This window comes from Hippopotamus amphibius, chromosome 13 (genome assembly GCF_030028045.1).
Source record: "Hippopotamus amphibius kiboko isolate mHipAmp2 chromosome 13, mHipAmp2.hap2, whole genome shotgun sequence".
Taxonomy (NCBI): Eukaryota; Metazoa; Chordata; class Mammalia; order Artiodactyla; family Hippopotamidae; genus Hippopotamus; species Hippopotamus amphibius.
In genome coordinates, this window is record NC_080198.1 from 42,168,627 (window position 1) to 42,410,579 (window position 241,953).

The window sequence follows — 241,953 nt, forward strand, 5'->3', positions numbered from 1 at the left end:
TAAGAGTTCGCATGCTGCAACCAAAGATCCTACACGCGGCAACTAAGACCCAGCACAGCCAAATAAATAAATAAATATCAAAAAAACAAAAACAAAACCAAGTGTTAAAATCTTAAGGAAAAAGGGTGAATTTTGTTATATGTAAATTGTACCCCACAGGACCTGATTGAAGTATAGAAACAGTGGCCTGGAGAAGATAGAAAGTACGATGGTCATTGTCACCTCATTGCAAAAGTGACATCAGAGGAAAGAGGGGAGCCACACCACTCTCTGGGGGAAGAGTGTGGCAGGCAGAGGGAAGAGCCCGCGCTGAAGTCCTAAAGGTGAGGCGTGCACACTGGGCAGGAGCCGGCAAGGAGCTGGTGTGGCTGACGTGGAGGAAGAGCTGGGGTTGTGGATGGGCTCAGACGGGCCCTGCAGGGCGGGCTGCGTGAGCGAGGGCTGCAGAGGGCTCAGGTTATTCTCTGAGTATGATGGGGGCCACTAGGGGATTCTGTGTGGAGCCGTGGCCTGAGCCAACTTGCCTTTTCATAGACATCACTGGCTGCTGTGTTGAGAACGATCTGGGCCAAGGACCAAACGGGAGGCCTTTGTAAGAATCCAGGCAAGAGGTGATGGTGGCTCAGACCAGCGTGGTGACAGTAGAGGTACTGAGAAGTGGTCAGACTTGGGATATATCTTGAAGGCTGAGCCAACGGGATTTCCTGCTGGATTGGATATGGGGTGTGTGAGAGAGAGAGAGGAGGCAGGCATGATACCAGGGTTTTTGGCCTGAGCAGCTGGAACTCCAGCCAGACATCCCCGTGGGGGCTGTTGACCAGTTTTACCTGTCCCCTGGGGCCTGTGGCTGAAGTCAAGACAGAGACGGGGAAGGGCTCAGCTCTGCTGCTGGCTCTGGGACTCCGGGGATGGGCTGCACGTACTGGTTATTCCATTACCCTTTATTTATTGGCCTTATTGGCTTTTGTCATTTCCTCCTTGTCTCCTGTCTGGAGAGAAGACTATAAATGTGATGGATTGATACAGGATACAGGAGGCCCAATTATCTCTGTCGAGCCGGCCTCTCCTCTTGGTCAAGTCCTCCCCGTCCTCCGTCCTTGCGGCACTTCCTACAGCCTTACACGCAGAAGCAGTCTGGTCCCTGGCTGTCCAGGAAGAGGGAGTGCAGCCTGAGAGGGTGCGTGGCAGACAAATGGTCCCCAGGAGACATGGTTTCAAGAGCAAGTACAGGAGGCAAGCTCAGCCCCATAGAGGCCGGGTACAGAGGACAGCAGGGCAGGAAGACAGGACGTACCGCCGCCAGTCAGCCCACATCCGGGGAGGGGGGCTCTGCTTCGACTTGCACGCCTTTCTGGAATCTGAGTAGGCGCCTCCCTCCACGAAGGCTGGGGTGATGGGGCTTTTCTCTCCGGCAGCAGGTGCCTGGCAGCTGCCCGTGCATGCCAGCCCTGTGAGCTGGTATGGGAGGAAGTGCTTGTCAGAGTGGTCATTGTACGTGCTGGGCTTGGGCTTGGGCTTGGGCTTGGGCTGGCCCAGCCTCCCATTCAGGCTGGCTTGGGACACCCACAGGAGAGCGATGCCTCCGGTGGGGGCCCCCAGGGTCCCTCTGGGATCCCCCCAGGATCCCCCCAGAGCTTGGCAGCTGCTAGGCTTTGAGTGTCATTTCTGAACCAAGTCCCTTGGCGCCCACCTCTGGCCTGTCTGCCTGCCTCTGTCCCTGGGAGTCTCCCGAGGGCCCTTGTCCAGGGCGGTTGCGACAGGAAGCCTGAGGCTCATTCTTAGGATTTCAGGCATCTCCCTGTGGCCACACCCTGCCCCCTCCCCAACAGGGACCCTGGTTACTGTGCCTTGAGTGTGCATGTGTGTGGATCACACCCGCCACTCCATGTAGGTGAGGATCTCGTGTAGGTGTCGTCCTCCCAGAAGAACAAAGAGTGGAAGATGGGACTGTGGGTGAGAAAATGGGCTGGGGACCTAAAGGGACAGAAAGGCAGGAAGGATTAACTGGAGGAGAGGATCCAGGTGAACCCAGAGGACAGTGGACAGCGTGGTTGATGGGGTGTCTCTTGTGCTGACGTTCCTGGGTGCCTATCTGTGCCAGGCACGGGGCGGGGGCCGGGGAGTGCGGTGTGAGCGGGCAGCCTGGCCTTCCCCAGCCCTCAGGCAGCACCCAGGACAGTGCGCTGGAGGGGTGTGCAGGCGGGGCAGGAGACAGTCCCGTGGCTTCCCAGCCCATCCGCTGTGGCCTTGGGCATCTCCTAGCTCTCTGCCGCGGCCTGCTCTGTCTCCGCCTGTAGGAGCGCGTGCCTGTGCGGTGCCCCTGCCCCTCCCAGCCTCCGGGCACCAAGTCTCGTGGTCATCAGGGCTGAGGCGGAAGAGCGGCTGGCACGGGGCAGGGAGCTGCCAGGGCCCTGGCCCCAGGGTGGAAGCTGACGTCTGTCCGGGAGCATCTCTCTGCCTGCCAAGGGCTGAGGTCCCGGGCCGCATGCCTTCCCTCTGACACATGAGCCGGCATCCGTCCCTCACAGAGCTTGGACCCCAGCCTCACCCCAGAGCGGCCGGGCGACAGCTGAGGCGGCGTGGTGACCGCAAGGCCCTCCCTCCAGATGAGCCTGACACCTCCCAGGCCAATATTTCACATTGGGGTATAGTTGATTTATAATGTGTTAGTTTGTTGTCAATTTCAGGTGTACAGTAAAATGATTCAGATGTACATATACCCATCTTTTTCAGATTCTTTTCCCATATAGGTTATTACAGAATATCGAGTAAGTTCCCTGTGCTATACAGTAGGTCCTTGCTATCTGTTTTACATATATTAGTGTGTATATGTTAATCCCAACCTCCTAATTTATTACCTCCACTACCTTTCCCCTTTGGCAACAATAAGTTTGGTTTTTTATGTCTGTGAGTCTGTTTCTGTTTTGTAGATAAGTTCATTTGTATCAATTTTCAGATTCCATATGAAAATGATATCATGATATTTGTCTTTCTCTGTCTGACTTACTTCACTTAGTATAATCATCTCTAGGTCCATCCATGTTGCTGCACATGGCATTATTTCATTCTTTTTAATGGCTGAGTAATATTCTATTGTATATATGTACCACATCTTCTTTATCCATTCCTCTGCTGATGGACATTTAGGTTGTTTGCATGTCTTGGCCATTGTAAATAGTGCTGCTATGATCATTGGGATGCATGTATCTTTTCAAATTATGTTTTTTTCTGGATATATGCCTAGGAGTGGGATTGCTGAATCATATGGTAGTTCTATTTTTATTTATTTAAGAAACCTCCATACTGTTCTCCATAGTGGCTGTTACCAATTTACATTCCAACCAACAGTGTATGGGGATTCCCTTTTCTCCACACCCTCTCCAGCATTTATTCTTTTTAGACTTTTCGATGATGGCCATTCTGACTGTGAGGTGATACCTCATTGTAGTTTTTATTTGCATTTCTCTAATAGTTAGTGATGTTGAGCATCTTTTCATGTGCATTTTGGCCATCTGTATGTCTTCTTTGGAGAAATGTCTGTAGATTTTCTGCTATTTTTTGATTGGGTTGTTTGGTTTTTTTATAGCAAGCTGCGTGAGCTGTTTGTATATTTTGGAAATTAATCCCTTTTTGGTCGCATCATTTGCAAATATTTTCTCTCATTCTCTAGGTTGTCTTTTTGTTTTATTCATGGTTTCCTATTCTGTGCAAAAGCTTTTGAGTTTCATTAGGTCCCATTTGTTTATTTTTCTTTTTCTTTTCATTACTCTTGGAGGAGGATCCAAAAAGATATTGCTGCAATTTATGTCAAGGAGTATTCTTCCTGTGTTTTCCTCTAAGAGTTTTATAGAATCTGATCTTACATTTAGGTATTTAATCCATTTTGAGTTTATTTTTGTGTATGGTCTTAGAGAGTGTTCTAATTTCATTCTTTTACTTGTAGCTGTCCAGTTTTCCCAGCGCCACTTATTGAAGAGACTGTCTTTTCTCCATTGTATATTCTTGCCTCCTTTGTCATAGATTAATTAACCACAGGTGTGTGGGCTTATTTCTGGGCTTTCTATCCTGTACCATTGATCTATATTTCTATTTTTGTTCCAGTACCATACCATTTTGATTGCTGTAGCTTTATAGTGTAGTCTGAAGTCAGGGAGCTTGATTCCTCCAGCTCTGTTTTTCTTTTTCAAGATTGCTTTGGCAACCTTTTGTGTTTCTGTACAAATTTTAAGATGTTTTGTTCTGTGTCTGCAAAAGATGCCATTGGTAATTTGATAGGAATTGTATTGAATCTGTAGATTGTCTTGGGTAGTATAGTCATTTTGACAATATTTAGCCTTCCAATCCAAAAACATGCTATTTCTCTCCATCTGTTTGTGTCATCTTTGATTTCTTTCATCAGTGTCTTACAGTTTTTGGAGTATAGGTCTTTTGCCTCCTTAGGTAGGTTTATTCCTAGGTGTTTTATTCCTTTTGATACAATGGTAAATGGGATTGTTTCCTTAATTTCTCTTTCTGATCTTTCATTCTTAGTGTATAGAAGTGCAACAGATTTCTCTGTATTAACTTTGTATGTTGCAACTTTACTGAATTCATTGATGAGCTCTAGTAGTTTTCTGGTAGCATCTTTAGGATTTTCTATGCACACTATCATGTCATGTGCAAACAGTAAGTTTTACTTCTTTTCCAATTTGAATTCCTTTTATATCCTTTTCTTCTCTGATTGCTGTGTCTAGGATTTCCAAAACTATGTTGAATAAAAGTGGCAAGAGTGGACATCCTGTCTTGCTCCTTATCTTGAAGGAAATGCTTTCAGCTTTTTACCATTGAGTATGATGTTAGTCGTGGGTTTGTCATATATGGCATTTATTATGTTGAGGTATGTTCTTTCTATGCCCACTTTCTGGAGAGTTTTTATAAACATGTGTTGAATTTTGTCAAAAGCTTTTTCTGCATCTATTGAGATGATCATATGGTTTTTATTCTTCAATTTGTTAGTGTGGTGTATCACACTGATTGATTTGCAGATATTAAAAAACCCTCACACCCCTGGGATAAATCCCACTTGATCATGGTGTATGATCCTTTTAGTGTATCCTTGGATTCAGTTTGCTAGTATTTTGTTGAGGATTTTTGCAAGCAGCTGTGGGCTCAAGAAGATTTTAAGCAGCCTGTCTGCTGATTGGCGGGGCTGTGTTCCGGCCCTGTTGGTTGTTTGGCCTGAGGCATCTCAGCACTGGCACCTACAGGCTGTTGAGGGGAGGCCAGGTCTTGGTGACAAAATGGCAGCCTCTGGGAGAGCTCACACCAATGAGTACTCCCGATAACTCCTCCACCAGTGTCCTTGTCCCTAGAGTGAGCCACAGCCATTCCCTGCCCCCCCAGGAGATCCTCCAAGTCCATCAGGTAGGTCTGGCCCAGGCTCCTATGAAGTCACTGCTTTTTTCCATGGGTCCTGGTGTGCATAAACCTTATGTGCGTTCTCCAAGAGTGGAGTGTCTGTTTCTCCCGGTTCTGTGGAGTTTCTGCAATCCAGCCCTGCTGGCCTTCAAAGACAAATGCTCTGGGGGCCTGACATGGGGCTACTCTTGTGGGAGAACCCCTGCCATATAATTATTTTCCAGTTTGTGGGCCACCCACCCAGCGGGTATGGGATTTGATTATATCACAAATGCTCCTCTCCTACCATTTCATTGTGACTTTGTCTTTGGATGTAGAATATCTTTTTGATAGGTTCCAGCCTTTTTTGTCAATGGTTGTTCAGCAGCTAGTTATGATTTTGGTGTTTTCATGAGGAGTGGTGAGCTCAAGTTCCTTCTCTGCCGTTTTGTCTCACACCCCTCTCCTCATGTTGTTTTCACTCTTTTTATTGGAATTTCTTGTACAAAATATATTTTCCTTCACCACCTAGTGTACACACAGGCATTCACCCAAGGTTTCTATGTATATCTGAAACAATAGTTTCACAAAACAACACTCATCCTAAGCACATAGAATCTACTGCTATTTTAAATTCTGATATCATTTTTTAAAAAGTTGGTCGTGGCCCACTACACTGGGACATGGTCTGCCCTTTGAAAAGCCCTGGTCTGGTTGGGGAAAGACGATTAAACAAGTGCCACAGGAGGTTAAAGTGGACTGTCTCTGTCCCTGTTTTGACCAAGGGACCAATACCAAGGGTTTCAGGATGCCAAACCATGTGTCTCTTGTATGCAGATGGCTTACAAGGGAAATAGAGCTGGACATGGGGACCCCATAGTCACATCAAGGATAGGGAAAGAGGTCCAAGGGAACCTGTTGTGAGTGGGTTTCTAGCAGAGTACATTCATGAGTTGTTTCCAGGACCCTGTGGCCTTCCTCTGGGGGAGGGCCTGAGTGTGGAGGCTGCCACCTTCTAACCTAGGCCTGCTGAGGGGGCTTCCTGGGCCTTTTTGGAGAACTTTGACATGGAGGATTGAGCCTCACTGGGCCTAAGAAAGCTCAAGTGGACCAGTCCTGGGAGCTGGAGGGAGGGTTGTGGGCCAGCTGCTCTGGTGGTGGCCGTGGAGCCCAGCAGTGTGGGAGGGGCACGTGTGCTCAGTGCTTCCTGAGGATCATAGGCCGCAGGTGGAGAGGGCCTGTGTGCGCCACCACAGCAGGGCTACCGGGAGGGTCCAGGGGCTTGGCAGGAAGAGGTTGGGTGTACACCCCCAGGTGCCCGCAGGCAAAGAAGGGGTCACTGGGCACGTGGAAGAGTGCATCCCCAGGGCTGAGGAGACTATAGGGAGAAGGCTCAGCAGGGAGTCTCCAGAAAGCCCGGAGATGCCTGTATGAGAGTCCCCTCTAGGCATCCAGCCACCCCATCTCTGACTGTCATGGGAGTGGACCTCTCAGGATGAGGCTAAGATGGTATTTACAACACACAGCGGCTGAAGGCTACTGTTTCACCCAAGACTGAGTGAAAAGCCCCAGAGTTGGCCTGGTTTTCATCCGGGGCCAGTGAAGATTATCTCCACTGAAAAAAGCTGAAAGGGACAGGGAGAAGCAAAAACAAATGCTGGATTTGATGACATTGAGGGTCACAACTGTTCACATACCGGCTTTGCAGGTATCCGCAGAAAAAAGAAATCTATATCTATCATCTATCTATCATCTATCTATCAATAATGTATCTATATGTATATGTATATCTATATCTATATCATCTATATCTATCTAAATCAGTTTACACCAGAAACTAACACAATATTGTAAATTTGTAAATCAACTACACTCAATTGAAAAAAAAAGAACAGAGTCCAGGCCAGGTCATGTAAGCCATTTATTGGTTTGTTTTAAAAATAAGTATCTTATTTACGCACGGAGTTTGGTGAGAAGTGCTTGGGTAGTTCAGACAACGGCTGGCACTTGGTGCTTGTCCCTCCCTCCTGTTTCCTCCCCGCTTCTCCCCTCCTGCTGGTCACTGTGCAGTTCTGGAAAAAAAGCAATGAGAGCCACACTAAAAGCTGAGTTGGGTCCAGCTTGGCCCTGCCCTCGGCCACATGGTCTGCAGCCAGCGGCGTCCGTCAGTGGCTGGCCCGCGGCACCGGCCTCGGGCTCCCGGCCTGTCCCCACACACAAAACCCCAGTCTCCTCCAGTCAGCGGGGCTGCAGCCCCGCCGGCCTTCCAGCCGTGTCCCGCCCGTGCAGCAGGTGCTGGGTGCCAGGTGCCAGTGCCAGGGAGGGCACACACCTCTCCAAGCCTTAAGAGCACAGCACAGAGAGCTACAAAAATAAGATTTCCACTCAGAAGTGTCACCGGGACAGTTAAAAACCACGTCCCACACTGGGCTCAAAGGGGACATGGGGGAGCAGAAATCACTTGGGTGGAAGCGGGTAAGGGCTGGGGCTGCCACCAAGGGAACTCGGGTGACAAGAAGAAACGTAATACTTGACTCGCCGGCGGTGCCCCCTCCGCGGCCCACGGCAGCTCCCCGACGGCTCGGCGAGGTAGGTTAGGACAGCCAGCGGCTGGCTTCCCGGCTGCCCCACGAGGTGGCCCGTGAAGTGGCCGCCGGGCGCAGGGCAGCTTGGTTGGAGAGTGGATTTGGGCAGCCGAGCCCCTGCCTGCACAGGCTCCACCAGCCACCGCTGTCACTCTCAGGGTGACCGTTCTCTACATCAAAAGATTTGCATATGCTAAGTAGGATTGTCAGCAGCTGAAGAGGCCCTGGGGGGTAATTGGACTAGAAAAAGTATTTTTCCCTGAAAAGGTCTGCTCACAAGACCTGTGGGTAGCCTGGACCCCGCCCCAGGAGGTCCTGCGTGCGGGTGCCACCAGGACCCTGGGCTGAGCGGGAGGGGCTGGTCCAGGGTCACACTAGTTCCTTTCCCAGGGGACCCCGGGCCCGTTCCCCTCCCAGGGCACAAGGACTGGGCCTGAGCATCCTGAGGCCCCCTTCCCTGCACAGGGCCCAAGCGGCCCTCCTCATTCCCATGCCGCTGCATCTGCAGAGGAGCTGGGGGTCACATGGGCATCCCCTCACCCCTAGGCAGAGGCAGAAAGGTCTGGGGAGGGAGCCTGGGTGATGACAACAGATTCCCTTCTCCATGCGGACCGGGGCCACTGCTCTGGGGGCTGTTGAGTTTCTTAGTCCCAAACCCATAGGCTCAGCCTTCTCTTCCTGGCCTGTGGGGCAGGGCCGGCCAGGTTGGGCAGCAAGGACAAGCTGGGTGGCAGGACGTGAGTGGGGCTCCCTCCCTCAGGCCCTTCATCTAACGTTAATACTCTAACAGAGGCCACGCTCTCCAGGGAAGAAAGGCAACGTCAGGGCCGAGGACTAGCCCTGGGACCCCGGCCACTCTCTTCTGGAAGCTTGTTTTTGTAGAACTGACCCCAGGGTGGCCTGCATAAAAATACAGGGGGAAAATGGGACAATGGGAGGCCAGGGTGAGCCCCAGCTGACAAGAATCCCACCCATGGGGGTGGGGAGGAAAGGCCTGTCTCCCTTAGGCTGGAGCACAAGAGGCTGCCTGGTACTCGCCTCAGGGAGCCTGGACCACACGTGGACTGTGTCTGGCCTGTGTGTGTGTGAGTGTGTGCACACGCGTGTAGGGGAAGGGGTTCAGCCCTCTTGGCACCTCAGCCTAAGTGACAGGGGAACCCCTTTCTGCCCCTGGGCAGTGAAGGCCCGTGGGACCCACACTGGATTTCACTTCTGCTTTGACAACAGAGTCCCAGCAGCTCCATAGACACCCTTGTTCAGAGTTAAGAAGAGGCAGTGTGAATTGCTGCCAATCTGTCCATGAAAAAAATGTTAGTTCTTTGCTCAAGTAAAAAAATATCAAATATAATAAATTTATGAAAGCCCATTCACAACATATACAGTCTCAGTTTTGTATTTTGTCTCAGCAGCTGGGATGGAGTTGCTTGTCAGAGCCCTGGGGCATTGCCAGGTCAGACCTGGCCACAAGGACTGGTACGTGCGGGGCCTCTAGGGAGGGGCCACCCCGAACGGTCAGCTCAGCCAACTGCTTCCAGCCGTCAGCGTGATGCACAGGACTCTGCCTTGTCGGTCCACAGGGCCCAGGCTCATCTCTCACTCCCAAAGCCCCAAGCAAGGACAGATGGCCTAGCGGCTGCTGGTCTAAGGCTGCATTCGGGTTTGCCACGATGCTGTGTGCTGGCCCTCCAGGGCCACGCTCACACAACAGACTCGCGGTCCCTGTCTGGGGATGGAGGGAAGTCCGCGAGATCTTCGCTGTGGCTGTAGTCAGACGCCCGCATCTGGGGGTTATCGCTGGTGGCCCTGGTGACGCTGTCGTAGGACGGTGGGAAGGATGTGGACGAGATGGAGGAGCTGGAGGGTGGGCCAAGGCGCTGGGAGAAGTTCTCATTCATCATGTAGGCGATGAGGCCCTCCTGCTCGGGGGCGTCCTCTTCGGAGAGGCCGCTGCCACCCGCCTGCTGGCGGAAGAGGAAGGAGGCATGCTTCATGGAGCGCTGCAGCAGGTGCCTGCGGAAGGCCCGCTGGATGATTGTGGCCGACACCTCCTCGTGCTTGCGCCGGAGTGTGGTGGTGATGGGCTCATAGGAGATTTTGGACGGGTTGGCCGCCATGAACTTCTCCTCCATCTGGATCTTCAGGGCATCCATCTCCCCAGACTCGCCCAGGACCCTCTTGGTGAAGGCAAAGAGGATGTCCATGCAGTGGATACGGTCCCCACTCACCATGGGCAGGTCCATATTGATGAGGCTTATCTGGTTGGGCTTGGCGATTCGGAGTGGCTCAGATAGGGCGTCAGCAAAGTCGGACAGAGCCGAATACTCAATGAACTGGGTGGCCTCCGGGTCGAACTTCTCCCAGATCTCGTAGAACATGTCGAAGTCGTCCTCGCTCAGGGGCTCCGTGCTCTCCTCCGTGGCCACACTGAAGTTCTCCAGGATGATGGCGATGTACATGTTGACCACGATGAGGAAGGAGATGATGATGTAGGTGGTGAAGAAGAGGATGCCCACGGCGGGGCTCCCACAATTCCCCCGGGAGCCGTTGCTGTTGAGCAGGTTGGGGTCACAGGCGGGCGGCCCCGTGTTGAGGATGGGGCTGAGGAGCCCATCCCAGCCCGCGGATGTGGTGATCTGGAAGAGGCACAGCATACTGTTGGCAAAGGTCTGGAAGTTGAACATGTCGTCGATGCCAGCCTCCCACTTGACGTAGGCGAAGTTGGCCATGCCGAAGATGGAGTAGATGAACATGACGAGGAAGAGCAGCAGCCCGATGTTGAAGAGGGCGGGCAGGGACATCATGAGCGCGAAGAGCAGCGTGCGGATGCCCTTGGCCCCGCGGATCAGCCTGAGGATGCGGCCAATCCGGGCCAGGCGGATGACTCGGAAGAGTGTTGGGGAGAAGAAGTACTTCTGGATGATGTCTGAGAGCACAGTGCCTGTGGGAAACAATGGAGACCATGCCTACCGGTGGCATCACTGTCTTCCCTCCAGCCCAGCTTCACTGGGAGGGGTCTCTGTACAGCAAGGAGCCAGGGAACAGAGGCCTGGGTCACCTGGGGCCTGCAAGGACCCTGCCTCCACCCACCTCTCTGAGTCTCCATTTCTGCATCTATGGTCTGGAAAAGGAGGATCCACAGTACCTCCATCCTTTGTAAAGTGCCTTCTCAGCCCTCCGTTCCTTAGTCTCCTGAGAATACATGTACCGTAGAGCCGTCCTAGGCCCATTTTCCAGATCGTGGGTTCTGAGGGCTCAGGGGACTTTCTCGGCATCTTGGTGGCCCACCTTGAAACAGAACTCGGGAACTTTTAGCTCCCTCTACTCAAAGTGGGGTCCAAGGACCAGCAGCCTTGGGAGCTCCTGGGCACTTATCAGAAATGCAGAACCTCAGCTCCACCCCAGACTCACTGTGTTTTAACAAGCCCAGGTGGTTTGTGTGCACATTGAAATACAAGAGGCACTGGCTGGGCAGTGAGCCCACTCCCCGTGCCTCGCCTGTCACATCTCAGCCTCTCTGAGGTGCTTCCTATGACCCCTCTAACTCTGCTAGCTGCCAGGCCTGCCCACCCATCTCTACTGACTACTCTGGATTTGGAGTTTCAAAGAGGGAGGGATGGAAGTTATAGGAGAAAGAGTGGAATACACTTGCCTCATATTGGCCCAAGTAACCTTTCCAGACTCCTCATATCATAATGTCACTGGCTGACATGTGTCCAGTGTTCACTGTCAATAAGACACTGGGCTGAGCAATTCATACCCATCCATTTAGCCCTAGGAGGTAAGCTGATACCATCATCCTCATTTTCCAGAAGAGGAAATTTATCCAAGGTACCACCTAGTCAGTGAGAAGCTGGGATCTGACTCAGACACTCTGGCTCCAAGTCGATCTGTTAACTGTGCCTCTCTGGTGCACAGCTCTGGGACCAGTAGGTATTCCAGAGTACAGGCTGCACCTCCTGGAATCTCTGAGACTGTGCCTCAAGGGCTCCGCTCCTGCTCCTGACACCTGCATCCTCTAAAGCTTCTCTCCAGTCCCCCCAGGCACGGTCTCACCCTCACCCCCGCCTGGGACCTCTCAGAACATTTCCTGACCCTACTTCCAGCTTCTAACCATCTACCCATCACTGCAGCCACAGCAAGCCCCTGCCTTGGCCCCTGCCTTTCCCTCTGAGTCACTGAAGGCAGGAGCTGTACACAATGGAAAGATGAAAGCCAGTCACCCCAAGGTAGAGGTCTGTGGCGACAGGGTCAAGACTGGGCTCTGAACACAAGTGACAAAAACAAAAAAAGACTGGGAATTCTCTGGAGGTCCAGTGGTTAGGATTTGGTGCTTTCACTGCTGGGGCCCTGGGTTCAATCCCTGCCCGGGGAACTAAAATCCCATAAGCCGTGTGGCATGGCCGAAAATTACAAAAGAAAAAAAGAAAAATTGACAAATTGCACTTAAAATTAAAAGCTTTGTGGTTCAAGAGACAACAACCAAGAATGTGAAAAGACAGCCCACAGAATGGGAGAAAATCTTTACAAATCATATATCTGATAAGGGACTAGCTTCCAGAAGATAGGAAGAATTCTCACAACTCAATAAAAATGTGTCAATTAAAAAAATTGAGCAAAGGATTTGAATAGACATTCCTCCTGTTATATACCAAGAGACACCATGGAAAATGACCAATAAGCACATGAAAAGGTGTTCATCATCATTAGTCATCAGGGAAAAGCAAACCAAAACCTCAATGAGGTATCACTTCATACCCACTAGTGTGGCTATAATTAAAAAATACAGACAGTAACAAGCGTTAGTGAGGATGTGGAGTCATTGGAACCCTCATACGTTGATGATGGAAATGTAAAATGGTGCAGCCACTTTGGAAAACCATTTGGCAGTCCCTCAGAATTTTAGTTTAGTGATTGCCAGGGGCTGGGGAGAGGGAAAATGAGGAGCGGCCATTAAATGGGTACAGAGTCTCTTTTGGGGTGATGAAAATATTCTAAAATTAGAGTGTGATGATGGTTGCACAGCTATGTGAATATACTAAAAGGTACTGAATTGTATACTTGAAAGGGTGGAATTTATGCTATATAAATTATATCTCAATAAAACTGTTATTAAAAAAAGAATTTGGGCTCTGAGGTCAAACAGATATGGGCGTGTGCTATGGTCTGAATGTTTGCATCTCCCCCTAAATTCATGTGTTGAAATCCCAGCTCTCAAAATGATGGTATTAGCAGGTGGGATCTTGGGAGGTGCTTATGTCATGAGGGTGGAGCCCACATGAATGGGATTAGTGCCCTTATAAAAGAGGCTCATGGAGCTCCCTAGCCCCTTCTGCTTTGTGAGGACACGGCAAGAAGGTGCAGGTATGAACCAAGAAAAGGACCCTCACCAGAAAACATGATCATGCTGGTGCCTTAATCTTGGACTTCTAGCATCCAGAACTGGGAGAAGTAAATTTCTGTTGTTTATAAGTTACCCAGTCTGATGTTTTGTTATAGCAGCCTGAGTAGACTGTGTGTGAATTCTGTCTCTGCTTCTCCCTAGTTGTATGATTTCCTTGACTTTATAAGGTAAATTGCATGAGGCAGGTGATATCTAAAGGAGCCTAGCACACACCTAGGGTGGCTAGACTCCAGAATTTTCTATCTCCAGGGATAACTTCTACTTTAGAGGGCCACCTGCCTCCCAACTTTGGATCCTCTTCCTCCTTCAGCCTAGGGGACAGGCTTTCCCTGGGAAGGCAGGGAAGCCCCCACAGACCCTGTCACATCCTTGAAGTGCTCCAAACAGAGAGCTGTGTTCCAGGCTTCCAGGGAGGGTGAAGCCAGGAGGAGGTACCGGGTCCTCTACCAGGTTGCCCCTTGACCTGAGTGGGCCCTCCCAGATGTGTGTGTGTGTGTGTGTGTGTGTGTGTGTGTGTGTGTGATGTGGAGGAGAGGCAAGGAATGTAGAGAGAAAGGAATGTAGGAGTCTGGTGTACTTGGCATGAAGTACAGATCTGGGGCTGGAGGAGAGGGAAAGGCCTGGCTGGGGGAGGGCTTCTCTGCCCAGCTGACTTGCATACCCACCCACGATGGAGAGGATGACGACCACGAAGTCGAAAATGTTCCAGCTGTTGGTGAAGTAATAGTGGCGCAGGGCAGCCATCTTGACGATACACTCGCCTGTGAAGATGGCTACGAAGAGCAGGTTGATCTTGGCCAAGATGTTGACCTTCTCAGGGCTCTGGTCATCTGTCTCCACCATCATGGTCACCATGTTCAAACAGATCAGAAACATGATGGTGACATCGAAGGCCTGCTTGGTCACAATGTCGAACATGAAGCCCTGGTACTTGTTCTGAAAGGAGGGGCAAAGGACGGGCTCAGCAGGGGCCTCAGACAGGCTAGCAGGCCCCCGCTGCTGCCTCGCAGCCCAGGCCCCCCTCTCTCCTACCCCGCCCTCTAGGGGGAGCAATGCCCCCAGACTGTCACAGGAAGAGGAAGAAGTCAGGATGCTGGCCATCCTGGCACTCCTGCTGAAAGCTCCCTGGGTTTCCAGGCCCAGCCCTAGGTTCCATCTTCCCCAAGACCATCTCTGACGTCTCTTCAGGAAGGGACCTCTCTTACCCCGAGTTTCCTCAGCACATCGTCCATCATGCTTCTCTTTTTTTTCCCACTGTCTGAAGGCTCAAGGTCAGATTTAAAGTTCAGTCCTAGTAATTGTCTCTGCCCTCAGGTTAACAAATTTTTCTCTACTCTTTTTATGGAATTTATTTACTCTACTTGGATGGAGGTCCAGTGGATTCTACTGACTGTATTTATATGCGTCTTTAATTGTAAGATTATTTTGGGAAAGAGAGATGATTATAAACAAGTGAAAACACACACACATGCACGCACGCACACGCACACACAACTAACCTAGAAGAGAGCATGGAGAATAGGGAAGAATCAGATGAAATGTATGAATTAGATGCAAAAACTGGGGCTGCCACTTACAAGCTAGTGATTTAGGCACCATCACCTAATTGAGCAAAGTACTGCCCTCATCCTGCTCCAATACACACACACACACACACACACACACACACACACACACACACACTTTTTTGGGCCAAGGGAGTCAGCCTAGCAGAGAACCCAGCACACCTCCAGGCCCCAGCCACCAGGGGATTCTACTGCTCAGGGACTGTAAGGATGAGGTTATGCATGGGGTGGGGGCAGGCTGCTCTGCCCTCCCTGGGGAAAGCCTGCAGCCCTGAAGGGCAGGAAGGGGCTCACTCAGAGGGTCCTATGGGAGGGGAGTGTTCCCCAGGCTGCTAGAGCCATTCCATGCCTTCCCTTCTGTCTCTATGAGACTGAGGCACCTGTGCGTGGTGAGATGTCCCTCCTTCCCTGGACCGGCTGAGGGCCCCAGGCTGGGCCAAAAGACTGTGAAGAGGCCCTGATAGCTGGTCTTGTGGTGTGGGGGTTTCCCAAGGCCTCCTTGGCAGATCCTCCCCACTCCCACCAAATGGAGAGCCTGACTCACCAGGGGCCTTGGGATGGGCTTCTGGGGCTTCTTGGAGCCCAGCTTCTTCATGGCATTGTAGTACTTCTTCTGCTCCTCTGTCATGAAGATGTCCTGGCCCCCTAAGTGCAGAGAGACAGGTACCAGCCTCATTTTGGGGTTCCCAGAGCCCCAGCGTGGAGGGCACAGGGATCTTGCCTCCTTGATGAGGGTAGCAGGATTGCCCTCCTCCTCACTTCCTCTCCCAGGGGAGAAAAGCATGCCCCTGTCCTGCACCAGGGATTCCCCCCACCCCCAGACCTGCTTCTCCAGGGTCCCTGTCCCCATTCACCTCGAGCTCTCTCTGACTTTGTGACTTGCAAATCCAGTCCCTACCCTCATCCTCTCCCCTGCCCAGCTCAGCCACGCTGGAAGTTCTCTCTGCCCACTTGGTTTACCTACCACTCAATCATGGCCCCTCTGATGGAGCTCCTGGAAGACCCTGGCCTCTGTGCAGCACGCCTCCCCTCACCATTGTCCCTGATCACGGACCAGGCCAATAGACCTAACCCTCACCCCAGCTTCTCTTTGGAACCTCACCTCTCAGGCTAGGGCAGGGATGGGGCACCTTGTTCCGGGCTTACAGGCCTAAGCAGGTTACATCATGGACACACCCTTCTCCCACCCCAACCCAATGGGAGCAAGAAGAGGAAGGCAAAATGGGGCCAGGAGCCAGAAAGGCTCGCAAGTGCCTGGCATCCAGTCCTGCCCTGCAGCCCAGGGAGCCTGTACTCTACGTATCTTTTTCTTCTGTTGGTTGAAGTTGTCAATGATGACACCGATGAAAAGGTTCAGGGTGAAGAAAGACCCGAAGATGATGAAAATGACAAAGTAGATGTACATATAGAGGTTGTATTCCCACTGTGGCTGCTCTTCATACTAGAGAGGAGAAACCAGATGGAGGTCAGACAGGTGGGAATGGGGGTGGGCTGGCTGGGTGTGTTCGGGGAAGATCACCATACAGAGTGTGTGTCTGAGTGTGGGTGAGGGGTGGGTGGGGATGGAGTTGAGAAGAGTGGGTGGTGGCAGGTAAGGAGGGCAACATGCAGGCTCCGGGCTGGCACAGCGCCCCTGCGTGGCTCCTGCCCCGGGGCCACTGGGAGACATGGGGGCATCTCTCAGCCCGCACGGTCAGTGTGATGGGGGTGGAGCACAAGGACAAAGGAGAAACTTGATTTGTGTCTCTGTTGCTTCCACCCCATCCTCCTGGGGTAAGACTTCGATTCAACTACATTACAGTGAATTTAATTCGAAAGATATTTGAGAATCTGGGGACTCCTTGGGAAACTACACAACCCTGCCCCAGGGCTAGGCCTGGGTGTTCCGGAGAGGCTCAACTCTGGGTTGACATAAGATACCTGGCCCTTATGGGATACAGACCCAGATTCCCTGATGGCCAAGCAGCTGGGAACCTCGGGTGCCTGACTCAGGCAGAGAGGCCAGCATGACAACCTACCCCCCTGGAGTCCACAGCTGCATACATGATGTCCATCCAGCCTTTAAATGTTGCCTGGAAGGAAGAGACAAGAGTAAGGACATCATTTAATTCTGCATCTATGGAGCTACTTAGGGTTCCTGTCTGGACGGATGAGGCCAGGAAATCACCACCTACAAGAAGCAAGCCGTCCACCCCACCCTTTCAGCAGTGCCCAAATGGCTGGGAGGTTAGGGAAAGGCCTTCTTGTTCAGGGCTGAGGAGGAGGGGAAGCCAGTCAACAAGACATCCCAAGAAGGGCAAATGGTGGGGGAATAAGCTTCTTGATGTTGGCCAAGAGACTGCCCTTCAGATCCACATTCATTTCAGATTCTAAAATGACACAGTGGCCTACAGTGGGTGTCAGGGACAGAGAGGTGGCTCTTGGGCTCTCTGTTCTGGCTTAAGGTGGACCCCAGTGCTGACCCGGTCCCCTCTGTCATAAGCCTTGTAGCTTCCACTCCACAGCTTTTCAGAAGAAGTCCCTGAAGAATCGCAACCTTCCCTCATACTTAAGGTGGTCCTTTTGCTAGTGGTGTGTTGGCAAATGGCTAACAAATGGCTTTCCAGAAGAAAAAACAAAAGCCCTGATTGTTGTGTTTGCCAACTTCTCTGTGTAAGTACTCCCATCATGGCCAACCTCAAGTTGCCAACGTGTTGCTACTGAACACAGAGTCGGGAAGAGATGCACAGGAGCACAGCACTGTAGTGTTTCCACTGTATGGCTACAATAGATAGGAATAACCTCAAGAGCACAGATGATAATAAGTGGTAATGGTGAGTTTTGATTGTTTCAATATCACTGAGTTAATTTCAAGTTTATATAATCTCATTTTTAATAATGGCTTGCAAAATATCTGAAAATGTAGCAATTGGCTCATGAGTCCACACATGCTGGCTCTGGTGCGGCACACAAGGCAGGAAAGAGGAGGCGGAACAGGACAAGGTCCCGGCACTGGCTGCATGGACTGCCCCAGACTGGGATGCTATGATGATTGAGAAAGAGCCCGAGGGACATGCTTGGTGGTGAGACCAACTGCCAAGTGGATCTCACTTGTGTCCTTGGCAAAATCTAATCATGTCTTGAGCCTCCTTTCAAGGTATAAGCTGGTCTGCACAGACTTTCCATGTCTGAGGGTTTTTATGAGTCAGGCAGGGCAGATGGGGAAACCAAAGTGGCCACAGAGAAGGCACCTGCTTTAGTTCCCTGTGCCACGGGGCCCTCACCTGTACAGAGAGGCCTGGAGATGCTGTGAGACCTGCTGGGAACTACCCAAGGTTACGAGATGGCCGTGACCGAATTCTTTCCAGCCACTGTGCAGTTCTGTCTGCAACGGCAGGCAGTTCTCAGTCTATAAAAGCAGGCGTTCCTTCCAAGTTCTGGCTTTCAGAAGGGACACTCTCAGGAATGGAAGGCTCTCTGGGGGGAGTCTTTGGAGAAAGCTATTCCTGGGATTTAAGAAGTGGGTGGAAGTGTGAGGAGATGTGCCAAGTTTTCCTCTGCTCTGGGGACTAGAGACAGGTGTCTGGGCTTTGGGTTGTGACAGCAAGAACAAGCTGCAGCTTTATGTGTTACGGTTCTGTTTGCATTTCTGATGTCAAGGCTATTTGTATGCTGTGCATTACAATCACTGAAGCCACTGTCCTCACAAATCAATGGAAACTTTGGAAAGATGGGGTAGGGCCATGTGTGTTTAAATATCATACATCTTGCACATTAGAGAGGAAAGTAAATATATTCTTTTCAACAGCTCAGGAGGTATCACTACCTTTTATAACAAAGGGGTGGCCAGAGTCACAGTTTTGCTAATAGCTTTGGTCGTTCATTTGCAGCCTGCACCATCACACTGCCAAGCTGACTGCTGGCTGGGGAGCTGGTTCAGCCGCAGTGCTGAAGCCCCATGCCGTACTTGGAGAACGTAGCATCTTCCTTAGAATGGAATATCTGGGGCCTTCCCAAGCAGCCAAGACGTCTCTGGAGAATCCTAAGCCTCCTTTGGGTAACATGACCCTATCGTAAGGATCCGGAGTGGCCCTGCTGTCCCCCTCCTGCCCACAGCACAGGAGAAGGTGACTGTTGTTGGATAGCCAGTGGGAGGAAGGACTTACCACCTGCAGAAGGGCCAGGTATCCAGCCCCCACGTTGTCAAAGTTGACTTTCACCTTGGTCCAGTACAATTCACCCGTCACGTTGAAAGACTCACAGTCGCTCTTATTGTTCACAATGCTGTAGTTCAAGGGCTGGTCTCCGTCGGTCTGGTTGATGCACCTCCCAAACTTCCCCGCGAAGAGGTTCACGCCCATGATGCTGAAGATGAGCCAGAAGATGAGGCAGACGAGGAGGACGTTCATGATGGACGGGATGGCGCCCACCAGGGCATTGACCACGACCTCAAGTGGGCAGAGAAGAGGCTCAGTTCCCGGGGATGCCCAGAACACGCACCCTTCTCAAGATCCCCAACCTACTGAACCCCCTGGGTATAGGTCCCTATGGGGGTGGAGGTGGGGATGGGGAACACTTCCTGTCCCCAAGGAAGGGCAACCCATGGCTGGACGCTCTGATGGGCAGTGAGAGGAGTGAGAGAGAACACACACAGGCCTTTTGCTTTGCATCCTAAAGTCTCACACAGCTCAGAACATCTGCCTTTCCCTTCTTGGCCCTAGCCAGAATCCATGACCTCCAAACTTAATTTTCAACAGGGTCTCTGCTAGATGAGTATGCCAGAAATCCGAAGGGAAAGGGCCTCTGGAGACACATTCTCTGAGCTAAGTTTCTGGTTTATTTTGGGGTGGCTGCTACTGGGATGGAGGGTGTTCTCCTGTAAAGTGTGCCCAGGGGACCTCCAGGTGGTACTTCTGGAGGGTGCTCTAACAGCCTCTCATGCTGCGGTGGGAGCAGGCTGGCAGAGCAGGTGGTGTGCGCACTCCCTGTGCCTCTGCCCTCCCCGGGGAGCATCTCTCTGGCCCCATGGAACCACAGCCCCATGCTCTCCATCTAAACTCACAGCACCCAGGAGAAGCATCCTTGACAAAAAGAAATGGGGACTCCACTCCACTCCACCTAGTCCCCAGCTGTCTGTGGCCCACACAGACTGGAAACAGAGCTGGCATGGGGCTGCGTGGTGGGTATGGTGCCGGGACACGTAACGCTGACACATGCAAAGGAGAGGGGCGTCCCTGGCTCCCCACCAGGGCATGAGGAACCTGGGAACAGGGTGGGAAACCAACTCTCACGTTTGCCCTTGGCTGGCTCTGTGGCCAGCAGCCACAGCAGAGACATTCCTGGCAACTAGTGTCTCCCCCATGTCCCCTTGTCCCGGAACCAAATGTCCTTGCTCCCAAAGAGACGTTTAACTTAGGCCGGATCATTCACTTGTGAATGGCTTCCCACCAGAAACAAGCAGTTTGCTTCTCCATGGATTGGGGCTGTGGGCAAAGTTCAAAACCACCAACCAAATAGGGGCTGCGTAATGGTGCCTGTTGGGTCAGTGAGAGACACACAGACATGTCTGCCAAAGTCACAACAGAACTGTGCACATTTTGTAAAAACAAGGAAAAAAGAAATCACACACACACACACATGTGTAGGTTTGTTTTCTTGCTATATATAATGAGTAATGTTTTTTCTTGGTGGCTTTTAAATTCGCCTTATATGTGCACAATCTTTGGTAAAATTTGGTGACCTGAAAAAACGCAGATGGCTCTGAGCTTAGAAAATAATGCCAAAGAGTTTACTAAGCAAGTGCAAACTGCTTTCTGATGGTGAGAATACAGCTGGCTCCTTCCTTGCTTCCTTCATCCTCACTAGCACTGCCCTACTGCCCAGAGGGAAGGCGGCCTGGGTCTGCCAGGAGGCAGGGCACACAGACGGGCACATGGAGCCGGGGCACACGCAGACATGAGACCCCAACGGAGTGCAGGAGCTGAGGGGCCCGAGGCCAGTGGGGCAGGGCTGCAGCTGAGACACCTGTGCCCCAGGCCTCACTTCCTCTCCTTTGTCCTGTGCCCTCTGGCCCTGGTGGAGCCCACAGGGCTGGGGGTGTCAGAACTGGGGGGAGATTCTCACAGCTCTCCACCTCCAGGTGCCTCCAAGCCCAAACGTGCCTCCTGGAGACTCCGCACATCCTCCCTCGATGTCAGGGCTGCCTGGACAGCAAGTGAGCCTGGGGGTCCCCTCTGTGGAGCTGCCTCCCACTGCCCCCGTGGGAAGAGCCAGCCCTCTTACCCTCATGCCCTCAAATCGTGACAGGGCTCGCAGGGGTCGGAGGGCACGCAAGGTCCGCAGTGATTTGATGGGGCCCATCTCAGCAAAGCCCAGAGCGTTGGCCACCAGGCTGATCAGCGAGACCTGTGGGAGGCAGGGTGGGGCCACGGGGACAGCTTGAGACAGGTGGCAGGGCTCCTGGCCCACCGGAAACAGGCTGAGTATGAGAGAGCCAGCAGGCCTTCCCATGTCCTGTCTTTATGATTCCTGGCAGGATCGTTTTCACAGGCTGTCCTGCGCTGGGCCAGCCTTCCCAGGGCCCAAGAGTCTGGAGGCAAGCCCAAGCATGTCTCAGCTTTCAGACCTTCACTGAGGGCCTGCCGTGTGCACTTCACATACATGTCTGTCATAGCCCCACTCATCCCAGGACTTGGAATGCATCTCCCCATTCTATAGATGAGAAAACTGAGTTCCAAAGCCACCTGCTAGTGTGGAGGAGCAGGGCCACAAACCTTGGGCTTTAGGTCCCTATGTGCTTTCCTTCAAGTCAGATTCTTGGGGTTGCACCTTCCCACACCCAAAGTAGACTCTTTGGGGAAGAAGAACCATCCTGAGTTGAGTATGAGCAGACAGACAACCCTGCGGCATTTCCCCAAAGCTGGACCTTGCAACATTCTGCCATCTTCAAAGAAGGGAGACTAAGATGGAGCCCCTGAGGACTGTTCTCTGCTTTCTCTGCCCTGCCCCCACCAGGGTATTTCCACTCTGGATTTTATCCTTCTAAAGCTCCATGGGCATCCAATCCCTTCTTACGTCACAGCTGGCTGGTGATCACAGGTTGGAAGTGGCCTCCTGCCTGACCTCGCCGGCTATCACCATTACCACCGCCCTGGCTCTGAGGGCAGCCTAGGGGTGGCGAGGGGCCACGGGTGGGGGCCTGACTCCTGCAGCCTCCTCCCAGGCTCAGAAGCACCAGGAGAGGGCTGGGCAGAGGCTCCTGGAGGAAGAAGACGCCCAGGATGTACGTCTGTGCTGCCCCCGCCCCCCCCTCGAGGATGCTGGACTGTGGGTCCCCGCTCTGGAGGGGCATCTCTCAGGGACCTGCTGCTGAGGGCAGGTCCCCAGGGACCAGGTCTGGCCAGTCTCCCTGCCTAGTTCCCAGCAGGCCACCCTTGTCTATTCCTTCCAAAGCTTGCCCCGCCTGCTCAGGCCAATCTCAGTTGATGGCAACTCCATCCTTCCAGCTGCTCAGGCCACAAGCCTTGGCGTCATCCCTGCCTTCTCTCTGTCTCTCACACCCTACATCCAACCCATCAGGATTTCCTGTTGGCTCTGCCTTCAAAATACGTCAGAAGTCCAAATATTTCTCACCGCTTCCACTGCCACCATCCTGGCCAGGCCACTGTCATCTCTCCCTTGGATTACTGCCACAGCCTCCCAACCTTCTCCCTGCTTCCACTCCCTCCCCTACCCAACAGGGTGATCCTTTCACAACATGAGTCAGATGATATCACTCTTCTATCCAAAGCTCTTCAACACCTCCCCATTTCATTCTAAATAAAGGCCCATGGTTTTCAAAGGCTGTACCCCTTCAACCCCATGCAGCCTGGCCTCATCTCCTGCACTCCCCTTCCCCACTCCTCTGCTCCAGCTACTCTGGCCTCTGTGCAGTTCCTCAAGTATGCCAGGCACCCTCCCACCATAGGACCTTCACACTGCTGTTCCAACCTCTGCTTGGAAAGTTCTGCAGACATCTGCCTGGCTACCCCCAACTTCCTTCAAATGTCACCACCGTGGGCCCACCCTGGCCAGCCTGTTTAAAGTTGTAATGTATATCTTCCCTTCTCCCTGCATCCTGGCCCTTCTAATCCCCTTCCCTCTCTACTTCCTTTTCTCCATGTGTACATCACCAGCATGATATAAAGCCGGCTCACATATTATGTTTCTGGTTCACAGTCACCTTCCTTCACACAGGCAGGGGTTTTGTCTATTTTGTTCCCCAAGATCCCCAGCATCTACAATAGTGCCTGCATACAGTAGCTGCTCAATAGTATCGAAAAAAAATGCATGAATTCAACATGGAAACATCCTTCTCCAGACCTTGAGGCCTGAAGTCCACCATTTCCATGAAGTGTGGGATGGGGGGGATGGCCAGTGTTAGGACAGCCGGATTGCAGCACTCACTTCCTTCTCCTTGACCTTGGGCCAGGCCCTTCTCTGCTGTGAGCCTCAGTTTCCTTCTCCACAGGCTAATTCTTTAATCGTGGGAATTCCAGGCTCCCTAGGCTTGGCCTCAGCTGAGTTCCCCAAGGTGGCAGGTGGTGGGAAGTGGGTGGGCTTCCCCAGAAGTCTTTGCAAACTCTGTGTGGCCTGCCCTGGGGGAGTCCCAAGAAGCTGCAGGAGCGCTGAGTGAGGGGGCTCCAGGGCAGATCTGCCAAGACCCCAGGCCTTCCAATGGCGCCTTGGCAGGGAGGCCTCAGGGGCCTTCTTTCTCATCTCAGGGAGGCTCTGAGGGCTCCCGGTCGTAAGGGCAGCCAGAGCCCCCTCCCTCACCCAGGCAAGAGCATCCTCTCAGTCACTTGGGGTGATGAAAGAGGCTTGGACTGGAGGCCCAGCGGTGAAGATCTGTGTCTCCACACATATTCTAGCCCAAGGAGCCACTCAAGCTAGTCCCCCCACCCAGGCCGGGACCCTGGCCAGGCCCACTGGTGGCTGAGCCCCTCCCTTTAGCCTCTGGGCCCGATGTGGGGACTGAGCACAGGCCTAAGCTCTTCTATAACTATAGGAAGGGCAGCCCCTGCTGGTGGTCAGAGCCCAACGCCAAGCCCAGAAGCCATGAGCATCTTCTGGAAAGCTCTTCCCAGCCTGCAGATCCTGACCCACATCCTGTTGTGCGGGACCCACCACAACCAGATGGTGAGTCCTCACCCGAACTCTTCCCCGTGCTCCCTCTGCCCTTAGGAAGCACAGATCCAAGGCTGTCCCACACCCTGAGTCTCAGTTCTCTCCCCACCGTGGCTACTCTCCCACTTGACTGTGCCCAGGAGCCCCACAGGACACTGCGCGTACCCTGCTTCGCTCCCAAAAGTGTCCCAGGGCCTGTGGAGCTGTGGGGCAGGGGTCTCCCATTCTGTCTGCCAATTGGGTGCTCAGGGGACATACCAACCTCCTGCCCCAGGCCCCTGTGGACACACCGGAGGCTGGCGAGCCCGGCCAGCTACCTGATCACCCAGGGCATCCTCAGCCAGTGTTCATAGATTTCCTCCTTCTCACAGGTGACTCCACCCCCGCTCCTCCTCCCCAGGTGGTACCTTCTACCTAGGCCAGGAGGATCTCCTGCCTGCCCAGCACCCCTTCCCCAACCCCATGCCCTCTGGCCTTTGGCTCCTCCATCTCCTATACAGACGCCTGCTCTGTGTGTGGACACACGGGCTCTTAACCAGCCGTCCGTGTAGTGGGCCTGACAGATACATCTCGAGGCACCGTGGTGAAGGCTGCCATACGGCTCGTCAGCTCCCCACTTCTGGCCGTGTCGAGAGGGTGGGACCCCACTCCTGCCCTGGCTCACACCGCTGCCAGGACTGTGTTTCACCATCCCCCGTGGCGAGTCCAGTTTCTCCCAAAAGCAGAGCCTAGGTTTCCCCGTGTCCCCAATTGGCGGTTCTGATGGCAGAGCCCAGGTCTCCCCTCCGTGACCCCAGACTCAGGCCTCCTGCCCCGCTGCCCACCTCATGGCACAGCCAAGAGCTTCCACTTCAGCCTGCTGACTCCCGTTGCCCTGTCCTTCTGTCCTTCTGTCCCTCAGCCTCAGCTCCTTCTCACACTGGCATTGGGTGCCCCCTCCTCTCTTCCCTTCAGGGGCCACACTCACGTCCACAATGAGGAAATCGAGCCAGCACCAGGCGTTGGTGAAGTACTTCTTGAAGCCATAGGCCACCCACTTGAGCAGCATCTCCAGCACAAAGACGTAGGTGAACATCTTGTCGGCATACTCCAGTAAGACCTTGATGGTCTTCCGCTCCTCCAGGTAGATGTCCTCGAAGGCCTGCAGACCAGGGTGGACAAGGCAGACATGACGTCCTGACCCAGCCAGTTCTACCCCGCACGAGCCTTCATCTCTGATAGAATCTGCTGCCCGGGAGGGCGGGGCAGAGGGGAGCTGCGACGTGGAGCGGACCCCTCAGTGTGCTCTCCAAGCCTCGTGTGCACCATTACTGGGTCAGGAAATGATGTTATGTGGTGTGTGGACAACAAGGCAGAATGTGTAATAAGGTTTCTTCCTTCACTTTAAAGAGCAAGTCTCGGTTCATGGCGAGTGCTTCGTCAAGACCTCTCTAAAACTCACGGATCCCCCATTTTAACAAGGAGAGAGGGTGTACGGGCTCAGCTCACAGCCTACTGCTGGAAACAGCATATACCTTTTTTTTCCCTCCACTCCATTGTGTTTTTACTCTGTTTACTTTTGGCAATTACCTACTTTTCATAGGAAACAATATTGGTTTCCAATGACAACGATCATTCAAAGTTGCCCTTTAAAACAAATTTATTTAAACAAACAAAAAACCAGTGAGTTTTTATCTAAGGCAAAATTTTAAAGAAATGATAGTGAAGGCAGTTTGTAGATATGAAGATTAGGAAACACAGAACCAGATGAAGTAAAACCTCCTGCAATTCTTAGAATCTGGGAGTCAATGTTTCTAAAATGCTATAAGTTATCGGTCTTTCCCCACCTCCTCACTCTTGCCTCAACCCAAATCCTCGAGCCAACAGAGAGACTCTGATGGCCCCAGCTGCCCTCTTCCAACTCCAGGCTTCTGATCTGTACCCGCCCCTCCTGAGTTACCCTCCCCCATCCAGAATGTGCTCTGGGGCTCCCAGTCCAGGCAACTGAATGCGTCACTGAGGGCCCTGGGGAGCTGCCCTCACCTGCTGCTCTGGGCTTCCCTGTCTGACGGCAGGGTCTCTGTGAGCCACAGTGATGCACAGGGCCAGTGCTGTCAGCAGTGCCCAAGGACACACTGCCCAGGCATCACACGGCTAATCTGGCCTATGTAGATGCGATGACAGGATAATTCAGGACCCAAAATGGGCTTTGGGAGTTGTTCAAGATAAAAAGTAGGCATGGTTTTTTCTGATTATAAAAATGGATGCCTCATAAAAAATGAAATAATACAGAAATTATGAAAAAGAGAATAAACAATAACAAAAAAACCAAACAACCCGACTGAAAAATGGGCAGAAGACCTAAATAGACATTTCTCCAAAGAAGACATACAGATGGCCAATAGGCAAATGAAAGGATGCTCAACATTGCTAATTATTACAGAAATGCAAATCAAAACTACAATGAGGTACTACCTCCTACCAGTCACAATGGCCGTCACAATGGCCTACCAGTCACAAATAGAGCTTCCCTGATGGCGCAGTGGTTAAGAATCCACCTGCCAATGCAGGGGACATGGGTTTGAGCCCTGGTCCATGAAGTTCCCACATGCTGCAAAGCAGCTAAGCCTGTGTGCCACAACTGTTGAGCCTATGCTCTAGAGTCCGCAAGCCACAACTATTGAGCCCACGCTTCATGACTACTGACGCCCACACACCTAGAGCCCATGTCCCACAACAGGAGAAGCCACCACAATAAGAAACCCATGCACTGCTATGAAGAGTAGCCCCCACTCACACAACTAGAGAAAGCCCGCGAGAAGCAACAAAAACCCAATGCAGCCAATAAATTAAAAAAAAAGTCTGCAAATAAATACTGGATAGGGTATGGAGAAAAGGGGAGCCCCATATACTGTTGGTGGGAATGTAAGGTGATATAGCCACTGTGGAAAAATAATACAGCGGTTCCTCAGAAAACTAAAAATAGAATTACTGTTTGATCCAGCAATCCCACTCCTGGGCATATATCAAGACTAAACTCTAATCCAGAAAGATACACACACAGCACTATTCACAATAGCCATGACATGAAAACAACCCAAATGTCCATTGACAGATGAATGGATAAAGAAGATGTGGTGTATATATATACAATGGAATACTAGTCAGCCATAAAAAAGAATGAAATAATGCTATTTGCAGGAACATGGACACAATTAGATACTATTATACTAAGTGAAGTAACTCAGAAAGAGAAAGACAAATACCATATGATATCACTTATATGCAGAATCTAAAATATGGCACAAATGAACCTATCTATGAAACAGAAACAGAATCATGGACATAGAGAAGAGACTGGTGGTTGCAAAGGGAGAGGGGTTCAGGGGAGGGAGGGAGTGGGAGGTTGGGGTTAGCAGATGTAAGCTTTTAAATATAGAATGAATAAACTGTATAGCACAGAGAACTACATTCAATATCCCATGATAAATCATAATGGAAAAGAATAAAAAGTTCATTTGGGTTTTTCTGTAACATCTTATGGCAAAACCCAGATGAACATTTTGGCCAACCCAATTAAAAAGAGAATGTATATATATATGTATAACTGAATCACTTTGCTGCACAGCAGAAATTAACACAAATCAACTACACTTCAATTAAAAAATATTGATTAAACAAGAGAATAAAAGGCATCTCCAATTTCATGACACTAACGTAATCACTGCTAACATTTAGGTGAACATTCTTTTCGACCCTCACTATTTGTGTGTGTATATTTGAGTGCACAATTTTATAAAATAGGTTAAATATTTTGGTTTGAAATGTCTTTTTCCATGAAACAATCTTTTGTGAACATTTAGCTACTCAGTAATGTGAATACATACAATATCTATCATTCTTTTTAAAGGCTGCATAATATTTCATTATTTGCAGGTACTACCGTTAATTTAGCCATTGTTTCCAGTTTACATGGAGCATAATGTCTAATTACAGTGAGTAGAAACAACATTTCAATGAGCATAGTGTCTGATTACCTTAAGGATAAATTTCTAGAATTGAGGTGCCAGGTCAAAGTTGCACCTCTGGTACAAATTAGGAACAGGACCTCCAAAAGGGAACACCAATGGACATTCCTTCCACAGTGCATGAAGGCAGCTCTTTCCCCACCACCCAGACTGGTACAGTTTCTCCTTTGCCACATTTCCCAGCCTAATGAATGAAATTTGTAATTGTTTCCTTTTAATTCATCTTATTACTAGTAATACTGACATCATTTCCTTGAATATTTGCAGTATTCTCTTTATAAATTGCCTATTCATCTCCTTTACCTATTTTTTTCACTTGATGGTTTGGTTTATTTGGGGACATTAACTCCTTGGTTTATATACTTTATCCTAGCTGTGTGCCTTTAAATTTTGTTTACTTTCATTTACTTTCTATCCTTTACTTTCACTTATTATATCATTTAATATAATTATATCATTTGTTATGGTTTTCATTTAGTAAAACCTTTGGCATCACATTAAGAAAGCCCTTGCCAGAGACTTCCTGAATGAGATGGCAGAGTAGAAGGACTTGAGCTCGTTGCCTCTCGTGAAAACACCAAAATTACAACCAACTGCTGAACAACCATCAACAAAAAAGATGGGAAACTGCCAAAAAAGATACTCTACATCCAAAGACAAAGAAGAAGCCACAATGAGATGGTAAGAGGGGCACTTTTGTGACACAATCAAATCCCATACCTTCCAGGTGGGTGACACACAAACTGGAAAATAAATATATTGCAGAGGTTCTCCCACAGGAGTGAGAATTCTGAGTTCCACATCAGGCTCTCCAGCCTGGGGGTCTGGCATTGGGAGGAGGAGCCCAGAGCATTTGGCTTTGAAGGCCAGTGGGGCTGGAGCACAGGAGCTCCACGGGATTGGGGGAAATAGAGACTCCACTCTTGGAGGGCACACACAAGGTTTCATGTGCACTGGGATCCAGGGCAAACCAGTGACTCCATAGAAGCCTGGGCCAGACCTACCTGCAGGTCTTGGAAGGTCTCCTGGGGATGCAGGGGTTGCCTGTGGCTCATCGTGTGGCAAGGACACTAGTGGTGGAGGCCCCAGAGAACATTCATTTTGGAGCGGGTGAGCTCTCCAAAAGATCACCATTTTGGCACTGAGACCTGGCCCAACCCAACAACCTGTAGGCTCCAGTGCTGGGGTGCCTCAGGTCAAACAACCAAGATGGTGGGAACACAGCTCCACCCATCAGCAGACAGGCTGCCTAAAGACATCCTGAGCCAACAGCTGCCCTTGACACACCCCTTGACACAGCCCTGTCCACCAGAGGGACAAGACTCAGCTCCACCCAGCAGTGGCCAGGCACCAGTCCCTCCCATCAGGAAGCCTGAACAAGCCCCTGGACCAACTGCACCCACCAGGGGCAGACACCAAAATAGAGAAGAGTTACAGTGCTGCAGCCTGAGCAACAGAGACTACAAATGCAGAAAGTTAGACAAAATGAGATAGCAGAGAAATATGTTCCAGGTGAAGGAATAAGATAAAAACCCAGAAGAACAACTAAGTGAAGTGGAGATAGGCAATCTATCTGAAAAAGAATTCAGAGTAATGATAGTAAAGATGATCCAAGATCTTGGAAAAAGAATGGAGGGACTTCCCTGGTGGTCCAGTGGATAAGACTCTGCACTCCCAATGCAGGGGGCTCTGGGTTTAATCCCTGGTCGGGGAACTAGATCCCACATGTATGCTGCAACTAAGAGTCTGCATGCTGCAACTAAGTTTGCATGCCACAACTAAAGATCCCGCATGCTGCAACTAAGGATCCTGCAAGCCTCAACTAAGACCCAGTGCAGCCTAAATAAATAAATAAATATGAAAATGAAATGAATAGAGCATGAAAATTAAAGAAAAAAAAAAGAAGAAAAAGAATGGAGGCACAGACCAAGAAGATACAGGAAATGTTCAACAAAGAGCTAGAAGATTTAAAAAACAAACAGGTGAACAATACAATAACAGAAATGAAAAACACACTAGAAGGAATCAATAGCAGAATAAATGTGACAGAAGAAAGAATAAGTGAGCTGGAAGACAGAATGGTGGAAATCACTGTTGTGGAACAGAATAAAGAAAAAAGAATGAAAAGAAATGAGGACAGTTTAAGAGACCTCTGGGACAACATTAAACACACCAACATTCACATTACTGGGGTCCCAGAAGGAGAAGAGAGAGAGAAAAGGCCTGAGAAAATATTTGAAGAGAGAACAGCTGAAAGCTTCTCTAACATGGGAAAGGCAACAGTCATCCAAGTCCATGAAGTGCAGACAGTCCCATACAGGATAAACCCAAGGAGGAACATGCTGAGACACATATTAATCAAACTAACAAAAATTAAAGACAAAGAAAAATATTAAGAGCAACAAGGGAAAAGCAACAAATAACATACAAGGGAATCCCTATAAAGTTATCAGCTGATTTTTCAGCAGAAACTCTGCAGGCCAGAAGGGGTGGCATAATATATTTAAAGTGATGACAGGGAAAAGCCTATAACCAAGAATACTCTACCCAGCAAGGCTCTTGTTCAGATTTGATGGACAAATCAAAAGCTTTATAGACAAGCAAAAGCTAAGAGAATTCAGCACCACCAAACCAACTTTACAGCAAATGCTAAAGAAACTTCTCTAGGCAGAAAACAGAAGGCCACAATTAGAAAAAAGAAAATTATGAATGGGAAAGCTCATCGGTAAAAGCAAACATACAGTAAATTTAGGAAATCATCCGCGCACAAATATGGTATCAAAATCAGCAATCGTGAGGAAAGTACAAATGCAGGATATTGGAAATGCATTTGAAATTAAGAGACCAGCAACTTAAAACAAATGTATGTGTGTGTGTGTATGTGTATACATATATAAACTTCATGGTAACCACAAACCAAAAATCTACAACAGAGACACACACACAAAAGAAAAAGGAATCCAAACACAATACTAAAAATCATCATCAAATCACAAGAGAACAAAAGAGGAAAGAAAAAAGACCTACAAAAACAAATCTAAAACAATGAACAAAATGGCAATAACAACATACATATTAATAATTCCCCTAAATGTAAAAGGATTAAACGCTCCAACCAAAAGACACAGACTGGCTGAATGGATACAAAAGCAAGACCTGTATATATGCTGTCTACAAGAGACCCACATTGGATCGAGGGACACATACAGACTGAAAGTGAGGGGATGATAAAAGGTATTATATGCAAAAGGAAATCAAAAGAAAGGTGGAGTAGCAAAACTCATATCAGACAAATAGACTTTAAAGTAAAGACTGCTACATAATGATCAAGGGATCAATCCAAGAAGATATAACAATTGCAAATATATATGCACCCAACATAGGGGTGCTCCTATATCTAAGGCAAATACTAACAGCCATAAAAGGAGAAATTGACAGTAACATAATAATAGTGGGGGACTTTCACACCCCACTTTCATTAATGGACAGATCATCCAGACAGAAGATCAATAAGGAAACACAGGTCTTAACTTACACACTAGACAAGATAGACTTAATTGATATTTATAGAGCATTCCACCCCAAAGCAGCAGAATACACATCCTTCTCAAGTGCACATGGAACAGTCTCCAGGATTGACCACATGCTGGGCCACAAAGTGAGCCTTGGTAAATTTAAGAAAATTGAAATCATATCAAGCACTTTTTCCAACCACAATGCTATGAGATTAGAAATCTCAAGAAAAAAACTGTAAAAAACACAAACATATGGAGGCTAAACAATATGCTACTAAACAACCAATGGATCACTGAAGAAATCAAAGAGGAAACCAAAAAATACCTAGAGACAAATGAAAACGAAAGCATGACAATCCAAAACCTATGGTATACAGCAAAAGCAGTTCTATGAGGGAAGGTTAGAGCAATACAATCTTACCTCAGGAAACAAGAAAAATCACAAATAACCTAATCTTACACCTAAAGCAACTAGAGAAAGAAGAACAAACAAAACCTAAAGTTAGCAGAAGGAAAGAAAAAAATAAAGATCAGAGCAGAAATAAATAAAATGGAAATGAAGAAAACAATAGAAAAGATCAATGAAACTAAAGCCTGGTTCTTTGAAAAGATAAACAAAATTGACAAACCTTTAGCCAGACACATCAAGAAAAAAAGGGAGAGGACTCAAATCAATAGAATTAGAAAAGAAAAAGCAGAAGTTACAACGAACACCACAGAAACACAAAGGATCATAAGAAGCTACTACAAGCAACTGTATGTCAATAAAATGGACAACCTAGAAGAAACGGACAAACTCTTAGAAAGGTACAATCTTCCAAGACTGAACCAGGAAGAAATAGAAAACATGAACAGACCAATCACAAGTACTAAAATTGCAACAGTGATTTAAAAAATTCCAACAGACAAAAGTCCAGGACCAGATGGCTTCACAGGCGAATTCTATCAAACATTTAGAGAAGAGTTAACACCTATCCTACTGAGACTATTTCAAATAAGTATAGGGAATAAAACACTCCCAAACTCATTCTATGAGGCCACCATTACCCTGATACCAAAACCAGACAAAGATACCACCAAAAAAGAAAATTAAAGGCCAATATCACTGATGAACATAGATGCAAAAATCCTCAACAAAATACTAGGAAAGCAAATTCAACAATACATTAAAAGGATCATACAACATGATCAAATGGGATTTATCCCAGGGATGCAAGGATTTTTTTCAGTATCTGCTAATCAACCAGTGTGATACACCACATTAACAAATTGAAGAATAAAAACCATATGATCATCTCAATAGATACAGAAAAAGCTTTTGACAAAATTCAACACTCATTTATGATAAAAAAAAAAAAAACTCTCCGGAAAGTGAGCATAGAGGGAACCCACTCAAATAATAAGGCTATATACGACAAACCCACAACTAACATCACACTCAATGGTGAAAAGCTGAAAACATCCCCTCTAAGATCAGGAACAAGACAAGGATGTCCACTCTTGCCACTTTTATTCAACATAGTTTCGGAAGTCCTAGACACAGCATTCAGAGAAAATAAAGAAGTAAAAGGAACTCAAATTGGGAAAGGAGAAGTAAAACTGTTACTGTCTGCAGATGACATGATACTACACATAGAAAATCCTAAAGATGCTACCAGAAAACTATTGGAACTCATCAATGAATTTGGTAAAGTTGTAGGATACAAAATTAATACACAGAAATCTGTTGCATTTCTATACACTAACAATGAAAGATCAGAAAGAGAAATTAAGGAAACAATCACACTTACTATCACCTCAAAAAGAAGAAAATACCTAGAAATAAACCTACCTAAGGGGGCAAAAACTAAGTACTCTAAAAAATAAGTAAGACACTGATGAAAGAAATTGAAGATGACACAAACAGATGGAAAGATATACCATGCTGGACTGGAAGAACCAATATTGTCAAAATGACTATATTACCCAAGGTAATCTACAGATTCAATGCAATCCCTATCAAATTACCAATGGCATTTTTTGCAGAACTAGAAAAAAATTTTTAAAAAATTTGTATAGAAACACAAAAGACCCCAAATAGCCAGAGCAATCTTGAGAAGAAAAAGTGGAGCTACAGGAATCAGGCTCTCTGACTTCAGACTATACTATAAAGCTACAGTAATCAAAACAGTATGGTGCTGGCACAAAAATAGAAATATAGATCAATGGGATAGAATAGAAAGGCCAGAAATAAGCCCATGCACCTGTGGTCAATTAATCTACAATAAAGGAGGCAAGAATATTCAATGGAGAAAAGACAGTCTCTTCAATAAGTGGTGCCAGGAAAACTGGACAGCTACATGTAAAAGAATAAAATTAAAACATTCTCTAATACCATACACAAAAACAAACTCAAAATGGATTAAAGACCAAAATGTAAGACCAGATAACTATAAAACTCTAAAAGGAAAACATAGGCAGACTACTCTTTGATATAAATAGCAACAATGTCTTTTTGGATCCACCTTCTACAGTAATGAAAATAAAAACAAAAATAAATGAATGGGACCTTTTGCACAAAAGCTTTTGCACAGGAAAGGAAACCATAAACAAAACAAAAATGCACCCCAAAATGGGAGAAAATATTTGCAAACGAAGTGACTAATGAGGGATTAATCTACAAAATATACAAACAGCTCAAGCCATTTAACATCAAAAAACAAACAAAAAAACCCAACCAACCAACCAAACAAAAATCCAAACAACCCAATCAAAAATTGAGCAGAAGATCTAAATAGACACCTCTTCAAAGAAGACAAACAGATGGCCAAAACGCTCATGAAAGGATGCTCAAAATCACTGATTATCAGGAAATGCAAATCAAAACTACAATGAGGTATTGCCTCACACTCATCAGAATGGCCATCATCAAAAAGTCTACAAACAATAAATGCTGGAGAGGGTGTAGAGAAAAGGGAACCCTCTTACACTGTTGATGAGAATGTAAATTGGTACAACCACTGTGGAGAACAGTACGGAAGTTACTTAAAAAGTAAAAATAGAACTACCATATGATCCAGCAATCCTGCTCCTGGGCATATATCCAGAGAAAACCATAATTTGAAAAGATGCATGTACCACAATGTTCATTGCAGCACCATTTACAATAGCCAAGATATGGAAGCAACTTAAATGTCCACCTGCAGATGAATGAATAAAGATGTGATACATGTATACAATGGAATATTACGCAGCCATAAAAAATGAAATAATGTCATTTTCAGCAACATGGATGGACCTAGAGCTTATCCTAGTAAGTGAAGTCAGACAGAGAAAGACAGATATCATATGATGTCATTTATATGTGGAGTCTAAAAAATGATACAAATGAATTTATTTACAAAACAGAAACAGATTCACAGACATAAAAAGACAATTATGGTTTCCAAAGGGGAATGGTGGGTGGGGGGAGGGATAAATTAGGAGTTTGGGATTAACATATACACACTACTATATATAAAATAAAAAATCAACAAGGACTACTATATAGCACAGGGAACTCTACTCAATATGCTGTAATAACCTATATGGGAAAATAATCTGAAAAAGAATGGATATATGTATATGTATAACTGAATCACTTTGCTGTACACTTGAAATTAACACAACATTGTAAATCAACTATACTCCAATATAAAATAAAAATTTAATTTAAAAAAGACTACAAAAATTAAAAACAAAAATAATGAGGTACATATGAAAAAAGAAAAAGAAAAAAGCCCTTGCCTATTGCAAGGCTAGAAAGAAAATGATTCTTTCTTTCTCTCTCTCTCTCTCTCTCTCTCTCTCTCTCTTTCTCTCTCTCTCTCTCTCTCCCTCCCTCCCTCTCTCTCTCTTTCTTTCTTTCGTTCGTTTCACTGTTTTACATTACAATTTTAAAAATCTAATATATTTTGGTAAGGATCAAATATCTATTTTAATACTTCTTTTTCAGAGTGACTTGTCAATAACACTATTAAAGAACCCACTTTAAAGCTATAGAGTAGGGCTTCCTAGGTGGCACAGTGGTTGCCAATGCAGGGGACATGGGTTCGATCCCTGCTCCAGGAAGATCCCACATGCCGCGGAGCAACTAAGCCCATGCACCACAACTATTGAGCCTGTGCTTTAGAGCCCATGAGCCACAACTATTGAGCCCATGTGCTGCAACTACTGAAGCCCATGCGCCTAGAGCCTGTGCTCTACAACAAGAGAAGCCACGGCAATGAGGAGCCCACGCACTACAACCAAGAGTAGCCCTGCTCACAGCAACTAAAGAAAGCCCACGCACAGCAAAAAAAAAAAAAAAAAAAAAAAAAAAGACCCAACACAGCCAATAAAATAAGTAATTAAAAAAATAAAGCTATGGAGTAGAAGTCAACACTCTCATCTACTACATTTCTATATTTGCTTAAATCTATTTCAGACCTCTGTGTGGTTCTATTGCTCTTTTGACCTATTCCTGAATTAGTGTCATATGAATTTTTCTGGCCATTTTAAATAATTTTTAAGATAAACAAGCAATATTTTCTCAAATTCCCTTTAAAATGTTAGAAATTTATTACTGCATTGAGTTTATTTACTGTTTTAGGAACTAATACAGTCTTTCTGTTCAAGACCAGAGTATATTTATAGTATGTTTATCTATATGTCTTCTTTTATACTCCTTAGGAAAGTTTGATAGTTTTCTTCATGGACCTCTTATACATTTCACATTATATATATTCCCAGTTATTTTATGGTTACAATGCCTGGCACATAAGGACAATTGGAGAAATGTTACTTGTGACTAAATGGTTTTTGTTAGTATAAAACAACACCACCAACAATTATTTGATTATTTGTATACTTGTTACATAACTGATCATGTAATGTTTTTAATAGGTTTTAAAAACCTATCTACGCAATCATTATCTACAGGTAATGATAAATTTCTGTTATTTTAAACTCATTTTATACTTGACTATATTAACTTCAATTCTTCTATTTTCCCATTTTTATACTGTATATTTAATTTTCTTGATTAATTGCACTGGCCAATACTTCAAGATTATTAAATAATGAAAAACAGCTAAAAGGTAGTTAGGTCATCTTTTCTTATTCCTGACTTTAATAAAAATGTTTCCAGTGCTTTACTACTAATGATGATGATAGAAGTTAATTTGAAAGCAAGTTTTTCACTAAGTAAAGGAAATATATTTTATTTCTATTCTTACCAAAGTTTTAAAAATCAGGCACTCATTGAGATAATTATATGGTTTTTCATCTTTGTCTGACTCATATAAATAAATTTCCTAATAGGGTACCATTCTGACTTTTTAGGATATACCTAGCTATGACTCATTTAATCTTTCAAATATTTAACTGGATACTATTTGCATGTATTTTAAGATTTTTGCATCACTGTTCACAAGTGTAGAGTATGAAAACTGGTCTGTGGTTTTACTTTTGGTATACTTAACATTTTAAAAATCAGCACTATTTAGCTCTCATAAAAATAATTTATAGATTTGCCATCTGTTTTCATACCCTAGAAGATTTTAAATAGGATTGAAATTATTTTCTTCCTTGAGGATATTAAAGAATCCACTCTTGGAGATGTAAGAGATTAGATTAGCTAGTGGTTTATTTGTTTTAATTTTTCAAGGAATCAGCTTTGGAATTTTATCAGTTTTACTATTTATTTTCTAAACTATTAATTTGTATTTTTATTTTATTAATTACTTCCTTTGCTTTCTTTAAGATTATTTTATTGTTATGTTTATAATTTCTTGAGTTAAATAATTACTCTTTCTATTTATAATGAAAATGTGTAAGTCAATGTATTTTACTATTACAGCTTTGGCTGCATCCTACATACATTTATTACCAATATTGTTATTTTCTAGTTTCTTTCCCCCACCCCAAGTCAAAGATTTTTTCTCTACCTCTATTTTTCCTGTCTTATTTTTCTAGATTTCAGGTGGACAAAATTGGTTGAACCATAATCTTTGATTTATTACACACTGTCATCATTGGTCCATGAGTAGTCTCTTTATTTTATTTATTTGCTTACTTATTAATATAACGAACACCCATGAACCCGCCATGAAACTATTTTCTGTTTGATCCAAAGTTTAAGGATAACTTTTATATTTCTAAGAGTTTGTTTTTAATCTATTTTTGCTATGTCTAGAAGTTTTCTTATCTATAAAATAGGCTTAGTATAGTACCTATCTCACAGGATTATTACGAGAATTAAATATATTAATGCTTGTAAAATGTTATAACAGGGCCTGGCACATAGTGAGTATTTAATTGTTAGCTATTATTTTTATTATTATTAGGTTAGATCAAATTTATTAACTATACATATTTTTTAGATATCTCATTGCCTTGTTCTTTCTATTTGATTTGTCAAGAACTAATAGAAGTGTGGTAAAACAGTACAGCACTGTAGTAAAACAGTACAGTGAGCTGTACTACTGCACTGTTGCCAATTTTTTTCTGATTTTGCTTTATATAAGTGCTATGAAATCCCAAGCAAATATATTTATAACTGTTGTATTTTTATTATAGTTTGGATACTCTCTTTTATATCAAGATTTTTACCTTGAATTCAACCTTGTTTAACATTAACAAAAACACTGATTTTTGTTGTCATGTTTGCATTTGCCTGCTATATCTTATTATTTCACTTTTAATATGTCTGAGTCACTGTGTTTCAGGTTTGGTGTTTGAGAACACGTAACTGAAGTGTTTTTTTTTTTAATCCATTTAGAGTCCTTTTCTTTTAAAAGATGAATTTTATCCAGTTACATTTATTATTAAAACACATGTTTGATCTTGCCTTTGGCATATTATTTTCTGTTTCCTGATGTAATGTTTCCTTGTTCCTTCTTTTTTCCCTATCTTTTGCTGTAAAATCTCTGTGTTCTTAAAAAATTTTCCCTTCAGGAACTTGGAAGTGATACATAGTCTGCTTTCTGTTAAATAAGTTTATAACTTTAAATAACACACTCTGACTTATTTTTCTCAATATATCATTGATGTGGGTTTTTTTTTTTTTTTTAACAGTGCTTGGCTGTCTACCCTGGTGAAATTCACCATTTGCTTGCCAAAACTCCTCCTCACTTATGCCAGGCTGAGATTTTCCTCCACAGCCCAGACTAAATGGCTCTGACTGCCCTTGTTTGTGGCTGTTTAAAAACAAAACTCGTTAACATATTGTCAAATCCTCCTTCTCAGAAGCCTACGGAGATTTGGCTCTAGCTGCCAATGGTAAAACAGCATGTAGCCTGCAAGCCACAGCTCCAGGCCCACTCTGGAACAGGGGCAGGGCAGCACAGGGTGGGATGGGAGGCCCAGAGGTTTAGAAGTGACAGTTGCAGTGTCTCCCCATGGTCTGCCCCCATAGAAGGCAGCATGGGCTGGAGGCAAACAGCCTGGGATCACAGTGGCCCTCTCGCTCTCTACAGTCCAAAGCATTCCTTGTTAGTTGCTCACCCATGGGGTTCTCATCTTCCCAACATTACCAGTTGCTTGCTCCCTCTGGACTAGGAAAGTTTTTGTTTCTTCTGCCTTCTTGATGACCCCTCTCCCTGCTCACCAGCACCTTTCACAACCCTCTCCAGGGCTATTCCATCTCCTCCTAGAAGAGCTCTGAGAGATGAGTAGGGTGCTTGGGAGCCTGGTGGGGCATCCCTGCAGGGCCTCATTGCTCCTCCTGGTTTCACTAAATCTCCCTGTTTTCCATAGTTCCCCTCTATCTGCTTCTTCCAGAGAGTCTTCCTGATTGCTCCAGTTGCCCCTGGCCTCCCATCACCCTGAATCATCTACTCCATTCTTGCTCAACTCTCTCTTGAGCTGATCTCTGACTATCTCAAACCTGCTGAATCTGGTTTCCCCAACTACACTGGGAACCCCTGAGGCCAGAGCCAGTGTCTCTTCCTTTTATTGCTCCTCCATGGCTCACAGGACTAGTAGATACAAGGGGAGCTTAGTAAAGATCTATTGAACAAATGGAAAGTCAAGACAAAGGACTCAGAATCTGACTCTCTCAGTTCAAATGCCACATCTGCTGCTTGTGAATGGTGGGGCTTTGGGCAAGTTACTTAATGTTTCTACAAAGGGTTGCTATGGGGATTAAATGTGATAATGTGTGAATTGCATAGCTTGGCCTCTAGCCCTAAACAACATAGAATAAGAGGAGCTACCAGTGTAACATAAGCCTTCATTGAACCGGTCTGACGGAGTGTCTGATGTTGTGTGCAGGTGGGTGTGTCACCAGGGCTTGGATGTAGGTGGCTGGTGACCTGTGACCTATGCCAGCTGTGCAGTGCAAAACATTTCCCTTTGTGGAACAAGGAGGTCTGGACAGATGACCTCTGTGAGCCCTTTCTGCTCTGACCTCCATACGTGATGTGGGTGTTGACAGTTTTTGAGTTGGTCCTGATCTGGGGCCCTGGGGGAGTGCATTTTCAGCAGAGGCTCCGCCCCAGTTTCTGACCTGGCTCTCCAGCTGGAGATGTCCTTGCTCTACCCTACCCTCCCCCTCCATACCTTCCTGCCCAACCCTGTATCCCTAGGAGGGTACCAGCGCTCCACTGCTGAGCAGGATCATGAAGATGATGAACGTCTCGAACCAGCTGTGCTCCACGATGCGGTAGCAGGTCTTGCGCAGTCTCCACCAGACCTTCCCTGGGGCCTGCGTGGTGTCCACAGTGCAGCAGGGACAGCGCCGGACACAGCCTGTGGAGGAGGGAGAGGGGTCAGACCCAGTCCAGGGCCTGTGAATGCCCACATCTGATGGCTAAAAGTTGGACAGTTGAAAGAATGACTGAAAGAGGTTACAATGATGGGTAATGAACTGGGCAACATGGTGGATGGAGCCATGCCGAGGTGGGGGGGTAGTGGGGAAGGGGTAGGCAGGGAAGGGATGGCTGTGGGTGCTGCCCTCAGGAGGCCACACTCAGCAGGTATCCCGTGGAGGGGCTGGACGGACTAGGCAGCCGGTAGGTAGATGAAGGGCCTGGCAGGTCTGGGCAGGGGCAAGGCTGGGCTTGGGATGGGCTCCAGCTTATCCTGCGCTCATCTGGGAAACTCTCCCCTTGGGGGAATGTTCCAGAATCCCCTGGGCTGCTCTGCCCCTGGACTTTCTCCATGTTTGCAGTTTCTGAGCCTTGGAAAGGGTAGACTCCTCACTGACAGCCTCAAATGACGTGCCACATGGAGGGCAAACCCTCATTTTATCCCCAGCTGCCCTCCAAATATATCACGGATTCATAAAAGCTCCAGATGCCAATCACTAACACGACCGCATGCCACACCCACCTTGAATATTTACAGAGGGCCTACTATACGCCAGGTGCTGTGCCAGGGCCTGCGGGGACTGGGAATTAGATCCAGTCCCTGCTGCTGTGGGGACACCCAGTCATGCTACCGCCCCACAAACACAGTTGACCCATAGCTGCCCAGCCCAGCACATCGTGGGCACACGTGCCATGACTCATGTCACGGGCAGGTGGAGGGGCCCCCAGGGTCTCAAAGAATGGGGAAAGGATGCCAGGCATCCGGGTCAGAATAGAGTGCGACGTGACTCTGTACCCCCAGGAGCTGTGGGTCCTCCTGCCCCTCTGGACAGGGCTGAGCTGGGCCAGAGTGCCACCCAGGGCAGTACCTTCAGTGAAGCAGTCCTCTGGATCCTGGACGTCCTCTCTGAGGTCGGGGATCTGCTCCAGGAGGTCAGCGGTGTTGGTCATGTCTGCTGTGCTCCCCTCAGAGTAACTCTCCTCGTGCACCTGTGGGCAGCACCATGGAGTGGAGCGGACAAGGGCTTGAGTGTGGGGGCCGTGCAGCAGCCTCCAGGTCAGGCTCAGAGTCTGGGGGAGCGTGGGGCTCCCAGAGTGGAGGTCCCCAGACTATCCTCCATTGCACACCTGGGGAATCTGAGCCCGGGTGGATGCAAACCTGCCATGAAGGTCACCCAGGCTGGACCTTAGGGCTCCTGGGTTTGTGATTCCGGTCTGCTGGCATCTAGGGCAGGGGGGGTGGGGGTGGGGGAAGGGCTCTGGGAAAACCCTGGGAATGGGGAAGGCATCCAGGTGGAAGGAAAACAGACACGGGGTGCAACATGAACACACACTGGGATATGGACACACAGTGGCAGCTCGGCACACACAGAGGAAACAGGCATGCCACACCCAGAACAGAGTTGGAGCCAAGATCACGGGCACACACAGGCACCAGGTCAGACATGCGAAGAACAGGCCAGCAACCCAGCCCACATCTCTCACTCAATTCATATGGGTGCTGGTGTGATGCACAGAGCCTGGAACAAGAGTGAGAAGGTGCTGGAAGCTTTCCTGCCTGGCCATGCAGGGTTCTGCTGCCCTGAGCCTGCATAACCCGATTATAGAGAGGTGCGTGCGGGTGCCCTTATGAGAGTCTGTGTGTGGCACGTGTGGCCGCCAGTGTATAGGGGTGCTATAGTTCTGCTCAGTTCCCCTCTTTGAGCCAGTGCACCCAACGTCAGCTGCCATGAATACTGTTTAGCTGGCCCCTTCTCCAGAGTGTGTCTTTAGCCAGGGACCTGCCATCCCTGGAAATGGTTTGGGGGTTACAAGCCAAGCCGGGGTGGCTGACGCCCAGTGATGGACTGACAGGGAGGAGACCAAGCTGAGGCTGGAATCCAGCCAGCCACCGTCTGGAGCTGCTTCTTTTGCCTTATCCTGCTTCTCTCACTTCTTTATGGGTCTCTCCTGAGGGCACTCCCTCAATGAATCACTTGCACAGGAAGCCGGGCTCCGGCTCTGCTTCTAGGAACCCACCTTAATGACAAGCATGGCGGGGAAGGGGGTCCTGTGAAGGAAGGGCAGCCACCGCCGTCATTTGCTTCAGATCACGTCTACATCCCCCAGCTCAGTCGACCAGCCTCCTGCCACTCAACCTCCACTCCACGTAGGCGTGAGCTGGTTTGGGTTCTTGGGCAGTCTCTGCTCTCAAAGCTGCCTTCTTTTCCCTTCCTTCCAAGACTCACTCTACTGCTGTCCCAAAGTCCTCTTTAACCTTGAGGTTTGTGATAAGGACGGGCTGGATCCCTTAGGTTCTGGATCAAGAGCACCTAAGAGAGTGTTCTTGGGGGCAGGGTGGTCCCCCGTGGCTATGAGGGTCATGCCTTTCTCCCAGCCTCACTGTGTGGCGCTGAGCTGGGAAAGGCACTCACAGATCTTCATGCGGCTTTTCTTTTCAGACACTGGAGCTGTCACTCGGGAGGACACGTTTCTCAGGATCCTGCTGCAGGTGAGATGAGGGGTGCTTGTCCCAGGAGAGCCCCAGCCCACCTCACTCTCCCTTGTTCCCACTGTGACCTGATTTGAAGACGTGATGAAGTTACAAAACTCGTTCAAAGGTCAACGTTCCAGTACAGGAGCCCCCTCTGTCTGTGACCTTCTGCCCCTCCCATGTCTTCCTGTTCCCACATGTCTTGGTATGTCAGACCCTCCAGGGGGAGAAGCGTGACCTGCACAGTTAGGACAATGATTCCACCAGGCCCCCGTGCTCCCAAACTGACCATGATAACAAAGCCTCCCATGGGTCCATTCCAAGAAAGGAACAAGGCAACAGAGAAATGTCCCTCTGGAGGGAGTCACAGCTGCTGGACTGAGGGCCGAGGTCAGGCTGCAGGACAGGGCCTCTGAGCGCTGTCTCTGAACATGTGACCTCCATCTTTCCTGGTGCTCAGCAGAGCAGGGGTGGGGTGTCGTCAGCAGTGCCACAGTCCAGGTAGCTCAGGGTTGCAAACGCAAGTGCTTACAGGGCCAGGCAGGTGAGGGGATGAAGGCACACAGGTGGGATGTGGCAAACCGGAGCGCTCCAGCCGGTGTCAAGGGGGCGGGTACCACTCATCTGCAGCAGGGTGGCTCATCCAATTTTTTTTTCAAGAGACGTCAGAAATGCAGATTTTTTTACATAAAAGCTTCTGGGTTTTAACTGTTGTAGCAAATTGAAATTAAAACCCTTCTGTGTCCAGAACAAACCCCTCCAGCAGGCCTTGTGTGTGTGGCCTCTGCTTTTGTCCAGGTAAGAAGCAGCTGGTGGCTGATGTGCCAAGCACTTGTTCTCAGAGCTCCCCCAGTCCCCTGGGACGGGCTCGTTCACAGGACAACATTTGCCAACAGGACCAAAGCACAGGAACTGAGTGAGGACTGGGTGAACACGCAGAGGTTTAGGGTTAGTCCTGTACCCTGCTCCTGGGCGGGCTGCTTCCAGAATTTCCCCATGGCTCTGGGCCCTACACCATCCCTCCTATGTTAGGACAGGGCTGCCTGTACTCTCCTCTGCAGATGGGTGGCCCACACTGGCTGTGACAGCAGCTGTGGCTTCCACCAGCAAACGCAGGCCTGTGCCCAGGGCCTCTCATGGCCTCCAGCCCCAGCGGCAGTGCCCCACTGGCTTCAGGGACAAAGGTGTGCGTTACCTCGCTGCACCCTGGGGCCGGGGCCTCTGCTCTCCGCTGCTGCCGCAAGTCTGCCTGAGCCGCAACGGCCTGGACCCCGGAGGAGGTGGTCTCTGACACCTGGCTCCAGGCCCTGGGCTCCGGGATGGCCTCTGGGCTGCCGGACACAGGCTGGGATTCCTGCTGAAGAGACGCCCCCCCAGCCCATGAGCTACCCGGTCAGAGTGTTTCCAGGACCCTGGCTCTGCTTCAGACCCTGCCCAGGCAGCGGGGCACTGCCTCCTGCCCTCTTCATGAGGCCTCATCTTGTTGAAGACCCCTCCCTCGAGGGTCCCGAGGCTGAGGGAGGCTCCTGATAGGTCCAAGAAAAGGGCCTAAAGCTAGACAAAGTCCCTGGCCTACCTGGCACAAATCTCTCCCTCCTCCCCCTCCTTGAAGGGTGCAGCTGGGCCGCGATGCCCAGCTCCCAGATGCTGGCAACTCCACTTAGAAAGGACACGCTGACTTTCCTCAGGAGTTCCCATGGCACCCCAGCTTGCTTGCTTGCTTGCTTGCTTGTACACACACACACACACACACACACACACACACACACACACACACACACACAGGCCCCAGGGAGCCAGGGCCAACAGGCTCAGGAGAAGGAAAGGAGGAGGAAAAGGAGGGGCAGCCGGAATTCCACTCCTGTGCTGGGAGTGTCCTGGAGCTAATTGGAAGCCGTGGTCTTGGCAACACCAACGCTCCCCCTCCCCCAACCTACACTGTGGCTGTCCCGCAGCCTGACTGAAAGGGCAGAAGCTGGCCTCTGGGACCACAGGGAGGCAGGAGGATGTGGAACCAAGCCTGGAGCCTCAGATCAAATTCCATGCAGGGGAGCAGCTGCTCTTCTCAGCCAGACCCACCCAGTGCAGGCCCAGAGTAAGCGGCCAGGATGGGCCCTACAAAACAGAGAGAACCAGTCCTTGCTGTCTGACCTAAGACCTAGGGAGAAGCCATCCGAGCCTGGCTCAGGCCATGAGAAAACTGAGGGAGCCAGGGTGGGGGTGGGAGGCACTGTCCCTTTCATCCAGAGACTCTAGTCCTAAGTGTTAAAAATAACAGGTTGAAAGATAAGATAGGGCTGTCTTTGACACCTGCCATCTTAGGGATGCTTATTTTTAAATCTCAGAATTAGCCCTGGGCCTGGGAGGAGGGAAAGGGGCGGTGCAGAGGTCAGAAGGCTGCACTCCTCCCCCACCAAGACATTCCACCTTGTTAGTCCTGGAGGGGATAAGGTCAGGGCAGGGTCTGGGGCCCAGGGGGCCTGGCTCTGTCCTAGACGCGTGAGGAACTCCTAGCACATCTCTCTCTCTTGCCGTGCCTTGGTTTCCCTCTCTGTACGATTAGCTGCCCGTGACCAGCCAGGGGATGAATGATGGACAGCAGTCCCTCCCAAGATGCCCTCCTGGGCTGGGCTGGGGAGAGAGGGTTGAGAGCTGGTTTCAGCACACCTCCACGAGGCTGGCTTTTTGGGGGTGGCCTGTCGTCTCCCTCTAGGCCACACCTGCTGGGGCAGCTGCTCTGAGTGAGGCTGGGTCCCCTGGACAGCAGAGCCCCGGGCCCTGGACAGTCGGTGCTGCATACACACGGCGGCGGGGGTGGGAGACGGGGCTCACCTGTTTGCTGGACTCTTCCTCTGTGCTTAGGCTGTTCTCCTCCTCCTCCTCTTGGTCATCCGTGTCTGACTCAGCCACAGCGATGGGCACACACACAGGGTCCGGATCCCCGGGTGTGCCCTGGCCTGGCCGCTGGCCTTCCTCAAACCGTGTCTCCTTGCGGGCTGGCGGCGCCTTTTCTGTCTCTGGGGGGGGTGGGGGGCTGGAGGCGGTGATGCAGCCGGGCGGCTGGCCCTGGGGGGCAAGGGCCGCCGGCTTCCGAGGCCGCCGCCGCAGGAGCCCGCAGCAGAAGTCCCAGCTGGTCCGCTTGGTGAAGCGCAGGCCCCGCTGGATGCGGGCCAGGGCCAGCTGGAGGTTGTTCATCTCCCCATCCTCGTCAGGGGCTGTGAGGTTGTCTGCGCTGAAGGAGCTGAGCAGCAAAGCCAGGAAGAGATTCAGGACCTGTGGAGACAATGTACCCTGGGTGCTCAGCCTCGGGGCCATGATGGGGAAACCTTGAGGACTGCCAGAGGCAAACAGCTCGAGGCTGGTACCCTGGGCCCAGGACCCTCACCCTAACTCCCCATACCCTTGAATACAGAGAATGTGGCTATGAAAGGAAAGAAAAATTCTCATCCGGAGGCAGGTGATACATAGGCCCCAGGCTGAGCAGCTGCAGCTGGTCTCCTGCTGATGCTTCAAGATGGGATACCAGCGGGAACCCTGGACCCTGACTGGGTGCATTCTCATGGACTTCCCTGCCTGACACATGCGCAGAGAAGGCCCTCAGTCTAGGGGAAGGACAAAAGGAGGCAGAAGACGCCAGCTGGAATCCACCTTGGCTCAGAGATGCGTGCTCACACCAGGACCAGATATGGAGATGACTGGCCAGAAAAACACCCAGAAAGCTGCCCCGGTTTAAGCAACCTAAGTCGCCCCCTCTTAGCTTGCCTGTGTGCTCTTCCACACGTACTTTGTTTTTTCCACAGGTACTTTGCTTCTAATAAACGTTTTTATCTTTTTCACAATCTTGGTCTCTTTGCTGAATTCTTTCTTCAAAGAACTGAGGTCCTTCCTCCAGCTTTTTACCACCAGAATCAATCCCTCCTCCCAAGGACTCAGATACAGTCTGAATTGAGGGCATTCAGACCCAGGTTTCTTGGGTGTTGGCCCAGGTTCAATGGAAGAACCGTGGGTTCATCTGATGTCAAAACCTGCAGATGGGGCCTTGCTGCCTTGGGAGTAATTGGGGGCAGTGGGTTCAGGGTGAGCACAGGACTGCTCCCTGGGAAGTGGGATCCAATCTGGGATCACCAGGGACAAGACAGAATCCCACAGAGAAGCAACCCAGGGCATCCATTCACTCACTCACTCACCCACCCATCCATCCATTCATTCATTCGTTCATCCATCACCCATCTGCCTTTGGGGCTTTCCTGGGAAGGGGCCTCTGCATCTATTGGTGAAGGAGGGGCAGTGGTGTGCCCCTGAGTTCCCCACTGAAGCTAGCTCACCACTCAAACATCTGGGGCTCCAGCTGTGGAGCACTCTCCGCCTGTGTCCCCAGATCTGACTATGCTTTCCAGGTGAAGGATATGGGAGACTGAGCAGAGCAGGGGGTGACGGCAGGAAAAGAGGCCAGGTGGTGGCCCTTGGGCACCTGGGACTAACTGTAGGGTCAAGTTACTGGGACGGGGTTGTGTCTAGGCGGTGAGGCGTGCTTGGATGGGTGCTGCATGCAGGACTAGACAACTGGGATGGAGTGGAGGGATCCGGGGCTCGTGCCAGGGGCCAGCCCTGGCTCGAAGGCCCATATGCTACAGGGAGTCAGGGAAGGGGCTGAGGTTTCAGAGATGCCAGAAGACACAGTCAAGTTATTTATTAGGGGTTATGGACTTGAGACCCCTAAGGGGGGCTTGTAAAATCCCTCTGTCTTTGGATGGTTCTGGACTACCGCTTATTGTTAAACCATCCTGCAAGTGTGACGTGTTAGCTTTTGTTAAAAGAGAGCACTTTTGCTGAGTGACAAGGGACGGGGCTTGGGTGCATTTCTGTCTCAGGGAGGGTAACTGAAGATGGCGGAGGGCTCGTTCCACTCAGGGGTCAGACTGGCTCACAAGCATCATCAGGCCAATAGGCCGGACATGCAACCTCCCCACCTTGGGCCTGTGTCTCCCCACCACAGCCACTCCCAGAAGGGAGTCCAATTGAATGGGGGCCCCTACAGCAGGGTGGTGTGTGGAGGTGGACACCCAGTCTGAGTCCTTGCTCTGGCTTCTTGCACGCCCCAGAGACATCCCTGTCGGTAAGCTGGGCATGAGAATTCTGGCAAAAGCAGTGGGCAAGGCTGACGTGCCAGGCCTCGGAAACCTGCCTTTGGTTTAAAAAGCAACACTCATTCATATGGACCGTATGGAAAGGTTAAGAAGTGGGCTTTCCTGTTCTATCTCCACAGAGAGATGATCACTTTTGACACCTGGCAGCCTTTTTTATGTCATCACTGGAAGGGTGATGCACGTGATGTGATTCAGAGCTGCTGTCTACACGGACCTCTGGCCAGGCCCCTGGCCGCTGTCCACACTGGCCCAGGCCTGGCCTGCCTCTGTTCCTGGTAGCCCACCCTGGATCCCCCCCACCGTAGCCCTCACTCACACCTGGCCTCATATCCCCTGACCTCCAGGCATCCGGGGCCAGGCTGGGGGCGGGGCAGGGGCTACCAGTCCACCCACAGAGGACGCTAGGGCCTCCTCTGCCGCGGGCTTCAGAAGTGCGGCGGCTTCCAGTGTTTTCCCCATCAATCACGCTGCTGCTCCCCAGCCCCTGCCTGATCATCACTTCCCATTTCAATGGCAATCTTGCTTCCACCCACGCCCGGCAGCGGCCCAATTCCTGAGGCGGCCAGGGAGGGGGGCCGCGTGGGCTGCATTAGCTTCCCTCCTCCAGCAGCCTCTAGTCTTCCCATCCCCAGGCAGATCCGCTCAGAAATCACTGGCTGTGTGTGCGTGAGGGCAGCTCAGCCTGGCCCTGGGCTGAGAGCTCTGTGTATTCGCATCCTCCTCGGAACACAGAGTCTGGCAGCCCGGGGCTGGGCCAGGGGCTGAGTGAGGGGCACCCTGAGGGGCGGCAGGTTTGAGGGGATGGGAGGGGGGCTGTGGGTTCCACGGGCACTCTGCTTCCTCCCGGGGCTTTGCCTATGGAGCCCGAGGGAGACCGACCCCAACGTGGCCTGGCTAAGGCACATGGGAGGAGAAGGCAGGCAGGTCTGGAGAAGGGCTCTGGAATCTGCAGCCCACAGTACTCACATCACCTAAAACCCCTCTATGAGCTGCTGTGAGCCTGCACTGCCCACACCATGGGCCGTGGGAGCCAGACCCTACAGGTGTGATGTTGGGGCACATGTGGTCCCCCTGTGTACCCAGGAAGGTGGCTGCGTGTCCACAGTAGACACTGACCTCTCCCTGAAACACTGACCCCTCTCAACCTTGCCTCTTCCAAAGTCTCCTTCTCTGGCATTTAGATTTTGATCTCTCTCAACTCCAGAACTGCCCACGTTGTAAAGACACAAGGCAAGATGCACTTGCCCTGGGACAGACAGGTGGCCATGGGAGCAAAGACCTGGGCTCCTCATGACAGGACAGCAGGGACTCTCACCACAGCTATCCAGGGTTACACACAAGGTTCCCTCGGGCCCCACCTCACCTGGACCACCATCACCAGCCTGCACCTGTGCTTTACTTACCCTGCTTCTTCCCTCTCTAGCATCACCTGTCTATCAGGTCAGCGCCAAACCCCCTCCACCAGGAAGCCCTCCTTGATTTCCCCAGCTGAAGGGGATTAGCACCCATGGGCTCCCCCCTTAATGGCTCTGACCATTCTGACTAGCTTGAGAGTTATCTCTGTCCTGTTTGAACTCTCCACCTCCTCACTCTCTCAAGGTGGTAAGCAATGTCAGAGCTACATTCACCTCTGTATGCCCAATAGCATCTAGCATATTTTGCATACAACAGGAACTCGGCAAATGTTTGTCAAGCTGAAGTGAACCGGGAAATAAGTCACTGACAGTGAATAACTAATAAAACAATGAGTAGATGAGAAAATAATTAATTAACGGATAGAAATTGAATACACAATGAATAAATAGGTAAATAGATGGGTAAATGAAAGAATGAGCAAATGAAGAGTGATGTGGATGAATGGATAGCTAAATGAGTGAATGAGTAGATCACTGGATGGATCAATGAAAAGATGGATGGGATTGATGAATGACAGAATGGATGAGTGGGTTGATTGATGGATGCAGAGGTGGATGAATGAGTAGAGAACAGATGAGTGAGTGGAAAGATGGGTGATGGATGAATGGATGGATGGATGAATGGTAGATAGATGGGCAAATGGATGGATGAATAAGTGCACGTGTGTGTGTGTGTGTGTGTGTGTGTGTGTGTGTGTGTGTGTATGTATGAATGGGGGCTGATGGATGGATGGTTGATGCAGAGATGAATGGATGGGTAAGGGAATGAGTAGATGGGGCTAATGGATGAATGGCTGGGCGAGTGAGTGTACAAATGGATAGGGAGATTGGTAACTGAGTAGGCAGATTGATGGAAAGGTGGACAGGTGGATAGGTGAGTTGGTGGGTGGGTTATTGATGAGTGGACGGATGGCTGGATAAGTAGATGTATGAATGAGTAGAGAGATGAAAGAATGAATGGGTAAGTAATAGATGGATTGATGATACATGGATGGATGGGTAAGTGGGTGCACAGATGGGTGAATGAATGAATGCGTGAGTAAACAGATGGAATGATGGGTAAATGAGTAGATGGATGGATGGGTAAATCAATGAATGGATGAGAGATTGATGGGTGGATGGATGGTTTGACAGATGGCTGAGTGAGGGAGTGGATGGATGGAAGGACGGGTAAGTGAATGGACAGATGGATGATTGGGTAGGTGGGTAGCTGAGTAGATGAATGGATGGGTAGGTGAGTGTGTGTGGGGCCAGTGGCCAACTTACCACGAGGTTGCCAATGACCATAACAAGCAAGAAGACCAGCAGGCACAGTGACTGCCCAGACACCTCCATGCAGTCCCACATGGTCTCGATCCACTCGCCGCAAAGGATGCGGAAGATGATGAGGAAGGCATGGAAGAAGTCCATCATGTGCCAGCGGGGCAGCAGGCCCGAGCCGCTGATGCGGTGCCTCAGCTCTGAGTAGTTCCTGCCAAAGAGCTGCATGCCCACCACGGCGAAGATGAACACAATGATGGCCAGCACCAGCGTCAGGTTGCCCAGCGCCCCCACTGAGTTCCCGATGATCTTGATGAGCGTGTTCAGGGTGGGCCAGGATTTGGCCAGCTTGAAGACCCGCAGCTGGGGAGGGATGGGTCCTTGTGAGGGGCCCTGGCTCCACTGCCCGTGGACACCCTCACCCCCCACAGCTCCTGCCTGAAAACCCAGGGTACCCTTGAAGGTCACTGATACCTATTTCTCCTCATTTCTCCAAGAGCACACACTACGTTTCTCTCTACAGCTTGAGGGCAGCTTCATCGGGCTCTGCTCAGGGTCAGGTCAGCAGCTCCAGACTCCTCTCCCCAACCCACGCCTTCTCTTTGTCTCCATACCAGCCTCCTAACCACTTTGGTCTCACTTCCAGGAACCACCAAGTAGATTGCCCCATCATGGAATGTCCCTCTTCCGGACCCTTCCTCATCAAGGATCCTCCCAGGCAAGCTCAAACCATCCCTGACTTGCCCAGTCACCTCCATCTTTCCCTCCTCTCAGTCATCACAGAGAAAGGGAGCTGGTGCTTAGCATTTAAGGAACACCCACCGTGCCAGACCTTGTGCTTAGGATGGATCAGCTCATTCAGAATTCCAAATAACCACATGAGGCTGGCACTACTATTACCTCATTTGACAGATGAAGAAGCCAACCCTTAGAGGTGGAGTATCTTGTCTAAGTCCCTTGGCTCTTGGTGGTGGAGTCGGAATTAAAACCCACAGCCTGGGCTTTTTCTTTCTCCTCCACCATCCTGCTTTCCTAACCGCAAGTGAAGCCACTTCCTCCAGGAAGCCTTCCCTGACCTACCTCCAGCCCCATGCCTGGACCTCTCAGACATTCTAAACTCAAAGCGTGGTCCATAGACCCATAGCTTTGACATCATCTGAGACCTACTGAATCCATATCTGCATTTTAGAAAGATTCCCAGGCAATTTGTGTGTGCATTAAAGTTTCAAAAATGCAGATTCCAAAACCAGCAGGTAGAGCCTCGGGTGAGCTGTCAGCAGACTTTGTTCCATGCGTTACTTGCCATGTGACGTTGGGAAATTTTCACCTCTCTGAGTCTTATTAGTCTCCTCACGTGTGGAATAGGAATGCAGCAGTGCTACCTCCTCTCCTGGGATCCTACGAGCACTAAAGGGGGCATGGTGAACCATCAAGGGCTTTGCAAATCGTCAGAATGTATGGCCGCCCCAATTGCCCCTCTGGAGAGAGGGATATCTCCTTCCGTCTTGCCCACCTCTGTGTCCCCCACATCACCAGCACTGGGGTACCTCACAAACAGCTGTTGGGTGAAGGCATGAAAGATCAGAGTAGGGGTGACTGAGTGGTGACCTTGGAGGGGGTGTGGCTGGGTGCCCCAGGCCCCCACCCACTTGCCCCCTGCTGGGCCCAGCCGGGTACCAGACGGAAGGAGCGAAGCACCGACAAGTTGCCCATGCGGGACAGGCCCAGCTCCATGAGGCTGAGGATGACGATGATGCTGTCGAAGATGTTCCAGCCCTGCTGGAAGTAGTAGTAGGGGTCCATGGCGATGATCTTGAAGGTCATCTCTGCTGTGAAGATCCCTGTGAAGACCTGGGAAGGAGCGGGAATCAGGGGTTCCTAACGTTTAGGCTGGAAAGAGCCTCCGGCAGCCGGGGCTCCCTGCCTCCTGACTCCTGCTCTGGTAGGGTCCCCCTGCTGGGCTGCCAGCTCTGACTGCACCCAGAATCCCAGTGGGTGCCTGCTCGGCCATGGTCCAGTCCCTTAGAGACACCTCCAGCCCAATGCCTCTAGCCAGCTCCGCTGTTTCCCAGGCGTGACCCACCAGCCTGGGCCTCAGAAAGCCACCAGGCCCACTGCAAGCTCTGCAGGGACTCACAGCTCTGGGAGGTACCTGGGATCAGGGGAGGCTGGGGTGGGCCTTGATACCACCCAGCTCTAGACCCCTTCCAGCCTGTGTGGCCACAGGAAGTTTCCCCTGCTCCACACACACCAAATACACACATTCCCACAAACACTCATGCTTTCATGGCTCAGGGCCTTTGCCTATGCTGTTCCCACTTCCTCCCTGTCCACGTGCTGACTCTTCTCACTGTAATAACAACCAGCCACCATTTCTTGAGGCTTGACTATGTGTCAAGAGCTGGGCTGGAATGCTCTCTATGTTGTTTCTTTTAATCTGCCCAACAACCCAATGAGAAAATATCATTAACCCCATTTTACAGGTAAGGAAACTGAGGCATTGAGAAGTAATGTGCCTGGGGCCAAACAGCTCATAAATTTGAGAGCCAGGAGATGAATTCAGTGTTGTCCTTCAAGATTTAGAGCAACCACTCTCCCTTCTGGAAATGTTCCTGAGGTGGGCAGAGGCTAGGATAGCAGGTAGGTGGGCACCTCTGCACTGCCATGCAGGGCACCATCAATCAGCCTAGGCCCTGTGACTTCAGTGGTCCCTTTAGCGCTTGTGCCCAGAGACAACTGTTCCTCCACCAGCTGAGGTCTTAGGGAAGGGAGAGCCCCCCAAATCCTCCAGCCTCAGCTCAAATTCCTAGGCTGCCCTCACGTGCAAAGAGGCATCTTTGGGTTCTTTCCCTTTTCCTGGCACCCATCTTTTCCATCCCTCTGACCCCATCTCCCACTACTCTTCCAGACACGCTTGCCTCCTCGCTGTTGCCTCCTCAGGGCCTTTGCACTTGCTGCTTCCTTTCCCTGGATCCTCCCCAACCCCATCCACAGGACTCACTCCCTTCAGGTCTCTGCTTAAAAGCCACCTAATCAACTCAACAAAACTACTTGACACTTAATATCACAGCCCCGCCCACCATACACCTTATCCTCTTCCTTGCTTTATTTTTTGTCCTCTCATATACTACCCTGGCATACTGTACACCAGAGCCGTGTGTTTGTCTGTTGTGTCTCCTCCAGCTAGACTGTAAACTCTACAGTGGGAGGGACCCTTCCTGTCTTACTATACCTGGAACAGTGTCCAGCCTATGGGTGATCCATCAATACTGGTTGAATAAACATACAAGTGGTTGGGCCTAAGACCTCCTGCAGCACCTGGGTCTATGTCTCTGTCTTCCTGAGGCCTTCCCTACTCAGCCATAGCCCTCACCCTGCTGCACTCTCTGTGTTGGGCTTCCCTGAGAGCCCCTAAGGGTGGGGCCTGGATTCAACCTTCCTTGCCCCCAGCCCTCTGGTCTCCTTGGCCGCTGCCTGAGGATGCCGGGGTGGCTGTGCTCTTAAGACCCACGAGTGCTAATATTCATTTCTGGGTAAAGGAACTCAGGAAAGATCCCCCACCTCACTTTGCCTATGTTTGTAGCTATCCTGGCATCAAAATAGCAGGTATTAGGAGGTGTTAGAAGTCAGGAAGGAAAGACAGCAGAGGGAGGCTCTTGAGGATAGCCTTTGGGGAAGTAATGAGCAGAAGAACCAACAGCATCACCTGGAAGCTCTTCAGAAATGCAGAATCTTTAAGACCCCCGAGCTGCTGAGTCAGAATCTGCATTTTCACTAGATTCACAGGCGATCTGAAGTTTGAGAAGTGCTATTTTCAACTACTGGTTTGTAAACTGGGTGCACTTTGAACCCCCTAAGGAGTTTTAAAAATACCCATGCCTGGGTCCCACTTCCACAGATTCGAGTTGAACTGGAGTACCCAACTAGTGAGAGTTTTAAAAATACCCATGCCTGGGTCCCACTTCCACAGATTCGAGTTGAACTGGAGTACCCAACTAGTGAGAGTTTTATAAACTTACCAGGTGACTCTCCAGCTAAACTTGAGAATCACTGCTTTAGAAGTATCAATACATGAATTTTGATGTGACTCCTTCGAAAGGATCACCACTGGTGTTGAAAGGCCATGAGATCAAAGCTGGATGGTTTAAGATGTGTAGAGAATGACAGCCAGACCCAGGTTCTAAATCAGGGTCTGCCACGGTAGGATCTTGGGTCAGTTTCTCCATCTCTCTGAGCCTTGAGCATCCTCATATGTAAAACGGGGATAATAATAACTCTATAGGCAGTTTCTAAGAGTTAGAGCTAATGGATGTCAAGTGGATGCTGCCTATGAAAGGGTGGTACCCTTCTCATTGGCCTCATTTATTTATTTGTTTTTGGCCACACCATGCGGCTTGCAGGATCTTAGTTCCCTGACCAGTAGAAGCACAGAATCTTAACCTCTGGGAAGTCCCTCACTGACCTCATTTATTAGGACTGCTAGGAGCTCCAGGCCCAGGCAGGGGCTTCAGATACAAACAGCTCTGCATGTTTTATAGGCTCACTGGGATGTGGCACACAGGCTGTGAGTATGGGGACCTGCCTTGCCTGACTCCTGGCAGGTGGTACACAGAGCCATCAGTGCTAATGGTGGCTCCTCAGGAAGTGGGAGGACTTTTGAGGAACCCCAAACTCTCCTGATCTTGGCTTGTCTTTAATGGGATCATCCTGTACACATTGTAAACTTGCTTTTGAAACATAACACCTTGTGAACATCCTTCTGTGCCAATTAGACAGCATCTTTTTCCTTTAAGAAAAATAGTTGTGGGATATTCCATTGTACACATGTGCCATAAGTAGTTTAACCATTTCCTTGTGATGGGCATTGTCTCTATTAAAAACATTGCCATAATAAATATCCTTTCGCATACTTATTTTAAAATAACTTGCCCAATTCTCTTCTTAGTACAAATTTCTGGAATTGGAATTGCACAGTCAACAAGCATTTTAGAGATTCTGACACATAACTGCTAAATGATCCTCAGAGATCGGTTTTAACCAATTCCATGAACCACAAGGGATAACTGTTTCCCTCAAAAAGATGCTAATTCCTGTCAACTAATCTTTCCAACCCAACAGGACAAAGGCCATCTTTTATTGTTGTTTTGTTGGACATTTCTTTGATCTTTGTATTTCTCCTTTTGTGAAATTGCCTGTTCATATCCTTTACTTGTTCTTCTATTAGGGTGTTTATCTTTTTTTGGTGTTGTTTATAAATGTACTTTGTATACTAAGGGTATTATCCCTTTGTCTACTGTATGTATGGCAATTTTCTTGGTTTTTTACCTTTGTCATTGTATTTTTTAAAAAATTATAAAATATTTTAAGTATGTAAAGTATAGAATAATACGATGAATATCTTTTTACTCACTACCAAACTCTACCAAATATTAATATTTTGCCATATTTCTTCAAATCTTGTTTCATTTTTTCCCTACAAAGTAATAGCAAGGACAAATAGCATTTACTATATGCCAGGTGCTATACTAGTGCTTTATAGATATTGAATCACTTAAGCCTCACAATAATTATGAGATATTATTGTTGTTATCCCCATTTTATAGATAGGGAAACTGAGAAGTTAAGTCACTGGCCCATATGATGGAACCTGATGTGAATCTAAACAGTTGGCTTCTTCTGCACAGTCTTAATCGCCACCCGCCATCACCGGTAAAAGCCATAGAACTACATGCACTCCGAGGTAATCACCATCCTGAATCTGATGTTTATCATCCCCAGGCATGTTTTTACACTTTTGATGTACAGTATTTTTGCATTGTTTAAAGGTTCATATAAATGGGCCATGCCATATGTATTCTTTTTTGCAAGTTCCTTTTATTCTTAACATTGTGTTTATGAGATTTATCCATATTGAAAGATGTACACGCATTCCTTCTAATTGTGCACAGTATTTCCTTGTATGAACACACCACAATTTATTTATCCATTTTTAAGTGGACGGATAGACACTTACACTGATTCCAATTTTCCCTTGTGACTGACAATGCAGCAAAGAGCTTTCTGGTACATGTCTCCTTGTACACACGTCACACTTTCTCAAGAATATATATATCTGAAATTAAGTTAGAGGGTATGCATATCCACGACTTACCAGATACTGTACAACTGTTCCCTGAAATGCTGTACCAAATCCATGCTCGTACGAAGTGTGAGTTCCCACTGTTTCCTATCGTTGCCAACACACAGTTTAATTTTGAATCTCTTACGGGTGAGAAATAGTATCTCAATGTTGATTTAATTTGCATTCCTCTGTGTGTCTGTTCATTTGTTGATAACCATCTGAATTTCCTCTTCTGTCATTTCCTCTGTCCATTGTTGTGTTTGTGCTTTTGCCATCGGGTTGTCCCTCTTCTCCTTATCGATATATAAGCTTTCAATATATATTCTGGATTCCATGTCTTTACAATTAACTACTTTTCATAATATCAATTACGAAAATTGATTTCCAGTTTGGGGTAGTGATTTCACTTTGTTTACCATATCCTTTATTGTACAGATATTATAAATTTTAACATAGGTAAATTTAGCAATCTTTTCTTTTTTTTAACACTTCCCAGCCCCTATTATTTATTTATTTATTTATTTATTTATTTATTGGCTGCATTGGGTCTTCGCTGCTGCACATGGGCTTTCCCTAGTTGCAGTAAGCAAGAGCTACTCTTCATTGTGGGGCCCGGCCTTTCACTGTGGTGGCTTCTTTTGTTGCAGAGCACGGGCTTTAGGCGTGCGCTCAGGCTTCAGTAGTTGTGGTATGTGGGCTCAGTAGTTGTGGCTTGCAGACCCTAGAGCACAGGCGCAGTAGTTGTGGCGCACGGGTTTAGCTATTCTGGGGCGTGTGGGACCTTCCCAGCCCAGGGCTCAAAACTGTGTCCCCTGCATTGGCAGGTGGATTCTTAGCCACTGTGCCACCACAGAAGCCCCCTAGCACTCTTTCCTTTCATGGTATAAACTTTTTGTATTTTTGGAGAAGGCCTTCCCAATCTCCAAATTTTAAGTATTTTTCACCATTTTTATTCTAAAAGCTTTAAAATTTTATTTTATTGCATTTAGGTGTTCAATCCATTTCCCTGCAACTAATTAATGAACATGGTGTGGGGTAAGGATCTAAACTTATTTTCTTCCATAGAGATAACCATTCTTCCCAGCACTATTTATTGAATAGCCTGTCCTTTTCCCATTGATTTATAATCCTATTTCTGTCATTTATCAAGTCTCCAAATATGCATTTCCTATTTCTGAGTTCTTGATTCTGTAGCACTGGTACATTTTTCGATATTTGCATCAATACTACAATGTTTTAATTCCTATAGCTTTATAATATATGTTATACATGGTAGGGTAAGCTCCCCACCTTATTCCTTAATTTGTTTTGATAGACTTTACTTTTCCATATGAATTTTAGGATTGCCTTGTCAAATCCCATGGGTAACAACATATTGGGATTTTGATCAGAATTACATTAAGCTGATAAGAACTGATATCTTTACACTATTCAGACTTCCATCCACGAAAATGGTATATTTCTCCACTAATTTAACCCTTCTTTTTATATTTTTCAATGGTTTCCTAATTTTTTCATATAAAATTTCAATCTTTTGCTATATGTAGTCCTAGATTCTTCACAGTTTTTATTGCTATTGTGTTAACTTTTAGAAATTCTTCTCTCCAAATGATCATTTGATGGTGGCTACAAGCAGAGTTAACTTTAGTATATTGAGTCTGTACCTACCAACATTGCTTACTGGTTCAAATAGTCTTTCTGTAGATTTTTCTGGATTATTTCTATAGATAACAACATAATCTGGAAAGTAAGGTTAAATCTGTTTTCCTTCCTTCTTTCTTCTCATAGCACATTGACAAGGGCTCCAGTATAATTTGGACTGGAAACAGGGAGACGGGAACAAAGCTAGAGCTGCAGCACAGCAGTGTAAGGCACTAGGTAAGCTTGGATTTGAATCTTGGGTCTTTCACTTCCTGGCTATGTGATCTTGGTTAAGTTACTTCACCACTCTGTGCCTCTGTTACCTTATTAGTAAAATGAGGGTAATAATAATAGCATCTCCCTTTCTGGTTGTTATTGAAAATTAGATGTTCAACAAGCGTTAGCTCTGATTACCAGGATCATTTTGTGTGTTAATTTTTTAGATGTAGGTTGCAGGAACACCCAGGTATAAATTTGAACTCCAAATCTGTATAAGGCCAAATTCATAGTCACAAGCTTCCAGAGGATACTGCCCCCACCCCCCCAGCCCTGGCTGAGACTGACAACCTTGCTTCTTCATCGTTTCCCAGGGTCAGTGTGTGCATTTTTTCTAATTCACCTTTTTACTGAACATAGGGTCATATTCTTATGAGGCTACTTGGTTCCAAACCTTACCTTCCCTGTCCCAAACACATCTTGTCTCTGCATGTTCACTGAAGTACAAGCTCCCAAGACTACTCAAATCAGCACCCGTCCCACCCCCTAGGGCAACTACAGAACAATTTCATGTGTTTACTGCTATGGTTTTTAAGTTCCTCTTTGTTTTTGGCACTTGGGGATTTTTATTACTTTCTCATGAATTTTGCTATGCCTGTCAAAGAATGTTTGCTATATTTTTAATTGTTTCACAGTTAGAGACATCGCAGGTTTTCTTGTCCACAGTACTGCTAGGAACAGATGTTTTATTTGCCTTTTACCTTTGTGTATATAATGGGCTAAACGTTAGTTAAATCTATCAATCTTCTCCTTTATGGAGTTTGTTTTTAGTGACATGCTTAGAAAGGCTTTTTTCACACCAAGATTATTTATCCATGCTTATTTTTGTGGTTTTGCTTCTTTACATTTAATATTTAAACCATCTAGAATATATTAACTGCAAGATAATCAAAACCTTACATACTACCAATAAAGCTATCCAAACAAAACAAAACAGAGCTGTAATCCAAGAACATGACCTATTACTAATAACCGAACCACCAGTTTAACACAACTGCAAATTACTCACAACTTAATGGTCCAGGGAAGCCACCAGTGCTCCTCATCACCTTGACTCACTGCTCAGTCCAACACAATGGTCACATTCTATTAAAACTGCATTCAATTGAAACCCTACATAATCACCATCTAAAGACCGCCCCACTCAAGGCAGGTACAATTGTACCACGGGACTCCTACAGACTGAGATCTAGCTTTCCCTTCTGTTTATATACAGAAGAAGAAACAAAAAACAGAATCACAGCAAAACAGACTCACGTTTGTGAAAAAATTTGAATAGACCCTGTAGAGAACTATTAAGAATTCTGGAAAGTCATGAAGGAAGAAAGTCCTCACACTCCACAGTGTAGGAGACCTGCCTGCCTGCGGGGGCCACCTGTGCAGGTGGGACTGAGATAGGGCTGGGTCTGCAGCAGGAGAGAGCTTAGACTGCATGACTCCCTCTCCCACCCCCCGCCCCCCCCTCAGTGCTGATCTCAGGGGCTCCTTTTAGAGGTCAGTGGGCTCTCTGCAGCTTTGCCCTGGGATTTTCTGCAGAAGGGCTCACCCTGTGTTTACCTGGACAGAGCCAGTAGGACCCTGTCCTTCAGAGTCAGGAGACAAAACCCACATGTCCAGCTCTACCACCACTATGTCACCTCTCTGGCCTCAGTTTTCCATCTTTAGAGTGAAGAGCTAAGACTTGATTTGGTGTCAAAAAAAAAAAAACCATCAGAATTAGAACCCAGACATTCTGACTTCCAGGGACAGTCTCCTTAATAACAACAACAAAGATAATAACCACAGTTATCATTTATTTTGAGGTGCTTGTTGTTTATCAAACTCTGAGCCAAGCACATTACACACATTATCTTCTTCAATCCTCATTAGCTTCCTATGAGGTTGATATTGTCATACTAACTTTACATTTATTAAATTCAGATACTTATTGTACCAGTTACTGAGACTAAGTAATTTGCTTGAGGTCACATAGTAAGAGCTGAGTCAGAATTCAAATCTGGCTCTGCCTGATTTATTTACTCTATCTATCTATCCATCCATCCATCCATCCAACCCTCTATCCTTCCTTTCCTCCTTCTCTCTATCCAATCATCCATCCATTCTTTCCCTAAGAGAACGGCCTCTTTGCATATACTCTCCTTCTCCATTACTAAGTGCCACACCTCACGTCCCCACACGTTTCAGGCTCACCCTCAACTCACTTTTGTTTTCTAGCCTTTGGGCATCTTTATCCCCAACATTTCACTCCCAACTACATCTCCCAGCTCCATAAAGGCTGATCTTGAGGCTCCTTCCACAATGTCTTCCACAAAGACTCCTAGCTTCAGAAGATCCTTTCGTGCTCTGAGTCCCTCCTCCCTTACCCACAAAGGCTGTGCCAGCCGGCCAAGAGCCCTTCATACCGCGACGCCCATTTGAGAGTCAGCTGCCAGCGGCCCTTACCAGGTTGCCGACCTGCAGCATCTCCTCGAATTCAGCTGTCATGTTGTAATGCTCCAGTGCCATGAAAAGCGTGTTAAGCACGATGCACATGGTGATGGTGAGGTCGGTGAATGGGTCCATGACCATGAACTTCACTCTCTGCTTGATGGACATCCACAGTGGGCAGCACTCCCAGATCAGGTAGCGCTGGGCGAAGTGGTTCCAGCATGGTGGACACTTGCGGTGAGACTCCTCCAGCTCTGGGGGAGGTGGGGGGCAGAGAACCAGTGAGCTGGTTTGTCTTTGTTGACTCACTCTTATATAAGTCATGGTATTCCAGAAAAGATGTATGACTTACGCAGCAGATGACAGGGCTGCCACGTGACGGGGGACAGAAAGAGGGACAGGGAAGGCTGAGGGAAAGAGTGGCCTGTGTCCTGACTCCTTACTCTGGGAATATGGGAGAAGAGGGCCATGGGGACAGAAAGGCGGGATGGATATGGGGGAAACTGGGACAAGACAGATTAGGACAGATGTGGGCTCTCTTGAGACAACGCTCCCACATAGATGTGGGGACACACGGGGGAGGACAGGTTGAGACAACATCAGAGACAGGCAAGTGCAGATATAAGGACACCCAGGACCCAACAGGTAGGAATAGATGTGGATATCTGGGACATGTCAGGACAGATGTGGGGGTGAGGTTGTCTGAGACTGGGGTCATATGGGACAGGAGGGGACAAATTGGGGGCAGGTGGTGTGTCAAATTCAGGATGGATCAGATGTGGGGCTGCCTAAAGTGGGACTGGCTGAGACAGATGTGGGATACCTGGGGTAGCCTGGGGTAGATATGGGAATGGCTGGGGATAGGCTAGAACAGGCATGCTTGGGACAGGATGGTCCCAGCAGACATGGAGATGCTTGGGAGAGGACAGGATGAGACCGGTGAGCACCTAGGACACACCAGGACAGCGGTGGGGGTGTTTGGAAGAAACACAGACATGGCTCCGAGGATGTTCAGGACAAAACAAGTTGGAACAGGTGAAAAGACACCTAGGACAGGCAACAGAGACTGAAAAGCCTGGGACAGCTGTGGGGATGTCCAAGGCAGGCCAAACAGCTGAGGCAAGCTTGGCTCAGACCTGGATAACTGTGTGGGTGCTCAGACCAGAAGCGGGGAGCGTGTGGATGACACCGGGGAGGCTGACCTTCCAGTACGCTGGTGAGGACGCTGACTGCGCTGAGGGCTCGCTGCCGTTCTCCTGGCTCCTCGAAGCCGTCCACGCACGGAGCCTGGGGGGTCAGCATCCGGGGCCTGCCTGGCTCCTCCGACGGCGTGGTCTGGGTGTAACCGGGAGATGTGCGTCAGCCTGGGGATGGGGATCCGCCTGGCCCTGGGGCAGCCGCCCCAGACTCAGGCTGGGGAGGTCACAGGGGGCCAGCATGGGGGTCTTGATGCGACACTGGGCGCTGGGCTTCTCTGCTCCCAGTTCCTTCCCAGCTAACAACTCCCCTCTTGCCAACCATTATCTCCTTCATTCTCTTTTTAAATTCACCATCTCCCATTAGTGGTGATTCCTGAGTGTGCACAGAAAACTACACGTACCAGGCGCTTTTAACCAGATGCTGTCATATACATTAGTACATGCAAAAACAAGCTGGGGGTCTTCATTGACCCCAAGCTCCCCAGAGTCAAGAGCATAAAAAGCTGAAAAAAAAAAATCTACCATGCTCTAAGGTGACATTAATGGAAGCATAAAACACAATGCTTAGACATAGCTGGTGGGAGCTTTTGTGGAGGCAGTTTGGCTACATCTACCAAGAAAATTTTAAATTGGCTCTGCTGTTCCTTGTCCAATAATCGAACTTCATAAATAATTATACACGTGCACCAAAAATACATATGCAATGATGTTTATTGCAGCATTGTTCCTAACACCATAAAAAAACAACAACTGATCAATAGGAAGAACATTAAAATCAATTATGGATACAATCCGACGCTGGACTCTGACACAGACAATAAGGAGAACGAGACCATTGCACGTGTGTTCCCATGGGAGCACTTCCAAGACAAACAGTTTTATGAAAAAACAAGAAAAAGATCTGGAAGATAACACCCTGAATTGTAAAAGTGGCTATATCCGGGGAATGGGATTGTGTGGGGACGGCAAGGACTTTAACTTCTGCACTGTTGGATTTGTTTTCAATGTGCTTGAGTCATTTTTGTACGTAAAAGAACCAGGCCTGCAAATGGAGATGGGGTGTGTCCTATGAAGGGGGTGGCAGCAGACATTCCCCAGGCTTATTCAGAGCTGCCCACAGAACCAAGGGGGGCCCGCAAAGGCTTCATGTCAGCATGGCCATGCATGACCACCGTCTGCGAGCCCAGGCTGGGACTGATGAAGGCACGGGGCTGTTCAGCATGCAAGAGCAAGGCTCTATAATCTCTGTGGGTCAGAGGGAAGATGAGCCTAGGCAATGCCGGGTGGCAGAGCCAGAGCCTGGGGTGGGTATCAAATTGATCTGGGCTCAAGTTAAGGTCAGCTTTTGTGATTGGTGGGATTGATGTCAAGTGATGCCTAGGGAGGCAGTGAGCTCCCAGTCATGGAAGTGTTCAAGCAGAGGTGCCTGAGAGGGCTGATGTAGCTGGTGGAACAGTAGCACCCTAGGTCCAGTGCAACCACAAATCTGGCTACCTTAACTCACAAGCATGTCTTAAATTCTCACAACGTGTCTCCCTTATCACCTGTGATAGTTTGGGTTTTCATTCAGCAAATATTTACTCTTTCCTCTCCCACTGTGACTGAAGCAAAATTCCCTGTCCTATTGGTGACACACTTGCTTTGGCCAAATGAATGTTAGTGGACATAATGTGAACAGAAGCTTTAAATGTACTTGTGCTATTTCCCTTGCTCTTGGGCTCTAGTAATCCTCCAGGAAAAGAGCTTCCCCAAGTAGCTGCCACCCTTTCAGCCTGGGACAAAGACAAGGGGAGCAGCCCCGAGCCTAACTTATGGAACCAGGCCCCGTGCAGTCAAAGGCAGAGCTGCCCAGCCAAGGCCAACCTAGACCAGCCAAACCATGGTCAACCTCCAGAGAAGTGAGCATGAGAATAAAGGCTTGTTGCTAGCCACTGACTTTGGGGGTAGTTTGTTACACAGTAGTACTGTGGCGATAGCTGACGGATATACCATCTTAGTGCAGGCTACGGTCATCTCTTTTCCAAAGCTAATATAATGGGCTCCTAACTGGCCTCTTCTTCTCTTCACTCTATTTTCTACACAGCTGAAAGGGATTCCCTTAAAAAGTAAACCACATGATAATCCTCTGATTAACAATCCCCCACCCCACCCCCGTCTTACTCAGAGTAAACCCAAACTTCTCTATAGCCTACGAGGCCCTGCACAGTCCAAATCCTAACTCCTTAAACTCATTTTATATTCCTTTCTGTTTCCACCACTCCCGGCCCTGCCTGGCCCTCTTATCCCTTAAACGTGTCAAGCTTATTCCTCTTAAGTGCCTTTACACTTTCTGCTCCCTCTGCCTAAAACACTGTTCTTCCACGTCTTCGTGGCTGCCTCCCTAAAATCATCTGCTGGTCAATTTTAAAGTCACCACCACAGGAAGGACTTCCCTGTGTATTCTAACTAATAGCCCCCCATCCCCAGCCCTCCCCCTAGCAACATTCTATCACAAGACCCTTACTAGTCCCTGGAAATATTGATCAGTTTACTGTCTGTCTTCCTGACTACGATGCCAACTCCACGAGGTCAGAGCTCTTGTCTGTTCTGTTCACTGTGATATCCTTGGAGCCTTAGACACGGGCTGGCACTGAACACAGAGGGCGAGCACTGGATAGATGTTGGTTGGATGGATAAATACTTGGCAATCAGGGGCCTGGGTTAGGTTCTAGCTCTGTCCCTAAGATGATGGGGGTGGGGGGGGGGTAGGAAGGAGAAGAATCTATTCAAGGTGCCTCCCCCAGCCCTTCTGCCTTTGGAGCCCAGCATGCGTACAGACAGCAGGCTAAGTAAACCTTCACTCTCCGCCCCAAATTAAAGTGAGCTGTCTGTTCCAGCCGGCCACCTACTGTACTGATGAAGCATCCACTATGTGCCTGCCACTGTGCTATGTTTTCAGACTAGAACTGGGCAGAAGTGTCACCAGGGACCCAGTAGAAGCAGGGAAGGTATCTCCAAGGGCCTACAGCTTGCTAATCTCTTTAACTTTTCAACATCTCCATCTTGGTCCGCTAATTCCTTTAACTTTGCAAATAACCCCTTGGCCTGCTAATCCCTTTAAGGTTACAAATGGGCCCCACAGAAGTGAGAATGGGTGAAGGCAGAGTTCCCAGTAATGAAGTGTTTGAACTTGGATTCCTCCCGACATGTGCAGTACAATGAGATGATTTTCTCCCTAATGAGATTAGGAAATTCTATTAGCGCTCCAGCTGCTGACCTGATTCCACAAGGCTGAGGCTCCAGGGCTGGACCTGCAGCCACTGGGAGTCTGTGTTCCTGGGAAGCCAGACACCCCACCCTCCAGGGGATGGTCAGGGGCCTCCCCAGACCCACGCAGAAACTACGGCCTGCCCCCAGTGTGCTCCCAGAACCCTCTCCTTGACTCCCCGCTCCAGAGGAGCGTGAGGGCCCCAGGCGCTCTGTAGGTGCCCCGGAAGTCTTCACTCCTTTCTGCGCAATAATAACAATAATAGATAATAATAATAATTACTTGAACATGAGGCAGGTGCTGGTCCAAGCACCAGACAGGATTTAACTCTTTCAGTCCTCACCACAACCTTCTGATGTGGATATTAACTTTATTTCCACTTAACAGATGAGGAAATTGAGGCACAGAGAGATTCATTAACCTGTGCAAAGTCCCACAGCTAGAGCAAGTGTCTGAGCTGGAGCAAAACAGGTCATTTGGCTATGAGTCCCTCCCTTCAGCCCGCCTCCACCTTCCTGATCAGGTTTCCCTTGTCTTGTCCTGCTTCCTCAGAAAGTCTGCCCTCCTCTGCCTCCTGCAGGCCTGGGGGTCTTAGCTGCATGTTTGCCCTTTTCCTGGGTGGGCCGCTCTCAGCCCTGTGTTGGGGGCAGGAGTCAGCAAGGGCCCTGGATGACTGGTTGGGCAGTCATCATTCTGTCATACAATCGGCTGACTGAGTGATCAAACTGCTGACTGGCCTCATGATCTGGCGCCTCCCTCCCCGTCACCTTTCTGACAATGCTCCAACTCCTCTCCCCTTCGCTCCTCTCCCTTTCCTCCCTGGAGGAAATGCTGCCCTCATGGCATTTCCTCCAATACGCTAGGCATGCTTCTGCCTCAGGGCCTTTGCACTTGCTGTTCCTTAGGCCTGGTACATGCTTCCCCCACATGATGCAATGATAGTATGATATGACAACGTTATCACCACAGCAACATACTCATGCATGTCCTGACTGCTTTATGCATATTAGCCCACTCATTCTGGCATTGATCCTGAGGTGGGTATTGTATTGTACTGTATTATATTTCATTTCATTTCATTTCATTCTATTTTTTGGCTGCACCACATGGCATGCAGGATCTTAGTTCCCTGAGCAGGGATCAAACCCATGCCCCCTGCAGTGGAAGTGTGTGGTCTTAACCCCTGGATCACCAGAAAAGTCCCTGAGGTGGGTATTTTAAATCCATTTTACAGACAAGAGACCTGAGGCACAGAGAAATAAAATAATTTGCTCACAGCCATCCAGCTGGTAATCAATGAGCTGAGATTCAAACCCAGTTTGTCTCCAGAATCTGGGTGCTAACCCCTCTGCTGTACCACCCCTCACCTGGTTCTCTCGCCCTTGCTTCCTTCAGGTCCTTGTTTAAGTGCCTTGTGATGAGGGGGTTTCCCTCTCCCTCTTCCCCACTTTTGTTCTCCCACAGCGCTTAAAGCTTGGGCTGTAACTTGACATTTATCAGCCTGTAAAGTGCTGAAATATTTCGAACTTGATGAATAGCTGTTGCCCAGCACCTCAGAAGGGTTCCCTTGCCACTCTGGTCCTTCTCCAGACTGTCCATGACCCACAGCTCTCCAGGGCTCACACCTGGCACACACAGGGCTTCGAGGGCACTGGTCCTGTGCCACCACGGGGTCTCAGTGCCTGTGCCTTACTAGTTGCTGAATATTTAACTGTCATCCCTGTTTATCACCCATTACATACCATATATGCATATATACATATTTTTCTTCTTTCTTTGACTTTTGTCTGTCTGGAAGCTCTAGGAAGGAGAGATTTTTTGGTAGGCTTCACCCCCAGAGCCCAGCACACAATAGGCAGGCACTCAGTAAATACTTGGCAAGTATTTTTAAACCTGGCTCTGGTGACCAGTGTGGGCGATGGCACCTGCCTGGCGCTGGGTGGCGGGGCGGACTCACCGTGTCCAACGGGCGCTCCAGCATCACAGGGTGGAGGAGGCGGCTCCCTGGGGAGGTGGCCTCAGGGTCGCCTGCCCCCAGCAAGGAGACCACCCCGTTGCAGTCCACAGTGCTGTTTCTTTTGCCATTGAGGATGTGGCCTGGAGTTGAGGTCCCAGGACTGGGCTGTCCCTGGGCACTAGGCCGGCGCAGGGGCCAAGGCACCAGCAGTGATGTGCGGTGGCTCTCGCTGTCCCCGGCTGTGCTGTTTTCGTCATCCGCAAAATCTGTCTCAGAACCCAGGTCCCGCCGGCGGAAGGTGAAAATGCTCCCACGGCTAGAGCGTGGCTTCATGGAGGTCCTGCTGAGGCCGTGGGTGATGCTGAGACGATTCTGAGGGGACACAGAGAGGGGACGTGACAAAGAGCTCTTCACGTGCTCCAGCCTATCACTCGTGGCATTGGCCCCAGCTCAACTTGGAGCATTGAGGGCTTTTGTTGGCCACATAGGAACTGGGGGGGCTGAGCTGGGGATGCTCAGAGGAGAGAGAGGTGCAGGGTTAGAGGCAATCTTGCATCTTCTGGGATCTCTGTTCACCTGAAGCCTATGCCTCTGGGGCTTTGAGATTGACGCTTATCTGGGGGAGAAGGGGGCAGGAAGGCTCCTGGTGGTGCAGACGGGCCTGGCCCAAGTAGGGCCTGGGGCAATCAGCCATGTCCCTCACTCATTTGGGCATGTCCTTGGGCTCCTACCAATCCATACATGGGGTGTCCCTCAGCCCCAGCCCCAGTGCTGGGGACTCAGCTGAGGTTGGGATATCCTAACACCCAAACGTACCCTATCCCTCTGCCCAGGGCTCCTCCACTCTGAGTGGCCATGGGAAACAGGAGGGACTGGGAGCGGGCTCAAGGAATATTCTCCTGGGGGAGCAACCGTGGGGGCTGTGACAGCACCAGGGGCCTTTTTGATGCCAGTCCACCCCCCTGAAAGGACCAGAGCCATGGCCAGGGCTCACCACTGCTTGGGGACCATCATCTGAGTCAGACTTGGGGACCCTGTCATCCCCACACTCCTCCGTCCCTGAAGACATTCGTTTTCTCCTCTTGCTCCTTCTTTCGTGGGTGGTTACTGGGGCTAAAGGGGACATCTCCAAGGAGCTGCGGGACACGGTGTCCACACCTCTGATGGTGAGAGCCTGGAAAATGGTGGAAGAAGGGATGTCTTGGTCATTGAGACAAGGTGCAGCCTCAGGCCAAGGTAGGCCAGGCAACTCTCAGCACCTCGGTTTTCCCAAACAGTTAAGTGGACTTCCCAATCACCCCAAACGAGGGCATCATGGAGCGGTGAGCTCGGACAGACCCAGCATGTTTTGAGAAAGATCCAGATCCAGGGAGGAAGAGAGTCGTGGCTGAAGTAGGCAGCTCTTAGAAGAGTGGCGTGTTGGCACAGGTGGGAAAGGGAGTGTTGATGAGCAGAAGTAGTGACAGAACTAGAGGGCAGGATGTCTCCTAGAAGGTTTGGCCAGCCGAAATGGGTGCTGGAGGAGGTGCCGTGGGGCAGTGAGAAGGAAGTGGATGTCCTCGGCCTGGCTTCTAAAAGGCTTGCTCTGCCGTTAGCCTGTAGCACCCCCCACACGTGGAACTGTGGGGACAGCCATGGCAGCACTGCTAGTGCTCATTCGCTGAGCCTGTTCAGGCCTCCAACCTCGGACCTCCCTCACTATCCCATCAGAAGGCATCCGTTGACTAGGATAAACTATGTCTATGGACACATGGTCTCTTTTACCCAGCATGCACGAGGCTTGCGGCGACCACCTTTAGCCAGGAGCTACCGCCTTCACTCACCTGGTACCACCCTCACCCAGAAGACACCACGGTCATTGGGAAAAGCTTCCCCCAGCAGGCACCATACTCACAGGGCCCACTTTTACTCAGCAGGAACCACTCTTGCCAACAGGCACCTCATGAACAGGCTCTGTCTTTACCCAGCAGGTAACAAATTTTTACCCAGCAGACACCATATTCACAGGAAATACTTACACCCACCAGACACTTGCTTTACCCAGCAGGCACCAGCTTTATCCAGCATGCATCACGTACAGCCGCCAGCTTTGCCCAGCAGGCACCACCCTTACAGACACCCGCAGTCAGGTGAAGGAGCTGGAGGCTCCTCGGCCACACTGCTCACTCACCTCATGCTCTTTCTTGAGCATCTCCATGGCTTCCTGGAATCGCTTTTCCTTCTCCTCTGTCTCAGCGATGGTGGCTTGGTTTTGCTCCTCGTAGGCCATGGCAACCACAGCCAGGATCAAGTTCACCAGGTAGAAGGAGCCCAGGAAGATGACAAGCATGAAGAAGATCATGTAGATCTTCCCTGCGGACCTCAGGGTCTGGGGAAGCAAGGGGACAGAGGTCATCTTCACTGGGATCCCTTCTGGGTCAAGGTCATGAATTCCAGATGACTCAGCCTGGCTGTGCCAGGGGTTCAAATGGCCACAGCTTGGGGAGGGGGTGGAGCATGTCCCACCTATAGAGGGAAGTATCCTAACCTACAGAAGAGAGAGACCTACACACAGGGGCAGTGCCCCACCCATGGAGGGAGGCAGAATGTTCCAGCTGACAGAGGAAGCCTTACATCACATAGGGTGGACAAGTGTCCCACTCACAGAGCACAGAGTACCCTATGTAGAGGGCTGGGCACTTGGCCACCAACAAAAGGAAAGTTTCTTCGCTTGCTGAGCTCCGTCCCTCAGATGTCCCCTGTGCCTCCTCTGTTCTGACCAGTGAGGAAGCTGCTGGGGCCACTTGTGACTAGTCACTTACGCAGCCTGGGCCCTGATGCTGGCCCATGAGCCCCTTCCTGGCCACCTTCTGCTGGCCCCATGCACCCACGTACCTGTTGGTAGAGGCGCTCCCAGCAGTCCTGTGTCATCAGTCGGAAGAGCGCAAGGAAGGCCCAGGCGAAGGAGTCGAAGCTGGTGTAGCCGTGGTCAGGGTTCTCGCCTGCCTTTAGGCACCTGTAGCCCTCAGGACATGTCCTGAAGCCAGACACGTCGATTTTGTCCCATGCTGTGAGGGGTCTTCTGCCCCTGAGACGCTAGCTCCACAAACCTAGAGCCACACTGCAAGGTCCTGCCTCCGTGACTTTTCATGCTGTGCCTCCCACCCAGGACACCATCTTCTCATTTTCTCTACCCATCTGTATGCCGCCAGGCCTAAATCCAGCGGCTGTCTGTGTTACCTATCCCCTCCCAGAGGAAGTGCCAAGGGACGGCTCAGGTGTCTTCCCTGCCTGCCTGCCGCAGGGGAGTTGGGCACGATGCAGACACACAGGGGCAGCATGAGGCTGAGCTGAATTGGGCAGAGCCCAGGGCAAAGGCCAGGCTGTGGGGCTGCAGGACAATTCTAGGGTGGATGGGCTGAGGCCCGGCCATGTCTGGAGGGGACAGCCTCTCTCTCAAAGAGGAAGTGCTGGGTTGGAATCACGAGTAGAGTGAGTGTGTGAGAGAGAGGATGGGGGCAAAGGGACCTTGGCAAGTAGGAGGATGCTGCCAAGAGGCCTCTGGGCCTTGCTGACGTCCTAGATTAAGAAATTAAGACTTTCTCTTTAGCGAGAGGAAGTGCTCTGGAACTTCATATTCAGAGATGCAGGACTTCAGCCCCAAAGAACACCTCCCCTTAGGTGAGCCTGGGTGACCCTCCCCATGACAACCTGTGGCACAGTCACACTGACCCAGACGCTGGGGCGCACAGGGCCCTGGAAGTTGCACATGGCTACTGGGCATCTCTGGGTACCACATTCAGGCTGCAGGTCCAGGCCCTGCTTGCCCTAGAGGAGAGTCCAGGCTGCCGAGGGAGGCTATACTCACTCTTGACCTGATGGATGGATCAGGAGGGAGGAAGCAAAGACAGGAAGGAGTGGGTGCCACCCTGGGGTCTTTGGGAAGGGAATGGAGCCAGGGTTGGGCTAGTGGGGGGCCCTGCAGGGCTTCCTGGGCTGCCCCCCAAGTCCAGTCCCATCTTCGGGACTTTGTTTGCCTTCCCTGCAGAGCTGAGCCCCCATCTCTTTCTCTATCTCCTCCCAGCTGTCTCCCTGTGGGGGTGGGGGTGGGGGTTGGACAGCTGCCAGAGGCCTGGCAGGGAAGGGAGGCAGGGAAAGGTCTTGCTGTCCCTGGGGTCAAGGGCATAAGGTGAAAGCACAGTCAGTTGAGAAAGCACTGGGAGACTCCCCTGGCTGGGTGAGGTGGCCCTGGGGGGGGGGGGGGGAGGGGTGGGTGCTACGTACCCAGCGTCAGAGCTGTTCCCACACAGCAACACATCAGAGGTGCCATTCTTGAGCAGGTAATTTTCTGGAAGAGAAGCATCTGATGGTGAGACGCACGTGTGGCCCAGACTCCTGGGGTTTCCAACCTGCACCCTGGGCTTTGGGAAGGTAGACACGGATGGGGGTCTTCTTTCCACTTCTATGCCCCTGCCCCGACCTCTGCCCTCTACCTGGCCAGGTCTGAGGCAACGCTGGCTGCCTTCCCTGTCCTTCCTCTTGCTCCTCCTCGGATGTTCAGCTGCCAGCATCCCCAGCGGACTCAGGAAGTCCCCACAGGGAGCTTCCGCACGCTGCCCCAATCACTCAGGGGGCCAACCTGGGTGGAGAGGCCCTGAACTAGCAGGTGGGGTCTCTTCAGACAGGGCTGGGGCTGGACCACGTGAGACATGGGACATCAGTCCTGTCGCCTCCACTCTGTGACCGTGCGTCAGTCCCCATCACTCCCCATTACCTGCCTTAGTCTTAGGCAGCAGTTCTCCACGTGTGGTCCTTAGACCAGCAGCATCTAGCATCAACTGGGAACCGGTTAGAAAGGTAACTTCCCAGAGCTACTGACTCAGAAACTCGGGGGGTGGGGCCCAGCAGTCTGTGTTTTCCAGAGCCTTCACTTTGGTGCGCAAGAACGTTTTAGAACCCCTGCTATGTGGCCACAGTTGAATCACAAGCAAATTTACTCATTGAGTTTCCATCTATTTCTTTTTTCCAAAGTGGACTGTTGGTGTGTGTTCAAGGCCTTAACTTCAGAACAGCCCTCGGGGTCCTTGTGACCTGGAATCTGGCCTTGTACCAACATCTACCTTTGCTCCAGACTGATGGCTCTAGTCACCTCTCTCTGGTCAAGAGAGGGGCTAGTCATCAGCCTGGAGGATGGAAGTGTAACCCCTGGGACAGTGAAACTCAAGGGGCTCGCATGGCTTTGCACAATCACCGAGCTTGTCCTGGGGTGCACAGGTTTGGAACTAACATGCTGACAGGGATCACTGAAGTCGTGACAAAGCCCATGCCAAGCAGATGGGGCCTCTACTCTAAAGCCTCACAAACTACCCCAGCTCCCTCCCCCGACCCTTTCCCAAGGGAAACCTCTCTCCCTACAGGCAGGCTGGTCTCACTACCATTCTCCTATCTACCTTTCCATCCTTCCTGTTCTTCAAGTGTCATCTCCCCATCTAGCATGAGAACTCAGGAGGGCAGGCGCTAAGTCTGCTCCTCTCCTGTCCTCTCTCCTGGAGCCCCAAAGGGCAGGGCCTGGGATCCCTGACACACAGCCGGGTCTCTGGGGGAGCAGGTAGGGCTTGGCTGTCCCCGGAAGGAGGCCTGTGTGGGAGATGCCCGGCTCTGGTGGCCCCACAAAGCCCTGCCCGGGCCACAGAGCCAGTCGGCACCTGGGTTGTTGAGGTAGAGGTCCAGCGATTCCCAGACCAGGCCGTTGGCCTCCACGGAGCCGTTGGTGCCGTTGAGTAGCGTGAAGTTGCGAACACACTTGTGTCTCAGGTTGCCCATGAAGAGCTGCAGGCCAATGAGGGCGAAGACGCTGAGGCAGAAGACCGTGAGGACCATCACGTCAGCCAGCTTCTTCACAGACTGGATCAGGGCGCCCACGATGGTCTTCAGGCCTGGGGGAGGCAAGGAGGAGCTCGGAGTCACCCACGGCACCGCGCCCCCTGCTGCAGTGGACAGGGGCCAGGCCTGAGGGGTGCTGGGCCCGGTGCGTGACCATGCGGTGGGGGCAGGGGAAGGGGGCCTCTCTTGGGCTTTTCAGACCAAAGCCCCCCTTTCCTCTGCTGCTGAGATCCTGTCCTGATCCCCCTGGGGTAGAAGTCCAGTCTGGCTGTGTATTTTCAGAGGGGCCTAGTTCTCTTTGCTCGCCATAGCCAAATAAATGAAATAAGTGTGGAAAACGCTGTTTCCTTGAGGGAGAAAACACTCAAAGCCCGCCCCCCTCTGGTTGGTCCCAAGATATGCCAGGCCTGTCCCTGGCAAATGTAGCCCCTGGAAAGGAGACAGAGGGCCAGGTTCCTTTCAGGGCAATGGAGAGCCTTGGCCTTGATCCTGAGATGGGGAGAGACACAGCCGTTCTTGGTAGGGGAATGTAGTGTGTGTGCTGGGCAGGTTGGGGGCGGGGTCTGGCAAGGCCACGGTGGGTAGTGTCCTAAGGGGTCTGTTCTGGCTCGGGCCCCACTTCTGCGAAAGGCTCAGGGGCACCTGTTTTGTATTTTCCTCCTCTGCCCTGTCCCCCTGGGACCCATCCCCGTCTATCCCATCCCCCAAAGCTGAGAGGCCGTGATCTGCTAGTTGCACGGCCCAGCTCCCTGCAGAAGCCAGCACCACACAGAAAAGCACATGTAGACAGATGCCTTCGGTCTGACACTTGGCTGCGGTCCTACAACAAGTTCAAGCAGAGCATCAGGAGCGAGGGGGCTTCTCTGCCAGCAACAGAGACTCACCTCTCGTCCCTCCTCCCCACCCCTCTCCCCCTCAATCAAAGCGGCCAGATCTCAGATGAAGCTCCATCCATCCATCGTCCAGCCGGTTAATGTGTTAGGAGCACCCGTGCGTCTGTGCCCGCAGCTGCTGTGCCCGTGACTCAGAGACAAGGAGGCAGCGATGGGCAAACAAGGGAGAGAGGAGAGGAAGTCCTCCCCACGGTGCTGCCAACGCTGCTGCCTGCCCAGGGCTCAGAGGCACTCAGCGTTCTCTGTGAAATCGTCCTGGCAGATGTTGGCAACTGCCTGGGCAGTGGGTGGACCTTGCAGGGGCCTGGGCCCAGAGTGGCGGAGGTAGTGATGGAAGTGGCGGGGTTCACCAGCTGCCTGTAGTCCAGAACTACGCTTCATCTCTAGCAGAGCTTCTAGAACCCTGGGTTGGCATGTGGTTCTCCTCGCTAGGCCTGGAGGCCCGCCCATAGTGTGGGACACAGTGGGGCTAAAGGGAGGGGCAGTGGGCAGCAGCTCACATACCAAAATTGGACTCTGCCTCCAACGTCTCTTTGGCCTAAAGCACTCAGTTCAAGGTTCTGAGAAGCACCTCCTGGTCTCTGGAGACAGTGTCCTTGGGGACAGTTGGTGACCCGTTCCTTTAACCATTTCTCACACTTATGACAGAGTCTACCTCTGGCAAGGATGATTCCAATCAAGTAAAGGGATTCTTTCCGAAAAGACCCAGGAAGGAATGGGTCCTGGGGGATCAAGTGGGAAATTCTCCCTCCCCTGAAGTTCTCATAGGCTGAGTGAAGAGCCCTTGGAAACCAACCATTCCCATTTATTCCCATTTTAAAGGAGACTGAGGTCTGGAGAGGGCCATGGCTATTAAGCCTCCGCGCAGGGGACACTTCCTCCAGGGAGACGTCCGTAATGCTGACCACAACATTTTTCTAATGACCACCTTCAGGAGCTGCTGTCTGCTGCCTCCCTGGGCTGCTGGCAGCTTTGAAGAGATCCAATGGGACTGGGTTGGGGTTGGCGGGCTCCCTCCTTTAACTCCGGAGTAAGAAATATTTTCCTTTGTCAGCCTTTTTTATAAAACAAACTGGAACTTGCCTTTTCTTAATTGTTGTGGTCAGTGTGCTTATCTCTCCTTGCCCGGTGTGTGCAGTGAAGTCTCCAGGGCCCTAGAGGACAGACCCTGAGGCATCCCAGCATGGGTGTGTGCCAATGCCAGTGACACCTGTCGCAATGTGTATGTGGCGGGGGGGGGGGGGGGGGGGGCGGTGCCCACGGGACCTGAGCAGACTACCCCACTTGCTATGAGCTCTTAGCTGGGTTCTGGGCCACTTGTGGGGAGTGTGCGGGCAAGTGGCTCCTATGCTCACCCCATGGTGGGTTCAGAGCCCGGAGAAGCACTGAGGCGCAGGGTGAAATCAGCATAAGTGGGGGCTCCTCTTAGAAGATAATTAGCTCCACCAGGGGAGTCTAAACTCCTTCAGGGAGCTCACAGCAGGGCCCTGACCTCCCTGGGGGCAGGCCAAGGGCCCAGGACTCCCCCAGCTTTCCAAAGCAGGAGTGGATACAACCGTCTGGCTCACCAGCTCTGACATCTCTCCAGGTCGGTGGCAAGCCACCTGTTTCCAGCTGCCTTCTTAAAAGCAGTGCCTTCTCCAGTTCTGACCGTGGATGCCCTCAGAAAAGATTCTGGAAGGGGCCTCTGGGCTCTGAAATCATCATAAGTCTTTGAGAACTTTCCTAGATGGATGGGGCAGGCTGGCTTTCTAGAGAGGCCGTCTGGGCCTCAGAAGGTTTCCCGGGGACAATTGCCAACATGTGTCAAGGAGAATTTCTTCCCGAGGCTACCATGCACGGTTTGCTAAACCTCTACCGCACATGCAGCGAGGGCTGTTAGACGCCAAGGCCCGGTGACACCTGTCCACAGAGTACACTCAGTTTCACAGAACAGGGCTGGGGTGCCGGCTGTGTGTGTATCACCAAAGGGGGCCCAAGGCAGGGACTGGGCACTCAGACACGAAAGGCCATGCCCGAGCTGTCCTTTTTTACCCTGGGTGTGGGTTCCCTCACCAACAGCTCTTTCAGTTTCCTTATTGGAGGATGACGCTTCAGGCTGAAGCAACTCACGTACAAGCTTTTAGCTCTTCCAATAGTTGAGTTCAGTGTGGGAAAGAAATCACTTTCTTGGGAAGAATTTGGGCTCAATCTAGGACCTGCCATGGGGTACTCTGTGCCCCAGGGGGTCTGTGGTGGTGGGCTTTGCTGGGGTGGGCAGCCTGAAGGCATTCTGGGGCCCGGAGGGGACAGCCGTGTCCACTGCCAACAGCCCCCACACCCAAGCCCTGGCAAAGGTATTCTGAGGACAGGCACGTTGGAAGGGGCCTTTCCGAGGGTCGCCTTGGCTCCCAGGTAGCTGGAAAGGCCCAAGCATGTCCCTCCAGCCTTGGCGTTTAACCTGATTTTCACCTGAAATGACCGATATAGTTTTCAGGGCCCGGAGGACTCGGAAGGTACGTAAAGCTGAGACATTGCCCAGGTCCACAAATTCAGTGGTGTATCTGTAACAAGGGAAATTCACACACAAGACAGTGACAACACGCCAGCAGGACACACAGTCAGAGGAGGGGTGGGGGAGACAGAGAGAGAGTCACTTGTAGCTGAGGTCTGGGAGGCAAACCTGCGCATCTTACCTGGGATAACCGAAATAGTTTTTAGAGCTCTCAGGACTCTGAAAGTTCGAAGAGCCGACAAATTGCCTAGTTTTATATTTTCTGATACATACCTGCAGAATCAAACCACAGTTATTGGGAATTACAAAGCGGCACCTCAGCCCACCCTCCCCACCCAGCCCTCTCCCTTCTCCCCCTCCCATGGCGAGGGCTGTGCATGACCCGGGGCCTCCCCCAGGTTTTCTTCCTGATCTCATCCCTCCTGCCACGGGGACCTCAGGAAGGGTGCCTTAAGGATGTCCACAGAGCAAGCTCCCAGGCGGCTCTCTTGGAGATGGTCCTATGACTAACTGGCGCCAGGAGGCAACAATTCTGCCACATTCTCCATGTCACTTGGGGACTGTGACATGAAGCCACGTGGCGGGGTCTGAGACTGAAGACACAGTAAAGAGAGAAACTCCGTTTTCCAGGAGGCTCAGGCCAGGTGATATAGGAAGCAAGCAGGTTTCTGGTCCTAGTTTTGCTCTACATCTTCTGCAGCATCACCAGCTCGTGCCTGGCAGCTCTGATCCGGGGGACCCTGAAGTCCAGCTGAGACCACAACGGAGGCATGGGCTGGGTGTCTGAGGGCAGCCCACTCCCTCCTTTCAACCACAAATCTCTGCGCAAGGGGTAGCTCAGGAGTCCCTGAAGTCAGGAGATGCAGGCGACTTGAGTACGCAGAGGGAGAAGAGTTCCCAAGATGATGCTTTGGAGGATGAGATGGGAGGTTGCTCGAATACTTAGCTCTTAGACTACTCACAGGCAGCGGCCAACATAAGAAGGGAAAAAAAGCAGGTTGAGGGGTCCTAGGGATGTGCCAGCCCCTCTCCCATGGGTCCATGTTGTGTCCCCCAACAATGGCCCTGGGTCTCCACAGGAGGAGTGACCTTGAGAGGTGAGCAGCCCTCCTCGGGGTGTGTCCTGCTCAGGCCCAAGTGGTGCTCAGCAAGTTTGAGTGGCACCTGCAACTTGGACAGTCATCCATCTGTAGCTTCCACAGGCACAGGAGGAAGGAGTTGGTCTCTGGCAGGCAGGGACCCGCCTAAGCAGCGTGTGAAGACACACGTGGAGGAGTCACATGACCAGGATGTCTGAGAGATGGATGGATAGTGTGTGACCAGGGCTGTTGGGACAGTGGCAAGTGACTTGTGATATTTAATCAAAGGTTTCACATCCAGGGTGTCTGACATTTAACTGAAGGTGTCTGATGTTTGACAAAGAACAGCAGACTCAGGATGTCTGATGTTTAACCAACTGTATCTGACCTGATGTCTGAGTGACATCAGTCCAGGGACACTGGGTGAATGTCGAGGGTGGGTTGACAGTGCTAACGGACTCACTCTGCCCGTCAGTGTGGATCTCCAGGCCCTCCCACCCAGCTCAGTGCTTCTGAATCTGCCTTCAAGCTCTGGGGTCTGCAGGGAGGGATTTGGCAGGCTGTGCCAGGGGACTCAACGTCCTGGGGTCAGCCAGGTCCAGCCTGGTCCAGCTCTGACCCTGGGCTGACACCAGCTTCCTCTACACCCACTCATGGGGCTCTTCCATCTTTACGGGGCCCCATGCACCAGGCCTGCTCCCTCCTTACTCTCCACATCTCCTTAGAAACGGGAAGCCAGCACTCATTCTCAGCAGAGCCTTCCTCCTGTCTATACCAGATCCTTCCTGTGGTGTGGTCTTCATTCCTTCCGCTGGATTCGCTGCAGCTCGCAAATCTTTCCTGGTGCAACCGTCAGATGCAGCCCTGTTTTCCCGCGGGGAGTAGACGTCACCTCCCTTGTTCTGGCCCACATACACCTGTTGATTTCCTCAAAGCTCCCTCTCAGCTTCTGATGGCTATTCCACTTTCTGTGAGGGCTCTGACCCTCAGGCCTCTGTCCCACCTTCTCCTCTCAGGCTTGGACCCTCTGTCCAGATGTGATATGGCCATGGGACTGTCAGGTTGAGCCTACACCATTGCCGATGTGGCTGTTACATGGAAACTGCAGTTCCAGCCTGTGGGTGGCTCTGGGTCCATTTTCTGCTGCTACTCCAATGGGTGAGGACCGGACAAAGTTTTCTTATTCAGGACACTGGCTTCAAGGCTGTCTCTCTTGGTTACAGGGAACTGTGCCAACTGGAGAGGGAACCAACCGTCCCTGCTTCAACCTCCTCCCTTCCAGACCCTGCCTGTCCCCTCACGTCTCCAGTGAAGCCCTGCCCATCTCCTGTTTGGATTTAGCCTGTCTTCCACCTGTCCCAGTAGAGACCCTGCCTTCTCCACCTGCTCAGGGCCCCTAGCGCTGACAGTGCCTGCCCTCTGTTCAATACCTGCTTGGCACAGGAAAGCTGAGACCCCAAGATGTGTGCTTCCGGCAGCCTTCAAGGCCAGTCGTGTGACTGAGCACGGGCTGGGGCTGGTGGTCGAGTGCGGGTGATGTCGGGACACGCATGGGGGAGCAATACTGAGGAGGAAGTCTTGACAGTGGGGCGCAGGGCAGGGTGAGGACAGGTGTGTCTGTGACCATGTCTGTGACACGGGCACTGCTGCCTCTTTTATTTGACCCAGAACCTGATGCCTGGCTACTTCCCATTTTGGGGCCCTAGACCCCCACCAAAGCCTCTGTTGGGGCCCCGGAGTATGGCAAACCAGGAGAAACCCTGTATTTAGCAAAGGGCCAGCTTCAGCAGTAACCCAGATGGGGGTGGAGCTCTGCTTCTCCAAGTTGGCAAAACATTCCTCCAAGCCATTCTAGTGTTTCTGCTGTGGCCAAGCCACTGGACGGGGCAGACGACTGGGGTGGGATCGTGGGCTCGGACACAGAAAGAGCAGATGGTGGTGGGTGAGAATTCCGCCCCATCACAGCAGTGAGGGAGCCTTCTGGAGGCTGAGGAACCACGAGGAAGGCAGACCCTGGCCTTCCTCCTGCTCTGCCGCATCTCCCCGCGCAGCCCTCCCATTCCCGGCAGACGGCCGCCCTGGGCTGCTAGGCAGAGGTACAGCCAGCACGTTAGCTACGCGGTGATTGCCACCCTCTCCTCTCTGCCCTCCCTCCCTTCCCCTCCGGGTCTGGTTTCCATAACAACCCCAGAAGGTGGGAGGCTGCGCTAACAAGCAGGTAATGCCCAGCTCAAAGGGGGCCACAGGAAAAGCTCTGGCTGGGGGGTTGCAAGCGGAGCCTGGCAGGCTTCCTGGCACTCCCTCCAACCCTCCACAATCTCCAAAGTGGGCGGGGCTGGGGATCAGGTGGCAGCTTAGCCAGAAACATCAGAACAGGGGTGCGTCTCAACGTTATGAGTTAGGACACTTGGTTTGAGGCCCAGCGTTGCTGCTGATTTGCTCTACAGTTTTAGGCAAGTGGTAGGCTCTCTTTGAGCCGCAGTTTCTCCATCTGTAAAATGGAGGGTGGGGTGGAGAATTTCACTGAATAGAACTTTGCTGCCACTTAAGACTCCTTTGATTATTCTAGGAGCCCCCCATTATTGAATCATTTTGGCTACAGCAGAATGCTTTTCACCGCATTACCACAGCAGTAATTCATTGTTTTCATAAGGCAGAAGCACTGTCAATCAAAGTGCCAGGCCAATCCAGCCCAGAGCACAAACCTGACATTCCAATGGGCCCAGGCAGCCCCAGGGGAGGTGCTTGGAAATGTGGAAATAGTCTGGTGGCCTCTGAGGCCCTGTTCTGCTTCTTCACACCCGGTTCTGGTATAGAGTGAAGGCAGGAGACCTTGGTGAGGAAGGCACTCCTGCTCTGTGATTCTGAGTGGAGGGAGCAATTTTCCACGGGATTCCACGGGAATTGACTGGGATTCTCTCATGAGACAGGACAGGAGGACTTGCTAAGGGTTGGAAGGAGAGAACTCAGAGCACCTCCCAGAGTCATGGGCTGATGACAAGCCAAAGCCTGGCTCCTGCCATCAGACAAGGGGCCCGGGTTCTGGGCGCGTTGTTGCCATGACACAGTTCTGCTCAGGCTCCAGGATGGGAAGGTAGGAAAGGCTCAGGCAGATGCTGTGTCCTCTTGAAGCTCCCCCCCCCATGGCTTCAGGCCCTCAGGGGCCCATGGATCACGGCCCCCCTCCTGTAGGGCACCTTGGAGCCTGGGCCCAGCCTAGCAATCCTACTCCATTCCCATGAGTGCAACCCCCTGGCTCTGACACAAAGAACGCTCCCTCCCTCCTCACACCTCAGCCTTGCCTCCCAACTCTGCGTTCTCAGCTGATGATCCTGCTTCTTATCACTGAGAAAACAGAAGCAATCAGAAGAGAAATTCCTTCTCTCATCATCGGCTCTACAAATCCACCTCCACTGCCACCTGAAACTCTGCCTTCCCTGCTCTTACGGCTAACACTCCACCCAGACCCTGGATTCCTACCCCTCAGGCCAGCTCAAGGGCTTTGTTCCTGCAATTGCCCCGTTTCCTCCATCACCAACCTCCCCCTCTCTCCTGGATCGTTCCTGTCAACCTGCAAAGATGCCTCCCTCCTTTAAAAGTCCTCCCTTCACCCATCCTCCCCTCTGGCCACCACCCTACTTTGGGTCTGATTTTAGAGCAAACTCCACAAAGCAGATAAGTACGTTTGCCACCCCGCCCCACTCTCTTCCCACTCCCTCGAGCCTTCTCTAATCAGGCATGTGTCTTCCACTCCCCTGGAAGCCATCTTGTCAAGGTCAAGGTCATCAACCATTTTTATATTGTCGACTCCAACGGTCCATCTTGGTTCGCACCTTCCTCAGCCTCCTTGTGGTTTCTTTCAAGTGGAGTCACATTCCCCCACTGGCTTTCAGGACACTGCTCTCTCCTGGTTTTCCTCGACCCTCCCTGGCGGTTCTCTCCAGTATCTTTGCTCCATCCTCCTTTTTCCTGACTTCGGAATGTTGGAGCGTCCCAGGGTACAGTCCCCAGGTGGCTTCACTTCCCTGGCGACACTCCCAGATGATCTCATCCGGTCTCCCGGCTTTAAATACCATCTGTACCCCAACGGCTTCTAAATTTATACCTCCGAGAGGACCTCCTTCCTGAACTCCAGGCTGGAAGATCCAGTTGCCAGCTGGATATCTCACCCTGGATGCTTTCATACCTGATACATTCCAGACCGGATGTTCGATTCTTCTACGCCTTCTGTCCTCCAGGCCAACAAATGGTCACACCAGCCACCCAGCTGCTCAAGCCAAAAGCCACCCTGAGGTCTCCTGTCAGCCCTACCTTCAAATATACGTAGAATCTGACCATGTCTCTCACCTTCTCCACTGGGATCCTAGTCCCAGCCACCATCTTCTCTCTCCTGGCTACTAAAATAGCCTTGGAGCTGCTCCATCACTTCCGCCCTTACCCTTCCACAGAGTCCTGTCCACAGAGCAGCCAGGGCGATCTTCCTAGAATGTAAATCAGAGTGCGTCCCTCCCTGCTTTTGATCTCCACTGGCTCCCATCAGGCTTGACTCTTATCATGGCCTGTAAGGCTGCACCATCTGTCCTCCACACCCCACTACTCTTTCCCTTGTTCGCTCAGCTCTGCCCAGGCCTAAATCTACACTGGATTTAGGGCGAGTGGTAGCCTCTCTCTGAGCCTCAGCTTCCCCACCTGTAAAATGGCAGGCTGGAGTCAGCTCATAAGCAGCATGCCTAGAAACAGGGGCTCTGAAGCATGTTCTGACCACCAGGCAGAGGGCACCCCATCAGCAGGGTCTAGCTTCCCTCTTTTTCTCTCTCCTCCACCGCATGGCTGAGTTCAGAGCCACTCACATCCAAGGGTAAATAAAGACTCTGTCATGAACAGGTGGGTTCAGTGAATCTGGGGATCCTAGCAAGTGGCAGTTGAACTGAACCTCTGATACCACCCAGCTCAATACCGACCTTTCACCAGAGGGGAAACCGAGGCTCAATATGGGTAGGGAGTATAACCCTTGTCAGCTCTGCTCCTGCCAAGGTGCGGTGCCCAGCTCTGCACACACTGGGTTATCCACACACATCAGGCTTTCAGAAAGGGTTTGATAGCTGAGCCCCTGACCATGACTCCTGCATGGAGGTCTGCCCGGATCACTCATTCCCACCAGAACCCAGCATCCATTGCCTGAAACATCCAGAGTGGTGCACTTCAACGCAATAGCTCAGCAAGGGTCCCCTCCCAGGCAAGGAAGTGGGGCCTCAGTCAGTGCGGCAGCAGGCCTGGGGTCTTGGTTTCCTTACTGTGTCCCTGGGATCAGTTTTCTAATCTGTAAAATGGGAATAGGGAACCCCCATCCAGCTGACCTCTGTGGCTGGTGTGAGGACCCACTGGATCATGTCAGCGACCTGGCGTCTCATAATGTGCCAGACGTGGACTCTGTGAGTGGAGATTGCAGCCATGCTGGGGCACCTGGCATGAGCTCCTGGGGGTGCTCAGCCACTTCTCCAGTTCCTTTGGTCTCTTTCCTGCAGTTTAAATCACCTTGGAATCCAGATCACTGTTCATAGTGGTCCAGAGATTTCAGGTTGTAACATTGGTTTCCCTTGATGGAAAGGGCAGAGGATGCTAAACCAGAATCTTAATGAAGTCCCTTGAGCCCAGGGATGCCACGGAGGCCACAGATGAGCCAGTGGGCCTGACCACCATGGCCGCCTGAGCTACTCTGAACCCGTCTCACCCTATCAGGGTGAGCTGAGGGCCTCCATGCCGTCTTCCTCTTGCCAGAGCAGGAAACTGGGCTGCTCTACAGCTGCCTGCAGAGTTGGTGTGGCCTCAGCAGGGAGGCAGAGAGGGCTGGGCAGCCCGGTGCCAGGAGTGGCACCCACGTCCCTCAATGTGGCCTCGCCCAGCACAGCATAGCAGCAAGGTACTTACGCCATGATGATCACGCTGAAGTCCAGCCAGTTCCATGGGTCCCGAAGGAAGGTGAACGCGTGTAGGCAGAAGCCTCGAGCCAGAATCTTGACCAGAGACTCAAAGGTGTAGATGGCAGTGAAGGTGTACCTGGGGAGGAGAGACCCGTGGGCTTTCTCAGGGAGGGTGAAGCCTGCAGGCCGGGTTGGCATGAGCCCTATGCAGCTGCCCTCTCGAGGGCCCTCAGACCAGACTCCCTGCAAAGCCCCCATGGCAGAACTGGAGTTGGGGGCTGGAGCTTTGTTCCAAACACCTGGTCAACTAACGCATCTTCCCATTTACCCAGCATCATGCATGCCCATGTGAACCCTCCATCTTCTGTCTCTCGGTCATCTTCATGTAAGAAGACCCTCTATGTATCTCCTCACCCCAGCCCTGCGGGTCCAGGGACACAGGCCTATGGTGGCCACTATGGGACAATTAGGACACTGAGAGTCACGGCCCCTCACTCTTGTTCGTGGGTCCTCAGTGATGGGAGCGTGGCCCATCCTCCACCACCTACAGGTAGGCAGGTACAGCTGTCGACCTTGGGCTTGGAAAGGGGGCTGGTGTTCTAACACTGGAGGCTGGGAGGTGGCTGTTCTCTGTGCCCGGGGCCGGCTGAGCAATCCCCAGTGCCCAGATGCTGGGACAGCGGCCCACAGGGCCACAGCCATGCTTGTCCCTGGGTCTTAGCAGCTGGATGCAGACCCCAGCACCAACCTTGCTGCTGGATCCTGTGTGAACAAGGAGCGCCACCAGGCGAGCCACTGAGGTAAGACAGACTGTCCCCAACATTTCATTGGTCCCCTGAAAACAGGAGCCAAATGCACCAGGGCCTGTTGGATCCGCTTAGAACCTGTTGGGTCAGGTACTTTCATTTGGGAAGAAAGAACCAGGCAGTTTTCTAAAACTGTGCACATGGTTATGGGAAGCAGGACGTAGGGAAAAGAGGCAGCAGAGTGTGGTGCTGAGGTAGGGACAGTCCTGGGCCTTTTCCCGGCGGCCACACCCCCTAGCTGCAAGGTCTGGAGCGGTTACCTCTCCACTTCTGTCTCTCATCTGTCAAATGGGCATAGTGTCTGTACCTGCCCTAGTGGGTTGCCATGAGGGTTACATGATGCTTATTATCCTAGGACAGCACCTTGGCACGCACTAAGTGTTCACTCAGTTAGTAGTAGTATTGTCTCAGAGCCTTCTCCAATGCCATCAGTCCTCTTTAGGGTAGGTCAGGGAGAAACCCCCACATTGCCAACCTGGAGAGCTTCCTCTCCTGAGGACCTAACTCGAAGCATGAATTTGGCAGGACTGCAAGCAGCAAAAGAGGGAAGGGCTAGGGCAAGGATCCCCCAGGTGGGTGAGTCCCTGGGCCTCTGCTGGGGCAACTTTGAGGCCAAGAGTCTGGAATGGAACAGGCAGGGTGGGAGGGGCCCGCTGGAGAGGCCCTGAAGATACTCACTCGACATATTTGGTCCAGGGTGGAGGGTCGTGCTGGGCCATGAACACGCAGTTGGTCAGGATGGTACACATGATGAGCATGCTGAAGAGCGTGGCGAGGGTCAAGGAAAGCCGCCTGCAGGGGGCCAGACAGGCTGCCACCGCCATGGGGTCCCCGCCCCTGGGGCTGGCACCACCAGGCCCGGGCTGCCAGGTCAACAAGACAGGGGCTCCCAGGGACACACCGGGGCTCTGCCCAGTCCTTGCCAACCCCTCCCCACTGAGGCTGGACACCTGCCCTGCTCCACGGCCCCCGACAGGGACCAGACGCCTGAATTTGAACCGTTAGCGGAGTCCCTTGCAGGGCCCATCCTGGAGGGAAAGGAGGAGGTGCTGGCCCCCAGACCTCAGAGGATGTTACCCACGGCCACGTGGGAGCCCCGTCCTCGGCCACGTTGGAGGGGAACAGACATTTATAAACTGCTCCTCAGGGGCCACTGTTTCGGGGAGAGGAAGCCCATGGTGGCAGGGCCCTGAGTTCCCTCCTCCACTTCTATGGAAGCAGCCCAGACTGACCTTTGAACTAGGACTTCTGCCTTGTCAGGACACAATGACCCAGGGGGGAGGCAGGGACCACTTCCCTAGCTGCTTCCTCCTTTCACACGCTCTTTACTCTAGGCCTCTGCTCCTCTCCTTCGTGGAGGGCCTCCTCTGAGGAGTCTGCCCTGACTCCTCGCTTGCTGCACCCCCAAGGCACCAGGCATCCCTCTTTTAGCATGTCTGGCTCCCCAAATGGCAGTGCCCATCTGTCCCCACCAGAAGGGGAGCTCTTGAGATGCCAGGACTTCAAGTGTCTCGGGCATCCTCTGGGCCTTGTCTGATCCCTGACTCTTTGGCTCCAAGTTCCAGATGCTGCTTCAGGCTGGACAAAGCTCTGACAGCCATGGCCTCCCTCACCTCTACCAGACCTGCAGAGGCCCAAGGGACAGACCCTGGGCTTCCTGTGGCTGGGAGCACCCCCGAGGGGCCCGGCCCAGAACAGGGACACTCTGCCACCCTCACAAATCCTCTCCCTAGCCCAAGAGGGGAACCTGGGCCTTCTGCTCCTTGAAGCTGCCCCCAGGCTCACCACTGTGTCCCGGCCTCAGCCCCGCGGGCAGCAGCTGCCAGCCTGGCGATTCCCACAGGCGGCCCAGGAGCTGCAGTAACTGAGCTCCGGGGGCCTGCCTCTTCCCCCCCCATCACAGTTCCACCCTTTCCCATGGCCTGGCCCAGCCTCAGTCCCGACCGGGAGCCTAATGCAGTCAGACTGGAGATGGGGCTGAGCTGGAGTGCTGACTTTGGTGGGGGGCTGGCCCAGCTGAGGAGAGAGGTGGGGTATCTCAAGGAATCCAGGCGAATGCCCTCCACCCCTCCAGTGCTCCTTCTAGGGAATCCAGGGAACCCGGCAATAGCATGTCAGACCTGGCCCCCAGTTTACAATGAATCCTCCAATTTCTCATCTGAGATGAGAGGGGTCAGGCTTTGGGACACCCACCCCTAGTCAAACCAGAGTTGCTCAGCTCAGAGGCCAGGGTCCCAGGGAGCCTTGATTCCTCCCCAGCCAGAGGACGTCTCTCCAGACACTGGGGTCCCTCCCTTAGCTTGGTATCTGTCCATCCCTCTGCCTGGGGAGGGTCTCCATGGCCAGGCCTAGCTCCTTCTCCAGCTTTCAAGAGCAGGATTAGATACCCATCTCAGGAGCCCTTCTCCCCTACACACACACACACACACACACACACACACACACACACGTTCCTCACACCCAGGCTCCCTACCAAGGCTTTCCTCACTGGGAAGGCAGTTAACAAGCCCCTCAACCAGCCTTTATTCATCCCCACAGATCCATCGCTAAACCGTCTACTGAGGATCAGATGATTCCTGAAATACGAAAGTAATGATGCTAAAAGCAAGTATTTATTGAGCCCTTCCTAGGTGCCAGGCTCTGCTCTCTGCGTCCATGAACTAATTCGATTCTCCCAAGAACGCAGGAGGTGGGGACTTTGTCTCCATTTTAGAGATGAGGAGATTGAGGCACAAAGAGGTTACCTTAAAGGATGCTCTAGTAGGTAGAATAATGGCCCCACCCCACCCCACGCCAAAGACAACCACATCCTAATCCCTGGAAACTATAAAGTTCATTTATACGGCAAAAGGGACTTTGCAGATGTGATTAAATTAAGGATCTGGAGATTATCCTGGATTATCTGGGTGGGCCTAATGTCATCACAGGGTCCTGGTAAGAGAAAGAGGGAGGCGTCAGCATGATGCTTGTGAGAGACTCCACCAGCTGTTGCTGACTTTGGAAATGGAAGGGGGCCAGAGCCGAGGATTTCCTATAGCCCCTAGAAAACAGAAAAACCTAGAAAACGAATTCTCCCCTAGAGCCTCCAGAAAGGATTACAGCCCTTGCTTTTAGCCCAGTGAGAACTTTTTTGGACTTCCGACCTCTAGAACTACAAGGTGATAAGTCCATGTTGTTTCAAGCCACTGTTTGCGGTAATTTGTTACAGCAGCCACAGAAAACGACTGTGGGTACAAAGCTGGTCAACGGCAGAGCCCAGCTCTGAGGCCTGGCTGTCCTGATGCAGGCATCCACTCTGAGCCCTGCTGATTCCTCTCCATCTCTTCACGGTGACACCAAAGGGCCCCTGGTCCTTTCCCTCACCTCCAGACTGAAGGGCCTGTGGGAGTCACACTGCTTCAGGCTCTCACTGCCAAGTGGGAACGCTATCCCACGCTTGGACTTTGCCACTCACAAGGCAGGATGAAAACCACAGGGTGGTGGGCTATGTAAAGTGTGAGCAGACGGCCATCCAAGAAGAGGAACAGAATTATTTGTCATTTTTAAGAACAAACCTCACGTGAGCACATGTGTTTGGCTCTGTGTGGGAGACAGGGTGATCTCGGAGCCATTGAACTGCTCCAAGATAGGATATTATGAGAAACCAGGCCCACCTCTGGCTGGGCTGGGCAGGAAGGCTTCCTGGAGGAAGCATCTAGACAGGCACTGGAGGCTGGTTAGGGTTCCTCCAGCAGTCAGTCAGCCCAGCTGGTTCTGGTGAAGCTCAGGACTGGGGAGACCCCCGTCTGGGGAGCCAAGCCTCTCCCAGCTGTGCACACAACACTCACAGCTCTCATCAGAGTGGAGAAAAGGCTGCTCGGCAGACAGCAGCAGGGCGGACAGGCCGCCTTGGGCCAGAGGACTTGGCTGGACACAGAGGTGAATCAAAGTCTAACATCAAGACCTAGGGAAGAGCCAGAGTAGACAGCCCTCTGACCCCTGTCAGCCAGGGCCTGGGTCGCACGGTGGGAAAAGACAAGGGCTGTCTGAATGAATTTTGGCTTTTCCAGACACAGCAATGCCTTAGGGTGAGGTGCACAGACTCCAGTCTCTGCCACTTGACTGCTCAAAACCCTGCCTGGCTCTCCTATCCTTGAGGGCGGCCCTTCCATTATTCTCAGTCATTCCCGTGCATGTGTGTGAGTGTGTGATCTTTGCCTACCTGGACCGAGCCTTTAGTCCATGTGACTCTGCCCAAGCATCCCTGGGTCCCCCATGGAGCCACGCAGGCAGCCAATACTAGAGAGAGAGAAGTCAAGTGCACGCCTGGCCAGGGCACACCTGTTTGCACTTCCTGGTGGTTTCAGGCCGATGACTGAGCTGGTTTCATGTGTGGGCAGAGGCAAAGGCCAGCTCTCCAGGGCTGAGCTCAGCTGAACATCTTCAATCCTGTCATGTCATTGTCCCCAAACACCCACTCCCAGCCTCATAATTAAAATGCCAGCAAGGACTGCCAGCCTGGGTTGTGGGGAATGCCTGAAACTGGAGCTGCCTGTCTTCAGATCCTAAGGAGTCCAAAAACTCCCAAAGAGAAGGGAATTAACAATCGGGGTATTTTCATATATTTTTGCTATTAAATGAACACACACACACACACACACACACACACACACACACGGTTTGATTGCCTATTTGAGTCTTCTAGGGGAATGTGGGAGGATTTTGTGAACAGATCCTAGGCACCCAGGAAGGCAAACTGCTGCTTGCCGTGAACGAGCAGGCTCTCTGAATGTGACTGCAGTGGAATTTGGAGTTCTGTTGGTTTCTTTTATTTAATCCTGGCAGGAACACATTCTGCAGGATCATAACAAAAATACATTGGAAAAAAAAAAAAAAAAAAAATACATTGGAAAAAAGTCTACATGCCCATATTTACTTTTTAGGCAGCTTCCCAGGGACACCCTGCAAGCGTGGAGTCCAGAGCAAAGCTGAACTGAGTTATCGCACACTCGCCAGCCAGCATTTCACTGGGAATGCCTGGATTGTCCCAAGTGAGCGGGATTTCTTTCTGTAGGGCAGGGGCTGCATTCCTTCCCCCTTTAAAGTCAGTCTTTGCTCCTACTGCCCTTTCCAAAGGGCCTGGCACAGAACTTTGTACGTTGGGGACTGGGATGTTTGAACAGCTATAGAAATATATACCCACAATCAGTTTCAGTTTTGCAACATGAAAAAGTTCTAGAGCTCTGCGACAAAACAATGTGCCTACAGTTAACATGGCTCTATTGGACACTTAAAAATGATTAAGATCGTCAACCCTATGTTACATGTTTTCTACCACAATGAGAAAAAAATGTAAGTGGAGAGAAAGTTCATAATTCAAAACCTGAAATCTGTGTGCATTACAAGCGCACGGTGACGGCTAGCGGGCATGGGGCTTCTTTTGGGGGCGATAAAAACGTTCTGGAATTAGATATGCTGAGGCTTGCACCACCTTATGGATATACTAAAGTCCACTGAATTGTATACTTCCAATGGTAAATTTTATGGTAGGTAAACTATATCTTGATTGAAAAAAAAAGGGAAATGCATGAAGAGCTTGTGGATTTCTAGGCCTCACACTGCTGATTCTGGTCTGGAAGGGGCCAGGAATCTGCATTTTCAACAAACTTCCCAGGTGCCGCCGGCAGACGCACACTTGGAAGCGACTGCCTTAGAGCAGTGTACACACAAATCACGGAGACCCTCCTAAAACGTGGATTCTGGGCCTGAGATTCAGCCATTTCTATAAGATCCTTGTGCTGCTGCTGCTGCAGGTCAGTGAACCACACTTTGATGGCAAGACTCAAGGACACAGAGGGGCTGCTCCCAAACCCTACAACCCAGGCCCCTCTTCTCCCTCAGAGCCCCCCGAGCCCGCTAAGGGCGCTATTGGAGGCCAGCCGTGCGCGCCCATCCGCAGGCCGTGCCGCTCAGGGCCCCACACGGGGCCTCGCAGGTGCTGAGCCACTTCCCTGGGGCAGCTGCCCTGAGAGACAAGGGCAGAACCCTCAGGCTTGGTCCCGCCGGGCGGAACCAGCCCCTCACAGCCTCCGTGCCACCACTCGGCGGACCCTCTGGCCAGGCTGGGGACCGCATTGCCCCTACCATCTCCCTGGCCCACCTGCCTCCCTGACCTCAGCCGCCCTGCGGCCCAGCCTTGCAGGAACCCTGGGGCTGCAGCTGCATCCCTAGGGGCTGCGGTGGCTGCCAAACAGAGCTGGGTTGGTTAGATACCTGGAGGAGAAGCCCCAGCTGGGAGCCGGAGCGTGCTTTCACGGAGGCCACGCCCTTGGAGTGGGGCCAGAGACAGGCTCAGAGCAAGAAGAAGGCTGGCCTTTCCTCCTGCTGCACTGCTCTCACCAGGCGATGCCCACATGCCGGCGGGAAGGACAACTCCTCGCGTGGTTGTCTAATCCCTCTGAGGGGACTGTAAAATTCCCAAGGGGGCAAGGACAAGGTCTTTTTCAGCTCGATACCCCCAGGGTGCCGGACAAAGTGTGTGGCACCTACAGGGAGCTTGGGAACAGTTGCAGAATGGCTTGAAATTAAATCCAGGACCACCCTTACCTCACAGATTAAGGTGCAGCTGTGAATAGCAGGCCACTCCCTGAATATAGTCCTTTCCCACAGTGTCTGCCCACCCTAGGGACCACCCTGCTGATGCCACAGCATGGCCTGCGAGGGGAGGGGGCTTCCCTGGATATACACGTCTCGGGATCCCCAAGAGAAAGGTAGGAGCCAGTTGGAAGACGTGGAGAGTGTCTGCATGCAGAAAGCAAACGGGGCCCTGAGGGCCCCTGGCTGGCCCCTGGGTTTGGGATCAGGCATTGGGGCACAGGTGGGCAGACGGGGGAGCCAGGAAGGAGCATCCTCAACCCTGCCTAGACAGGAAAGGCCCCCGAGCAGTCAGCATCTGTCTTGGTTACTCCGTCTCCCACTGGGCAGCTGCTTTCCTGAAGCCTCCTGCCCTGCCCAGAGGTTAATGGGTGAGAGCTTCACTTTGACCTCAGAAAAGGTCTGTGCAGAGGGGGAACCGACGGCGGACCTTGGGGAGCTCTCCCCACAACTAATCACACCGCTGAGCCCAGCAGCATTGATTCAATTAACAGGCAAGCCAGATGCAGCTAAAGCAAAGCTGCCCAGGCCCTCACGGTGAAACACAGACGCCTCTGACCCCACAACCAGACATCTGCCCTCCCTGAGAGGCTCCCTGTATGTGGCACCTTTTCTGAAGCCCAGAGAACAGCCATTTCCCCATCCCATGCTCGGCCCGAATGGGGCCCTCCTAGGGCCCCAAAGACTAGTACCCATTCCTATTCACACTGCAACTCTCCCATTGCTCTCCTCCGCAGCCTGCAGCTTTTTTAGGCTGTGGTTTATATAATTTAACACTAACCAGAGTTCTTTGAGATACTCTGAAACTGCAAACATTTTGTCAACACCTAATCAAAAAGCAAGTGTTGCCTCCCTCGAAAGAGGCCCACGTGTGAATCAACCAGAGGCCTCTTTATTGGGAAGCGGTTTCTCCTTGGCTGAGCCCTGGGGACCTGCTTGAGGTCCCAGCCAGTAGGCAGGGAGGTGCAGGGCTCAGGCGCTGCAGTGGGAGGGGGCATGTGGAGCCAAGAGCAGAACCAGGGGACACTGACCAGCCTCATTTCTTCTGGGATCCCCAGTAGCTTAGCTTCTAGGACATTTCTCTCCTGAAGAATCAGAGCCAAATTTCCCAAACGCTCGGGTGGCCACGATCCCCTGGGATCTTGTTAACATGCAGGTGCAGATTCGGCAGGGCTGGGGTGGAGTCCGAGAGACTGGTGTCCATCCCACTCCCAGGTGACAACTGTGTGCTTGCCTGAGGACCGACCGGGTATCAGCACCACCCTCAGCCCTACACGCCCCGTCCGCCCCCACCACCTCCGCCCCGTGTGGGGCCCACACAGCAGGGATGCACTGCAAAGGATATGAATGAACCAAGATCTTCACGGCTGCTCTCCGGATGGGGTGGAAGGGGCTGAGGACGTACAAGGCATTGGTGGCACTGAACCGGAAGATGGTCTTGCCTTTGTTCAGGACGATGAAGGTCTGTGGACGGAGAGCTGCTTTAGGTCGGGTGGCAGCCCCTAGGCTCTTATGGAGAGAGGCTTCTGGGGGACAGCTATTGGCTCAGAGCCCTAGAACTCTGGCGAAGGGGTAGGGTGAGAGGAAGAGAGGGCCTGAGGGAGGCGTGGGGGTAGGAGCAGCCAGCACATTTGGCAGGCCAGTGGACCCTCACTGGGTCTCCCGTGGTTGGGGTGGGATGAGATCAAGTTTAAGGGATTGTCAGGTTGGGTGGATTTCATTTCATTTCAAAATTATGGTCCCAACCAGAAGAGGCCTTTCATGATCCTAGCTGAGCTGTTCTCACAGCAGAGGCGGGGACCCAGCTCATGCGCCCTCCTGCCCCTCTCCCTTCTGACCCCTCTGTGCTTCCCCACCAGGCCTGATGAGGGAGCCGAGGCAGCAGGGAGGACCAGTGGGTGAGAGTGGGGAGGGGGCCGTGCAGAACCCAGCCCAGGAGAGAGACGCTCTCCCGGGGACCCTGTCTCCTGGAGTCCAGACACATGGCAGCCCCATCTGGCCCCAGAGGACACGACCTAGTGTCTTCCTCGGGGGATCATCTGCAGCTAGGGTAAACCCACTCCCCACGCTTCCAGAAGATTCTATCTACACAGCACCGTGGGGCATGGGAGTGGACAATGGGTGCTGCAGGCTGCGCCACGAGCACATCGAGTGGGCATTTGAGCCCACCGCCGCCCTTGAGGACAGCAGTCCATCCCCCCCGCCCAGGCTACCGCAGGTGCAGCTGAGGCGGCGCAGCCTGGGGCTGTTTCCCCCGGGGCTAAGCTGGTGAGATAAGGTTCCATTTACTCTGGGCTGGGGACGCAAGTTGACCAGATAGATGCGGACTGAAGGTTCTGTTACGGTGCCTGCATCACCCCATGGGGCGGCAGGCAGTGTGGCCAAGGGCCAGCAAGGAGAGACAGGAGGTTAGAGACCAGAATGCTGCCTGAGGTCACCACTCAAGTGTCCCCGCTCACAGGAATAGGAGAGAGCGTGTCCCTGACTCCTCCCCGGCTCAACTGCCACCAGCCCCCCGAAGCCCAGCCCAGCCCTGGCCCACCCTCCTTTGGGTCCCCCTGCCACGACTCCTGCCTGTCCCAGCTAATTCCAACCCTATCGCCACTCTTGACGCACCACTCAAACCTTGACTCCTCCCTAGCTGTGGCCTTCACCCTGACCCTAATTCTTACTTCCAGCTCTGACCAACCAAGACCTAGTAGGCCCACCCACCCTGACTCATCCCCACGTCTAATCTAACTCTGACCCCAACCATGGCCCCAGGCCCCCACCTTAACCCCCAACCTGAGCCCCCATAACATGGCCAATGCCCAGCAAATTCTCTGGGGCGGGGGTGGCGGCTGCATGCTGCCCCTGGGCGGGAGAGGGATCCCATGCTGTGTTCTGGGGCCCAAGCGGGACTCAGGGCCCGACTCCAACTCGCACACACACCAGGGCCAGGAGGAGTCCTCCAGGACTGAAAATCTAACCACAGATGGGTCCCGAAGTAGACCCTCCACAAGGAGACAAGACTTCATGTGTGTCTGCCTGCTCCCTCTTTCATAACACCAGACAATCTCAGGCTGCATAATTCTGGCCTTTTATTCCGGAACTCCAAAGTTAAGGTGATTAGAATATAGATCGCTAATGACTCACTCTCCCAAGGACCAGGGAAGCTGACCCCAAACAGAGCCCTGTGCGGAGGCGAGGCCCCCTCGCTGTGCGCCACGTCGGCAGGGATGCTGCGGGGAGGAGGGGGCAGGGGTGGGCAGCAGTCACCTTTTGGGTGCTATAGAAGGGGTCCAGGTCCTCCAGGGGCTCCCCGATGAGCTCTCGGGGTGGCTTGCCATAGAGATCCGGCAGCTTTTTGGAGGCCTGCAGGTCCAGCTGGGGCCGGGGAGCCTCCTCTTCGGGCAGCCCGTCTCGGCTCTCCTGCGAGGCGGCCGAGCCTCGGGCCTGCTTCTCCGCCATGCGCTTCTCGATGGCCGCCAGAGACTCCCGGGTGAACCTGCGGAAGCTGCTGGTGCCCCGAGGTAACAGGAAGTTTGCCATCTTCTCATCCTGCTTCTGGGGCACAGGCTGTCCTCACGCTGCCTGTGGGGAAGCTGGAAGACACAGACATGGGGCTGATGCTGTGCCCAGGGCCAAGGGGTGGGGTGGCCAGATCTGTGGCGGGGTGGCTAGGCTGGTGGAGGGAAGGACCAGCATCTTTGCAAAGATGCTCCCCCCCACCCCACGCTCCACAGGTATACCTGGTGGATGCCAATCCCAGCAAACCCAGAGCCCTCCAGGCTGCAGGGAACACATGGGGGCCCGCAGGAGGGTCACTCCTCCCTTTCCCATCCCAATGAGCACGTTTGAATGCAAGTAGGCACGCGTGACTGGGTCACTGGGGCCCTTCATTCTATCCCACTTGATACAAAAGGACACACTCGCGCCTGTTGGTTCCTTAACCAAGCCCACTTTGAGACGCTTCTCACAACTGGTGCCGACACACCCTGGGCCGATGGGGATGCGCCATGGGGCAGGGAGGGGCCTGATATCTTTGTATTTCAGATCTTTGGCAGGGTTTGTCCTGAACAAATGAATGATGGAATGAATGATGAATACGTAGGCAAGGGGCAAGGGCGTTAGAAGGTACCCAGTGCTGCCCTTCTTCTCAGCTTGTCACCTCTGCAGCAAACTCTTGGAGCCTAGGAGGGAGATCAGAGACCTCCTGGGCCAACGTCCAAATTCTGGGCTTCTTTTCCAGGCAGATCCTTGGCCAGAGTGATGAGACCAGAGGGTGGGACCTGTCTGGTCTCCCCACGGCACCACGCACCTGCGTGGGGAAGGGTGCTCAGACTTCACCTGGAGCACGGAGGTGCCAACATCTGGCAACTGATGGGGTATCTGGATCTGCTGACTGAGGCCCAGGCAAGTCCTGCAGGTTTTTGGAAACTGCTGGGTAACAGCTTGGCAGCTGCCATCCAGATGTTGGCACCCTGGTGCACACAGCTGCCGCAGAGCCCCCTGAGAGGATCTCAAAGAAGTCCCCAGAGTGAGGCATTCTTCCAGAGATGGGAAACGCTGACAGAGCATCCCAGACTCCTTGCGCCTCCACTCACTACCCTCCCCCTGAGTCTGAACAAAGGAGGGCCCATCCCAAGCGACAGCAGAAGCCTCCACTAGGACGTCCAGCCGGCACCCACATGTGACACCAAACCGGGAGAATGTGGCCCCCAGTGGCCTCAGATGATCCAGGACCTGGTGTGAACAGGCTCTGACTCTGACACAGAGGCCAGAGAATGTGCACCCGACTGCCCCACCAAAACAGGATGTGGTTGGCAGCTCCTGACTGGGACGCCACTGCCACCAGGAGGGGGAGGCCATGTTGCTAATTACCACATCAAACCCGGCAGGGCCGGGCACCTGCTGGAGATCTCTGCCAGGACAGAATCCCTTTCCATCAAAGACCAGCTCTGCCTTGATCTGACTCCTGGGACACATGTCACCAATGACCCCAGTGAGCGGCTGCCACACCGACCCCTGCACACAGGCTGCCAAGGGCCTAGGCTCCAAGTGCTGTGAAGTAGGCACCTGGCCAGGTGACAGGTAAACACTGAGCAAACACAACACAGCCAGGTCTCAAAAGGGCACCTCTGGTCCCCGGGGGAGGTGCAGCACGGAATGTGTGAAGGGAAGTCAGAGGAGAGAAGTCCCAGGACGGACACTGTCAGAACCACCCATCCTTCAGCCTCTTGTTCTTCTGTTTCGCTCCAGTCAAGTTAAAGGAACATCTTTCTTGAAAACAGCAGATGAAGGAGCAGGTCCCTATTTAATAAAAGCCTGTCCCTGCGTGAACAAAGAGAGGTGTCTGTAATACTCGTCACCAAATGTGAATGGTGATTTTTTTCCCTTGGCTGGTGGAAATTCAGGTAATTTTAAACTTTCTTCTTCTTGCTTTTCTTCAGTTCTTGAATTATTTATGATGATCTTGCATTGTTTTTTCAAAAACAATAAAGTCATTATTCTTTTTATTTAAAAAAACAAAAAACAAAAAACAAGCCAGCCTGGATGACAGCAGCCCCTTCCTTGCAGGGCAATCCTCTCCACTGTGAGCAAAATCACTAGTCCCGTAAATCAGGAAGCCTCCTCTTTTGCTTAGAATTATTTCCTAAAAATAGTGTTCTCTGTCTCACTGTATCCATATGGGTCCACACGCCTGCAAGGGTTCTGCAGACACGTGGATGCCCATGGACCTACGGAGGCTTCACCGGTACATACTGGCATGTGTGTGTGTGTGTGTGTGTGTGGTATGTGTGTGCTGTGTGTGGGTGTATGTGCATGCAGGCTTGTACCTGCATATACATCTGTTTTCATAAAGGTGTTTTTAAAATTTGTATTGAAATCAACTGTTCATACAGATTGGTGCCTATAGCCTAAGTATACACACAGGTGGATGAATTTCTACAAACTGAACTCACCCAGTAACTAGCACCCAGGTCAAGAAATAGATCATTTCCAGTCCCTCTGACTGGGGTTCCCCTCCAGTCACCAACTGGATAACCACTCTCCCGACTGCTAACAGTCAGGAGACTAGCTTTGTTTGTCTCTGCAGTTCAGAGGCACCTAACAGACCTCTTGGAGTGACAGGTAAAAAATTGGGGGCGGGGGTAGAACTGCATCTCATTCTCATTAACCTTTACCTGAAATTTAACAGTTCCTTCCATTACGAATGTAGGCAGCAAAACAGAAGTGTTAGCAGTACCTGCGACCAATAGAAATGCAGCTATTTCCCTGTCCCATTACAGGGGCTGCAAGTATCGCAAATATCATTAGTGCCATGGCTACTTTAAAATTACAATACTTATTAGATGTTATTATTTAACATAGTAATAGCAGAGGCCCAATGATGGGGCCCTGGGTCCTTGGAAGGGTCTTGCCTCAGCTGGCCTCCAGCAGGGCACCCGAACCCCTGGGACTCGGAAACCAGAATCCAGATGAAGTTCCCTGTTCCCCAGCAGCCAGCTAGCTTCAGGTTCCAAAGTAAACCTGCCAAGAGCATCCTTTGTCTCTGGGTCCCTACAGGCGGCTCACTGTGGGCGGGTGGGATCCATTTTCTCCCTTGTTCTCCCGCTGCCTGCACCTGGCTCTGGCCCTGCCCTTCCTTCAGCAGCTCAGGGCCCACACCCTGCTGAGGCTGAGACTGGCTGATCCCTGGCTGCAAGCTTTCCGGGAATGCCAGCGTAAGGGGAGGTCGGGGTAGATCTGACGACACTCCAGGCTCTGGCCCAGCCATACCCCTCAGGCTTAGGAGGGCAGGCCCCCAGCTTTGCAGGGAGGACCCACTTCTGGCTGCGGAAGTGCAGGGAGCCTCTGCCTCGCATGGCTCCATCACGTGGGGAAGACTGGACCAGATCTGATTCAAAGATCACACAAAAATCATGCCCCTCTAGATATGCGTGGCACCCCATGCCTCTCACCCTCACCCAGGACAGCCTCTCCACCGGAACCAGCTTCTCCACCTGCACCAGCCCTACACCTGCTCCCTCAGCTGGGAGAGCTTCTTCCAGATGATCCCTCCTCCTGGGCCAGTTTCCCCTGTCCTTTCAGTGTCACTTTGAGCTCCTGGGACCTCCTACTCCATCCTGTCTCAAGCTCATCAGCTTCTGTTACGAGGTACCTCTCTCCCTAAGTTCTGCGGGCTCCTGAGAGTTATGAGGAGCAAACTATGAACCCTCCTTTTCAAACTGGCTCCTCCTGACATCATTTCCTCGGACATTGGCCACAATCCCCCAACCCCACCTAACATCAGGCCTCCATCCCCAAGGCCACAGCCCCGGGATGGCCCTCCCAGTCCCAGCTGGGACCAGTCTGATCCCACGGTCCTCCTCCCGGATTGTGCGCCCACACTGACCTCCCTCCTCTGGGCCAGGAGACTGAACCCCACGTCCAGCCCTGGATCCCTTCCTGGCCTCGGCTGCTCTCTGACACTTGGTAAGGTGGTCTCCTCAAACATCTTGGAAACCTCTTCTTAGGGCAAAGCTGGGTCCCCCCTCCTCTGAGTCACTGGCCTGTAGGTACGGGAATTCACATCAGGGCGGAGAGGCTGTGGGGGGAGAACATTGATGGTTCACACCGGAAACTGGACCCCTCTAGACTGTCTCATCTTTTTGTCTCTTCCTGAAAGAAGATTTCCTGAATGCCCAGGGCACACAGCTGGTGCCCATCAATGGTGGTTACGATGCCGTGACGCAGGACAGACAGCCCAGCAGCCTGCAGTGCAGCCATGTAGTGTTGGGGTGGAGGAGGGACATGCAGGACTTCCCTGGTTTTAGCACTAAAATTCCTGCATCCCCAAATGCCCTTCAGTCCTGACAAACCGGGCCAGCTGGCCATCCCTGGGGTGAGGAGGAACCAGACTCCAGCCAAACCCCTCCTTGCAGCCCCTTCCTGCCCACTCCCCTCCCAGATCCTGAAGGCAGTTCCTGAGTCACGTCTGGCACTCTGGTCGCCTTGGAGTCAGAGCCTCTGGAACACAACAGGCAAAGAATATTCTTTGCCATGTAAATTTATTCAAAGAGCTCTGTGGAAGTGGTTCCCTGGCTTCCTAGAAAATCTCTGTGGGCTTCCTCTGCTTTGGGCGCCACCCTTCCACCCTGCAATTCAGGTGACCTCAGGCTGGAGCACCCATGACCCTGGGCACTATTTCCACCTGTGCCCTTCCGCTGCCCCTCAGTCCTGAAGGCTCAGGGAGAGGGTGCGGTGGCCCTGAAGCAGGGGCTTCCTCCCCACAGGTGGAAAGGTGTGATGATGAGAAAGGGGGAAAAGTCATCAGCAAAGAGAGTATGGTAGCTTGTAAGGAAATTTCCACTCGGTCTTGTTGAGATTCGCAACAAGGAAATGCCATGCGCCAGCGAACACAGCCCCGTGTCCAGGTCTGTTCAGCACTCTGTCTCTGGAAGGCTTCCTAGTCCTATGTGGGATAGGGGCATGGTTAGGGCTATGGCTTGGAAGCAAGACTTCCTGTGTGAACCTGGGTCGTGGCCACTTGTATGTCCTTGGGCAAGTTATTTGATGGTTTTATACCTCAGTTTTCCCACAGGTAAAGTGGGGTTAATAATGGTACCTATTTCACAGGGCTGTTTTGAGGCATAAGTGTAATTAATACTTGCACATGCTCGGCACACAGAAAGTGTCCAGTGAGTGTCATTTGCTATAATCATTGTGGCTACTGTTGCTATTCTTTTTCTCCTAAGAAATCCAGCTCAGAAGACCCTTCTCTGAAAAATCTTCTCACTGCCCACACCAGTCCTCCCCGCCTGGCTGGCCCTTTCCTCCTCTGCGTTCCTGGCACACTGCATTCCCATAGTGGCTTCATCACAGGGTAAGTTGCTTCCACATCTCCCTCTGTCTGTGTCCTGAGCTCCCAAAGCACAGTCTGGCCCCAAAGAGGTGCCTATAGAGGCCTGGTGAATGAAGGAATGAATGCACGAATGAATGAGTGCCAGATTAACCTTCCCATTGCCCAGCCACTAACCCACACTGTGACCTTGGACAACGTGAGTACCACTCCCCTCCCCCTTCTGGACCTCAGTGTCCTCAACCACGAGCGGGGCTGGGTCATCCCAGCAGCATCACTTGCTCATTAATGGCCTGGGACTGCAGGACTGCACTTATTTCATGCTTTTAACAATCCTAGGAAGAGGGGACATTATTATCCCTATTTTACAGAAAGGAAATCTGATGCTTCAGTCTGTCTGAAGCCAAGCCTGTGAGCCTAACCACCGCACGACACTGCCTTCCACCTCTGAGGGCCCGGAGAGCACGGAGGAAGGGTCAGGGCGATCCGTGGCCTGCCCACCTGGACTGAGCATATCTGTGATCCTCGCTCCAAAGCTAAGAGCCGGCCCATCCGCCTCCCCTGAGGCTGAGCCTCCCACTATACAGCCTGCGTGGCCAGATGCTCCCAGGGAGACCTGGCCAATTTCTGCCCTTGCCTGGAGTCAGCATTTTCTCTGACAGCAGTTTTCTCTCCAGCTCTCCAGACTGGGTAAGAGCTGCCCAGTCCCACAGGGAAGCTCCTCTGCACCCGTGGCTAGTGAGCACCTGGCATGTGGCTAGTGCCCATCCAGATGTGCTGCGGTTACAGCCACCCCGGTTTGGAAGGCTTAGCGCGATAAAGAATGTCAACCATTTCATTATTAACTTTTAAATATCGATTACAATTTAAACAGATCATATTTTGGCGATACGTACTGGGTGAAATGAAATATATTAAAATGAATTTCACCTGTTTCTTTTTACTTTTGAAAATGCAGCTACTAGAAAATTTTAGATTGCATATGTGACTTGCATTTGTAGCTTGAATACACCTCTGTTGGACGGTGCTGCCTTAGAGTTCTGGCCCCTGGGCCCTAAACCCTTACAGAACTCCACCAGCTTTGGGGCTGGGCCTCTGGCTAGCCTGGGGACGGGGGAGGAGAGGGAGCAGAAAACAGAGGGGAGGAAGGCTGGCAGGGCAGGGGATGGGTGGAAGACGAGGCGTCCTCCGCAGAACAGAAAGTGGCCACCCTGGTTTCTGGCCTTGGCTGTGGGTGGCTGTGCTGGCTCCAGCCACAGGTTGGGATGGGAGGGGGGAGGGGGGAAGGGGAGGGGTCGACAGTGTGTTTCAGGGCATCCCTCCTGCCCAGGCAATTATGTGCACAGTCCTGGCTCTCCTGGGGTAACAGCTTGGACAAAGGCTCAGCGGGGGTGCCAGCTGGTGCTCGTAGCCTGTGCATTCAGGTCCCTGCTCCCAGATCAAAGGCACATTGGCACGTCCTTGTGTGTGCGGGCCTCAGCTAACCGGCTCCCTGCAGGCTCCACTCCTTTGAGGCTGCACAGGCATTAACCCTGTTCAGTCTGGAGCCCGGTCACCGGGAAGAGGGGGCATCATGAAGGGGCTTTCCTTCTCTAGTCGCCATCCCAGCCCCCAGCAATCTGGGGAAGTCCTGCAGAATCATCCCTATCCCTCCCAGAGATGAACACGCCCACCCCAGAAGCTGGGGATGCCCTCATTTACATGCATTTGCATCTCATTTATCGCAACACTCAGGCTGAAGCCGAGGCTAATTCGGCTGACTGTAAAACCTCACCCGCTTGCTCTGCCCAAGTGATTCCCCAGGCAGGGATGAAAAGGGGGTCCCTGAGACCAGGCCCCTGAACTGGGAGCTGAGGGGAGAGCTGTATGGAGGGAGGGGCGCTCTTGACCTGAGCCCTGGATTCAGCCCAAGCCTCCTTCCTGCCTTTTCATCCCCCCTTCCCCATGTTAAGGACCGGCCCCGGGGGCTGGGAAGTGGCAGTTCATCTCATCATCTCCTCTGAGTGTCCAGTGGTGTTTTGGTGCCAGGCCAGGGGAAACACAAACTCCCCAGGTCATGCAGGGCCCCCTTCCCCCAAGCCCGATTCTTCCTCAGCACCCCCTGTACTGCTCCATGACTAAGGGATCTATAACGTGCGGAGCAGCTCTGAGCTGTCAGTCAAGGCGCAGCACTGCTCTGGCCCTGGGTCTCCTGGGTGGAGACCTGGATGATCTACTCTTCGGAGACCACAGAGCCCAGAAGTTGGAGAGCTGGCTCAGTCACCCTGGGGCACTTCTGCCCCAGACCCTCTAACAGCTACACCCACACAACACGTACAAACGGGCCAGAAGGGTGCCCACTTGTGGCCCAGGAAACACCCTCCTGGTACAGAGGTGCCTCCGAGACAGCAATCAGCACCCAAGTCTCTCTGCAGCCCAGTTCCTTCCAACTCACTTTCCTCAACAGCCGGCCTGAAAAAAGGCTCTGCAAGGGAACTGTGCCCGGATGCCACGGCAACCTAGGCGTGGATGGGGCACCTACTGCGTGCACTGAAGGAGATAGAAATGCCCCCAGAGAAACCTGGGAGCCCTGTGCTATGGGGTCATTGAGCCCCCAGAGGGATAAGCCAATCCACTAAAGCCACAAAGTCTGTGCCACAAAAGTGTCCGTGACACAGTAGAGCCAAATGTGCAATCCTTCTGCTTTGATACTCTTTTAAATTGAGGTATAATACACACACACAAGAAAATGCACAGATTTTAGGTATACGGTTGGATGAGTTTTAATAAATGTATATGCCTGTGTAACTACTACCCCTATTAAGATGGTCCCCTACTGTCCCTTTCCAGGCAATTTTTCTGACTTCTATCACCATAGATTAGTTTTGCCCGTTCTAGGACTTCTTATACATGGAATCATACCGTATGGGCTCTTGTGCGTCAGCTGATCTTGTGTAACATGATGCTTTTGAGAGTTTTACTTTTTATTTGCTGGTGAGTGCTATTTGCTACTTGTGCTATACACTGGGAACACAAAGTGGCCCATCTGGGGACAAGTTCTTACTGCAATCATAAAACACGAGGGCTGGAAGGGACCTGAAGTCCAGCAGTCTCTTGAGGATGGTCAGCCCCAGGGGATCCTTAGGCAGTTGTTTTCTCTCCTTCCCTCAGACATTTCTTGAAATGGAAGCTCAGCAATTACACATCCAATAAGCGCCCAGGCCCAGCAGGTGAATGGGGGCTTTCCCTACGTTTCCAGTTCTGTTATCAACTAGCTGTCACTTTATTTAAGTGGCAGTCAGTGCTGCTTGTGACCTAGCACGGTGGCAGGGTCAGCGCTGCAAATGGCCGGCTGAGCTCCTGTGCCTTCTTCTGCACAAGTCTGGCCGTGATGGGCAGGCCTCTGTCGTTCAGCCTCCCCGCACCCCCACAGCATTCGGGTGTCCCTTGGATGGGGCCCTGAGCCCAGCGAGGAATGGACCCAGGGCTGGGATTCTTCCCAGGAAAAGGCCCAGAAGCAGGCAGCAGCACTGGGCAGCAGAGGGCAGGCACCTTGGCTCTGAGGGGTTCTTTGGACCACCTTCCTGCTGTGGGCCCAGGTCGATGAGGCTGGGGCTTTGATGGCCATGCAGGAGGTATTGATTGGGCTGGGCTGGTCCCTCCCATGGTCTGATCTCCCCTCTGCCCCTCATCTTAGATCCTCCTGAGCACCTCCCAGGCCAGCTGGGATGGAGGGATGCTAATGTAGCCTGAGAACTGAGTTGGTACTTCAAGCCAGATTACTCTCCCCGCTCTGCTGTCCCTCTGAGAACTGCCTCTTGAGCCAGGTCCTTCCTTAACACAGGCCTTCAAGGAATCAATACTTGCCAGAAAGGTGTTTACCACCCTCCTGATGCCAGGAAGAGCCTTTCTACAGTTCAAGATCCATTCCCAGAAAGCATGGGGACTGCCTGGGCAAGGCCTGGGTGGGGCCAGGGAGACACCGGCTCTGGGCTCAGTGCCACCTGCATGCCTGTGTGACCTTGAGCCTGTAGGGTGACCAGGACCAGCCCTTGGCCTCTCAGGCTGTAAGGAGGGGAGTGGAAGCCCTTGGAGATGACGACAGTGGGATCTCCACGTGGATGAGGCATCTTCTCAGGCCCACACAGACACCATGAGAACAGCTTCGTCCTTCCACTCAGCTAATACCTCTGTGGGGACGTGACCTTCCACTGTCTCCCTGGGAGATTTAATCAGAAGAAGAACTGAAGAGGAGAGAATGTGAAAGAACTCCAGTTTCAGAGCATAAACATTCTTCCAAAAACGGGCCTGAAAGCTTGATCTGATCCCTTTCACCTCTCCAAATGCTGTGCATCTTCCATGGCTGGGCACCAATCCCACCTCCTCCAGGCAGCCTCTCCTGCCTGCTCTGGGCCACACTGACCTCCCACTGGGGAGGTTAAGTTTTCAACTCCAACCTCACATTTACTCCTGGGCAGACCCCTCTCCAGCCTGTGGTATGAACCTGGGAGGCCCTGAGGGTCTTTTCTGCCCATCCAGGGTAGTAAACAGAGGGAGGAATGAACAAGAGATTGACAAACTGTCCCATCAGACTCTGGTTTCAACAATCACAACATAATTTTCTGTCGGACTGGGGGCACACCAGATACCCCTCCAGGAAACAGAGTTGAGATGGGTAGACTATAGGCATCCAAGCTCCCAGCCCACAGCTGTGGTGACTCTGCAGGGATGGGGTGAAGCAGGCATGCCGGGGGAGGTGACATGAGTTTCAGAGTCCAAGAATCAGGTGGTTCCAGGGCTCTGCCAGCTGCGGTGGCTGCCCCCAAAGAGTCTGGTCCTGGATCTCCTCTGCCATTTGAGGGCCCCAGGTCCCAGGAGTTGACTTGGGGCCTCTATAAATAGCACCCATTCCATATTGATCATCTTAAAGAGACACAGTATGTTCCAGGCCCACAGAGAGGAGAAGTGTCTAAATATAGTGTCATCCCCAGGAACCACTGCCAGCCCGAGGTGAGTGGTATAGGCCACACATAAGGAGAAAGGCAGTCTTAAGGGGCTGACAACTGAGGCTGGGGGGGTGGGGGCGGGTGGAATGGAAACAAGGGACCTTTCCACCCCCACCCCAGTCCCTCTGCTCCAGCACAGTTGCCAACCCTGCTCAGGAGCTTGGCCCTGCCCCCGGGCCTTTGCACTGGCAGTCCCCTCTTTACAAGACATTCTCAACCCAGACCTCCCCAAGATTGGTTCTTTCTTGTTATTCAGGTCTCAGTTCGGTCTCCTCCGTCAAGAGGCCTTCCCTGACCAGCCAGTCTAGAGTCACTCCCATCTCTCTATCATATCATCCTGTTGTATTTCCTTCATAGCACTGGTCATGATCTAAAATTATCTTCTGTATCTATTTGTTTCATGGTACCCAGTCTGTCTTTCCCAACAGTATGTAAACATCATGAGAGCAGTTACTGTACCTGAATTGTACAGCTTCTAGAATGTTCCATGGCAGAGATTAGGTGCTGGATGTCCTATCCAGGTTCTCTCCGACCACCTGAGGCTGAACTCAGCCTCAGACCTCCGCTGCAGGTCAGTCTGGGCAGTGGGCATCCAATCCCAGGCTCACTTCGAAGCCCCATCATCCCTGTGACTGCTCCCTGCGTCATCCAGTCTCTCTCCACAGGTTGCCCCCAGGCTTCACCTTCTCTTCTCTGGCTCCTTTGTGGATTTAGCCACAGGATTTTTAGCCCAGCCCCTCTACTCCTGGAACCCTGCTCTAGACAACCTCATCTTATCCTCAGACACTGGCTTTCTGGAACACTTTCTCTTCTCAGAGCAAATCTCCCTCCCCTTCCTGCTCCCTGCCCCCAGCAGGAATCACAGTTCCTGCCATCAAAATCACGCTCTCAGAGCTTCATAGGAAGAGTCATTTCACCCCAGGCCTTCCTGACCAGCCCACTGGACAAACCAGAGCAACTGAGACCCCACGGGCACAATTTCAACTCACAGACCTCTGGCCCTGCCTGTGAGGGAAAGGCATCTTCCCCATAAGCTTGCGCACACGGACACACCGCGTGGACACACATGCCTATGGTGTCCACCCCAGGCTCTCCCTACAGCCCTCCCTCGACCCCACCCCCGCCAGCTCCCCCTCTCTCTCTCCTCCCTCTTAAACCATCAAACTCTTTGAAAGAGCTGTCTACACATGCTCTCTCCACGTCCTCACCTTCCGCTCACTCCTCAACCCACTCCAAAGTGGATTCCATTCTCATCAATTCATTTTCATTCATCAACCATCCATCTCTACACGGCACCACATTTTGTGGGTGCCAAGAGAGAAATTCTCTTACCAAGGTCAACAGCACCCTCACGGTCACTCAATCTAATGGACACTCATTTTTAAATCATGCATTCTTTTTCATCTATCCATGAACTTCTCAGAACGTATCTTCTTAACTCTCCCAGCAGAAACAGGAGACTCCCGGGACGCGCACTCTCCATGCTTTCTGTGACACCTCCCACTGCTGGCTGTCCTCCCACCTCTCTGACGGCTCCTTCCCAGCCTCCTTTGCAGACTTCTCCAGCCTCAACTGTTGGAGTGCCTCAGGGCTCCGGACTCCACTCGCTTCTCTCCCACGCTCTTCTCCATATGAGGAGCACCTGGGTGCTTTCAAAACTACTGATGCCTGGGCCTCATCCCAGGGTCGAATGAATTAGAATTTCTGGGGCGGGGGGAGCCTGGGCATAGGTTGGTTTTGTTTACAAAGCTTTTCCAAGTGATGCTCATATCACCAGGGTTGAGAACCCCTGGTCTGCATGGACAGTGGACAATCTAATTCACTGCCATGGTGCCAATGACCAGCCTTCGTGGACGATTCCAAGTTTCTACCACCAACCCAGGTCTCCTTCCTGGACCCTGGACCCTTCCCTCCAACTGACTGCTGGATGTTGGCATCTCCCTGGAAGCACCACAGGATCAGATGAGGACCCTGAAACATCCATCACCTTCTCTGTTCTGCATCAAGCTTGCCAACCCAGACTCCACTTGCCCATCCGCTCCTCACAGTGTGATATGGTGGCAGTGAACTTCATTTAGGGAGCAACTGAAGTTGGGGGTGGGAGAGTGGCACATCCCTTAACAGGAAAGACATTTGGAACACCACAGGTTCTATCACCTGTGCTTCCCCTCCTTCAGCTGAAAAACTTTAGACAGCTCCCATGGTCTGCACGGGAGAGGTAGTACAGCGCAAAGCAGATATGTTGACACCCGGGCTCAAACTCAAGTTCCACGACTTAGTAGATGTGTGACAGTGGGCAAGTTACTTAACCTTTTCTGGGCCTACAGTTTCACCGTCTGCAAATCGCTCATTATTATGGTCTCTGCCTCCAGGGTTGATTCAAGGATTCAGCGAGATGAGTCTTATAAAGCGCTTAGTGCTGTGCCTGGCTGGCAGAAAGCACTCAGTGAATGTTAGCTATTTTTAGTACCATTACTGAGGATAAATTCCCAATTCCTGAGCGGAGCTCACAAGGGCCCCCGTGACTGTGACCTTGGCTTTAGCTTCTGCTCTTCTCTTCCTCACACCATGGGACCCAACGGGTCACTGAACAATTGTACCGTTTCACATCTCTGTGCTTTCGTACATGCTAGTCCTGATAGCTAGACTTTACCTCCTCCACCTAGAAAACTCCTACTCATCCTTCAAAATCCAGCCGGAAAGTTATTTTTGTTAGATAGATACCCATGACTCTCCTGGCCAAAGGCAATCACTCCTCTTTTGAGTGGGCTATGGGCACACACTTCTATCGTTGCACACTTTTCCGATAAGCTTCCCAAGGGTCAGCAGGAACCAGCCTCCTATGACCAGAACAGAGACTGCCATTTACCACTGTCCCAGGCTGCCCCTAGGACCCCCTTCTCCTTGGATTCCCTGAGCACCAGCCTCCTGGGCTCCCCAACTCCCAGCTGTCTCTGGTACTTCCTCCGAGCTCCATCTTCATGCTAAGTCAATCCTGGAAATTTTCCAGAGGAGCTTCGATCATCACAGAGTTAGCACCGAGCATCCCAAAGGCACAGCAGCTGCCCATGTCACACTGGGCTGAATGCTACTTCTTGGCACCCCAGGGCCAGTTCCCTTTCTGCTCAAACTCTCTTTCAACAGTCCTAAGTCAATCTGGCTCTCAGAAAGTAGACCTCAAGGCATATTCACCCCGAGTGGGGCCCCCAACCCACTGACTCTCTAGGTGACCTTGGATTAGTCCTTGACCTGCTCTCAGCCTCAGTTTCCCCGCCGCCCCAGACGATGTGGTGGTGATGATAGGGTTGGAGTCACTGAGGCTCATTTCAGCACGGGGCTGGACATTCTAGCATAAGATCTGTGTCCCAAACTTTGGCTATTCCCTGACGCTCCCCTCCCCTCACTCCTGTGACTGCAACAGGGCTTGAGCTATCAGCCTGTGCCACCCTCATTGCACCTTCCAGTTCCATTACCACCCACTCACGTGCACCTGCCCAACTCTAACTGGGAGACGTTGAGGGCAGCAGCAAGGGCCTGGGCTCCTGGAGGCCTTGGCCTCTGCTGCTCGGTGTCCCTCTGGATCCTGAAGGCATGGTGGGAACCAGGGAGAGGGTGGACATGCTGTGACACGGTGGGGTCATACGGAGTGCCTGTCTCCACAGGGCGGTCTAGGCTCCTAGTGGAGGTGCCTGGGGTCTCAGCAGGATGGGAGGAGACAGCTGGGGAAATGGAATGCCAGCCCAGAACCCCAAGAGGAGATTGACCCCGTCACCCTCCCTGGTCTCAAAGCACTAAGGAGAGAAGATAGACTCCAGCCACAACCTCGGCCATGGCTTCCTGATTCAGGGCTGTGCGCTGGCTTCCAACAGGTGTTTGCAAGGCGGGCCTGAGGCCAGGCAGGGCCTTGTCCCCAGCATTGCCCCCACCACTGGCACTCTCCACACCTCCAGCCCCCACAAGGCTAGGCATCTCTACTTCCTCCCAAGGCGTCACCAAAGACGATCAAATAACAAGTAGAAAACGTCCTCCGGCCTCCCGTCAGGGCGCTTGGATCTGCCCGCGTCAGAGCGGGGAGGGCAAAGAACTCCCCCCATCCCAGCACACAGAGATCTCTCCGCCTTCAGGGCTCACGGAGACCAGATGTGTCCCCGTCAGGGCGTCAAGAGGGCACAGAGATCTCTTCATGGTCGGAACGCGCAGAGATAGGACACACAACACAGATCTCTCCCCCTTCAGGGTGCACAGAGATCTGTCCCCGGTCAGGACCGGCAGAGATCTCACCCCAGAGAGGACACCCCAGCGGACTGCTCCGCCGGGCCCAGAGAAAGCAGGTGCATGGCCCCTTCCTCCATTTCCAGCCCTGCTCGGTCAGTTCCCCCGCTCTCTGGAGTCACACTCACTGCGCGCCTAGTCGCTGCTCTGACCTTGGGGTCTCCGGCCTCGGGGAATCCGGGTCCCAATCCCAGACCCTCCGCGAGCCTGCGCCAGGATCGACCGGGAAGCCGGGGCCGCAGCTCCCCCTCCCCCGGCCCTCGACAGCGCGCTGGGAAACCCAGAAGGAAAGGGACGGGGACGGGGCGTGCGCCGATTAGAGACGCCCCCCCCTCCCGGGAATCCCCTCCAGCCGGGCTGCCCTGAGCCCCTTCTTCTCCCCCTCCCACCCTCGGGGGCAGAGATGGGGGAGGGAGCCTGCCGGTGGACCCGGGGCAGGGGAGGGGGCGCGCAGCGGTTGGCGGCTCCGACCCACGGGGAGGAAAGTTGGGCGGCGGCAGGCAGAGGGGGTTCCGGCGGGGCCGGGGCTGCCGGGCTCCGGGACGCTCGCTCACCTGCTGGTCCCCCGGCCCGGGCCCCGGGATGGGCGGCTGCGGCTCGGCGCGGGCTCGGCTCGGCGCGGGGCTCCGGGCACTGGGCGCAGGCTTAGCGGCCCCGGGGGCGCGATCCCCACATCCCACGGGCGCCGCCGCCGTCTCGGCTCCGGAGCTCCGCTCGGGCTCCGGGGCTCGGCGGGAGGCGCGGGCTCGGGCTGGGGGCGGGGTCGGGGGCGGGCCCCGCCTGGGCTCGGCCTGGGGCTTGGGGCCCCGGGCTGGCTCCGCCCCAGAGCGACGCGCCCCGGGCTCCGCACGTGGCGCTCCGCCCGCTCGGAGGGTGAAGCCCTGGGCACCCGCCGGAGCGCACACCCCCGCGCTGAGCCGGGGGCGCCCCGCCACGGAAGGCGGCCCACGCGGACAGGGACAGACGCGCGCAGACCCGGCACACGCGGGGGTACGCACACAGCGACCCGGCGGCGCTTCGCCACCGTTAGCCACCTCCGCCCACTCGGACCCGCACACACCCCGGCACACAGGGAGTACGCACGCACACCGCCTCACTGGCTCGGGGACCCTACCCAAGCCACTCGCCCCTATGGACACTGACATACACGGACACTCGCAGACACCCGCTGTCAGCGACACACACAGACACCCACACGGACACAGGCAGACACATCACTGACACACACAGACACTGAGGCAGACGTACTCTGACAAACTCAGGGACACCTGCGTGACTCAGAGACACACAGCTACTGACACACTGACACAGAGACACGCACGTAGAACCACAGTCTCCTAGACACACACACACACTCCGCACACGTCTGCACAATGGCAGACACGTATACTGACACTTAGGCACTGACTGAAGCACACCCAGACCAGAAACAACCAACACAGCAGACATAACCAACTAACACAGAGACACCCACACTGAAACCCATGCACTCACTTCACCCCATTGGGCTACAGAAAACTACACCTTGACACATACGGAGGCACTCACATGCTGACCCTGAGATAGACTGTCTCTCACACACGGACACAGAGACACAACTGTTCACACACGCAGGCTGACCCACAGGGAGATGTACCCAGGAACACACATCCTTGTTTAAAAGAAACAGGCCACCAGCTTTTGCCCTCAGGCCAGTAACATCACTGGAAGGACGGCTACTGCCCAGAGTCAACACAGGAGCACACACGTAAACACACACACACACACACACACACACACACAGAGCCTTTGTCTTCTTCCCCATCAGCCTTCTAATCTCTCCTGACATATAATTACATTCCTCCTTATGTAAATGTAAGAATCGCTCTCAGAGGGCACCCAGGTGCTGTGTTTAGGAGTTCAGAGGCTGTGACCTGCTTCTCCATTTTTGAGATCTTGGAGAGGTCACCAGGGGGTCAGCCTCCATTTGGGACCTGAGTGTGGGGCTCTAGGGGTCCCTGGGTGCCTTACCTATATACTGAGGAGCTACCCGTGCCTGAAGGAGGGGCTGGGTCAGCCAGCCCAGAGTGGGGGAATCAGTAAGAAAGGCAGTCTACAGAAAAGATCAGGACACAGGACGCTTTCTGGCCCTGGGTCTGCTAGGGTGGCTGGCACCGGACAAGTAAACCACATTCCCGCCGCCAGCTTCTGGCCCCCTGATGGGCCTCAGGTTGACCAGCATCTCCCACTAGCGGCCATAGAGGGAAGTGTAGACAATGTCAATTTTTCAGCCTGGTGTGGCACCACCTGAGCCCATGTTTCCGAGGTGGGAGGAGAGGGCAGCAGAACCTGGGTCCTCCTTGAGGTCTTCCACCAGGCTTCTCGGGCCCCAGAGTGAAGGTTCAAACTTGCAACCGAACATTGGGCCAAGCGGGAGACTGAGAACGGATACTGCTGGGGTGGGCTTAGAGAGACCCCCTGTTTCATCTACATCTAGCAGAGGTGGGGTTCTCACATTCCTCCTTGGTGCTGGGCACTTGCATGTTGCCCGCAGGAGAAGCATACACCCCAGAGTTAAACAAGGGGAGAGAAGCTTGTGAGAAGGAGGAAACAAAGCTCTGATTCAGTTCTGATTCGGCGATTCAGCCAACATATCTGGTGGTCTGAGAGTGGCAGCAGAGGGCAGGAAAGGTCAATCGGCCAGAGACAGGGCATCTCCTAGAAGGAGCCCTTGCCAAGATCTGGAAGACTCCCTTTTCTTCACCAGACCCCATTTAATTAAAGCAGGAACATGCAGTCAGCAATCAGAGAACAATCCAAGGTTTTTAAAACTCCTGTTGCCTTTATTCTGCCCTTCCCCCTACCTAGGGTTCAAAGTTGGGTTAAGCACTTTGTTGTTGTGTATCCACACAGGATTCCTCTCTTGTATTACTTCCTTTTACCCTACTACCATCACCTCTGTCATCTCTCTCCCCAAACAGGAACCCTCTCTTACAGCTAGGTCTTAAAATATGTACACATCTTGGTAAAATACGCAGTATTGTTGTTCGTGTCTATGGATTTTCTTATGTATTTTTACTGCCCCGGGCTTTTCTTTTTATGTGTTCCTTCTATTGAACCTCCATATAGAAATGTGCATAAACCCGAAGTGCTCAGCGCAAGAGGTGTTACTAGCGGAACCCATCCCTATAACCAGCACACAGGTCAAGAAAGTAAACAGCACCAGCACCCCAGATGTCCCCTTCCTGCCCTCTTCCTGTCACCACCACTTCTCCACACTGGGTTAACTACTATACTCACATAGAATTCCCTAGGTTGGTTTTGCCCAGTTCTGATATTTATTTAAATAGCATCATATAGTACAAACTCCTGTGTCTGGTTCTTTTGATTGGCTTTGGGTTTGTGAGCTTCATCCCTATTGCTGCTTGTAGTCATATATATAGTTCATTTGTTCTCATTGTGTAGAATTCCACTGTGTGAATATCCCACGCTTTATTTATCCACTCTTCGGCTGATGGGCAATTGGTGGTTCTAGCTGGGGGTTACTGCGAATAGCACTGCTGTGAAAGTTTTATGGTGTGAATTTTTGGGACCATCTGTGTGCATTTCTGCCAGGTGCATACCTGGGAGGGGCATTGCTGGGCCATGGGAGGGAGTGTATTTGCTTTTAGGAGACACAGCCAAACAGTTTTCCAAAGTGGTTCTACCAATACACACTCTACCAGCAGTGAAAGTATGAGAATTCTGGTTCATCTGCATCTTCTAGCACTTGGTATTTTTATCTTTTTCATTTTAGCCATTTGAGTGGGTGTAAAGAAGTTTCACATTGTGGTTTTAATTGGCATTTCCCTGATGACTAATGAAGCACTTTTTAATGGTTTATTGGCCATTTGTGTGTATGTGCTTTCCATTTATATAAATGGGCATTGTTCTAACTTTCATTCTTTTTCTTGTGTTTCTCCCTCAACACTTTGCTTTTGAGCTCTATCCATGTTTTGGTGTGGGCAGCTAGTTCTTTGCTTCTGATAGCTGCAGAGTGTTCTGGGTTATGTGCTCACCAAACTTTATTTATCCATTCCCCTGAGATGGATGCTAGGTACGATTGAAGATGGAAGAGTAGTAACTGGCTTGTGTTTCTGTTGGCTTCACTCTGCTGATGCCTGAGGCGGGGGTAGGTGAAGACGCAAGCCGATTAGGGGTTAGAACCCGTCAGTGCTCAGGACTAGGCAACTTAGAAGGTGGAGGTGAAGGTTGGGGCTAAAAACAGGAGGCATGGTGGAAAGCTCACACAAAACCCCGTAGACCCAGAGGCACCTTCTCCCCACCCCCTAAGCCAGAGGCTGGTCCTCCCCCATGCAGCCAACTACCTCTGGCTCTGAGAGGGGGCATCTGGCAGGAGTGAGGCGCCTTCCTGAGAGTAAGGGGACTAGTGAGATCCCTGGTTCCCTCTGCTAGGTGCCAGAACGCTGGCAAAGGATTGGGGACTTCCACATTGAGAAAATGACCAGCCTAAGAGAAAAGACCTCTGATCCTGGGCACCCACCCAATCTCCCCCACTGTGAGCCCTCCTTTCAGGGAGCTCTGCTCACTCCACATCCATTCCCATCTGCTTTCTCCTTGCCTGTCTCTCCTAGGAAGGCTGGACAAGCTAAATATTTGCCTGTCCAATTTTCCCTGTACCCGGTGCTGGCCACGTGACTCTATAACGCCCTCGAGTCATAAGCAAAGCTTTGCTGGGGACGGGCAGTTTCTGGGGAAGCATTTCCCCTCCCAATGAAAGAGGACAGGAGCAGTGGAATGAGCTCTTCCCTCGTCCCCTTCCTCCTGCCTTGAACAAGGGCACGATGCTTGGAGCTGATGAAGCCATCACACAGCCATGCAGGTAAGGCCAGGAGATTTGCAGCTGTTGGCCCCAGTGACCATGAACTGCAGAGCCTGCACCTTCATACTTTCTTTCAGTCTTTGTGTAAACAAATGAGACTGGGTTCTCTGTTGTTTGCAGCCAGATTGTATTGGGTGGGGAGAGATCTGGAAGCCCAGGTGCTCTTAATACAAACTGTTCACCAGCTCTCTTGTTTTTGGCCCTACCCCTCCTTCCCACTTCCAGAGCTACCTGGTGTCTGAGTCCCAGAAATATCCCAGGATTTTGAGGTGGAGGGGTCCTTTGCTCTTCTTGGCGCCCCTCCCTCCAAGGGCTCTTTGAATTCAGCCTTCCCCGCTCTGCTAAGTCAGTTACCATTCAGACTTCTAAAAAGTTGTCGTTGCATCCGCTGTTGCTTCCTCTTCCAGACTTTTTGTTCTTGTAGGATTTATGCCTTTTACAATTATTTTGCTATGATCAGTGAAATTTTAAGAGATGACTTCAATCCACTATATTTTGAAGAAAGTCCTCCATCTCAGTGTCTACCCCAGATAAGTTTATGTAGTAATCAGATGGTACTCGCGTGGATTGTCAGCATTCTCCTGAAACAGACTTTTCTCATGGTCAAGGGCAAGGACATGACTTGCTTCCAAAGGGTTGGTGACCTGATGCGCCCTTTATACCTAGATGATGCACAGACTAACCCTCTTATTGAGGGACCATCATCAGGTGGGACCTGCTGTGTCTTACATGTACTTTCAGCCCTAGTCAGACACCCACCCACTTACCTCTGCCAGCTCCCCGCCAGCCCAAATGACGCTGGTCTTCGAATCAAGAGCTGCCCCTTCCTCTAGACACTCGACTGCCATCTGCTGGAGAGTTGAGAGAAAATAGACATAAATCTCTGATGTCTAGGAATGTGCATTTTGCCCCCAAATTGTGTGAAGCAAAACTGTACGTGGCAGCCTGCTCCTGCCTCCACCTAGCCCATCTCTTCCTTGTAAGATGCTTTCCCTCACTCATCAGCTCTGGCCAGTGTCGTGGACTAGAGAGCAGGGCTTAGAGGGTCATAAGCTCAGATCAGATCAATTACTATTGTCCACATGACTTTGGATTACACATTTAACCTTTTCAGACCTTACTTCACTCACATACAAAATGGAATAACTATATACCCACCTGATTGAGTTATTGAGAGGATCAAATGAAGTAACATGAGAAACAGAAAAAATATCTTATAGGCTGAGCTTGGCATTTGTACTAACTAAAGCCTATTCACCCTTTGCCTTTGGTTGGGTTCCCTGGAAACACTTTGAGATGGAGATTTGCGTGCAGGAGGTTTCTAGGGAGTGTATTGGGGAACAACGTCCGTAAAGATGTGAGGGAGACAGGGTTAGGCAGAGAGAGATGCTGATCTCCAATGCAGCTGCAACAGAGGCTTCAGCCAAAGGCCACAGGAAGCTCTGGAGTTGCGTGAACCCGTGGAACTGTCCCCAGTTGAGACCAGAGGAGAGTGAGCAAGCTTTTCTACCTGAATCAGTCATTGGTGGTGGGCTGGCAAGGCAGCTCCCGTAAGGCAAGGGCAGTGCTCAGAAGGGGGTACAGCTGTGAGCTGTCAGCAGCCACACTCCTGGCAGCTGGAGGGACAACAGCACCTCAACCCTAAGAGGGGCCCTGGGCAGCTCGCCACCGCATCCCCCTACCTTGGGTCGTATATGTAGGGGAGTGTGTTGGTCTCAGTGGATACGATATGGCAGGTATCAGAAAAGAGCCAAAGATTGACACAGATGTAGGGAACAAACATATGGACACCAAGTGGGGAAAGCCAGGGCAGCAGGGGCGGGGGGTGTGTGTGTGGAGGGTGTTGGGGAGGGATGAATTGGGAGATTGGGATTGCCATATATACAATACTAATAAAAAAAATCAAATTGTACACTTTAAATACATGCAGTTTATTGTATGTCCAAAAAAAAAAAAAAGAGCCAAAGATTGATTCTGTGCACAGAAGAGCCTTCCTGGCTTTGGGTTTAGTGGAGTAAGAGGCACTAGACTACTGTGGCCAGCGTGGGGTCTTCTGGGCTTCACCCTTTCCATTCGGCTGCCCTTTGCCCCAGCTTTACCAGCACAAAGCATATTCCATGGAAGCATCCCAAGTCCACATAGGGCAACCTGCTTCCTGTTCCATCACATTCCACGGAGGACACGTGGTCGCCCTGAGTCCCGCCACCTTCATAGCGGTGACATGGTTGCCCTGTGTCATAGTTTGCCCTGTGTCATAGTTTGTATCAGCTCAATGGTGGATTTGAGGAAGAGGTTCAATATACAAGATTCACAGGCTGTGAACCAGAGTCCAGTCACCTGAGTGCAGCCCACAGATGTGTTCTTTCAGGGGGGGGATATTGAGGGGGAGCTACAGAGTACCTAACAGTTTACAGCGCTACAAATGTCTTTAGGGAGGACACGCACTGTCCCGTTCTCTTTGGTTACCATCACTTCTTGTTGTGTTATGCTTATTAATGTTACCTGCATGGCTCTGCAGGCGTTTGAGTTTTTCTCTCCTGAATGAGGGCCCAGCAGCCCCATGAGGACGCTGGAGCAACCCATGTGGTCACGTGAATGAGGATGAGAAGTAGGTGGGTGTTGATGGGAGGGCTGGGAATTCCAGGCTCTGGGTAGGCTGTGTGTTTGTGGGGAGCGAGCTGTTCGGGGCAGGAATGGAACTGAGGCTGATGGAGGATGATGCTGGTTACAGGGGAGCTGGGGACCCCTGCCAGATGGGCATTGGGCTTGGGCATGGAGTTCCCACCAGTTTTATTTTTCTACCTTTGCAAAGCATTTTTATTGATACACATAACAGGGATGACTCTTAAATGTGTTATGCTGGGTGAAGAGAGCCAGCCTCAAGAGGTTACATATACTGGAAGTTTCCATTTATAGGACATTCTGGAGAAGGCAAAAATTAAAGGAACAGGAAACAGATCAGTGGTTGCCAGGGCCTGGGGTGGAGGGAGGTGTGGGGTTGGAGGGGCATCATGAGGGAGGCAACGTTTTGTCAAGCACTTGACAAAACGCACAGAACTGTACCCTAAAAAGGGTGAATGTGCCTGAATGTAAATTAAAATATAAATATAAAATTTAAAAATAAAAAAGGAGACATCTTTACCTTTTTGAACAGAAGTGGTACTTCCTTCAGGAATGTGTGAGTGTGTGGGTGTGTGTGTAGAAGAGAAAGAAGAGGTGTGTGTGGTTCTCAAAGAGATAATGATCAGAGCCGCTATTCTGAGCCTCAAAGAGCTGGAATGGGGTCTCTGGACTTGAGGTATTCAATCTCCACTGCTCTGTAGTTGCGCTTGAACTGAAGGCTCTGGTTGCTCAGAAACAGGGGTTGTGGACTTTGAAATGAAAGACTGGATTTTTTTTTTGGTTTTTTTTTTGGTTTGTTTGTTGGTTCTGGTCTGTTCTGTTTTCTTCTCATCAGACATTTCCTCCCCAGTGCTGCCGCCGTGGTAGAGAACAGGGGAGGGAGCCAGTGAGTGAGTCCTCGTCCCACACCTGGGGAACCTCCACGCCTCCCCAGCTCCTGCCCCTCTCCAGCATCCACAGCTTCCTGAAAATAAAAACATCACAGATACAGAAAGAGGATGTGGGGTCAGCCGTCCTCATCAACTCAAGCCCCAGTGCTGTGCAGACCCACGGCCTGCTGGGCCTCCGTTTCCCCATCTCTAAGAGAAAAGCCTGGGGATTACGAAATCCTCTAAAATTCTGCAAGAATGTCGCCATGACAAAGGGAAGAAGCCCACAAGCCCACAGGCACCCAAGGAGGGACTCTGTCCAAACAGTGACATGAGTCCTGGGGCGCCAGGGCTAGCAGAGCACGTACCCCCCCCCACCCCCACCACTTCCACGCTCCCGAGAGAAGAGGGTGAGCCAAGGTGCCCAAGGCTGACAAGAGACTTCAGAAGACTTTGTAGGGAAATTGGTTTTTTCACTGAAAGTCAATGCTTTGGGCCAGAAAATGCTCAGAACTGGCAGCGGCTGACAAAAGCTGCCTCTTGTCTGCGAGTGTATCAGCTTTTGAAGAGATAAGAGGCAGGGGCTGGAGTGCAGGCTTCTCAAGCGAAGGCTGACAGGGGAACAGAAAAACTGCCTCCCACTCTCACCAGCTCAGAGCATCCGGGCTGCCGGGGTGGGGACGTACACCACGGCAGCCCCCTCACTGCTCTTCTGGTAGGAGACGGGCCCAGGGCAAGGAGTGCCCTGCCTGGGGCCTGGAAATGGCAGTGGCTGTTGCGGGGTCCCTGGGGGTGAGCCTGGGGTGCTCGAACGTGCACCGTGGGAGTGTGGAGCGGCTTCGCACTCATCTGTGGCGTGGAGGCAGCCTTATATTTTCTGAGAGGTGCAGAGAACAGGATCCCTGGGATTCCCATACTGGAAAGAAATGTTGGGGACCAGATCAGCCACGCTTCTCAGGGAGCTTGGCTTCAGCCTGGGCCAACACCAGGGCCTCACTCTTAACAGCAGACCTTCACAGGGGTAGGTGAGACCACTGGCGTGCCTTTTGTTTTTTCAGAAATCCCTACTGAACAGCTCTCACCATCCCCAGAGTCCAGAGCTCAGCTGTAAGTCCTTTGTCTATAACTCTAAGGCCCCAGCTGGGATGCCCCTCCCAGGCAAGCAAATATCCAATCGGAATGCGTTCTCCTAGGATTGTTATCCAGGCCTCTGGGAGCGGACAGCACCTCCATCCACCTCTAGCTCACGTGCATGGTCTGTACCTATTGGACCACACCGAGGAGCAAAATAGAGCTGTTGAGGTTCTGACGCCATCCAGTCCCTGTTGTGATGGATACTCGGGGTCAGGTACTCAGCTGCCACTTAATATCCTTCTAGTGTGCCTTTCTGTACCCGAGTCAGAAGGTTGGTGACTGGATTTCCCAGGCTTCTTTGTAGATAGAGTTCTGGATTTGAATTTAGTTTCCACCAATTAGATGTGCTGGCATGACATTTGGAAAGTAGAAACCATCTTCCTAGTGCTTTGGATGTTACTGCTGTCAAGCATGGTCAGGGAGATGTTAGGCTTTTCTAGGTCAGTATTCCATTGGACCGGGGACTATATTTATGGGTATAAAGAGGCAATATGCAGTAGTTGCAGTGGCTCCCGACTGTGGTGGATTAAAATTGCTGCAAATTCCTTGCAAAACACCATCAAGAGATAGAGTATGTTTTACTTCCTCTGCAGTGTGGGTTGTCCTATGACTTGCTTTAACCAGTAGAATGTAGCAAAAGTGATGCTGTGTAACTTCTAAGGTTGCATCTTAAGAGGTCTTCAGCTTCTGCCTTCATTTTTTGGATCACTCTCTTGCAAGCCAAACACTATATACAAAGTCTGACCACCATGCTGTGAGGAAGCCCAAGGTTGCCAGGTGGTGAGAAATAGTCCATGAAAAGGAGCACTAAGATTCCAACATGTGAGTAAAGGCTTCTTGCATCTTCCGGGTCACCCCAACCGTCAGCTGAATGTAGCAGAGTGAATCACCCCACCAAAGGCACATGAAACAAAAGAACTAGTCAGCTGAGCCCTGCCCAGATTCCTGATCCACACACTTAAGAGCAAACCAGACGGTAATTGTTTTAAACCCGTAAGTTTTGGGTAGGTTGTTACACATCAATAGAAAACCAAAATACTGATCCTTGGATCACAGCTTGTGATGAGTTCTCTTTTTTAAAATAAGATATATAAAAAATAAAAAATAAGATATAATTTATGTAGAGTAAAATTTAAAGTGTAAAATTTGGTAAGTTTTGACATATGGATACATCCACGAAAGTATTACCACAGTCAACATAGTGAATACATCCATTACTTTCAAAAAGTTTCTTTGTGCCCCTTTGCAATCCTTCCTTCCTGTCCCTTCCTACACCCACTTCCCTGTCACCAGGCAACCACTGATCTGCTGCTTTCTGCCACAACAGATTAGTCTGCATTTTTCTAGAGTTTTATAAAAATTCCCTACGGGGTCTGTCTTTCTCCAGATATTGAGTTAGTTGTTTGCCCTGTGACCTCAGTTCTCTCAGGGATTTAAGAAAAGTAATTAATTTCCAAGTATTTTCTTGTAAGGGAGAGAGAAATGCTTTTTTTTAGCTCTCTACATCTCCAAGCTGAAGCAAGAAGTCCCCTTCACTTATTCTGATGGAGAGAATTTAATATAAAGAATTGTTAATGAGGTATTAAGCTGTCAACTAGGTAACTGAAAAGGTAGAAAGAGAACCCTTTCCATTGTGGATGGTGTGCCATTTCCTGAGGGTGCAGCCAAAGCTGGTCTCCTGTGCTGAATAGTTATAATGGAGGAGCAGAACTAGAAGGGATTGTGTTCTTGTTAGAACTTGGTTATGTGGTAACACCTAGTCATGAGGAGGGCTGTGAGAAAAGAAATGTGGGCAACTTCCAATCATGCCTTTAGAAAGAGAGAATGTGCCCTCCCTTTACCCACATTCCAGCCAGTGTGGGTATAACAGTAGGAGCCAGGGCAGCCCTCTTGGGCCAGGAGATAAAAGCTTCATGGTGAAGATGTCAGAGCAGCATGATAGAAGGCTGGTTCTGGAGCTGCTTTTCAGTCCTAGACTTCTCATCTTGACTTTTATGTGACAGAGCAATGAACCTCTAACTGTTTAAGCCTCTGTTATTTTGGGTCTCTCTGTTACAGCAGCCATGGCTATATTCTGACCAACACAGATCTATACCTCATATATCAAAGAAAAAAATTCCAGGTGAACTAAAGACTGAAACATAGAAACAAAATAAGCACACAGAATTTTAAATCTTTAGAAGAATCATGGAATAATATCTTTATATTCTCTAATATATAAGGAACGATTTCTTAGACAAATTAAAAAAGGGAAAAGATTGACAAATATGACTATATTTGGATTAAAATCTTTTTATAAAATATCATCAAAAATAAAGAAATAGTAACTAACATATAGTGAGGGCTTACTCTTTGCAAGTAATGGTTCTGAATTTCTTTTCAGTAATTATACATTTATAGTAAAAAAAAAATGTTCTGAGGTCTGTGCTCTTACTATCTCCATGTTGTCAACAAGGAAATGAAGGCACAGAGCGGTTATGTCGTTTATCCAAGGTCACAGGCTTAGTAAGTATTAGAAGTGGGGCTTAAACCTTGGCAGTCATGTGCCAGAGGCCACACACATGCCCACCACATTTTAATGACATTAATTGATTTCTAAATGGACCAGAAAGAGAGGGGATAGGCTGGGAGAAGACGTATTTAATCCATATAGCAGATAAAGAATTTATATTTGAAATATGTAAAGAACTCTTACAATTTATAAGAAAAAGACAAGCAATGCAATAGACAAGTGGCCAAAAAATACAGGCAGTCCATAGAAGAGGAAATCCAAATGGGCAAAAAAAAATTTTTTTAAGCAATCATATTTACACAATCTTCCAGAAAATAGAAAAAGGGAGAACACTTCCCAATTCATTTTATGAAACTAGTATTACCTCGAGACCAAAATCTGACAAAGACAGTACAAAAAAGAAAAAAAGGCTAACATCACTCATGATATTAGACACAAAAACCCTCAACAAAATATTAATAAATTTAATCCAACAATGTATAAAAATTATTATTCACCACTACCAAGTGGGATTTACTCCAGGTATTCAAGGATGATTTGAAAATAATTTGAGTCTTTGCAAATCAAATAATATGGTCACCATATTAACAGACTAAAAAAGAAAAATGATATGACCATATTAACCAATACAGAAAAAAGCACTTGACAAGACCCAGCACCTGTTCAGGATAAAAACTCTCAGTTAGGAATAGAGGGAAACTTCCTCAACTTGAAAAAGAGCATCTACAAAAAACCTACAGCTAACACAATATTTAATGGTGAAAAAATGAATACCTTTCCTCTAAGACTGGGAAACAAGGCAAGGATGACCATTCTCATCAGTCATTCACCATAGTACTGGAAGTTCTAGCCAGTGCAATAAGGCAAGAAAAAGAAGTAAAAGCATACATATTAGAAAGAAAGAAAACTCCCTATTTGCAGATAACATTATTATCTATTAGAAAATCCCAAGGAATCCACAAACTCCTATAACTAACCAATGAGTTAAGCAAGATCACAGGATACAAGATCATACACAAAATACAATCACATTTCTATATACTAGCAATGGAACTATTCTAACATGGAAACTGAAATTAAAACACAACCATCATTATAATTACTCCAAAAAAATGAAATACTTATATGTAAATCTAGTAAAACTTGTATAGGATCTATATGCAGAAAATTACAAAATGTGGATTTAAAAAAATTCAAGATAAAAATAAATGGAGATACATACCATATTAATGAATTGTAAGACTCAATATAGTAAAGATGTCAATTCCCCCCAAATTAACCTATAGATTTACTGTAGTTCCTGTCAAAATCTCAGCAATAGGTTTTGCAAACATTGACAAGTTTATTCTAAATTCTATATGGAAAGGCCCAGGATTTACAATAGCTAAAATAATTTTGAAAAAAAAAGTGGGAGGAACCACTCTCCTCAATGTTTAGGCTTACTACATAGCCACATTAATCAAGACAGTGTAGCATTGGTGAAGGGGTAAGCACAAAAATCCCTGGAATGGAATACAGAACTCAGGAAAAAAGAAAACACAAAATGTCCAACTGATTTTTGACAAAGGTGCAAAAGCAAGTCAGTGGACTTTTGAGTAAATGGTGTTGGAGCAATTGGACATCTGTAGGCAAAAATATGAGCCTAAACCAAAACCTCAAAATTAACTCAAAATAGATCACACACTTCAATGTAAATGTAAAACTAAAAAACTTTTAGAGAAATATGTAAGTGAAAAATTTCAGGATTTCAGAACTTAGACTTGACATCAAAAGCATGATCCATTAAGAGGAAAACTGGGTAAGTTGCATCTCACTAAAATTAAAAACTTTTGCTCTGCAAAAGACCCCATTAAGAGGATGAAAAGACAACCTACAGTCAGGGACAAAATACTTGCAGCCTATATATCTGACAAAAGACTCCTATCTAGAATATATACAAACTTCTCTAATTTCAACAGTAACACTAAACCAAAAAATCAAATTGAAAAATGGACAAAAGACATGAACAGATGTTGCACTGAAGAGGATTTACAGATGGCAAATAAGGACATGAAAGGATGTCCAATACCATTAACCATTAGGTAATGGTAAATGAGAGTGTGTTTGTGGGATTGTCCTTTGTATTTTTTCCTATGTTTTAAAGTTAGAATAAAAATTAGAAAGAAAGAAATTCTATCCAAATCAAATGAATTAACAAACAGGAGTTCAGTGAGGGAAGAGAGTGAGTCTAGATCACTATTAAGTCAAGTTGCTGTGAAAGAGAGCAGTGAGGTGAGATGGGATGGGAGTGAGATGTGGAAAGAAGGGGAAAGGGAGTATGTGTGTTTTAAAATGGGGGACAGAAACTATCTGAAGGTTGATGGGAATGATGAATTGATGATGAAGGAGATGGGATAACTATAGGGTGGATGAGGATGTATGTGATCCAGGGCACAGACTAACTTTTGATTTGAGCAGAAACTCTTTTTTCATTTTAGGAGGAGAGAACACAGAGAATATGCTCATAGAGGCAGGTGGATTCGTCTGTTTGCTGGTGAGAAGATGTCTGATAACTTTATTCCTTCCATGGAGTGTAACAGGATGTTAAATTCTAAGTGTTGATTGAGACACCAATATATAATAAGTCTGATGTGCTAAAGTGAGATGCTAGACCAAGAAGAAATAGTTACGTGACTCTTAAACTCCATCTGCATTGAGAGATGTAGGAGTAAGGCTGTCAGGATGAAGGTGGAAGAATTTTTCGAGGTCTAGGTGAAAAAGGGCCATCTGAGTCCTGGGTGAGAGCCTTCCGGGGTTCTTTGGGGCTAGAAGAATCCTGAAACCATAGGTTACCTATATATGCCGTGAGACATGCTTTAGATTTTTTTTTTTTCTGGAAGCACTGCAACTATCCTAAAAATTGAATGTATTGTTGAACAGACCTATGCCAACACTTCAGAGATGGCAAGAGACAAGTAGGCAGGGTAGAAGGATTTGAGTTTACTTTCTCTCACAAAAATACCAAAACCACAACTAACTGCTGAATAACCATAGAAAAAAAGTCCCGAGCCTACCAAAAAAGATATTCGACACCGAAAGACAAACGACGCCACAACAAGATGGTAGAAGAGGTGCTTTCGATACATCATCAAATCCCATACCCGCTGTTTCCCACAGACTGGTAAATCATTCTGTCTCAGAGGTTCTCCCACAGGAGTGAGAGTTCTGAGCCCCACCGCAGGCTCCCCAGCCTGGGGGTCTGGCATCAGGAGGAGGAGCCCCTGGAACATTTGGCTTTGAAGGCCAGCAGGGCTTGAGGGCAGGAGCTGCACAGGACTGGGGGAAACAGAGACTCCACTCTTGGAGGACACACACACGCTTTCACGTACACTGGGACCCAGCACAAAGCAGTAACTCCATAGGAGCTGGGGTTGAACCTACCTACGAGTCTTTAGGGTCTCCTGGGGAGACGGCTGTGGCTCTCTGTGGGGGCAAGGACACGGGTGGTGGAAGCCCCAGAGACCACTCCTCTGCGTGGGCTCTTTCAGAGGCTGCCATTTGGGTGCTGAGACTTGGCCCCACCCAACAGCCTGCAGGCTCCAGTGCTGGGATCATTCAGGCCAGGCAGGAACACAGGCCCACCCATCAGCAGACAGACTGCCTAAAGTCGTCCTGACCCCACAGCCACCTATAAACAAACACACCCCTTGACACGGCCCTGCCCACCAGAGAGACAAGACCCAGCTCCACCCACCAGTGGACAGGCACTGGCCCCTCCCACCAGGAAGCCTGCACAGGTTCACCCACTGGGGGCAGATACCAGACATGAGAGGAACTAAAATCCTGCAGCACAGAGACCACAAACACCAAAAGGTAGACAACATGAGATGACAGAGAAATATATTCCAGACAAAGGGACAAGATAAAACCCCAGAAGAACAACAAAGGGAAGTGGAGATAGGCCATCTGCCTGAAGGTGGAAGGATTTTTGAGGATGATGGGAGGGGCTGGAGTGGCCCGAGACGGTGTACAGAGACCTGTCCCCACCCCTGCTGGAGAGCTATTATGGGTGCGATGCCTACCTTTTATCTGAACCCTGTGAGGAGGAGTCTCAGAGGCCAACTTTGGGACCCCTGCAAATGGGAAATGCAGCGACTGGTGTTTGCCTCCTGCCTGGGACATTAAACAGCTAAAGATAGGCTGCCCTAGCTATTGGCAGAGAAGCTGAAAGAGAGGTGACTCTATTGTGATGGAGATGCCCTCCCAGAATTTGTCAGAGTATTTGTCAGACCCGTGACTATTCCCATGCATCAGATGTGGGTTATGAGAGAGAGAGAAATAGAGTGAGTTTATTAATCTCTCAGGGCCCCTCAGCAGATGGAACCTGGATGTGGACCCCCTCAGGGTTTCTCAAGGCTGTGGAAGGAAGTGAGTAGGCAGATGAGCTGGAGCAGAGCATATTACTCCAACAAAGGAACTGCAGGTGAGAGATCTCCAGGAACCAGAGCTTTTAGGTGAATTCAAAAAAGATCCCAGAGAGTCATCTTTAAATGTTGGCCAGGCTCAGAAAACCGGAGAATTTTCCAGTTTCCTTCTCTCTCTAACCCCTAAAGCCTGTCAGAGTGAGAGACAGCATCTAAGAGAGCAGGAGCAGGCAAGTGAGTGGGAAAGCAATCAGCACCGCTTCCCAGGAAGCTGGCAGCCTGTTGCAGCCTGCCTTAGCTCAGGGATGCTCAAGAGCCAGAACTTTGAATGAAGTTGGAAACTTTGGCTATTACATAGGACTGACATGCTAAATATCACCTCAACTGTGTTTTTGGACTTAAAGTGACCAACATAAGAGTAGTCAGAAAAGTTCTGGGAGAATCCAAGATTTTATTCAGAAGTGTTACAACTTATATCCCAAAGAGGAAATGCAGATGGCCAACAGGCACACGAAAAGATGTTCAGCATTACTAATCATCAAGGAAATGCAAACCAAAACCACAATGAGATATCACCTCATGCCTGTCAGAATGGCTGTCATCAAAAAGAACACAAGTGAAAAATGTTGGTGAGGATGTGGAGAAAAGGGTACCCTCATATATTGTTGGTGGGAATGTAAATCGGTGCAGCCACTGTGGAAAACAGTATGGAGGTTTCTCAAAAAGCTGAAAATAGAACTACCATATGACCCAGCAGTTCCACTCCTGGGTATATATCTGAAAAGTACAAAAATACAAATTCAACAACATACGTGTACTCAATATTCATAGCAATATTATTTACAAATGCCAAGATATGGGAGCAACCTAAGCATCCATCAGCAGGTGAATGGATAAAGAAGATGTGGTGTGTAGATATACATAAAGATACAGACACAGATACAGATATAGATATAGATATAGATCAATACAATGGAATACTACTCAGCCATAAAAAAGGAATGAAATTTTGTCATTTGCAGCAACATGGATGGTCTTGGAGGGTATTATGCTATGTGAAATGTCGGATAGAGAAAGACAAATACTGTATAATATCACTTATATGTGGAGTCTAAAAATTACAACAAACTAGTGAATATAACAAAAAAGAAGCAGACCCACAGATATAGAGAACAAACTAGTGGTTACCAGTGGGGAGGGGGAAGGGAGGAGGGGCAATATGAGGGTGGGGGATTAAGAGATACAAACTATTAGGTATAAAATAAACTACAAGGATATATTTTACAAAACAGGGGACACAGGCAATATTTTATAATAACCATAAATGGAGCATAACCTTTAAAAATTTTGAATCACTATACTGTACACCTGTAACATATAATATTGTGCATCAGCTATACTTCAATAAAAAAATAAAATAAAAATGTAAGGAATGGTGAATGACAAAAACGAACTTGCAGCACTGAATAGAGAAGTAAGAGTTGGAGCATAGACTGAGAATGAAGGAGTGGGAGAAGTCAGGGGTTATGAGAGTTGGAGCTTTGAGAAGAGAGAAGACAAAGATATCATTTTGGTGAGTAGGAAAATGAACTTTCTAGGGAAATGCAATAAGATCATTGGGCAGCATTTAGAGCCCATCTAAAGTTTGTGGTTATGAAATTGAAGTGAGATGAGCAACTGCCTGGAGCAGGAGTAGAAAGTGTAGAAATTTGGGTTCAACTGGAGTAGTTTAAGGTTTTACTGGATATGTAGGATGCAGGGAGAAGGTGGCAAAAGATTTGAAAATGTTCAGAAGCATGTGATTATCAAGCTCGACCATGACATCAGAGTGGGTAAGGAGAGAATGGGAGTGATGAAAAGGCAAACGATGGAAGACCTACAGTATTTGGAGAATTACTTAGGTGGAGGTAATAAGATAAGTGTACTGGAGAGGGGATAGTTGGCAAAATTATGAGATTGGTATTGTTGATAATGATGACAAGGTTCAGGATATGACCACAGAGTAAGCAGCGAGTGAAGGGTGGAGGATATAATCATTGGATGTGAGAAACCTGTGTATTGGACAAATCACTCTGGAACTGAGGGCAGGAATAGGGTTGTGGACAGTGAGGCAGAGGCCGTGGCATTGATGAATGGTGGAGAATAACCTCAGGCTGTTACTGCTGATGAGACTCCAGAGTTCAGGGGGTAGATTAGAAGCAGTGGTCATGGGGTGAACCAGGATGAGGCAAAAAGGTGTCAGGGTGCAAAATTTAACTCTCGGGTTTATGCAAGTGCAAGATCAGCGCTTGAGAACGAGCGCTTTCCCTAAATTTTGTGACCAGGGCACCCTGCTTGCCTCATTCTAGTCCTCGTCCCGATAGACAGTACTAGAAGAGAAGGCGCAGTCCCTGCAAGAGGGGAGGAGGTAAGCCTACTCCTCCGTACTGATCTGGGAAATCTCACAGTTATTGTGTGGGGGTTTTGGAAGGGAACCTCGGCTTCAGGGCAATCCACAATATACCGTGCGCGCTCAGGGATCTAAACAGAAAACATCTTTTCTGGTCCAAGATGGCTCAGGATTCTCAGAAAATACATTCTGAGTATCTGCTCTGGTGACCTCCAACTGCGGCACCTCCAGGATCTACTGTAACATTTCTGTAGAAGCTATGTTCTTCCCATGCTGCTCCCATCCATGAGTAAAGATGGTGGTGGTGGGGGGGGACAAGAGCAGGGCCGTTCTTGCCCAGCAAAGGGTCTTCCGCTGGGTAGTCTTTTTTCTGGGACTCCCCACCAACTTGGCTGCAGCTTTCTCAGAGATGCACTGTCGTCTGAGTTTCTTCCTGCCTCATCTTCCTTCCTTTCCTCTCTCCTTCCACAGTGGCAGACCTGCACTGCAGTCTGAGGTTCTCTCTGCTGACTCCTACTCCTTCCCTTTGATTCTTCACAAATGTTTGTCCCCTTAAATCTCTTGCGCATCTAGTTCTGACCTGACTTCAGCTCTTGGAGGACCAGGATGGATACAGCAGTCCTCTCCTCACCATGGCAGGGTGTTGTGGGAGAAATCTGTCTTAGTCTATTGGTTCTCTTTGGGAGAGATCCAGGGAGGAATTATGAGAACCGGTTGCCTCAGGAAGTGTTTCAATTGGCAGGATAAAGACATCTAGAAGTGTTTGCTATTGTCCTTGAAGAGATCCCTCTCCAGAGAGATTTAGAACAATTTAAAACACGGGGCAGGCTCTGTCCAAAGAAGGGATAGTGGGTGACTTAGGTGGACATCACATTCCACACATATGATGCCACTGGAATGAAGCCACTAGTTCGACTCCTTATTTTTCAGTGTTCAGGAGAGAGCTTTAGGTGCTCATTGATTTCTTTTGTGGGGTGGACAGCAGAGGGGAAGCCAGGGAATTTTTCCTATAGTCCTCTGCTGCTCTGAGTGGCACAAGCCAAGCTCCTTGTTAACTGGTGGTCACTTAGTGTAATGCTGTGTGCCAGAAAAAGGCGCCATAACAACTTCTGGGTAAAATCCCAGTTTGGAGAGTCTTGTTGCAAATTGTGGGATGCCAAAGTAGCCCAGTACAATAAACCAGTAGAAAAGGGGGCCATAAGAAGTTGTGGACTTGTCAAGAATCTTGTCAGTTTACATGATGCAGTGAGAAACCGAAACTCAAGCTTGTAATTAAACTTTTATTCATTGTAGAACAGTTTTGAAGGGGAGGCAAGGATCCACTTGCTCCCAAGGCAGTCATCACCAAAATCACATCTTCAGTAGTGCTTGAGAGGGTGGGAATAGGAGCCTTAACTGTCTCATCAGTCAGAAGCAGGTGGATGATGGGTAGGGAGCTAGGAGGGAAGATGACAATATCACTTCTGGGTGGGACCCTTTGCACACCTCACATAACCTATGGGAAGTGATTCCTGCGGACCTTTGTCCAGGAGCCATGTATAGCAAGCCTGCAGGTGGGATGATGGATGTGTGGACAGCATGAGAAAACAGCTTCCTAATTCTGAGCAGGGGGCTATCTGGGAGTTTGTCTTAATTTGTATTCCCCCAAACCAGGAACTGAGACAAGGATTTGGGGGCAGGTTTATTTCCAAGGTGATTCCAGGAGGCAAAAGTGAAGAAGCAGAGAGAGAATTAGCTAAGGAAAGGAGAAACTCCCCCCAAAGCTTGTTAGTGCTGTGAGCAACTGGGCAGGGCAGGGGTAGGGTGAGCCTAGAGAGTCAAAAGTTAAGGGGGCACTTACTCTCAGGATTGTGAAAGACTGGCCCTACAACGAGGCTCAGACTTTCTATGGATTCTCTGAGAAACTTGGCTGAGGATTGTTCCTCCCTAGCATGGGAGGCTAGGATATTAATTTATCTTCCAATTCTTGTCTTGCATTGGTTAAGGACTGCCCTCAAGGTTGTCAGCATCTCCCCTTTGCTCTGCACTTTTGGGCTGCAGCGCCTGTGTGGGGAAAAGCCCAGTGGCTTTGGAGAAAGCCCTGAGACAAAAAGTTGTGCAGTTCTATTCAAAATCAGACGAGGCAAGGAATGTAGTGTGGGGCACCAGTAGTACCTGGTACAGCATCAAAACAGTAAGATCCAAGCATGGCTTCCCATAGTGGATTTTGGAGGCGCTACCTTCTATCCTGACCACCAAAGTTTTATCCAGGAAGGACCCTGCATGTGGTTAGATGTTCCTTTGCTTGTGAATCACAGTGTTTCCCACCCAACGCCCCTATTCATACTCAATGGGGGAGGGGCGCAGCATTACCCTATGTGAGGAGCACCCTGGGACACAGTGTAGCAGGATGGGTTCTCTAATTTTATTCCCCTTTATCTTTCTGCTTCTTTCAGTGGGCAGAGAAGGCATTTTTATCTCCATTAAACCTCCTTGGTGAGTTCAGAGTGGCAGAAATCTTTATTCCCATTGTATAGACAAAGAAGGTTGTTCAGAGAAGTTGTGACGTGAGCAAGAGAAGGTCTGGAATCAAAGTGGGACCTTCTGCCTTCATCCAGGGTGTGGTCCTGAGCATTAAATTGCTTCGAGGATGAGTAGAGTATTTCTGTGCGGATCGTATGCAGACATCTTGGGCTTCCAAGTGGTTCTGGGCTCCTTGTCCTAATTACAAGAAGCATCATTATTCAATAGGCGCGCGCGCCTTATATTACTTTGTAATATGATTAAACCTGTAAGCAAGAGCAGCTACATTTCTAATAATCAATTAACTCAGTTCTGCTTAGGAAAATAATGAGTCCTCTTCATGCATACCCCTTTAGAATTTGTTATCTTTGTGCAGCGAATCATATTGACCAAGTTTTGTTGTGGTTGTTGGTTCTACCGTCAGAACTGGTGTTTTAAAGGGTCAACAGTAGACACAAACCTTCTTGGTATGATTTGATGCTCACAGGCAAATCCGGCTTTTCTCTGCCTGAACTCACTTGAATGATGATTCATCTGCGGCTTCTCAGGAGAACACACTTCAAACATATTTCCACTTCAGGCAACATGTGAGTGATTTTCCAGAGGCAGAGTACACTGCTGATATTTAGGTCCTCGGGAGCATTTATCTAGAGGAAAAGGACTTGGATCTGTCACCAGAGATGAAGATGGAAGCTGGCACCCTAGTCCATGCTGTGGGGGTTCTATCTGAGCAGACTTGGTGACTTGTAGTCAACGTGCATGAGAAACTCAAAAATCCATACTTCAGGTCCCCATTTGGCACAACCACCTCCTTAATCTCTCTGCTCCCAACTTCAGCTTCTCTGTAATTTGTCACTGGTGCCAGAGGGACCTTTACAAAACATGAATTTAACTTGTAGTTTGTAACACAGATCAGGCATTTTTGTCTTCCTAGCCTCCTTCCATTTGGTAACAGTTCCTTAACTTTTTTTTGAGGGCGGTGGGGGGGGGGGCGATGAAAGGATGGAAAGAGATAATTGACTGCCGTCTTGCTGGAGCTATCAATCAAAATACCCCTCCCTTTTCTTGCTGGAGCTGGGCCAATCAGATGCTATCTGGACCCTGGGGTGGGGTGGGGAGTAGGAACTGATTGGTCTTGGCCCCAAGAAGAGATTGTCTGTTGGTACCTAATACCCAGAAAACTGACCAGCCTTGGCTGCTGTACTTGCTGATTGTGCAGCGTTTAGTCCCTTTCTGAGCTTCCCCATAGGCTTCCAGTACATTTCTTTTATGCTGGAAAGGGTTGATGCTTGTAACCAAACAAGTCCCACCAACATAGAAATTGATACCTGGAGATTGGTGTTACTATTAATAGACCTTAAAGTGTGACATTGGCCAAGATGAAACGAGGTGGGACACTGGAAATTTCTGTTATGCTTTTAGCTGTAGCCTGTTACATCTGGAGACTCAGACCACCTACCTCTTGCAGCAGAAGTTGAAGGACCTTGATAGAAAAATCTCTAGAATTTGGAAAGGTGTGGGCTACTTCTTGCAGGCTTAATAAAAGCACACAAAAAAAGAGAAACTTTGCCCAAACTGGCCCATATAAAAGCAGAAAGGGAGGCCTTTACTAACTATGGCCAGCAACCCAAGATCTTATAATCATGCCTTGGAGAGTGGAAAAAAACCAATTTTCTGTCCCAAGCTAATATTGGTGGAGAAAAGGCAGGGATGTTGAAAACAGTGGTGTGCTGGAGCCAGCTCATACTGACTCAAGTCGACATCTCTTCCCAATTCTGCCTTCAGGGATGTCACATCGATAGCTTGACATGGGCCATGCTGGGAGTATTTACATCAGTTACATCAGAAGATGCTACAAATAAGGGATTTCTTTTTTCTTGTGAAGAGCTAACTGTTAAACATTTACCAGCATACTGATGATTGAAAACATAGAGATAGAGGTAAGAATGGGAGCTGGGAGAAGCTTGACATTCTCCCCTCCTCCCATCCCCCTCAAAGGATCCTGTCCCTGTACTCTTAATAGGGCAAAGGAGATGTTACTCCAATTTAAAGAGCCGTCCAGTAGAATACAGAATGGGGTAGGGACAGGTAAGTTGTGCCTCTACACCCAAGCCAAGCCAATTCTTTTTTTTTTTTTTTAACAATATCTCTGTATGGTGGCTGCCTGAGGCCAGGATGCAGGCAATTCAGCTGAGAGGGGAAGGAGGGCAAATCATCAATTGCTAAAAGGCAGTAATAACCAGTCCCAATTCTAGATTGAAGGACCGTAACTCGACAAGATCTAATGAGTTGGTAAAATGCAACAGATAGAAATAATACTAGTGTTTCCAGGGAGTTGTATGGCTGCAGAAACTTCCGTCCAGGGAAATAATGGCCTGTGATGGCTCAAACCTGAAGACAGTTTCCAGGGCTCACTGATAACCAACAGAAAGTACAATAAGCTGTCCATTCCTTAGAAGAAATTGCTTCTCAGTGCTCCTGTCTCATGAGGGAGTAGGACAGTGGATGAGGAAGGCTCCCGGAAGCAGGACCAAGAAATCTTTCCACAGTCAAGGCCAGCAGTTCATGCTCCCAAGTATACTATGGACTGGCCCTTCTGGAGGTAGTTTCTCTTTTCCTAAATGTTTTCGTTTTTTGGCCATGCCGCACGGCTTGTGCGATTTTAATTCCCTGATCAGGGACTGAACCCAGGCCCTTGGCAGTGAGAGCACAGGGTCCTAACCACTGGACCGCCAGGGAAGTCCTCTTTTTCTAAATAGAGATTTTTATTGAAGTTAACATGTTTACCCCATAGTCTATGGGATGGCTAGCCTTTGGGTACTGGGACATGAGGAGCTAACTTTGGACTGATTAAGAAAAAAAAATTAGACAAATATCGTGAATTTACTTTGACACTGTTCTCGGTGCTGGGTATGCATCCATGAGCACGTAGAGTCCATGCCCTCACAAGGCTTACCTTCTAGTGGGGAAGACAGGCAATGAGCATGTACATATATAACATCTCAGAGGGTTGTGAGTGCTGGATGGGGCTGGTAACTAGATAGGTTGGTAAGGGAAGAACTGAAGAAAGTGTGGGGGTGTGTCACGTGGATATAATGGCCGAAGGAAAAGCAAGTTCTGAGGGCCTTTGTCCTGGTGTGTTTAAGGAACAGCAAGGAAGACAGTATGGCTGGAGCACAGAGAGTCGGGGTGAAGATGGGGTCAGAGAGGAGTAAGGGCCAATTATGAAAAATCACGGTAATAACATCTACTTGGAGTACATGGAAGCCACAGGTGGATTCTGAGCTCTGGCTGCTGTTTGAGAACAGAGTGCTGGTGACAAGAGTAGAAATGGGGGGCCAGTTGTGAGGCTATTGAAATCATATTCGTGAGAGATGATGGTTACTTGAATAAAGTTGATCGTTGAACGTTCCCTTTCTCTAGAATTTTCTGTTACCTACAATAGAACGCCTAATCCTTGTACAACTGAGCTCAAATAATCCAAGTCCAAGATAGAAACACCACAATTCAAAGCAGCAGATAGTAACTACTTCGGTGAAGAGGGAGGAGAATCCAAGCTAAGCTATTCAAAATTTTTAACTTGTGAGCTATAACACACACACACACAGAAAAGGGCATTAGATATATATGTTTAGCTTAACACATGGTTATAGAGACAACAATTGTAAAGACAAGCACCTAGGTGGGAAATTAAAACATTGCCAAACCTAGTCACAATGCCTCCTTCCCCCTATTAGTAACCTCTACCCTGACTTTAATGAACTAACCCCTGCTTTTCTTTATGCATCCCTAAACAGTATATTTAATTTTGCCTGATTTTGAACCTCATAAAATCATATAGTATATATATAGTTTGGTGTCTGGCTTCTTTCACTCAATATTATGTTCTTAAGATTCATCTATAGACTTGTACAAGGTTATGTCTCATTCATTCTCATTACTGCATAAAATTACATTTAAAAAATGTACCACAATCTATTAATTTATCCTACTGCTGATGGACATTAGGTTGTTTCTAATTTGGGTCTATTATGAACAAAGATAATGAGAAATCTTGTTCTTGTCTCCTAGAGCATCTGTGCATGGATTTCTCTAGGTTTCATACCTACCAGTGGGAAACCCAAGTCACAAGTATATGTACCTTCAACTCTTTTAGTAAAGTTAAACTGTTTTGTAAAATGGTTGTGCCAATTTACACGCTCCAGCAGTGCATTAAACTTCCTGTTGTTCTACATCTTTGCCAACACTTGATACTTGTTAGATTCTAAAAGTTTTACAGATCTGATAGATGTGTAGTGATATTTCACTCTGGATTTAATTTGCAATTCCCTGATTACTAATTAGGTTGCACGCTCTTTTATATGCTTATTGGTTATTCAGGTTTCCTCTTTTGTGAAGTGCCTCTTCAAATCTCTTGCCATTTTTTTCTAATGTGTTGTCTATTTTGTATTGATTTATAGATGTTAGTAAAAATCTCCTCTGAATATTAGACTTTTGTTGGCTATAATTGTTTTACATATTTTATCCACTTGATAGCTTGCCTTTTCACTCTTTTAGTGATCTATTTTAATGAATTTATGACCTAAATTTTAATGGTCATTTAGATAGTTTCCTGTATTACCTTCTTAAAGCTTTATATATTTGCCTTTCAAATTTAGATACACCTGGAATTGATTTTAAGTACAAATAAGGTCAGATTCCTAGGTACCATACAGTTTTAGGTAGGGATCCTTATCTTTTGTGGGGGACAAAATTCAACTCACAACCTGGGACAAAATATGTAACAAGAGTATCTTTGAGAATGATATCATCCAAATACAACTAGTCTGCTGGTTGGGTACATTTAATTCTTCCACAAAACACTGTAAAAGTAAGCCAGTCCCCAAGCTCTCTGTCCACCCAGCTGCCTTATAAACACTTGGGCAAGCATCCTCTCCAAGGGCATTTTCATCGGCTGCATGAAATTTAGCTGTTGAAGAAGCTGCACAGTCAATATGCAGTGCTCTCTGGTCCAGTGCCATTTGGTTGAACTCATCTTTTAGATACAAACCAGACATCCAGAGAACAGCTGATTTGTACTGGGTCAGCCCATGCCCTCAGCTATTCCATCATTATCTTATTAACCTTCTTCTGTGGGTGCTTGCAAACCCCAACAAGCATTTTGAAAGCCTCTGTGGCCTCTGATGGGCCAACTGTAATAGAAAAAGGAGAATGAGGCCCCAGAAAAATCTGTGTCCATGTAAGGTGGACCAGTCTTTAGCCTTTGTAATTGAATAAATGGGAAATCCTATGAAGCAATCAAATACATACCAGCGAATTGACCTGATCCTTGTCATCGTGGCAGGGAATGTCCCAAGTGTGAATAGAAGATCATGGCTCTGAATAAGATCCTTTATGTCCTATGCTGTCACATGAACTTCTTACTCTCCCTCATCTCAAGACCTGCCATGTGCCTTTGGCCTGAATATCATCCCCTGACAAACCCTTCCTCCATTCAGTGCATAAATCCAATGAATCTTTTGGGGCTTAACTCCCATTATGTCTTGTGCTTAGAGCAATGCCTGTCATATAAAAGGTACTTAACAACATTTGTAGGATGAATTAAAGAAAGTATTGGCCTTACCTCTTATCTCCCAGATCATCTTTCTAAAAATGTCCCCCCCCCTTTTATTTTCGATTATACTAATTATGGAGTCCTGGCCCGAGGGGAATGTGAAAACTTTCCTCCTTAAAGTCTACGAGATGTGAGACAGGCTCTGGAATCTATTCAAAAGCTGCCTTTTGGCTACACAGCAGAAAGGTCTGGTCATTGCTGCTTCAGAAGAAAGTGTTTTCGTCATCTAAATTGGGACAGGGCATCACTGAGTTCTACAACAAGAAATGCAAGGGCTGCAGACAGTGTCCATTCTGCCCTCTGCCACCTTGGGGAAAGAGGTTCCGAGGGGAAAGAGTTTGGCCCAGGTTAGCCAGGCAAGCAGTGGAAGAGTTAGTTAGGATGCGCACAAGGTCCCAGGACAGTGCTCCTTCCTGCCCACCCAGCCTTCACCGAAAACTGCAAAATATCAGGAACCCTGAGAGTGAAGAAGTGATTTAAGACACGTCCATGTCACATAATTTTTAAAAATGATGCTTTAAGATACAGCATTGGTTTTGACATACCTTTAAAAATATTAATTTTAATGGATATCTCAGAGGATTTTCATGACATAGACCCTGGGCTGGAGCAGTTGTCTGGCAGCTCTCAACATGCAGTCATGCAAAATTCTAAATAACACTGCCAATCCCTATGTGGTGTTTCACAGAGGACAACCTTGGACCTTCAGCAACATCCTTGCCATATATCTTTGGCAGTTCTGGTCCTGAGATGTTTGTCTTGGTAAATATAAGCTATGGTCACCATCAAAATAAAAGGACCAGGGACATTTTCTGGAAAGTAAGGGAACCCATCATCTGATATTGAAAATTAAAAGGGAAGTCACAGTGGAGATGCCCTTGGCTTCTGACTCCTGTTGGTGCATGAGGGTTTCTGCAAAGGTGGATACCAACTTTATTCCCTGCTCTGTTCTGACATTGTGCAGGCAGCGGCATGCATTGGTGAGAAAGTGGTGGTAAGTTGTCTCAGAGCAGAAGGACACATCAGAACTGGACATGCTCATGCTGGAGGGTCCTCACGAGGGCCCAGTGGCTTCCTTAGTGGCAGCCTCCCCTTCATTTTGCATTGAGCTAGATGTGCTTAAGTTGGCTTGATCGCTAAGGCCTCTAGTGACACTGTCATAGGATGGTGGGAAAGATGAGGCAGAGGCAGTTTCAGATTTGTCTGGGAGCACACAGTTTTCATTTGCCACAAATGCAACAAAGCCTTCATCTGGGAGTGATGCAGCCTCCTGCTCAGCCCTGGGCACACCTGGGGGGTCGGCCATTGCCTTGGAGCGGTGCAGCACGTAGCTCCGATAGGCCTTTTGGATGACAGTGGCGGAGATGTCTTCTTGTTTCCACCGGAGGGTGGTTGCTATTGGTTCGTAGGATGCTTTTGAAAGACTAGTTGCCATAAATTTCTCCTCTATATTTACTTTCAGAGAATCCAACTCCCCAGATTCTCCTAGAACATTCTTGGTGAAGGCAAACAAGATGTCCAAACAGTGGATCTTATCTCCAGGGACCAAGGGCAGGTCCATCTGGATTAATATATTCCGATTGGGTTTGGGGATTCGCAGGGGGCCAGAGAGGGTGTCCGCAAAGTCTGAGAGGGCAGAGAAGGTAATGAACTGGGTGGCCTCTGGGTCAAACTTCTCCCAAGTCTCATAGAACATGTCGAAGTCATCCTCGCTCAGGGGCTCCGTGCTCTCCTCTGTGGCCACATTGAAGTTTTCCAGAATCACTGCAATGTACATGTTGACCACAATGAGGAAGGAGATAATGATGTAGGTGGTGAAGAAGAGGATGCCCACAATGGGGTTCCCGCAGTCCCCTCTGATGCCATTGCTGTTGGGCAGATTGGGGTCGCAGTAGGGCGGCCCCGTGTTGAGAATGGGGCTGAGGAGCCCGTCCCAGCCCGCGGACGTGGTGATCTGGAAGAGGCACAGCATACTGTTGGCGAAGGTCTGGAAGTTGAACATGTCGTCGATGCCAGCCTCCCACTTGACGTAGGCGAAGTTGGCCATGCCGAAGATGGAGTAGATGAACATGACGAGGAAGAGCAGCAGCCCGATGTTGAAGAGGGCGGGCAGGGACATCATGAGCGCGAAGAGCAGCGTGCGGATGCCCTTGGCCCCGCGGATCAGCCTGAGGATGCGGCCAACCCGGGCCAGGCGGATGACTCGGAAGAGTGTTGGGGAGAATAAATTTCCAAGTGATGTAAGAATTGCGGAAAACACCAGACCTTTAAAAGTGAGGGGAAATGATCTAATTAGTACTTCCAACCACGAGCCCTGACAAAGTTGGCTATGATCATATCCCCTCACCTCTGCCCCATGCGGACCTCCATGTGAGCAACCATAGTCAGGGACTCTGGATCCTCTGAGCCTGGCACAGCAGGTGGCATGAAGTAGGGGCTGTGTAAGTGTCCATTGCATAAATCCTGTCTCCCTCGAGTCTCACCTTTCCCACCGTGTTCATATCTTTTCCCCCATCCACATCCCTTCTTGGTCAGCCTTCGTGGTCAAAACCCAACTTCTGAAGCCCAGTTCAGCTGGAAGTGATTGCATCCTGTTCCACATGCTCACAGTCCTTTGTCTGTGACACAGATCTGGCTCCTCCCTGAGAATTCAGCCTTTGGGTCATGCCTTTTCTTCCACCCTAGTCCTGTGCTTTGTGAAGGCTGCGACCCCCCATGATTCGTCTCCCTATCTCCTACTGGGAAGATTGACTCTGTTCCTGGCACATGGTCCTGTGGATAATTGTACAGAGCCCAGTATTAATTATAAGGGGCCTGAGGACTTGGGCAACTTGCTGACAGCTAAAGCAGAATGGCTTTGAATGGCCAGCTGTCTGCACAATGGTTTTTATTTGTTTCTTTCATTTCCAGCTGTGTCTGAACTCTGTGTTAGGGCCTGAAGATGGGCTCGTTTAGGGTCAGTGACAGCCCCCCAACCCAAACTATGAACAAGAGTGTGTGTATCTCCCTATGTAATATCTAACTTGAAGATTTGTGAAGCTTGGTCTTGGGGACCTGCGGAGCTTTGTTAAGACCACCAGAGATTAGGCAAGGCCTTTAAGTCAGACAGGATTCAAAACCACTCAGGACAAAGGGTGAGGGGTATGGTAGAAGCTCGCTTTCCTTGCCAGGGTGTTCTTGATTCCATTCCCCTATTAGCCTTTTGTCATATAAATATGGGTGGTCACAGTACTGTGTTGGAAGGAGGAAGGAAATGGGAGGAGAATTGGGAAATAATTATAATTTTGTATTATGAAACCTTTATGAAAACCCCTCAAAGTCCAGTTTAACTATGGGGCATTTTTCCATAGTGTGATATATATTATGTTTTTTTATAATCTACCAAGATTCTGCCAGCTATCTAGCCTACCTCTACAAGGGAGAATGAGTCTTCATACTTGTAACAATTAGATACTCAATATATGACTTAACGGTGGAAAGGAAGAAAGGGGGAGAGGGAGGGAGGATAGAAGCACAGCTGGTAGGTTCTTGCACTTGTTTTCAAGTTGTCTTTATGAGTGATTTCTGCCCAGTGATGGGTGTTGCTGTGTGGGTCATAGAGACTGGTAGTTAAGGTGTCCCCATGAAAGAATGGAGTACTATGAGTATATTTTATTTCTATAGTACTGATATGGGAAGTCACATAAGCAAGGTCCCTTCTCTAATATAAAATAAAAAATGAAAAATGGCCTTTACAGTCTCTTACTTTGGAAGGCAAAAAACCAAAATAAACCTCTGCACTATCCCTGGAAAACCCAGCAGCAATAGGAAAATAAAACAAAACAAAAAACAAAAATAAATTTAGACTCCCCAAACAAACGCAACCCAAGATTGTGTTTCAGCACCAGGATAGAGAGGTTGATTAAGTGCAGCTAAGTTGTATTTAGATGCTATTAGCTCTTGATGGTAAATCAATGGAAAATTAAATCTACAGCTATGCCCTGACATGGAAAGTAAGCAGGTCATAATATAACAGGTCAGGATATATTTATAATGCAAAGTAAAACTGCTGTGCTGGGATTTGGCCTTTATAGGGCCAAACTTTGGCTAAACCACATGAAGGCCAGGGACAGTCTCTCGGTTGTTGGTGGGGGCTGTTAGTTTATTAAAAAGAACATTAGCCTGGTCTAAATTCAGCTCCACCCTTTACAAACTATATGACCTTGCATAACTTTCTTAATCTCAGAGGCTTCATATTAAATGTATAAAATGAGTATAGTAACACTCCTTCCCAGGGCTGCTGTGGAGAGCCATGGATCCCAGCCCAGTGCTCAGAACTCAGCAAGCACTCAATTAAGGTGGCTCCATCCCCCACTTTAGCCTCTGACTCTATTCATTTTCTCTGAATATCATTGGCCCCCAAATACTGGGCCTGTCATTCAACAACACCCAGACTAGGTCATAATAGCATCGATCTCTTGGCGTTGGTCCCGTGACTTTTCTGTCGCTCACATTCCCTAAGTGGACAGTTATACAGAGATTTAATTCCAGACCCTTGACTTAAGAATCTCCTTTGAAAAATCTCCTCCTAGTCTTTCCTCACTCTTCTGGCAACCACCTCCTTTTCCAGAAAGTATTTTATGACTCACCTCACACCACATCACCCACTCTCTGCTTTGAAGGCCATAAAGATAAGACCTACTGGAAACTCCATCATCTTAAGTTTTCTTGCGAGTGATTGTTCCCTACCAGCCTCCAAAGTTCTGGCAATGGCTGTACACACAGTAGGTGCCTGAATACCCTTCACGGCAGCATGGAGAAGGCCAGCGGAACCTCTCCATTTCACTGAAAGGCCCAGGGGCATTTTAAATCTGTTGCTCTTGCAAAGCAGCAAATACTGGACTCCTCTAACATACAACATAGGTTTTTAAAATTTTGTTACGTGTCCCCTTGGTTTTGAAAGAGCAGCCAAAATAACCCCAAGCAGAGGCTGGACAACCCCACCGCATGCGATGCCCACTTACTTGCAATGGAGAGGACCACGACGATGAAGTCAAACACATTCCAGCCGTTGGTGAAGTAGTAGTGCCTCAAGGCGAACATCTTCATGACACACTCGCCCGTGAAGACGGCCACAAAGAACTGGTTGATTTTGTTCAGGATTTTTGTCTTTTCTTGACTCTGCTCGTCAGTTTCCACCATCATGGTGATCATGTTGAGGCAGATGAGGACCATGATGATGATGTCAAAAGTCTGCCTGGTCACGATGTCAAAGACAAAGCCCTGGTACTTGTTCTGAGAAAATAAGAGATGGTACATCAGGCCTTTCAGCAACATAAACCAGGTGTCTGGAGAGGTGTTCTTCACAGGTGGGTTTTTAAAGTCTGTCTCTTTTGTCTCCCCCACACTCCTACATCCCAACAGAAACAGAGTCCTGACCTTCCAAAATCTCACTCTTGGTTGATTCTACCTCATTGCCTCAATTCAAGTCATTGCCTCTCCTGGCCCTATGAAGTCACCACTTTGTCCTGGTCCATGCTCTTCTCTCCTCTTTCAGTGCCCTTCCAGTCCCTTCTCTTGGCCATCTAAATCGCCTTAGCCTTGAGTGATCTACCTCTCTTAAGCCCCACTTCCTACAGGAAGTCTCCCTCAGTCACATCACACCGCATTGCTCTATCCCTTCTTTGGCCTCCCCCAGCCTTTAAAGTTAGTCTTGAGTTCTAGTATTTCATGTATACTTCTCTTTTCTACTAGACTGTGAGCTCTTTGAGGATGGGGCCATGTCTTATTTAATTTTGTGTTCCTATAGAGCCCGGCATAGAGCGAGAGTTCAAGAACTGCTTGAAAAAGTATTTATTTAGGGTAAACTCAAGAGGAAAGTAGGCACAAATCAAGTGTAGGGGTGCAATTGATTCCTACAAATTTTCTTTCTATTCTGGGGCTGTGCAGATGTCTAAGCAGGGCACAGAGTTGGGTCTTGTTTGTTTGCATTCTTTTTCTAAAAAATATTTATTTATTTATTTATTTATTTATTTATTTGCTGCATTGGGTCTTTGTTGCTGCGTGTGGGCTTTCTCTAGTTGTGGAGAGGGGTCTACTCTTCGTTGTGGTGCACAGGCTTCTCAGTGCGGTGGCTTCTCTTGTTGTGGAACACGGGCTCTAGGCACTTGGGCTTCAGTAGTTGTGGTACATGGACTCAGTAGTTGTGGCGCACGGGCTTAGTTGCTCCACGGCATGTAGGATCTTCCTGGAGCAGGGATCGAACCAATGTCCCCTGCATTGGCAGGCGAATTCTTAACCACTGCACCACCAGGGAAGCCCCTGTTTGCATTCTTGGAGGGAATCAGAATGGCCTGGATTACCAAGAGGTCATTTGGAGCAGGGGTGCTATTTTAATAGTGTTTGAAAAAATTTTCCTGGTGTGGCCCTCTAGTCTTTCCTGTACTGTTAACATCTTACTGCTCCGTGAGCTCTTGATTCCAACCTCATCCTCCACCCTCATCTTCTCTCGGACACTTGTGAGCAGTGTGGAACTCGTCTGCCTTGATCTGCAAACTTCTCCTCCTACTCAGTGGCTGTTCACTGTCCCCACCGTATGGACCCTGGGGCTGGGGGCAGAGCTGAGGTCCCTCTTGTTCCTCATTGTCACTCCCAGACCTTTTCTCCTCCTGTCTTATAAAACCCTTCCTCCTCTGACACCTGTGTCATCAAGTTAGCCCTCCTTCACCCCCTCTTCATTGCTACCACTTACCAACCTCCTGGTCCCTTTGCTTCATTACTGATGAGTGAGACTCTTCGCCATACTTGGCCAGTCTTGGCTATTAGCTCTTGGCTCCTTAGTTAAATCTCTAATGACCTAGTTTTTCTTAACTTAGAGAAAAATCTTCCTGAATCTCACATCTCTCACAGTTAAATTTCTTGAAAGAGTTGTGTGCAATCACTGTTTCCCCTTCACTCCTCAGCCTACTTCAACATAGCTTTTGTCCCCATCCTGCCATTGAAATGGTTCTTGTTAAGGTCGCTTGTAACCTCCATGATGCAAAATCCCAAAACACTTATTTGGCATCCCTTAACACCCCATTCACCTTGAAACTCCCCTTTCTTGGTTCCCAGAAGGCCTTACTTCCCTGATTCTTTTTTTGCCTTTCTGTCTGCTCTTTTTTGAGTCTTCTTTACTTAACCTTAAGATGTTAGAATTCCTCAAGGCTCAGTTCTAGGTACCCTTTGCTCTTCAGATCATTCTTTCTCCCTTGGCAATTTCTCCAGCCTATGAATTAATATGTGTGTGATTTTTACTAACTGTTTTCCTGTGTCACTGGACTGTCATCTCTGTGAGGGCAGGAACATCTCACTGCTCTGTCCCCAGTATCTGCATAGTATCTGGCATGCAATAGATGATCAATAGACAGATGAATGAATGGATGGCAGAACAGACAGCTCTAAAATACACATATTTCAAACAGAATTATAAAGTCACTCCACTAGGGTGATTACATTTAATTCTGTACAATAGGCACTTCCTGAATGTATACTATGCGTAGGGCTTTGCATGAGTGGCTGTGAGGGAGAAAGGAACCTGTCGTGAGTCTCACCAGGGAGCTTCCAGGAGCTGCAAAGGGAAGAAGGGCTGTGACAGAGGCTGGTTCCTGCTTCCTGCTACATGGTGGGGATGGGTTGCTACCCTGCAGGGTTTGAGCAAAGAATCAGACCCAAATGGGCCTGGATCCAGGCATAGCTGCTGGCTCATGTCTTTTCTGGGATGCTGAGCCACTAATAGCTTTCATTTCATCACTGAAGATGGCAAAAAAAAAAAAAAAAATAGAAGCCCATTCATGACTTCTAATTAAACAGAGCAGGCAACATTACTAAGTTCTGGGCATCAAGTTTGCCCTGGATATTCAGCTGCTGGGGAATGGGGCAGCTTTCTAGCTGCTCTTGGCTTAGCTTGTGGGCAGGGATTACTTCTTTGCAACCCTCAGTGCTCTCAGAGATGATGAAGTGGGTGACTGATGATGTGATACTCTGGAGCCTATTATTTTCCTATAAAGTGGAGTATGTGAAACCTGCTTTTAGTGATTTCTATATTAGGGAATGTTATAGAATAAAATTTACCAGTCTTGTGGAAGGCTTAGTCTTTGCTATGGATGAAGCATAAGATTTAGAACTTGGGCTTCACCTGTGGCAAGGAGTAGTAGGTACATGCCTGTGTTGGAGGTTCCAGTGTCATCTGAGGTTGGCCCTGCCGTGAACTGGCAGTCACACACCTGTGGAGCAGAGTCCTATGCCAATACTCAGCTTATCTGACCAGCTTAACCTGTTGGAACCCCTCAGGGAAGAAGATGGCCTTTCCAGTGCCAATAATCTGGTGAGGAGGAAGCTGGACCTGGGAAGGTGAGTCTTAGGTGGCAGTGGGCATTTCTCTTTTTGCTTGGCCTTCTTTGTTAGCTGTGGACTTGTGGAGGGCAGATGATCAGGCTTGTCCCACTGGATAGTGGATGCCAAGATGTCGCCTGCCACGTGGATGCTGGCCAGGAGCTAGGATGGGCCAAGGCTTGTGGGCCCTGGAGAACAGCCAGAAGCTATTGCTGCTTGGGCCCTGCTCTGCTAGTTTCCCTTTTGGCATCCCTAAACCTCAAAGTTTTATTTAAATGTTCCAGCCTTGCCTCAGCTATGCTAAAGGGAACAAAAGAAATAATGTTTGCCATGCCTGGACCAGAATATTAAGGGAGAGCCATGTGTTGATAGTTAGTTAGTAATACACCCCCCCTCCATCCAAAGGGATGGCTAATGTCAGGAACACAGCTGGGCTATGAGGTCTCACTTCCCTATCCACGTGGAAGACCTCCTCCAGTGTCATCCTTGGAGGACTCTGGGGATGGCTCGATTAGGAGACATGTTGATTTTGTTGTAGGCCTTCCTGCCCAGTCACTGACTTCCACTCCTACTGCAGTGCCTGGAATTTCAGCATTAGGTTGCTACTCTTGTATTAAGATAGCAATCTTTCCAGGGTCCCTTTTGGAAATGCAGTTCACCCTGTCCCAAGGAAATTGTCCTCCTTAAGCTACGTGGCCTGTGGGATTGGCTGATGAGAGGGGAGAAGCTGAGATGTTATAGAGAGATGGATCAAACGTGTAGGGAAAGGTACCCAAAACTGTCATGATTTTGCCAAGGGTTGCCCCTAGCTTAGAACACATTGGTGTCTATTCAAATGTGGATTCAACATCAGTCCAGCCACCAGCAAAGGCCAGCAGGGACTCAGCTGCTTCCTTCTCAGTAGGTCTTAGGATTCTTCTCCCATAACCCCTACTTGACTCTGACTGGCTGGGCTCAGCCTTTCACCTACATCTTCTAATTTTGAGCCTGTTCCTGCCCATTGGACATTGGAGGGATACTCCCTGAGCCTTAGGTGCTCTCCTTCAGGTTAATAACCTCAGTTATTTTGATGATATGGGGTATTTGGAAGGACACTTCTGCCCCTACAGAGGTCTGAACATCTTATCACTCCCTATTGTAACACTTCTTATCAGTGACCACTGTTTCCAAGTAAAGTGTGTGAAAGTTCACAGCATTTTTTTTTCTCCTGTAAATGTTTTTAAGACTTTGTGCTCATGAAGTTTTTAGTATCTAATGCAAACCCCATGGCTTGATTTAGAAATGCTAATGCCTTGGCCAAAGGAATGCACGTCTCCCTGATTCATTTGGGGAAAGGCCTGTACCTTTGCGGAAGGTCCTTAGGCTTTGCCCTTGTGTGGGGAAGGGCTAATGGCATTACGCCGTGGATCTCTGTTAGTAAAGGAATCAAAGGGGAGTACGGCTCTATGCTTGGTCAATCTTTAAACACCAGAGTGGGATGCTTTCTGATTCCTATTGTGTCACCCGACCATCACCAAGACTGGGCCCAGGATCCCATGGGGGTTGGGCTTGGCCATTTCCCCTCTGTCTACCTGTAGGCATGGAGTGGAATGTGGAGTGAGGCTGGCCATACACTGCAACCTACATCATGATGCATAACCACAAATGTGTCACCTCAGAGCTCTAACCACCCTTACTACCATTTTGCCTAATCTGTTCCTGGTGCTGGAGCCCTAAGCCTGGTGGGCAACTCAAGTACTTCCCTTAACAGGTCTATCTGGAGCACCTGCGGGCGTATGTTGATTCCGGAAGACCAGAGTTTTTCATCCTTGGGCCTGGGAACTCTCATTACCTCATCTCCAAACTCAACCCAGAGCTCCTCCTTCACAGAGAGCACTGGCCAGGCCCCTCCCAGCACAGGCATGGGCTGTCAGTTTGGATTTCCAGACACCCTCTGCTAGAAGGGAGCTCTGGGGCTCACCAGGGGCCGTGGGATGGGCTTCTGGGGCTTCTTGGAGCCCAGCTTCTTCATGGCGTTGTAGTACTTCTTCTGCTCCTCTGTCATGAAGATGTCCTGACCCCCTAAGTGCAGAGAGACAGAATAATACACACCACTGTTATCGCCCCCAGAATGCAGCCTTTAGTGCTCTCTGAGGCCAGACCCCAGACAGAGATGAAGGCTGCAATCAGGGGGCAAAAGTTGTTGTTGGTGCTAAAGGCCAAGACTGAGCTCCTGGTCAGGCACGGAGGCTGTGACTAGTGGTGCTTCAGTCACGAGGCCAGGGGACCGATGCGAAGTCTAAGGTTCACCACTACCGCAGAAACACCTGAGCCCCACTTATCTTTTTTTTCTGTTGGTTGAAGTTGTCAATGATGACCCCAACGAAGAGATTGAGTGTGAAGAAGCCGCCGAAAATGATGAAGATGACAAAGTACAAGTACATGTACACGTTGTCCTCCCACTTGGGCTGCAAGGAAACCTGTGAGCAGACAAGTGGGGGCACGGGGATGAGGGGGCATCTTAGCTTGTGTTCACCCCCAAAGAACCCTGAGACAAGGACCAGAGTGCAGGTGGCTTATTTGGGAGGTGATCCCAAGAAGCAGAAGTGAGGGAGGGAGAGGTAGGAACAGGATAAAGGCAGTGCCATCACCACGGGTAACAGGCACTCCATCCTCTAAGGACCGTGGAACACACCTCAGTATCTCACCTCCAAGGGACGGGGAAGTGAGAGCTTTTATCTACAGAGCCCAGAGCTTATCTGTGGGGGTCGTCTCTGTGGATTCGCAGTCCTCCGCCCTTGGGGGAGAAGCTGCTGAGCCAGCTCTGAGGCATTGACGAAAATCAAATCTCAAACAGAATCAGAAACAGAACACGAGAGTGAACTTAGAGGTGGGTTGAGGGGGTATGGGCAGGGCATCAGCAGTGTCTTCTGCCCCAGCAGGAAATGGCCTTTGCCCAACAGCACCCATCTCCTCCACCTGGCTGCTGTGATGGTACCCAAAATTCCATTGTTCTAGCCAGTCACTGCCCTTCCCCCCACCTCTGCCCAGGGAGTGCCCTCATGTACAGTTCTTCAGAGGTTATCTGATAATTTCCTCAATAGTGAACAGAGGAGGAACTTGAAGCCTAGAAGACTAGGTCAGCTTAAATATCCAACGGAGGGCCAGCTGGACACTGCTCCAGGGGTGGGAGGATACTGCCAGACTGCTGGGTGATCACCTCTTCCAGTACCAAGGCCACTTTTACCCCATTTCAAATAGACTAACGTGGGCGGGATGCGTGGAGGGGGAGGCAGTAAGCAGCACGAGCTGAAACTCACCTCCCGGGAATCGACAGCCGCATACATGATGTCCATCCAGCCTTTAAAGGTTGCCTGGAAACAAGGAGCAGAGGCCACTCAATATCCACCCATCCATCTACATTGGCCTCTGTTTTGATTCACTTATTTGTCTGTTTTTCTCATAGAGCACTGGCCTCCCTGGGGCCAGTTCCGACATGTCTCTGATTTCAGTGCCTGGCACATCATAGCTACTTAGGGACTAGGTGTTGAACGAATGCTTGGACAAATGGTAGAATGCAGGAAGTTGTGGGTAACTGCACGCCAAATGTATAAGCAATAGCATCAACACTGAATGAACAAGTGGATGAAGTCAAGGGGTGAATGAATGGAAGCATGAATATTCCTGGCTGTCATCATCACCAGCATCATCTGTCATTACAGTAGACCTGGAACATAGTTTATTACCCTCTGGGAGATGATTTGCAATAGAAGACTGTTCGGTCGATGTGGCTATACCAGGTCTGTTTTGTACAAGTAGTGAATTCTAAGTCATCCCCTGATATAGTCCCATGGCAGCCCCATTCCTTTATTCTATTAGCCCACGTTGATCTAATTGCACCACTGTGAGATCACACTCACTGGTAAGGCCCTCTAGCCTCACAGTGCAGTCTGTAGGAACAGGGAATAATCTCAGTTCACCCTGAGTGCTACCCCTTGCAGAGTCTCCACATAACATCTTCTGAGAGACCCCAGTCCCTCCACTTTATCTAGCAGCCAAAGGAAGAGACATGGCTGATCTCAGGACTCACCACCTGCAGTAGTGCGAGGTAGCCCATGGCAACATGATCAAAGTTGACCTTCACGTTGACCCAAAATAAGCTTCCAGTGTGGTTTTGACGTTCACAGTCAGACATGTTATTCACAGTAGTCCAAGGCACAAGAAGAAAGCCTTCACTGGTCTTGTTGATGCATTTCTGAAACTTCCCTGCGAAGAGGTTCACGCCCATGATGCTGAAGATGAGCCAGAAGATGAGGCAGACGAGGAGGACGTTTATGATGGATGGGATGGCGCCCACCAGGGCATCGACCACCACCTGCGGGGAAAGGCAAAAAGACCTGGAACCCCACCAATGCCCCACCCTCCTTGCCAGATCCCAGTTCTTTCTATACTCATTCAGGCTGCTTCATGAGGCAGTGGCCTTTGGAAGCAAGAGAAGTGGGTTAATTAGAGCCATAATTCAGACTCAGAAGACAGAGACACTGGGCAGCTGAAGATGAGTTTATAGCTTCTCTCTAAAGTTCATTCAAGGCAGGTTTTAGTGTCTCTCCTTAGAATTGAGGAGATGGACACATTTACGAGTATGTACATGCTCATTTAGGGGTACAAGTGTGTGTTTTGTACTTGCACATATAGACTTCCAGAACTTCGCTTTATTTTATACACTATATGTTTATAAAATATAGTTTATAGTTCAAGAATCAGTGAAAACCCAAATCCATATTCACAAACTTGCATATTTGTAAATTAGTGACCTGGAGATAAAATAAACATCAAAGCATTTCAATCATAAGCTCCTAGCGTTTGTAAAGATACAAGTTAATTTTAAAAGTCCATTTTGTTTTGAAGGCATGATGTTTTCTTTGAGGCAATGGTGGAGGAAGAAAGCAAACCTTGCTTTCTGTACCAGAAAACTTTCATAATTATGTGGAAGGGGAGGGTGGGAAATGAGCAGTCCCTCATCCCCCCCATAAGACAAGGGCCATTCCATCCTTAGGAAGACAGTGAGGGCAAGATGGAGGCTGAAAGCCAGGGATGAGGAGAGGAATGGATGAAAGGAGAGAATCCATAGCACCCCATAACTGCTCTGGGTTGGAGAGAAGATGCATTCCAGTGAGTGGTGGCCGAGCTGCTGAGCTGCTGGTGTCACTGCATTTAAATGGAGTGTCAGAGGCAAGGCTCTTTTGTCATGGAAAGATGAAGAGCTTGGGACCTTCAGGAGATTTTGGCAATAAGGACAAAAGGCAGGGTGGGGAGATTGAGGTAAGAGATGCTTGTGAAGCTGTGAGTCCTGGTAGATGTGATGTTTGAGGTGAGAAGGGAAGAGGGCTTACAGAGGGATCTGAAGGAGAACCAGGAGAATTAGAATACTGCAGCACCACCAACATGACCGCAGAAAGTGGGGACCCTGAGCCAACCTGTGGGGGTGGGGCCCAGAGCTCAGGGTCAGTGGTATGGAGGGTATAAAGTGGGGATGGGTACCAAATGCTGCAGACCAGAGCAGTTAGGAGATAGGCCTTACCCGCATGCCTTCAAATCGAGATAGAGCCCGCAGTGGCCGTAGGGCACGGAGGGTCCGAAGGGCTTTGATGGATGCCATATCAGAATAGTGCAGCACCTTCGCTATAAGGCTTGTCAGTGAGATCTGAGTGCAGGCAGAGAGCAAAAGCATCATCTTAGGGTTCCAGAAAGTTGGCCCTGGTGGAAGGGGACAGGAAATCCCTCCCACTCCCTATTCTCTTGGAGCCATCATCCTGGTTCCCACATTATTCTGAGCTCCAACCAGAGGTATAGTGAGAGTTCAATCTCTTCTCTTTCATTAAAGATTTCATTCATTATTTACCTGAACTTTTGGCCAAGAAAATCTCAGTCTCCCACATCGCCACCCCCAGTATGTGGGTGATCAAGCTCCCAGTGTAGTAAATCAGCCTTCCCTTTCCTCTCAAGGGGCACCAGTCAGGTCCCAACCACCTTTAAAATTTGATTGACTTTCAGAGACTTGGAGAGATGCTGGCCCTCTATGGGGGTTATGCTGAAAGACTGTCTTGAGGAATATAGTGAGTCTCAATTGTATGTGTTCAGAAAAGTGGGGAGGAAAGAGTCCTGGGTTGCGTGGGGTCTAGTTCCTTCTCAACCCTGATTTTTTTAGGACCTTGGGTCAGTGCCTTGCTAGTGCAAGTTGTACTTTCACCCTTTGTAAAAATGAAGAGTCATACTAAGAGAACTCTGAGACCCTCACATCTCTGCAGTTCTTCAGGAAGGGTGACTGGCGTGGGGCCAGGAAATTCAGGTTTGACAGACAGCCGAGATATAATGACTGAGCTGTGAGTCCCTGTTGGTCGGTTAGTTTGCATTTCTTTAAGTGTTGGACCAAGAACTGCAAAAGACACAAACTGACATGGAAAAATGGTCACACCTTCCAGGAACTTTGAAGGTGCCAGGGAGAAACCCTATGCATTGGCTTGAGCTTGTCAGAGACTGTGACCCAATCCTGGGAGACCCCAACTTCACCATGACTGCTAGGCTGAATTCAGGCTCAGCTTATCTTGACAGCTAGGTGGGGATGTCAGAAAGGGAAGGGTTTACACTTGGGTGCTAGAGCCCCAAACAATGCCTGTTCTCTGAATGGTAGCTTATTCCACCAAGACAAAAAACTGGAATGGAAAGGAACCCCTTCCTCCATCCAGGCAAGGCTCCAGACACCAGCAGGTGGCACCCAGCTGCCTGGCTAACTGAGAGCAGGAGGTTTGGGGCCAGTTCCATGCTGGACCCTGTTCAGTCTTTTGCTCAGCCCCTGGGAGGGCTGCCTCATGTGCAAAATCTGCAGTTGGGTCAATCAGGAGCTGGAGACTCTCCAACAAGGCCCTCCCATCCAAGCCCAGCTCCATTCCCACTGCTCAGGCCACAAGCCTCCCAACCTGTCTCTAGGCTCCAGTATTGCATCCATCCCATCCATTCTCTGCTGCAAATTTGATTATGATCATGTTTCTCTCTTATTCCCAACCTTCACTGATGCTTTATCATCTCAGTATAAGCTCTGGACTCCTCAGCCTGTATCATATAGCCACAGCCTGCTTTTCCAGTCATATTTCACCCACATATCTTATCCAGATCAAATTGTTCCCTAAATGTACCTGCGTCTGTGCCTTTGCCCAGGGTCATTCTTTAATTAAGATTGGCCACCCCCAGTCGTTTTTGCACCTTGTTGCTCCTGCTCATTTTAAGCACTGTATCTAACGCCACCTCTTATATGAAGCCTGCCCAGCTACCCCACCTCCAGAGTGGAAGCAGATTCATGTTTCTGTGTCCCTAAGACACTAATTGTTTCTAGCAGTGCTCACCACATCCTCCCTCATCATATGTTTATTTCTCTCTCTGTATCCTATCTGCTGGAAGATTTAAATATAAACTCCTGGAGATGGGGAATTTTTATTTCTTGGTTTCTATCTCTCCCAGAGCACTTTGTAAAACAATCCTATATGCAGTAGTTATTCAAATAAATAAACGTGATAAATTGAAAAAAGATAGAAGCATGTTGGGATGGATGGATGGAAGAAAGGAAACAGAAGGAAGAAATTTTGATGGAAAGTTGAATGATGGTTGGAATCAAGAATGGATTAAATGATACAAAGATGGATATGATAGATAGTCGAAAGGAAGGATGGAGGAAAGAAAGGAAGAAGAAAGGACAAAATATAAAAGCATGATAGTAGATGAATGGGATGGATAAACTGGGGAAGGATGGATGGCTGGGTAAAATGATGGATGAATGAAAAGGTAGAGAAATGGATAGAGGAATGGAAGAGATTAGAGAGTGAATGGAAGGTTGACTGGATGGAAGAATGGATGGGTGGATGGATGAACGGAAGAAAAAGGGATGAATGAACAGATGGGTGGAAGAAAGGAAGGATAGATGGATGAGTTAAAGGAAGAACAGAAAGATAAAAATGAGTGAATAGAAGGATACTTGGGTGGAAGGTGCTTGAATGAATGAATAGAAGGTTAGATGATTGGGTAGTTTGACAGAAAGACAAATCAAAGGATAGAAAGATAGATGGGTTAAGGACAAATTGATAGACGGATGGCAGGAAGTTAGGATGAATAGATGGGCAACAGGGAAGAGGGGAAGAAGGATAAGAATAGATGGAGGGAGGGAGAGGACTGACAGGATAAATAGAAGAAGTAAACATGAATGGATGTTTGGAAGGAAGGAGAAAAGAAGGGTGAATGGGTGGATAGATGGAAGGAGGGATGAATTGTCAGAAGGAAAAATTAGCAGCTGGATGGATGAGTGGGTGACCATTTCAGGTGATCAGGACTGAGACTAGTGAGACTTAGGAGTGACTGCCCCTAACAAGGGTGGGTAGCTGGAATAAAATTTTCCTTTCATTTATGAATAATTATATGATATATACAAAATTATCACCTGTGACTCAGATTGCAGGCCTCACAGCTAATCCCTGTGGTACAGTGGCCTGATGCTGCTAGCACATTGGTATCAAGAAAGAGGAGAACTGGGTGCACAGACCTGCTGTGGAGGACCTGCCAACACAGGAGGCTGGACAGAATGTTCTGAACTGGATCCCATCCAGCTTCAGGAGGCAAGCACCAAATACAGATACATTTCTTAACACCTCTGATGTGCAGACCTTGGCACCAGCGACTGTGGGAGTGTGGGAAGCAGAGACAAACATAGCACGTGCCTCCCCCTGCCTTTGGGGACCCTCAGATGTGCAGCAGTGAGCAAATAGCTCAGGCAGCCAACCTGCAAAGCCAAGACTGCAAGGGCCTGGACAGGTAGAGGACTGTATGGTTAAGAGGAAGAGGAGCTCACTCCAGGCTTTGGGGACCGGGAGGGCTCTTAGGAGACTTTATTGAGGACAGTCTCCTCACAGCCTTGGGGCATCTCAAGTTTAATGTGTGGGAGGTAAATCCCCGAATGCAGGGCTAGTGGCCACATGTTCATCTGAATACATGAGCTCCAGCTCATCACCTCTCCAAAGGGATCTTTTGCCCCTTTTAGTGCCACTGGGGAGACACCAGTGGTTTAAGCTCAGTGGTTCTCAATCCTATCTGCATGTTGGACATGCCCAGGAGTTTTCACAAAATACTGATGTCTGGACTCCACCCAGGACCAGTAAGACCCGAATCTCTAGGAAGAGTAGTGTTTGTTCACTGTGTTCTTAAGAGCTCGCCAAGTGATTCTAAAGTGCGGCCAGTGCTGGGGACCATTGAGTCAGCAGGAGGGCAGGTTCTCTGTGCTGGGCAGTCCTCAGAATCCCTGCCAGTGGATGCAAGGTCATGTGCCACCTTGCTCTGGCTATAAAATACAGAGGGTAGTAAGTGGTCTTTCTGGATGGAGACCTAGGAACTGAAGACTCACCTAAGTGTCACTGCTTTGTTGGAATCATGTACTGCCTGGATCCTACGTGGACCACAGGTATATAGGGCTATTCTCAGACCCCTTGCTAAGAGTTCTCTTTGGAGTCACCCTTGAAGGCCATGCCTTCGAGCTCCCTTTGCACTAGCTGCAGCTCTCAGCCAAAGGAAAGGACCCCAAACCCCACAAGGGCCCACTGGGACACTCACGTTCACGATGAGGAAGTCCAGCCAGCACCAGGCATTGGTGAAGTACTTTTTAAAGCCATAGGCCACCCATTTGAGCAGCATCTCAAACACAAAGATAAACGTGAACACCCTGTCGGTGTATTCCAGCAAGGCCTTCACCTTGGGCTTCTGATCAAGGTAAAAATCTTCAAAGGCCTGGAAGGAAAGGAGCAAAATGGTAGGCAGCCTAGACGCACAGCACTGGGGCCCAGGGACAGAGAAGGATCCAGTCAGCCCTGCCCGCAGCCCTGAGAGAGCTTTGGTAACCAGCTTGCCTGCATCATTTTGTTTTCTCTGCTCTGGGGAGGTAGGGTGGGGTAGTGGAGGAGGCCCTGCAAGATACAAACCAGGACTTCCTCGGAGCCAGTAGGGACACACAGCCCTGCTTATACTTTGCAGGGGAGCCAAACACAAGTGAGAAAGGAAACCTTCTCAAATTGGAATCTGGAAGTGAACCAAAGGGATTGCTAACAGTGACTTGGTTTAAAAATAAAAGCAACAAAGGATGTTCGCGAAAATGAAAGTAAGACTCGCCCATGAACTCTGAAAAAGAATGCTGCATTTCACTGGTAATCAAGGAAATCCAAATGAAGAGAAGATGCCATTTCTCTTTTATCAGACTGATGAAGAGGAAAAGGCACGGGTGGGAGTAGATGGGGATGGGGGAACCCCACAGTCAGTTTGGCTGTGGGGAAGCAGCTACTCTCATATACAGCTGGGCGGAGTGAAAACTGGTTCAGTTTTTTGGGACCCCAACTTGGTAACACGACTCAAAGGTTTCAGAAACCCAGCAATGCTGCCTTCAAGAGTATATCCTAAATACACCAGATGTTGTTGGTGTCCCACCCAGATCCTGTTTAAGGGGCCAGTGCGACCATCCCCAGCTGCTGTGAACATTGGTTGCTAAAGGCTGGTGAGTTCCCCCGTTGCCTGAGGACATGTCCCTGGGCTTAAGAGACTGTATCTCTGCTCTGGGGGCAGCTGCAGCCAGTGTCTGACCATCCCTTTGCCTCAAGGTGGGACAGTTCTGTGATGCCCTTTATGCTTCAGAGTTCCCGTGGGATCAGACTGAGGCTGGGCTTCATGGGAACCCATGTCTTTTTCCAGCTCCTTTCCCTGTGCTTTCCTACTTCCTTCACTTGCTCCAGCTCAGAGCATGCCCGCCACAAGCTGCACAAGAATTCCTGCTTCCAGTTCTACTTCTAAGGCTGGACCTAAGACAGGAAACAAGCCAACGTTTCCAAAGGAGTGTACATAGGATATTCAATGCCTTGTAGGAGAGCATGGGGGTTAGTCACACTGCAGCCATTTAATGAGGTAAGAGGACCATATTATTGAGAAAATTTACTGAGAAATTACAGAATGCACAAACGTGGCTTCCATTTTGTAACATTTATATACTACATGCATAAGAAAGATGGGAAGGAAGTGCACCAAAATGTTTTCAAAGTAAGATTCTCTTTGAGTGATAGGAAAATGGGTGATATTTTTTCTTTGCATTTTCCCATAATTTCCAAAGTCTTTTTTTTTTTTTTTTTTTTGCTCATTACTTTGTCAGATAAAAACTCATGCTATTTTTTTTAGACATACTCAAAGTAAAAGCATAAGGAAGACTAAATTTGGTGCCCGCCAGTTCAGGCCCTTGGGGAAGGAGATGGGGAGGGGAGGGAGAGCACTGGGGCGGGGCCCGTGGCTGGTGCAGGATGTGAGCTCCCTGCCGGGAGTGTGGTGGAGCAGCTGGGGTGAGTGGAGAAGGGGAGGAGAGAGAGAAGGGAAGGAAACGATGAAGAAAGCACCTAGTCCTCATCAAATAATGGAGATTATCATTTTCAGGATAGAGGGACGTGCAGGTGTGGCAAATGCACTGCTTAGCCTCCCCTTGACCTTCAGTGTGGCCTCTGCACTCAGGACTGTGCTGAGACTGCTATGGGGGGGGGTGTCACCACCCTGTGCTGGGACAGTGGGCACCCTCAGATGCTGCCACCCTTCTCCAAGAGGGCAGGCCAGCTTTCTCTGTGAGGCTCTTCTCCTTCGGCTCTGTGCCCTCGCTGGCCTAGCTTTCCTTCCACCTCTCAGATCAGACCTTCTCATCTGCCTTCGCTCCTCCCTAAAGCTGAGACAACACCCTGAGCAGTTTGGGCTCCCTTCCTGGAAACGTGGCATTTAAGTGGGTGCCCAGATGGCCAGTAAATTGTTTTAAGGGAGCAAATGACACCCGGGGAGCAAGACAAGTGGAAACACTGGGACCACAAATCAAGGGGGGGGGTGCTAGTCGTCCCTTTAATGAATGACCTGGGAGCCTGGGTGGGTCCCTCCACGTCTTTGGCCTGTGACATTCTCATCCATAAAATGTAGACAGCTGAGGATGACAGGTCCCCTTCTGAGTCTACGTCTACCTTGGTTCATTAGGAAGATTCGTTGAGATTGCGTAGTGAGCCTACACCATGGTGCAGAGAGAAACATCCTTCCTTGTCCTACAAAGCTTGGCATCCAGCAAGGAAGTGTCTCTTAACTCAGAATCTCCAGGACTGTAATGCCTTGTTAGTCAAAGTGTGGCTGTGGACCGGAGTCAGCACCACATAGGAGCTTGGTGGAGGTGCAAATTCTCAGGCCCCGCCCCAGATCTACTGAATCAGAATCTGCATTTTTAACAAGTTCCCCGGGTGATTAAATTTTGAGAAGTGCTGTTGTAATGATTTGCCATGAGCTTCAAGGGAGTGATAGCGGTACTTGCAAGTGGCTTGATAGGGCAGGGAAGGATGGTCCTCTTTGTACTGGGCCCTCAGAAAAGGGCAGTGTCTTGAGAGGTCAGAAGGTGGAAAATCAGGGATTTGGGGATCAAATGAGGGCAAAGCTAGGTCTCACTACTTGAACAAGTCCCATAAACCCTTTGAGTGTCAGTTTTCCCATCTATAAAGTGGGATGTATACACTCACTGCTTGAAATCCATGCAGCCAGATGTAGCAGGCTATGACAGGGGCACCTCAAACACCTATCATGCCCTCCTGCTAAGAGGAGCCCTCGTGCTGGGCTACAGCTCGCCTTCCAGGCACAGGCTGGGGACTTTCAGCCCAGGAGCCAGGGGAGCCCAGTGCTGCAGCTCCAGGGTCTTTGGATGGTGGGAGACCCCACCTGGAGGGCTTTGGGGCAGGGACCCTGCCTCCCCTTACCAGCGCTCCACTGCTGAGCAGAATCATGAAGATGATGAAGCTCTCAAACCAGCTGTGCTCCACGATGCGGTAGCAGGTCTTGCGCACCTGCCAGCCCATGGCCCATGGGAACTTGGAGCTGTTCACTCTGCAGCAGGGACAGTGACGCATGCAGCCTGTGGGGAGAGGGGACTGATGGTGAGTGATGTCCTACTGGTAAAGGAGGTAAGTTTTGGCTCCAGCCCTGCAGGGAAACTACTCTGCTGGGAAATCCACTTGCTGCTCTTTTGGAAAAGAATTCTTTCCTGGAATATGAGCGAAGCGGGTCCCTTTCAGGCAGCCTCTCCACCCTGCTCTTCAGGTGTCCCTCTCCACCACTGGTCTTGCCCACGTTCACCTCCCCCCAAGCATCTTCCTCCCTGCAGGTGACAGCATGGTCCTTATCCTTACCCCACCCTCTCTGGAAGCTTGATAGGACATGGAGCCTGGGCCTGGGGGGTCTAAGAGGCTGTGCCCTGAGCCTGTGCTGAACTGGGGCTCCCCGTGTGGCTGGGATGGGGCCTGGGGGTAACCCAGGCCAGGGTCATGTGAAAGTAGAACGTAATGAAGTGGTTGGTTGGTTGGTTGGTTGGTTTAATTATTTAGGCCACAATTACTTCCATAGTATGAAGTCTATGTTCATTTATTGCACAAATATCTATTGAGGATATAATGGGCCTCACTGTTCTAAACACTGAGGAAAAAGAAGCGTAAGACGCAGGTTCTGCCTTTAAGAGTCACACAGGAGATGGAGGGACACAGATGCATTATGGCCCTTCTCTGGGTCCTTTTATGTCCCAAATTGAACGTTTATGGTGGTGGCTACCTTTTCCCTTTCAACCTCAAGAGGGCTGCTTTATAGCTCAGTGGGGTGTTTTCGAGGGTGCGGAGGAAGGCAGAGCATCTGTTTGCCATGTCTGGCGTGGCATGAGATGCAGATCCCACTGCTCGGCTGCTGAGAGTCTGGCATTTGTGTTTGATGCTGGGCCCTCAAGACTGGGAGAGAGGAGCAAGGGGCACTACTTGTCTGTCTCCCGTGCACCCCAGGCCGGCGTGCTAGACACCAAGGCGCCCAGATGAGTGTTGGTTCCGCTGGATTCTGGCCCTAATGAACGTCAAGGGGCTGAGGGCTGTGGCTGCCACTCTACCTTCTGTGAAGCAGTCCTCTGGCTCATCCAGGTCATCTGCCAGCTCGGGGATCTTCCTCAGGATCTCCTCAGGATCCGGGCAGTCCACGGTGCTGCCTTCCGAGGAGCTCACGTCGTCCACTCCCTGCAGGGCAGAAGCCCTGGCAGTGAACCCAGCTCTCTGAGTCGCCCAGTGAATCCGCCCACGATCACCGCAGGTCCGACTGGCCCAGAGCTCTAAGATGCCCCAAGATGTGGCAAGAGCCCCTTGGGGCTGGACCCACCACAGTGTCCCTTTTGTTGTGGTACCTCACCAGCTGAGCCCCAGAACAGCGATGCTCTCTGTGGAGCCCCAGAGGTTCAGCCGTGCGAGGCTTTAAACCTCCAGGCCCCTGATGGAGGGCTGGCGATGGTCCGAGACACCGTAATTACACCCATAAAGACTCTCAGCCTTCGCTGGGCTTGAATATTTAATCACGGAGCAATGCTGCAAGGGCCCTGCTGCCCTCCTGGCAGCTTCAGCCCTATAATGTCTCCAGATGAATTCAATTAGGAGCTGAAGCTGCGCTCATATTCGTAAACCTGATCGCTTGGCTAATGGACCCAGATGGTGGGGTGGGTCCCCATCTGTCACTGTCAGACCCCTCCCTGCCTGGCCAGGGTCATGGACAAAACAAAAACAAAAACAATACCCAGCAGTCGTGTACAGAAAACACAGAGTAGAGAAAACTAGCCCGGGGAGTCCTTAGAATGTTCAGCAGGATTATGTTGTCCACGTGTAGAAGATGGCAACCCTCACCCAGTTGGAATCAAGAGGCTGGTGTTCACCCAGGGCCCTCAAATCTCTTCTCATCCCACTCTCTTCTCTCACCCTGCTGGGTCAGCCTTGCCCAGGGGCACACAGCCAGTGGCTGGCACTCCTCGAGTTGGTGGGCTTGATAACTTTGGGATGAATTATGTCTTCCTTATCTTTGCCTCCCCGGTGCCTGTCACCATCGGTACTCAGTGGCTAGGTGTCAAGTTAAATTCTTGAATTTAATACAGTGCTATTACAGATGCTAAATCTTTAGATATGCCTCTTTCAATGTAGCTTGTTTTCTTTAAAGCTTTGTAATGAAACCACCAAGTTTATTTTTACCTCTTATAAGATCTTCCTGCTCAGTCTATGTAAGGCCTGTCAGTACACCACTCAGTACAGACAGCCTCTCCCCAGCACCAGTCTGGTTTTGGTCAGAGAAGACAGTGTGGACAAAAGAAAGCGGGGGTGGGAGGTGGCGGGCGTGGGGGTGGTCACGGGGAAGACGTCCTCACCCACAGCAACTCCGACTTTTATCTGCTGGCTCTGAAAGATACTTAACTTTCTCTGTGCATTGTCTTTTGTTTCCTTTTTTCTTGGCTGTCATTTTCTGGGCACTTATTCCATTTCAGACAGGAGCTAAACATTTGACAAGCAGCATCTCATGGAAACTTCCAAAGAATCCTACCAAGTAGCCGTTACCACTCAGCTTCCCAGATGGAGACAGGGAGGCTCAGAGAGGTTGAGGAACTGGTCCTCGACCCCCCAGTCTATGGAGTCTCATTCTTCCCAGTGAAATCATGCCAATCAGCCCAGAGGTTTGGAAGGACTTTAAAAATTCCCAAGACGAGCCATGAGGCTCTGCAGCTGAGTGTAGTCTGGAATACCCCACGCCCACGCCCATCCTTCACCCCCACCATCCCCCTGGTCAGTGTCCGGCAGACTGTTAAACCTCTCCAGGAACCTCACATACCTACCTCTGCAGAGCCCTCAGCAGGAGCCTCGTCTTTCCACTTCTCACCTAGGTATGCAGCCATGTCCTCAGAGGACATTCCAGAACCTGAGCTCCTGGGTGGCAGGTGGTCCTCATATCTCCCGACTTGCTGCAGCTGCTCCTGCCAGCGAGAGAAAGTCCCAGCATGGGTGCCTGGGCCCACCCTCAGCTAACCACTTCCACCTGTGAAGAGATACTGCACAACATCACCTGCCGGAGCGAGGACCTAATGTATGCAACTAACACTCACACATACAGCCAGACAGAGCTGTGTGTGACTCTTGGAGTCATTACTTACAAGCTGCATGACATTAGGCAAGTTACCTAACCTCTCTTATGATCATTTTTCCCATCTGCAAACTTGACAAGGCAAGATCTACTTCATTTGGTTACGTTGATGACTAAAGATGTTCCTACTTGCAAAGCACTTTGTAAGTAGTGCTTGGCTCCACAGGTGTTAGCCATGACCATTACCACTTGTTCAGGGGTCAGTGTGGTAGCAAACTTGGCCCTTTGTGGACCCCAAGAACCCCCAAAGTAATTGGAAATGACTCTGAGTGGAGACAGTGGTCACAGAGTTCATGTCCTTTACGCTGGGGATGGTGACACCCTGCCCTTGGCTGTCACCCAGACAAAGGCATGTAAAATATGACAGCTGATAACAGCAGCTGCTGGAACACAAGAGCAGTGACAGCTGTAGGGGAAGGAGGCTAGGGAAGAGCTCAGACTCAAAGCACAGCTGTCTGAGGCCACTTAGTGGCCTGGCCAGCAGCGCTCTGTGTCCCCGGGTCCCACAGGAACCCCTGCCTTCCTCCATTGTGGAGACATGCATGCCCTGAGTTGTTGAGAAGAGGTTAATGAGGGTGGATTTATCAGCCTAAGGTGGAAAGGAACTGTGTGAAGCATTTAAAAATATATATATTACCCAAAAATATGCTTTAAGTTCTTTGGTGCCAAAGGAATAAGTGTCATTTCCCGATGACATCCCTTGTCGGGAGAAGCTGGGTGAATGAGTCACATAATGATCAGGGCTCTTTAGGCTGCTGGTGAAGATGAGACGAGCCTTGCTTTTGGACAACATCCTGTTCTTAGGGGAATCGTATTAGCATCTCCTGCACAGAGCCTGGGTTGAGCGGAGAAAACGGGGCAGCTGTACAAAAGAAAATTTCAAGCACCTCCAAGTGGCCTGGGGCTCAGGCACTGCCCCCGCTCCCTGCTTGCCTGGGGAATTCTGACCCTTTCTTCCAGGCCCTGCTTAAATGCCACATCCTCCAGAAAGCTTGGCATGGCCTGTGCTTCCTTACGTGAAGGGCTCTTACGCCTGGCTTGCCTGGGGCTCTTCAAGGCTGTGCCAACCCTGAGGTTAGAAAACCTCTTTAACAAAATTTCCCTACTGCCCCTGGTCATTCCAGCCCTAAAGCCCCTCCCTGCTTCCTGTGGCTGTCCCATGGGAGAACTCTCACCTGCTCTTGGGGGATCACTTCCTGCTGGGTGCTCTGAGCATCCTCCTCACCGTCATCCTCCAAGTCATCCAGGTCAGACTCGCCCTCGGCAATGGGCACAGAGACCCATATGTTAGGATTGGTGATGAAGTCACTGTGGTCATCCCTGGGTCCTCTGGGAGCCAGGAGACCTCCGGGGCTCCCCTCAGCTGTGTCAGCAGCAATGTGGTTCTCAGCTTTGGAGGTGGAGAGTGGGAGTTTCACCACCAGCTGGGACTCTGCCTTGGGCCAGGGGAGCAAGCAGGGCCGGTTGAGGAAGCTGCGAAGGGCCTTCTTGGTGCGCTGGCCGAACACCTGGATCCTCGCTAGGGCCACCTGCAAGTTGTTCACCTCCCCGTCATCCTCTGGGGCTGTGAGGTTGTCAGTGCTGAAGGAGTTCAGCAGCAGGGCGATGAACAGGTTAAGCACCTGGAGAGAAGGCGTGGAAAGGAAGATCACTCAGTCGATGAGCTGAGCCCCTCCATGGCCCACCAGGTTAGCAGTTGGGTGGCAGGACAGCCACACCAGGACCTCTCCTTGCCCACCTAAGATGCTTTCCTTCTTGGGGGAATGGACAGCAACTGAGAGGAGCCTGGGGGAGGCACCAGGCAACCTGCTTCACGTAGACAAGGCTCGGAAGCACATCCTCCACCATAGAGGAGGGTCACCACTGCTGAGCAAAGGGACATTCAGCAACAAAAAGAGAAGCAGGCACGGGCCTGCCCCAGGACCACCCTCATCAGCCATAGCCTGGGTTCTATTGCTCATTCTGGAATCCTGGGCACATCTCCTCGCTGCTTCCAAGTTCATGTCCTCCTCCTATAAGCAGGGAGCAGGGACCCCCTACCTTTCAGAGTGGTTGTGAAGAGGAATTGGCACGAGGATGTAAAAGTGCTCAGAGAGGCAAACTTCCTGCCTCAGGGTCAGGGGCCCCTGTGACTCTGCAGGGATGAGGAGCTCAGCCTGGAAAAAAGGAGTTCCGTCCAGCCACCGCCCTGGGAGAGCAGGCAGAAGGCACCTCTGGCTCAGGGACCCTGGTGGGAAAGACTTGAGAGAGACTGGATTTGTTTTTTTCATCCCCTCTCTTGGTTTCGCTTTCTCTTATCTATAAAACTCTTAAGGGAAAAGAATTCAAGTTGGTTGATTTCCAGGGCAATAAGAAAGGGCCTCCTGGAAGACATGGAAGCAACCCAAGCGCCCATCAATAGACGACTGGCTTAAGAAGATGTTTTATATAAAATGGAATATTAGCCGTAAAAAAGAATGAAATACGGCCATTTGCAGCAACATGGATGACCTACAGAATATAATGCTTAGTGAAATGTCAGAGAAAGAAAATTACTATATGATATCACTTATATGTAGAATCTAAAAAATAATACAAACGAATTTATATACAAAACAGAAACAGACTCACAGACATAGAAAACAAACTTGTGATTACCAAGGGGGAAAGGTGGGGGGCGGGGGGGACGGATAAATTAGGAGTATGGGATTAATAGATACAAACTACTATACATAAGATAGATAAGCAACAAGGATTTACAGTATAGCACAGGTAATTATACTCAATATCTTGTAATCACCTATAACGGAAAAAAACCAAATTGCTATGCTGTACACCTGAAACTAACACAATATTGTAAATCAACTACACTTCAATAAAAAAAAAGAAAAGGGCTTCATAGAAATCATACCCTCCCCAGCCCTGGCCAGGGCTGGGAGAACAAGGCCACCTAGAACTTGAGGGAGTGGAGACAAGCTGAGGGCAAGGAGCCAGGCTGGGACAGAGAGGGGGTGCTGTGGCCAGTTGGGAGAAAGGCCTCCAGAGGGGCTCCCCCCAAACATGGATTTTCTTCTTGTCATCAAGACGCTGGATGTTGTCCATGACCCAGCTCCTCTCCTTCCTCTTGTCCCATTGTGCCTGCCCTCCTGCTCCTAGCTAGAACCCGCGTAATTCTACTCCCCTCTCTAACCCCCACAGAAATATCGTCTGAGACCCCTTAGAGTGGGGAAAGGAAGTTTTTCTTCAAAAACTCACAGCTACCATTTATTGACTTCCTGCCATGGCCCAGACACTGCACTAGGCAATTTGCGTATGTCGTTCCTGTAATTTAATTCTCCCAGTAAGCCCATGAGTAAGCACTATTTTCTTGATTTTAAGGAAATGAAAGCTTGGGAGATTGTCTCTTGTGCTGGGTCACCCAGTTTCCTAGAGGTGGAGCTGGGATTCTACACCAGGTCGTTCCTGCTCTGTCACGTGGGCTTATCCTAGCTGCCTCCCGATGGACAGTTCTTACGATGTGTCCCACACGACTTTGAAAAGTTTGAAGGCTTTTCAGTCAGGGAGGTACAATGTGGGCAGGACGTGTGCCATGGCAACGCTTTCTAGGGGAACACTGCCCACGCACTCACCACCAGGTTACCCAGCACCATCACCGTCAAGAAAAGGATGAGGCAGACAGACTTCTGGCCGACTTCCATGCAGGCCCACATGTTCTCAATCCACTCTCCGCAGAGGATCCGGAAGACGATGAGGAAGGAGTGGAAGAAGTCGTGCATGTGCCAGCGCGGCCACTCTTCGTTGGGCGCCGAGATGCTGAGCCGTTTGTCACGATAGCTTTCCCCGAGGAGCTGCTTGCCGACCAGCGCGAAGATGAAGACAATGATGGCCAGGATGACGGTGAGGTTGCCCAGCGCCCCCACAGAGTTCCCGATGATCTTGATGAGCGTGTTTAAGGTCGGCCAGGACTTGGCCAGCTTGAAGACCCGCAGCTGCGGAGAAACAGAGATCGTGTCAGGTCCTGGCAGCTGCTTCCATCACCTTTCATCTCAAATCTTGGCCAGAAACCAAAGGTCTGGGAAAAGCACGAGGCAGCTCATTCCATTAACATGGGTTGATCCTGGGAAGCTGCTTTCAGAGACCTTTCTTCCTGTGTCACCGGTGACTCAAAAATATGACCAACCCTCTGCAGTCCCTATGTACTAATGTGCTTCATTGACTGTGGCAAAGTCAGGGGTCTCACACAGGGGTGGTAGTCTTGTGGCATGTGCTCTGTTCTGTAGCCGCAAGCCTCCTGAATATAGATCTATTCTGTGGGGTGGAGTAGGGTATGATGGAGCTCATAAATGTGTGAGAAGAGCCCACCTCTGACCTGAAGAGAGGCTAGCCTCCTGCAGGTAGGGCACGACCCGCTGCATTTGAGAGGTACTGACTAACCCTCACCTTAGGGCATTTCTCATCCTAAGGCTGTGAACAACATCTTTTACCGCCCCCCCCAACTCTGAAATGGCAAGTATCTGTGATTTCACGAACTTAGGATTCATATGTTTATTCAACTGACCAACCAATCTACCTACTTTGTTGAACACCAGCCATGCACGTACATGGCACTATACTAGCTTGTGAGGTATGTAGAGAGAGGTATACGGGCTCCTGTCCTCATGGAACTAGTGGTTTAGTTGCAGAGATAAGGCAAAGACCCAGAAAGACTTCACTGTAAACCCAAATGTGCTAAGTCCCACAAGAGAACAAAAGCACCATGCATAAAGATGTCTAAACATTTAAAAATACATTTGTGTGGTTCTCTAATTTGTTAGAAAGAAACATGTGAGCTCAGCTGTCCCGTGGTATTTATGGAGCACTTACTAAGAGCCAGGCTCTGGCCAAGGTGCTGGGATGCTGGGCTGGACAGAGTAGCAGCAGTTTTATCACCCCACACAGCAATAAGTCCCAAGGGAGAGGGTTTAATCCTCTTATCCACACCTATTTTCCTATGTGATGGGGGGGTGGGTCTGTGTTCACCTTGGATCTAATCTGGAACTTACTTTAATGAGGATGCTTTACTTTTGGAATAGAATGCAAGGTAATTGTAATATCTGTCCTCTACTAAGGAGGTCACCACTTGGTGATGAAATAGGCCTTGAACTTGTGAAGTGTATCAGAAGACAGAGTTATATGGTAGACTATATTGGGTTCCCCTTTCCATCAAAAAGTTACTAAAAATGCTAGATAATAAAATCTTAAGCACATTGATGATCTGTCAATAAAGTAATTCTTTAGCCAAAAATTAAATAACCATGGGAATTCAGAGATACAAACAGATTGCTGAAATCAACTTTTCTCTGAAGACATTTGCAAAACTGAGTGAATCTGATTATAAGTTTTAATGGTCTCACGGGGCATAGCAAGCAGGGGACACATCCCAGGGCTGCATAAGGTAGACGGTATAACAGGAATTTCTCCCACCATTACGGCAAGATCCCATAAGAAATCTCTCTCAAGACAAGGGAAAACTGAACTGCAAATTTTAGATAAAACTCAGAGAGGATACTGCCAGAAGGCACTCACTGAAAGAAATTCTAAATGATGTACTTCAGGCAGAAAGAAAGTCATCCCAGAAGGAATGTACTATATGCAAGAATGGATAAAGAACAAGGAAGTGCTAAGTATGAGAGTGAATCTTAACAAACACTGAGTGGACACAACAGTAAAGTCTCACAGGGTAGGGCAGAGACCAGCTATATGGTCACCATTCACTTTTACTCCTCTCAGACACAAAGGAAGACTGTTTTTCAGCTTTACTTGCAAATACTTGAGGTCATATTATTGGGTTCCGGCTGATGGTATTGAGATGGAGACAGAAGTAATGTATACTACTTTCAGGCAGAACCATAAAACATCATGCATTTTCTCTTCCCCTCCCATGGCCACCATGGAGGCCACCCACGGAAGATGGTGACATCACGCCATCCTGAGTCGCCGAGTCACTACTTGGAGCAGACAAACCGGAGAGCTTCCCAACCAGCACTGAATATGCTGTAAACATAAACCTCTACTATGTTAACTCACAGATTTAGAGATTGTCATTGCAACTAGTTGTACTTCTCTTGAGTAATGTAGAAATTGGTACATTGCAGAGAGCCATTTCAACAACATCAGATGTGTGGCACTGGCTTAGTGGTCACGTGGTAGACAACAAGGAAATTGACAGAAGAAGGCTTGGGAAGTGTTAAATCTGTGTTGCAGGGGCAAAATGATTGCCTGCAACAATTCTGGGGCAGATGATGAGCTAGCAGCCCTAGGTGAAGGGTCTGTAAAACAGAACCTTAGTATCATGTGCCGGTTGTAATTGGTTACATTTGTCAAGATGGTACAAGAAAGAGATGAGCTCAGGGAATATTTGGCTGATTGATAAGAAATAAAAGGAAACAGAATCCAGAAGTTTAATGTGTAACTGAGTCACTTTGCTCTACAGCAGAAATTAACACAACATTGCAAATCAACTCTACTTTAATATAATAAAATAAAGAATCCAGAAGTTTAGAGTCTTGAAGGTTGAGGAAAGTACACTGCTTTAGATCTCAGAGTAAGCAAAGGAGGAAAATGGAACAAAGGAAAACAAACAGTCCAAAATAAACCAAGAAAAGAGAGAACAAAAATGCTAGAACAGAGGAAGCTAATAGAAACCCCAGAATATAATGATAGACACATCCAAATATATCAGTATTCACAATAAAATAAGTGGACTAAATGCTTTGGTTAGAAGACAAAGAGTAGGTTGTCAGAACTGAATAAGAATCCAAAATTTGACTGCATAGTATTTACAACAGACATGTAAAAATCTCAAAGATACACAAAGGCTGGAAGTAAAAGGATGAGTAAAGATATATCAGGCAAATTCTAAACTAAAAGAAAGCAGAGCTGTTTAATTACTATCAGGCAAGAGATTTTTAAGGAAAAAGCATTTCTAGGGATAAAGAAGGTCAATTCTTACTGATAAAAGTTTCACTCTACTGGGAAGGTATAATAACTTAAAATATGTATGCATTTAATAACATAGCCTCAAGATAGAACCCTGAGGAGAAACAGACCATGCCATAATCATAGTGAAAGATATTTTTGTACACTACTGTCTCAGTAATTGCTAAAACAAGCAGACAAAAATAAACAGGGATATAGAATATCCGGACCACACAATGCACTTTCTCTACCCAACGGATATGTATATGCAGAGTGTTGCACCCTACAATTGCAGAAGACACATTCTTTTCCAGTGTGTAAGGAACATTTTCACTGTACTGAGCCAAAGGCAGGTTATCAATACATTTCAAAGCATTAAAATCATACAGTGTATGTTTTCTGAGTATAATACAATTAAGCTAGAACTCAATGGCATAAAGAGAATTAGAAATACCACATACGTTTCAAAATTAAGAACCATGCTTCTAATTAACCTCAAAGAATAAATCAAATTTGAAATTAGGAAATATTTAGAACCAAACAATAAGGAAAACTCTACACATTAAAGCAGTTCGTAGAAGGAAATTGACATGTTTAATGAATATATTGGAAAAGAAAATAGGTTGAAAATTCCATCTTAAGAAGTTAGTAAAGAATAAAATATGTACAATGGAGGCTGCAGTTAAGATAAGATGCAGGATTAATTGAAATAGAAAACATCAATGAAGTAGAGGGGATCAACAAGCTAAAAGCTGGTCCTTTGAAAAGACTAATAAAATTGATGATCTTTGGCAAGACTAATAAAAATAGATAAGAGAAAGCACAAATCACTATTTTTAAAGAAAGAAAAAGATAAAATAAGTACAGGCAATATGGAGCATGAAGTGGTAACAGCATAGCATATAGAACTTTATGTCAATAAACTTAAAAATTTAGATAAGGAAAATTTTTTAGAAAAATATAACTTACCAAAACCATTTGAGAAATTGAAAATCTGACTAGTTTCACGGCCATTAAGAAAATTAAATCAGTAATGAAAAATCTTGACTTCCAGATGGCTTAATTAGTGAATTCTACCAAACTTATAAGAAATAATAATTCCAATCTTACCCAAAGACTGGGTGTAGAAGAAGAGGAATACCCCTTACCTCTTTTTATGGATATTAGCATAACCTTGATGCCTAGATACTAAAACCTAGCAAGGACAATGCAAGTAAGGAAAATTACAGGCCAAATACTACCCATTAAAATGGATGCAAAAATTTTTTAAAAATTATTAGCAAACTGAATCTTCCAATGTATTAAAAAATGTATCACGGTTAAGTTGGGTTTATCCCAGGAATGCAAAGTTGATTTAACATTAGAAAATCAATTCGTATAATTCACCACTTTAACAGATTAGAGAAAATCATGTGATTGTCTTAATTATGCAGAACAATTGTCTGATAAAATTAAATATCCATTCATCATTAATATCCTTAACAAAAGAGAACTTCCTAAACTGATAAAGGGGTTTTTTAAAAAAAATTTTTTAGAGACCTGCCACAAATATCAGACTTGCTGAAATACTGAAAGCATTTTCTTTGAGATCAGGAAAATAGCAAAAATGTCTGCTATTAACACATCTTTTCAACAGTGTACTGGATGTCCTAACCAGCACAGCAATGTAATAAAAAGAACCAAATGGTATAAGCATTAGAAAAGAAGAAACAAAACTCATCATTTGCATATGATATGGTTCTGTTAACAAATGTAAAAGATTCCATAGTAAAATCCTGAGAATTAATAAGAGAACTATCTGGATCCAAAAATATTAAATAGCAAAATGCTAGCAAAACAAAACAAAAACAAAACCCAAACCCCAGAAAAGAACATTTAAAAAGAGATATCATTTGAAACAGCATAATGAACTAGGGAATATCTAGGAATAAATCTAACAAAAGATATACAGGAAGTTCCTTATGGAGAAATTATAAAACTATTGAAAGACTGAAATAAATGGATTTGTGTGCCATTTTTATGGCTCAGAAGACTCCATAACTTGAAGATTACATTTCTTCCTAAACTGATCTATAAATTATTGCAGTCCCAATAGAAAAAAAAACCCTACAATTTTCTGTATGTGTGGGTGTGTAACTTGGCAAATTGATTCTAAAATGAAGTGCAGAGGCCATAATATTCTTGAAAAAATAAAACAAGGTGGGTAACTTGCCATACGGAGACAGGCATCAAGGGGACATCTCTTTTGTTAAGAATAGCAGAACCCATCCTGTAGAGGGCGTCCCTGAGCTGAGTTGGGAGAAGAGCTAGGACGGGAGGCGAGTAGCAGGCAGTTTTTGAGGTGGATGAGACATTGGGGCTGTGATTTGGGGACCCAGGGAATCAGAGGATGACCTCCTCAGGACCAGAGAAGCTGGGACTCTGGAGTCAGGCAGCCTGGCTTTGACATGCAGGTCTGAGGCTCACTCAGCCGCAGGGAGACTTTGGGCCATCATTTAATCACTCTGACTCAGTTTTCCTCATCTATCTGTGGGGAGAGTAAAGCAACTCTCTCAGGGTGATGTCCGCATAAAATGAGATGTGTTATGACAAGGGTTTAGCTCCTGTGCTTCACGCATTGTCAGAGCTCAAGAAACAGTAGTTGCTATGATTATCATTTACTGCTATTTCATAAGAGAACAAGAGGATGCTGGGAAGTCCCCTCTTGGTGCAGATGAGGGGACCCAGGCCTGGAGAGGTGAAGGCATGCCCCCAATTTGAGTAAGTGCAAAGCACCAAGTCTCCAGCTCTCAGGAGCCATGACCTGCCTCCTCCCACAGGGACCAAAGAAGAAGATGGAACTGGCTGGTGGGGTCCCCAAAGAACAGAGTGTCTTTCCAGCAGGCGCCTCCCTGGATGTCGGGGTGGGGGTTCCCCAAGTCGGCAAGAGAGCACATTACCAGGCGGAAGGTCCGCAGCACCGTCAAGCTCCCCTTCCTGGCCGTGCCCAGCTCTATCAGGCTCACCGTGACGATGATGCAGTCAAAGATGTTCCACTTCTTCTGGAAGTAATAGAAGGGGTCGAAGGCTATGATTTTGAAGACCATTTCAGCAGTAAAAAACACGGTAAAGACCTGCAGACAGAAACAGGGATCTATCTCAGCAGGGTCTGTGGGATTGGCGGGGCGGGGGGGCAGTGACAAATAGGGCAGGGGGGAAATGTCTTGTTTATCAAGTGGCAAGTCCCTTTACCTCGTTTTAATCCAGTTTCTGTATTATCTGTGGGCTCCTGAAGGATTAGGGATGGGAACCCTCAGTGTGGCAGCATAGAGAAATCTCTGAACAGGGAACACACATTAGTGTTTCCATGCTTCGGTGTTTCCGTTTGAATGGTGTTGGACATGGAGTAAGTGGGTAATCATTAGGATAATAATTATTATATAATTGCATAAATGAGAACTCAACCTGGTTTAGTAGTTTAAAAGCAGGGGCAACACAGACCCAGAATAAAAACGCCAACTCAACCATTCCTAGCTTATATAAGCTTGGACAAGGAGTGCATCCTCTCTACCTCAATTTCTTTATCTGTATAATGGGCTTTGAGTGAGATAATGCATATGCAGTTCTTAGCAAAGGTCCTGGCAGATAGTACCTCATTAATCAATAATAGCTATTAGCAAGAACAATAATAATACATTCTCTCTAAGATTCTTTCAGCTCTGAGTATCTTTAATGGTCTTAAACAGGACAGAAATCTGACACTGAGAGATGTCAGGGCCAGACTCAGATCACACAACAGTCAGCAGTGAAGGCGGACAGGTAAGGGAAAAACCAAAGACCAGAGTCAGGTATTTTTCTCTCATTTGCTCTCATCAGAGCTTCTTGCCAGCCTGGGAAACAGAAGCGGTTGCCTTCCTTTTACAGAGAAGGAAATGAATGAGAATTTGAGGGACTTGCCTAGTGCCACAAGACTGCAGTTGTGAGGAGGTGCATCTACTGAGTGCCTTTCATAAGCAAGCCAGTGTTGCGGGGGAGGGTGTGAGGTCCTGTGCCCTCAGGACACCTGGGTCACCTCTGGCTCCACCTTCACCACCTGTGCTACCTTGGCCAAGATACTTAACCTCTCTGAGTCTTAATGCTCTTTTTTGGGCTGTGAGGGTGGTGTTAACCTGGTAGCACTGTTGTGATGCTGAGATAACACTTACAAAGCACCTGACTCATCATAAGCACCACACAGTGCCTGCCTTTCTTTTAAAAAAATGGCACTGGTCTCTGTCACAGCAGTAAAGGCCTTTGGTCTTTCTTGCCTCAACTTCTCTAACTGTAAAATTAGGTGTGGGCTCAGAGGTCTCTTCCATACGACCCTTTGGGGTCTATGATGACTTCTTGGCAATAAGCTCTCCCTTCTCTTTCCATTTCCCCTTTTCATATCAACTTTAAATAGAATGTGTCCTCTTAGCCCAGGTGTTGCTGAAACCTAAGTCATGCTGACTCCACAATGTCTCAGAACCTACTGGCATCATTTTCATACCCCTGGATTCTGGGAAAGGAGGAGATTCCTAGAGAAGAGTAGTCACATTTCCTCTGGGACCCCCTCCTTCTACCGAAGTCTGCAGCCTACAAGGAGTTAGAAGAGCTGTATGGTCCTGGTGGACCTAGTAAGCTATCTGCAGTGGAGTGAACACTGGTGTGGACATGGAGGCAGGACCCTGACCTTCCAGGCTTCTGCTTTTCTTGTGTGCATGTATACACACACACACACACACACACACACACACACACTAGCAGGTCCTGTGAAAGGGTTTAGCAGCCAGGAGTTGAGAGGTATGAGCTTCGCAGTCAGTTGGCCTGGGTTCAAATCTTAATGCTGCCACTTGCTCACCTCTAGGACTTTGGGCAAATCAGTTAACCTCCTGTGCCTCCATTTTTCCATCTGTGAAAGGGCATAATAATAGTACCTACCATATTGGATTTTTGTGAAAATATGAGATAACCCATGAGAAGCATCTGAGGCCATGTGTGGTCTTGAGTAGGTGGTCAAATAAAGTTGGCTATTGTTACTGTTCCTGTGGGGGCACAGGCTGAGGACAGTTCTCCTCTGAGTCTGATACTTTACTCAGCATGTAGGGAAATCCAGTATGGATTTTATCTTGTTAAAAGAAAATAATACTAAAAAGGTTGGAGGAAAATTTAAAGGAAAGTCCTGTCTGAACCAGATTTTTAGAAAGTTCTGACTCCCTGACGTCTTTGTGACAACAGCAACCATGGTCCCATGTTCCTTCCCTCTCGTTATCTTCCCCTCCCTCCCCCACCCTTTCTGCTCTTAAATGACAGCATTTGAAAACCCACTGCCACTGTGTTTTGCAGTCACAAAAGCAGTAAAATTGGAAGGAAATTTGCAAGTCCATAGGTTGTCTTTACATGGGAAATGGCATTGATCATCATTTCAAGGTAGAGGCAGCTGCAATCCTGAGAATTCAGGTGGCTGTCCAAAGTTCTGTAAAGGGGGAGCTGGCTGCTCCTAGGTCAGGACTCTCTCGGTCCACTTTCCTGTGCTCATTCATCCCAAAGCAATTCCCAGCCGCTCAGCCTGCTCCTCCAGGCTTGACTTCCTACACTCGGTATCTACACATCTCCCACACTGCTCTCAGCCAGCTAGATCAACACTGCAATGAATGAGGGCATGCTGCCACCCCATCCAGAGCCCCCCAGCCCTGACGGCACGGGCAGTGGCTGCCAGGGCACTCACAATGTTGCCAATCTGGAGCATGGCTTCGAAGGTGGGGCTCATGCCGTAGTGCTCCATAGCCATGAAGATGGTATTCACCACGATGCACAGGGTGATGGTGAGCTCTGCAAAAGGGTCCATCACAATCTCTAAGAGAAGCGTCTTGAGCTTCACCCATGTGGGGCAGCAATCCCAGATCAGATACTTCTGTGCCAAGCTGATCAAGCAGGGTGGGCACCTCTGTTTAGACTCCTCGAGTTCTGCATCACAGGTATGGTCAATGAGAGCTGTCAGCCAGACATGGACCCAGACCCCCACCCCATGGCCATCCCCTAGACCTTGTCATTACTAATAACTACCACCACCCATCTCCACTTCAGCACTCACCCTCTTCCTTCTTTTCGAGCCCCTGTAATTTAGCAAGTGCAACCCAACCTCGGTCCCCATTCAGTCCTCCAAACCATGGACCATACACTTGTTAACTACCCATTGCATAGGTCATGTCTTTGCTTCTCAACTTACCCAGCTTAGATTTCATGTCCACCCCTCTTTATAATCCCTTGAAGACACCTCACTTCTTGCCCTCTCCCCACTCCATCGTACTTGCCTGGCAAAACCCCAACTCTGGATGAACCCAATGCTCAGACAAATCTGTACCTGTGCCCAACCAACTGAACCTGGTTGGAAAAAATCCACAACCACGTTGACTAGTCCCAGCGTGTCACTGCCCAGAAATCCTGCCGTATTACTCCATTTCAGTCCTTCAATCTTCCAGAGCAACGTTTCCACCTCCCCTCTCCTCCAACCTCTCCCTCCTCCTCCTCTCTAATCCTCACTCACTGCTGATGAGTAATTATTACACAGTCATCCATGAGGAAAAATAACAACAACGCTGTTGTTACTGCAATAGGTACACATTTCTCAAAACACAAACTCAGGTATGCAAGAAATGTAGCTTAAGGGTTTTTTCTCCCATAACTGAATTCAGTTTATACTTCAAGTCTCCAACCAGGGGACTTTATTTTTGGTTAATTCAACGTCTGTTACTACTTTATTATCTGAAGTTGTGTCTGAGTTCTGGTGGAGCTCAAGGCTGGCGGAGGGTTGAGCTGGTCCTAAGTCATTGCCAAGTGTATTTCACTTGAGTCATCAATGCTTCCATCTGGTCGCTGGTGGGAGAGCCTTGGAGATGGCTGTTCCCTCTTTGCCTCTCACTCATCTCCTTCTGCAGCCTTCAGCGGGAGCAAGGTGAGCATCCAGATACTCTCTTGTCATGCTGGGGTCACAGGGCACCCTCTGAGGCTGCCTCAGGCCTTCTCTACCCAGGTACATTACCAGCCCATTCTACCCTACGGTTTCTGTATCATGCAGGCAAGAGGGTCTCTCTCTGAGACTTGCCACCTCTGGCTTCGCCTAGAGAGTAAGGCACAGTTTGCCACTGTTTCCAAATCCCTCAAACATTTTTGTTGCTGTTGTCTGTTGCCCACTATGCCCTCCCCTGTGGTTAGAATTCAGCCCAGGGCTGGGAGGAGAGCACTCAGGGCACCTTCTCAGGGATACACCAACATCCAAGCTCCCGTCTCTCTCCTCCAGCGCAGGACATTTTAAATTTGTCCAGAGGAGATGAATAACTGGATATGACTAAGGCCATGTTTTCCATACCCTGAAGCAAAAGAAAGCCTGGATAAAAAGGCAGATCTTACACTCAGGGTGGCAAGGATGTAGCCATGCTCTTTGGAACTGGAGAGCCAGGTGGCCATTCTCTTTCTCTACCCCTTGGCTTGGTGTAAGCAGTTAGACTTTGGATCCATCCCTGGGGAGACTGAGTGGATTCCCACCTGATTGATGGAACCCTGAACTGACAAGGATTTAGTTAAACTGAATGATTAATTTACTTAAATTGCCTTCTAACGTTCAGCATGAGCTGGAGACAGAAATTAGGTTATAACCGTAAAAGTTACAGCCGTGAAACACGTTGGAACAATTTTTCCATGTTTGAAAATTAAAGACTGCTAAATTTCTTGCATACCTGAGTGGTAGCTTGAAATTGTGCAGTGTCTGCTGGATCACTTTTTAAAATCTAGTTTTGTGAATACATATGAAGCAGTTTTAATTTGAACAAGAAATGAATTACAACATTTCTTCATTTGATTCTGTTGTTTTTGAAAATTGATCCACATTTTAAAAACCACATTGATAAAGGGTAATGGGAACAAGGGCGTAAAAAAGAGGAGTATTTACGATCCCAGGACACAGAGATGGGTGCCCTTTGACACAGGTTTGGGGCATCCCATCTTCTGCTCATATGGGGACTCATCATGGCACAGTGAACAGAAGTTCCAATGAGCAATACTTACCCTCGAGGACGGAGGTCATGATACTGACAACACTCATTGCCCTTTGGGCTCGGAAAGGTTCGTTCAAGCAGTCTGCTGTCAAGTAAGTCTTCTGTCCTGCATCAAATGCCTGCTGGGACACAAACAGAGTCAGGACACTCCCCCAAACCAAAGTCTTCAGTAGCAAAAACTGATCACTCAGCCTCTTATTGGCCTGTCTCCGGTGGTTGCAAGCTGCCCAGTGAAGCTACGATCCTCTGCAGTCGTGCTTAGAGTAAAGGGGCTGCTCCATGAATCTGGGGTAAAAGCTCAGATGTAAGGAACATGACACGGAGCTGAGGTGCAACCACAGCCTGGGTTCATAGCTAACAGATGACCTGGGCTCACCTGAGGCTTTGCAGACTCCTGCCCTAAGACAGGTACCTGGGTACCAGGGTGAGGATGGGGCTGCCTCAAGGGTCTCTGGGGTTTCTATCAAAGGGTGGTGGGAGTTGCAGGGGCATCGGGCCAGGCAGTCATTATTGGACTTCTGCCAGGTTGCGCGTATGACATTTACACAGAATTCCTACTCCACGATAGGCTTCCTTGACCTCCCTCCTAAGCGGCCCATTTCTCTCCCCAACATATGACCTATTCCAATTCAACAAGGTCTGTCTCTTTCTGAGGGAATATTTGTGTGTCTTGATTGTCCAGGTCTTAGTTTTTGACTCAATCCTTTTGACTCTTCCCTCTCTGAGCCTTTCATGGGAAGTTCTGTCTGGGTTCTGTGCTAGGCCTCTAACTCTAGACACACACATACCCAGGATGGTGGGAGTCCTAGGCCCACTGTAGCTGACTCAACACTGCACAAACCATTCAGAATCCAAATTCAATAAGCATTTATTAAGTCCTTGCTATAGATGAAGCTCATAGGTATATAGTACATATAAAAAAGTTTAGAAAGTTCTCAACCATGAGGACTCAACAAAAGGTTCTAGCATCTACTGCTGTCATTGATCAGATGTGTATATAAATGAAGGCACTTTGTGATTCCATTAACCCTTCAGCCATTTAGAAACCTTTATATAAGGGGAGACATGGAGGTTTGAAGAATTTAAGGGACTTGAGGAGGTGACTCACTTGGTAAATGGCATAGCTGTGACTGAAGTTCAGGTCCATGTGACATGGAAGGGCTTAAAGAGTTAATCTTGCACTAGCCAGATAATTTCACTATAGTGAATCAAGGCTGGAATATCCAGAAAAGTGCTAATCCTCAGCGCAATAACAAGGTTTCTTGAATGAGGCATTTTCTAGCGTGGCCCCCTCTAAGATGGCCCCACAGCCAGGCTTCGACTTGAGGACTCTGGGTTGGTGATTCTCTGTTGACCCTTTGAGAACTGCCCTCCACCATCTCTGTCCTGCTCTGTACCCGGGAAGGCTGACCTGGGCAAATGCACCACCTTCACCCTCTGATTCTGGTCAGGTTTGGCCAGAGGGAGGCACAGACAGGAGATCAGAGGCTGGGAAGAGAGAGGAATTGGCTGTCTGCCAGCTGGCTTCTTCCCTGCTGGGCTGTGGCTGGACCACCTACTATCAGGCAGCTTCTCCATAAAGGGGCAGGTCTTGCTGGGCTCTTGTCCTATCCATCACGCCTTCAGCCTAGGCTTCTTACAGCTTCCCACTGTGGCTAGTTTCTTGGTGCCTCACTGCCCCTTCCTAGCTCCTGAGCCCAGCACATACCTCTGTAAATACTTCCATAAACTCTCTCCACTTGCCCACTGCAGTGGTTCATCTGTTTCTTTCAGGGACCCTGAATCCCATGCAACCAGTCAGAGACGAAGCTAAGGTAACTCTGTAAGACTTATCTAGGTCACTAGAGCCATATAATGGGCAGCTTGCAAGTCTGTTCACAAACCACTCTGTGTCTTGGGCTGGCCAGAGAGCAAAAAAATAAACCAAACAAACAAACCAACAAAGCAAACAAACACCAGAAGCATCATTACTGAAGCTGGAGGGAGAGCTTAAATTAAATCACAGCTCCAATCCAGTGAGGAGTCCCTGATTTGCCATTACACTCTGTGATTATTCTATTAAGAGCGCTGACCAGTTAGTCACTGTTGCTTAATTTGTGCATTTTGGCAAACTGTTGCTTCTCCAAGTAAAGCCAGGGATACTTTGCTTCTCCTGAGATCTGTTCAGGGCACCTCCCAGAATTTCTGAGTCTTAATTATCAAGCCCAGGGCAGTTTGCACAGAATTACAGGCAAAAAGAGAAGAATCTTTTTTTTTTTTTTTTTCATATCCACCCAGGGAGCAAACAGGCCTATCTCTAAAGCAGTGATAGTGAGTAGGGACAGAGAAACTCTTGGGAAAAAAAAAAATGAGATCAGTTGGAAAATAGTCTGTATCACTGTCCTGAAGAGTAAACCAGAAAACCTGTTTGATCTCAGGGAAACCCAATCTCTCTCTCTGGGTCTCACTTGCCCCTGTCTGTAAAATGGGGGTAGATGGGACATGTTGGGTAGGTGATGTCTAAGGGATCCTTTCATGGGTGACACTCAGGGCATCTTGGCCTGAGGCCTCTAGCTGGAGAGCAGCCCTGGACAGTCTGGAGCATTCACAGACTCACCGAGACTTCCATGGCTCCAGAGGCAAGCTCACCAGCAGGCAATGTGGGGGGGCCATCTTCTCCACGCCTTGAGCCAGGTTTGGGGGTTTGAGGCAGTGGACTCTTAGGGAGGGGGCCTTGCTGGCCTGCACCCCTACCCAGCAACAGAGAGCCTCGATGGCTTTCACGGTCTCCAGGAAAGACTCCATCATCTGTGACCCCATCGGGGAATGAGATGTCTTGGCGGGGGGCCTGGAAATGGAACACACTGCCATGGCTAGCCCGGCGTTTCCCAGAGGGGAGGCCTAGGAAAGACTGGGCATTGCCCCAAAAACCAGGCTGGAAGGTTATCCTGCAGGCAAATCTGAAAATCAACAATCCCCCCCCTTCCCCCCATCCCCCTCACTCCCACCTCCCTGCCCTCAGCCTCATGACCTTCCCGTGGAAAATTAAAGACACAGACCTATGGGGTATTCTAGGTATACATGGGGAGAGAACAGAGGAAAAGAATATTCTTGACACAGGCTGGGAAAAGGCCAAAATCAAAAAGAGATTGCAGGGTGCTCAAGATCAGCAAATAGGCCATCATGGCCAAGGACATGTCAGAGGACAACCAGATGGGTCACTTGTATGCCAACCTTTGGCCATGGGGCTGGACAAAGGTATCTTAAGTTCCCTGCTTCGATGCCAAGTTGTGACCTCAGGAGACAGTTATGTACACCAGTACAGGAACAAGCTTGGTAAAGGGTTGTCGAACAAACAAGTGCTCTTTATTTTCTGAAAATTAGGTTCAACAATTCATTAGATGCAGCCTATATGGGTGTGAGAGTTTGTTTTGCAAAGGAGGAGACAAGAGCTTTGTAATATAATGAGCTTCCAGGATCCCTTGAGGCAAACGTTGAGCAGTCAACAATGGAGAGATTGAAGGGAGAGTTGCAGCCTAATTTCCTGGAAGAATAGTGCCATTCCTCCAAATCAATAAACATTTCCCATCAAAATCTTCCTCCAAGGGAACTGTGTGGCAAACCGTTGCCAGAGGAAAGGAGCTAATTCATAGGCCCAGGGCCCCTGGAGAGTTAGTGTGCTAGGTTTGCTAGTTCCCACAACCATGAACCTGACCAGACAAGTCATCAATTCTGTCCTCAGCTCATAGAAAGCGTCTCTGAAATCTAAGCATTGTCTTTCTATCAAACTCTGATCATAACGCTGAATTTTCCCCCCCCTTCCTTAATTCCTTTTATTTACTAAATTAGTAAAGTTGGGATACTCTGTCAGTTAAAGCCCTCCTGACCTATCCCTCTCTCCCACAGACCTGAAATTTGCTTTCGTGATAATTTGGAGCCCAATCCTGTTCAGCAACCACCATTGTAAATCGGTATTAAAAACATAGCACTCTTTGCTTAGAATATACATCCAAGGACTATGAACTCATAAAAATCCATAATTCTTCCCACTTTTGAAGCAAAGGAATAGAACTGACAAATTCTTATTAAAGACGGGACTACTGAGTTATCTGCTCTTGGGCACTAAGCAAAGCAGGAAACTAAAAGGAGAATTTTGCTCCCATATTTGACAAGCAGTGCCTCCTTGGCCACCAACTAATATTTCAGAATTAACCTATTTGACAAATGGTGGATAATGACCTCTGAATCTAAGCATTAGACTTGCCTTAAAATGCATCATCCAAGCAGACCAACTGGTTTCCTGTGTGTTCCCTGAAAGCCCTGCTGTGTGTCTCTGCTAAGTGCTGCCCCCAACCTCTCTCATTACTGCTGGTCAGAAAATGGCTTTTTATTAAAACTTCCTATGGTCTGTTTACTACAATAACATATCTGGGAAAGAAGGAAGGGGATGCCTTATCAAATGGACTCCAGTCAATCAGTAGCCTTAAGGAAATACCCAAACAATGCCTCCTTGTCTTTGCACGAACAAAATCTTATTTCTGCTTGGAAAATATTCCTCCCCAAACCCTCTCAGTCCTCAATTACTGGAGGCCCCCCCCACTCACTATTTACTATTCACTTCAATTATCCCCTCCTCCATGAAACATTTTCTGATACACCCTCTCCCTCATAAGAGTAGATATTTCCTCTTCTATTCCCCAAACACCATCTATGTGTCCCTAATATAGTACTGAACACACATCGGCCTCCTCCACCCAAAAGGAAGTCCTTGGGAAATGGACCGTGTTTTAGCCAACCATTTATACCAAGCACCTAGTGTTGTTGAATTAGCAAAACACAGTTCCTCTTATTCCCTTGGAAGGTAAACCTAGCTGGAAAGACAACCACACACACACACACACACCAGATAATTATTGGATATCCAGACACTAATCTATGTGGGGCTGACTGAATGGAGAAATGAAAGCCCAATTCAGAGTGTCACTGACATGTCTGCGAAAGCCATGATTCATCCTGTTCTATGGTCGTCAGAGCCCCAGTCAAATCCCCTTCGAAACAGCTTCTGAACTGTGCCCTGTCCATATCAGGTACCGCTCAAAAGAGGCAGAGCAAGGAAAGGAAGGGCACAGACTTGATAAATGCTGAAGTGTAGGTGTCACCGAGGCCAGTGTGCATAAGAGTGTGTCTGTGTGTGTCCATGCACACATAAGTCTGGGGGCTGTAGAGATCCTATAGTAGACATCCTTCAGAGGAGCACAAGGCAAAGAGATTGGGAGGGAAATGAGCATCAGAAGCCCTGAAAACTAGCCACGTTGATCTCCTTTCCCAGACTGTTAGTGTGGGATCTACTCCACCACAAAGGGGTTATTATCCCTCAGGCCTGTGGAAAGGGGATATTTGGGAAACACAGGGAGAGGGAGCTGGTAGGAGGAAACTTGGCGGGTACAGGGCATCTCTGAGGAGGAGGTAGCGGGTTATGATGGCAGGCAGAATTGCTACAGGGTCTGAAGTGAAGTACTGAAGTTATCCCCAGGCTGGACTGCTATCACAGAGACAGGTGCTGGGATCTCCTGTGCCAACAGTAGGTGAGAATTTGAGCTGCAGAGGCTGCGGCATGAGGTCAGAAAGAAGCTTGTAAATGATTTCAGCACCATGAACAAGGACCCCGCTCTTGCTCCAGAATTGCAGATCAGAGGGTCAGAAGGAAGCTGACCCTTGATGTCCACAGGTCCACAGATGCCTCAGGTCAGCATGTTCAAGGTCACCACCTGCCCTACAAACTAGGGTTCTTCCTCTAGTGCTCCTGCCTTAGAGTCACCACCTACCTAACTGCCCAATCTGGAAACCTGGGAGGCATTTTGGACTTTTCCCTTCTTTTTCAACATTCCACAGTCCCAATCTTGTTGATTCCCTCGAGCCTCCATAAAAGTCTTTATAATCCACCCTTATCCCCATCCGTAATGCCCCTGTCCTAGTTTAGGCCACCATCAGTGGGGGTGGGGGTGGGGGCAGGGCCTGGAGTACCAAAACATCCTCCTAGTCTCTGTGCCTCCAGCTCTCTCTCTGCTACAAACCTCTTCCCACTTCAGCATATTGCCCATGGCAGCTGGAAATGTAGGTCATCTTTTAGGCACAAACCTGAGCCCCTTACCAATCTGTGCTGGTTGTAAGACTCAGATTGGGGTGACTTGTTGTCGTCTGTGGAGCCCTCTGACACCCTTGGCTTCATTATGTGCCTTCTCTCACTGGCATTTTTGAAGGCCAAAGGGGAGCCATTGTAGGAGTGGAGAGAGACTGTGTCAACCCCCAGGGCGGCCAGAACCTAAAAGGAGAGAACAACAGCTGTAGCCAACAGTATCTGGATGAGCTTAGCATAAATGTGTGTCCCCCAGACACAGGGTGTCACAGAGGTGAGGGCGTCTAAACCAGAGGCGATCAGGATTAGGACCTGGGTGATGGCTGGATTGAGACATGGCAGGAAGAGCCACCTCTGTGTCGCCTCCCTCATTCACATCCTATAGTAAACTCTGTTGATGCCCTGTCCACATCTCTTTTACCAAGTCAGTACACTCATCTCCAGCTGCTTGAACGTTAGCTACTAATGGGTTACAGCTGCAGGATTCTGCAGAAAATTTTCTTGGACTATACATTTGGCTGGAGCAAGTATGGAGGTACAAAGGGCCAGCCCTCTTGCCTCCAGGTAGGGCTAACTCCGTGTAACAAGTCATGCCCTGGAGCTCCCCACGGGATCAGGCTGAAGGTAGTCTCTAGCTGAGGCTACTTCCTTGTTTAATTCTTGCCATGTCCCATCCTTCTTCCTTCAGTCTCCTCCTAAGAGCACCCCTCAGTGGTTCCCTTGCACATGCTCTGTATTCATTTTTTTTGAGAAACTCTAACCTAAGATGGCCCCTGAGATAAGATGAATCTTCCTATGTTTCCCTAAAATGACAGCCTTACTCTAAGAAGCTGGTCCAGATGTCTGCCCAACAACATACAACCTGCAACAGACTTCACAAGGATCCACCCATAACCGACCTCCTGCTCCGTCCGGAGCCTCTTGAGGGCCTCCTGGAACGTCTTCTCCTTGGCTTCAATTTCTTCAATGGTTGCCCGGTTCTGCTCCTCATATGCCATGGTGACCACAGCCAAGATCAAATTGACCAGGTAGAAAGACCCCAGGAAGATAACAATCACAAAAAAAACCATATAGAATTTCCCAGAAGCCCTCAGGGTCTGCAGATTCAAGAGAAAGAAGAGAGACCTGTACCTAGAGAACATGGGCCCCTGACGTGGTCAGGGTCTTCCAGGAAAAATGTAGCCATGCCACCAATCCCCCAGCCTCCACCCGCGTCTGTATGGGGACATGCAGAGCAATACCTGCTGGTAGAGCCGTTCCCAGGAATCCTGTGTCATGAGGCGGAACAGTGAGAGGAAAGCCCAAGCGAAGGAATCAAAACTGGTGTAGTTAAAATCTGGGTTGTCAGATGTTTTAAGGCAGAAATAACCTGCAGGGCAGTGGCTGTAGCAAGAACAGAGAAGGCTGTCAACTGCACAGCCTCGGGCTTATTGGGGGCAAGACAGTCCAGGGCTGCGGGAAGGCCTGAGGGTTTGAAGTCAAACATTGGAGTTCAAGGCCTCGCCTTCCTCTTATTAGCTAAGTGACCTTGGACATTCAGTCTATAGGTCTCAGTTTCTCTTGCCCATTAAATGGGGATGACAATGTTAGGGAACCATTGACCGAAACCACCCACCCTGGCCAGGCACGAAAATAACTGCTTACATGAGATGGTCATGCAAGAGGTCCCAGTAAGGAACACAGAATCGATAGGCTGAGGCCAAAACCAACTGGAAGAACTCGGGAGGGGCCAAAAGGAGGGAGGAGATGCCAGCTCAAAACAGTCCTGCAAACCTCCCAGAAACCTTTGTGCTGGAAACCATCTTGACTGAGGATGCGCGCCACCAGGAAGGGCCTTGAGTTGGACCAAATAGGGGCACGTATAAAATGACTGGCCGGAGACAACCTGGAAAGCTAACCCCGCCTCCATAAACCCTGAGACTGCGAGCCATGAGACAGAGCAGTTCTCCTGCGTTCCTTACCCTGCTGCTCTCTACTCAAGCACCCGTTTACAAAAAAAAAAAAAAAAAAAAGTCTTTTATTTTGTCAGTAAGCGTGTGTCTCTTCGGACAATTCATTTCTGAGTGTTAGACGAGAGCCCACTTTCAGGCCCTAGAAGGGGATGCCCCCACCCCCACCCCGGTAACATAATACCTTCACTTCAGAATTTCATGCAGAGGGAAATGGCCTGCAGGAGACTAGCTGGCCCAGACATGACCCCATAAGATGGTAAGCTTTTCGCAAATTCACTCGAGGGAGGGAGAGCCAGTAAAACCTGAGCCAGTTGGCATCACCTGCAGAGTGGTCTTTCAAAGGAGGACTCACATTAGCCAAGTTCACTGACCAATTATGTACAACAATCAAAACACCACTTTCCAATAACTGAGCAGGTACTGTGTGCCTCTCTCTCTCCTAAGTGCTTTATAAATGCTACAATTTAATCATTTCAATAATCCTTTTTTTTTTAAAGCAGATGTGGGAAGCTGGGATTCAAAGAGAAGAAGTCGGTTGTCTAAAACCACACAGATGCCAATGGATTTATTGAAAAGGAGAAATATAACTGTCAAGTAGCTTATGAAGACTGACTTATGAAGGAAGGCCAAATGGAAGATGATTGCCTGATGAGTACTGGGATGGGGAGGGCTGCACTGCCCTCTCTCCCATAACAAGGGGCTCAGTTGATGTCGGGAAGCATCTCTAAGCTCAAGGCACATGAGTGCTCGCCTCCACCCCAGTGGGATGACCTGGCTGAGGAGACAGTAATGCCTTTTTGTAGTTCAGGGTTCTGCTTTAGGATTCCTCCACCAACACCAGCCTCTGGGGGGGTTTCTTATTCCAGACATCCGTGGAAACACACACCTGAGAACCCATACAACTGATTAGGGCCTGACAACTTGATTATAACCAATCCCAGTTCTATCTCCAACCTTGGTTGGAGATTTGCAAGTTCCCGGACTCTGTAGACCCGTATATAAAGACAGTCTTTTGGTTTTGCTCTTCCAAGGAGCTAGTTTGCTAGTTACCACTGAGGGCAGCCTATTTCTGTGTCTTCTGTAGAACCCCGGTATAGCTGCTACACATCAGCAGCTAACTGTTCAGAGAATTAAATGAGGCCACGGCGCAAAGGCTCTTGCAAGGTGCCTTCAGAACAGTAAATATTGTACGTAAAATGCAGAATTTACATTCTTGGTGTTTTTAACCTGAAGCTACCAAAAAGATGGACTAGAATAATACATGTGAAAGAATGCTGAAAATCATCAAGTATTTCCTGGTACTTGTTCACCACCTCGAGACCCCGACTTTCTCCCTGCAGTGCCACTGGTCAGGCTTTTGCTCAGGGCTCTGGCTTCTCTGTGGCTCAGCACAGAACCCAGGTTTGGTGTTCACAGCATGCCCGTCAGGGCTGACTCTGCCCATCATCTAAGCTGGCCTCTACTTGACATCCCAGCCCTCTCCACTGCTTCCCCATCTGGCCAGGACCTACCCAGCAGAATAGCTGGTCTCTCTCAGAGTTGGAGGGGGCCTCCATGGATGGAGCCCACAGCTTTACCACAGTCAGTGCGTGAGCTACTGTGGAACTATCCTCATGAGAAATGCCATTATCCAGACAGGAAAAGGACACTGACTGATCCTCGGTTTTAATTTAAGTCAAAGGCAAATGAAAACTGGCATCAGGACAACCCTCTTCCTGAGCTCAAGAACCAATGCCAAGTGCATTTATGAAGAGGCCAAAAGGCCTGTGTTGCTCAAATCCTTCTGTTATTCCCACCCCCCAGCTCTAGCTGAGATTGTTTTCCTAGGGAGCTGATGAAGGCAGAACTCCATACAGGTCTCACCCTGCTCCACTTATGCAATATAGGACTGTTAACCACTCAGGGAGGGGGATGTGTGGGCTCAGGGTTCCAGACCCCCCGTGCCATGGAGATGGGAGACATGAGCCTTTCTCTTCTGTTGCCTGATCTCTTTCTGCTCGCATCTGCTCCTGTAGTCAAATCAGCAAGCAGACCTGAGGAATCAGCTGCTCTTTTGCTTTGCCTCACATTCTATTCTGCCACCTGAAATCGTACCATCCAAACCATCTCTCATTCATCCAGCCTGAAGACATCCTGTTTGCCCTTCAATCTCACCTCTATCACCACCTCTAGGAAACCTCCCCCAACATCCTCCCTGCCTCACAGCATCACCTTGCTGTGTTTCCCCAGCCCAGGGAACCTCTAGGACAGCACTGGTTCTCCACAGCATAGCATCATTATGTATATGCATCAGAGCTCACAAGCTGGCAGATTCCTGGCTGAATTTGCATTGCTGAAATATTTTGTTTGGCCCACAACATGTAGACATTTTTGGAATTGGTAGCCAATGTTTATAGTTAAGAGAGTTTACATAAAAATTGAAATTTCCTGTCTCTCTTTTAAAAACTTGGAAGATCTGGAAGCAGTGGACCCACATTTCCACATGACAATTAAAAGCTGAACTGGAGGGCTTCCTAGGTGGCGCAATGGTTAAGAATCCACCTGCCAATGCAGGGGACATGTGTTCAAGGCCTGCTCTGGGAAGATTCCACATGCCACAGAGCAACGAAGCCCATGCGCCACAACTATTGAGCCTGTGCTTTAGAGCCCGTGAGCCACAACTACTGAGCCCATGTGCCACAGCTACGGAAGCCCACATGCCTAAAGCCTGTGCTCTGCAACAAGAGAAGCCACGGCAATAAGAAGCCCGTGCACCACAATGAAGAGTACCCCCCACTTACCACAACTAAAGAAAGCTCGTGCACAGCAAAAAAAAGACCCAACACAGCCAATAAAATAAATAAATAAATAAATTTATTTAAAAAAAAAAGTTCAAATGGAAAGTGACCACCCCTTTAGATGGGGCATGAACGCTCCTGGTCATGATTCCCATCCAGCCTACTCCTCACATTTGTTGTTATGTGTCTGGCCTCTGTAAGAATTTGAGATTGCAAAGTCTGATGCATGTGTCTCTTCCTCTGTTATGTGAGGATAATGAAACCCATGTGATGGAGTTGTGATAATTAAATGTAGAGCATGTGACACAAAACATATTTAATAAATATTAGTTCCTTTCTGGGACAGATTGTTTGCAAAAATGACCACAATTATTCCCCTCCGTGTCTCCACACCCCTTTCAATATGATGTTGCAGGTTCTCCCATCAAGAGGTGAGTCTGTTCCCCCAACCCTTGGATCTGGACCAGCCTGTGCCTTGCTTTAGTCAATAGGATGTAGTAGAAGTGACACTACACCAGTTCTAAGCCTAGGCCTCAAGAGACCTTGCACACTTCCATTCTTTCTCTTGGAATCTTGCCTCCACCAGGAGAATAAGCCTGGGCTAGTCTGCTGTGGGGTGAGAGACCACATGGAGCAGAGACAAGACACCCCAGCTGAGGTCATCCTTCATCAGCCAGCTCCCTGCTAATCTGTCCACTGTCTGCAGGTGCATGAATGAGCCCAGTCAACGTCAGAAGAACACCAGGCTGATCGCAGCCCAAGGTGCAGATGTGTAGAATACTGAGCTAAATAAATGGCTGGTGTTTTAAGTCACAAAATCTTGGGATTGTCTGTTTCACAGCAAGAACTAACTCATACACTGCCTCCCCATGTTATGCAGAGGCCATGACTTAATTTCTACATCTACCTCAGGACTTGCAACCCGGGCTTCACCCAGAAAGAGCTGGGGACAAGAGGGAGAAAGGGCTGCTGGGCATTGTTGCTTTGTCATGGCTTGGACACTCACCCTGAATCAGATCCATTGCCACACAGTAAGGGATCAGAAGTGCCAGGTTTCTTGGTGTAGAAATCTGCAAAATAAAGAAAGAAGTGAAAGCTTCACATATGGTTCTCAACCCTCAACTCAAGCCTGGAGTGGTGAAAGCAACACCTGCTGAGACTCCTGCCCAAGCAAGGAGAGAGCCCTTGGCCACGTGCCCTCAGTGGGTATGCTAGGACGCTTGGAAGGGGAAATGTCTCATCTGGGAAGAGAAAAACTGAGCAGTGGCTTCAGCTCTGAGCCTCTTCCAGCAGAAGCAGAATGACACGTGTCTGGATTTATAGCTCATTTCCTTGTAAAAGGTACATTGGGCAACAGAGAATGGGGGTCGCAAAAGTAAAACACAACCCATGAGAAGCATTTCAGCAGGAAAGAGGAATCAAAATATATGTTTACACAGGTATGTAGGGGCTTCACATCCCACCCCCACCCCACCACCTGCCAACCAGACCTTGGTCCCCACGGCAGAAATTCCACTCCCGTTTTTCGTGAGAAGAATAATTGGCCGTCTCATTGACAGCTGTGCAATTCTTGACACATTTGTTCTTGAGGTTGCCCTTGAAGAGCTGCAGGCCCACCAGGGCAAAGACACTCAGGCAGAAGACAGTGAGGATGGTCACATCAGCCAGCTTCCTCACCGAGTGGATCAGGGCCCCCACAATGACCTTTAACCCTGTGGGAAGATGACAGAGATACTGTCACATGGATGAGGTGGCACACGCAGAGCACACACTTGTGCCTGGCACGCCTGCATCTTAGCCATCCTACCTTCTCACTATGCACAGATGCGTGGTATTTTATAAGCTCTAGGGCAGTTCCAAGCCCAGTTCCTCATCTGAACCTTGCAATAAGCCTGAGAAGCAGGCAGGCAGAGATTATCATCCCACTGTAAAGATGAGGCAACTGAGACCCAGGCAATGCATTATTAAAATCATCTTAAAGCTAATAAATTCCTGACAGTAGCAATTTGATTTAAAAAAAATTGTTGAGTACCTGCTGTGTTCCAGGCACTGCGCCAGGCATAAGGCTATTAATTTCACTCCAGTCATTTGGTATCTATTTTTCTGTCCTTATCTCAGTCCTGGGAGGCAGATCGAGGCTGGGGACACATGAACATCTGTGTGTGTGTGTGTGTGTGTGTGTGTGTGTGTGTGTGTATGAGAGAGCAAGAGAGAGACAGAGAGAGAATAAGAAGGAAGAGGAAGAGGTAGAAGAGAAGGATGAGGAAGGGAAAGAAGGAGAGAGAAAGATGCAAGGGAGATAGAACGAGACAGAGACACAAAGACAGACAGATGAATATAGCAACAGAGTCACTGAGAGACACTGAGAGTCACTGTGGCAAAAACAGAGAGAATCTGAGAAGGAGCACAGCTGGCAGTAAAGATGGGGCCCCTGCTTGTTTAAGGAAGGATGATTTGTAGCTCTGGCAAAGGAAATCACCTTCTTTGGAAAAGCAGCTTCCCAAGTAGCAGAAAGCACTCTCACCAGGGAAGCAGGCTGCCTCCTGGCCTTGCCTTGTTGTTTTGGCCAACAAATAAGCCATAGAACACCCCCTGCCCCATGTGGTGCCCCTGGGAGCCAAGCAATGGTTAAGGCACTGGCCTGCGGTGGGGCTGTCGGACGAGTGAGGGAAACTCTATAGCATTACTGAGCAGGTGGGCACACGGAGAAACAGCCCCTCACAGAAGCCCGTGGAGAGGGTAGGGTGGAGTGGGGGGAGGCAGTTGGGAAGGACCAGGGTGTCTCCTTGAGGAGGTCAGAGCGTGGCATAGCCCTGAGGATGTGTCTGAGTTGAGTGAAGAGAGCAGGAGGGACTTTCCTGACAGAGAAGCAGCGTGGCCCAGGGCTGGGTCGTGAGCAAAAGCTTTGAGTGTCTGTGGAAGCACAGGCAGATTCTGGAATGTGGCGCGAGGTGGGTACAGGAGAGTGATGAGGCAGGCGGGGGATCTGGACAGGCCAGGTCTTGTGCACAAGACTCAGGGTCTTCCTGGTTGAGAGTAGGTGAGAGAGATACCAAGCGGCAGAACTGACTACTTATTGCTGTGATTTTCTTCGTGGAGTAGTTTGTCCAGTGGAAGTTGGCAAAGACTTTCCAATCATTCCCTGCAGAGCCAGACACAGAACGATGGAAAGGGACTTCCACTCTAGTGTGAATATTTCTATTTCCCAGATGAGGGCATGGGTTCTCAGGGGTGAGGGAGGGGAGATAACCCATCAGGCCACAAGGGGGAAGCATTGAGTCCCATCTCAGGACTGTCACCTGGTCCCTGCCCTCACCATCAGTCCAGTGTGGGGTGCGGAGTACCAGTGAGCTACTCGTGGCAGCAGAGATCTTGGAGGCCCAATAAGGTGAGGCCTGGTGGACTATTTCTGTTTCTGAATGGTCTGTAATCAAGAATTGTCTAATTATTTTCTCTTCTGTAGGTCCAAAGATAGGGCTGAGGCTCAACTTTTCAAATCCATGGAAATGGGGAAGACACCAGAGCTTAGGACTGCCTTTTCCTTTCTACCCTGTTTCCAAGTTTACATTTTGGTTTAAAGTATAAATGAGAATCCGACTGGAGGCTTGCCTGAACCCTGCAATGAGAACATAAAACGAGGACCTGACCTTCTTGTCTTTTATGGACACCATGAGGTACTGTGGACAGAGAGTTGACCGAGAATCAGGACGTGAGGTTTCCAGGTCACAACTGCCTCTAGTGATGAGGATTTGGGATTGTATTTTCTACTCTCTGGTTTCTTTGTCTCTTACATGGGGACAATAGTTCACGTCCTGGCAATTTATAGGTCTCTTGTGAAAATCAAAGTGGGACATTAGGCTTGTGGAAACCAACATGAGCTCTATGAGTACATGTGCTGGTTAAACCTGCTTACCCGGGATCACAGACACCGTTTTTAAAGCTCTAAGGACTCTGAACGTCCGCAGGCCTGAGATCCCTCGGAGATCTATCGCTTCACCAATGTATCTGAAGGACAAGAAGTCGGTTAGCATCTCTGTATGAAGAGGGTCTTGGGAATTCATGCAGCATAAATAAGGACAATTTTGGATAACACGAGCCTAGGAAGGACCCAGAACAGTTACTGAGAATCTACTAGCACTTCCACCTATAGCACTTCTACCTACAGACACTGATTTAATTACGGCAGTATTTTCCAGAGTGGTCCCTTTGAGAAGATGCACTATGATCAGAAGGCTCTGTGTGCTACATGTGCAGATGGATATTCAAGCCCGTGGGCATGGCCAACCAGTCTCCTCAGGCACTGGTTCCCCAGGGAAAGAACTTCATGTCTGGTAGGTACAAGGCTGAGCCTTGTCTGATCCACTTTGACAGGCCAGTTACCAGCTCAGATTTGAGGTCCCCAACTTCTCCTTGAATGTATGGGACTAACCCTGGAAAATGCTCCCAAAGCAATAGGCTTTGGTAAAGAAATCCCAGGCCATGCAGTCTCGAATGAGGAGGATGGACAGAGGTAAGGAAACACCACCAGAGTGGCAGCCTGGACACACCTACAAGCCCCACACAGATGCACAAACAAGTCAGTGTGGAGAAATACTCACGCCAGGGTAATGACACTAAAATCCAGCCAGTTCCAAGGATCTCGCAGGTAAGTGAACTCATTCAGACAAAATCCTCTTGCCAGTATTTTTATCAAGGCTTCAAAGGTATAAATGACAGTGAAGACATATCTGGGAGAGAAGGTGGAAAGGGAGTATTAACTGTGCCTGGGAGAGAGCTCAGAGAGAGGGTGGCTATAATTGTTACAAAGGAGAACGTGCAAAGGTCGTCATCAAGGTGGGGAAGGGGAAGAAAGCAGGTAGGGAGGTGAGACACAGATGGAGGAACTCAGAGGAGTCACATGTGGGGTGGGGAGGGACGTGAGTGGCTGGGTTGATCTGCAGCCTTTGCTGCTCTGAAGGTGGGCAGAGGGCGATGGCAGGCGACCATCACGAGGTTCAGAACAAAGTTCCTCCTGTTCCATGAGGTTCCCCAAGGCTCCCTGCCCCGAGGGAAGCTGGCAGCTCCTCTCTCAACTTGACTGCTGAACATATGAAAGAGGGAGGAGGCCCGACTACATCCCTCCTCTCCAAACTTCTCTGCTTCCGACTGTCTTTTTTTCTCACACCATGCCTGGTCTGCCGGCTTTTCTGGCCTCAGGGATACCAGTCTGTTTACTGTATGAGGCAGTAAACAACTAGGTGTCATGGAAAAGAAAAGTATCTGAATTCACACACATTTTTCTCAGGAAGATGGATCCTGTAGAGGAAGTTATCTCAAAATAGCCTTTTTATTCTGCTGGGCACTTCATGCGTCTGGATTTGAAGAGATGGATCTGAAGCTGAGGTTGAGAGTAGGGTAGTGTTTCTCAAGTGTTCAGAATCGCTCAGTCACCAGCAGCAGTAGTTTTCAAACTCTAGCATGTATCTGACCCCCTGCAGAGCTTGTTCAAGCATAGATTTCTGGGCTGTACGCACAGAGTTTGTGATTTGCTAAGTTTGGGGTAGGGCCCAAGAATTTGCATTTCTAACAAGTTCCCAACAAAGCCTAATGCTGCTGGCCTGAGGAACTGCCCTTTCAGAACCACTGACCAAAGGGATTCAGATGCATGCATAAATCACACCTAATTCTGGATACATTACAGTTTTTAAATTATAAAATTATAAACGTAAACACTGGTATGAAAAATGAAAAGACTTTTGATTAAATATGGTAGATTGAACACGTATTTGTTTCCATCCTTTTGGAAATCCTTCTTAAATGATAGTAAAAGCAATTTTTTAAAAAGCATAAATTCACCAGGGCAATGCTAATGGAGAACATAACAACATTCTGGAAATTTAGAGTGAAGACGGACAAGTGGTAACTGACAGAGCAGACCCTAGAAAGCTGAAACCTTAGCTGGAAGTGGGGAGTTCCCAGAAGCAAGCCAACCCACAATGGCAGAGCTGCTTAGAACTTAGGGACGCTAAATATCTCTGAAAGTGGGGCCTGGGGAGCTGGTGGCAAGTGAGACTGAAAGGGCAGTTTGAAAATCTTTACAAGAAGCAGTTGGGCTTTCTAAATCCCACTCCACACCATCCATTCAGGGAGGAACTGCCTCCCCTGATCTGGAGATAGACTGGATTGAACAAGAGAGGGAGAGTTGCATCCTGAAACAGGAGTACAAAGGGAAAATTTACATATGTACTAAAAGGCGGAGGACCTTCCCACCCACCCACTTCTTCCCCTCAGTAAGTTCCTAGAAGCCTGGCATTCAGGTTAACAGCTCAAGAAGATGCTGCACTTTTAATATGGACAGCCAGCCAATGAGCATCAGGAATCTGAAGGATACATCTAACACCAAAGACTAAAGGATCTAAATAGGAAAGAAAGAAAAAGAAAAAGAGACAGTGCAGATAGAAGAAGAAGAGTTAGGAAAAGAAACCTTATCGTTAATATTTTTAAAGAGTTGAGATGAGAAGATACTGGATACATATAGAAGGCTATAAACAAAAATATTCAAAGAACAAAAGAGAAATTTTGAAAGCAAAAATATTATAGCAAAAGTGAAACATTAATAGGAACACTAGAAATAAAGTTGAGGAAACCTCACAGAAAGTAAAAAAAAAAAGAAACAAGAGATGATTAAACGTTTGAAAATTAGAGAATTAGACCCATAGGTACAATGTCTGATTAACAGGAAATCTAGGGACTTCCCTGGTGGTCCTGTCGTTAAGACTCCGCGCTCCCAGTGCAGGGGGTGCGCCTTCGATCCCTGGTCAGGGAACTAAGATCCCACATGCCATGAGGAGTGGCCAAAAAAAAAAAAAAGTAGGAGATCTAGGAAGAAATAGAGAAAGAAATAGGAGAAAATTACCAAAGAAATAATATAAGAAAATTTCCCTAAACTGAAGGATCTAAATGTTCAGCTAAAATACCCACAAGTATTCAGGAAAATGAATGAAAAAGGTTCATATCAAGGTACAACATCATAAAATTTGAGAACACTGTACACAGAGAGAAGAGTCTAACTTTTTCTGAGGGAGTGAAAAATCACAGGTCACATACAAAAGACTGAGAGTCAAAATACTGTCAGATTTATTAATAGCAAAATTAGAAGTTATGACAATGGAACGATGTCTTCAAATTTTGAGGAAAATAATTTCTAATATAGAATTGCTTCCCCAGCTAAACTATTTAGATGAGGGTCGAATAAAGATATGCCAAGTCTCAGAAAATTTATTTCCCATCTACCCCATTTAAGAAAGTTACTCGAGGATGTGCTCTACCAAAACAAGGAGGTAACCAATAAAAGGGAAGATATGGGATGCAGGGGAGTGATAAATAGAATCCAAAAGAGGATAGAGAAGGAAAAATCTCTGGAAAAGAGCTGTACATCAAGCCTAGGGAACATCTAGACCACACTGAGGCAGGAGTTGAGGGACTCTAAGAGGGATTTCAGCCAAAAAAATGGAAACTGACGGATAATCTGATATGTTCAAGTAAATTTAAGCAATAATTAAACCTCTGGAGAAGAGTTTGAGTACAAATTAGTGATAAATACACAGAAAACTGAGCAAATGAAGAAATAAAATCCTTATTAACTGCAGAGAAAGCAAAAACATTGTGCAAAAAGGAAATGTAACCAAAGTATGCTACATGATACAGCTGTGAATCGTATTTGCTTAGCAATACTATTACATAATCATATATGTAGTCAGACAATGTACATATTGTCTGATTATCTAACCAAAAATTATAACTATAATGGGAAGAGGAGTGAGAGAGAAAATGAGTGCTTGTATGTGGACCTAATCCCCCCCCTTTTTTCGTAACAGAAAGCTAATAGATAACATCTAATGTGGAAAAATAAAAAAATAGTAGTCTGAATATATTACTAGAGATAGAGAGGATCAGAAGAAAGCAGTAAAAAAAAGCTGAGTTGCCTCTGGAAATATAGGATTAGGGGTGAGGAGATGAGAAACATAGAATTGCTGTTTTTGTTAGACTCTTCATGGAGCTATGTGACCTTTTAAACCATGGATCTGGATATCTTAAATAAAAGTAAAAATCAAATTAAAAAGTGAATAGCAGTAATTTCTTTCCTATCTGTGAGAGGAGAAATAGTGTTTCAAATCATTCATGAGGAAATCTATATCTGACTGGGTAGCTGCTTGAGCTGTCAGCTTGTTGGGTTTACCCCCACTCTTTATGTTTTCTAAATTAGAAAATCTTAACTCAGAATTATAGGTTGTTGGGAAGCGTTGACAGATATTTCTGGCCTTTCAGATCAAACGCAGATCCAGAAATTATGGAGAGAGTTCTCTCTAAAGACTATTTTCAGTGTTTCACCAGAGGACACGTGCCCCAGCTTAGCGCCACTGAAAACGAGAAGGTTAAAGGTCGCAGCTTGGGAGACAGCAGCGGTTGGAGTCACATCCTCTGTCCCGTGACATTTGGCTCACAAGGTATTTCTGCATGTTCAGTTACAGCATTTGGATGTGATTTTTAACATGCAAAGACATATCTTAGGTGTTTTTCCTGATGAATGAAGAAAATCATTGGTATTGGGAAAAAGTCAAACTCTCAGCCACTGAGCCATTTGCACCACTGTTCAGTTTTAAAAAGTCATGATGTCTAATCATTTAAAAATTATGATATTTAGACCCCGAAGTCAAAGATTCAGACTGTTCAAAATCCTAAATGTATTACTGAGACATGCCACGTGTATTCACAGAAATAGTCATTTTAAAAAATTTAATTCCTTATTGGAAAACACTGCAAAGCTTTCCTTGCTTGCCAGCCAAACCATTTCAGTGCAGAAAAGCATCCTGTACTCACTTGCTGTTTCAGCCCTGTAGGCTGAGGAGACATAATACTAAGTGGCCACAATCAGTTTGTAATCACAACTTCCATGATGTCACTTGACAGTGAATCAGGGTCTGGAGGTATGTACGGACCCTTGCTACTTGCACAAATAAGGTACATACCACACTTGGAAGCAACATCTTCCATTGGTATAGTGATGCCTGTCCTTGCTGACCATCTAGCTGGAGTTTCTTCGATATCAATTCAACCATATTTTCTTTTCAATTGTAGTAAAATACATGTAATATAAAATTTACTACTTTAACCACTTTTAAGTATGCAGTTCAGTGGCATTAAGTGCATTCACAAATTGTGCAACCCTAACCACTACCTATCTCCAGAACTTTTCCATCATCCGAAACAGAAACTCTGTACTCATTAAACAGCTCCCCATTCCTCCCTCCCCTGCTCCCTGTCAACCTCTATTCTACTTTCTGTCTCCATAAATTTGCCTATTCTAGGTACCTCATAAAAGTGTAATCATACAATATTAGTCCTTTTGTGTCTGGCTAATTTTACTTAGCATAATATTTTAAAGGTTCATCCATGTTGTGGCATATGTCAGGATCTCATTCATTTTTCAGGCTGAATAATATTCCATTGTATGTACATACCACATTTTGTTTACCTGTTTATCTGCTGATGGGACATTTGGAAACAATCTTTCAGCTATAGTGAATAATGCTGCTATGAACACTGGTGTAGAAGCCAACATCCCTTTTTAACTCTATTTCATAGTTTACAGTCTAATCTTTAATTAAATCAGATATCTCTTCTTTTAAAATCAGCTTCATGATAAATAGGACAAAAAGTCCCTGAGCACCTCTCTCTCTCACATGTATGGTGAATCTATACTGACAACTGATTTATTCACCATTTTATTCCACTATAAAGTACGTCTGCTTGTTTACATACATAACAGTCATTGATTTTTAAATGCCAGTCACATTATAAGAAATCCAATAGTTCTGATGAAGGAATTTTACTGATTATTTCTTGCTTTCTTTCCAACTACAATATTTGTCATTGATTTTGAAGTTGGTTTCACATCTTACCGGCAAGGGTATAATTGTGCTTGTTTTTGCCATGAAGGCAAACTGATGACTCTATAGTTCTCATGTCTTTCAACTTTTAACATTGAATTTTGATAATTTTGTACTGGAAATCCTTATTTTGTGTTTGTACTAGAGACAGTCAGTTGGTTTAAAAGTAAGTTTGATAAACTTTATTAGAAAATAACATGGAAGTTTTGGTAGCTTTCTATTATTATTTGATAAAATGTTGAGATAATAATTTAGGTATTAGAACAAAAGCCTCATTGAGCCAATAAAATTTAGTTACCATTATTCATTGTCATGCTCCTTGTTTTCTTATTTATTTTTATCTGCTTTTGTGAGATTATCTACATCCATTGTCCACTCGTCTCATGAGAGACAGACTCAAGCTTTATGTTTGTGACAGAATCCATTCATTACTTGTAGGATTTATTTTTCTTATTTTCATCACTATTGTTACATTTCTACAAACCACTTTTGAAAGGATGGTTCTTTTTTTGAATCGTGATATTATGCAATGGTATTGATGACAAATGCAAGTTTAACAAATGTAAACAACAAATGTAAATGTAATGTCACAGGACAATAAAATACATTAGTTAAGATGAAGTACCCGTGATTAACTCCATATTAACCAGTATGAACGGTCAGTCCTTGAAGTTCATACACTGCTCTTAAGAACATGAAAAGTCAGAAATTCTATGTAAATTACAAATAATCTTACATTTCAGCTTTTTAAATTATCTGTGCATAAAATGATTGCATTGCTTTTCCTTCTGAATCTGTCAAATGTTTTAGAGGCTACTGAGAGACTTCTAGTGACCAGTAGAGATCCTTTAATCACTTATTGATAAACGCTGCAGGGGACCGAGAGCTGAATTGCTTTGCAGAACAGAGGGAGAATTTGGAGTTCTCAGGGGCAATAGAGAAGGAAGACATTGAGGCAGAGAGATGAAAAAGCAATCCAAAGGGACAGCTTATGAGAGAAGATCGTAAGTCAGCTGCATTTACCATGATAGGTCAAATAAAATGCTAGCAAACTGAATCCAGCATTGATTAAGCTAGAACCATTAAAAGAGATTAGCAAACTTATTAATGTAACCTACTATGTTAACAGATAAAAGACATATGATAATCTTAATAAATATAGAAAATTGATAAAAACCAACACTCATTCAAAATGAAACTCTTAAACCAGAAGTGAAAAGAAATTCCCATAACTTGATAAGGAGTAATTATGAGAATCCCATAGTCATCATGATAATGGTGAAAGATTAGATGCATATTATTTAGAATCAAGAACGAAAGAAATATGTTCACTATTATAGCTTCAATTCAGCATTGTGCTGAAAGTCCTTGCCAGTTCAATAAGACAGGAAAAATAAACAAGTGGTATTAAGAACCATAAAGGAAGAAACAAGTTCATCATTATTTGCAGATGATATACCTGTTTAAATAGGAATTGTTAAGGAGGTCTGCAAGGTTGCTAAATGCAAAACCAATGTACAGAAATTTAATAACATTAATTTATTTTAGCAATAAAAATAAATATTCAAAAGGGCAAGCAAAATGATAGTGTACCCAGAGACAAGATACGTAAGAACTTTACAGAAGATGTCAAATGTTATGGAAGAATATAAAAGAAGGCTTACATACATTGGGAGACACAACTATATATGTTATAAACGTGGCAGTTCTTCCTGTGGTAATAGATAAATTCAATGCATTTACAAAGTTTCAACAGAGTTGTAAGAAAAGAGCTTGAAAATCTTACCCTTAAATTGATATGGAAAAGTAAAGAAACAGGAAGAACTAAGATAATTTTTAAGAAGACAAATAGGGAGGGGTGCTGTGATCAACCAGGCCAAATCTTATTACAAAGCATTTAGATTGTGTGGTGTTGACTCAAGGAGTGAAAAACAGAATACTAGGAGACACAGACTTTAGTATGCATGGGAATCTGGTGCATGACTGAGGTAGTAGAAGGAATCACTAGAGAAATGATAATCTATTAAAAAAGATGTTGGGATAATCTTTATGGAAAAATATTAGAAGCCTATCACATATCATATACACACACAAAAGTGTGGGAAGATGACATCTAAATGTAGGAAGAAATATTATGACTTTTAGAAGGAAATGCAGGACAATATATCATGGAATATTATACAGCAGAGAAATATATGAAATAGATACATACATACACACATAGTGTTTTTAAAAATATTTTTCTTCCCTAGAAATTCTATAATTTTAGTTTTTTTTTCCATGTAAGAGTTCTCTAAGCGAAGTTTTAAAAATTACCAAATGGAAAAGTCTTTTTTTTTTTTCTAATTTTGTTATTATTTTCTCATTTTATTGCAGGGTGATCAGAGAATATTTTCTTTACTATTTCTACTTTTTGGATCTTGTTAAGGTTTTGTTGTTTAATATTTGGCCAATTTGTACATTTTTTTTCTTCAGGGAATATAGTTTGAAATATATTAATTAGATCTATCTTATTATGTTACTCCGGTTATCCATATCTTTACATACTTTTTCATACATTTGATCTGTCATAGGGCTGAAAGAAATTAATTACATTTCCCTATCCCTACAATGTTCTTGTCTGTTTACCCTTCTACTCTTATAATTTTTGATTTATGAACATTGTTGCCACATTATTTGTTGCAAATATATACATTACTGTTTATGGATTATTTAGCATTACAAAGTGTCACTTTTGTCCTGTTTAATAATTTTTGGCCTAAATTCCACCTTCTCTGATTTTAAGATCATGCCTCCTACTCTGTTTGCCTTTGCCTATATCTTTGCCCATTCTGTAATTTTGACCTTTCTGTATCACTTTGAGTAGTATATTTTTTTAGTAAACATAGAGTTCAATACTGCTTTGTTATATAACATGACTTTTTTTTGAAAACAGAAGCGTTAAATCTATTTACATTGATTGACATGATAGATTTATTTGATCTTAATTTGCTTATATTACTTTGTGGTATGTTTTTAATAGTTTTTAAAATATTTCATGATCTGATATGTATTATTTGCTTTATTTTTTTCTGTATGATTCTGAATTTAGAAGAGTTTTTATTTTAGTTCTAGTAGTTGTCTTAAAATATACATTTATAATTATAATTAAAACTATGTAATACATTGCCCTTACTATGCTATCTCTTTAAACAATAGCTCTTATTTCCATTAATTCTCTTTCCTTTCCCGTTTTATCCATCATCTGATTGTATTTAATATTATCTTTTTCCTGCTTACCTTTGTACTGTTAAATATAATTATTTTTCATTCCTTGGTGTATCAACTTTAAAGAATGCTCTTTAACTTCTTGCTATTACAGAAGCAACAATAAGTAAATATCTTCTGCTCCTATGTTCTTCCCTCTTTTTAGGCCCATTTTTTGCTGTTTGTACCACGTCAACATTTTCAGGGCCTCTAGAGTTTTAGGGGGTAAAATGCCTTGATGCTCATTTTTATCCATTTCTGCAGACACTGTTTTTTAACAAGTCCTGGTCTGCTGAGTCATTTACCATCCTCCACCCACTTTCCGTCTTCTGAGATTGTTTTGACATCTTTTGTCCTCTGTGCTTTCCTTCCTACTTCTCTTTGTTCTTGTATATTTATACTGTTCTTATTCCAATGCTGTCATTTCATTGGCATTCTGAGAGGGTTGGGGTAAAACATATTCATGCTATCTTCCATATTTAACCAGAATCCCCAAATAACTCTTACTTTTGATAGAAAATGCTTTGCATTAAAAGTTAAAAGAGGATAGAAATTTTACATGCTATATCATCTCAGTATATGTGTGTGTGTGTATAGAGAGAATAAACTAAAATTCTAAGAGCAATTTATCTACCTAGTTATTGTCTTCTGACATATTTTTCAGTATTCTTCATTTAATGCAATGCAGAATTTATTTAAATTTATTTTGTTGTAAATATTTTCATTATGATATGTAATATATGTAATAAAAATGCACATGAAACATAAATTCATTGTAAAATGAATGCTTGTGTATTAGTCAGCTTGGGCTGCCATAACAAAATACCATAGATTTAGTGGTTAAACAACAGATATTTATTTTCTCACAGTTCTAGGGGCTGGTGCCAGTATGGTCAGGTTCTGGTGAGAGCCCTCTTCCTGGCTTGCTAACAGCAATTTCTTGCTGTGTCCTCACATAGTAGAAAGAAAGCTCTGGTGTCCACTGCAGGTACCAGGTATACTGGGTCACAGCTCTGCCCCATGACCTCATTTAACCTTTATCACTTCCTTAAAGACCTCTTCTACTGTACAGTCACATGGTGGGCAATTAGAGCTTCAACACATGAGTCTGGGGGGACACTGTTTAGTCCATAGCGGCTATGTGACTAGTCATGTCACAGAATAGAGCACTTTAAACACCCACAAGCTCCTTCCCTCCTTTTTGGTATTTTTTCCTTGCCTTTTAAATTTATATTTTTACCTCCTGAGTATGCATTCCTAAACAAAATAGCTAAGTTTTGCTTGTTTTTGAATTTTATATAAATGGAATTATATTTTTGTAATCCTTTGAGTCTGGCTTTTTTGGTTCAATATTATGTTCTTAAGACTCATTCTTGGTGTTGTATGGAGCTACAGTTTTTTTCATATTCATTGCTATACATGATCCCTTTTTAAGAATATAGCAGGGATATTTAACATATTCAAAAATGTATGGACATTTTGGTTGTTTCCAATTTTGGCCTTTTATGGGGAATGTTCATGAACTTTCTTGCAGTTGTATCCTGGTGCCCATAAGTACATATTTCTGTTGAGTGCATGCACCTAACAGTATAATTAGAGGATCACAGTGTATGTGTGTTCTTACCTTTATTTGATAATATTCACTGCTTTCCAAAGAGGTTGTACAAATTTACATTCCCACCAGCAAGATGTGAGTTTCTGTCGCTACATATCTTTCTCAATATTTGGTATTGTCACTATTTAGAATTTTCCTCATCTGATGAGTGTATAATGATCTCTCAGTGTGATTTTATTCACATCTCCTTGATTAAGAAAAAGGTTAAGAATATTTTCATATGTTTATTGACCATTTGTATTTCTACTTTTATGAAATATCTATTTAACTTTTGCTCATGTTCCAATTGGTTGCTCTGACATATTTCTAATTGATTTGAAGGGGCTCATTATTCTGGATATAAATGTATTTGAGGTATATGTGTTGCAAATATCTTCTAGTCAGTAGGCTTGCTTTTTCATTCCCATAAAGTTGTCTTCTGATAACATCCTAAAATGTCTCAGTTTTTTCCTCTGTGGTTAGTGCTTCTTGTACCATATGTAATAAATCTTTCCCTAACCTGAGGTCATGAAGACTTCTCTGTGGTTTTTGTTGTCTGTTTGCTTTTGTTTTTTTAGTTTTTTTTTTTTTTAAACTTCTTAAAGCTTGATGTCTTTGTCTTTCACAAAGAAATTTAGACCTTAATCCACCTAGAACTGATTCTTGTGTTTGGTATAAAATTGGATGTTCAATGTAATTTTTCTCTTGGGATTCCTAATTCTTCAGCATCATTTACTGAAGACTGCCCTTTCCCTGCTGTTTTGCAGTGCCACTTTTGTCACCAATTCAAGGTCTGGATGTGCATTGGCCTGTTTATGGGCCAACTATTCTGTTCCACTGGTCTGACTAATCTTACGCCAATGGCACACTTTCAGTTATTAGAGCTTTATAGTAAATCTCGATATCCAGTAGAGCACTTTATTTTCTCCCACCTTGTTTTTCTGTCTCAAAGGTGTCTTGGCTATAATTTGCTCTTTGCATTTTCATATAAATCTTAGAGTTGGTTTGTCAAGTTATATAAAAAAAGCCTATTGGGATTTTGATTGGAATCGTATCAAATTTATTAGTCATTTTGGGAAAACTTACAATATTGTGACTTTGAATCTAAGAATACAGCACATCTCTCCATTTGTTGGGTTTCTGTAATATTCTTTAATATTTTTATAATTTTCTTTGCAGCGGTTTTACTTATAGTTTGATAATCTTATTTCTAGAAACTTTTTTCAGATATTTTTAACTGCCAGTGTAAATGGTATTCTTAAAAACTATTTTATTTTCTGTTTATTGCTAGTATATAGATATACAACTGATTTATGTGTATTAATTTGTACCCAGCTACTTTCTACACTCTCTTATTAATTCTAATAGTTTACCTCTAGATTATATTGGCTATTCTATGTACACAATTATATTATCTATAAATCATGGCATCTTTGGTACTTCTTTTCTTATTCTTATACCATTTATTTCTTTTCTTTGCCTTACTACACTGGCTAGGATCTCCTTTACAAAGTTAAATAAAACTGATGAAACAAACATCTTTGTTTTTTTTCCTTCTGATCTCAAAAAGAAACCTTGCCGTGTTTCACAACTAAGTATGATGTTTACTCCTTTCTTTAAAGTGGTTACCCTTAATCAGAGTACAGCAATTCCCTTCTACTTCTACTTTTCTAAGAATTTTTAATCATAAACAGATATCGAACTTTATCAAATGACTTTTTAGCATCCATTAAGATGACCATTTGATGTTTCTTCTTTAATTTACTAATAGAAATGGAACATATTTCCTATTGTAGCATGTATTAATGTTATCATCAGCAAAAGACAAAAATTAAAAAGTTGGAAAACGAGAAAGCTCTACAGAGCTCTGTAAGCACTATATACCAAAAATTATAAGCATTATTATACCAAAAATATGTCAGGCTTGAGCTGGGCCGGGGGCAACCATCCCAGATGTGTTGGTGCAGGATGTTTTTGAAAAAGCCCCACAGTCTGAAACTACACAGATTCCATCATTAACCCAGGGAGACAGAATAATCTCAGGAATACTATGGTCCCTTTGAGGTATACGAGCCATGATAACTGAAACAGCTTCATTCATGGGTTACTTTCTGAATATGTCCCAGGACCATTTGCTCTTAGTTCTGCCTCGTTTTGCTCCTGCTTCTCTTTCCAATTAGGACTTCCCTCAGCTGCACGCTGATGTGCGCCTAGCAGGCGAGTGTGTGGGTGGGAGGTGGGGGCTCATCTGCCCAGGCCACCCCAGACCAATGAGATCAGACCCTCTGGGGCTGGGACCCAGGCACCGATACTTCTTTTTTCATTTTGGGGGGGCACACCACGTGCAAGCATCTGTTTTATACACATATCCCCGTATGCCCTCCCTCCCTTGACTCCCCCCCCAGCATCGATATTTTTTAAATCTCCCCAGGGGATTCCAATGGGCAGCCAAGGTTGAGAACCACTCATCCGCAGCTCTTTGAAGCTGAAAAAACATATATGTGTTTATGAAACAAAGCCCACAGAGAAGATGTCTAGCCATTGCAAAGTCAGATAGGCAATAGGATTCCACATTACTCAAATGAGACCCAGCAAGATGAATAAGAGAAAGAAGTCACCCAGTGAAGGAAGAGAAGGAGAGGACAGAAAGGACAGGCACAAGAATGACAGCAAATCTACTCACTCCATTTTGTCTGGAAGTTCAGTTTGGGTCATGCCCACACAATTGACCAAAATAGTGATGGTTATAAATAAACTGAACCACCTGAGGGGACTGTGTTAAGGAAAAGCTGAGAGTCACCATGTTTTCCTGAGGTCACCTTTGATCACTTTGACGCTGAATTGATTAAATTCATAACTCTTTAGCTAGGATCAACTTTGTGATCTTGTCGCATAATAACAGCTAACACTGAGTGCCTACCCTCGGCTGAATACTTCATCCACATTATTTTTAATACAACTAACCCACAGGTGGATATTATTATCTACATACTGGAGCTAAGAAAACAGGCTGACAAAACAAATATTTTTCCAAGGTCATACAACCAGTCAAATGTGGTCCTGAGATGTAGACTCAGATTGTCTGAAAACAGAACCCTGAGCAAGATGAAAGGAAACAGAATCCCTTTTCCAAAATGTCCTGCCCTGACACCTGCATTTCACTATACAATATGGCCTGAAATTTCATCCTGCAAATGTCCCTTTTTTTCCTAAAAGACAGAGACGGCAGTACCCCCCCTCTTGTCCATGGTTTCGTTTTCTGCAGTTTCAGTTACCCGCGGTCAATGGTGGTCTGAAAATAAGCTTTAAATTACCCACCATTCTAAGTTAGCGTGATGGCATCTCAGCCTTCCTACTCCCTCCAGCCAGGGATTCGCAACCATTAACCAGAGTTTGCTTTTGATACCCAACCATTGACATCATCATGGCTCCATGATCTGGGGTCACCCAAAGCAGGTGCTCCTCCCTCTGACTTATCATCAGGAGGTCAATAGCAACCTAATGTCCTGTCACAATGGCTTTGTCATTCTCCTCACTTCATCTCATCACGTGGGCGTTTTATCCCATCATCACACAAAGAAGAAGAGTACAATACAATAAAATATTTTTAGAGAGAGACCACATTCACCTAACTTTTATCACAGTATTTTGTTATAATTGTTCTATTATTGTTATTGTTGTTGTTAATCTCTTACTGCGTCTAATTTATAAATCAAACTTTATCATAGGTAGGGAAAAACATATAGGGTTCAGAACTATCATGGTTTCAGGTATCCATTGGGGGTCTTGGAATGTATCTCCTATGAATGAGGGGGGACTACTGAACTCCTAGGAAGTTAGAGATAAGGGGAAGGCTACACACTTTCATGAGAATTAGGTTTGTCAGTTGTTTTTTTAACTTAGCTGAGATCAGTCACACTGAGGAAATGGACATCTGGTTAGGAAGGGAGCACAGGGGAGTATCAAGGAGAAGATTCCAAACAGGATTAGGTTGTCAAGGAGAACTCTGAATAGCAAGAGGGGAGAATCGTAACTGGTTACAATTGGAGATTATTTTCTCTTCCATCCTTTACTCTCTCCCACTTATTTTAGAATCTTCTTTCTTATGTAGCTTAATACAGATAACCAAAAAAAGAGCTCAAATTAACTGCAGAATAATTTTTGTTAGGGATACAAACTTCATAGAATCATTACTGCATATTGATCATGATTTTTATTTATTTTGAAGGGTCTTCAATTTTTTTCCAAAAAGCATCTGTATGGGCATACCAATAAATTCTACATGTTAATTTTCTGTCCTTACATTATCAAACATTGTAGAAAAATACAAAAATGACAGAATTCAAAACTTTTAAGCAAAACCACTACAGTTTTCATTAAAGAGTACTACTACCTCTGATTTTGGAAATTTCAAGCAAAAATATTGTACTAACAGGGTCTGGTGGTAACAGAAGCAAATCTAAGTTTCTGTTCATTGTAGTTATGTGATCAGGGTGAAATTTAAGAATTTAAGTCTATGGGCTTTGTGTAAAATATATTTGAAAATGAAATTAGTGTTTAGAAAATATTTGTAGTTATATATACTGTTGCATCATGCTACAAGATTTTTAACAAGTACTATTTTAATAATAAACTTAAAATATCCTGCAAAAGAAAAAGAAAAAAAAGAGTGGTTGGGGGCACAGGGATTACAAGAAGGAGACAGAGACACTGAAGAGGAAGGTGAGCAGAAGCGGGTAAATAGATGAGGCAGAAACGCTGGGTGCAAAGTCCAAAGATCAATTTCCCCTATTGGACATTTTTTTGAGGACTAGCTGGGTTCCTAACAATCACTTCCTAAAGAAAAACAATGCCTGAAGATAAGCTTGACCTACAGAGAGAGTGAACCACTCATCTTTCATAATTTCAATTTGAGCAGAAGGATCTAAATCTATTTTAGTTTTTTGTAAATGCCTTTAATGTGCCCTGTTTTACGGTGATTTAGGAACCCATCTATTTTGAAAAGGGAAATTCTACTAATGAAACCACATTTTCCTGTTGACTTGCAATTAAATTAAGAAATGTGTTCATGTGGGGGGAAAATGTTAACCCAAGGATTAGATTAAAATCGTGTCTCCAACTCCACAAACCTTTAAAATAATTATGATATATTCTGATGCTATTACTTGTAAAAACATTCATAGCAAATTTGATTAGAATTATTATAACTTTAGTGAAATATTAATAATGGGAGATTGAGAATTCCATACCTTGAAGAATAATTTGGGGCTAGAGCTACCAAGTTCATGAGATTTAAATATATAAATACAGACTTTTGTGAGAAAGAGACCCTTAACAGGTTTTCTGTCCAACTGTGACTCCACCCAATTATTTATTCATCAGACCTCAAGATAAAAAGAATATTTACTGGTTACTTGGTTCTTTATAGGGATTTTACTTCTAGTTAGTTGTTTCTTAGTTAACTAGGTGTAATTCAGCCAGAATGGATGAAAAGGAGTTTGTGTATTTGCTGTTTTTCTTTATTTGTAATTTTTATGTAATTGTATATTTTTTAAAACACCTAAGACATACTTAGAGAAACAATTACTCTAATTCTTTTCCATTAACTGCCTACTGCCTTACTGCTGATACTGCTCTAAGCAGGATGCAGGCTGGACCTTTTCACTAGCTGTGTGACCTTGGACAATTTAACGCCTCTGAGTATCAATTTCATCATATGTAAGATGGGGATGCTAATCCCTTCTTCAAGGATTTCTGTATCTGTGACAGTGTTGATGCTTGGGAGGTATTTAGCAAATGGGAGCCTATTATTACTATTAACTACTCTTCTATAGCATTAGGAAAGCCAAGACTGAATTAAGAAAATATGATTCCCACTGGTTGGCCAAAAGGGTAAAACATGTAAAGGGAAAATGTAATGTAGTGAGCTGCCAGCTCACTGAGTGCTGTCCAGCAATCCAACAAGCTGCCCCAGAGTGCAAGGCAGGAGCTCTTTTATTAGACTCCCCCTGAGAAGAGGCTGGCTATCATCTGCCAGGCAGCCGAGGCAAGGCTGTTCTTGCAAATGAACCTCCACGAAGCCAGGGCTGAATTTGTTATTAGGAACTTCCAATTTGGACAGTCACCAGGAAAGATCCTTGGAAACCAAGCCAAAGTCTCCTTTGTCCTAGTTTGGCTTTCTTGAAACAAACAAACAAACAAACAAACAAACAAACAAAAGCTGGAGGCAGCTTCTGAAGCTACCTAAAGGAATTAATTTAATACAGACATTTGACCAATATGTTTCTAATTATTATTACATTCCCCAATGGCATGACCTCAGACTATTGACATTTTTAACCTGCCAGTAGTTTGGGGGTAACATGCTGTAGGCAGTGCCCCATGACCATTGGGGTCCCATTGAGCAAATCTTCACCCTGCCCATTGTAGTCTGTTCTCTTTGCCCTCTGGGAAGAGCTGCTTTTTTGTCAAATAAGCAGTCACTCTCCACCATGGCTAGGACACAGAGTATCAACCCACACCTATCTCATCTGCCCAAAGAAGCCTAGGGACCCTCTTACTGGTTATTATGGTGTGGGAAGAACAGGCCACGTATGGTGAGAATGTACCTGGGTGTATCAGCAATCTCCCCTTTGCAAGTTGCGCATCCACAGGTATGTCTAGACTGGTCTGGGTGACCCCCAGCCCACCTGTAGGTTGCCTAAACACCTCCTCTCTCTTGGGACCGCTTTTGGGTGTTGAACACATTGAAACCACAAACATTTTTTTTTCCAATCTAATGATCTCATTGTTTTAGGATTCAACTGGAGGAAGGCTCTACTGTTAATCCCCAAAGAAGGTACGGCACACAGTGGGCAACACCTGATTCTAACATGTGGAAGAAGCAACTGTGAAAAGGATATGAGTGGACAGACACTTTGATTGCTGTTCTTCTGATCAGGTTGAAAGGACTGAATAACCACAAGGCCCGCGTGGCACTAAACCGGGAAATGGTCCTCCCTTTGTTCAGCACCATAAATGTCTAAAACAAAACACAACAGAGGGTGGATCTCCAGTGAGAAACATGTATCCTCACCCAGCCATGGGTTTGAGCGAAAGTGAGATCATCTCAGGCTCATGGGCAAGTAAGGCTCTGGGAACCACTGGTCAATGAGAGGCAAATGGAGGGGCATAAAGTTAGGGAGGATCAGGGGCTAAAAGCCATATCTTCACCCTTCTAGCGAGACCCCAGGGCCCACGGCTGACTGTGCATCAAGATGGGCCTCTAAGAGTGCCCAGGGAACAGGCAGCTGACCCAGGGTTGGTGAGACGCGTCACGGCCAGGGCGAGGATTCTGGCGGGGGAGGGGGAGGTGAAGTTCTGGTTGCATTTAATTCCTTTTCTGATTAGTGGATTATCCCTGGTCTGTGATGGTCCTTCTGTTCTCCACCTCCTAGGTCTCCCCTTTTAAACCCTCTATTGGTTCTCTCCTCTGAGCATCTAGGGGGATGACGGCTCTTGGCAAGTGAGAGGAGAGAAAATCATTCCAGTGCCTTTTTTATTTTCTCTACAAACCATATTCGAGATGGCTGATTCCTACCCCTCCCAACCCCCAAACTGCACAGACCACTTTTTCAGCTGTATGGAACATCCGAGATAAAATACAAACAGGATAATTGTCATGAAACGACTCTTGTTTAAACTGGTGGTTCTCAGACTTTGATTTTAGGACCTTCTATACTCTTGAAAATTATTGAGGACCTTAATGATCTCTTGTTAGGGTTTATACCTTTTTGCTTATACAATGTGTATGTGTGTATATATATATGTATGTATATATGAATGTGTGTATATATATATGTTTGTACATAGATGTGTATATATGTATATGTATATAAAATATTAGAAATAAAAAAGATAGGACCTTTTAAAACACAGGAGTATACAAGCATACATTCCAATAGTTGTCAGAAGGATGTGATCCTCCATCAATAGCTTCTATGTTTACTACTGTATGTTCACAGAAGAATGTGAGTGAAAAAGACAAATGACATCTAAGTATTATTAAGAAATAATTTGGAACTCCTGAACCCACTAAAAGGGTTTTGGGAACCCCAGGGGTTTTGAGATCATACTTTGAGAAACACTTTGAGGACCACTGGTTTAAATCATCCTGATTTCAGTTCCCCTTCCCTATTCTACCCTCCCCACCAACCTCAAGATCTCTGCTCCCCACTTGCTCAGAGAGCCAACACCTCTGGAGATCCAAGGCCAGAACTCATCTAGGGGGGCAGCCAACTTCCTCTGAAAACTCTACAGCAGTTGTCACTGCTTTTGAGGATTTGAGTTTAATTAACCTCTACCATGAATACCACAGAGATTCAAAGAGAGTATTGACGAGGTGAATCGGATATATTCTTCACTAACTGAGTCCAGCTGACAGCCACATCACCCAGGGTGCTGGAGGACTCCTGGGTTGGGTGGGACAGAGGCTTGCTCTCCCAGAGTTGAAAACGACCATTCGGCCAGTAGCCCTTACCCGATGTGTGCTGTAGAAGGGGTCCAGATCCTCCAGCGGCTCCCCGACCAGCTCTGCTGGGAGCTCACCATAGAACTTGGGCAACTGGTTGCAGGCTTTCAAGTCTAGCTGTGGCCGAGGCTTCTCTTCCTGGTCCTCCTGCTTCTTGGGCTTCTCTTTGGCTTTCTTTGCCACCTGCTTAGCAGCAATTCTTTTTTCAATCTCCACCAGGGACTCTGGGGTGAATCGACGGAAGTTGGTAGTTTCCAGAGACCCAAAGGGGAATTCCATCTTCTCATTCTTCTTCAGGAAGAATTTATACTCTTAAGGGAGTGGACATAACCACAGAGAGGTAACAGCCTGCCCACTGGCTCTCTTTCTCCCACCTTGCTTGCTAGAACAGCTTCTCCTACCTGCCCCCCTGCCCCCACCACCTCTCCATTTCCTTTCTGAACTCATACTGAGCTCCCCCAGGATCCCACTGCCCTGCAGCATTCGCGAGGGAGGTTGGTTAGTCCATCCTACTCCAGGTACCTCAGGATGGTATCTGTGCTGTCCACGAGCGTCTAATCATTGTTCCCTCATCATTTTTGTATCCTCCCCCCCACCACCAGACCCAGCCATACTGCCCTCTCTCCTCATTTCTGTGACCACTGAGTAGCAGGAACTCTCCTACATTCATCACAGACTTTGGTTCATGATCTACTTTATCTTGGGCCTCATCTTACTTTCTGATTACAACCTTTTATTTATTGACTTTTTCAATGCTTATCCCCCACTCTGAACTCCATTTGGACCCCCAGGCTGTTTTCTCTTCGTCTATGGCTAAACACTTCTTTCCATATCCAGATCAGATCCTGTGGTCCACCACTTTGACCACTCCCTCGTCCTTACTCTAAATACCCAGCCTAGGTCAATCTAGATGAGTCTACCTCAGGTTTCTCTGTATCTGGACTGTTGAGGGGTGTAGAGAAACATCAACGCCACTTAGGAATCATACAGTTTCCCTAGGCAGCAGTTTCCTTCTACTCTGATATTTCAAATACTGTTTGTCTTTCCTGACAACTATTCCCCATTTCCCCTTCCAGTAAGAAAATGACCACATTCCCTACCTCATGCAGAAAATACAAGTCCTTCAACTTCATGCCCCCAAACCTCTGACTTACCTGCAATCTATACGCTTCTATCTTCCCTCCGCCTGTCACAACTAGGAGAACATCATCCCTCATTCTGGCTAAGACCAATCTTTTCCTTCTGCTGTGGATCTTATCCCCTCACTACCTCGTTTCTCTCTCCTGACTTGACTGCTGGTTCCTTCCTATCAGCATTTAGAGATGCTCAAATATCCTTCAACTTTAGAAAATTTTAAGTGGTACACAGCCCGTCCAGTTCTTCCCACTTCTCTCCTCCCACTCTCTACTGAGTTTCATAAAGGACTCATTTAAACTCACTATCTCTGGTCATTTTTCAGTTTTAGCAGCTTGATGTCACTAAAATGCCTCCTTGCAAGGACAGCAGAGACCTTCTTGTGGCTAAATTCATGAAGAACTCAGTTCTTATCTTGATGGAGTTGTTGGTTATTTTGATTACTTCCTCTTTCTTGAAACACAGTCTCTCTCCAACTGCTGTGACACACTCAATCTCCTTTTCCTTACTTTCTTCCATAAGTGACTGTGACTCTAGGGGCTCTACATTATGCTTTCTAAAATTTTACATAATGATAATAATAATAATAACATCAATAACACTGATAATAGCACTTACAGAGATCCACTATATTCCAGATTCTGGATTAAGCAATTTGCATGCATTAACATATCAACCATCTCTGTATGCTATGAGGTATAATCTCTAATATATAAATGAGAAACCAGAGTGACAAAGTTAACTTTCCTAAGATCATATTTTTAATAAGGGGCAGGACAGTTACTCTCAATACCAGGTCTGTCTGACAGCACCTCCTGAGAGCATCTCATCCATACTCATGGCTTCAGTTCTCATCTATATGCAGATGACTCCTGAGTCTTTATCTCCAGCTCTTATTATGTCCATGGGGATCAGACTCCAACTTGGCATCTCCACTTGAATGTCTACTGGGCACTTCAAACTCAACATGCCCCAGACTGAACTTATTATCATCTCTCCTCCCCTTTCTAGTACCTGCCTCTCCTCTAAGACTCTCTCCCTCTGTGAATGGCCCCCAATAGCCTGTGCCTGTCCACAACCTAGCTATCATCATGATGTGCTTTCTATTTTGTTCCCACATCCAATAAGACCTCCAGTGCTGTTGATTCCATCACCTTAGTATCTTCTCCCCATGTCTCTTTAGCCTCTCCATCATACCAGTCATTAAATCACTGTCACCCAGTGACCTCCTATGTATGTTTCTTTCCTCCTTAGTCCTTTTTCATATATTCTCCAACTGTAACCAAATGATCTTTCTAAAATGCAAATCTAGTTATATTATACTCATTTAAAATCCTTCTAAAGCTCCCCGCAGCACTCAAGATAACCCAAACTCTGCACTTACCTCTCCAGCACTGTGGTTGCCATGCATACCATTTTTATTAGTTTCTCCTTGAGTCTGACCCATTCTTTTTCATTTTAAGACCCTTGCATGTTCTATTTCTTTCATCTGAAATTACTCCCCCACCTTGCTTTGCCTGACTAATCCCTTCTCATCTTTTAACTCTTGGTTTTGAGATAACTCCTCCATTTCTGGCCCCATATGAAGTCTGTGTTAGGCTTCTCATTTCGTGCTGCCATAACTCACTGCATTTTCCCTATAAATCTCTGATTTGTAGTTGCTGTTTGCTTTTCTATTTCTCTCACTAAATTGTAAGCTCAGTGAGGGAACACATTTACCCTGTTCAGCACTAATTCTCCAGGCCATAGAATAGTGTCTGGCATTTAGTAAATACTCAATAGATATTTGTTAAATGAATAGTGGTTTTTGAGTTTTAGAAAAACAGGGAAGAGAAAGCACCAGTAGTTAGATTGTGAGATCAGGGTAGGTAGAAACTGACTGTATCTCAAGTTACTGGGGGGAAAAAGTGGTTTCTGTTCACTAGCCACTTAAGGTGGGCATTCCTAAAATCCAATCTGATTGGGATAAAATCTGTTCTCCAAGGTGGAAGAAGAACTGTGAGGGCTGAAACCTGGAGGGCTGTGGGGGTGAAGAGGTGTTGAACATTACAGAGATGCTATAACCAGAAAGGAAGAATAACAAGTATCTATCAGTGTCATAGAAAAGCCAGAAGAGAAGTTTTAAGAACTGCTGAGCCTTATTGTATGGGGTGGTAATGGTTTTAGTCATGAGGATTCAGGGGGAATGTGAGTGGAAAGAATGTGACTAGATTGCTTGATTTGCTGAAGGAGAGTGGTTGGGTATGGGCGTAACTACAAACATGATTAAACTAATTATGAGGGCTACCCAAAGAGTAGGACCATGATAATAAGCTGCTTCAGGTTCTGCTTCCATGACTTGGCCTCCTGGTGGAACAGCAAACATATTATCAGGATGTCACTAGGACTGAGAATGTGGTTGGACATTTCACGGGTGGACTGTGAATGTGACTAAGCTGGTGCTGAGAAATAGTAACCAAACAGTTGACACATCTGAGTGAAACTGTGTTGTGCATGGTGCTGAGAGTGTGGTTAGGCTCTTTAGTTAGTGTAATGAACAACCTAGCTAGCTTTAGCACTAGGGATATTGCTGGGTTCTCTATACTAATAGGAACATGGAGTTAAATGTCCCTGTTTTGAGGTATGTGGCCATACTAGTGAAGACTTAGAGCAGTTCCTAAACTGTCAGCATTTTAGATAGTTGATGATACTGATATATGTCTATCTGAGTTGTGCATTGCTCTGAAAATTTTAATTGTTAGGCATCTGATTGGAGCAACAGGGAAACTGGATATGTGAGTAAGCTATCTAGAAAAGAGACAGAATTCAAAGTAGCGATGCCACTGGGAAAGTGCAATAAGCTGTTTGTGGTGATGAAAGTGAGACCACATTATCCATGCTCCTGCCCAGTAGTCAGAGATTGAGCCTCAGCTATCTGGGACATCAGAAAAATATCACTGAGTTCTCTCTGAAGTTGAATAGTCCTGAGTTGCCCCTGGTGCTAAAGGAATGGGGTTGTGGGAATCCTTGCTGAGTATAATTTACCTCTGAATGATTCAGAGATAATAGCTAGCTAATCTGTTGTCCAGGGATGGAGTATAATGAAAAGTATTTACTGTCTGGAGAAAACAGACATGTACCATCAGTGGTGCTGAAAGAGCAAGGCAATGCCTAGTAGGCCCTTGATCTGTCCATGGTGCTGAACAAGAGCTGTGGGATGGGTAAGAGCAGAATGGCAATGGTTTTCCATGAGGCTTGGTGAGTAACTGCCCTGTTTGTAGTGCTCAATGAGTGTGTCAGGCTCTAGTGTGGAGAATAATCAAATTTCTGTGGGAGATAAAGTGTAGGAAAGGAGTAATCCAAGGAAGAAAGAAATGTGAAAGTTTGGGGGAAAGTGCGTAACAAGCATTTAATCAAAACATCTCTGCCCACCAGAATGGAGATCCAAATGAAGCTGAAGAGGAAGAAAATATTCTTTTCTTAAGGATCTTTGTCTCACAACCACAAATCACTGAAAATAGAATCAGAATGAGGGAAAATATTTTTGTCAGTAAGGAAGAAATCAAGTTCCTCATCATATGATCTAGAGTGTTATGGACCCAAAAACTCAGGATGGTGGATTGAGTCAGTTCTGGAGACTTCAAGTTATAATTATTCAAACAACAAAAACAAAAAACAAAACCAAGAGGTAATGTGTTTTTTTTAAAATAGCACTGAAATTGGAGAGAGGAAGCTTGAGTTCTGACGCTAAGTTTTTTTGAATTGTCTTACCGTCATTTCTGATTTGTGAACTGGAGATGCTAACATCTGCCCTGCTAATATGACACTGTTGTTGGGAGAATTGAGTAATGTATGTGAAAGCATTTTGTAAGCTAAGTGCTGTGCAAATGCACAACGGAACTTTAATATTTCCCATTACACATGCGTTTTAATAGCCAATAGCCACTTAGCCTATCCCAATTCCACACCCCTAGTTCTCAGCATACAAATGAAATAAACATTTGAGATCATTTACAATTAAACATAATATTAAAAACTCATAATGTTTCCACTTTATTTCTCCATCCCCCACCTTTATTGTATGAATACTTTTGAATATGGTTCAGCTGCCCAAAATAAAAGTGTTTATTTAATGAGATAACACAAATTACAATATACCCAAGAATTTGAAGGGAATTCATGCTGTGGATAAGAGTTTTTATTAAAAACATATAGAATCTTTTTTCTTTCTCCTACTCTTGTTACCCTCCCCAAGAGAATTCCTATCGTATTCAACGGGTCCCTCTCAGAGTATATTAACAGATCTTCAGAATTCTTGGATGAGGGAGATTGGCAAGCACTGTGAGTGTTTGTAGTTTTTAAAACATGCCCAGGTATATTTAAGTAAGCCAGAGATTTTGTGAGTGCTGGTGTCTTATGAATCTGGATGTGACACGATGGCTTTGACTCATTCTGAGGGTGACATTGTGAGGAAACTAAGGTTTTGTCAAGTTAAGGACAGGTTGACTTTGCAGTAGCAAACATCAGGATTGGGTTTGATCATGCACCTGGCAGAAGTATTTCTCCCTGACATGATTGATCTCTTCAGTTGCCTTCTGGATGCAACTGCTGGAGGAATAAGAGGGTTGCCCTTCATATTTATTTTGTTTCTTGACTCTCCAGGGAGTAAGAAGCAACAGATCTGTGTTCTCTTAGCTACAGTCAAATATGAACACGGTTTTGTGCATTTTAAGGTTCAGGGGTTTTCCTGAAACTGCCATAGCCTGGAAGTGCTCAGCTGAGCTGCTGGAGGTTGTAGGGTGAGTCAGGAAGACTTAGCTTTTCCTCATTCTGTCAAATATTCAGAAATTCTTCCATTATCAGTAATTGCTAAAGGTTTGATGTGCATTTAGCCCTATAAGGTGTTGTGGAAGATGTGATGGTACAGAGGAAAGATCATTGGGCCAAAAGTTAGAAGACTGGAGTCCCAGCCACAGGTCTGTAATAAACCTTGTTCAGTTATTGGGTATCTTCTCTCTCTGGATTTCAGTTTTCTCATCTGTACAATGGGAGAATTGGTCTAGGTGTACACTGAGGCCCTTCCATCTTGACAAAAAGCCATGTTTCTTGTCCTGGGGGCCTTTGAGTCTTCTCAGGGAGAAAAGAATCTTAACAATTAGGCAATAATTGGAAAAAAATAAGGGCTAAATTATGAGGTTCTGACCATGGAGTTTTAAGCCATAGAGACAAGTGCCTGAAGGTACTGAAGAAGAGCAGGACCAACATAGATGAGAGAAATTGGTGAAGGCTGGCTTAGAGTGTTTTCATGACTGTGTGTATCATGGTATGATTGTCACACACTCTAGCTGGGAGAGGCACAAGTGCACTCTGGGCTAAGGGACCCTAAAGAATATGCAAATTCACACCCAGGCTGACAGCTCCCACTGGATATTTTCTCTCTTCGTCTGGCCTTGGTTGAACACCTCCTAAAAGCAGTGGCACCTATATGAGGCCCCTTTCCATGAGGCAATTCTATGGCAGTTAATCTTCTTCTTAAACATTAATTATTTTAGAGTCAAATATGTTTCTCATGAACAATAATCCCCCTTTTACTTTGCTGAGTTTCTAAAGAAAATATATGCAAATTCTTGACAGGTAGAAATGGGTTTTGGACAAGTTTCTAAGGCAAGAGCACTGTGAATATTATGTAAATGCCAACAAATATAATGCGGCCCATTGGTTTATTCCAGGGAAGCAAAATGTACTCAGAAAATCCAGTGCTGCTGTGTGGCTCTTGACATTGAAGGAATCTGTCTTTTGTCCACAAATCACGTTCTGATTTGGTCCTCAAATTCTGCTTTCAAATGGCAAATTCTGACAAAAATAGTGTGTCTCCTTTTAGGACCACTGCTTAAATGTCACTTCCTCAGGGAGGCCTTCCTTGATCTTGCCTTTCTAAGTTAGGTAGCTTCAAGATGTTCCCCCAAAGAATCCTTTTCTTTCCTGACACTTATCACAGTTTATAATCATATTTATTTGTGTGTTTGTTTAATACCAGTCTGCCCCAGTCAACTGTAAGTCGTGTGAGGGCAGAAACAAATGTATTCTGTCCACAGCTCTGTGCCCCCGGCCCCCCCGTGCCTTGTACAGTAAGCAGCATTAAGCATTGTCACTGGGTAAAAATAGGGTCTCAGTGAAACTGTCACATTTTAAAACCTGTATGGCACGTGCTTAGTGTTTCAGATCTTTAAAATGCACTACGTGATTTCATCTAATATTTGATTTCTCGAAAATGTTTTAACACATTTTTACCTCTCCCTCAATACAATGAAATATTTTCCATTGGTTAAGAAACCAGTATGTAGGGAGGCAACGTGTAATGGTTACGTTCTTGGATTCTGGAGCCAGACCATCTGGGTTTAAATCCCCACTCCATAAAAATGTGGGATGTTGGGAAGTTTACTTAACTCCTCTGCCCTCAGTTTTCTCATCTATAAAGCAGGCATAATAAGAGCACTATGAGATTATCATGAGAATTAAGTAAGTGCTTAGAACAATGCTTATCTATAAGGCTTAGAGCAATGACTAGAACATATGAAGAATATATTAATTTTGCTGTTAATATTAGTATTCTCCAAGGGAACATAATTATTAAGTAGTTAACCCAGAAGTGCTATACAATCCATCTGAGTTCACATCAAACCATATAATCTCCCTGAAGGACAACTATCTCTAGTCAACAGGTGATGACTCTGAGACCCAGGTGGATAATGGATCTTGCCCAAGTCCTCTAGCTAGAAAGAGGCAGAGCTGGAACAACAACCCAGATACTCATCAATCATGCTGTCAGTTTCCCTGGGATTCCCTTTATCCTGCTCTCATTCTGATGTTCCACAGAGCCAGAATTGGAATAGATGGGAGCAGGAGATACAGTGCAGTGCCTTGACAAGCACTGAACCAGTGGGCCAACCAGGACATTCCGAGCTGACCCTATTATTAACCCATTTCTACAGATAAGGCACTAAAGCCTTGAGGCTGACATAGCCAAGGTCAGAGCCTATTGGGAGCCTAAGTCATTATTCTTATCTGTTCTGTCCAGAAGGTGAAGAATAAAAATATTAACACTGATTCTTCAGAGGGATCGTTTTTGGTGATTTCTTTAAAATACAGGGATAATATACATACACAAAGTAAATAAGAGGTACTCATCTTAACTTTACAGTCTGATGCTTCTTTTTTTTTTTAACATATACAAACACCTGTGTAGCTAGTACCAAGACCAATATAGCACATTTCCTGCACCCCAGAAGACTCTCCCATGTAACCATTACTCTGCCTTCTGTCATCAGAGTCAGCACTTTCTAGATTTCTCTGATTCTTTGCCTATGTCTCCTCGCTGCACCCCTGCACCCTTATTCAAGGCCTTCCTCTCCCTGAAGCATCCCTACTTTGTCCTGCTTGTCAGCTCAGTGAGCCCCACAAATAATAATAATAATAATAATAATAATAATAATAATAATAATAATAATGCCACAACTCACTCCATCTCCTTTTCCCTAGGACTGTCTAATGCAAGGTCAAGCTTACATCTGCTAATGCACCCATGCTGGGCTTTGAGTGCCTTGGCCCCTCCCTACAGAATGTGAACAAAGCATCTCCAAGAGGGATCCCCTCTTGTCACCTCGAAGCCAGTCAGTGCCACGTGGCAGGGGGAATACCTCACACGTAGCAGGGAAACTGGGTCCTTGCTCCTTGTGCCAGTAACCAGCTATGCGACCTTGAATAATGGGTGGGTTTTAAGAATAAGTCACTGAAACCGAAATTCCAGGTCTCAGTTTCTTCATCTATAAAATGAGGGCGTTGGACTAAATAATTCTAGGAATAGTAGCTAACAGGCTGGGCTAAGTCCTTTATACATCCTGCTGTTTAAACTTCGCCATCACCTTGTGAAATAGGTATTATTATGGCCATTTCACAGTGGAGGGAACAAAATGAAGGAGAGTTGCGTGATGTGCTAATAAATAGCAAAGCTGGGACACTACCCAAGGTGCGGCTCTGTGGCAGGCCTGTGCTCTTAGCCACTGTACTCTCTACCTGCCTGTGGTCACTGTGACCTCTTCCTGCTCTTCTGATCCAGTTCATGAAGTATGACTCTAGTCCTCTCTGGAGCACCAGGGGAAAGCATGGCAATGAATAGCAAGGAAAGAAAAGTGACCACGGGGGGTGTAACGAGCAAGATGGACCACAGTGACATCTTCCCCGTGGACAAGGAGTTCTAAGCTCCCAGAATTGATGCCAGCAGGCAAGGGAGAGAACACATTTGCTTGAAGTGGGAAGGTGAGAAAAGGTGCTGTTGTATTTGAATCATCTTCCCGTACGATCAAGAACCCCAAGCCATGATTTTCATTGAGGAAGCACCTACTGAGCTGCTAGTGCATACAAAGGTGTGATGGGGATATACAAATCCAGGAGGCTGAGGTCCTGCCATTCAGGAACTCACACTCTGGTGGGCACTGTAATAGGGGACATGCACCATACAAAGAAACAGAAATGAAGTGGCAAGGCAGAAGCAGAGAAGGAGAAAGAGGGCATCATAGCTTGTGGGAGAAAGAGGTCTAACCAGGACTTGAAAGACAGGTAAGATCTGGGCAGGAAGTGATTATGCAGAAAGGGTGAGCCCCAAAACGAGGAATGTACCAGAAAGGGCACAGCAATTACAAAGGGGGAAGGGATAGTGTTTCTTTCATGGGCCCAGGAAGCATCGACTCCAAGCTCATGGTATTGGTTCGTATGTGGGACCCAGGATGGGTCTGTTCTGAGAGAGGGGGGATGCTAATGGGAACCGTGGGGCTGCTGCTCATAAAAAAGCTGAGGTCTCAGGAGTCTTTTTGACGTGGTTGGGCTCTGACACAAGGGAATGCACGCCCAGAGTCAGTGATCACCGTTTTTTTCTCCTCCTAGAATAGCATTTCCTTGGCAATATTTGTTTGTGATAGACTCTTTGTCCACCATTTACCATCACAGACCTTTCTCTTTTTCCATTTCCTTCTGATGACGATTTTCTTAAAACTATCCTTGCAAATATCCACTCTTACAAATGTCTAAGGCAAAAAAAATGCTGATGTTTCACGTTAAATGCTTGATGATCATGATGGTGGTGGTAATTATTATTATTATTAATCACCATTATTTGATTGCTAAGTGAGTGGATGAGGAACCTGTAAATTATGTTTTAAGGCCACTCTAAAATCCTCCTAACATTGGAAACCAACTTTCTGCCATTTCAAAACAAATTCTTCCATCAAACTAAAAGCAATTCATTTCGCACTGTCATTTTCTCCTTCCTCCCACGCCGTGCAGCTGGAAAGCTCAACCTTTAGGCTGCTGTTACTCAAAATACATTTGTGAGGTTGCTTCTACCTGCTTCATTTTGCAAGTCCAGGAAAGCCGACTCAAACTACATTTTAAAATCATAGCAGACTTTTCTCTCTTTTTCTGGCACCAATCCGATCAGGTAATCTCAAAGGGCAAATCATGACCAAGAATCAAATGTACACTAAGTGGCCTTGAACTATGGCGGGGGGCGGGGGGGCGGGCAGCCAAACAGAGCCAGAACCATAGAAACTTCTGAATGAGTCATTCTTCTGGATTGCAGATTTGGGGCTAAAAACAAAGCACAGGGGGCTTTGGTTCGACCTGTTGCCAGCTTTCTGAACATGTATAAATGCTCCCCTGAAGCTGAGAAAACACCCTTGGTCACCTGGGTTTGTCTTTTTTCACCACAATCTTAAAACAAGAATTCCTCAACCTTGTTGCCCATCAGAATGTTCTGGAAAGCATTGAAAAAAATATAGATTCTTAGCAGTCACTCCTAGACCTTCAGATTCAGTAGGCCTCGAGTGGGGCTCAGGAGTCTGCTTCTAAAACGTTCTCCAGGTTATTCTGATTTGTGACCAAGAGTGGAAACCAATGCTTTTAACCTTACTTGTTATTTCTCTAACAAGAGGACTTGTTGCCTAAAGTTTGAGTCAAAGTTTATCTCTGAAGGAGTGTATCACCTCCTACCCAAAGACCATGCATTCTCTGCTGCCTATGTCCATTCTTATTTAAATTTCCATCAACAGTTTAGGATATTTGGCCTCTGCTACCATAGCTTTGGTAAAATTTCTGAAATTACACTTGCTAATAAAACATCTCTTTATATCGACGTGACTCTTTGAAGAACATAAACTTGACATTAATATGGCATATGGATTTGATAGTTTTGGGATTTAGCCATATTTCCCACCCCACCCCACCCCCCCCCCCCCCCCATCCTTCAGAGGAAGGGAAGCCAGGGGAGTCTTCTATACAAACAGATTAATTGTAACTATTTTCTAAGAACTATGGGTGTTTGTAGAATGTCATGTATTCAAACAGCCTACAAAACACGCTTCATTTTTGGATCATGGACAAAACCTGTAATTCTTCCCATATCACCCCAAACATAAATCTTTACATCATTAGCTATAGACAGGTCCCTGAGTCCCACAGTCAAACCTTTGCCGCTCAGTCTTGCTTATCTTCTGGGTGAGAGGTCGCCTCTTCTACCCCAGATCGCCTCCACTGGAAACCATGAGCTCCTGGAACATACATTCAGCTTAACATCAAGCATGGCAAGAAGACACTCCGACTGATGTCTGTTCTGCCGGAAGGCTATGAGCAACTCTGGGAAGGGAGGCAAGTCCGGGACCCACAGTTTTGCAAAGACTTACACTTGTTTGTCCTCAAGGAGGTGGTTCAGCCTGTCTGCTGGGAACCTCACTGTCGTTCACGGGGAACTGCAAGGAATCCTGCTTTCTTGGGTGTCATTCCCATTTCCCGTCACGAGATCCACCCTGGCTTCTGGTGCTCCAGAAAGTGCTTTCCTTGGATGGAAGCAGGGCGTGGGGAGGGGGTGGGGAAGCTTATGTGTGATTAGATAGTAAAGTAACAAATGTGATTTTAAATGATCTCATGGGAAATGCTGAAACCTGAGGAAGCAAAGAAGCTGCACTTTAGATCACTGTGCCTCTGGCGTCCACGATAGACGCCCAGCCTGGAGCAAGGCTGCCTCAAATAGCCGGACAGGCAACTCCCCACCATTGACCCCAGAGAGCAGGGCTGCACCGATTCACAGTGTGCCTTCCTTGTCTCTAAGCTCTGCTTCCAGAACAAACACTCACATTTATTATAATGTATTTGTTCCCCTTCCTTAACTAAAACTTTAAAATTTTATTTTTTGTATTTTGAAAAAATTTAATTGAAAAACGTATTTGAGTAATTTTCCTATTCTTCATGCATACTCAGTAATAGGCTGGATCTTATGAAAGAACAGTTTGAAATGAAATTACCGAAAAGGTCTAAGACCTCGGATTTGGTAAAGAAAAGAGCAGGAGAAAATAACTTGTCCACGTTGGCCATGGGACCAAGAGGGAGAGAGGAGTGAAGCCAAAGGGTCCCAGCCCATCCCAACTGCTCTGAGGCTGCCTGGTTCACCCTGCACTGGTGTGGGAGTCATTCCTCAAGGCCAGTTTATATTACAGGAATCTGGCTGGATGTTTTATTGCATGATAACTTCATTTATGCAAAATTGCCCAAATCAAACAAAAAGTGGCTTCTTCAGGTCACGATTCAGTTCTTACGAAGTGCTGGTCTCTCCCTGCAGGAACCAAAACTTTCAAAGGGACAGGCCAAGAAGGGTCAACACCCCTGCTCCAAGGCATAGCTCAAAGAAAGGTTGGAGGCTAGAGGGTTTGGGCATCACAACAGCTCTGTGGCTGTAGGGAGGGAGGATGACGCTTCTTCTGCCCCTGGCAACCTCTTCAAGATGCTCCTCCTGGGGTCCATCCAGGCAATGGCGTCTGAGCTGCCTCAAAAGATGAAGCTTCCAAAGTATCCATGGGTAGAATGACATGATGTCTGGGATTTGCTGCAAAATAACCCAAGAGGGGGAAGGCGAAGATAAAACGAGACTGACCACGAGTAGATAATTGTGGAATTGGCGTAGGTAAGGATTTATTACACTATTATCTCCAGTTTGGTGTATGCTTGAATCTTTATGACAAGAAGATTTTTTTTTAATTTTATTTATTTATTTATTATTTTTGGGGGGTACACCAAGTTCAATCATCTGTTTTTATACACATATCCCCATATTCCCTCCCTCCCTCGACTCCCCCCCCACCCTCCCTCAAGTCCCCCCCATCCTCCCCATCCCAGTCCTCTAAGGCATTTTCCATCCTCGAGTTGAACTCCCTTTGTTATACAACAACTTCCCACTGGCTATCTATCTTACAGTTGGTAGTATATATATGTCTGTGCTTCTCTCTCGCTTCGTCTCAGCTTCCCCTTCACCCCCTGCCCCCTCCCAAACCTCAAGTTCTCCAGTCCATTCTCTGTATCTGTTTCCTTGTTCTTGTCACTGAGTTCATCAGTACCATTTTTAGATTCCGTATATGTGAGTTAGCATACAATATTTGTCTTTCTCTTTCTGACTTACTTCACTCTGTATGACAGACTCTAGGTCTATCCACCTCATGACATATAGCTCCATCTCATCCCTTTTTATAGCTGAGTAATATTCCATTGTATATATATGCCACATCTTCTCTATCCATTCATTTGTTGATGGGCATTTCGGTTGCTTCCATGTCCTGGCTATTGTAGATAGTGCTGCAATAAACATTATGGTACATGTTTCTTTTGGGATTATGGTTTTCTTTGGGTATATGCCCAGGAGTGGGATGACTGGATCATAGGGTAGTTCTATTTGCAGTTTTTTAAGGAACCTCCAAATTGTTTTCCATAGTGGCTGTACCAACTTACATTCCCACCAACAGTGTAGGAGAGTTCCCTTTTCTCCACACCCTCTCCAACATTTGTTGTTTCCAGATTTTGTGATGAAGGCCATTCTGATCGGTGTGAGGTGATACCTCATCGTGGCTTTGACTTGCATTTCTCTGATGATGAGTGATGTTGAGCATCTTTTCATGTGTTTGTTGGCCATCTGGATGTCTTCTTTGGAGAAATGTCTATTTAGGTCTTCTGCCCATTTGTGGATTGGGTTATTTGCTTTTTTGGTATGAAGCTACATGAGCTGCTTGTATATTTTGGAGGTTAATCCTTTGTCCGTTGTTTCATAGGCAACAATTTTCTCCCATTCTGAGGGTTGCCTTCTAGTCTTGTTTATGGTTTCTTTCGCTGTGCAAAAGCTTTTAAGTTTCATGAGGTTCCATTTGTTTATTCTTGATGTTATTTCCATGATTCTAGGAGGTGGGTCAAAAAAGATCTTGCTTTGATGGATGTCATAGAGTGTTCTGCCTATGTCTTCCTGTAGGAGTTTTATAGTGTCTGGCCTTACATGTAGGTCTTTAATCCATTTTGAGTTTATTTTTGTGTATGGTGTTAGGAAGTGTTCTAATCTCATTCTTTTACATGTTGCTGTCCAATTTTCCCAGCACCACTTATTGAAGAGGCTGTCTTTTTTCCATTGTATATTCGTGCCTCCTTTGTCAAAGATAAGGTGCCCATATATGTTTGGGCTTACTTCTGAGTTCTCTATTCTATTCCATTGATCTTCCTTTCTGTTTTTGTGCCAGTACCATACTGTCTTGATCACTATGGCCTTGTAGTATAGTTTGAAGTCAGGAAGCCTGATTCCATGAACTCCATTTTTCCTTCTCAAGATTGCTTTGGCTATTCGGGGTCTTTTGCATTTCCATAGACAAGAAGATTTTAAGAAGCTGACTCAAAGATACAGAGTAGCTACCAGTGGAAGAGTGAAGGGATTAAGAGATACAAACTATTTGTATAAAATAAATTACAAGGATATACTGTACAACACAGGGAATAGAGCTAACATTTTATAACTATAAATGGATTATAACCTTTAAAAGTTGTGAATCACTATATTGTACACCTGTATATCAACTATACTTCAATACAATTTTTTTTTAAGTTTTAAAACATATTCAAAATGGTATTGATGAACCCCGTGACAGGACAAGAATAAGGATGCAGATGCAGAGAATGGACTAGAGGACATGGGGTTGGGGGTGGGGGGCGAAGGGGAAGCTGGAATGAAGTGAGAGAGTAGCATAGACATATATATACTATCAACTGTGAAATAGATAGCTAGTGGGAAGTTGCTGTATAACAAAGGGGGATCAACTGGATGATAGGTGTTGCCTTGGAGGGCCGGGAGGGGGAGGGTGGGAGGGAGTCGCGGGAGGGAGGGGATATGGGGATATGTGTATAACTACAGCTGATTCACTTTGGTGTACCTCATAAGCTGGTACAAGAGTGTAAAGCAATTACATTCCAATAAAGAGCTTAAAAAAATATTCATACAAAGTCATTAACAACAGGCTGTTGTATTTTGTGGATTATAACACTATATTGATCTAACTTTATGAAAAAACTATTCTAGCTATCTGCAGAGAATATTGTCTGGGAGGTAAGACACCAAACGTTTATGTGTTTCTGTGTATATCATGAAATTCTAAGTAATTTTTCTTTTTCCCTTTTTTTTCCTTTACCTTTCTTTGTATTAAATATTTATTTTCCACAACAAACACGGTACTTTAAGTCAGTATTTGAGGACCATGGTTAGGGCCCCACCTCCCAGGATCTCTGTCCTGCAAGTCCTGGTCTGGTGAGTAAGAGGGAGCAGCTGGGAGTGCTGGCTTGGAGCAGGGAGTCCTTTCATTCCGGGGGTGTTCCCTGAGCGCCATCATCAACATGTGACAGAATCTGCACAGCAAGAAAAGGGCTGCTTTCTGCTTTTAGAAATCACCCTTTTCCTGCTTCCTCTCCTCCTCCCAGCTGAGGGCCTGGGCTTCAGAGTCCTCAGAAGCGGCATCGTCTGGGGAACCATCTCTGGGTTGATGTCAGGGAAGGTGGGCTCTGCTGCCGGTACGTTCGGATCCTTGGACAAGTCCCCCAGTTTTTCTGCACCTCATTTTCCCCACTGCCACTCCACCACTCTCCAACTCACTCTCCACGCAGCACCTGGGGTGTTCTTTATAACAGAATCTGATCAGAAAACATTTCTGCCAAAAAACCCTTAATGTCTGCCCATCGCTGTTACAAGGAAGTCCCAGATCCCAGAAGTAGCTCATGAGCTCTTATGATCTCTTAGCTGCATGGTGACAATCCCCCACCTCATCCCCACTTCCCTGCCCCAGTGATACTGGGCCACTTACAGATGCTTGAACACGCCACACTCTCTTCCAATTCAGAGACTCTGCAGATGTTGTTCTTGTTTTCTTATATATTTCCTCCCCTTCCCTTCACTTACTCATTTCTAGTGATCCTTCTTCCACAGACTGAGTATTATGCCCTTGAGAATACATCCCCTAACTCGCCAAACCAAACTCATGTTATACCCTCACATGAATTTTTTCTTTCATTCAACACATATTTATTGAGTACCAGCTAGATGCCAAGAACCCAGAGTCTAATCAGGAGACAGGCATTGAACAAATAATTCTGAAAATGACCACAATAATGTGCCTTGTGAGGACATATCCCATGATAATGCAAATTCAGACAGACAGCAATCAGTGACTGGCTCTCCTCCTTGGCAGCTGGCTCACCCTGGTCACTTGGTGATACATGATAATGCAGCACACATTTGACACGACTGAACTTTTTGGGCCTCACTTAAGGCCTGATGACTGGATTTTACCACGCAACCAACTTATATGACTGAGAATATAACACATTTCTTCAAGTCATTTGTTCAATATCTGTCTGCCCTCGTTCTGTATTTACTTATTTAACTAGTGCTTCAAAAGAACCTATGATGTGTCTTTGCTGAGTGTGAAGCTTACAGAAATGAAAAGTTGACATTCTGCTCTCCTGGAGTTTACATTCTAAACTGGGGGGACGGAGGCACAGAAAAGAAGAAGTTAAGAAATTAACGAATGCATTATGTGATGTGACAATTTTTTTAAAAATTGATGTATTGTTCATTTAAAATGTTGTATTGGTTTCCAGTGTACAGAAAAGTGATTCAGTTATACATATATATTCTTTTTCAGATTCTTTTCCACTTTAGGTTATTGCAAGATATTGAGTATAGTTCCCTGTGCTATACAGTAGGTCCTTGTTTTTTACCTATATAATATATAGTAGTGTGTATATGTTAACCCCAAATTCCTAATTTATCCCCCACGCCACCACCTTCCCCCTTTGGTAACCACAAGTTTGTTTTCTATGTCTGTGAGACTGTCTCTGTTTTGTAAATACATTCATTTGTATCATTTTTTTAGATTCCACATATAAATGATATCATATAGTATTTTTCTTTCTCTGTCTGACCTTCTTCACTTAATACTTGCATCCATGTTGCTGCAAATAGCATTTTCCTTCCTTTTTATGGCTTTTTACAGCTGAGTAATATTCCATTGTACATATGTACCACATCTTCTTTATCCATTCATCTGTTGATGGACATTTAGGTTGCTTCCATGTCTTGGCTATTGTGAATAGTGTTGCTTGCTTTGAACACTGTAGTACAGGTATGTGATGTGACTGAAAATAGAAATATATATTTGATCTTCATCCCCCTGTTTCTGGCACAGAGCTCCTGAAACCCTTGAAATTTCCTAAGTGATGAGAGTCATAAAGGTGTCTCGTGTTATGTTAATGAGGTGACTTTTGGAGTGCACCTCAGGATGTGGCTATTTGCAGGGAGAACCATATATGTATGAGAGGATTGGAACTTTTGATCTCAGCCCATAACTTCTGGGGAGGGAAAGGGGCTGGAGGTTGAATTAGTCCCCAGTGGCCAATGATTCAATCAATCATGCCTCTATAATGCAGCCTCCATAAATATCCAAAAGGATGGGATTTGGGGAGATTCTTTGTTGGTGAACACATGGAGACTTGGGAGAGTGGGGCTCAGAGAGAGCATGGAATCTCCGTGTCCCTTCCCCATACCCTGCCCTGGGTATCTCTTCCATCTAGCTGTTCCTGAGTTATATCCTTTCATAACAAACTGGTGATCTAGTGAGCAAATGGGTTCCCTGAGTTCTGTGAGCCATTCTAGCAAATTAATCCAACCCAAGGAGGGGGTGGTGGGAACCTCGGCTCTATAGCCACTTGGTCAGAAGGGCAAGTGACAACCAGGGCTTGCAATTGGCTTCTAAAGGGGGAGGGTGGTCTTGCAGGTCTGAGCCCTTAGCATGTGGAATCTAATGCTATTTCTGGGTAGATGGTGTCAGAACTGTGTTGAATTGTGAGACACCCAGCTTGCTGGGTGTCAAACACAGATTTGCCTCGTGAATGTGAGGGAAACCTCCCCTCCCACACACATTGGACCTGGGTGCTCACTTTTAGTGTATTAAAGGAGAAGAATTATTTTCCAGAAAGTGACACATTTTGCAAAGATTTCTTTTTGCTCTAGACAACCAGAGAATTATTTTTCACCCCCTCTAACTTAATCTCCATTTCATCCTAGGAAACTTCTTGTCCTGAGTAGACACCCACGAAGGTCCTCTTCCCCCAAAAGTTACTATCTTCCTTCTGTGTATTGTATATCTTCTGTTCATCTCCCTAAGGAAGTTTTATTTGTGGTCTTTGAGAAAAGTGTGACTGTCTCTTCTGGCATGTTTTACAGTGCTGGCAACACAGTAGGTCAACAAAAACATTTTCTGTGAGACTGGGAGTCCCTCCAGGGCAGAGTCCAGGACTTATCCTGGGTCTCCAGGCACCGGCACCATGTCTGTCAGGATAGAGAGGTACTGAGCTCAAACTAATCAAAGGAATAAAGGAATTGCTCCTTTTAACCCATCAGCAAGTTTTCATGCTTTCATTTATCCAGTTGTTTTGAATACAGATGATGTTTTTAGCCTGTTATTGCACCAATTCCTTATATGAACAAGGCTTTATAGCTCATACTTTACTTTGAATAATGATGCTTGATGTATATCTGGTGAGTCAAATAGCCCTTGTTTTGTATGTGAGGAGACTGGGCATGGAGAGGTTGACCCCCAGCTCTGTAGTATGAGGACAAGGATGAGAGCACAAGGTCTCCCGCTCCAAGGCTCTTGACACCACAGGTTCCCCAGATGTGATTCTTGACTCCTTCTGTTACTGCCCCTTGGGCAAGCCAACTCTGTTCAGGAAGTAACCATCCCTGCAAATCATGGCAGCAGGAGAGAGTCATTGCTAGTTTCTCGGTCCTTCTACTCTCCCTCCTCCTCCAAGCTCCTGCCATCCATCTCTGTGTCCGTGATGTGCCCTGGACACAGGCTGAGAGGGTGAGGAGGAGCCCAGGGGTGAGGGTGCTCAATGGAGTCTGCCCTCCCATCAGAACTCCAAGCACCAGGCAAAGGAGAGCAGCTTGGTTTCCATGGCAACCTGCCCACCAGGTCCCTGCAGCTGCAGCCCCTCTCTGGCCCCCTGAGGCGGGGGCTGTGGGTGACCAGAGTCAGTCCTGTGCCCACGTCGGCCCCCACTGGGTTCAGGCCTGAGGCAGGCTGTTCATTCTGAGCTGGAGCTTTGCCTGACACGGTTCCCATGGGGACGGCTGTGGGCACACGCTGCCTGCGGTCAGATTCCCAAATCAGAACTGCCCTGCAATTCAGGCAGCTCCTCTCAGGCTCAGAGACTATGGAAGAAAGATTGAGTTTTAGATGTCTTAGTCCTTTAACCCACCCCTCAGCCAAAGGTGGATTTAAGAACTTGGCACTGTGGGGCTGTGCCACGTACAGGGCATTCCCTCTGTGCCAGGGCCTGAGGACATCAAAATGACTGAGGCACAGTCCCCACCCTTAAGGGGAGTGAGGAAGACAGTCCATCAAGCTGGTAATTACAGTGCAGCGGGGCCCAGCAAAGTGGGACTAAGAACCAGAAACCAGAGGGATTGCTCAACTCTGGGAAAAATTTCAGAAGGGGAGCGGGAGGCATTCCAAACAGGGGGAGGAGCTCCTGCAAAAATGTAAGAGGAAAGAATATGCTGTGTGCAATAAAGTTCCAGGTGTGGGAGCAAGAGAGAGAGGAGGAGGTGCGGCTGGGGGATGCACAGGACCCCTGCAATGAGCACAGCTTGGGCTGTGTCTTATAGGGAAAGGGGAGTCATTTTACACAGGAAAGCAACAATGGACTTGGAAAGGTCACCAAGGATGCTGTGAAGGGATCAATTTAAGGAAGAGGAGATTAGCAGTGGGGAGGAGAGGGAGGTGGCTGCAGAAATCCTGGTGAGGTTGCAGAGGCTGGTGACTAATCTTTCAGAATCAGGGGCCTCCTACCTACCAGGTGTGGCCAAAGGCGTCAATTCTGTATCTTTGAATGGAGATGGCAGCAGCCAAGAGCCGGGAGATCTGGCTGTCAGCTGACAGATTTCTCGCCCACCTCCTTCCACAGGTCAGGAAGACTCTCAGGGAGGGAGGTCAGCCTGCAGAGGAGAGCCCTGGGTCAGCACCTAGGAGAAGGGGTGGTGGCAGGATTGAGAAGGAGGAAAGGTCAGCTGTTATCGACCCATTGGCAGCTCTGGAACTCAGATGCACATCAGCATCGTCCTACGTCCAGCAGGTGGCTGGGCTTTTACACCCCCACCTTTGTGGGTTGTTGGAGGTGGGCCATGCTCAGAAGAGCAGGCGCTGGAGGCAGCTGCCAGTCACTGAGGCTGTTGCAAGAGTGGCAGCAGCATCTGTCTGCAGCACTGCCTGAGCTGGGCATGGGTCCTCACTGAAGGGAATTTGTGCACTGTTCGTACCTCGTCCACATCTACAACTTCATCCTGGCCACCTATCCCGGATGGAAAATGGATGGGCCTGGAGTAGGAGGTCTGGAAAGTCCTCTCAGCCTTGGTGCCTCCCAAGTCAGGGAGGTGATAATAACAGCAAAAATAACTATCATTACTGAGTGCCTATGACACATGTGCAGACTCCAGGCCTTCACACTACTTATATCATCTCATTTCATCCTATGAGATAGGCACACTTATTATCCCACTTTGAAGATGAGGTTGCAAAGGTCAGAGAGGTGACATAAATGACCAGGTCCCCAGCACCTAAGTGGCAGAACCTGGCCCCTGTGCAGAGTGTCTCACCTCCAAGGTGGAATGGCCTCCTTCCTCATTGCAGCCCCCACAGCTGTGTGGGACGATTGAGGGATGAGGGGTGACGATGTGACCGTAATACAAGTGCAGGCCAGTCCACGAGGTGTCGCTACCTTCCAGGAGCCCCAGGTACCAGGGTGAGGCTTACAGTACCCCTTCCCCACCCGCGTACTGCCTACTCAAGCATCCATGGCTAGGGCCTGTGACGGTCCTTGGGGCCTCCGGAGTGGAGCAGTGACCTGTAAGAGAAAAGATACCACCCTCATTGAGAAATGCACTTGTAGGGTTTATAAGCAGAAATCCATTCAGTCAAAGTGGGGGAGGAGTGGGGAGCCGAGCACTGAGGCCCTGAGGTGTAATTCTCTTAGTAATCTTCCTCCAATGCCTAAATCCCTTTCTCTTCCCTTGTAAGCACCGTCCATGCGGTGGACTCTGGTCCTACCTCTCCACCTCCTGACAGCTCATTCCTTAGCAAGATGGTCACCCGCATTTACTGAGCAGCCAGGACAGGCCAGACTTATGCCTGGACATCATCTCACTCTCACAACAACCCTGAGATACAGGGGCTGTTGCCTCCATTTCATAGAGGGGTAAATAGAGTCCCAAATGCATTAAGTCACTCGCCTAAGTCACACCACTACTGTGGGACAGGACTTAAATCTAACTAGTCTGTCTGCTCAACCATGGTGTTGAAGGGATTGAGAGAGAGTTCAGGTAAGGGGGCCAGGATTAGAGAAGGATGAAGTCTTGTGGGCCACAGTAGGAAGGAAAGTCACACAGAGCCCCTGGGATGTTGAGGCTGGTTGTTCTAGAAGTCATGGCAAGATGAGCTGCCGAAGCAGAATCTTTGGAGTTGTGGGCAAAGGGCAGTTTAGATGAGCGAGCTTGGTGACCATTACAGAGGGTCTTAGAGCAGGTTTAAAGGCAGTGCTGAATGGCACCCCACTGGGGACTCAGGACACCTGGTCTCCTGTGGCTGAGTCTCAGGGTTCCTTGGTATAAAATAGCCACGGAGGTGGCAGTAGGGGAAAGATGAGATGGGATGGTTTAGAGCATGGTTCTCAAATCTCGGTGCACATTAGAATCACCTGGAGAGCATGTTCCACTAGATTCCTGGGCTTCACCCCAGTGGTGCTGACTCTGGAGGGGAGGTCGGGGGTGAGTCATGTTCTCCATTCCTAACAAGCCCAGGTCCCAGCCCTGCTGTGAGGAGCACTGGTTTGATGGTTTCCATGGGCCCCTCCTCCCCAGCATCCCGGCTTTCTGAGATTCTGAGGTTGGCTTCCCAAGCAGCGCCCCTCTCCTGAGGGCTGGCTACCGTTGGCTCAGGAAGAAGAGAAATGACACTCTTTGCTCCAGGAGCTATGACTGGGAGTGGCTGCCATTTTCAATATGTTCTTTGTGCCAACTTTACAGATAATAAGCCTGGATATCAGAAAGCTGGTCCCAGGGCTTCCCTGGTAGCACAGTGGTTAAGAATCCGCCTGCCAATGCAGCAGACATGGGCTCCATCCCTGAGCGGGGAAGATCCCACATGCCGAGGAGCAACTAAGCCTGTGTGCCACAACTACTGAGCCTGCGCTCTAGAGCCCGCGAGCCACAACTACTGAGCCCATGCACCTAGAGCCCATGCTCCGCAACAAGAGAAGCTATCGCAATGAGAAGGCTGCGCACTGCAACAGAGCAGCCCACGTTCTCATCAACTACAGGAAGCCTGCGCACAGCAACGAAGACCCAATGCAGCCAATAAATAAAAATTAATTAATTAAAAAAAAAAAAAAGAAAGATGGTCCCAGAGGTTACACAGCTAGTAAGTGCTAGAGCCAAGACTAAATCCTGGAGATTAGCTGAGACCCAAGGGGATAAGGCATAGGCACTAAGGAGGCCCTTCAGGACCTGGAATGCCCGCTGCTCTATGGGAAGGTATAAGAGGATATTTGTTTGGGAGGTCTGGGGCTCTGCAGGCCTGAGCGTCATTGAACCACGTCCCACCAAAACTCCTAAGACAGGAAAGTAGCTGGGATGAAAGAGGGACACTTTGCATAGAGTCTAGGAGTCACCTGGGAGGAAACAGATTGATACCATGACTTTTCCTCTGAGGCTCCAAGTTGGTTGGATGGACTAAATACAGCGAACACACCATTGAGATTTTTGAACTTTGCGTGATCCATCGGCACTAAGGAAGAAAGACACCCTCACAGGGAACGGAACCGAGCTTGGAGTTATGTGAATTTGAATACTAAAGGAGGTGTGATTTTATCTTGCACCCCAAGTTCCTCGCTACAATAGGATTGGATGGGGGCGGTGCTGGCAAGAGAGGTGTGCTGTTGCTCACATTATCTCTGAAATAGATGCACATTCATTAAAATGACAATTGTTTTAGAGTTATAATTGATACCTGCTTTCATAATTTCAAAGTAAGAGAAAAAAATTAGGTAGAAGAAAAGATGCCTGAATCAGCGACAGCGGTGAAATCAGAAGGCTCCATCCTGCGACAATGGCATTTCACTTTACAGAACACTACTCAGAGGAGAACGCACTGCCTGATGTGGATTCAGTGGAAGCTGGCCGAAGAAATTCTTACAAGAAGAGAAAACACTTAGGTTCTCAAACCTCTTAGCCCTCGGCTGGAGGAAAAACTCAGAGCTGGGCTGGAAGAAACAGGGTGTGCTCTAAGAGCTATGCCGCGCCCTGGAGAATCGGGAGCTTGGAATATAACTTAATCTAAATGGACAAAGGAAATATGGAATGGATGTTAATGGATATTTCAATCCAAGATGAAATATGAGTCCAAGGAGCATTTCAATATAATATATATTTAATTGAAATGAACTATGTATCTTAAATCAAAGATGATGTTAGTGGTTCCATGCAGAATGAGAACTGCTGTGTGACGTTCATTTTCTCCCTCTCTAATGCTTACTTGGGAAAAGAACTGTTAGCTCAAATACTTGCTGAATGAATGATTGAGTGAATGAAGTTGCATTGGCAGAGGAGGTTTCTGAAAATGTACTTTTAATAATGCAGCTAATTTTCTGTGCTTTCCAGGTTTTCTACAGTGAAAAGAAATTACTTTGATAGTCAGAATAAGACTAGAATTGGGTTGGGAGCTGGTTAGGAATCTGTTCTCTTGGGGGAGAGTTTCCTGAGAGGGGCAGTGAGATACCTACTCTCCCAGGCCAGAGACAGTGCCCTTCTGACCTGTGACCCAACCACTGGGAGGAAGCTGAAGACAGATGCCGGTCAGCAAGGCTGGGTGGCGAACCAGCTGGGACCAAGTCTCTCTGTCTCAAGAGTTGTGCATGGAGCTGGAGTTCCAGGGGAGGCACGCAGATGACCTCTCCCTCAACAAACTCACAGTTTTGGCTGTGAAGGTTCATGTATTTGTCACGTGTAATTCTAGAACAACCTGTCTGTATCTGTGGCCAATAAAACAGCAGAGCTGGAGCTGAGCTGAAGAAAGATTGCTGGCAGATGGGTGGGGACTGTGTCTGTTGAGAAACAACTGTTAACGCAAAGGAGAAGGGGGCATCCTGGCCCAGAACCCCTCTCACTGGTCAGAAACGACTGGAACATGACAAACCATCTCAGATCTCCCTAGGGTATGCTTCCTGGCACTCAGAGCAGAAAATTCATTGAGGGATTTCACTGGAGTGGAGGTCACAGTGGGCTGTAGCTGTCCTGGAAGGGGCAGGGCTGTATCTGGGCTCCTCTGGAGAGGCAGGGTGAAGACCAGCGAGGAGTGGAGACCCAGCAATGGACCAGCAGAGGGGCAGCTGAATGTCATTCACAGGAGGAGCCTGTCCAGCAGCCCCTGTCAAAATTTCCAGGGGTGATCCTAAAAGGCATAGTCCAGGGCCCTATTCCTAGAGATTTCTTTTTCTTCTTCTCCTTCTCCTCCTCAATCTGCATTTTTCACGAGTACCCTAGATAATTCTGATGCAGTGTGTCAGGCATTAGATTTTGAATACTGTACTAGTGTGGGCTGTCATGACAAAATACCACAGGCTGGGTGGCTTAAACAACAGAAGTTTGTTTTCTCACAGTGGTGGAAGCTGGGAAGTTCCAGACTGAGCCTGGCAGGGTTGGGTTTCTGGTGGGAGCTCACCTCCTGGCCGTTGATGGCCACCTTCCCGCAGTGTTCTCACCCAGACTTTCTTCTGTACGCTATGATCTCTTATACGTCCAGTCTTCTTAGGTTAGGGCCTCATCCTTATGACCTCATGTAACTCTGTTTATCTTCTTAATTATCTTCTACCTCCAAATACAACCACATTGGGAATTAAGGTTTTAAACTATGAATTTCAGGGGACAAAAACCAGTCCATAGTGGGTGCCATGTCCATGGAAGAGGAGTGGGGCCTGGATACCTGGCCAAGGATGGTGGAGGATGTTCAGTGAGATGGGCCAAGACTCAGGCAAATGATCTTATGCAGGGAGATGACTGATGTCAGTTCTGCCTCCTGTTTTAGGCCATTTGAGGATCAGCGTGTAGCAAGCAGGGGTTTTACCGCACTACAACACAAGTAATGCTTTATGACTTTATTTTCCTAACATTAAATGACTTGTCTGTGAGCTTCCATCCCTCCAAGGAATGAGAATTTCAACTCAGTCATCCCTGGGGTGCTTCCTCTCTCTACCTCCTCCCAGGGGCAAGTGATCTCTCCAGGCCTTCCTTACAAAGTCTGGGGCACCCAGGGAAGGTGCCCTGGCCTTGCACCCGCACCAGTCACCGTGGCCATGTTCATTGTTTAAACCTGCATGGTGTCTGAAGGTGGCAAGTGACTGCTTGGTGCCCTGCTTGGTAAGACATCTTTTGCCAGGGCTGGGACACCAAGGGCATGGGACGCAACCTCCCTTTAACATCACAAGGTGATTTTGCTCTGGTTCTGCCCTGACCCCTGAACACCCTCATAACTCTTCGCTCAAAATTTCTCCTAGCTCAAAATTTCTCCCCAGCCAAACTGAGGAGAGTGCACAAAGCACTGAAGTCTCTAGCGCTCGAGAAAATCCCCTTCCTGGTTCCAGGGAATGTTTGCTTCATTCTTAGACCCAGGCCATTGATTCTGCAACACTCCATGCCTTTTGCTCTGAGAGGCATGATCTTCCATGATCTGAGCCCAGTAGGCCTGTGACAGAACAATGCTGTCCCTTCTCCTTGGGTGGGGGCTTGGGAGGAACAGGTGAAAGCTGGTGATTTGGTGGAAGTTGAGAGTTTGCCCTGCAGAGCTTAATGGTCTATGCCTACCAGCTCCCTTGGAGTATTTAGGTCTCTGGAACCCGAGGCACAATATGCAGGATCACCCAGCCCTGGAAGGCAGGAAAGAGCCAGGGAGAATATTTCTTAACTATCTGAAAAGTACAGGGACCAAAAGAGATCCAGAGTGTCTCCACCAGAATGAGAGAATGTCAGCACCGGAGAGAACCGAGAGCTCATCTAATCAGTTTCCTTGTCTCACACACGAGGAAACAGAGGCCCAGAGATGGCAAGGTACTTCCCCAAGGTCACACAGCAGGCTGGTTCCAGGGCAGGAACAGATCCCCCAGACCCATGACTCCCACACTGGCCCTGCTCTTTTCATTCTCATCTGATGTGGGCCTGGTTCTTCTGCTCCAACTGTATCTTATAATTTACTTGGTTCTACTAACCATAAAATTACCATGCACTTCATCAGAAAATGTGCAGTAGATCCAGAAGCCCTAGGGAGACAGACGTACACCTGTGAACACATACGTGCACACACTCCCAGACTCCAAGGTGGCCCCTGTCAGCATTGGGAGTCCTGTTCTCCCAGGACACGGGGGAGGAAAGCCCAGCCCAGAGCTCTGGCGCCCATCCAGTGGAAGCAGCTTCACACTTCCTCCTCCCTCTAACGATAAGCATGCACCACAGCAGCCAGCCCACACCATCAAGCTCAGAATGGGAATGGGTGGCCACCAGACCCAGTGTCAGGGCAGAAGATCCAGAGATCCCTCCTTCAGCAGCATTAAATCCACAGTGCTTGGCTGAGATCTTGTCCACAAGCCATTAGGAACATGGAGAGTGCTTTCACGCATTTCTCTGAGACCCGGAAGCCATGTGTCCTGCCCTGGGCATGGACATAGTCAGCACTGACTTCTCCAGTGAGCTGTTCTGACCCAAGAAGGAAGGCTGAGGCCATGATGGACGATGAGAGCAGGGAGAATAGCACCAACACTAACAGTGATACCAGCTGACACTGCTGATTACTTGCCAAAAGCCTTACATGGTTATCTCACTTAATTCCCACAACAAAAGTGAGGACAAATGTGGTGGAGCTCCGGGTAAGGCGAAGAGAGCTGTCGAGAGACATCCAGGGGGCTGGGATGGCCAAGAGGAGCAAGATTCCTCTGACGAAATGTTCTAAGTAAGTTCTGGGTCTCCCCCTGAACTCACCCCCAAAACCCTTTAGCCATCAGCTGGGAGCCTCCCTGGTTGCGAAAACCAAGTGTGCGTACATGTCCTTCTGGTCACAGCTAAACAACCAGGGTGGGGAGAGAGAATGGGAAGGAGGCTGGTTCTGGTTCCCAAACCATGTTCTCCCTTCTTCCCGTAGCTGGGGGGCTCTTTCTGACCTGGGTGGTGCCGGGACAGGCGTCACCAGGCATCACGGGCAGAACAAGACAGCTCTTGGAAAAGAAGGAAGGCAAGATCCCCTTATGCAGGTATTTCTCTGGGGAGCAGCACTGGGGTGGGCCTCACAGACGGGCCTCAGGCAGATATCAGAGGCAGTGCTGCCCTCAACTGCCTTGCCAGGGAGTGACCCATTTACTTGTGTGTCAGTTTGCCATAATTATTCATGTGACTCCCCCTTCTTCCTGTTCCTCTATGCCCAGCACCATGGGGACTACTTTTCTCCACGACCAATCTTCTGGGCAGCAGCAGGGGTGCCTGGCAGGTGGACCCTCAGCCAGAGAGATGCAGAGAAGGAGGGCCACGTGGGGCAGGCTCACCGGAAGGAGGATGGATACTGTCCCCAGGTGATGGGCAGCACACCCAATCTCTCACCAACAAGCCTCCTTGAGCTCTCACAGCAGCCCTGAGTCACTAGTCATTTTATCTTTCTCATTCTAACACCAAGGAAACTGACTTAGGGACAGAGTTTTCTAAGTCAAAATGGAAAGACCAGGTGAGACACTGAGGCGACCAGTTCCTTAGACTCTGCACTGTCCAGGGCACTAGAGAAACCCATTCAGAACGCATCTTGCAGAGTCCCTAGGGACCCTGGGAAATGAACTCCCAGGAGAATGCCCATCCAGAGGCTTGCGGGGCTGGGTCCCGGGATACAGGCCTACACGCAGAGCTATTTCTTTGGCAGCATCCAAGTGATTTCCAAACAATCAAAGACAGGCAACAAGAGTCAAGGAATGAAGAGTAAAGGAATGAGATTGGGGATTCCTTGGGGTAATAGGACTACTCTTTTGTCATCTTTGTACCCCCATCCAGACCCTTCAAAATCTAACAATATACATTCAATAAATACTTAACACATAGTAATGTTAATACGAATTGAGCCATATCTCACTTAAGGATCATAATTGCCTCATGAAATAGGTATGGTCATCATTGTCTTGATTTTTAAAATGATTAAAGCTCAGAGAGACTGAGGACTGGGTCCAAGATCACCCTGCTACTATTGGGTAACGTGGATGTGAGACTCATGCAGCCGCCATTGTCTGCCATGTTTTTGGCCCAGAGAGCGCAGCAGAGTTCTTGCAATCAGGATGGTACAGGGCTGGGAGCAGACTGCACTCACAGACCCAACGGCACCCTCACTGGCTCACCCTGCTCAAATTTATCTATTTCTGGTCATTTTAAATCCAATTTAAATTCCATTATTTAATTCTGGGAATGGAATACATAGGAAATGTTGTGTCACCCTTCAAGGTTGATGACAGAACAATTGTATCAGTTGGAAATTTCCCACAATCACTTGAAACAGAGACTCACTAAAGATTGGCTTAAAGAATCTGCATCTCTTTTTCTCTAATGTAATGTGATGTGCAGAAGTAGGGGTTTTAGAGCTAGTGCAGCAGAGCCATGATCCCCTCACATCTCACACACTATCTTTCTCCTCTGCCATCCTGAGGATATGGCTTCTATTCTTTAGTGTGCCTCTTGGTCACAATATAGCTATTGAAGCCCCACCATCACATCTGTATTCCAGGCAGGTAGGAGGAGGAGATGGTTAAGGGTAAAATGGTATATATCAACTGATTTAGCCCCCTCTTTTAAGGAGCTTGTTTAGAAGCCTCATTCAGCAACGTCCCTATAACTCATTGGCCAGAACTTAGAGCAAGTCTCCTAGATTCGAGCGAGAATTAAAACTACTTTTTAACGTGGGCATTTTGACACCTCTAATAAAATCAGATTTCTTTTACTATTGAAAGAGGAGAGGGGATATCGGTTAAGCCCCTCACCACCTCTGCCACAACTTTACTTTGCCTTGGCTACTTCGGTCCCAGTAGTTAAGGATAGTCCTGGGGCACACTTTCACAGAGACTAAGCTGTAAGTGGCTTGACCAACAGAAACCTGAGATGAGCCTGGCCCTGCTCTAAACTCTTTCCAGCAGCAGTCTCAATAGCACAGCCCGTCTCTGTGCTGGCCTCAGGTAGGAAAGCATCTATACTGGGGGAGAATAAATACCTTTAGCTTGACTATTGTTCCATGGCTGCTGTGAGCCTCAGAGGAGCTAATGCATGTAATAGCACCTCATAAACTATGGTGTCCAGGGCCTCACCGCTGAGAATCAGCAGCATTGGCATACCTGGGAGCTTGCTAGAAACGAAAATTCTCAGTCCCTTGAAGCCCTACTGAATCTGTATTTTAACCAGGCCACAAGTGATTCAGGTGCATTAACGTTTCAGAAGCACTTCCCTCTAGAGCCACGTGCCTGAATCATAAGGGAGGCCAGGTGACAGGAGACAGATGAGCTCACCTGAGACACTTCCTCCAGCCTGATGAAGTATCTTGGGAAAGTCATTCTCCTCCTCTGGGCTCAGTCTTCCTACCCATTTAGAGGAGGGGTTTGCACCAGACCCTTGCTCCACAAAGTGTGGTCTTGGATCAACAGCATCAGCACCACCCTGGTAGAAATGCAGAAACTCAGCCCACACCCCTGCAACCCAGAGTGACTGAAGAAGAGTCTGCATTTTGGCATCCTCCCCAGGTGATGCATCTGTACGTTAAAGTGCTAAATGCTCTGTGTGCTAGATGCTCTGTGTGCTCTGAAATGCGAAATCAAAGTCATTTAGGCACTGGTCCCAGGGACCCAGCCTGTGACGTGGATGATGGGAGTCCACTGATTCCTGCAGCTTCTTGGATTGGGCTGAGTGGAGATAAATTCCCTTTGAAAGCTCAGTGACTGGCAGAGCACAGGGTGGTGAGCCACATGGCTGGTAAGTGGGTGCCTGGGCTGTGTCTGGAGCCGGGATCAGGCTTGGGGCTTTCTCATCAGGCATTTCTTCTCTGGAGCTGGATGGGTACCTGGAGCCAGAAGCACAGATGCAGGCAGTGCTCTGGTTATGGCTCTGGACCACGCCTCCCTCCACCCCTTCACCCTCTCCAGCGCAGAGGTGGGCACACCTGAGGTGCACAGGTGAGCAGCGAGTGTACCACGGAGTCAATGCTGCCGGCTTTCAGCAGGAGGAGGAGGCGGGGCCTACCTCACCAGTCTTCTTATCCCTGAGCACTTCGTTATTAAAAAGAACGCTTTAAGACTCTTTGATGTTTTGGACTAAATAAAGCTGTGCTCCCACTCCGATTGAGCTTATAATGGAGTCTAATTTTATAAAGAAGCCCATTAATGGCTTTGTAAATATAAAAGAAAGGATCCCTGCTTTTTTTCTTGACCAAAAGGCCCCAGAAGTTAGTCCTGTAAAAATGTCAAATCTCGCTTTAAAGAATGGCAGGACTTCTCTGAGGAAGAATAACAGGAAATGACTCACAGAGGGCGCCCCAGGCCACTCGGCTGTACAAAGGGGCCCCCTGAGCAGTAATGCGAAGCTGCCCGCCGACTGCGGGGAGGAAAGTGCCCCGCCCACAGTGGGGGCACTGTCTTCTCTAGGCTGGGGCTCTCTGAGGGGCCCAGGGACGCTGGCACACTGGCTCTGCCTCGCAGAGGCAGAACATCGCGGTGAGGCTGAGAGCCCAACGCTGTCAGGATTTAGCGCCTTGAGAAAAACTCACCTAGAAATAATGCTAAATTAGCCACACAAAACTGCCAGTCCAGAGACTCTTACCTGTACTGGACTCTCTCTGGCTCTCATCTTGATCCCATTTGATGAGCTGGTAGAGACTGGGACGATGTCTTCCTGGTTTCTTGTGGACTAACTCAGGCCTGAATCTTACGGACTAACTCAGGCAGAATATTCTGCCATCAAGCTCCCTGTCTGTCTCCCTTTCACTTCCTTTCTCTCCCTCCCCCCCACCCCCAACTCCCCTCACCCTATTCCCTCCTCAATCCATAGGCTTGCCCTGTCCAAGACCCTCACTAAGGACAGCAGCCCTGCTCTCAGGTGCCCAGATCTTCAAGTGATGAATGGGTCAGAAGATATTCAGATGGAACACATCAGTACAGCCACAGCAGCTAAGTCCTGGAGCAAATAAAAGGCCTGTATTATTTTTTTGTTCTTGGGGATAAAAACCATCAGATATTGAATATTTTTCATGCCAGTTGTGGAGTGGCTGCTGCCTTAAGCCCCTGTACTAGTCAGAAAGCAGAATCCACCTAAGGTGGTTCAGGAAACATGAAGGACTATTTACAGAGGTGTGGATGCAGTAGCTTTAGTTACATATTGCTGTGTCACAAATTACCCCAACATTTTGTAACTTAAACCAATATACATTTGTGATTTCACATAGTTTCTCGAGAATGAAAATCTAGGAGCGCCTTAGCTGGGTGCTTCTAACTTTCATGAAGTTGCCACCAAGCTGTTCATAGGGGCCATAGTCACCTCAAGACTTGGCTGAGCTGCAGGGTCCACTTCAGAGCTCATTCAGGGGATTTTTGGC

At 47.9% G+C, this 241,953-nt stretch overlaps 2 protein-coding genes across 8 annotated transcripts; both read right to left on the reverse strand.

The window, feature by feature from the left end:
- Positions 1-9,299: 9,299 nt before the first annotated feature.
- SCN5A (sodium voltage-gated channel alpha subunit 5) lies at positions 9,300-109,912 on the reverse strand. 7 transcript variants are annotated; one of them, XM_057705807.1, is made up of 28 exons: positions 109,887-109,912; positions 94,510-94,835; positions 92,597-92,715; positions 85,297-85,386; positions 83,820-83,948; positions 76,770-76,861; positions 73,248-73,478; positions 71,827-71,890; positions 70,438-70,579; positions 69,734-69,931; positions 68,558-68,737; positions 67,564-67,935; positions 62,363-62,495; positions 61,176-61,414; positions 52,373-52,546; positions 50,702-51,058; positions 45,706-46,146; positions 44,069-44,230; positions 41,270-41,390; positions 40,187-40,341; positions 25,039-25,212; positions 21,189-21,311; positions 19,073-19,354; positions 16,946-16,999; positions 16,231-16,368; positions 15,472-15,576; positions 14,028-14,298; positions 9,300-10,899 (listed from the first exon to the last, which is right to left on the reverse strand). In XM_057705807.1, exons 2-28 carry the CDS (start codon positions 94,780-94,782, stop codon positions 9,659-9,661), a joined length of 6,060 nt encoding a protein of 2,019 aa, XP_057561790.1. In that variant the 5' UTR covers positions 94,783-94,835; positions 109,887-109,912; the 3' UTR covers positions 9,300-9,658. The 7 variants fall into 7 exon arrangements, with proteins under 7 accessions (XP_057561790.1, XP_057561791.1, XP_057561795.1 ...); XM_057705808.1 differs by lacking the exon at positions 109,887-109,912 and having other exon boundaries at positions 44,069-44,227; positions 94,510-94,782; XM_057705812.1 differs by lacking the exons at positions 76,770-76,861; positions 109,887-109,912 and adding an exon at positions 76,994-77,085 and having other exon boundaries at positions 14,124-14,298; positions 44,069-44,227; positions 94,510-94,782.
- Positions 109,913-137,292: 27,380 nt separating this feature from the next.
- SCN10A (sodium voltage-gated channel alpha subunit 10) lies at positions 137,293-210,019 on the reverse strand. Its single transcript, XM_057704608.1, has 27 exons — positions 209,750-210,019; positions 208,134-208,252; positions 203,915-203,995; positions 191,061-191,189; positions 190,376-190,467; positions 187,953-188,174; positions 187,469-187,532; positions 182,975-183,116; positions 182,633-182,830; positions 181,749-181,919; positions 178,215-178,508; positions 175,629-175,737; positions 173,293-173,531; positions 170,504-170,677; positions 164,237-164,596; positions 161,804-162,250; positions 160,324-160,461; positions 158,572-158,695; positions 157,406-157,560; positions 154,218-154,391; positions 150,151-150,273; positions 148,660-148,944; positions 147,890-147,943; positions 146,912-147,049; positions 146,551-146,655; positions 141,242-141,512; positions 137,293-138,503 (listed from the first exon to the last, which is right to left on the reverse strand). The coding sequence occupies exons 1-27, from the start codon at positions 210,017-210,019 to the stop codon at positions 137,293-137,295; spliced, it is 5,889 nt and encodes a 1,962-aa protein (XP_057560591.1).
- Positions 210,020-241,953: the final 31,934 nt, after the last annotated feature.

Coding starts and splice junctions, on each gene's coding strand:
- SCN5A (XM_057705807.1), bottom strand. CDS start 94,782: ATGGCAAACTTCCTGTTACCTCGGGGCACCAGCAGCTTCCGCAGGTTC. Junction 41,391..44,068: donor CGGCCCCAGGGTGCAGCGAG/GTAACGCACACC, acceptor TGCTGCCCACAG/GTGCACGAGGAGAGTTACTC. Junction 16,369..16,945: donor CAGCTGTGGACTCCAGGGGG/GTAGGTTGTCAT, acceptor TCTCCTCTCTAG/TATGAAGAGCAGCCACAGTG.
- SCN10A (XM_057704608.1), bottom strand. CDS start 210,019: ATGGAATTCCCCTTTGGGTCTCTGGAAACTACCAACTTCCGTCGATTC. Junction 208,253..209,749: donor CCTTCTACAGCACACATCGG/GTAAGGGCTACT, acceptor GTTTTGTTTTAG/ACATTTATGGTGCTGAACAA. Junction 170,678..173,292: donor TGCTCCAGATTGGCAACATT/GTGAGTGCCCTG, acceptor TTCTGTCTGCAG/GTCTTTACCGTGTTTTTTAC.